The 288,358-nt window shown below is 49.6% G+C and overlaps 1 protein-coding gene across 1 annotated transcript; it reads right to left on the reverse strand.

The window, feature by feature from the left end:
- Positions 1 to 21,165: 21,165 nt before the first annotated feature.
- Col22a1 (collagen type XXII alpha 1 chain) lies at positions 21,166 to 238,031 on the reverse strand. The gene is made up of 63 exons (XM_076836022.2): positions 237,914 to 238,031; positions 233,345 to 233,911; positions 209,403 to 209,477; positions 203,807 to 203,918; positions 198,899 to 199,022; positions 194,241 to 194,516; positions 193,739 to 193,819; positions 192,513 to 192,629; positions 188,428 to 188,472; positions 187,264 to 187,326; positions 184,646 to 184,684; positions 173,683 to 173,736; positions 173,087 to 173,140; positions 171,961 to 172,014; positions 170,597 to 170,641; positions 165,347 to 165,400; positions 163,183 to 163,227; positions 161,114 to 161,158; positions 160,745 to 160,774; positions 160,434 to 160,487; positions 157,270 to 157,323; positions 145,259 to 145,312; positions 135,755 to 135,808; positions 135,054 to 135,107; positions 132,164 to 132,217; positions 131,145 to 131,198; positions 127,037 to 127,081; positions 126,356 to 126,418; positions 125,925 to 125,978; positions 120,736 to 120,777; positions 117,962 to 117,994; positions 115,406 to 115,459; positions 115,075 to 115,128; positions 114,260 to 114,313; positions 112,521 to 112,574; positions 111,042 to 111,095; positions 108,312 to 108,416; positions 107,176 to 107,220; positions 100,459 to 100,536; positions 93,340 to 93,375; positions 91,884 to 91,937; positions 90,631 to 90,675; positions 86,052 to 86,099; positions 80,913 to 81,026; positions 77,676 to 77,729; positions 69,854 to 69,907; positions 67,965 to 68,018; positions 64,938 to 64,991; positions 60,791 to 60,844; positions 56,528 to 56,581; positions 52,608 to 52,661; positions 42,243 to 42,287; positions 41,364 to 41,417; positions 39,612 to 39,665; positions 35,749 to 35,802; positions 34,443 to 34,514; positions 33,590 to 33,625; positions 31,322 to 31,366; positions 28,395 to 28,574; positions 26,688 to 26,754; positions 23,702 to 23,884; positions 22,174 to 22,251; positions 21,166 to 21,353 (listed from the first exon to the last, which is right to left on the reverse strand). The coding sequence occupies exons 1-63, from the start codon at positions 238,029 to 238,031 to the stop codon at positions 21,166 to 21,168; spliced, it is 4,842 nt and encodes a 1,613-aa protein (XP_076692137.2).
- Positions 238,032 to 288,358: the final 50,327 nt, after the last annotated feature.

A 288,358-nucleotide genomic window follows, 5' to 3' on the forward strand; every position in this document is an offset into this window, starting at 1 on the left:
AAGGGGAGATAAGACATCATGAACGGATGATTTAGTGGAGGAAAGTAGCTCACAACATGGCCATCAGGGAGCAGGGAGAGACCCTGCCCATGGGGTTCAAAATATATACCCCAAGGGCAGTGACCTGCCTCCACCAGCCACACCTACCCGCCTACAGTTACCACCAAGTTAGTCCATTTAAGAGGTTTAATATACGGATTGGGTTAAGGTTCGCCTAACCCAACACTCCACCTCTTAACTTTCTTGCAGATGAGCTTTTGGGCGACACCTCATATCTAAGCCTTACCAACAAGCATAATGGAATAGTTCTCCACCTTAACAAAGAAGGAAATCCCATGGTCTGGAGCAACATGAATGACCTGGAAGGCATAATACTAATGAAATAAACCAGGTACAGAAAGACAAGTGCCACAGGATCCCACGGTGATGCCGAATCTAAAACAGTCTCTAAACAATAGAGAGTAGAATGATGGAGATCAGAGGTCGGTCCTGAAAGATATGGAAATATATTGGTCAAAGAATTCAAAATTTCAGTTAGATGGTAGAAGTAAGTCAACAGATGTGTTGAATATCATGGTGGCTGGTTTGTACACTATTGTATCAAAGAGTAGACTTTACATGATGTCACCTAGAATATGAGGAGAGGGATACACTAATCAGTTTGGTTTAGTCATATATTTTACACTATAAGTATATTCAGTTTTTATTTTTAATACATTTAAAAAACAAAGATGAAATGAAAACTAGCTCCTCACATTTGAGGAACTTTTAGACCCCTCAGAAAATATCTACTAATTTCCATGATCCCCATACCCCAGTGGGAAAAACACTGCCTGTGATTCTAGATCCTATGACTTAGGTGCCAATGGCAGCACCAATACAGACACAAATGCACTCCAGGAAAATGATCGAGGCAGTCTTCTAAGGTGCCCCTCACCCAGGTGGGTCTGAACATGCTCATGTTGCGCTTCACTAACTTTGAAATGATAAATTTTAGAGAATGTATGTGACCATAATCCTATCTGGAGTAAATCCACATATAGCAGCTTTCTGGCTTTGAGTAATTCTGTACAATGTGGACTGACTAACAGAAACCCCTTGTGTTGGGGGATAGAGTGAACTCTGGGGAGGTGCTCCGTGTGGCTCAGGTGCCAGAGCAGATAATGGTTGCTCCTCGTGCTGTCTCATGGTCATGGCCATCCACATGGCTCCTGAAATTCAGCCTGGTCCCTCTGAGTTGAACAAGTAGCCAGGGCCAGTTGCAGAGAAGTCCTTCTCTGGGAGACTGCGGGCAAGTCCTGAGCTGGATGTCCCCAAACACAAAGCTGGACTAATGACCCCAGGTTTCTTGGTCTAGCCGGGGGGCCTCTGTGTCATGCCACACAAGCCATCTCCACCTCCTGGGAGAGGTGCCTCCTGATTTCAGAAACAGTCTGATGAGTCGGGGGGGGGGGTTCAGGGCACAGTGCTGGGGTCCCCGGTTCTGTCACCACTTTGCCACTCTCCACCATGAGAGCTGAGCCAACCCTTTCACCCTGGACTTCCTTATGTGGAAACTGACAGAGGGGTTACTAGGCTGAAACCTGATGTCAAAAACTGGTTCTCAGGGGCCATATCTTTTGTTTGACCCACAAAATATTTTGAGAAGTTTTTGATCTGAAATTGTAAAAATTCCTGATTCTCTTAAAAATGATGGGCAATCTGGCATTTCTGTTTGCTGCCTGTCTGCCGCAAGTAGGCAATGTCCACACTGGGTCACCACCCCCAACACACACTGACACACACACACACACACACACACACACACACACACAGTGCCAATAAGTGGGCTGTCACCTGGCATCATTCATCATTGCCTCAGAAGGGCTCTGTTATTATGTTACAATTATGGTTCTCTACATTGGGTTCAAATCAAGCCAGGGTAGCGAATGAAAAACGCATCTCCAGTCCTTGTATATCCTCTCCTGGCCTCATACTGCCGGTATTCCCATTGCTTACATCTCCAAGTATTTCCCACCTTTATACCTCCAGGGGTTTTTACTCTTTTTATTTCCAGGTGTCTCCAGTCCTTACACCCCCAGGTATTTCTGGAAAAACTAGCTGGAGAGTCTTACTTTGTGGAGCAGAAGCCCAGTCCTGCATGTTTGCATGCAGAGTCTTCCTGGGTCAGCAAATAGGTGCTCTCTCTTATGGGTCTGCCCCTCCTCATTTGCATGACTCCGAACAACCCACTTAATCCTGCCACCCTTTCGTTTGTTTGGTTTCCATTTGAAAACAGGCATAATCTGGAGAGGATATGGAGAAAAAGGAACAATTCTACCCTGTTGGTGGCATTGTAAATTAGTACAAGCACTATGGGAATGAGTATGGAGGTTTCTTAAAAGGTAGGAAGGGAACCACCATAGATATGACCCAGACATATCCCTCCTCAGTATTTACCCTGAGGAATTAAAGTCCATCATACAGCAGTGACACATGCCCACCCATGTGTACAGCAGCACAGTCACGTTAACCAAACCATGTGACCAGCCCGGGTATCCACCAACAGATGAGTGGTATATATGCACAATGGAGTTTTGTTCAACCATAAAGAAAAATGAAATGTATCATTTGAAGGAAATGGATGGAACTTGAGTCCATTATGTTAAGTGAAATAAGCCAAACTCAGAAGGTGAAGGGATGTATGTTTTCTCTCATGTTCAGAAGTTGGGAAGGAAAAAGGAAAAGAAAGATGGGGGCAGATCTCATGTAGAAGAAAGTAGAGGAAAGGGTCCAAGGAGGGGGAGGGAGGGAGAAGGGGGAGGGAGGGAGGAGGGAAGCGCTAGGGAGTGATCTAGGCCAAGGTATGTTGTTGTGTGCTGTGCATGTTCAAGTTCCATCAATGTGTGTAGCTGTAACACACCTATAAAATTGTGTGTAGGGGGGAGGATAAGCGTAATGGTGACAGGAAAGACATGTCATAAAAGACATGAAAGACTGTGGTGTAGCCTACGTGGTTCTGTTTGTTTGTTGTTAGCATGCACAGATGGCTCTCAATTCCTCTTCCTCCCTTCTTTCTTTCTCCTTCCCTCGTGCCCTTCCTCCTCCTCCTCTTCCTCCCCTCCCCCTCCAGCACTTGAGCTGTGCTGCTCTTCGTGGTCCCCATCAACATTACCCCTGGTTCTTATTCTGCAGAGCCTCAGAGGAAAGATGCCAGGAGCCAACGTCCTGCTTGAGGTCAGTGAAAACTTACATCAAAACCCAGTGACTTCTTTAATGAGAACCACGGTAAATGCCTGCATTGCCTGAGGTAGAGTCGACTTTCCTCTCCTGGAGTGCATCATAATTTCTGAGTGTGTGTTTATGCCCTTTTGGAGCATTTATAGTTTCAACCATAAAGGTTTTATGCCTTTCTTGCTAAACTGATTTCAATGTATTTTATTCCTTTATTGTAAGTGGAAATGTTTCATTACCGTTCCCAATTATGCTTGCTTGTGCTTTTAAAGGTGTTGGCTTCCTAAATGTTAATTTTGTGCACTCACTTTTAATGAAATCATTGTTTGTGATGATTTTTGTTGCTTATCTGAAAATTGACAGGTTTATACTATAATAATATAATGTAATCACTTGCCTATACATCATGATAAACATGCTACTTCTCTTCCAAATATCACCCCCCTAATTTAGACCTCTTTTCAAATGCCATTGGAGAATTTCTCCTATGTAATATAATATTATGTTTAAAAAATTATCATTTTATTGAGTGTTATCAAGTATGCATGACAAATTTTGTCAAAAACATATTTACAATTTATAGAGAAGGTCATATCACTTTAATCACTCTGTTCTAACAGTAAGATACATGTATCAGTAAACATTAATCCATTTCTGTCTTCTGAAATGAACTTGAGCATATCATGATGTACTATTATTATTTTAAGGGGCCACTGAATTCTATCGCCTGGCTTTTCGCTCAGGATTCTAAATTGATTTTCCTATGTAACTCATGCAGTTTCTTCTCTTAAAATACAATTTTGTCAGGTTCTGCTTTCAATGTCACAGTCCATAAAAATAATGGATTTTTTTCCTTTCTATATTTGCTGGAATAGTTGAAATGGAATTAAATTAAATGATCTTTATGCCTGGAGGATAGCTGATGTGTCTTGATTTTCTAGTTGCTACTTATTAATCATATTTTTTTCTAGGAAAATAGCTATTTAATCCAAAGTTCAAATGTGTTTCCATATAGTTAAAAATATCATTCTCATTATTGTTTTTGATGCTTTCTGTTTCCTACAGTAATTTTATTCCTAGGATTTTTTTAAATCTTCTGAATTGTGATTTCTCTCTCTTCATCTCCAGTAGAATAACTAGCTTTTTTGTGTGTTATTAGTCTAGAATCTTGAATTTATTTACTACCAGTTTTCTATAACTTAAAAAATCCTTGACATACTGATTTATGGCTTTTGCTGTTCCTCTGAACAGTGCTTTGATGAACGTCACAAATTCTCATGTTTAAATTTTTATTATCAATTTCTTCTAGAAACTTATCTGTTTTGATGTTTATTTCCTCTTGGACCCAAGAATTGTGTAGTTGTACTTCTTCATTTCCAGATGGCAAAGACTTCTTAAAATGGTGTTGCTATTAAAATGAAAGTTTGTTGCATCTTTATGAGAGTTTTGTCTACTATTTCTACTTTGGGGGACTATATTTAATATTTTTTCTCCATTGCTAAATAGATAGTTGGTTTTTATCACTGTTCTGTGAACACCTGAAAAGAAGTTGTATTCTTTTCTTTTTTCAAGAAGTGGAAGAAGTGAGAAGACTTCAGGTGTTCACGGAATCTTCTCACTTCTTCCACCTCTTTTCAGGTGTTCACAGAATGCGTCTGCCTCATCTGCTCCAAGAAATCTCCCTGTTCTTTCCAAGTAATCAGAATTTATCATTATTTATACACAAAATGCATTCTTGGAAATGATACTCAGAGATGCTTCAGTGAAACGCAGGTACAGCACTGTCCCCCAGGCAACCAGCCCTCCTCCGAGAACAGGTGGTTCCCCTACCTATACCTGCCTACCTGCACCATTGCAGAATGGCTCCATTTACAAGTGGCAACACAGGGTATCTTACCCTGGGTCTAGCACCTTACAGTTCCCACTGAATGTGTCCTAGAGGTTCTGGAACAGGGGTGACCACCCTATCCTCTACTCTGGGCACCAACCCTTCATAGTGCAGCCTCAGAGTCCTCTAGGTTCAAGGTTCATGTCTTTCCTTGAACACGGGTCAGGCCTTCCAGCCAGAACCCCACGGCCCTTCCCCTCCACAGAGCTCCTGTGGTTTTCTGAAGGGATTGTGGGAAGTCCTCTTCCTCCTCTAACCATTAAAGTTGCATCACTTTCTACATCACAGCCCTGACAGGGACACTGGTTCTGCTCACAGAAATAGCAGCGTTTCCTCTGTGACTCCGGGGAGGTGGAAGAGGGTGGGGCCAGGCATGGGGTCTGGGGCAGGATATGCAATAATTCCCTTTTTTCTCTCCCTCTCTCATCTCTGCCTTCTTTCCTTCTCCCTGGGAGAGTTTCTGGGCATTTCTAATATCTCAGACATGATCTCATCTCTGTCCACATGGGGTTTACGTTGCTATAGGGGATACAGACAGACACACCATGTATTCTCGAGAGACTGTAAGTCTCCTCAAGAAAAATGAACTAAGTCAAGTGTTTTCAGGGCTATTGTCCTGGTAGGGTGGGTGGAGGAAAGAGATAGAAAATGTAACAGCAAAATAAAATGAAGTCTAGAGACAGGAGAGCGAGTTGGTATCGTTCAAGGACAGGGTATGGCTGGGGAAGAGTGGAGAATAATAACCAGAGATCTCAGCCAAACCAGGCCCCTGAGTCCCTGAGGGTCAAGGTGAAGCTCTGATTTGTTCTGCAGATGCCATTAAATTACTGGAGAACTTTGAGCAGAAGAGTCCGTGACCTGGCCACGTTGTGAGTGCCTCTTTTAGCTACTCTTAGCAACCAGTCTGGGTGGCAGGAGTGGAAATGAGACAGATCAAGTGCTTTGCAGCATCCACAGCTTCAAAAAAGAAAAGAACACAACTTCTTTTCAGGTGTTCACAGAACATTTGCGGGAGGTGAAGTGGCCAGAATCCAGGGGGTGGTGGGAGGTGTGGTGGAGTGGTCAGCTCTGGAAGTAAGTGAAGGCAGAGGCGACAGTATTTATTGTGGTGTGAGCATCTCCTGGGTGCCCGCCTCCTTCATGAATGACTATCTAATCAATAGTGCACACAGTTGGATGAGTAAAGAGATGAAAGGTCTATAGAATAAAAATTACAGAACCCTAAAAAAAGAAATTAAAGAAGACCTTAGAAAATGAAAAGATCTACCTAGTTCTTGGATGGTCTCCCTGTTTTGACTGGTGAAACCATTATGGCCCTCCTTTGCAGCCCTCAACACACCTGTAGTTATCTAATAATCCACTTATTTCTCCAACCAAATCCTGTGTTACATATACACAACTAGAGGGAAATCTCTCTGTTTTATTCACTTTTGTATCCTTGGTGTTCACTGACAAATCCTCCATATGGTGAGACAATGAATGGATGTTTGTGTAGGGGACATGGGAAAGGAGATGGAAGGTCATCCCACAGTGCCCTCCAGGAGGACTCGTCAACTCAGCTTGGTGGTGGAGGCTCTAGGGAGACGGACATTTTGGAAGGGTGAAGAAGTGAGGGGAGGCAAGCAGGGTGGGGAGTAGGGAAGCCATCAGAGGTGATGACAGAGGTGGAGGGTGGCAATGGCATTGGCCACGTGGGCCTTTGCCAGTAGTGGAGAGAGGCTACAGGACACAGAGCTGGTGAGATGGGAAGTTGAAACTGAGACCTAGGCTGAAGAATCTGCCTGTGCACAGTGAGAACACAGGCATCTTTGAAATATCTCACCTCATCTCTCAATGACAGACCCAGAATTCCAATGCGAGCAGCGAAAGCCCTCAGAAGGCAGCAAATGATAACAAGTGAGTGTGAAATTACAGGTTCTTTTTCCCCAATAAAAATATATAACCAGAGCTTGTCAAATCATTTTAGGTCAAGATTTTTTAAAAGGTGTCCTTAAGAAGACTGTGCGGTTTAACATTTGTCTCAATGTGATGCTCATATCACGTGGGCTGCCAGGACAAAAAGGTGTATTCTTTGGCTATAGACTTGCTCTTTCTCTTTATCCATTTAACACACTGGAGTGAAAAATTGTGGTATGTATACACAATGGAGTTTTACTCTGCCTTAAAGAAGAATAAAATCATGGCATTTTCTGGTAAATAGATGGAACTGGAGGACAGCAGGCTAAGTGAAATAAGCCAGACTCAGAAAATCAAGAGTCGACATTTTCTCTCATAGGTGGAAGTGAGAGCAAAAGAAGGAAACAAAGCAAACTAAGGGTAGGGGTCCCATGGAAATAAGATTATTAGAGCAGAGGAAGGGGACTCAGGGAGAGAGAAGAGGGATGAAAAAAGGGAGGGACTGTGGAATGAAATTGACCAAATTATGCTGTGTGTATATTGGCATATACCACGATGAATCTTACCTGTATGGTCTCTATCAAGCACCAATTTCAAAAATAATAAATATACAGACGGAAAACCAGTAGAGGAGAAAAAAGGTGACCAGAGGTTGGAGGGTAGAGGAAGGACTGGGGACTGGAATGGAGCAAATTATATTCTATGTTTGTCTGATTATGTCAAAATGAATCCCACTTTATGTATAACTATAATTCACTAATAAAAAACATGTTTAAAATTGTTCTCAGAAGAAGTGACTTGGAGGGCTGAAGGAGGCAGGCACCTGCAGCTCAGATAGGAGCACTGTCCGAGTTTGCAAGAGCTTAACTCATGTCTGCAAGCAGGGGTAGATGAAGGGTGGCAGAGATGATGTGGGTGGAGCCGTGTAACTGGAATGCCCACACATTATTTGAAAGTTAGTTAGACAAAGGGGATCCTAGAGTCTTGAAAAGGAGCATCAAGAACAGTTGAGCTGTATAGGAATGACTTCTTGTTCAGAAGTCATTCATTATGTTCAAAATAATAACTTGTTGCAGAATTTTCTGCTCTGTGGAATATAAACTCCTTCAGTCAATTTCTCCACTTGTCCATGAATCTGCAACACCTAAGTCATCATGCAGAGAAGGAATGGGGTCAACCTTTGCAGAAGAAAACTCACTTCAGGCTTTGTCAGAGCTCCCATCCTCCCTGCCAGCCCTGGGCTTTGGCTAGTACCTGGGCTCTGACCTCTCAGATCAAGGGGTCTCTGGTGGCCGCTTAGCATTCTGGCTTCCTATCTACCTAACATCTCCCTTCACATTTCCTCCACTACCCTAACCCTGGTTCAGGTCCTGCTGTTGTTCCTGGGCCAGCCCTGGATGGATGGGTTGCTCAGGGACTTTGATGAGCATTTTCATCCTACATGATGACCTGGACTCCAGGTCAAGGTTCTCAACAGGAGCTAAAAGGAGACTCTTTGCCCCTCCACTCACACAGATGTGAAATATCACTTGGTCTTCACAACTGGGGCTAGTGCGGCAGATGATTGCATTTCTAAAGTGAACAGCACAGGTTATAATGAGCAATTGAGAGAAAAAAGGAAATATTAACTATGATTCATACCACAAATTGAAGGTAGGACAAGTAGTTCTTGAACATCTTGATTAGATTTTAATCTTGTTTTAGCAGCAGCAGCTCAAGTTAATGTTTGCTCGGTGCAATATCGTCATGTGGATTGACACATAAGTAATTATGCTATTTATCTTCTTACAAAACTCTCTCAACTGGGGAACTGTGATTATGTGGTGCTTGAGAGGTTGGGGACAAAAAGTCACACCAGCAAGAGAAGAGAGCAAGAAGTCCTTGACTAACAGAGTTGGCATGAAGCCTGTAAGACTTGCTCTTGCAGAGGGAAATGTGGCTGGTTTCTTGGGGTGCTCACACCCCATGCACTCCCAGCTGCCTGTGCCTGGTTTGCAAAGGTCCTGGCTAATGCTCTCTTACTCCCTGGCTCTTCTCCCCAAAGAGAAGCCTCCCATCCCTTCTGACCTCCCTGCTGTTCAGAATAACTGCTACCTTGCTTTTATTCTCTCTTTCCTTCTCTCTCAACTCTTAATCTCTTGTTATTTTATTTCCTGAACAGGTAAGGAAGGGCTGCTTTTCTAAAACATGGACCAAATAACATCACTTATTTGCTTATAAAAGTTTTCCTGGCTTCTTTCTATCAGTACATATAATGCTATGCAAACATTGTAGCATTCTCATATCAAAATCCTTCATCATCAGCCTCCATGTTATTTTCTAAAGCTTCTTTGCCTCACCTTGCAAGAGATCGGATCCTGTGCATCACCCTCTTTCATGTTGTCTTGGTCAGTGAACCAGGGTGCCATGGGTGGCATGTCCTGCAAGTTGGGGAACCCTCCTGATTGACAGTGATATGGAGGAAGGGTGCCACACCTTGGGGATGAGGCCAAAAGCAAGACTGGAAAATTTGAAGGCAATGAATTTGTGCTCCTGGAACCTAGATCCTAGGGATGGATGGATGGATGGATAGATAGATAGATAGATAGATAGATAGATAGATAGATAGATGGATAGAGATACGTAAATAGATAAATGATAGATGAATAGATGATATCAATAGATAATAGATAATAAATGGATAGAGATACATAAATGAATGATAGATGGGTAAATTAGATAGATAATAAATAGATAGATAATAGAAAGATAGATGGATAGAGATATACAAATGATGATAGATGGGTAGATCAGATAGAGAGATCTTTGTACACACATACATTTAGAGCTGTACCACCACCTTTCTTCCCAGCAAGTCCCTTAGGGCTTCTCGGCACCAATGCCTCTACACCCTCACTTCCAGTGAATTCCCACGTGACCCACTTAGGTCCAGGTGACTGTGAATCACTCCACCTGCTGAAGCCTGAGGCCAGGTCTCCATCCTCCGCCCGCTGACTTTCACAGCTGCCCCTTCACCGCTGCCTGGAAGCCTCCCTTCTCCGGATCTGCCTGGCCTCCGCCTGCTTGGCTGGCTCTTGCTCAAGGACTTTTGGACCCCTCCTTCTTGACCACCCCCGGGAATTGCTCTCTTCCTGGGAGTGGGAGCCCACGTTGCAGAGGTGGCAGCCCTTGCAGGGACACAGGTGCCATTTCTTAGTCCTTTTAGGTCGCTGTAACAATCTACCACAGACTGGATGGCTTGTGAGCATCAGGCATTTATCTCCCACAGATCTGAGGGCTGGGAAGTCCAAGGCCAAGGGCGGGCAGACTTGGTATCTGCTGAGGGCCTCCTCTGGCTTTAACCTCACCTGGTGTAGAGTAGCCGGCAGCACACAAGACTTCTCTTATGGGACACGAATCCCATTGTGAGCACTCACCCTCAGGTAATCACCTCCCAGAGGCCTCAGGGCTTGGTGCTCTCACTTAGGTAATTAGGTTCCAATGTATGAATGGTGGAGGGGGCGTGAAATCTTCAGACCATAGCAGTTACTCTGAGAATAAGATCCAAGCCTGATCCTGTCGCTGAAGGCCTATGACCTTTCTCTCTGATCTCAATGTTGTTCTCCCCTGCAGACCCTCCACTCAGTATCCTTCAAATACAACCTGCCATGACCTGCCACAGGACCTATTCACATGCTGTTCCCCCAACAGAACGTGGCCTGCTTGTCTTCTTCTCAACAACCAGTTTCAGCTCAAATGTAACCTCAGGGATTTTCCCGTTCTCCCTACACAAGTTCTGTCTTGTATTACCCTCTTCTGTCTTGTCATTGATCTTTTCAATGTCTCTGTGTGTTGAGAGTTCTGTTGTCCTTTTGCCCACAAGGACAAGACGTTGCTGAAGGCAGAGATATTTATTTAACTGCACCTTCCATGCACAGCTTGGCTTCTGGCCATACCCACCATTGTCCTCTGCTAAGTTGTGGACAGTGCAGCCCCTGGACCTAGGCCCTGGACGTAACCCACAAAGCCAGTCTGAAGCTCATGCTGTGTGTTCAGCAATATCCACTGATCCACGAAGGGCAGCCTCATAAGCACTGTCATCAAACGCAGGTGATCAGGGACTTGCCACGCCCATCACGTGCCGTGAAATACAGGAAACACAAGAACACTTCCAGAGCAATCCGCTGCCCGGAGGACGGCGCCCTTGCCTGGATGTGCATCCGTGCTCCCTGGCCCTGCAAAAGGGAGAAGGCCCTGTCCCCACTGATGTGTCCTCTCTGACCCCACGTCTCCACCTCTGAAGCGAGGAAGTGAGCTCACCTACGTGGAGCTTGCCTGTGCAGGGTCGTTCCTTCTTGGGTTTAAACCACAGTAACAGAAGCTCCGTTCTTTGTTCGTCCTTTCTTCGCTTTTCCTCTTTGGTGGTGAATTTGAAAGATCCAAGATGTTGGCTTGGCAGGGGACCTTGCCCTCTGCCACCATCACCCCTTGGCCCAGAAGGCTCTTTCAGGAGACTGTGAGCAGAGAACTCTGCCTGGGTTGGTCTGTTTGTTTTGTGGCACTGGGGATCAAACCTTGCTGGCAAGAGCTCTGCTTCAGGGCTATATGCCCAGGCTTTTAAAAATGATTTGGTTCTGGCTAAGTTGCGCCTACTGGCCTCAAACTTGTGATCCTCCTGCTTCAGCCTTCTGAGGTGCTGAGACCACAGGTGTATGCCCCATACCCAGCTCCAGGTTGGTCTTAAAAGAGGCCTATCTGAGTCTCTTGTGCTGCTCTATAGGAATACCTGAGGCAGGACAATTTATAAGGAACACGTATTTGTTTCTCGTGGTTCTGGGGCCGAGAAGTCCACAATCAAGAGCCCAGCAGGTTCAGCATCTGCTTGCAAGAAGATGCCTCAGACCTTGTATGCTGCATCCTGTGGAGAGGAAGAACCTGGGGTCCTCACATGGCAGAAGGTGAAAGGGCAAGACTGGCAGAATCCCTCCACTGAGCCCGTGAACAAGGACACCTAACCCATTCCTGAGGACAGAGCCGACACTCCATCACCTCCCAAGGGCCACACTTCCCTACACTACGCACTGGGCTTAATCCAACACAAATTCTGCAGAGGATAAGAATATCCAAACCATATCCAAACCATCTTCCCTGATGTGTCCTCATAGCTCCCAACTCCCCACAGAAGGAAACCCCTCCCCTGACAAGCAGCTCGAGAAGAAACCTGTTACGTCTAAAGGACGTTCTTGCGCCCCACCTGACCTGGCCCTCTGTGTCTGAAGGATTACAAGTGAAGGAACATCTAGACCAGGAAGACCATCTGATCTGAAAGACCAGGCAGCTGTGTGCCAAACCCTGGCTCCAGCACACACAGGCTGCTGCTTCTACAAAATCCACACGTGGTCCTGGGAGTGAGAAGGATGCGGTGTATCTCCTCACTGAGTGGCCCTGCTGTTATGGTCCCACACCCACGTGGACCACCTAGGGGTGTACATCATAGGCCTTCACATGGAGCTGGATTTACAAAGCTCAGCCCAGACAGGCCAATTGGGCTGCTTCATCTTATCTCCCCATCTGAAATGTTAGGTTCTTTATACCAAGAACAAAGTTTTGTGGTTCTCTTGGGTCTCACTAATGCTGAGCAGGAAAATGGTGCTCACCCAGTAAATGCTAATTGACCCACAGAGAGAAAAGAGAAGTGCCTCCTTCCTGGCTTCTACACTCATTTTTTTATTAGTCTTTAAAACTAAACAACCCATTTTAAGGGAATGCTCCAATTTCTAGCAGGAAGTGCTGGCGATGCAGGATGTTTGGCAAGATGGCAGCCCCTTCCCCAGGTGAGAGAGCTCTCTGCTGGGTGGTTGCAAAGCTCTGGGCTTGAGTTGGGATGCCTGGATCTAGTTCCAGCTCCTCCACTCAGTATTTGTTTAATTCTAGACAAGTCTTTCTGCCTCCATAGAATGTTGCAAAAGTTCATCTAAACCTACCTCCCTGTGAGAGGCAGGTAGAGTGTGGGTACATGTGGGCTTCCAAGAAATGGGTGGTTGTGGAAGGCCTGGCTGCCCACAGTCATGGGAAGTGTGCGACTGGGAGGAGGCTCAGCGTAGCTCTGGGCTTTCGGGACATGTGTTCTGGAGGCTGAAAGGCGAAGGCCAAGGAGAAGGTGCAGGGCCTGTGCGGGCAGGAGATCAGCAAGGCTGCACCAGGGCAGGGCTGGGGATGGGTGGAGGAAGAGGACAGGAGACGAGGGTGGTGGAATGAAGGGTAATGAATCTCAGAGCCTGAGAGGCCTTCTCATTCCATTGGGCCAGTATGTTCAGGGGATATTCACGCCCATGAGTGGGTGGGGGAAGGCCAGGTAAGCCCTCCGGTCTGCAGAGTAGCTGATCTGAAAGACAATCAGTGTGGACATCCAGCCTGGCAAGCCACGGTATTTTTCCTAGCTCTTTCCTTTACTCTCCTTGCTCTCTCAGTGTCTGGTCAGCTTCAAGTCCATCGAGCTATAGTAGCCATGAGAATGATGGCCTTATCTGCTTATTTACCTGTGCCAGATATTAAAGTCCTTTCCACAGAATAATTTATTTAAACTTCCCTCCCATCTTACGTGTAAAGAAAGCACTAATTCTTTTCCTTTCTAGAGAGGAGGAAACCAAAATACAGGGAATAAAACCCACCCAAAGCCCACACAAAGGAAAGTGGCAAAGGAAGCATGGACCCTTGGGGTCCAGCTGGAGGCACCCAGCTGTGCTTAGGTGCAGAAGGTGGGAGTGGCCCCCAAGGATGGGGGAACCAGGCTGCAGAGGGAGGAGCACGGGCAGGTGGGCGGTGGGGTGAGGACTCAGGGCTTCCTGGCCAGAGAGTGACCTTGCAGGGGACAGCAGAGCACCTAGGGAAGGAGGGGCCTTGGCGTGGTCATGGGGGAAGGACTTGAAGGTGTGATCCTGGGAGCTGGAGTTGGAGGGGTGTCTGAGGCCAGCTGACACTTGTCAGCCCACTCAGAGGAGACCAGTGGCCACACACAGGGGGCCCTGGAAAGGGCAGCTGAGCTGAGCATGCACCACCTGCAGCTTTGGATCTGGGTGTGGGCGTGCTGGGACGATGCATTTGGGAGAAGACAGGGCCATGGGGGCGGAACAATCGGCCATACTTCACCACCTCCTCTCTTCAGGAATCAGCCAACTAGCAGGCCCCGTGTCAAACTAGCAGGCCCTCTGTGCCTGGCAGCAGTTCCAGGAGGTTGTTGGTGCAGTACAGACCCTACAGGCCCCGCAGGTGGTCAGGGCCAGAGACTGCAGACCGCTATGCTGAGGTGGGCCATCAGGCTTGGCCAGGATACAGTTTCTGGTGGCAGCTCTGTGGGCAGCAGGATCCCAGGGAGACACCAGCAAGGGTGTGCTGGGGGGAGCCAGTTCTGTCCCTGGGGCTCAGGGTGCTCCCGTGGATCTTGCAGTGGAAGTGGGTGTGGCAGAGTGCTGGACCCTCCAGTCAGGGCCTGGAGAGGATGGGGATCCTAGGAGCTGCTTCTGGCCGGCTGCTAGGCTGCGTCTTCCTAGATAGCCCTTCCCCTCCCTGGGTCTCAGCAACTTGTCTGTGATAGAGGAGGGGGAAGGGACCCCCCCACCCCGCTTCCCCCGCCACCCCGCTTCTTGCTCCGCTGTGCTTGCCAAGTGACCTGCTCCTCACCTCATGATACCTCTGAACCAACTCAGCCTGGGCCCCGTGGACTGTCTGATTTTCTTGTCAAGATGGGCTTCCCCTGGCCCTAGGTCAGAACACTTCAGGAAATAGGGGTGATGATGAATTTTAGGGGGTGCCACAAATCTCACTAAACAGGAGGAATATTTGAATGAATGTTTTTTTTTTTTTTAAAAAAAAATCAGAATCTATGCAAAAAAAAGGCCATGGGGAAAAAATTACATTTTAAATAAAGACAGAATCACTGTTTTTAATTTTTCCCCTTGCCTCAGGCACCAGTATGGCTGAGCACAGCATGTGTATTGATCCTGTTTTGGCTTCAAATATTGTCCTTCATATGATCTTCTGAAAACCTCAGTAGAACCCTTGGGGTTCAGGATCAGCCCCCCCACTTACAGGCAAGAAATTGGGCGACTTCTCCCCAGTGGCTAGTGATTGACTGCAGGCCAGTTCTGTTGGAATCTCCCTCCAGTCTTTCAAACACACTTTCTGGCCGTGTTTGCCTGGGAGTGTGCATGAGTGCCTTAGGGACACGGATGGACAGGCTTCCACTTGTAGTAATTATATTTTTATTTTAATGTATGTTAGAAAAATATACTAACACATTGAGCTATGAGTTCATGGGTGTTCTTATGCATATGGAAGACAAATTAATAAGGGCAAACAGCAGGGGACTGGCAGAAGGCATGTGGCCACGGTGATTCTTGGCTATGGCAATAACCTGGATCCTGGGGCAACCATCTTGCAACTTAACCGTGGACAGGATGCTGGGAGCCATCAGCCAAGTAGGTATGACAATTTCCTTGCCAGTGTACCCCCATGTTTCTTTAGTGGAAGGACTCATGGAAATAGGACATTTTGCAGGACATTGCATGTAAGGTGACCTTGCTCAAGGACCAGGGCAGATCCATGTTCCCCTTTAGAATAGGGCGGTTTAGCATAATAGGAGATTAGGGTGTTCCCCCTTTAGAATAGGGCGTATCCTGCTGCTGAGCTCCTCTTGAGTTCTTAGGGTCAGACAGTATATTTGGGAGACAGAAGCCCAGGAGTAGTGGATTTGGGCAGAGTGTGAATTTGGGCAGAGAACGTGGATTTCCCCAGAACGTGTTTGTAGAAGGCCGGTGTGAGATCGGGAATAAAGAATTGCTGTTTGAATCTACAAGCTGTGGTGGCTCGTGATTTGTGCCCAGCCAGAGACTGCGGCATTTGGTGGCCCATACAGGGTTAGGGTTAGGGTTAGGGTTAGGGTTAGGGTTAGGGTTTCACTTTCCCTTTTTGAACCTTCATTGTTTCAGCCACGGAATGGCTCCAAGTCCCCTTGCAATGTTTTGGGACTCAGAGATCAATTTTGCTGTTGTCTCGGTGAGTGCCTCTCAGAACCCGCGGCTACTTGGGGTCAGAGCAGCTGGAGTTGGGTGTGGCTCGAGGCTCTGTCTCCACCCAACTCTGGCTCCTGCTTGGGCTCTGGCTGCTCCTAGTTGCCACATTAGTCCTGGAGGTCTCGAGTCTGCTAAGACACCCCCAGGCCCCTCCCAACCCAACCTGTGCTGCTACAGGAATGAGCCTAAGTCCCCTGGGGACTGGGAGGGGCTGGCCTCTGTCCTCCTTGGCAGCCAATAGCAGCTCCTGGTTTTCATGCCAGTAGCCCCTGCCCTTGAGCCCATTAAGCGGAACCCTAGAGGGCCTCCAACCTCCGGAGGGAGAGAGGGTGCCCGGCTTAGCTCCACCCCTGCTGTCCCCTGCTGCTGGACTTGGACAAGTCACTTCACCTCTGTGAGTCCTGAATGCTTCATCTTTCAGATGGCAATGGCCTTCATGGCTGCCTTGAAGCTGGTCAGGAGGGACACAGACTAACTTCTGCCCAGGGTCCAGGGTGCCACCTGCCATTTAGAAATAATTTCTAATCGTCAGTTCTCTCGTGGACCACTGGGCTCCTCTCCATCATGGTCAAGCAGATTCTTTTCAACACAACTCCTGTCACCTGTCTCTTCTAAATGTGTCTCTTGGTAACTGCCTATTACCTTGTGAGCTTTTCCCAGTGCCCTCTCTGACCCATTCCTGGACCCCAAACCATGACTCCCCAGAGCTGGCACAGTCTCCCTGGCTGGTCCCTGCCCAGCAGTGTGTCTGCTGACCCAGCACCTGCGGCAGCCTCTGCCTGACCATCCCAAATGAGGCAGGGCTCCTATTCTCTGCAGCTGTGCTCACTCTCTCCGCCACTGAGAACCATCCTCTTCCAGCTGCTCTTTGATTCTCCGTCACGCTCCCTTCAGGGTCTAAATGCAGCTGAGAGCACCGGCGCTCTCTTTTCCAGGTGGAAGACCACCATTCTTCATGTGTCGTGGGAAGCCCAGCTCATGTGCTCCGATGCACCCAGTGGTTCCAAATTCTTCCCCATGCCCTCAGGACCCTCCTCTGCTCTGCAGTCAGGGAGTCCAGGGCTGCAGGGCTGCAGGGCTGCAGGGCTGCAGGGCTGCAGGGCTGCAGGTGTGAGATGACTCCTCCCTACAGCTCCCTGCCAAGCTCCCATCAGGAAACTCTGGCTCCCTGGAAAGTGATTCTGAAAACCCCAACTGAACAGAGTCCGGCGCAGCATTTGGGCTGCACGTTTGCTGAATAAGTGAAAATGGAGAGGCCCTGAGCACAGTTCAGCCTTGCCCTGTGCCAGGTGGGGGCGGTCAGGCTAGAGAAAATGGACGTCAGGAAGCCCATACTCTTCACCAGAGCTTGACTACTTACTGCTGTGTGACCTGGGGAGAGTCACTTTACCTGAGTGCTACATTTTTACAGGGAAAAATAAGACTAAAAATAATGGCCACTGAAATTGTTATGAAAGTGTGGACGGATCAAGGCACACAGGCCCTCCAGCTTTCCAGAAATTTAACCCCATATGAACCCTGTGGCTAAACGCTGTGAGTTTCATTTAGCAGATGAGAACACTGAGGTTCCAGCGATGTCCCCAGGTTTAGGTTCACACCACTGGAGTGTCTGAGACAGGGTTCAGCCAACCCAGCTGGAAGCCTGTGGGGACCCAGGATCTCACCTGCAGCCTGGCTACACTCCGCCTGGGAAGCTGCGCCTGCAGATCAGCAGCCTCCAACCTGCCCCTCAGCAGTAAACCACAAATGTGCCCTTCACAGAGGAGCAAGCACACCCTGAATGTGGCAGGATTTGCATTCCTGGCTGGTGGGAGTCTGTGTTACCATTCCCAGACAGGAGAAACCCACGTGGGCCTGGATATCTTCAAGCACACCTCAGCCATCATGTACTGAGTAGCTTCATTTGTCAAGTAAGGATATTAAAAAAATAAAATAAATAAATAGACAACAATAAAAAACCCACCTCAGACAAATGAATTTTACACACAACACACACACACACACGCACACACACACACACACACACACACACACACTTTGCCATTATTTTTCGTAGTATGAAGGTTTTTTCTTTTTCAGTGCTGAGGAAAGAAACCAGGCAAGGCAAGTACTCACGTCCATGTCAACTCCGGTCGGAAGGAAGGACCAGCCTTTGATGGGACACATTGGGCTCAGCGCTCCTCCCAGCTTACCCACTGGGCCCTGATTCCATAGACTGTGTCAGGATCACCTCACCCTGGGCAGCCCGGGGCCTGGGGACTGCCAGGATTATGATAAAGAACTATTATCCAAACATGCAAAGCACTCTCGGAACTCCACAGTAACAAATCAGATAATCTGTTTTTTTAAATGGGCAAAAGGCCTGAACACACTTCATCAAAAAAGACACACCATTGAAAAACAGCCTGGGAAAAGATGCTGAATGTCATGGTCATTAGGAACTTGCTGCTGGTGACAAGGAGACGCCTCCATAAACCCATGGGCTGCTTGGCAGGTCAAAGTGAGCCAGGGCGGGAAGTGAGCGCTCCCCTCTGGGGCGGAGCCCAGTGGCACAGCCACTCTGGAGACAAACTAAGCCCGCCTTTGCCAAGGGCCCCAGTACTCGTGGCTCTTTGCATTTGTCCGAAGGAGCTAAAAGCTCTTGCCCCTCAAAAGCCAACACAGGGACATTGATAAGCCCTTCACTCAGAATCACCAGGAACACACAAGATGTCCCTCAGGACGGGAGTGGGCCCATCTGCTGCGCTGCACCAGGCCATGAAGTGCTACTTGGCACCCAGAAGAAATGGCCGCAGAGCCATGGAGAGGCCTGGGGGAGTCTCAGATGCGCACTTTCACCCAGAAGAAGCCGGTCTGCACAGGCTGCACACCGTGTGACTCATCTGGGTGACCTTCTGGAGAAGGAAAGCCATGGAGACAGGAGACCAGCGGTTGGCAGTGCTTGGGAGGAGCAAGGGATGGACAGGTGAGCACAGGATGGGAACGGCTGGGTGACTACTCTGTTGTGACTGACACATGTCATAGACCATTAGTCCAAACCCATCTCAAGAGCAAAACCATGAGGAAGCGCTGGGTGACAGGGAGCAGGCTGCCCAGCTGAACAGGTCTCCTGAGCGTGTGATCCTGGCATTGGGGCAGCCCGGGGAGTGCAGGCCACGGGGAGCACGAGGACCTCGGTACCTTCCTCTTAATTTCTCTGTGAACTGAAAACTGCCCTGAATTTAGTCTATTTAAAAATAACAACAAAAAACAAGAAACAGAACAGCAAATGTACAGGGCACTGTGCTTGCCCGGGGTACAGAAGTGGTGCCTCCTGCCACGGGTCAGGGAAAAAACTGCGGGGTTAGAGGGAGCCTGTGATGCTTCCTAAAACAAACCACAAAAGGTGCCAAAACAATGCTTTTTGTCATATGTGGTTGTGAAAACAGGCTGAGATGGCAGGTGTGAAGGGACCAGAGGAAGGTGGCTCCTTCCCTGGGGACACTTTTGCTCCCCTAGACCACACCCACCCGTCCCCAGAACCGGCACCAATTGAAGGAGCACAGAGCACAGGAGCGGCCCAGATCTTACTTTAAAACCATTGCAGGGACACCCGCACCCTGAGAGCGTCAGCCTCCTTTGGATGTTTATCGTTGAAATATCGACCACAGATGGGCCCAAAGTGGGAAAATGCCGCCGGGGGCTGTGGGAGGCTGACAGCTCCCAAGGAGACAAGGGATCACTCAATCAAATGTCAGTCAAGAGGGGACAAAAGCAGAAAGAGCCATTCTTCAGGCCGTGGGAGAGTCCCCCAGCAGATGCACTTTGGCAGGGTGGGTCCTACTGAAGCAGCATTCCGCTCCCGAGCTCCCCTCCCCACTGAGACCCAGCGTGACACAGGCTTCCATGGCTTCTTCCCAGCGCGAAATACAGAGAGCTGCTGGAAGGGGGTCTCGATGAGAAGCAGCTCCAGGCTAGCTCACCAAGAGGCTTTGGAGAAGGATGGGAGGAGGAGTCGCCCAGGGCTAGCCCAGTCACACACATGCATGCCGTCATTGTCGCCAGCATGCATGCGGAACAAGGGGACTCTGTACCCCAGTTTTATCCTAGCACTTGAGGAGGCCCAGGCAGATGCTGGAGGTAAGAAACGAATCTACAAGAGGAACTGAGGAGGAAACTCGAATTTATTGAGCACCTGTTTCTGCTGGGCATGTCACACACATGTACACCCAAAGCAATTATTTCAGCACTGGAACCCTGGAGACACAGCTCTGGTCAGTGCCCTGGCCAGTGGCCCACTGTTAGGGAACATGTGAGTGGTCACTGGACTCCTTTATTTCACAATTAATATGACTGACACCAACAAGAGGAGGTTAAAGGAGTCCAACCCGTGGTGGAGGAGCAAATTAACCTCCAGGCTACTTCAATACTGGTTTTCCTTTGGCCCACAGAGCCATTGCCAATGCCCCTGACATTTCTTGGCTTCTGCAAGCTTGAAATGCAGAGGTCGCGGTGCCCTAAGGGCCTAGCTCTCTCTTTGCACTTGCCCTCAGGAGGCCAGAACATTCTTCAAGTCTGCAAAACCCTCCCTCCTGCCTACTGCCTCTCTCCTGGGAGGAGGTGGTTTTAGATGATTCCTCCCTGGACAACCTCTGGGAGCAGGTGGAATAGCAGCTCACTGGCTCCACTTCCTAGTTTTTGTTTAAGGAAAGAGGTAACTTCGGCAGGTGTCTGGGCAGGTGTCTGCTCAGGGCTTCGTAGCACCAAGAGTTTCCGTAAAATTGCAGCTGCACTTCAGATGGGTGCACCTCCTGCCCCACAATCAAGTTTCCCCAGCTTCAGAGGAGAGGGAAAAACTCACAAGCATCAGAATATGGAATAATAATAATTAACAATAATAATAATATTAATAATAATCTCAACAGCCAGCAGCACCTGCTGGTTTTAATAATTCTGAGGTCTCTCAAGAAAAGACAATAAGAGAGAAGGAAAGAAGAAAAAAGAGAAAGAAAGAAAAGGGAGAGGGAGGAAAGTGGGAAGAGGGAAGCAGATGAGACGTTTCAAGGCCTCTGGCTTCCCACTGGGCACCAAGTTCAAGTTTCAGAAATCTGCCACAGTCTTCTGACTTTCAAGAAACTTCTAGGGGCCTTTCACATTTCCCGGCCGGGCAGCAAGACTGGCGAAGTAGGCACACTGGGAAGGGTCACACTGGCCAGGGGGCCCAGGTGGGCCTGGAGGGCCAGGGTGTCCGGCTGGTCCTGTCTCTCCCTGAGGGCCAGGACTCCCTGGGACTCCATCTTTAGCATAGCCAGGTTCCCCAGGTTGACCTGGTGCAAGAAGCAAAAGAAACAGAAGGTGATTTGTGCTTCCCCTGAGAGCGAGGATCCCTGCTACCTCCATTCCACGCGCACCAGGACCTGAAGTCTGCTCAGAGAGCCTCCCATCGGGGTACGCTAGTCTGAGTGATCACAATGGTCCACACAAGTGCTAGGAACCAGAAGTACAGGACATGAGGGAGTGCCCTAGTTTACCATGTGAACCAGAAGGTTAGGGCAGCCACCAATGGAGAAAGACAGACAGGGTAGGCCTGGGCCAGGAGGGAGCTTGTTCTCCGCTGGAGAGTCAGACAGAACCCAAGGCAGCCCATGTCCTTACATAGTTCTAGGAGGTGCCTCTGCATTCAGAGGGAGACACCAAGTCCTGACCACTAGCCATCAGCCCCAGTGCACATGACTCTTTCTCAGGGTGTTTTGTTCACTTACATTTTAATTGACATGGTAATTGCCTGTATTTGTGGGTATCTACGGGGCATGGTGTGCTATTCCTGGACATGTACACAATGTGCAGTGGTCATGTCAGAGCAGTCAGCATCCGTATTGCTTCCTACATTGATCATTTCCTTGGGATGGGAACATCCAAATCCTTTCTTCTAGCCATTTTGAAATATTCAATAAATTATTGGGGTTTCTGACTCATGAGGTTTGCCTCAAGAAGTTTAGAAATATTTAATAAAAATGGAGCCGCTCTGTCTCATCATCACTTGAACCGAACCCATCTCTCCCTTTCTGAGTCCTGCACGGCTGCAGATGGAGTGCATCTGTGTGTTTCTCCTCTCCACTCCCCCCACAGACCCCAGATGCCCCATACCTGGGATTCCGGGGGGCCCCATCTCGCCTCGGAGGCCAACTCCAGGTGCACCTGGCTCACCTTTGGCTCCTCGTTCACCTGTGGAGGAAAAACATGCTCCCTTGGTGGTAGAGACCCATGATGAGGGTAGAGACAGGGAGTCCCAGCTGCAGGACATAAGGCACAACACTGTGGCGGCAGCGTCCCACTCAAAACCACCCTGGCTCACACTCCCCGTCCCCATGTACACATGCGCTCTCTCTTTCTCTCTCTCTCTCTCTCTCTCTCTCTCTCTCTCTCTCTCTCACACACACACACACACACACACACACACACACACACACATACACATGCTCACACACACTCTCAAGGAATGTTCTATGTGATACAGACTGCAGTCAGTGCCATCCTAAGAATAAAAACAGGGCCATATTCAGAGATCGGAGTCATTCCCACAGGGGTTATTTGGACCATATTTGAGTTGAGATTTGTACAGATAGGATAATTAAATTGTTTCTCTCCCACTTCTTGAATCAATCACTTTTTGCCATGTTGTTTCCAAAATATCTCTTGGATACATCATATATATATTTTGTAATCCAAATTGAAATTCTGCTAGTTCGTGGTGTCTTTGAATCACCCGTTTTTATTGTTTTAATTATTACATTTGTTCAGGATTCTGCCAGTCTACTGTTTTCTAGGCCTTATGCTTGTTATGGACAATTCTTTTGTGTATTTTGCTTTATGAACTATTGTGGGTTGAACTAGAACACACAAATTTAACAAAAAAAAAAACATTTCATGTAGGAGAACTATTACAGAGAGTGAAAATTAATAATAAAGAAATGGTAGATGTTAGGGTCATCTGTTTCCCTTCCTCCCAATCACCCAGGAGCAGCTAGAGTTACCTGCACCCTCCTTCCCTGTGCTAGTCTTTATCAGAAAGGATGAATTTCAGGCTGGGGTGTCACCAGGCTCCTCCTCTCTGCTCTTCATATCTGCCTGGCTGCAGGGGAAGCCAGCATTCTGACCCGCTTCCCAAGAGGCGGTGGGTCAAGGGAGCCAGGACCCTCCCCTTGAGGGAGAGACGTACTGCTGTCCAGTCTGCAGTGTCCAGGTAGTGCTGGACACTGACAGTGGACAGTTAACAGCCATTTCTGCTGTAGCTCAAAGCCTCCTGATGTAATGTAAATGCTGGCACTTATTGCCCACTGCCTGGAGATTAAATGTCTCATTCCTCCTCGGTTACTTCTCAGCTCAGCAGAGGAAGAGGAGAGCATGTTACAGTACCACTGAAACATGATCGGGGGAGATGGAGGGAGGACAAGAAAGTGGGAGGGAGTGGACTCCATCTTCTGAGCACAACTCTGCTAAAATGTCAAGTATGAAAACCTCTTAAACATATGAAAAAATTACACGATGCCAAAATTCAGGGTGTGACCAAGCTACAGAGAGTGAGAACAGAATGAGGAACGTGGCTCAGCAGAGCTCGCAGCTCACACCCCTCTCTCCTCAGCCCTTGAGCGCCACCCCCACTGTGTCTACTCACCTTTGGGACCCATGGGTCCAGAGGGTCCTTCCAGACCCCCCTGGCCAGGGCGTCCAGGCTCTCCCATGGGGCCTGCTCGACCCGGAAGCCCATCTTTTCCAGGGGGTCCTGGGGGGCCAGGTCTGCCTTGAGATGCCTTCATGTGTGCCGGGGGCATCTGGGCCAGGAGGTAGGCAAGTTTGGCTATGGAGTACAGAAAACAGAGACACTCATGAAGAATGGATGGAGGATAAAGGGCAGAATGGGAACTCCCTGCAAAGGTAGGAAGCAAGGGGCCAGGACTACAAAGACAGCAACACAAACAGCACCTGTGACACCCAGAGAGCACAGGTACAGCACTTGAACGTGCATTTCTGACTGGACAGGCCATAGGGTGCCTTGATGGTGGTGGCCATCACTGGGGGCCCAAGGCAGCTGCCACCAGCCACACAGCTTTGGACAAACCACTTGGCCTCTCTCAGTCTGTATTTTCTCTTCATTTTTTCTTCTTTTAAAATTTTTTTTATTTGTTCCAATAAGTTATACATGAGAGCAAAATGAATTTTGATTCATTGTACAAGAATGGGGCACAACTATTTCTCTGGTTGCACACAATGTAGAGTCGCACCGTTTATGGAATCATACATCAAGGATGTCTGTCTCATTCCACCATTTTTCCTTCCCCCATACCCCATCCCTTCCCATTCCCCTCTTCCCAATCCAAAGTTCTTTCAATCTCCCTCCCCCCAATCATGGATCAGCATCCACATATCAGAGAGAACATTTGGCCTTTGGTTTGGGGGGATTGGCTCATTTCACTTAGCATGATATTTTCCAACTCTATCCATTTACCTGCAAATGCTATAATTTTATTCTCTTTTAAACAGTGGAATATTACTCAGCATTAAAATAGAATAAAATTATAGCCTTCATTTTTCTCTTCTGTAAAAAGGAGGCAATGAAATAACACCCACTCCCTGGTTGGTATAAGGACAGAGTGACATGATTCCAGCAAAGCTGTGCCTGACCCTTGGTAAGTGCTCAGCAGATGGCAACGGCTGTGGTGATGTTGACGCTGGTTGCAGTGGTAACCTCAGCCACAGTGGTACTGACATCATCTCTAGAGACATTATTGGAAGTAGCAGCTATAGCAATATTGGCAGTAGCAGCAGTAGTAGTTTTTGCAGTAGAAGAAGTATTGGCAATAGTACTAGTAGGATCAGCAGCAGAGCTAGTAGTAGTTTGGGCAGTAGAAATAATATAGACAGTGGTGGCAGTAGTAGTATTGGTGGCAGTAGAGTATTAGTTTTGGCAATAATAGTAGTTGTGCTGAAGATAGCAGTAGTATTAGTAATAGTAACAGTAGTAGTTTTTGCAGCAGTAGTCACACTGCCAGTAGTAGTAGTAGCAGCCACAGAAGCAGCTTTGGCAGTAGAAGTAGTCATAGTAGTAGTATTGCAGCAGCAGTATTAGTAGTAGTAGTAGTTCTGGAAGGTGGTGGTAGTGGTGTCATCAGTAGCAGCTGTAGTGGCAGTACTGGCAATAGCAGTAGTAGTTACACTGGCAGTGATGGTGGCCTCATTGGCAGCAGTATAGTATCATCCCTGGTAGTTGAATCATTGGCAGTAGCAATAGCAGGCACGGTGGGAGAACTGGTGGTAACAGAAGTCTTGGGGTAGTAATGGAAGTCTAATGGTGGTAATAGGCATAATAGGAGCAATTGTAAAACCAAGGCCTGGGGAGAGTTCAGTGGAGTATACAAATCTATTTAGTGACTTTTCTCTGCTGAGTGTCAAGTCTAAGGTTTGAAGATTACAGAATTCAAAAGTCCAGTTGCTGGCCTGGCATGCCTTTCCAATGGGCAGGACATACAATAGGCCTGGTGGCCACTAAGGCCATCTTTCTTTGCATCCAGTCACAGAGAATCTGGTCCTGCAGAAGTTGTTACTGTGACATAGACCAGCATTTCTGGAGTAAGACCCAGGCAGAGGTGGGGTCTTCAGCCTGGCCAAGCCCCCCTCCTGCTGCTCAGGGACAAGGCCCCACGAGGACTTGTCATCTATTTCTGCAAATTGGGCAATTTGCTCAACTTCTCTGAGCCTTGATTGTCTCATCTTCACAGTAGACTCAGTGCTTCCTCCTCAAAGGAGTGCTAGAAGGAAGGACTCAGCCCAGCAGAGGCTCCATCCAGAACAGCCAGACACAGCAGCTGTGCCCGCTTTTGTCTAGAAACTCTGTAAAGTGCAGAGGCCATTTCTAACCCCCAAATTTAATACCCAGGAGGAAGAACTTGGAGTTTCCACCCATGATCCTTCAGACCCACCACACCCAGCTCCTTCTCCTTCCTTCGAGTGCCCCCTCATCCACTCCACCTCTCCCTTGCAGTCAACTCCAGGTGATGACCTTTTGCCCGCCTCATGTGGATAGGGACTATTTCCAACTGGACTCCACGAGGGGAAGGAAGAGGCCTCCTTGCTTACTTCTGTGTCCTCAGACCCAGGAGTCTGGAACGTGTCAGATGCAGAGTAACTGGGACATGACCCCATGAATAAACCTATAAATGAGCCCTCTCCCTTTGTCCATTTGTGCCTGAAATAGTGACAGGTTCCTCCTCTTTCCTGCAGTCTATGACTTTCTGCTAGGCTTTCACAACAGAGGCAATTATTTGAGAGAACCTTGTGGTTCAGAGGATGGATTATACAGCCCAGGTACAAATCCTGGCCAGGTGCTGCCAGCTCTCCAGCCTGAGGTAGCTACTTAGCATCCCTGTTCCTCGCCATCTTCCTAACACCACGCGTTCCCTATGAGGATGCTGGGAGGCCCCGGCACCTGTGTGTCAGCTGAGTGCTGCTCCTGACCCAGGGCAAAGCCCCCGTGCTGGGGTCAGTGCTGCTGCTGCTCTAGCTTCCCCTCCTCAGCCCTGCTACTCCACATGGGAGCTGCTCCCAGGGCACTTTCCAAACAGGCTGCCCAAGCACTGGAGGAGGACAGAGGGCTACTTACTCACCTTCCAACTGCTTCTCAAGCTCTTCCTGGATGAGCCGCCGCAGGGTGTCCATGGACGGGGACTCCCCCTAGGAGGGAGGTGGGTAGGTTATTCCTTTCCCCGTGGCTCCTGCCACCCAAGCCCCCAAGACTCGGGAAACCACGGCGTCCCCAGCCACCGTGTCAGGGGGAAAGCACAGCCTCCCCATCACTCTGTCCTACATCTCTCGCCCCCTCCTCCCTCTCTGCCCTGCAGGCAATGCCACCCACTTCCATACGGAGCCTGGACTCTCCCCGAGCCACTGCTGCCCTTGCCTCCACACCTTCCAGGTCTTCCGCCAGGTTTCCTTCTAGCACAAACCACTGAGCCTGTGAAGTCACTCCCTCTCTTCCCAGCCCTGGGCCCATGGGGTCTTTCACCCAAGCTCTCTCTGCCAAAGTCCTGGCTTGCAGGCATAGCCAAGGCCTGCCCCGCACTGGATCATGTCTGAGTCCCCTGTCGGGCCACCTGGCCCCTCCAGCTCCCAGGATCTTCTTTCCGGCCTGGCTGGTCTGTGCTGGCTCGTAACAAATGTCAACCAAGTCCTGATGCTTGGGCCAGGCCTGGGAAGGTCAGAGAGGCCAGAGTGCTGTCCCAGGCTCCCAAAGTGGCAGCCGTTCTCAAAAGGACCTGGGAGAGCGGTGTACACGCCTGACGGCTTTGGAGCAGAGTCGCCACTCAAGGGTGGGGTCCTACTGTGCTCATCTCTATCCCTCAAGCCCCTGGCATGGGCTAGTGTGGAGGGGATTCCATCTCCTTATTCTCCTCTTCTTTCCTGGCCAGGGATTCTGTGTGAGAGTCTCGGAAGGTCCTTCACGACCCACAGCAGAGGGTGTGCAGACTAGGTGAGCTTCCTCGGGCTTCAGGAGTCAACCAAGACCTCCTGCCTGCCCCTGGATACGGCTGGGAGGCGGGCTCTGCTGCCCAGCCTCCTTCAGACCAACCACCAGGAAGGGAGGCACACACAGTGACAGAGCAGACAGGGATATGGAGTGCCCAACACTGTGCTCAGGGCATGTGAGGGATCCCAGATGACCAGGTGGGCTCTGGTGGGGAGTGTGAGGTCATGGGGCCTGGGGAACCAGCTCCCACCAACACATACACCCGGGGAACTCTGCTTTGTCGTTTATAGGCAAGGAGGCCTGTGTAACCAGGCCGGTGAAACCAGAGTCCTGCCACTAGAAAGAAATGTGCTAAAAGGAAAAATCTACCCCTACTCCACAAGCCTTTCCTATCACACTTGGGACAAATGAGACCCAGAGGGCAGAATGAGCAGCCCAGGGAGGCAGAGTGCAGAGGTGCAGTTGCAGGTGGCAGGCACCGGGGGGAGCTCGCATGTCTGGGAGTTGGTCTCCTCTCAGTGACCTGTGCACAGGGTCCTGGGACAGAGGAGCTCCACAGCCCAAGGGATGAAGCCTGGAGGACTCATCACCACGGTGACAGACAGCAGGACAGAGGACTCCATTTTTGCTATTTTAACTTAGGCCACCCATGTTATTTCATTTAATCCTAACAAATGAGAAGAAAATTTACTCATCCCTTTTGCAGTAAGAAAGGGCAGGCTCAGAGAGGGGAGGTCACCAGCCCCTTGTCACACAGCCAGACCCTGGAGGACCAAGGCCACACCCTTCCCTGGCTTCTCTTCAGGCTCACAAAAGCCCAAGTCTGGAGTAATGTTGGCATCCTTACCCTCAGTCCTGGAAAGCCTGGCTGGCCTGGAGGCCCTGGGGGCCCTGCTGGTCCACTCTCCCCAGGTGGCCCTTGGGGGCCCATCTGGCCTGTGTGGCCTTTGTGGCCTGGGATTCCAGGGTCCCCAGGCTGGCCCTTCCCACCAGGCAGTCCTTTGTCCCCTTTGATCCCGGGGTCTCCCTGGAGAAGGAGAGAAGCACATCAGTGTGGGTGCAGATGGGGGCAAACAGGAGGTGAGCTGCTGGAGGTGCCGGGCTCTCCTCCAGGAACCAGAAAGCAAGCCCAGTCCAGGCTGACCTGTGCACAGCCTGGGGTGAGAAGGGCCCAGAGCCATCCCCCATCCTGACTGTGAGCATGAGGACATGGCGGCCCAGAGAGGGAACACCACCTGCCCTTGGAGTCGGCGGAGGCCAGGAAGAGAAGGCTGACTCCCAAACCCCAGTCCCAGACTGAGCCCACTTGCATTTCTGTCATTTGGGGAGCAGGAACAAAGTGCTGGCCCATGGACCCAACAGAGCATGCTGTAGCTGCTAGAAAGATGGGGTGCCACCATGGTTAATTGGGAGGGGTGGAGGGGAAAGGGGAAGGAACACAACTTTTCACCTTATACCTTAAAAAACAAAGAATTTCCCAATCCCAGGCTGCACCCTCAAAATGCAGCTCCTCTGCCTGCCCAAAGAGGGCTGGCTGGCCACAGAGACTGGGGGCCCAGCTGCCAGCCCCCTCCGGGTGCAGTTTGGGCCTCCGTCAGCTGGGGACAGTGCACCCTCTCACCAGTGCTTCCCATTCCCAGTCCTGGCTCTAGGGAGTCCGCAGAGGGTCATCTCCTGGCCAACGCACTGCCTGAGGTTCTTTCTCCCCTTCCCTGACCCTGAATCAGAAGTGCTAGATCCATGTGTGGGAGCACAGTGGGTCTAAACACAGCCACATCAATGGCCTCAGAGTGTACTAATGGAACTCCGTTGCTGGGATGTAGCAAAGAGAGGGGGGGGACAGTGAGACCAAGAAGAGGAGCAATAAGGTAACTGGATTGTGGCTTAGCTAGGACTTGACCCAAGTCTCTGAAAAGGAAGACTTCACAGTTCTGCAGCCACCAAGTGGAAATGACAGGAGCAAGACCTGTGGAGTGTGCCGAGGGTAGAGGAGAAGGAACACACAAGGTCAGAAACCCAGGTGTATGCACAGACTCCAGGGAGATTCAGAGCAGCCACAGAGTGACAGCCTGGGAGCCAGGGCAAAGGTGGGAGATGAAAGAGGAACATAACTTTCATTGCAGTTACTTTTCTTGCAGTTTTCATTGTTTAGGTATGCCCCTATGTTGCTTTAAAACTGTCAATACTGCCAGATGTGGTCATGCACACCTGTAATCCCAGCAGGGAGGCTGAGGCAGGAGGATCACAAGTTCAAAGCCAGCTTCAGTAATTTAGCAAGGCACTAAGTCACTTAGCAAGACCCTCTCTCTAAATAAATGTGTGTGTGTGGGGTGTGTGTGTGTGTGTGTGTGTGTGTGTGTGTGTATTTTTTAATGGCCTGGGAATGTGGCTCTGGGGATATGACTCAGTGATTAATGCCCTGGGTTATATCTCTGAAAGAGAGAGAGAGAGAGAGAGAGAGAGAGAGAGAGAGAGAGAGAGAGAGAGAGGAAGGAAAGAAGGGAGGCAGGAAATGAACATTTTAACACTTATCAGAATATCAGTGAATGAAGCACCAGTTCAGCTGGTGTGCACTTCGTGGGGGCACTGTGATGCTGTCACATCTCGTGGTGATTTTGAATTCAGGGGCCTATTAAGTCACTGGTCCCTAACCACCTGGATGCCAGGCCCTGTCTCATATACAGTGTTTCCTATTCATCGCGCATCTCCGTATCACTTTGCGGTGAGAGGACTTGTCCCACATTTCCAGTGTTCCCAGGAGTGTGAAGGAATGGGGAGTCTCGGCTCCCTGGCCAGGTTCCATGAAACCACTTACCAGGGAAAGATAAGCTCTCAGTTTATCGATCAGATAGGAGACAAGCGGTTCCCACCTGCGGTCCAGTCCCCTGGCTCCCCTCCAAACTCAAGTCAGCGCCCCCACAGGCGCCTGAGGGACACTCTCTGAGGGAGCCAACCCTGTCTTGGCCACAGGCGTGGATCAGTGGACTCAAAGTCAAGGGAAGGAGAGAGGCGGGCGGAGAGCGGAGGAGGGAGGAGGCCTGGGATTCTCTGCTTCCACTTCCATCTCCTGGGGCTGCAGGAGCAGCCCGCCAGCTCCCCACCCATCCAACTTGCAAAGAAAGCCGAGATAAATTCTCTGCAGGACCATGGAAAACAAGCGGGGGTGGGGAAGAGGGTGGGTGACATCTGTGTCCTCGCAGCACGATGGTGGCCCAAATGCAGGACTGTGGCAAGGAGCCCTACTAAGCCGTTCAAGGGAGCAGCTGTCCTGAGGATGTCCCTCTTCCAGGAAACAAACAACAACAACAAACCTTTCCCCTGTTGTTTTTTCAAGAAATGAAATGTAAAGGAAGGCTCTCTGAGTGTGGCGCCAAGGCAACTCATTATGGGAAAATCTGTTCCCTTGTCACCTCCAGCAACAAATCCGGCTCCCAGCACGTTGGCACTCTGGGAGCCAGGCACATCACGCACACGCGTTCACACATGGAGAGGGGATCCGCCGAAGCCGCCCGGCACTTTCTTTTGCATTTGTAATTATGATGATGATTTTATTCCTCAAAATAACAACCAAAAAGAAATGGGGGAAAGACGACAGCCATCCCCAGGAAAGAAGCTTCCTTAGTGGAGCTCCAAAGTTTCCAGGAACAGGGAGCAGAAGCCACTGCACAAGACGGCTGTCCAGCGGGGCTATGTGTTAGCTGTCCTGGACCTGTCCCCTGGTCACTGTGGAAAGGTCACTTGCAGCCTTGCCAGGGGACTGAACTCCCCACTCACCCTTTCTCCTTTGGATCCAGGTTCTCCTGGCTTCCCGGGAGCACCCTGCAATGAGACCAAGGGGACAGCAGTCACGCGCCAGGCCACCTGGCTTCTCTGCTTTTCCTGGTTCTTCTGGGAGCTGAGGACAAGGGATCCTGAGACCCCCAAAGAGCTCCTCTCTAACTTGTCCAGACCCTGGGCCTGGCCCTCCTCCTCTTCTCTGCTGTCCTTCTGTCCTTGCCCACCGCTGACTGACGATGGCACCAGCCCCGTGTGGACCCTCAGACTCCCCCTCTTCGTCTCTCAGAACTCCACTGCCCTCGGCAGGCCCAAGGCCCAGCAGGAATCAGCCCTAGACAAGCTCTCCTCACCTACCCTCTGGCTTGGCTGCCATGGCTTCAGCAGAGGTGACAGGCTTGGGCCCCAGGCAGGGAGCTCTCAGCTCTGAGGTCTCCTGGCTCCACCTGTCAACTTCCCCGGCTCGGGCTATGCTCCTGCCCTCTGTCCACATGGCTCACTGGCCTGGCCACAGACCTCCCCTCCAGGAAGCCCTCTGTACCTCCTCCCCACCTACAGAAGTGGCCTTCTTCTACATTTCCCAGCCTGCAGGAGGGTGGTCACCCTGGGAACAGGGTCAGAGCCCCATGGTTGACACCGCAGACACCTGCCTCCCTCTCAGCCCCTCTGTCCATGGGTCCACTCGGGATGTCTCTTTCTCCTTCTTTGCCCGCAGCGCCCCCCACATCAGCTCCTCTGAAAAGCTTTGCTAATCCCTTCGGCTAGAGTCCATCCACATGCCAGGGTCACTGGCCTGTCAGGGACAACTGACTTTCTTTCTGCCCAGATGTGGAGAGGTGTGCCTCTCCGCCTTCCCTCTGTCTGATTCCAATGCAAAGCAGACAGACCTGATTCCTGTCACAGAAGTACAAGGAGGTGCTTGGGGAAGCACCTTGGGGAGCACAGAGCCCCAAAGGTCAGGTAGAATCTACGAGGGGAGAGGAGGCCAGGAAAGGCACTCCAGGTGGGCAGAACAGGGAAGACCAAGCCTGGGAGATGGGGGAGGCAGGGACATATTATGCACGGTTGAGCTCCTGTCTTGGAGTCAAATTGGGGAAGACCTTGGATGCCCGATTAGTCTGCACTTTATTCTGAAAAGCAATAGGGACCCAGAGAGAATTCATGTAGGCAGCAGCCCAGCTCTGAGCACATGCGGCCGATGAATCCCTCAGAAAGGGGAACCAGGGCGTGTCCCCTGCATCTCAATCAAATAAGCAGAAGGAGCTGTGATTGGTCAATGAGTGAGTGCCCAGTGAGTGGTCGGCTGTGGCGGGGCCAGGATCAAATCCTTGCCAAACATGGAGCCATTGACCCAGCTTCAAGGAAGTCTGAGTTAATAAAGTGTGGCCCAAAGGCACAGAGGGAAAGTGTGTCTGGCCCTTCAGGAGAGAGCACAGTCTTTGACAGGGATGTGACAATTTCCAACCACTGTGTTCTCTGCATTTGTCCCTCTACGTATCTCTCAGCAGACACCTGTAGTGCCCACTCTGTGCTGGGCTCCTGGGCTAGGGCAGAGCAAAACAGGTGCTCAGGCAGCCCATGGTGGATCATCGGCTTCGTCCCTGGCCACCAGGGGAAGTCAGCATGGGAAGAAGGGACAGCAGGGGGCAGGCTTGCTGAAAAGAGGACCCTGGGAAAGAAATTTGGCATTTCCAGGACTAAAAGTCCAGAGTGACTGGAGCCGAGAGAGGAGGGGCGTTGGCAGGGGCTGCAGCTTCTTGGATCTCATTGAGAGGACCAGGAGAGGACAAGGCTGAGAGGTGACCTGCAAAGTGCCACTGCGTGCTTCTGTCCCACAGGTCTTTGGCTGCAGTTTGGACAGGTCAGCAGGGGGCAAGGCTGAGGAAACCTTTAGGTCCCCATGATGGTGCAGGTGAAGGGGAAGCAGGTCAGACTAGAACCCAGGTGGAAGTGATGGAGAGAACTGGGCACAACCAAGGTCTCTCAAGTCTGCGTTGGCAGGGCCTGTTGACAGGTGGGACGCTGAGGCAGGTCAGGACGCTCTCATCCAGATGGTGTCCACTGGGGCTCACTATTTGTAGGGTGTGTGCAAATTCATATGTGTCCATTCTTCATAAAGTACTTATGATTTCCACACAATGACAGCAGAGCATCAGAGGGGTCCTTCCAAGCTCAGGGCCCTGGAGACCACACAGGCTGCCCACCCAGGACACCAGACCCGTGGCCCCCATAGGAAGAGCTACCAGTGGAGGAGGGATGGACACTTGCCTCTTTGCCTGGTACACCTGTCTCTCCTGGTTCTCCCTGTAAGACAGAATAAAGTGTCAGCAGGCCCTTCAGCATCAGCAGACAGATAGAAACATGATGGTGCTCAAAGCAGACACTGTCACTCAAATCTCATTCCAGCAGAGACAGCAACCAATGGTTCCCCTGACCCAGGTCATTCCATGCAGGGGAAGGCAAAAAAATGTGTCCCCAGTAGAAAGGGGAGCCTGCAGCTGTGGGCTCCTTAGCAATGAGAAGTGTGTGACCCCACCAGGAGTGACTCCAGTTTTATAGGTTATCTAGCTGTGGGAGGGAGGCCTCCCGAGGAGCAGGCTCATGGTGTGTGAAGCAGGCTGCTGCTGGCTCCTAGTGCAAATCTCGGTCCTCTACTAGAGGCTCTGGGACCTTGAAAGCCCCCTTACAACCTCCTTAAGTTTCCTGTGCCTCGGTTTCTTCCTCTGTAAAATGGGAGGAGTAGCTTCATAGGGTCCTACGAGATTTCAATGTATTTGTAGAGGGATCAAAACAGTGGCAGGCACATCTTACAGGTTGGACAAACGATCCGCTATCTCCCTGACTGAGGAATAATTGTTACATGGAAGGCGCACCCACTGCTCAGGAGCAGCCACACCATTAACAACAGGATGGAGGGGGCACTGAGTGGAGCTGGACCCAGGGACCCCACACAGGTGTGGCCTCTGAGCCCTCTGTTGTCTCGATGTACTTTGACCCCACACCACATCATCATGACCCAAGCAAATGGACCCCAGGACACAGGAGGGGCCAGGGACAGTTCTGAATGTCAACATCAACCTGGAGCCAGACACCCTGGGCCGGGCTGTGGTTCTCTGCTTACCGGAGGCCCCCGGGGCCCCAGGAAGCCAGGAAGTCCAGGGCTGCCATTTTCTCCTTTGTTTCCCTTCTGGCCCTGCAAAGAAAAGCAGGATCAATCTCCAAGGACTCAAGCGGATTCAGAAGCCTTGGGACCACTCCAGACACCAAAGACCAGGGGCAGCCGCCTTCCCGGCAATGGAGAAGGGGTCAGGGTCCTGACAGCGCTGTCAGGGGCCAGCGGGAGAGAAGACATGGCCTCGGCATCCGCTGGAGGCCTTCCTTTTCAGAGCAGCAAACACCAAGTGGGACAGATATTTGGCAAAAATACCCAGGTGTGTGTGGCCCATTCCGGGGTCCTCCACTGAGGTGGGGCCATTCCACCCCCAGGATGCCAGGCGCATGGTGTAGGAGGCTCAGTCTTTGTGAATCTCCCAACTTGAACTTTCCTGGGAAGCCCCCACACGTGTGCCAGCTGTACACAGAGTGGGTCCAGCCCCATGGCACACCCTGCCCCCTCTGCTGTGCCTCACCAGCAGCAAGTCCTGCCCTGGGGCTGCTGACTGAGGAGGCAGACTCCTTTAGCAAGCTACCCTCATCTGGCAGGGGCATGGCCTCCACCAGGGTGACCAAATGCCCGGTTTCCTGAGACTGTGGCCCTGGCTTTCCATAGCACCCACAGGTCCGGCAGGCTCGCTGCCCTGGGCAGTGACTGCTCACTCACCACACAGCAGGTGGGGTCCTGGATAGGACTGCCGACTAGAGCAGTTATTATTATAAAAGTTCAAGAAGGCCTGGGCTGGGAGCAGACTGGTGTCAGGCTTGACTTATCCAACCCCAGATCCTATCAAAGAACATCTTCCCCACCGTGCCTCCCATCAGCCAGACGGCACCCCAGATCGGAATCCTCTAACCAGTGACCTGGCCCTGCTGGTTAGCCACACCACCTCTCCCACCACCTACCCACTGGTCCAGTCTGCTCTCCCCACCCCCTACGCCCACCTCCATCTGCAAGCTGCATGCTTACCCTGTCATCGTAGGCAGTCAGAGCTGCTAAGCAGGACACTACCCTTCCACTCTCAAAAAACATCAAACGCCCACCTGCAACCCCACTCCACCCTGTGTTTGGTAGGTGTAGACGCCTGCGGTGTGGACAACAGGGAACCAGGTGCAAAATCACATGTACTTTCAGCTGTGAAGGAGATGCTCCAGCTCCTGACCTTCCACCTCCCATTGACTTCCAAGGACAGAGGCCAGACAATATGGGACATGAGCCACAGCCCTCTCAGAGCGTGACCCATGCCATCAGGTGGCAGCAACCGAGTACTCACTGGGCTTCCTGGGCGGCCAGGGTCTCCTGGAGAGCCTGGTGATCCATTGTTACCCTGAGGGAAGAAACAAAGGCAATTCTCCTTCAGGGCTGTCAGCCAGAGCATCACCCAGCAGGGTGACGAAACAAAGAGACGACCGGATGCAGAGGACCAGGTTTCCCACAGAATCTGTCACCTGGGCCAATGTAGCTCTCAGGAAACCACTTCTTTCCTCAGAGGACACTTTTCAACTAGTAAAAGGAGCTCATAATATTTAATTCATAACACCATGGAATCGAATGAGCCCGCGGCCTGGTGATTGGTGCACACGGCACAGACCAAGGACACAGTCATGGCCTTGTTCATTCATTGATCCGCTAGCTCAGAGTCTGTGTGAAGAAGCAAACAAGCCACCGAACACGACCAGGCTCAGAAACACTGGTTCACATGACTGAGGAGCATGTCCTTATCTCATGTCACACCCCAGCAGGGGCTTTGACAAGGCTGGGAGAGGAGAGGACACTGGTGGGAGCCCTGCGGCTGTGGAATGGAAGGTCCATGCCTCCAGATCCTAAGGCTGACTGACTCTAACACCCGCTAACTTGATGCGGGGTTTGTGCACATGAGTAGCTTTGACATTTAACCAATACGATTCCTGATAGAGTAAAAATCAGAAACCATGAGAATGCTTCTGGCTGCCGCCTTTCAGGCTCAGATTCCTACTAAGCCCAAGACGCGCGGCTTCCCAGGCTGCGCTGGCCTCCTCTGCCCTGTGGCTTCCCTTCTGGTTTCCCTCCACTCAGGGTCAACTCCCACTGAGGCTTTATGGCTGGCTCTCCTCCCTGCCATGAGCAGCCAAGGCAGAGGCTGGGTCTTGTCACTCTATTCCAGGCATCTGGCACAGTGCCAGACACCACAACTCTCTGCTCAGTGAATGGACAAGCACACAGCAAACCCTTCTCCATTCACCTGTCAACCACAAGGTGCCAACACTCTGTGACCTGTGAGGCCCAGGCTCCCACCTGGGTTGAAGTGCATCCCCACCAAAAGCCGACTAGTTACATCTTCCACATTGGACACTCTTCTAAGGACTTCACATGCGTTAACCCACACCCTACTGCCATCAGAAACAAACACCAGGACCATTGTACCAGTGGGGAAACTGAGGCACAGTGACACTAAGCACCCTGAGAGGGAAACAGAGGAGCTGAGATCCAAGCGCAGGCAGAGGAGAAGACAGTAGCTCGCTCCCTGGTAAAAGAGGTAACATCAAAGGCTCTCTGTAACCCAGGCTCGGTCCTTGGTGTGGTTGCCTGAGCCCTGCGTCCCAGGAGCCGTGCTGAGCCTGGGCAGTGCTGGCCCCATCCATGCTGCTCATTATGGGCATGGATTTGGTTTGTGATCAAAACATGGCTTCCACCTGTGATCATGGGTGATGAAGGGGCCTCTCCCCACTGGATCCTCCCAGGAACCATGTTGCACGGTGTCTCACCAATGAGGAACTGAGGCACAGAGCAGCACGGCCCTGCCTGGGAGCCCCTATTGAGGGCGGATGCGGGAACAGCCTTGCAGCGAGTTCCCCGCGCTCCTCCGCCCACCTGCCCATCTGTGTCCCTCCAAAAAACGCATACTTTGGCTCAGCCCTGAGGAAGTCATCTCTCTTCCTCTTTCCTTTGGGCCAGATGCAGAGGCACAGGGTGCCAGCTCAGGCTCCAGGGGCCTGTCAGGGCCGGGGCTGGCTTCCTTCCCCCCATGAGCCACTCCTCAGGTCCTGTTCTTCCTTTGTCCCCTGTGCTCCCCCAGAAAGGAAGTCACAGCCCCGCTCCCCAAATGTTCTGAGTTTCAAACTCCAGTCCCAAGCTCCCTCCTCCTTCCAGGATGATCCCCAGCTCACACAGGCCCAGGCCCGTTACGTAAGCTGCAGGCGCTGAAGCAGCCTGAGTTGAAATCCTGACTTTGCTGCTTACGAGCCGTGAGATCTTGGGCAAGTAAGTAATTGTAAGTGGAGTAGTCACAGCCCCTGCCTCACTGGACTGGGGGAAAGCTCAGTGAAAACACTGTGTTAATGCTTCCCGCAGTCCCAGCCCTGAACTCCCTGGTCTTTCTTAGAAGCCAGGAGTCACAGGGGCCACCCCAGTCTGCGCGCTTGTTCACAGTCACCATGACTATAAGTGCAGTCGATCCCTAGACACAGTCCAGTGTTGCCGAACCACATATATGACATATATGACTTCATATATGACAGGGTCCCCCAGGAGTATAATGAAAGAATGACTATTGTCCGGTGACACTGTCACCATCCGTGTACCACAGTGAACACATCACTCATGCCCCTGGTCACCGAGCATGGTGATGACAAATGGCTGCTGCTGGCCCAAGTACCTGCTACAATGTGCTCTTTATCTTCAACAATACTTTTCTGCTTACCAAAACTCTCCTGGTGCAGCAGCCACGTTCCACCAGCAGCCCTCACACGTCTTGCGTCTCCCACGGCTCTTGATCACATGCCCTAGGCACTGTGTGTGTCCCCTTCTACCTCTGTCCCCTTCACTTTCCCAGGTTCCTCTTAGATAGGAGAAGTGCTTGCCATGGTGCACAGATAGGCAAGGGCCATGTCCACCATGTCCACTGGTGTAGGGAGTGTGACCCAGTGAATCACCCTCTCCAAACCCATATGCTAAAGTCCTACAGCCCAAGACCCTCAGAATGTGACCTTATCTAGGAGCAGAGTCATGGCCGATGTAAGCAGTTCACATGAGTTCATACCTCCACAGGGTGAGCCCTGTCCCATATGACAGGTGGCCTGATGAGAGAAATACTTGTAGACAGACTGGGAGAGCCTCAATCCAAGACAGAGGCAGAGACTGGGAGTGGGAGACCAACCCAGCACGTGACTGAGCTAACTCCCCTGCTGGGCGATGTGGCATCAGGCCATGGGTGTGTCTTCCTACAGCCCCATGGGTGGAGCTATGCTCACCTGTTCCTTTGTAATATAACCCCTTGGCCTGTTTAGGGTAGAATCCTCCATGGAAGTGCCTTGTGTGTCTCCTTCTCTTACTGCGCCCTTGAGTGTGGCCAACCCAGGTGTCAGTCAACCTGCTGACAGTGGACATCATGAAGATACTCAGCCCCCTGAAACCTGACCCCTGGCCTCATTTTAATAGCTTCTCCTCAATAAAAGGGGTCAGCGCAATAAAAGGGGTCAGCGAGTGCTCTCTCTCTCTCTCTCTCTTCCTGCGGATCCTTAAGGTCAGAGGAGCCATCACAGCGACCCCAAAGAAAAAGGTATTTTTGTCTCTTGTGTGGTTATTTTGCACAGCCCAGTTAGCCCAGTTTAACTAGAGTGACCCCTGAGCCTTTTAGTTGCGAGCAGAAACCCGACAACTGGGTGATGCATACAGGAGGCACGGAACACAAGGAGGCCAGCAAACCCCGAGAAGCTGCTGCAGATATGGGACGGTTTCCCCCTCAGAAGGAACAAGCCTGCCGATACCTTGATCCCACACTTCTGGCCTCTAGAACCACAAGGCAACATTTCATGTTCAGGCCACCCAGTCCACAGCACTGTGTTGTAGCAGCACCAGGATATCCGTGTGTAACCTAAGTACCAGCTCTTAGGATGGCCCAGAGCTAGAGAGACTGGCGGAGGTCCTACAGGCCCTGCTGGGCCAGGTGGCACTGTATGCAAATGGTCCCAGCAAAGCTCCTGGTGTGTGGGAGGCCCCAGGGGCTTACAGCAATGGCTGCTCCCCACCTGCTGTGACATATAGGCATTTTTTAATACCACATGGCTGTGCCAGGGTGAAAGACCCAAACCTCAGCATGCCAACATTGCTGCCAAAACACACCAGGACATGAGCAACTTAGTCTCAAGCAAAACTCACCGGTGGGCCCCTTGGCCCTCGGGGACCCTGTGGTCCTGATGGTCCAACATCACCCTGGAAAAAACAGAGAAGGGTCACATCATCACAGAGTCACTGGGTGGAGATAAGGAAGGCTCCACTTCAAATATGTATCAAACTTCACCAAAAGACCCAGGAAAACCAGCAGTGAACAGATGCCTTTTGTAGATTGTCTTCCAAACATAAAAACACTCACTTCACAGATTTAGAAATGCTCGCAGCTCTGCCTTCTGCATTAGTGTACTGATTTACCTAATCAGACATATTTCACCTGGTCCCTCAGTGACTTCAGATGGCCCCATCTTGAATTGAGAAGACAAGTGCTTTTGGAGTTCTCCTGACTCACTAGATAGCAACCTGGAACCACCATGTCCGCCACCCGGTGGGCAGAGCGCCAGCCACGCTCATAGCACCTTCTAGTTTGCAAAGCATGATGATGTGGCCTTCTGAGTAGCCTCCTGGACTGGCAGTCCCTACCCATGTGAAGGATGATGATGGAGAGGCTTGGATGTGACTCTAAATAAGCCCTCTGGAAATAGATCCTTTTTTTTTTTCTTTTTTTTTTTTTTTTTATTAAAACAGCCAGAGCGCTGAAATGGAGGAAGAAAGCATTTCCCCATGACCTGGCACTTGGTGCTGTCCCAGCCCCACCCTCGTGCCATGCAAGCTGAGCTTAGTCCCTTGCCTGCCTGGACTCCTTGCATTGCCTTTTATATAAGCTGAAGTGAGAGGGGTGGGCTAGATCAGCAGCTTCAGCAGCTGAGAGGTCCCCAGCAGGGGGACTGAGGTGTGCTGTACTTTAGCTGCATAGGGCTCTGCACTCATGGTTGGTTTTATAACCGCTAAGGGAAGACATGGGGACTACAATGGATTTCTCCTGAGATCCCGTCCAGGTACTTCATCTCATGGCAGCAAATCAGCCAAAGATAATCAGCTTCTGATAATCATCAGCTCCTGGGAAGAGTCTACCTTCCCAGGTCCAAACCTGGTCCTGAAGGATGCATAAAGTGGACAGGAGGCCACTTTGGACCTCAGGACCAAGTACCCATACTTCTGACCAGGCACCCAGTGCCAGGAGGCCAAGCTGTGATCCCACTTGCCTGGCGGCCCTGCAGGATGCCCTGTGCCATGGGTGATCAGTCACTGGGGGTGGAGTGGGGATGTTGAACTGACAGATGTGGCTCTAGCTGGCTCTGCCTGCCTCTGACACACCATGTGACCATGTCCTTAACCTCTCCTTGCCTCTGACACATATGACCAGGTCCTTAACCTCCCTGGATCTCAGGTCTGTTCTTCTGTGGAACTCAGATAAAACCCCTCCTGCCCTGCCCAGTTGCATGACCAAGCCAAAGCAGGAGCCATCTGAGCCGTGTAGAGCAGGACACTAGGAGGCAGTAGAGGTGGAGAGAGGCGGCGCATGTTCACGTTCAGCATGGGAAGCAGAGGCACTGGAGGAATGACCCAGAGCACCCTGAGGTGCCCCTCCAGTCCATGCAAGGCTGGGTCCGCGGAGCCCATGTTGGTCCCAACAGACACAAGATGATTAATCCAGAAAAGCCTCCCATCCATGGTAAGGCATGTGCACCGTCAGGAGCTACAGCCCTGCTCTCCGTCATGCCAGCCAACTGTGTGCCATCACCTGTGTCTTCACAGTGCTGTCACCACCCACTGTGATACGAGCATCCTTTCCTTGTCCCCCATGCCCATACCCCGCCAGGCCCCACCCCCACTCACATCTTTCCCTGGTGATCCTTCCAGGCCAGGGGGCCCTGTGGCACCAGGCTCTCCCTAGAAATGAAAATCCACTGTTAGGATTTGGTTAGTTAGGCATGCAGTCACTTCAGCTTCAGGTTGCCTCAAGCACAGGCCACCTGTGGACCTGGGTCAGACGCAGAGATGCAGGTGGAAGGTCCCAGCAGAGCAGGGTGCCTCTGCATAAAGAGCCCTGGCCCTGAGCTGGTGTCCATGTGTACCCAAGGCCATTGGCAAGTGCCTAGGGCCAACTGTATCTCCCCAGGCCTCAGGCAGGAAAGAACAGCTTGAGTCAGACAATGCCCTTCCACTCCTCCTCCTTATCCGTGGATCAATTGGCTTTCCTACCCATGGCTCCCTTCTAGTTTTCTACAATGTGCAGGGGACCTAACCATTGATCCCAGAGGCCACTTCTATTTGGGGCATTGGAAGAGAGAGAAAGATCTGAAGGATAAGAAATCAGACTCTGGAGCCTTCCGGTCTAGGAAAAAGTCCATGTGTGTCAATACAAGATCTGGACCCTGAGAAAACCACCCAGCCCTCTGGGCCTCAGTTTCCCTCTCTGAAAATCAAGCCCATTATCAGAACCTGCTTCACAGGGCTCAGGAGTGCTGTGCACAGCCCAGATAATGGAAACCAACCTGAGCCCAGGCTGTTGGACTAACTGGCTTTTGTCACGGTCAGGCCCCCAGAAGAACCATCTAGAAGAATCAAACCAAAAAGGGGATGACACTGCCAACTGTGCCCGCTATTCTTTCTAGGACACCATGGTACTGCCCTGCCTTGGGCCCAAGAGTCCTCTCTAGGAAGTGTCAGCTCTGAGTCACCCAGGAAAGCCTCCCAGGAGAGGAGTCCACTCACCCGGGGACCAGGTGCTCCAGAATCACCTGTGTGTCCCTTGAAGCCCTGGAAGAAAGAAAATGCAGTTATTCCACCTGTGAGCAGACTTGTGGGGTGGGAGGGCGCACCCAAGATGGGGTTCAGGTGTGTGGAGCCCTGCTCTGTGCCAGGCCCAGATGGAAAGAAGGGAACAGGAGCAAGGCAGGAAAGGGTGGGGAAGCAACGGGGGAGGGGGAGTAGGAAGGGCCTTGTGGGTCCCACCAGCCCTGTGCCATGCGGGTCTCGTGCACGCCCATCTCCAGGTCATGGGGTGCGGCAGAAGGGGATTTCCTTTCCTATTTCATAGATAAAGAAACTTGAGGCTCAGGCCTGCCTTTCCCTCAGATTCACACGCAGGCCTGCCTGCCTGCAGAGCACACCTCTGTATTTCCACACTCAACCCAGGAGGGGGTCTGTGGCCAGAGTGCCCTTTTCAAGACCAAGATAGCTGTCATCTGGCTGCCTCTATCAGGCTGTCCCTGGTTTACCTCCTGATGCCATCGCCTAATCTCACAAACAAGGGAAGACCCTACTAGGGAGGTCAGAAACCTGGGCAAGGCCACCTGAAGAGAACTCCAACTCAGAGGCCTCCTTGAAGTCACTGTGACCGCAAGGTGGCTGATGAGAAGGCGTGACCTTGTTGGACTCCAGGATGAGGCTCTGGATCTGTGGGAAGTGTCAGGACAGCAGGGAAGGGAGTGGGCAGTGGGAACCCAGGGCCCCGTCAGGGGCAGTGGAAAGGGGTCAGGAGGTGTGCCAATCCTGAGCTTTTCTTCTCTCCCCTGTGAGCCGCAAGCTTGTAACAGGGGAGACTGGTTCTGTCCTGCCAGGTTGTGGTGGGGATTCACAAAGGGGACCCAGGACTGAAGCCTGGTGAGCAGTCAGGACCTGGAAGTGACTGGGAAGGACTTGGAGGAGGAAAGAGGGAGAAGAGGAGGAAGAGGAAGCTTTCTCAGATCTGGATCCAGATTCAACCACTATAACCTCAGAAAGGACACTTAACCCCTTGCAGTCCTGATATCAGCTTGATCAAACCAGGTAATGAAAACCCAGCCAGGGGCATTGTCCACTGGAGGATGCCCTATGCCCCGCCGCCTGATGTGCTTGGGCTGACTGAGGAACCTGGTCTTGGCAGAACCATGCTCCCACCTTTGAGCAATGGGATCTTGGGGGCTTTGCTTCTCTCCAGTGGGACTCTGTTCTGACACCTGCTCAATGAGGCAAGAACCTATTCTACAGGGTCACCAGGAGGACTGGATAAGACATGAAGAATGTTCAAAAGGGCAGGGAACAGCCTGTGTCCCAGCATGTTCCTCAATAACACGGAGTCCCAAAGCCACAGAGGCAGGGACTCTCCTCTCAGGTGCCCAGCAGCCACAAGAGCCAGGGCTCCCGTCGCCCACGTGGACGCCCCACCTGCATTCCATCCTCACAACTCCCAGTGCAGAATAGGTCCTGTCCCCCTCCTCTGGAATCTGACCGTCATTCATGAGAATTGACCTTGACTTTAAGGGGGTGTACAGTGCTCCATGGTAAGCATTCATTTATCAAATTTAAAAAATGCCTTTAGAAAGGATTTAATGGGGTCATCAATTTAAAGTATGTTTGGAAAAAAAAAAAAAAATCAATCGCTAATTCTGTGTTTTAATCCCCAGGGTAACAGTGTCCTCCCTCTCAGGTTCCTCCTGGTGCAGGCAAGAGATTTTGGAAAAAGGAAAATTGATTTTTGTGTTTTATTTCCTCCTTATTGAATACTGGCCAGATGATTTATTGATTTTTTTAAATAAAAGCAACATTAAGGAAACAAATAGCATTCTGATACGCCACTTCTTATTAGATAACTGTGTTTTAGAATTTTCATTAAACAAAAGACACGAGTTCATTTTTTGCATTTTTATGTGTGTAATAGCTAGATATAGATTTGAATGTACAGATGTTGTGATTTTGCATAAAGAAGATTGGAGAAACTACACTGGAATATTAGCAGTGCTTTACTTCTGTTTTACAGGATTAGCAGTCACTATTTTCTTCTCTATGCCATTCTTTTTCTTACTAATAAAAACAAATTCCAAATGTCATCTTTGATATAAGGAGAGCAACTAAGAACAGAACAGGGAGGAAGAGCATGAGAAGAAGATCACCATTAAACAGGGTCGAGAGGGGGGAGGGAAAGAGAGAGAGAAGGGAAATTGCATGGTAAAGGAAGGAGACCCTCATTGTTATACAAAATTACATATAAGAGGAAGTGAGGGGAAAGGGGGAAAAAACAAGAGAGAGAAATGAATTACAGTAGATGGGGTAGAGAGAGAAGATGGGAGGAGAGGGGAGGGGAGGGGAGGGGGGATAGTAGAGGATAGGAAGGGCAGCAGAATACAACAGACACTAGTATGGCAGTATGTAAAAAAGTGGATGTCGAACCAATGTGAATCGGCAATATGTATACGGGGTAAAAATGGAAGTTCATAATCTGCTTGAATCAAATGTATGAAATATGATATGTCATGCTGGGAGCCACAGCCAATTAATATGATGCATGGCATTTTTGATTGAAAGGTGATGCCAGCTAGCCATTGAGATGATACGATTATGTTAAAAAGTACATTCATATGGATACCGGACTCCTGCTGCGGGACTCCTGGAGAGTTCCCATTGGTTGGGAAAGTGCAGTAGGAGGGAATTCCGGGGAGGCGCTTGCGCTAGAGTTCCGGGAAGGAACCAGCAGAACGCGGGGTGGGTGGATCGGGAAGCTTCCCGGGCGGACGTGTTATTGGCGGTTCTTTCAAATAAAGTTTGTTCCTGTTTGAGTGGCTCGTGATCTTGTGCCCAGCCAGACAGCGACAACTGGTGGCCCTGTACGGGGAGCGCCTGAAGCTTGGAGGTGAGTAAAATTGCTCGCCCCTGAGGGAAGGCGACAGAATGGGTGACCATTTCAAAAAACAATGTGTTCTTCTTTTGATTTATTTTGTTTTTGTTTCAAGCTGCCTATCCCTAGAATTTTCTCAGGCAAACTGGGAAAAATGGTTGGCTCAAGGCTTGAAGTTGTTTGGCCCGGAGAAAGAGAAAATTGATACAACTATTCTTTGCTCCGTTTTTGTTTCATTCTGTTTCGGCTTTGTTTTATGCTACCTTACTGGGTTGCGTTACCTTTATAGTAGATTAGAAACTAGTAAAAAACAAACCGAAAAACTGTTAAGTAAATTGTTAGAGGTCCAAACTGTGGTAGAAAACATGTCAGGTCAAGCAAAAGAGAAGGTCTCTCCAGCTAGTCAGACAGAGGAAAATTTGAAGAAAGAAAGCTTAGAGGAAAAACGACCATCAGTTGGGGAGTTACAACAGGAGGCTGCTACTAACTCCGTTCTATCACCAGAGGGCGTAAGAGCTGAGCGGCCCTCAATTCCTGTAGTTAATGCACAAAATCCTAAGGCAAGATCCCAAAGACTAGCATGCCCTGTACTTGAGCAGGCAGGAGGGCAACGAATTCATCGCGCTCTAGATTTCAAAACAGTAAAGCAATTAAAAGAGGCTGTAACAACCTATGGCCCGCAAGCACCCTTCACCATAAGCATGGTTGAATCTATTACCAACTTAGACATGACACCAGCAGATTGAGCTAACATGTGTCGATCTGTGCTAAATGGAGGACAATATTTGTTATGGAAGGTTGCCAATGAGGAATTCTGCATGGAGACAGCTAGGCGAAATACAGCAGCCGGTTACCCTCAAAGAAATCTGGAGATGTTGTTAGGAAAGGGACCTTATGAGGGTCAACGGCAACAAATTGAATATGATCCTGGTGTATACGCACAAATTGCTGCAGATGCAGTTAGGGCATGGAAAACTTTACAGGGGCATGGAGATTTACAAGGACAGTTATCTAAGGTAATACAAGGAACTAACGAACCTTACGCTGAATTTGTAGATAGGCTTATTCAGACAGCTTCTAGGATATTTGGAGATGTAGAACAAGCAATGCCATTTATAAAACAACTGGCTTATGACCAAGCAAATCGTTGCTGCAGAGAGGTCATTAGACCATGGAAACATGAAGATTTAAACACATATATTAAATTATGTAGAGACATTAATGAACAAGGACAAGTCTTAGCAGCAGTACAACAGGCTTTAGATGCCAGGCCAAAAACATGCTACAATTGTGATCAGACAGGACATTTTAAAAGGAATTGCCCCATAGGAGGAGGGTTTAACAAAGCTAGGTATCAAAGGAATAGAATACCAGGTATTTGCCCACGATGCCGTAGAGGGAGACATTGGGCTAATGAATGCCGTTCTCAAACCACCATAGAGGGCACTCCGTTATCAAAAAACGGACAAGGATCAAGTGTTTACCCACGATATCGTGGAAAAAGGCATCAGGCTCCATTGCCAAAAAACGGACTGGAGGGCCCAATGCTCCGGGGCCCAAAACCACAAATATACGGGGCAATGGAGGAACCCAGCAGCACCATCAAGGTAGTGCCCAGGACACATTATCCATTAAATCCCTCATCAGACAAACTAGAGGGAGCGCAGGGCTGGACATCTGCGCCTCCGCAAGAGCAGTACTAACTCCAGAGATGGGAATTCAAATCATTCCCACAGGAGTAAAAGGACCTCTTCCCCAAGGAACGGTAGGCTTATTATTGGGACGCAGTTCTTCCACACTAAAAGGACTTATGATAAGTCCCGGGGTAATTGATCCCGATTATGAAGGTGAAATAAAAATTATAGCTAGTTCTCCAAGAGGCATATCAGTTATCTCACCAGGGGATAGAATAGCACAGTTACTAATAATACCCAGCCTACATGATAAATTTTCTAGTCGTACTGTAGAAAGAGGTACCAGGGGATTGGGCTCCACAGGTGTAGATTGGGCTATGCTGTCTTTAAATTTAGATTCTCGCCCCATGCTAAAACTAAATATTCAAGGATACGACTTTAATGGGCTACTGGACACAGGTGCAGACCTTAGCATCATATCTAGTCAGGAATGGCCAAAACATTGGCCATTACAACAAGCCACTCAAACGCTTCGAGGCCTAGGAGTGGCTACTAATCCCCATAGAAGTGCAATGGTATTAGATTGGAAGGATCCTGAAGGATGTGAGGGAACTATACAGCCATATGTATTGGATCATCTTCCTATAAATTTATGGGGACGAGATGTCCTAGATCAATTAGGTTTAACGTTAACAAATAACATCAATCCTAATGCGCCCACTACTAGGGCTAAACAAGGTTTTAAAAAAGAAAAAAGATTAGGAAAACAAGGACAAAATATAGCAGCACCAATTCAAATAGATCAAGGAACAGACAGACATGGGTTGGATTTTCAGAAAGGGCCACTGAGACAATAAAAATTACTTGGAAATCAGAAAGACCAGTGTGGGTTCCTCAGTGGCCCCTGACTAAAGAAAAGATACAAGTAGCCCATGATCTGGTTAAACAACAATTAGCGAAAGGACATATACAACCTTCCATATCTCCCCATAATACTCCCATTTTTGTTATTAAAAAGAAATCTGGTAAATGGAGATTATTACAAGATTTAAGAGCCATTAATAATGAGATGGTTATTATGGGACCTGCTCAATCAGGGATTCCCCAATTGTCTGCTTTACCAAAAACCTGGTATGTTTTAGCTATAGATATTAAAGATTGTTTTTTTTCAATTCCTATTCATCCTGAGGATAGTCCACATTTTGCATTTACTATCCCTGCACTAAATCATGAAGGTCCTGATCAGAGATATGAATGGAAAGTACTCCCTCAGGGGATGGCTAATAGTCCAACTATGTGTCAAATTTATGTTAACAAAGCAATCCAACCACTTAGAAATCAAAATCCTGAACTACAAATATTTCACTATATGGATGATGTATTATTGGCACATAAAGATAAAAACATATTGCTGGAATGTTATGCCACACTTACAAACTTATTAAAAAATTATAATCTAGAGATAGCAATAGATAAAGTACAATTAAATCTTCCAATTAATTATCTAGGAGTCCTGTTATCCTCAACCATGGTCCGTCCACCAAAAATTCAAATACGAGTAGATCAACTCAAATCACTTAATGACTTTCAAAAGTTATTGGGAGACATAAATTGGATAAGGCCTTATCTAGGCATACCAACAGGAGAGCTAGGACCTTTATTTGATATCCTAAAAGGTCCATCAGATCCAAATTCACCCCGCATGCTAACGCCTGAAGCAAGAAAGGCATTAAAAATCATTGAAACATATATGGAAAATATGCACTTGGATAGAATTGATATAAGTTTGCCTTTATTATTTATTGTACTACCAACAAAAAATATTCCTACAGGAGTATTTTGGCAAGAAGGTCCATTATTGTGGATACATTTATCTTATTCTCCTAATACTATTCTTACTAGATATCCTGAGGCTGTAGGACAATTAATACTCAAAGGAATAAAAGCAGCAAAGGGAGTGTTTGGGATTTCTCCCAATAAAATTATTACTCCATATACTATGGATCAAATTGATGAGTTAGCCAATGAGTTAAATACTTGGGCAATAATCATGTGTAAATCTAATGTTTCATTTGATAATCACTTGCCATCTAATCCTTTGTTGTCTTTTTGGTCTAAGCATCCTGTAGTTTTTCCAAAAATGACAAGAAAGACCCCTATCATGAATGCTCCAAATATATTCACTGATGGGTCAAATAATGGTACAGCAGCAGTAGTTACCCCTGATCAAACTTTTACATTTTTAGTACCCAAACAATCAGCTCAAAAGGTAGAGCTTAATGCAGTATTACAAGCTTTTATGATGTTTAAAGATTCCGTATTTAATTTATTTTCTGATAGTCAATATGTAGTTAATGCTATAGTATCCCTTGAAGATGCAGGTAGGATTTCCCCTTCTTCTACTGTTTTCTCTTTGTTTTCCACTATACAAAGTCTAATCTGGGACAGAAAAGATCCATTCTTTATAGGACATATCAGGGCACATACAGGATTGCCTGGAGCCCTTAGTTTGGGCAATGAATTAGCAGATAAATCTACACATGACATACATATTTTCTCCACAATAGAAGAAGCTATAAATTTTCATAAAAGGTTTCATGTCAATGCTAATACTTTACAAAAACGTTTTAAAATAACTAAAGAACAAGCCAGACATATAATAAAACAATGTCAAAATTGTGTGACATTTTTACCACAAGTTAATCTTGGAGTCAATCCTAGAGGACTGATACCTAACCATATTTGGCAGATGGACGTCACACACTTGCCAGAATTTGGAAAATTAAAATATTTGCATGTTACAGTTGATACTTCTTCTGGATTTTTGATGGGCTCCCTTCATGCCGGAGAAAAAACTAAAGATGTTATAGCTCATTGCTTACAAAATTTTGCCACTGTGGGCGTTCCAAAACAGTTAAAAACAGATAACGGTCCCGGTTATGCTTCTACCTCTTTTAAACAATTCTGCTCATCATTTGGCATTACTCACATAACAGGAATTCCATACAATCCACAGGGACAAGGCATAGTTGAAAGAGCTCATCAAACTATTAAAATGTACTTATTAAAACAAAAGGAGGGAATTGGAAAGGGGTATATATCCCCCAAAGATAAACTTAAAATAACCCTCTTTACTCTAAACTTTTTAAATTTGGATTCATCAGGACTTAGTGCTGCGGAAAGGCATATGTATCCAAAAAATGTGCATAAGCCTAAAGTTCTTTGGAAAGATATTCTAACAGGACAATGGAAAGGTCCTGACCCAGTAATTGTCTGGAGTCGGGGCTCTGTTTGCGTGTTTCCACAGGGAGAACAGCAGCCGATTTGGATTCCAGAAAGACTAACTAAAACGATTTCTACAGATCAAAAAGAAGATAATTTGACTCAAATCCATAACAGCTGATATCCAGAACTCCAGCTTGGCCATTCTTACATCTGCGACTGATTAACCAGGATGCTTTTTTCAATATCTATTTTATTATTACATTTTTCCATATCATAGGTTCTATTTTATTTTTGAGCTCATACAGACCTAGGTTGATGTTTTTCTGATCAGTTTTATTTTTTAACTGTGGAGTTTTTAACATTGCAATGGAGATTTCACCTAGGTGAAACTACAAGGCCTTTACTATTGTCTTATGTGTTGTATGTTATATGTGCACACTTCTGTTTTGTGTTATGTGTCTATATGTGCGTATGTCCATAGATCATATATGAGGAGTGCTCAAAAAAAAAAAAAAAAAAAAAAAAAAATGGATCCAAGTACTTTTTATTATTCACGTAATTTTAATGGTTTAATTTAAATTGGGTAAACAGCTGTTAAAAATTATTTTAATATGTGTACAAATAAGCAGGTTAACAAATCTGTTTGTTTATTTTCATCTTTCCTTTTCATTATATTTAATAATTCTGTTCAAGATAATATAAATTGTTCTAAAAAAAAAAAAAAAAATGTTTTCTTAGTACCTGTTAAAATGTTACATTTTTTTTTTTTTTTTTCTTTCTCTCTTTAACATCATTGTCAGAATTCTTATTTTTCATCCCAGTGCCGGTGAAGACAAAGATGAAACCAAACTACAACTTCTTCGATAATTATCACAACAAACTGTATAAACTGATACATCAATGATCTTGGGAGGAAATGGACATATTGATAGATTCCTCCACTTTGAACTGCTTACAAAACTTGCCTGGACTATGTATCACTTGTATGCACTGTGATCTATCTGTTGATACAACAAATTATGGTAATGCTGGCGTATCTTTGCTGATGTGTCACCAGTGATGCAATTTTCCCTAGGAGTCGTCAATTGATTTGGTGTTGTGGCATTTCTGTATCCTCCTCCCTTCTACTAGTGATGGTCTAATTTTGGGGGCCAACAGAGGTGAGGCAAAGAACCTCACCCCCCCACTGGCACCAAGGCCAAATCTGGGGGCCAACAGAGGTGAGGCAAAGAACCTCACCCCCCCACTGGTGCATAGGCCTATCCACAAGTATGGCTATATGCTGGATCGGTAGTCAGTGACGGGTATGATCCAATTGCAATGGTATCAACCTAAGACAGGAGGCTGACGCCTAAAGGTCAGTTTTCCAATGACGGGTAAGAACCATATGTTGAATTGGACAAACCTAACAGGCACGGTCCCTAGCCACATTACTTGTTGCTTAATTAAACAGAAAGGGGGAGATGCTGGGAGCCACAGCCAATTAATATGATGCATGGCATTTTTGATTGAAAGGTGATGCCAGCTAGCCATTGAGATGATACGATTATGTTAAAAAGTACATTCATATGGATACCGGACTCCTGCTGCGGGACTCCTGGAGAGTTCCCATTGGTTGGGAAAGTGCAGTAGGAGGGAATTCCGGGGAGGCGCTTGCGCTAGAGTTCCGGGAAGGAACCAGCAGAACGCGGGGTGGGTGGATCGGGAAGCTTCCCGGGCGGACGTGTTATTGGCGGTTCTTTCAAATAAAGTTTGTTCCTGTTTGAGTGGCTCGTGATCTTGTGCCCAGCCAGACAGCGACAATGTCAAGAGCTTTGTAATGTTTTGAACAACTAATAATAAAAAAAAAAATAAAGTTGACACTACCTAGGAAAAAAAAAAAGAATATTGACCAGGCAATGAATGATGTGATTTCTTAATTGAAGCCTGGAGACTGGCTATTAATGACTATAGTTTTAAAAATGTAAAGTAATTCAATGAGACAAGATAAATGAAGTGGTTCATACATCTAGTACAAATAAGTCAAACCTTAAATAACCAGAAAATTCTTTATATTTTTCTTATTCCTTAGATCTTTTTCCTGAGTAATTGATGTGCTCTTACATTTTGATATTTTTACCTATTTATTAAATGTTATTCCTTAAGTGTATGCATGATTTTAAATCTTTGCTAATTCCCTTACTTTATGGGGCAATGTTGGTTAGAAATCATTAATAAACAGAAATCTTGACCTTCTGAAAAAAAAGTAATAATTATCAGTATGATTGTTATGCAATTAGAATGGGTTTCTTTCATAACTGGAAAAAAAAACCCATAGGTATGGAAAGCATTCAAAATACAAATTAAGATTCGTTTGTAGGTTCTATCATCTAGAGAAAAGCCCAAGACATTATAATAATAAAGAGGATAAGAACAGAGAAAACGTGGAACAGCAACCCGCCAGTGATGAGTGAGACTTTGAAATCCATCTCACGGCTATGGTATGGAGAAAGCAGAATGGATCACCCAGGATCACTGTTGCCCTGGAGGAGAGGGGCTGCAGATCCCCACGGTCGTCGGCCCCCGCCAGCCCGGCCCATCAGGATGTGAGTGGCTGATGGGTTTGCTGTGCTAGGGACCACTTACAGGTGGGCCTCGGGGACCCTCTGCTCCTGGTAGACCTGGCTCTCCCGCTTTGCCCTGGAGGGAAGAAGGAAAGAAGAGATTGAGGATGAGGTTTCTCAGGACTTCCCCTCTCTCAGCTGCTGCCCTTGCTGTCACTGTATTTCCACAAGCCCCGAGCTTGCTGCCAGCCCTTGGCCCTGGTGTCCTTGGCTGTCCCACACCAGTGTCCACTGGAATCCAGGTCTGTCATGTTCCTGGCTGCCCTGGGATGCTGCTGTTTATACAGATTTCATCTCCAGATTAAATTAAAGGACCGTCCCTTTCACTGTCCAAAGTGCTCTGGTCTGACAAGAAATCACATGGCCATCTTGGTTATAAGGGACCTCATTCACAAAAGCACTCAAGGAGGCTACCAACCACTCTACTTGTCCAATGGCAGCACTGAGGATCAAAGCAGTGATATTTTTACTGAGCTTCTAAAGGGCAAAGCCAGGCAGAATCCCAGCGTCATGCCACACCCAGGCGAATGCTCTTCTCCTGCCAGCAGCAGCACCCACTCACAGGGAAGCCTGGGATCTCCACGCCATCTCCCACCCATCTTCTCCAATATAAAGGAGCTATGAGACAAGTCTTGCTATTTAAAGTTCTTTACTTCCCATAGCTTGGCATTGCCCTGGACAGACAAGTCACCAAAAAACAAACAAACAAACAAATAAATAAAACAAAACAAAACTGATGAGGGCTGTGGGGAGGCTCAGGTCCAGATAAAGTGGCAGAGGTGGTTTGGAAAGAGAAAGTTAAAGGGCAAGTTTGGTTGATGGCCCACCAGGCAGCACTGGGGTCTTCCATTTGGGGGCATCCCCAAATGCTCTGAGCATCTTATTCCACAGGTTGTGAGCCCCGAGCCTAACATGGGGCACTCTGTGGGGGAGGTGAGAGGTAAAGCAACATCCTTAGGGTTAGAAGAAAAACTGCAGGGAGAAGGCTGGAGCTTAAAGCTCTGATGTCCAGGTTTATCTGCTGGTGCTTTCTGTCCTGGACCTTCCAAACCTAACTGTGTGTCCTTTCTCTTCCTGGATCTATTTTGCAGTTGTAAATTCAGGACAATCATCCCTCGTAGGTGTTTTGTGATTGAGCATACACAGGCCTAGTCTGCCCTGCACCATAGTCAAGTATGATGACCCACGTTACCAGCAGAAAAATGATGACCAGCCAGGCCAACTGGCACTGAGGGTCATCCACATGCCAGGCATAACTAGGGTGCTTTATACCACGATGTCAATGGATCCTCACTGCAGCCCAATGAGGGGCACGCTCTTGTTATCCCTCAGGAAAAACATGGGGGCACAGAGAGGTTACGTCAAGTGCTCAAGGACACATAAGGGGTTCTAATTGAGACGTCTTGTCACCAGGGACTCTGCACTTAATCATATACTATACTCAATGCTCAACTGAGTCTTAATGTAAAAATTAAGCAAAAGGTGATTCAAAAAGTTGTCTATCCATCCATCCATCCATCCATCCATCCATCTATCCATCCATTCTTCCTATCTCTTTGCCTATCTGTGTCCCCCACATAAGAACTGGAAGGAACAGGCCAAGGTGAAGAGGGCCATCTATGGCCAGCTGTAAGTTCTCTCACCTCCCAGCCATGTGCTTGGGCCCACCCAGGAGGGTCCCTTCCCACTGTCACAGCTCCTACACCTAAAGGGTGTCTGCAGAAAGAGCTCGTTCTCTGCCCCCAGGGCTGCTTGACTTCAGGGTGTGGAAAGGCCAAGTGCACAGCAGCCACCACAGGCTGGCACGGGATGGATAAGTATTCCAGCCACCACCTCCTGCCTCAGGGGTAGTGAGAGAAGGGCATTCCAGGAGCAATTCCCCTCCCTGCTCCTTTCTCTGGGTCCTCCTGGGACCCCTCCCGAGCATTCTGCCTGCACCATGTCTGTCTTGGTATCTCAGGGTCCCCAGATTCTATCCATCCTGTGCCAAACTCCTCCCCAACAGCTCAGAGTAAGGACACAAATGGATTCCCAGAATGGATCCACGGGAGACCTCTGGAATGGGCACCTCAGGGGTCCCTGAGCAAGGGCACTGAGTCCTCCAGGAGAACCAGCCCTGTCTCCTGCATGAGCTATTGGCCACAAGGACGAGCTGAGCTGCACCCCGTGTGCACCACCCCCAGGGACTGTCCTGTCCCCCACAGGCACTGGGCTGGGTGGCATGACTCTGCAAGAGCTTTTCATTTTGCTGCGGAAAGCTCTTTCTTTTCCTCTCAGTGGTGAATTCTGGCTTCAGCATCTGGCAAACTATGAAATGACAAAGGAGGTACTTCCAGCAAGTTGCATAAGATCGGAATGAATCATGATAGTTTACCACAAAGCAAATTAAATGGAGCATGCAGCTTGCTGTAGAGACGTTTATGTAATTTACATCAGGCTCTAAAGAATCCACAGCTCTCTCCTCACCAGGACTTAAAGTAGGGTAGTTGAAAAAGTAACTCACAAAAATAATTACCAAAGAAGCACAGTTTTGCCACCTCATCGGATCCTCTAGCAACTCTGGAAAGTTGGTATAATATCCTCATTCTACGTGAAAGATTCTGAAGCCCAGAGATGCTGTCTGACCTGCTCTGGGTCACACAGCCTGTGAGAGCAAAACGGCACCCTAAGTTACCTGATTACTACTGTAGTTGCTATAATTTTGGCATAAAAGATTTTAATTTAATTGCTATATTTTAAATGTAATTTTATAAATAAATAATGCATGCTTGTGTTTTGAAAAATTAAAGTGATAACAATAAAGTAAAACACCACAGAGCAGAGAATTGCCTTCCCACCTCATAGCCTGTGTTCAGAATCATCCTTCCATGGATGAATCTACTTTTGTTGGTGTCCTATGGGGTCTCACAGAGTTCCTTTATGTAAAAACTAGAAAAACATACACATACTCGGTTTTATATGCACAGCAGGGCAGACCACCCCCACCCTGTGCCTCTGCCCTTTCCTGTAACTTGCAGCAGCCCTACATCACCCAGAGAATGCCCACGTCCCTTCTAGCAGCTGCCTGGTGTCCCGGGGTAAACACCGTCATTCAGCTAGGACCCTGGGGTGGGTGTTTGGAGACCCTGCTGACTTCAACCTGAATCCTCCCATCCAGGTGTGGGATCTGTCTGCCTTGGTTGTGTGGTACCGGGGTCTAACCCAGGGCCAGGGGCTCATACACACTGAGCAAATGCTCTCTCACTGAGCCGCACCCCAGCCCCAGTCATGGAGACCAAAGTGCTGGCGGCATCCAATCAGGCCTCATCATCCCAGAGCCGGGACCTCCAGGCAGGAGAGACCACCCAGCTCAGGGAGGCCGACTTTGAGGTCTTAGATAAGGGCCTTTAGAAACCCCTGCACACTCCCCCCAAGCCAACAGCTAGGCAGGCCACAGAGACGTCCTACTGAACACTCTGTCCATGTCTTCAGATGTCCCTGAACGAATTTAAAACTAGAGTAGAAAAAGGGAGCAGGGACAAGGCCCAAATCCCGGGGCTGACAGGTGCTGCCCCTCAGTTCAGTGGGAGTGAGAGTGTGTGTGGTCTGTACTCCAGGCCAGCTTGCTCGCCCCAGCGTCCCCTCCCACATCAACAGGACCAAGAGCACCAGGCAGTAAAACAGAGAGGAGAGAAGGACAGGGCCCTGGACTCAGGCCCCCATGCAGCTGCCAGCCCATCAGACAACTTCAGGCTGGTCATTCCACCTCCCCGAGACTCAGCGTCCTCGGCTGTAACCCAGGGACAACGTGCTGACCTTGCAGGGCTGCTGGGAGAAGCAAGTGAAGCAATACATGAGCTTTTTCACGTCCACTGAGCCTGGTTCACAGAAGGCTCCGAGTGGCCACTGTCAAGACCCTGTGCATCTGACATGCAGACTGGTAAGAAGCATGAAGCCCCTTACCGGCTCTCCAGGGGGACCTGGCTTTCCATCTCTGCCCGGTTTGCCTTCTTCACCCTGCGAGAGAAACTCAAGCTAGTTATCAGGTCAAAGAAGATTAGAGGGGAGGGGACAGACACTGCTTCCAAGTGTCCTTCTCCCGCACGTCCAGCAGCTAGGTTCATTCTCCACGCACAGAGCTGGTCTTATTTCATGGTTTCCTTCCCAACACCAAGATCTGGCGCAGACCTCGGATTCACAGCGCCCAGCACGTGCTGGAAAAGTAACACATGGTGCAGAGGGTCGCTCTTCCCAGGCCTGATCTAAGGGAGACTCAGGACAACACACCCCCGTCTATTGACCTCCAGAGTGGAATGCGAGATGGGGGAGGTGAGAGCTGAGGAAGAAGAAGAGGACATGAAATGATAAGCAGGGGATCACAGCTCCCAGGACACACATGGGGCTCAGAGAGTGAAGGCGTCGGCTTGGGCGTGGACAGGACATGGGCACTTTGCATGGGCTCTTCACACAGCCGAGCTTCGACTCCCTCTCCTCTGCCAACCTCATCCCAGAGGGGGCACGATATTCCTCATGCTCCTCCCAGGGATGAGCAACCTCCTCAGGGTCTCTGAGGCATGGAAAGCTAATCTGCATGATGGCTCTGACGACAGAGGCTGAGGGTCCAACCCTGGGCACCTGGACCTGGTCTGGGAGAGAAAGCAGAAGGGAGGAGCAGAGGGGAACCAAAGTCACGGGATCTTGGGCAAGTTCTCCAAACTCTCAGCTCCTAGGTGCCGTCTCCCCTGAAGAGAGGCCAGCCTGCCCTGCAGAGGCACCGCAAGACGACGTGAGGCTTCCTTTCCCACTCAGGTGCTGCTTCTGCTACAGGGGCTGCTAATGAAGGTGGACACTTTTCCTGCTAGTGCTTGAACCTCAGTGGCTTGGCCCAAGGGAGCCACTGTGAGCATGATCAGAATGACAGACCACCCGGGCTGCTGGCCCGAAGCTCAGTGTGCACCTGCAGCCCTCTAGGAATGCTGCCCAGGGGCAGCGTGTGAATGCCGAGTCAGCCAGTTCATGCTCCGATCCTCTTTGCAATTCAAAGCCCAACTGCAGAACTATTCCCCCATGCATGGAGGTCACAGGGAAGGGGGTCAGGAAGAAAACCAGTGAAACAAGACGAAGGCTACCAAGGAGAGCAGCACACTCAGGCTGGGGAAAGGGGGGAACTGGGCAGTTCTGGGGCAGCACTTAACTCCTGAAGCAGCAACTCGAGAAAATGCTGAGGAGGACCAAATGCGGCCTGCAGGACCATCTCTGAAATAAGCATGCCTTTCTGGGACAGAAGAGCTGCCCCTTGCTAACTGTGTGTTCCTGAGCATTCTGGGTCTTCTTCCACCTTCACTGAGCGGGGATATCCCCCACACACACTGCATGGCGAGGACTTCACACTGGGCATGTGTGAAGGGTGTTTCTTGTGCTGTGCTTGGCTCAGAGCTGGTTCCCAACAAATAGGGATGCTAATGTCAGTGTTCTGAGGTCAGCAGCGGACCCTCTCCCTTCAGCACCCTGCAGAAGTGGAAGGAATTAGCCACTCCCTAATCGCACTCCTAAGGGACAGACACTCCTGTCTGTATCTAGACTGAGTCTTTTGCCGGGCATTTTTTCCTGAAAAAAAGTTTGAGGTGCTGGGGTCTAAGCCGGGTCTAACCCACCTACATAACTGAAGTCACCTCTCCATGAAGCCTGGGTGTCTAGCTTAGGTGTCCACCTCCTGGGCTCCCACAGCCCCGGTGTGACCCTCTGTGAGACAAGCATCATGCTTTCTTGTTTGGCTTCTCCATAAAACCACGGGTTCCTAGAGGGCTGGGATCTTGAAGGCTGTGTCGGGGAGCAGTGCTGCCGTTCACGTGTCACCACTCATCTTGTCCTTCATTCAATCCAGATCTAGGAAGCCCCTGCTTGGCACAGTTATGGGGGAGGTGGGGAGAAGGCCGACGGAAGTCAACGACATCCACGGTTGGCTCATACTGTAACTGCTGGGAGCGGGTACAGCAGTGGTCCTGCTGTCTGGACCCTTCAAGTCCCTTCCTAACCCAGCTGGGGAGTGTCAAGAGCACATATCAGGAGCCAATGATGTTTAGTGGAGGCCTTGAGGAAAGCGTGCGCAGGGGGCCTTGGTGGGAGGGAGGGACTTTCAGGTATAGAAAGTCCTGAGCACGGAGCCGGCACAGGAGCAGGCCGCACGTGAAGCCAGCCTGCTCCTCATGATAGAGGCAGGAGGCAGGGAAGAGCTACCCAGGAAGGAATGGCCTCCTGGAGGATGGCCAAGTGGTGCAGGGTGACTGAGGGGAGTGGGGTGAGAGAGAGACAGAGAAGAATCAGGTCAGTTCATGAGAGGCCAGGGAGGCCACGGGCCCATCTTGGCTTCACAGTGGCTAGAGTCCACAGAAAGAGAGATGGCATCATTGGATTTGCCTCTGAAGGAAAGAAGGAAGCAAGGGAGGGAGGGAGCAAGAGTAAGAGAGGGGCAGATATGTTTATATCATCACAAATAGTGAATGACACAAAAGGGGTGTGTGTGTGTGTGTGTGTGCGCGCGCGCGCGTGTGCACGTGTGCTGTTGATGATGAACATAAAACAATCACATCTAAGGTGGCTTCCTTCTTCCCCAGCACCCCAGAACTTTAATAATGAGGGATCAACACAAACCCCTACCAGAGATGTTCTCCACTTAACTTTTCCATCACTAGAATTAAATCAATAAGTATGTCTGAGCTACTATAACATAGTAGGACCACAGTTTATTCTGTCAGAGACAACACATCCCAGCCTATCACTTAGGACCTGTGTGACTGGACCAATGACGCTCAGGAGCTTATTACCAGATCTTCTCGGAGAAAGGGCCCCAGAAAGCAATTCATCACCCTATGCTTCCTTAGTTAATATTTGCCATGTACTCAACTCTGGGTGGAGAACCAAGACTGAACAAGAGCTGAAAAGGGCCCAGCTCTCACAGAAGCTACAGCCCAGGACACAATGCCATAATGAACAGCTACTCTTCTCTGTGCTGTCCCCAGATCTAGCCCACAGGGAGTTCCTGACCAGCGTGTCAAATCGATGATTTGATTGGATCAACAAGTCACTCATCAACTCATCACCCCTTTCCACCAATAGCAAGTGACTCCCAGTTGGAAACAGGCATCCAGAAGGAAAGAGAGGGTCTGCCCTAGTCTTGGGGCAAATAAATAAGCCATGCCAGGACCAAGACAGGAGGGATCAGGCTTCGGCAGGGGCTGGGGAGTAGCACTTGACTTGCCTGCCTGAAGCCTGGGTTTGAATCTAAGCCCCGCAAAATAAAACAAACAAACAAATAAAAATAAAATAAAATAAAAGCCAGCAACAGGGCTTTCCAGACATGCACATTCAAAGGCTCTGTGACCTGGAGGATGGGTCCAGTGTGGCAGGAAAGATCACAGTCTGTTCTAGGGACAAGATCATGGGTGGAGGGCAATTGGGGACTGTGGTCAGCTGGTGCCCCTGCACATACAGGCTAGACTCTGAGGCACTCAAAAAACCCAGGTGACAAAGGCAACATGTGGCCTTTCCAGGCAGACCTTATAACAAATATGTTGCCAATCTGGACTTTATTGTAAAGCATGTTAAATTTAGATATTTGGAACAATGTTCAGGGAAAGTAATTTTGCAGTATGTATCAAGACCTTAGCTATTACTGTACTCTGACAAGTGAATTCCACTTTGGGGAATCATCCTAAAGAAATTAGAAAAACATTTTGCATGTAAAATTGTCCATTGTAGCTTTAAAAAGAATTGCAAGATTTATGAAGCAACAGAGGAATAATCAGATATATGTCAGTGCATTAACTGGATATATTGTATGTGAATTTTATGAACACTTAATAGTAGCATGAAAAAATGTTTATATTATCACAAGTAGCTAATTACCATAAATAGCTGTGGTGTTGAGTGCATATGTGTGCGTTGTTGATGAATGATTCAAACAGAGAGAGAGAGGAGAGATAGAAAAACACTATATAAATAAATAAGAAACAAGCAATCATACAATAAAGAAGAACAAGAGTAAGAATAATGTCAAAAGTTTAGTTTGCTTTGGCCAACAATCGAGTTAATGATTTTTCTTTCTTTTAAAGATTTGTAACATCTGAAATTCCACTAGTGATCAAGCTGTATTTCAACAATAGAAGAATACATTTTTGCTTGCTTGTTTTTGGAAAGCGAAACTAAAGTTTGTTAAATGCTACTTACCGGGACTCCAGGTATTCCAGATGGGCCTTGGGGACCAGGGGGACCTTCTTTCCCCTGAAAGATCCAAGACATAAGACACCATGAAATCATCTTTTGGCTTTTTGGAAATAAAGTCCTCACACAGGACTGCCGGGTGCTGGAAGTCCCCAGGTGGGTGGGCTGCACCAGCCTCCTCACTGCCCAGGCTCACTCCCCAGGGCAGCAGCATTCCCCACCACCAGTGGCCTGGACACCAGATCTGTTCCAGCCTCACTAAAGAGACTCAGGAAATTAGTGACTGATGGCCCAAAATAAAAAAAAAAAAAAGAAGAAGAAGAAGGCTATTGGAAAGAAAATAATGGGACTTTGGAGTCCACAAGACCTGGGTTCAGATCCTGACATTTGTCCCCTAATTTCCTGAGACTTAATTCCCATACACACAGACAGGGCAACTCTGCACCCATAGGACCCAGTGCAAGGAAAAACTGAGCTAGGGGAAGCTGTGACTGATGGCTTCATTATTTGAATTGTTTTTGAGAGACACCTGAACCTTTGATCAGAAGTGGCTAGAGAGTATTTTTTTTTTCCCTATGAAAAGACATGTGAGGTTTCTAAAGTCTATTTTAACAAATTGCATTAATTAACACTTCATTTCCCATCTTATGCATCAAAGACATGATCTTCCATCAGGGCTTCTACATCAACTTAAAGAATTCAGAGCCACTTTTCATGATGCACATTTTTATATCACCACATCTCTGTATTGAGATGCAGATTCCTGGCGACTTTATAATCTCTTACCAATGTTTTGTGAGACAGACACTGATGTCAGGTTTTGCATTCTAATGGCATAAAATGAGGTATTCTAAAGGGTTGTTATTTAATCCTCTTAAAACAAAGGCAAAAACAAACTAAAGTTTATATTTCAGATTTATACAGATTTTAAATAGCAGCATATAAAAATGTTCCCATCAGGAGACCAAAACACATTTATTTTATTAAGTACTTTTCAAATTTAATATAGCTCAATAATTGAGTTTTATCCATACCTGAAGACAATAAAAGACATTAGTAATGCATGATTAAGACACTGAGAAGCTAGCTTGGGATTCTTTAATAGGGCCTTAGGCACTGATGAGAAAAGAATAATGCTTTAGGCTTACTATTTATTTGCCAACACCTTTTCTCAGAAGGATTTGTGTTCTGCATCCATGTTAAGAAGTTATTCCTTATGTTTTAGAAAGTAGAAAGCACTGGTTATGTTTGTGTCATCAGGCGGAACCTACGACTCATAATGTGACGTTGCAGGAGAGTTGGGACATCTAGCCATATTGCCACTTAGACTAAAACAAAACAGTCAACACAATGCAACTCAAATTCACCTCCCCCACACCACAACTCTACACACACAAAAGAAATGAAGCGGAAGGTTTCTGTCAATATGGGACAAAAGTTCAATCATCATTAGGTGATTTTAGATATGAAAATAGACTTTTCTGGATTACTTCCCGGAAGGCTCTGGTTTCAAAGACCCTAGAATGGAAACAACAGTGATACCATTCAGGGGTAGGCCAACCTCAAACCTCCGCCTTTTTTGTAAGCGAAGTTTTCTTAGTACACAGCCACCTGCTTCAATTGACCAGTTGTTTGGTCCCTTTCAGCTTTACCACAGCTGAGCTGAATAGTTAAAACAGAGACCATATGATCCATGAAATCCGAAATGCTTGCTATTTGTTATGGGGAAGTTTTCCAAGCCCTGAACCACACCACCCCCACATCTCAGTTGAGGAAGGCACGGTCATGTAGTAGCATGTTCCAGATCTAGGAGAGGACTGAGCTTCCTGCTTCTGTGTCCAGTGATCCTGTCCAGGCTTCTCCCTTGGCAGAGGACCAGAAGGCAAGGCACAGGGAACACAGGAGACATGCTTTCCGTCACCCAACCATCCCACAGGAAGCCCAGGGGCACCCACCTTCTGAATTCCGTGCCTTGCTGGCAACACTGTGTTCTCCCTGCTCCTCTTGCTCCCACCAGAGGAGCCAAAGGCTCCCAAAGATCCAGAGTGCTTGTTACTGGAAATCGGCTCACACTAGTTATTTGCTATGGAAATTGATCTACGGTAATTATTAATTAAGCATCTCAAAGAAATTTAAGAAAAGGGAAAAGAATAATACTTTTTGCAAATTAAGTTTGGATTTTGAAAATATTTGATGAGTTGCTGCCTTTATAAATAAATAGCATTAAGGTAAGAAGCTCAAAGGATTATTTTAGAATCCCAACAATCTAGGGCTCTGCATTCATACAGTCTCACAGATGCTACTATGGACTCAACAACTTTTTTTAAAAAAGGCATCAAATAGTAATGGATGTTCTATTTATAAGAATTATTATAAGGGATCCAATTCAGGGGGCTCAAACTCACAGTACTGGAGTTTATTCAACGTCAAAAAGATTAACAAATGCCCATATTTGCTAATTCAAAAAACAGTGGAAATGTTTATTTTTACATGGACATTTTTTATTATTGTTATCCATCTAATGTTTTTAATTTTTTATCTATCATTATGTGGGGCTGGGGTTGTGGCTCAGCAGTAGAGCGCTTGCATAGTACGTGCGAGGACCTGGGTTCAAGCCTCAGCACCACATAAAAATAAATAAATAAATAAAAGTATTGTGTCCAACTACAACTAAAAAGTATTTTTTTTTTTAATAAAAAGATATCACTATGCATTGTTCAGGCTAAGGAAACTTCCACTCTGTCTTGGTCTGTGGTTTATGGTAGATTACCAGAACCATGGACAGCTTCGGGTACAGGCATACCTTGCCCAGGAGTCCCAGGACAGAATGAAAGTCTTGTTTAATATAGTGAATTCCTAGGAATGTAACGATTTTACTTCTGGGATTCATAGCTTATATTCCCTTTAGGCAAACAGCCGATTAGTTTTTATTGGGGAAATATTTTACAGTCTGCGGATCAATGAAATACTGCCTGCAGCATTTAATTCATCCTAGGACTTGTAGATGGGCTGCTTCAAAAGAATTACCACAGGATGATCCTAAGAAGGACCACGTGGCTGTCAATATTCAGTCTCAAGATTCTGCGGCAATTCAGTGTAGACTGCAGAAAGAATACTGAACTGTGACTTTTCAGGTTGACTTATGTCCCAATTTGGACATTGATTTCCTTGATGACTTTGGACAAGAGACTTAATTACCCCCATTGGGCTTTGATGTCCTGAGTTGAGAGGGATGAAGTTGCTCTAGGACGTCTGAGGTGCCCTTTGAACAAGATTCCAAATTCCAGGGCAGGTTGACCTCCTCTCCTGCTAGTCCTGGATTATGTTGCTGAAGTTCCTATAGACCAGGGTTTGTGTCTGGCTGGTACATATCCTCACTATGTGATCCTGAACCGATCATCTTACTTCCCCAATCCCCACTTTTCTGATTTATAAGATGGATACAATGATTCAGGACTTTTTCTAAATTATTGGGCCATAGTGGAGGGGCAGCGGTGAAATGACATGAAGGATATTACTGTTCTACATATTCCTTTGAACATCATGCATGTATTGCTACCAGCAAAATGCCTGCAGAACCATGGTTTACCCTTGCTTCTTGGCACTGAAGCCAAATGTGGTTCTGGCAGCTTTGTGTTGACCAGATAAAAGCACAAAATTCAAGTGGCAATGGTACCAGCTGTGATTCTGGGACCTTGATCAGAGACTCCTTTGATGTTTTCACCCCTCTTTGGATCTGATGGGCTAGCAGTGGCTGCCTCATGTCTGAGATTCACTGGAGCACACCACAGGCTCAGGGTGGGCTAACCCAAGCCCCTCCACTCACCACACTTGCTCAGAACAGAAAGTACCTGAGAAAGAATAGGGAAATGGGGCCTGAACCTAGGGCCTGTCTGCAGTGGTGGTTGTAAGCTGAATTCTGGAATTGCAGACTGCCAGCTCATTTCACCTCAACACTTATCTTAGTGGCAAAGTCATCAGTTCCCCAAAAAGCAGTCCCTCCTGTGTTTGCAACTGGACTGGTCATAAGTGGAAGCTTAGGAATGTCTGGGCCATGGGAGATTCAGAGAATCAGAAAAGGTTAGCAAATACATGGGTTCTCAAAAGGCCTAAAGATAGCCATAAGGTAGATCCTGTCCTTCAAGGAACTTACCGGTGGCCCTTGAATTCCTGGTGGTCCAGCAGCTCCTGCAATTCCATCTGCTCCCTAGAACAAACAAGGCAGAAGACTAGCTTTTTCACACAACTGGGCAAAGGTCATTGTTCCCTCCTCTACAGACAGGGAGCTATGCACAGCTCTTACACTATGTGTCCCCTCCAAGCTGCCTGAACTATCATGTTGCAATAGTGTTTCCCCCTCCATAATAAAGATAGCAACCTGCTTTATAGACTGCAGAGAAAAATTAATACACATCAAGAATCAGCACTAGGAGCATCCTAAGGGCTCTCTGTAAAAGGCATTCACTTATTAGAAGAGTCTACTGTCCCTCCAAAGACCCGGGACACTAGTCACCAACTAAATAGTGGGGCATAAACAAGAAAGTTCTCCTAGCACTTTATTGACGCCAATTCAGCAGCCTTTATTTAAATGTTTTACATATACTATTGAATGCTTATTTTTTACCAGGTGCCAACCAAGTTTTAGGAGTATAAAATTAACCACAGCATAGTCTTGGACTTCAAGGAAATTGGTAGAGCTGTAGAAAAGAAGTGTCCTTTTCCATGCATGGCAAATTCCTGCAACAGGATGTAGCTTGATTTGCCCCTATTTCTTCCACCAGGTAAGGACCCAGGTGAATGTTCATGAAATGAAGGGATATTGGTAATGTTTAAAAAATTAGCACAAGTTATGGGTTTAATTATACATTTAGTCCAAACTAACAGAATAATAAATGTTCTACTTCAAATTTGGATTTTTTTTTTCCTACATAACTTTAAGCAGAAGTTTTGGGCAACCTAGACTTTGGAAATCTGCTAACTTGGAATAAAATTCTCTACTGCACATTGGGACCAGGGCAAGGGTTTTAACTAGAAAAAGGATTCTCACTGAGCACAAGAAAATAAAAGCTTGAAGAATCTTTCCTAATTGGTGCCTATATCTCTGGGCATCAAAGACAGGGCCTGCCAAATAATATGCACCCCAAAATTGTACAAATGGCCAGGAAGGTGAGTTCTCTGCTCTTGCAGGACAGGCTGATGAGCCTGAAAGGGAAGCTGACCCTGCATTCATTCCCAAATGCAATCAAAAGCACAAGGAATGACACAAAATAGAAGCTCAATTAACATCTGCTGAGTGAATTGGAAGCATTAGTCAGTTGGAGACAGATAAGCCAGCTTCTGATTGTGATTGTCTCTGAGTTTCAGATTTATCACTTAGCAGGAGATTCAGAAGTCAGGAGTCATTTCCTATGGTTGCCAGATTCCAAGTTACTGCAATTTCCAAAAAGGAGAGAGCAGGGATTCCTTTGTAGTGGAAACATGCTATGGACTTCAGATGAAGTAAGGATGGAGCTTTAACCCAATATTCATTTTCTGAATTCCTCAGCTAGTAGGTTGCACAGGAAAGCTACAGTTGTCATGATAGAAAATTGTTCTCCAAGGAACTGTTTCTTTTAATAAATAGGTCCCTCTCAAATGTCCCTCTTTGTAATTGCTAATGCCTGTGCCTGGGAACCATTGTATAGCCACCTTTGCCAGATTTTTCTTTTGCTGATTATCACATGCTATAAAATTCCATAACATTCAAACACAATACAAAGCATTTTATTAAGAGAAATACAAATCTTGAAAGAACTGTAAAACCCATGAAGTTTAATTATAGCAAATTGATGGATCCCCTAAAGATCCTTTACAAATATGCAGGAGCAGAGCTGTTAGGATCCGGGTTGAGGAATTCAAAAGGGTCTTAACACAAGACACTATAGAAGGGGAGTGAGCTGAATATTTGAGATTTGAGGTAGGTTTTCCAAAAAACTGAGAAAGATTTTATGAGTTTGAAGTTAATCATGAAGAAAAAAATAAATAAAAAATTTTTAAAAAGCCATTTCATGCTCTCATAAGACAGTGGAATTAATTGGACATAACTTTCCTATGCTCATATATGAATACACGACCAGTGTAACTCCATATCATGTTCAACCACAATAATGGGATCAAAATTGAAATGGGTTGCACTTTATGTATGTATAACATGTTAAAATATACCCTTCTGTCATGTATACCTAAAAACATCAAAGAAAAAAAAAGATTTCATTGAAAAGACATATAAAACAATGATTTGCTCAAATAGGGAACATATAGTTGCAATTAAAAGTCAGTGGGTGTCATTTTAGAAGACAAAGCAAGCTTAATTTTACATATTTCAACTTTATAGTCCTAACCCAACCTTCTTCTCAAAATCTATTGTGATATACTGTTCCCTATTTAAAGTGGGTTCCCTTTCAGTGCTATTTTAGGCATGACCAAGGGCCCTGCTTGGCAAGGTCTGGGAGACGGAACCTCATGGAGAACCCCAGGGCTCCTGGGCTTGGCAGGGACACTAATTTCCACTGCTTGTCACCATGGCTACCCTTGAGGATACAAGAGCTCAAACAGTGGGTTCCACAAAGAAAAAGAATGAGGCAGCCTGGACTGAGGGAAAAGAGAAATGCTAAGGTCATTGGTCAACATCAGGGCCATAATTCTGCAGGAGCAGAGATATGTCTGCTTAGGAAGCCCAGTAAATGGTGCATGTTGTAGCCATCAGAATAAGAAGTGCAGAGGATAGCAATGTATGAACTGTTAGAACAGTAACAACAAGAATTTTTAGCTGTTACTATTGTTACAGATTGCAGTCTGTTCAGAAAAATCAGGGCTTAGGTAAGTACTTTCTGATCCTGGGCCTTTCACCATAGGACCCATCCTATGAAAAGAAAGCCTTTACTTGAGATCCTGATCTTGAAATACGACTTCATCAGTCCTTGCCCATGTCCCTGACCCCAACCCATTCTGAGTATACTGCCCACCAGGGCCACTCCAGTGCCGCTGTATTCTCCCATTTCAGTTCATCCCTGGGCACTATTGAGATTTCAGCCCATCTTTTAAAATAAGAGGTAGGTCCAGTGGGATGCCATCTCCAGTAAGTACTGGCATATGCTCAGAGGTCAAGGGCAAGAGAGAAGGAGGTTTGAGTTGGACTTACTGGTGGCCCAGGATTCCCTGGAGGACCCATGAAGCCTGGAACTCCAGGATGCCCCTAGGAAACATGAGAGTTAATTCATGGAGAATTTAAATAGTTTTTTGCTGTGTTCGGATATACTTTCCAGGCAATAATCCAGTGAAGACACAACAAAAAGGATCTCTTTTATACACATTGCTAGTGTTCCAATAGGTAGTAAAGGTAACTGACAATGTTTACAGAAACATTTATGTCCTGGAAATGGATTTGCTTTAAAATAATGTGAGGAGACGGGTATGGGGAAGTAGTTAAGGAAACAGGAAAACAAGAGTGGACATAATATGTGACAGTGGTTGTGGCTGAGGACTGGGTACCTAGGGGTCTATTTTATAATACTCTCTACTGCATAGATATACTGTACTGCTCCATCACACACACACACACACACACACACACACACACACACACAAAATTGATGCTCTGTATCCACAGGGTGTGTTTGGTCTAGGAACCCCCACCCTCCCATAGATACCAGAATCCCAGATGCTCAAATATCTTACATAAAATGCCATAGTATTTGCCTATAACTCACATATATTTCCCCACATACTTTAAATCATCTCCAGATAACTAATAATAGTGAATATAATGTAAATGCTTTGTAAACAGGTATTGTACTACATAGGTAATAATATGAAGTCTGTACATGTTCAGTACAGATGCAAGTGTTTTTTAACATTTTCAATCTTGGGGTGGTTGGTTCTACAGACACAGGAATATGGAGAGCCAGGTCTGTCTGTCTGCCTACCTAGCTCCTTAATAAAAGTCAACTGGGATTATCATATTATGACATGGATACTGTGGTCATATTTCAGTTATTTTCAGAAAGGAGTCTATTTCTCCTAGCAGAAGGGAAGCTCCTGTGAGATGCAGATGAGGCACATGAGTTAAGGTGTGCGGTGTGGCATCTAACATTTAGTCTAGTGTGACAATGTTGAACAAACACACCACCGAGTGGGAAATGGTATCCTGCCCTGCACCTCCATGCCCTGCCCACTTAGCACTTGGTCAGGGGGTACGGCCCCTGCTGTGGCATTCTGGTAAGGAGCGGACAAATACATTTTATTTTCCAAATACAGAAGAGCCTTTGGCTGAGAGCCTCACTCCGCCCTCAAGTGCAGCTCCTATCCTGCACCTGTGACCCTCACAGCAGCACTGCCAGCCCGGTGAGGACAGGGATGTGTCCCTCACTCCCTGGGTGCCTCAGAGCTGGGGACAGTGGTGGCAAGGGGCTGGTTTCCAAGGAGCACTGGCGTGAGAGGCAGAGGACAGTAAAGATGAAGAGTGAGGGGGAAGCCCGCTGCAGGGCAGAGGCACAGGAGCCCTTCCACCAGCAACAAGGCCACTGCAGGGAGCCCACCTGGAGCACCGGATTGGCACAAGGGGCAGGCAGTGCTCAGATGCCCAGGACAGCACGTTGGTGTCAATGTGGTGCCATCCTGAAACACGTTAGGAGAGGAGGTGCAGCAGGCCTGGGTGCGCAGTGGCAGAGCGAAGGGTGTGGGGGGCATTTCCATGTACCTTGAGAGTCACACCACACATGCTCAGGGAAGGGGGGTCGGGGGAGGGAGGAAGGGGCATGGCCCTGGGAATGCCCACCACTTCAGGGAGCAGGAAGCAGCCTGAGAAAGGTACAAAACACAACAAGGGAAAAGAAGGCGTGCTCCTCAGGCAATGTGGGAAGAGCAGGTGACATTGAGCCAGAGAGGCCAGGAGGGAGGTGTCCAAACGCCCTGTAAACATCCCGCTGCCAGCAAGAGGAGGCGAGGGATGGCATTAGAACAGCAGGCCAGACGCCGCTGGGGAGGAACCTTTCATCAAGGTGATGCATCATGAAGGACACTGTCCCCTACCTGATCGCCTTTCTGTCCAGCCTCACCATCAGCACCACGCTCTCCTTGGCTCCCCTTGGAAGGAGAGAGAAAAAAGGAAAGAGAAGTCAATAGGATTTTCATTGGAGCTAATGCAAAAGAAAATCCTCCCCACGCCTCCATTCACCACCCTCCGCTCCTTTCTCAAGGATCCCTCACAGGTTTCCCTCGGTAACAGATGTACTGGCAGCAGATAAAACAAGGTCTGGCTGAGGGTGGCTGGCGTCAGTGCTTAACTGGGTTTTGGGTACCATTGCGGGGCATCCAAGAAGGGGTCTGGGAAGGTGGCTGGGTCCCACTGGTGAAGGTCCAGGGTGTCAGCTCCTGAATCCGGATTTAGCTGTAGACACTGGATATCTGGAAGGTATGGGTGCCCTAGGTCTTAGCTGTGGCTTCCTGTTAGGTGGGCTAGAGGGTCCAGGCTGGGGAGCGAGAAGCATTCAGGAGGAAACTGGGCGCCATGGGAGTGAGTAGGCAAGAGCAGGACCAACAGCTGGTGAGCTTTGCAGAGCAGCCGTAGGATGGAGAAGGGGAGAAGAGAAGGTGGCAGATGGGGACGCTGCACCCTGGACTCTGGGGAAGGCTTCTCTAGATGTTCTCACTCTTTTCCTTATGAGCTGTGGGACCCTGAGCAGCCACTCAAGTCCTCAGAGTAGTGGACTTTTTCTATCAGAAAAAGAAATTAAAGAGGTGACCCCATGAAGACAAGCAGACTATACGTGGAAAACACAGAACTCAGAGCAGGGAGTGCGCACAAATCCCTGTGCGATCACTGTGTTTGCTATTCTGCACCTTAATCTTTACTGGGTGTCACTGGACAAGGTGCCCCGAGTGTCTCCTTCTTCTAAATGGGAATAATAACAATGGTATCTTTGTTGTGGGAATCAACTGACCTAAAATCTACAAAGTGCTTGGATTAGTGACAGGCTCGGGTTGGCACTCCATATCCACTATCTACCATCATGTCTTATCATCGTCACCAGATCATCATCTTCACCACCATTATCATAAACATCCTAACCATCATCATCATTGTCACCATCGCCATCATCATCACTACCATAGTCATTGTCACCACTGCCATCATGACTCTCCTCTGATCACCTGTCACTACTCATCATTATTGTCACCACCATCACCATCATGACCCTCCTTTCATTATTATGTCATCAAGACACTCAGAATAAGTAAACTATCAAAAATATTTTTATTGACTAACCATAAAAGTACCATTCAAAGGTTCCAATGTCCTAACTGTCACTCATCCTGGATCTACATGTACTGTGTTAACAAATGTATTTCGGTAAAATGTTATTAAATATAACATTACAGTTTCTTTAAAATAATGCATTCTGCAGTAAAATAAGTCCTTGGCAGCGAGTCGCTCTTGGCTCCAGTTCCATTCCTAGTGCTCCTTGTCTTGGCGTCTTGAGCAGCTCGCACCCCCGCTCGGGTCTATTAGTTCATCCAGTAAGTGAAGGGTGGTGGGCAGTCTGTGTGGGTTCTCTGGGTCCAGACCCACAGTTCTCTCACAGAGGCATCAGGCCACAGCAGTTCACTGGTGGAAGACCACCTGAGGACACTCCCTCCTTTCGTCCCCAAGGGTGTCGGGTGGCAGGGGGTGGTTAGGTGAGCTAATGCCCGTGACAGGCTAAATGCCATTGTTTAGAAGAGAGTAAAATGGGTTTGTAGGGGACAGCATTATTCCAACAGTTTTGCATGTGATCATGTCTACTGTTTCTAGATCAATAAAGCTGGTGCACCGTCTGCATGCTGCTTTGTAATCAATGAAAAGAGGTGGCATCCAGTAGCACACCGCTTCCCTGACATTTAGGACAATTGCCTCAAAGTAAGTGCTTTCCTTTCAAATTCCAGTCCTTGGTCTGGCTTTCAAGTGGTTTGAACACCCACCTGGGAACAATGGAAATGTCAGTGGCTCAGGATCCCCACAGTTGTCTTGCCTCCCTGCCCACCTCAGCCAAAGATCAAAGCAAACACAACCACCTCCAAGCCTGACTCATTTCCTTCCAGAGAGGGGACTGACATTTACAGAGCCCCTATGTTACCAGGCACTCTGCCAGGGCTTTCCATATGAAATCTCATTAAATATATGCCTTTGTTTATATCCTGAGCTGATACCAAAAATACTTAATACGTTTACAATCTCTAACTTAGCCAATAAGTCTTTTTTCAACATAGGGGTTATTAACAGAATGTTAGATAAAAAAAAAAATCTGAAGACCATACAGGTGAAGGCATTCACCTGAGGTCACACAGCTAAAAAAAAAGCAAGGTCTGAAATCTAATCCAGACCAGTCTGTCCAATTATCAAATAGCCCAGCTGTCTCTCCCTGATGAGTTACTTTCCTGAAGGTTCCCTAAGCCATGATGCTTGGTCCTACTAGTTTGTTTGTCTGTTTGTTTACTATTAGAATATTACAGTTATACATAATATTGGGATTCATTTTGAAATTATGATTCAAGCACGGAACATAATTTACTCCACTTCAGTCCCCAGTACTTCCACTTTCTCTCTCCTTCTCCCACCCCTGTTCCATTTCCTCTCCTCTACTAGTCTTTCTTTCATTTATTTATAGTTTTTTAAAATTAATGTAATATAGAGATATGTAAGGAGAAGTTCATGGGGGGAATATCTGATCAGGCTCACTTCACCTTCCTCCCTTTTCCTGTTCCTTCTCCACCCTTCCCCGACCACTAATCTCCACTGGTTTGGGTTCCATGATGTTAAGAGCACTAGCTTTGTAGTCAGGAAGGCTGACTGACATGCTGACCACAGGTCAGGCTCCTTGTTACACACACAGGGTACAACAATCAATAAAAAAGGTGAACGACCCTGTGTGCCTGGAATGTTTATTCCAGGGAGACTGCCAGTTCACGTTCAGGCCTCTTAGGGTGTTTGCTGAGGAGCCCTGGGAAAGCCTTAAGTCCTCCAGTTGAAAATAAGAGAACAAAGACCCCTTCCTTCCGTAGAGTACTTCAGAAACCTTGTCACTGAGACTTCCTTCTCTGCTTCCTTGAGATGCATGTGAATCCTTTTCAAAGCTCAATGCGTCTTTTGCCTGAAATATGATCCAGGAACTCAGGAATGTCTTTCCGGGGACCTTTTTGGAATATATTCAGCAAGATAACGGTTTTATTTCTCAGTTCTTGGGGGAGGGTTGGAGGCTCAGTTGGGCAGATGCCCAGCTCCACGGCCCAGCAGACCACCTGTCATAAGAAGGGGGCTTTTCTCTTTCCTCTGGAGAAGGCCAACTGGCGAACACAGGTGGCGATGGCAGTTACTGGGCAAATCTGGGGTGAACACACACAACAGACAGTGCGGCTGCGTCCTCACCCCGAGGACGGGTTACCCTGAGAGCCTGCTGGCAGCGGGCGGGTGCAGGGCAGATGAGCTCCCCTTCCCCTCTGCAGCCTCTGGGGCCCTGGGTGCTTGCTGCCTCTGGTTTAATGCAGATACATTACTAAATTATCTTTCTCTCTCTTCTCCCCTTGTGAAAGGTTTTCTGGTTTGGAAAGCAATTCCATTTGCTTCTAATCACACTTAGTTATACATTAATATAAATAAGATTATAAATTAATATAAATAACAATGAGAAAATTATAATTTTTAAATTACATTTTTAATTATTTAGAGGTCTCTTCTATACTAGGGGTTCTGTGAGAATGTCAGCCTTTGTGAACAGGTGATTCTCTGAGGGGTTTACAAACCACTGAGTCCAGGGTCTAAACTTGGCAAAGGATAAGTCTCTGCTACTCTCAAAGCAAATTCTGCCTCTGAATTTTACATACCATTTCACTGTCTGGAAAAGCTTCTCCTTTCACTGTCTGACAAATCCCTGCCTAACCCTTGCACACAACTAAAACCCCACCTCCTCCTGGTGGCTTTTAGAGGCTAGCACTTGTCCCACAGGTCAGCTTCCTTAAAGTCGTTCCCTCTTCCCCCCAACCCTGTTGTGGTTGATATTAGTTCAACTGGAGCAAGAGTTCTGAGACCCCCTAGGAGTGGCCTGTATTAAACACCCCCACAAGCTGTGCTTTCTAAATCTCTCTCATTTAGTTCTCTTATTTTCTTTGTGTGTTAGGATACACATTCTTTTATAGATGAGGGACCTAAAGTTCAGAGAAGTCAAATATATGCCCAAGTCCTATGATTAGTAATTAGCTACACAAACTAACAAATGGCAAAGCTGGCTGGAGAGCTACTGGCTTCCAAGTCCAGGCCTGGCCCAAGACTCTGAGGACCTCTACCCTCAGTGTGACTTTTGTGAGAGTCGCTCATCAGCCTGTTGGTCTTCTCCTCCATCAGACCCCAGAAGGTAAAGTGCAAATTTGACCTTTCTCCATACCTCCTGATTGGGAGGAAACTGTTTAAGGGGATGATGGTGACAGTCTTTCAGGATGGAGTCAGCGATGGGTGGGGGGAGATGCCTGCCCCTGGAGAGAGCATGGGGCACATGCTTGTGCACAGGATGGGACCCTGTGGCCCTTTCTGACAGTGCCAACAGCAGCAGTTATCTCTGCATCCCAGAAACATCCAGAACCTCCATGAGAGGATTTCTGCTCCTCAGAGTGTTTCCAGGTCCACCACAGACTCCCTCTAGACCCCATTACCTGGTGAGTGAAGGTGCAATGAGAGAAAATGAAATGCTTTCCATGGTGGATAGAATAATCATCACCCCCATGTGAGAGAGCCTTTACATCACAGAAGAACTTGCTTTCAGGTTCCTCCCTGTGAATACCACCCCATTCCTTCTTCCTCCTCCCATGGACTGTAATTACAACAGCCACCATTTCCAGACCCTGTGCCTTAAAGGCAGTGTTTGGTGCAGTTTTAAATCCCTAGAATGCAGCTCTGTAACTAACCATGGCATTGATTTTCCCAGCCCCAACTCCTAGAGAGGGCAGCTGCAAACCTGCAAGAGAAAGCTTAGATAAGCTGCTTCCCAGGTACCTAGTAATATCTACAAACAAATGAACCAAGCCCTCTTGAAAACACACACAAGGCCTTCAGTTACAGAATGATGCTAAGAGTGGTCACAAAAACTCTGTCACTAATACAGTAAATGGGATTCAGTAACAGAGTTTACAAAGTCATCTTTGTCTTCATGAGTGCAGCAGAGGTCTGTGGCATGGTTTGAATGAAGAACACAGAAATTGGCAGGTATTTGAAACCAAGACACAAACCCGTGAGCATGCAGAGGAGCCATTAATCCCTCTGAGACTCATTTGCCCAATAATAAATAGTGATAAGGGGCAGAAGCTATTTACAGGGAGGGACATCATCAGTGTCACATAGACTAATTCATTGTCCTACGCCAGGAGCTGTCCTTGGTGCTGATGCTGACAGAGGTATAAGGAATGCTAACTAGTGGGGTCCTGAAGCTAAACCAGCAGGGTAGACCTCTGTTGTGTTACCTACAGGTTGTAGTCTGACATGTACTCTTGCTAAACCTTGCTTTACTTATCTGTAAGTCGGATGACAGCTCTACCTCCCAGGACTGCTGATCATGCAGGCGGCCATGCTGTAAAGCAGTGAGTTAGGACCCTCTGTGTGCTGCACGCAGCAGCTTTGGAGAGCTCATTGTGGAGGGTGGACTCTGAGGGCAGCTCAAGGTCACCATCAACTCTGAGTAGAGAAGCAAGAGCCCTGTCTTTCAGATACAGCACTGATGGGAGTTTTCTTCAGTTTCTCAGAATATTTTAAAGAATAAGCCCTTCCTTTTGGCAAATTGTAAGGAAAAACACAAAAAGCCATTATCCCAACTCATCAGCCCTCCATGTAGGCCTTGGCTGATGGAGAAAACACTCCATATTTTCTGGAGAAAACTCTTCATCTGTGTTATTGATTTGCTTTTGTTTCTCTGAATAAGGGTCATCTCTTCACAAAGGCCAAGCCCAGCAGCCAGGAAGCTGACAGCAAAGGCACTTAAGGATCAACTGGAATTACAGGCCCACAGAATTCTCTAGGCAGGAGCTGAGCCTCTAGCAGTGACCCCAGAAAGGAAGGGTAATATAGAGAGAGTGACAGACATTGGATGTTGCTGCCCTTCCTTGGCGCCTCCCAAGCAGGCACTGCCCTGGGCAAAATCTCTTGTTCCACACACTGAGACCTGATATCTGTGGTTTTTAAAGCATAGGTCTTGGCTGTCAAAATCCTCTAAATCCTCACAAAGTCTATGGATCACAAATGTTGCACATCTTAACCTGCCAACTAGGGCCCAGGAGACCTGGATATATATCCCATCCTGATTCACCATGGGTCTGGCTGTGGCCACATCACATGTTTTTGTTGTTGGTGGTGGTGGTTTGATTTCTTTGTAACAGTAACAGTTATTTCTTCAGCATTATTTCCCAGGGCTGGACTTTTAGAATAAGGAAAGAGAAGCAGCAACCTTTGCTACCAAAAGCCTCAGTATCCAGGATGAATAATATTCCAATGCAATATTGTGAAAAGTAAAAATCAATGCAGAAGAATCCAAAATGGACAAGATATTAAACTGATAATAAACAAAGGGATCTTAACGGTCTGTTGTATTAGGAAAAGATGTTCAGTGGAATGTGGGATCCTGTCTTTATTCTAAATGTTTTTATGTTAATCCTAATCAAACTATTACATTAATTTTAAATTTAAAAATGTTGCCTTAAAGTATTATTTGCATTGGTGACAGGTTTTTGGCTTCCCCTTACATTGTATGTCCAAGATTTCACTTGCACTCTGGCCCCGTCACAGGTGTGACCCCAGGAGCGGAAGAAGCAATAGCACTGACTGAGCACCTGCAAGAGTCCAGGTGTGGGCAGGAGCATCCTGCCTCCAGCTGTGCCCAGGCCTCTGGGTCGCTGCTCTTGGCTACTCCCAGTTAATGAAGAAGGAAGTGGGAAGAAGTTGAGAAACATTCCTGTGCCGTGTGGCTGAGATGGGATTCCATCTCCTACATCTTGACCTCTTCTTTTAGTGACAAGTACAATCTGCCTCCCAACCAGATGAGCCATGCTACGTCCAGCCACGGGAAAAGGCACAGGGCACAGCTGTCCCTGAGCACTGGGGCATGGTTTGGGGTAGCACCAAGGTGACTAGGCACCAGAGAGCATCCCCAGGGGAGTGCCACTGATGAGGAGGGGGAACTGGAGTGGGACATGTCCCGCCTTCTCCTGCCCCCATGCCAACAACATCCCTGCTGTCTCTTCTCAGAGCCAACCACCATCACCAACAGCAGCCAAGACACTCTCAGCCTAAGAGAGCATCCCTGCCTCTTCTGTGGCTGAGACCAGACCCGCTCCTCCCAGGAGGCCTCCTGGCTCTGAATCCAGAGCTCGGGCTGGCTTTAAGTGAGTGCCTCCCCACTCACACGAGGACCATAACTCTCACTTGCATTTGCAATACACTTTCCTAATATTTTTTAGAGTTCCAAGTTGTGTATGTGTTCTATGCTCAGCTCTAACACATCTGGAAGCTGCTTGCAGCCTTAGCAGTGGTGGGCAGTGAAGGGAGTGTCTGATCCCAAAGCTTGTGCCTTAACCAACAGGCCCCACACATGGCAATCCCTTCAGGCATTTCATCCTGAGCAGCCCTTAGGGGGTCTTAAGTGAGCAGCTGGGGCTCCATGGTCAAACTGAGCTGCCCCAGGTCACTACAACTGTCAGTGACATGATCAGGCCTGGAACATGGGTTTCTGATTTTAAGACCACATTTCCTCTACAGCTGCCATCACTCTTCCTTAAACTTAGATGAACCAGCAAGATGAGCAGAATGGACACATAGAGATATATATGAAGTCTCACTGACCTGTGGTCCAGCTACTCCTGGGGGCCCAGGCAGGCCTTGGGGCCCAGCATCTCCCTGTAGCAGGAACCAAGGGGAATAAAAAAAAAATAAGAATGAGTGTCTAGGGCCCATGTCAGAGTCATCACGAAGCCACAGACCTTGCAGACCTGACCACTGATCCATGGGATGCCCCTGCATCCAACTCTGACTCCAGAATCTCTAGGCACAGTGGCTATGCCATTGTGTGCACACCACCACTGTGGCTTGTGGGTATGGCAGCCAGGAACCACGGGAGCCCAGTGCCTCCTGCATCCCATGTTCACACCCTGGAGTGCCCCATTGGTACCAGGGTTTGGCTGTGGCCAGCAGAACACAGCAGGGACGATGATGATGTGTCATTTCAGGGATTACAGCGTAAAGACACCTGGCTCTCACCAGGGAGCTCTGCTGTGAGGCTCATGTAGGAAGGGAGGGGACCTCCTGTCTACAGTCAGTAAGAAACTGAGACTCAGCTAACAGCCACAGAGCAGCTGGACTGGAAAGGTCTTTGCCACATGGAACCTGAGATGACCTCAGCTCGAGGGCTACCCAGGAAGACCCTGAGCCAGAACAATGGGAGAGGCCACTCCTGGATTCCTGCCCTTCAGACATTGTGAGGAAGTAGGTGTCTGTTGTTGGGTAAATTTGGAAGGACGTGAGGGATAGCCGATATAGTAAGAGGAGGAGGAGGCTATTGGGATAAGAGCTTCAGGGTTGTGTAGCATCCTGCATGTGTGCATGTGTGTGTGTGCGCGCGTTGGCATCTGCTTTAATGCATTTGTACATGCATAGCTACACACACAGAATGTGCTTTGATTGTCTTCCTTCTCTGTAATGCCAGGGATGTCAGCTGCCTGGCTCTGAAGGGGGATGCTTAGGTGGGAGGATGGGGTTTTCCGGCCACCTTCCAGGCCCTGCCAGGAGTGGGCATGGAGCGGTGTGCCCTTCCGAATTGCCCGAGTTTCCACTTCTGTTCATCAACATGTGATGCTTGTCTTGCCCTGGTGATGCAAGGGACCTGTGGAGGAGAGCTTGGGACAGGGTTTCCCTAAAGATTTCCTTAAGTGATTTGGAGATGCTGCCCTAAGAGCCACTGGGGATGAATTCCTGGGGTGAAGACTCCTGGCATCACCCCCAAACTCTACACATCTTATTGACCCAATCATGGTCTTTTGATGTGTTTAAAGGCAAGCCTGGGGAAAGGGAGGGAAAAATGGACAAACATGTCCATTTACTGTCCCACATGATACAAATGCTGCAAATTAAAACAATACTTATTTTTGATGACTTGACCATCAAGAGAGTTTAATCAAGTATTCTTAGTGGAATCAGTTTTTTATAATCCCTGAATTTAGAATTTAATCTCCCTGCAGGGTTCCAGGTCTAGGGACCAGTTTCTGGCATCCTAATGCACACACGTATTGGCATGTTCAGGTCTGTGCAGCAGAGAGGGATACTGCTCAAGGCCCAGAGAAGAACAAAGGGGAAATTCACATTTGCATTTGTATCTGTCCATGTAAGGGCAAATGCAAATTACATACAGAGACTTACCTCTCCTGGAAGAAGGAGACCAAGAGGCAGAATGGAGGGTCGGGTAAAGGGAGGCAATGCAGAATAAATTCTTAAAAATCATGTTATGTGCACATATAAATACACAACGGAGAAACTCATCTTTATGCATAGGTAGAAAGAATCAGTCAAATATAGATTAATAGATGAGTGAAAGGAATCTAGTAGAGGAGAGGAAGGAAAATGGGAGAGGGGAAGGAGGATGGAAGGAAAAGGGGTGTGATGGACTGAAGTGGATTCCAGGCATGTCTGAATTTGTTGGGATGAACCCACTACTTTCAAAAAGAAAACAAGGCAGAGACCCTCCCCAATCTCTTATCTTGGAGCATTCACTTTACAAAGCTGTCATTGTGAGTTCTTTCTCTCTTTAGAATGTACACGAGTCCTTGTAAAAGCTATAGAAGGCATTTGCTAGCTTTATAATCTAGGAATGTGCCTCTCAAGGACCCAGGATCCATCTCTTTGGAATAAAGTCAACAAGAAAGATAATGGCTCTATCTCCCAATTCCTGCAGTGGTAAGAGCTCTCCCCAAGTTGCAGAACTACCTCCTGTTATAGAGAGGGGAGGTGTTTACCTTTCTTCTGGCCAACTAGTGACACAGATGGCCATATGTTACTAGGTGAAGATTGTGGCAAATGCGACCTCTTGAGGACTAGTCCCTGCTTATCTCGAGAACGGATGTGCACTACACAGTCTATCAGCTTGGCTAAGTAAAGAGTGAGGCTCTGACTCTACAATCTCTGAATGATACCTGTGGGGCTCTCACCTCTGATTTACTGCTTACTCATTATTAATATTTTTTTCTTTCTCTTCTACCTTTGTGGACTGGTTTTCTAAACTGCAAGATTTCATTTTCCATACACCCATGGAACCACCTACCCCTCATTCTGCATGAAACAGACCATGAGATTCACAAGAACAGCTTTTCTCTTCTGAGTCCTCCCCAGTGTCCACACATTCACTGTCACATAGGACACACTTAATAGGGTGTCACAAAGAGATGGATAGAAGCATGGGTGGGTGGCTGGGTGGGTGGGTGGAAGGAAGGCAGGCTGGCTGGCGTTATGAATCTGGAGGCCTACCTTGGTGTGGTACCTAGTGGGCAGCTGATGGTTGTTGAATGGTGAAGAAAAGGGATAAAAGCCAGTTCTCTTTTCCAAAGAGGGAGTGATGGAGTGAAGAAGGGATGGATAACAGCTAAATGTCCTGGGCATTCTCTCTCCTGATACCATTCTTACGACTCATTTGTATTATCTCACTTAACACTTATTGCAAGGAGAGAGGAGGGGAGGAAGAGAGGGAGGATTAGAGAGAAGGGCCTGAAGAGGGCGACTGTCCCCTGTGTGCAGGAGGTAGGCTCAGTGGGGCCAGTGAGGTCCATGGGTGCCTGCTGTGCTCCAGACTGAACCATCTGAATGACTGGATGTGAATGACTAGGCATCCGCATGCCCTGGAATGTCATGGCCAACATTTCCTTAAAATGGCAAAGACTTGCAGATGCCCTCCCACCATTTCTGTAGCTCTGTCCTCTCAGCCCAGTGTCCCCCATTCCCTCTCACCCCTCTCAGCCTCAGTCCTTCAGAAGGCAGGAGCACCAGAAGGTTTCCACCTGCAATGACAAAGTCCAAAGTCCCCCCTTTTCTCCTTACCTTTTTCCCTTCTGGGCCTTCTCTCCCTGGCTTTCCTGGAAGACCTTTGTCCCCTTTAAATCCTGGCATACCAGGGAGGCCTGGGGGGCCAGGAGGACAATCATTGCACACATCCTGAGAAAGGAAAGAGAGAAGAAATGAGTGAGAGTTACTTGCAAAGTGGCCCTGGTTCCTACAACGGGATGGAGACTTTGTTTTTAGATGCCAGCAAAGATGGGAAAGAAAATGGTGGAACAAGTCATTATCCAGACACTTCTGCATCAAAGCTTTGCATCTCAGTGCTGAGTGTCTGCATTGCTGCCCTACTTTAAGCCAGTCGTACTGCTGGGAGCACGGCTGAGAAAACCATGTCAAAACGCATGGACCTGTGCACAAAAATAAATAAATAGCAGTGAAGATTTAAGACAAGCATTTAGTATTGACAAAAATGGGCTCTGTTCCTGGGTTAGAGTCAGACAGGCTGGGAGCTGGGAGCTGAGGTCTTTGTCCTGTCTGCCAAATGAATGTGGTTTCTGAAGAAAGGAGGAGAAAAAGGAGCAGCAGGCGCCCACCCTCGGGACTTTCCTGCTGGGACACACAGCTGAGCTCTGACCCGGCTGAGCATTATGTTTTGCCCGAGGAGGGCATTCAGTGACTGTTCTCTGGAGTTGGGCTCGTTTTACTTCTTCGAGGCAGGTAAATGCTGTCCCTGGAGGAAATCTAAAGTTCTGTCGGCCCAGGGAGTATGCCTTCTGATTTGTCTGTGTCACCGGTCGGTCTTCCACTTTGGAGCACAGCATTCCCCCTCACTGGCCTCACCCTCACCTGCTCCTGGGCACACGAGGCAGTCACCTCCCCCAGTCCCTCCTCTTTAACCCTCGCCTCTTCCTCCCCTCCTTACAACGAGTTAAATGAGATAACACAAGTCAGTCATGAGAATGGTGCCAAGAGAGAATTCCCAGTGCATGTAGCTGTGATCATTCATTCACTATTCACTTGGTCACTCCCTCTTTGAAAAAATAGTTGCAAAGGCAAAAGGCATATGGAAGTACGAGTGTTCACACTCAGTGGGGCGCCGTCTCCAGTAACGGCATTCCTCAAGGTTTTCAAGCACAGAAGCAATCCCAGCCCACCCTCCTTTTACTTGTTCCACTTCCACTTAGTCTTTGAAGACTCTTTAGAAGGCTCCTACTCCACGAAGCCCTCCTGGTGGCCTCAGGACAGGGGCAGCTCATCATCAGAAGGGTCCCAGAGTCGAAGCACTTGTCTCAACGTCCAAGTGTCTGTTTAGGACTCCGTCCTTTCCCCACCAAGCAAAATAGAAAACGGGAGTGCTTAGAGCACAGAGAAGAGTCATCTTCTCTTTGTTTGTCCAGAGCATGACAAATAGTGTTCCGCTGTACATGAGTTCAGTGAATGAATGAATCAGGCAGCCCAACCAGCACCAATGGATTGATCAATGAACTACCTGAACTTTTGGAGTCTCGTGCCATCTTCCTTCAGTGGGTGCTCTGAGAGGCTGATGGGATCTTTTTGGAAAGTGAGGAATGCTAATTATTGGGGCTCTGAAGCAAGGTAAATAAGATGAAAAAGACTGGGGTTGCTCTTGATTGTTAGAAAAGGAGCAGAGCAGGGAAGAACTCACCTATTCCTAGATGTTCTCCTATAGAACTTGAAAATGAGATACAGCTGTGAAACCCTGTGACAACTGGCAGGTGGGTGGGTAGATGGGTAGATGGGTGGATGGGTAGGTAAAGGGGCAGATGAATGGATGGGTGGGTGGGTAGATGGATGGATAGATGGGTGGGTGGGTGGATAATGAATGGGTAAATGGATGGGTGGTTGGATAGACAGAGGGAATAAAACTAGCCTGGTGACAGCAAGAATTTTGGCCACTGAGATTAGGTTGGTCTTGGAGTGTGTGGTGGAGATGGAGAATATTTCTTTGCAGCAACACGGATAAATAGTATCAGGAAGTTATATATGAGCAATACAAAGTCTTCTTTCTTTGTTGTAATTTAAGGCAGACTGGGTCTGCCTTAGCTGTACACTATGTGAAATAATCCCCTGAAGACCAGACCTACCAGCAGCCCCTGTGTACTGGTGAGGAACCTGTAATTGGCCTCCTGTCCCAGTCTGTTCAGTGAGCACAGGGTGAGACTTGGTGCCACCCACAGTCCTAGTGATACTCTCTCTGGCTCCTGGGACCCCGCCCCCCCATCACTCCTGAACACAATGCCCTCTTCTGAGAGCATTTCACACTTTTTCTGAATTCCCTGAGAGTCCTGTTTCCAAGCAGGTGGGCTTGTCCAGACCTCATAGAAACCTCTGTCCATCTGGTGTCCTGGCTTCTCTCTGAGCCTCAGTCTCCTTATATATGTGATGTGGGGACCATAAAGTCCCATGACAAGTGAGACAACGAATGGAAAATATCTGACACCATGCCTGGAACACAGTGAATTTTAGCTGCTGCGTGTGTCATTCTGGTTTCAGTTATTATTTTCCTCCCGAGAAATGCCATCTTGCCCCATTCACAGATTAAACACCCTGGGTCATCAATACTGGCTCCAAACACCTTGGCTTACCAAGTTAACTCAGGGCCGTCACTCAATCTGTGAGAGCATTTCCCCATCTGTAAATGAGCACTGTTCTCCTACTTTAGGAAACTCTGAAAATTTAAATTAGAAAATGTGTGCAAAGTGCCCAGCATGGTTCAGAGTTCATTGTATCTAGTCTAAAGATGTTGGGCATCTTCTAATCTCTACTCCTTCCTTTTGTCTGAGACATTTTAAGCAAATCCAGCTGTGTCATTATAGTCAGCAATGTGCTCAGTGCAGTGCAGACTGACAAGTAAATAAGTTCTCAGTAACTGCCTACCACCTGGAGAATGGGGCTGTTATGTGGAAAAAATAAGCTTCACTTCCAGGAGCAGAGATCATCTCCAGGGCATCTCATCCAACTCTTGCTGGGCATCTGAATCATTACTACAATATTCCTACCAAAGAGTTGTGGAGTTCACATCTCAAAATCTCTAGACGACAGGCAGGAACTTGGTAGCTGCCTGTATTTCAACAGATAGCTGCCAGGAAGTCCTGGTTCATGCAGAGATGAAATCTGACAGCAGACAGGTTATGTGCAAAGGATGTGCAGCTGGTTGTGCTGGGTGGGAGTCTTGGCTCTCCTTTACAGCTCTGTGGCCTGTGCTAGCAACATACCCACCTGGGCCTCAGCCTCCTCATCTGTAAAATGCAGTCGGTAACAGAACACACCATAGAGCTGTTTGTGAGTTCTGAATGGAATGATGTTTATGCCAGGGATGTCTAAAGGAGACATCCTGAAGTTGGTCTCCCTGGGCACAGACCCAACCATGGAAGTCCATTTAACAGGGACTCTTAGATGATAAATATTCTATCCAGCCAGATTTCCAACTAGCAGAATGAGGTATGGGATGTGATAAAACTCTCTGAGAGGTACATATTCTGTACTAAAAGTTGTCTTCTCAGCAGGGAGGACCTGCCACTGGTCACCTGGACTAGACCTCAGGCTTTGACCCACAGTATTACATCTGCAGCAGCTGGCTGCAAGCAGAGGAAGCAGAAGAGTTCTGCAGGCCTGGCCACACCCACCCACCAGGCTACTGCTACAGGTTTCCAGGCCCAGAGCACTGTGGGAGCTGGGAGTCTCCGGGGTCACCCTGACTGCAGGTGCCCACGTCCCTTCTGAGGTTTCAGCAGCCTAGATGAACCCAGCTGCAGCCCGTGCACTTGGGGAGTGTCTACTGACAACGTATCTGTCTCGATGTCTAGCCCCGAGGTGTTGTGCTTAATCCTCAGCATTCACTCCTGTCATTATTGGCATAAATAATATGGTTGATATCGCTGCAGGGGAGAAGGGGCAGATGCAGTGTGACTGAATTATGAGAAATGATGTAGGTTAACAGGATCCTGTAATAAACAAGGGATTTAATCGATAGATACTGATTTCTTGTCAAGTCTTTGCCAGTGGGAAAAAACTCTCTCTTGTCAATAAAAATCAATAATTATTGTGCTACCACTCATTTTTTAATGAAGTGTATAATTTTCCATGAAGACATCTCAGTGTGTAGGGAGCTGAAAGTCCCAAACTTATGAAGAGGTTCTTGCTTTCTTTTGTTTCCCTCCAGTGTTTCTTAGAATATAAGGAATGAGGTAAGGATCACTTGCAAGAAATCCAGTGCCACACCTCCCCAAATCCAGGATCACACCTCCCCAGAGTTAGACGAGGGCTTGGAGAGACAGCCAAGGTTCCTGCACACCGCTGTCCTTCTGCAACATGAATCTCCCCTTCTCCTCTCTGCACACTTGCACATCTCCAGCTCCTCACTGTTGACACCTGAGGCCTTGGCCAGGCACGGGGCACCCTGTGATGCTTCATGGAGGACTCTAGCCATGTCCTGCTCTTTGCAGCTGGGATTATACTTAACTTTGGCTGAGTTATGCTCAATTTCTCAGATCCTTTGCATCTCACAGGGAAAGCAATTGTGGTTCTAGAAACCAGGTGTGACTACACCAAGTCTGGACCCATCCCAGCTGAAAGCCTGGCAGCTGTGTCCTACACCCTGAACCTGTACTTCTGGCCCTTGCACCAGCAGGACCATGAACAAGCTGTGTGCCTCTGCCGCAGGCCCTGATCAGAGCACAAGGCAACCCCGTGTAGGCTTTAAAGCCAACCTTTACCCCAGTAGTCTATTTTATTAACAGACCCTCGAGGTATCTCAAGTCTCTTACATGAAAGAGAACTTGAGTAGTTCCTGTGTCACAGAGTGTGTGAAATAAGAGGTGTATACCAAGCACTTAGCTAGTCCCGTCCAGAACCTTCTGCTCCATGTCTGTATTGCCCTATGATGTAGCCTCCAGCCACGATGGACAGTAAGTGCTTGGAAAGGGGTTAGTGTGACAAAGCACCTGTGTGTTAATTGTATTTCACAGGTTTAAACTTAAATAGATGCATGTGGTGGCTTCCACATTGGATAATATGGATTTTAGCACGTCAGAGGGCACAAGTGAAATGATAGCATTAACAATAATAGCAGAGCATTTATGTGTTCAGAGAAAATTACTGAGATAGCCAAAACCCCCCATCACCATTTTCAACATTCATGCACATTTATTATGCTTTTACCTTAACCAAAAGATTTATGTCCCCTGGAGACAGTAGTGAAGAAAGGCCCTGTCAAAATGAAGAAAAAAAAAAATACATACATACATATGTGCGTACACACAGTACATTTCATGCATCTCCAGAAAGTGAATGGCTTTCAAGGTGTTAACTCATAACACATCTGTGCATGCATAGGAGACAATGGCCCATTTAATGTCCCCAGCCCAAAGCCACCCAAAGATGACCCTTCCAAGGTAGCCAGCTGGGACTGCTGACCCTGACCATGTCTAAATGACAGCCTTTCAGGTCCCCAGTCTCCTTCCACTGGCCCTTTCTCCTCTGCCAGTGTTCCTTCCTCTTCACCCGCATCAAAATCTGATTGTTCGTACAGGTACCGTCTGCACTCTTGTGTTACGGATTTCCCAGACAGGCAACAGCAGCTGCTCTCAGTAACTAACAGCTAGTGTGAATTTAAACCAAAGTCTTCAGCTCTCACAGGTTAACAGCAATTTAAACTTTCTTTCCTATTTCAGGCTGGAAATCTTTAATTCTGGAAAGGAGACTTCAGAACTCAAAGGTCATTACAAAGCTTCTGACGATGTGTAAGAAGCTGCAGATTACTGAATCCACATTCAAGCCCTGAGAGTTGGATTGTGGCCTTTTATGACTGTGCCAGCCTGGAGCGGGAGACAGCATGAAGGTTCCTTTCACATTTTGGTGTAGGGCATGCAAGGCTAGGGAGGAAAAAGGAAAGGAAAGGCAGATGTTGGAGGGAAGAAGAGTCTCTTAGGTAAGAATTGGAGATGAGCATGCTACTTTGAGAACTTCAAATTCTGGGAAAGGAGGATTGGAGAACCTGCCCAGAAGAGGCAAGATTGCCTTCTGTCCCCTGCAACCTGGGAAGGGGGACACACAGCTGAACTCATGGTGTGTGATTCCTTCTGAATATGCTGGAATCCAGGTGTGTGAATTGGAAGTCGCCTGGCAGCTTGGGACAGCTGGAGCCAATTTCTGGCTATTCCCCCTTTCCTGATACCCTGGGTTTTCCTTCCCATCCTGGGACCCACAACTCATCTGATGGTGGTAACCTCGGTGTGCGTGAGATGATGAGTGGGGTGGCTGGAAACATGCTCATGGTGTTCTCTATGCTGATGTGCTCAGTAAAGACACCAACTCTCTGGGCTGCTGCAAGAAGGGGACTGGGGTCACTCTGACTTGGAGGTGGCTGAAGAAATTAATAGCACTGCTATGAGCACCCACTGAGCATGCAGTCACCAAACACAAGGTCAATGCCCTTTAGTCACTGGGGACAGGCCCTCTGGAGCAAGGCCAAGCTTGGCCATGTAATAGATTAGAACTTTAATTCAAAAGGGAAAGGTTTTATTTTGAAGCCTTACATGTTTCCCTGGGAAGGTCACAATAGCAGGAGTTCAAGTTGTTCACACTGGGACATCTCTAGGTTACCAGCATTGTATTATCTGGGGTATTTTTACACTACATTTGAGAGTTTTATATGATGAGAATGAGCCCTATTAGACAATGTGGCTGGACACTTGTCACAGGAGGAGAGAAAAAGGCACAAGTCATCAGAAATGGGTGAGTTTCCAGTGTACAGTGTGGTCCTGCAGGTGGCTTCACTAAGGTCTTTCTTTGACCAACTTCTCCAAAACTCACAAGAGCGGCCTCCAGAAGGTATGTAGGAATGGGGCTGTGAAGGAGCACTGACCTTAGGATGGTGGACACGAAATGGTCCATAGCCTGTCCCTTCTGCCTCCCAGAAGTCACTATGGATTGTTACTAGGCCCAATGGCTTGAGACAAGACGTGGCGTGAAGTGTCTGGCTCTAGAAGACCCGTCTGTGCCCACCTGGACCCTCCTTACTCCTGGTGTGCCATCCCCTTGGTGCTGTGAGTGCTGGCTGGAAACGTGAGGGAGGTCAGTCACACAGCCAGTGACCGGCCTGGGGAGGCCAAGGGCAGGCCTTACTGAAGGCAGGGCAGCTCTGAGGCCCTGTCCATGCTCTAGACTCCACATGGGATCAGGCCAAGGCCAGACATGAGCTGAACACACACCCCTGTGGGCTTTTCTCCTCATCCTGACAGGTTTCACCTTATAGGCCCTCCTTAACCCACCACTGGGGCAAGAACCCCACCGCAGCCTCCGCTTGCAGGACAATAACCATGGGCATGAGGATTCCTGGCACAGGATTCTATGCTTCTCCCCAGGTGGGTGCTGCCATGGAAGATCTGCAAGTCACTTTCTCCACCCACTGAGGATGGGCAACTGTGTTAGGAAGAGCCAACACAGCAGGCCTGGGTGTCTAAACCCTGGACATTCCAAAGAAAGATCTGGCTCCTGGCTGGTCCCTGGGTATCACCTCTCAGCCTTCAGGCTGTGCTACCTGGTTAGAGCATCTTTGTTTACCCAGGGCCTTGGCCAAGGCAGGCAGTCAATGCTAACAAGGTGGTTTATGGTAGGGACCTTGGCCACACAGCATCATTCTGACCTCTGGAGAGGCTGGAGGCTGAGTAATTAGGGTCAGTCATGTGAGCACCCCACGTCTACACGACCAACTCCCAGTAAAAGCACTGGGCACTAAGGCCTAGGAGAGCTCTGGTGCAGCACCTGGTGCAGACGTCACACACGGCAGCTGGGAGGCTTAGGCATAGTTGGCACTCAGAGAGCATCGCAGGAAGCCCCTGTCTAGTCTCTCCTGCAAACTCTCCTATACACGTTTTTCTCTGCCGATTCTAATCCGCATCCTCACACCCTGATGAGGCATGGGTATATAGGCACGGGCATAACCATTGCCTAAGTTCTGTCAGTTCCAGAAAATCTCTGAGGGTGGTCTTGGGGACCCTGACACATTGACAGCTCTCATCAGTGAGGCCAGAACTCTGAGTGTCACTCACCACCCTTGGGGCCATTTGGAGGCAGCAGGTTCCATGAATTTAAAGGTGGTCCAAAGAAAACCTCTTTCTCTTTCTGCATCTAAGCCTTTCTGTGCTTGCTCTTTTTCTTTCTCTCTGCCTCTCTCTCTCTCTCTCTCTCTCTCTCTCTCTCTCTCTCTCTCTCTCTCTCCCTCTCTCTCTCTCTCCCTCTTTCTGTCTTGATTTCTGTCTATCTTTCTCCATGTCTGTCTGTCTCTCTGCATTTCTATACCTGACTCTGTGGGCCTGTCTCTCCCTCTCCATCCCTCCCTCTGTAGCCCTCTGCTCTGTGGTGATCAGCTGAGAGACCTTCATGATTTCCCACATTGACAGCCTGACTCTGTCAACTTAATTCTCTTTGCATAGAGGCGTCGAGGTCTATGTGTGGCAGGCATCACTTAAACTCTTGCTGGTCTCTGGTCTGACTCTTGCTCTTCACCCACTTCCTCAGGACCTCCCGCTGCACACAGTACTCGCTTCCATGAGGCTTACCTGATGTAAAGCTGACTCCACAGAGGAGAGGTGAAGCTGTCCCCAGCCTCAAACAAGACCTTATGCTCATCCCTTCAGAAGGCTTCAGAAAACCCCAGAGTTTTAGCCAGATAGCCAGGCATGGAGGCACTTTCTGGCTTTCAGACCAGCCTGTCCCTGAGCTAGTCTCTGCTGTGCCCACCAACTCAGGCCCCTGTCTGAAACCTGTAGCAGCCAGGCTTGCAGAAGAGACTAGTAGCCTCTTGCATCCATCTTGGCTCTGAAACCAGACTGTGTGCTCACTCCTGAGGCCTGCAATTCCCCAGTCTCAGTGGCCACCCTCTCTTCCTTCCTCAGGAGCCCCTCCCAGAGCTCCCACATCTGCACAGCTGCCTTCCCCCGACTGCTCATCCTGTGTTTCCTTCCCTCCAGGAAGCAAGGCCTCCATGCTTGGCTATCTGGCTAAAACTCGGGGGTTTTCTGGCACTTGTAACTCACTCAGAAGTCACCCCAGAAGATGAGGGTGCTGGGCCCAGGGACACCTGTGGGACAATGGCTGCTCTGCAGCCAGACTGCCAAGGACTCGGCCTTCAGGCGGTCCACACCTGCTTCAGCTTCCATAGCTCCTACTGTTGTCATGTGAGGCAAAGAAGAACATTTCTGCCACTCTGAAAAGTGCCAAATGGCAACCCAGCCGAGGAGTAGGAAACGGGCAAGTTAGCAATTAGCAATAGATGACGGTCCTGTCAATCTCCTCACCACAGGCCCCCTTTGTATTATGTGCTGGCCTATTCCAAGCCCTGGGAGGCTAGACCCCTAGAAATGCATCCCAGGGCTTGCTGACCTGCTGGCCTGTGCTCAGGATGGCCTGATGGGAGGCACCACTGAGAAACTACAGGAGGGCGAGAGAGACGTGCCGCCCCTCCCTTGGGCCAAGCTCTCTGGCACCAACTCTGAACCCATAGCTACAGCTCACATCCCCTCTTCTTAGCTCTCACTTTGGCTCTGAAAATAAGCACAACTGGCGACACTCCCCAGTGTGACTTATCTCTGGGTGTCACAGCATCCCCTATCTGTTCCCTTGGCCCACAGCTGTGGAAAAGACCCCTTGTTAAGTCTCTTGAGGCTTCTGGGCTGCGCTTTATTTCCCACTGGAGCTCTGACAGTCAACACTCATCCGGAATGGCCAGGTGACCTACGGGTTTTCCAGGAGGCCCTCTTTCTCCTGGGTTCCCTGGTGCACCCTATGAGAAAAAGGAGAGAAACGGTAAAGGGTGATGAGCACATGATCCTGACCTATTCTACCCACCCCCTCTGCAGCCTCAGTCTCTGCCACGGTAATATGGTAGGAAAAAATGATCACCCAACTCTGAAGATGAGCACCAATGGAAATGAAAATGCATGGTTTCCAAGTTCAGTTTGAATATTCAGAGCTTCCCAGGAAAGTAGTGACAGTGTCCAACACTTAGGACAGACAGCTACCCTTCCTGTAACCTCACTGTAAACATGAAATTAAAACAAACTCGCACACACAGAGAATGCATGCACAAGCACATGTGCATGAGTTCCCTCCCACATCGACACACACACAGAAAATCCTTTTGCAAACACAGGGGGAGGGACTGACTGGCTTTGGAAAAGAAAGTCCTTCTATTGTCAGCTAAAAAAACATAATGCTAGGGCGGGGGAGCTATATTTTAATATTGGAATCAGTAATCAGAGAGCAACCTTATTTTTTGAAATAGAATCCAAGGAAGAGAAGAGGACTTTATTGCTCCTGATTGTAACTCAAAGGACAGAGAGGAAAGGGTGCACACCTGAGCACACTTGAGCACTCACTTGAGCAGTGAATGCTATTGCTTATTCATGCTGGGCCTCTCTCCCCTAAGAACTCAGGGTTGTCATTCACTTGCAAGGTCAACCAATATGGATTAAGTACCTTCTGTGCCTGGCACGCTGTTATCAGGGATCTACAGACAAGCAGACCCTTGGAGCCCAGATCTATCTGAGCAAAAGACAGATAACAAATGTAAGAGGATGCTACTGTCACAAAGTAGGAAGTGACACATCCTCAGGTGCACAGACACACCTGTGAGGTCCCCTGGAAGGGAAAGGGCCATTCCAGGGGAGGGTCAGGAAGAAGTCCAAAGAAGGTAGTACCCAATCCAGGCAGAACTAACTGGCCAGCTCTGTAAGAAATTGGCCAAGAAATTGGAGACATTTCTGGGGGAGACCTGGGAGCACAAACATGAGAAAGAAAACTGGACACACAAAACTATAAGCCACAAACATAAGAGCAAAGGACTATAGATAAAGACCTTGGGATTTCTAGAAATCCTGACTGAGCTACCAAGCTGGCACATGGTTAAAGGAGGCCAGGAAAGGGTGGAAGATGGACGTCCAGGGGCCTCTAAAAGCCTTGACTAAGCCCATGGCATTTCTCTTTACTTACATCCTGGCCAGCTGGTCCCTGGGGGCCGGGAAATCCAGGTAAGCCTCGCAATCCCTGATGAAAAGAAGAGAAAACATCCCAAAGTGTAAGCAAATAAGGCCCCACATTGCTTGGCAATAGTCGACTCTCATTACACAAATAGCCTGTTGGCATCTCAAATGCATGTGCCAAAAGCACCCTGCTCAGCTCATGTGGAGACGGAAGTGCTCCACACACAGGATTCTCAGGAAGCCGTCACTCTGAGCCTGAAGACGCATGCCCCCTTTGTAGGCTCCTTTTCTAAGTGGAAAGGACAGCTCCTTGGGTGACCCGGGCCTGAGTGTGAATCCCAGCTCTCCCCTGTATATCCTGTGAGTAACCAGCCCTGGGGATGTTAATTAGCTGAACAAGTGTCTTTGTGCCTAGCATAATGCTCTGTCCACATGACATTCCCCACTTCTAACAAGAAAGGCCGTCCCATTCCATTTAAAATTTCTGAACAGCGTCAGAAAACTGTACAGATATCTTTTTTTATGGATCTCATTTCCCACAATACTTTTCCCTAAATATATCAGCAAATGGAAATCAGCTCTTCCTACCAGCAAGACTTACACTACCTGCTGCTCAGGAGCTAACCCTGCCTCTTCCAGGGCCTCCACAGGCCTCCCCTTACACTCAGCCCTCCTGGAGCCCCGTATTCCTTACCTCTACTTTACAACAGCTTGCTCTAGAATGGCATGCCTATCAGTTAATAAACCTGAACCTCAATGTCTTCATCTATAAAAATGGGAATAAAAATCCCTATCCTTCTCAATCACAGAAATTATATGAATGAACAACATTTAAAATGTGTGTACATGACCAAAGGTGCAATATCATCCCAGGTATGAAAAGATAGTTCTTCTTCTAATGAATGAGTTGGCAATTCTCATTTACCCGGGAAATGCAGGCACAACCACAGGGTCATTGGCTGCTACTTATGAGGACAGGTGCTTCCTGGGGGCTCTCAGTTGCTTTGGCATAAAATAAGCCCATCATTTCTGCACCTAGCTCAGGGGTCTGCCTCACCCATGCTGCAGACTCAGAGACACCCCCTCATTTGTTCGTGGACCTGTGACTGGAGGGGAGTGAAGCCAGAAGCCAGAATTCAAAATCCGTTCCTTTGGCAATTTGATGAAATTAATTAAACTGTGGCCATCCTTCTGTGATGAAGAGGAGCCAAGGAGCAAAGCCAGCCTCATTTGCCCAACTGGAAACAGGCAGGATGGATCAGACAATCCAGCCCCTTTCCACCCAATCCACGTCCGTCCCATCCCATCCCACAGGCCAGTGCTCATATTTTGGAGAGTCTGCACCACTTAATGTTAGGAATTTTCTGGAACTACTTTAGTTTTTGGTGCCTATCATTTAAAATTGTTTTGATCACAGCAGAATTCCTCTGGTAGAAACCCAGCCCCTTATTGAAAGCATACTGTACCGGGGGCCCTTTGTCTCCTGGTGGTCCGGAAGGGCCCTAACAAACAAACAAACAAACAACAAATTAGTGAGCAAGTAGGAAGGAAACAGTCCTTGACACTGCCCTGGGTTTTGTCTAACCTGGTCTCACACTGTCCTAGAAGGGGTCACCGGAGTCTTCAGGCCACACTGCTACAGCTCTCGCCCCTGCCCACACAAAAATGCTGCTTACCGAAGTTCCCTGGAACCTCCTCCATTTGCCCCAAACGCTTACCACTCCATCGTCATTCCCACGTGGCTCCTGACACTTGGCCCCACCTCAACTCCATCACCCTGGTGTGGGGTGGGACCCAGCAGCCCTTGCTTCCCCACACTGCACCCCTTGGAAAAGGACTAGCTCTTCCCACTCAGGATGGGCTGAGGCACACTAAGGGCAGACTTGAGACCCTGGTGGACCATCCATGTGATACGGTTTGGATGTGAAGTGTCTCCCAAAAGCTCACGTGTGAGACAATGCAAGAAGGTTTAGAGGAGAAATGACTGGGTTATAAGAGCCTTAACCCAGTCAGTGAATTAACCCCCTGAGAGGGATCATCTGAGTGGTAACTAAAGGCAGGTAGGGTATGGCTGGAGGACGGGGGTCCCTGGAGGCATGCATTTGGAGTATATATTTTGTATCTGGAAGTGAAAGTGGAGTCTCTCTCTGTGCTTTCTAAACCTCATGTGAGCTGCTTCCCTTCACCTTGATATTCCACCATGATATTCAGTCTCACCTTGAGCCAGAATGGAGCCAGCCTACAGACCAAGACCTCTGAAACCCTGAGCCCTCACATCAACTTTTTCCTCCTCTATAATTGTTCTGGTCAGGTCTTTTAGTCATAGCAATGAAAAATCTGACTAAAACTCCAGGACTTGCAGGAGCAGGTCTCGGTGCTATGGATAAAGAAACTGAAGCTAAAATCCATTAAGAACCTTAGCCAAAGTCAAGCAGGTGAAATTTGGGACTCAGAGGGTCACTCCTGGTCAACGTAACTCAGAGGGCATGGCTCCCTCCGCCACACGAGGGCTCTGTCAAGTTGGTCTTGGGTGCCCACAGACCAATACACAAGCATCCAAACTGTTCCACTGTGGAATGGTTCTCACCATCGCTGCCTACATCTACTTCAAGAAAAAGGGGCAGGGGACAGCTGGCTGCTGGCCTGGGAAAGCTGCCAAGTCATTTTAGCATCACTTCTTGTCTTCCAATTAAATTCCATGATCTACCTCAAGCATTTAAATCGTTCATTATACTAGGCTCCACATTTCCTTTAAGATGTCAATTAATACAAAATCTGCTCAGAAGAACAGATTTTCTGCCCAGTGGTCTTCATTGCAGGTCTTGGCATTCCCATAGTTATTCTGTCTGTCTCCTTTTAAGAAATATGAGAGCGTGCAGAGGAGGATTCAGGAGTAAATATGGACACCAGAAGACCCCTAATGAGCACCTAACGGGATCTGGAGCCTGAGTACGTCTTTGGTAATTACAGCACTCTTTTCCAGAATTATGTCCTCCAATATGTTTGTTCAAGAGTCACTTTACCTAACACTACAATTTCAGCCTTTGATACCACTTTTCACCAGAAAGAACTGCTACTCCTTGAACGAAAGACTGACCAGAGATCTGGACAAAGAATGTACACAGCAAGCCTAGAACGCCTTGTCATTTCAGATGGCAAGGCCATTATCAAAGACAGGCAGGTTTTGTCAGAAGCACTCAGGGTCAACTTGAATAGACTCCCACTAGCATAAGATAAAATAAGTTGATCATCAAAAGGAAGAATAATCGCAACATATAAGTTTAAAGTTATGAATCCAAAATTCTGCTTAACAGACAAACAACATCTCTCTGCTCACCTTTGCAAAAAGTCAGAGCATCAAGTCATTATTTGCAAACAATCAGTGGAAAGGCTTGAGCATGACTTGTTCCCTTCCAAGTGAGGTGTCCACAAGGTACACAGGGCAGTTGAGGGGGGTCTCTCTCTACAGAAGTATTCCAGCTAATGAAGCAAGAGTCATTGATAGAAGTATAAGGGCACCAATTTGCAGCCCTTGATGTGCTAACTGATGAAGGCATTGGACAGCCAAGGGCACAAACATAACAAAAAGGGGCTCCACCAGACATCTTGCACCTCCCCATGGCAGAGCACATGTGAAGTACCAGCAAAGACATCAGACCTGAACCTGATCTAGCCTCCAGACCTGAGCCCCAAATGATCAGAAGCACAGGGACAGAGGGACACGAGAACTGCAGCAGCAGCAGCCCCACTCTGTGGGAAGCACTGTAAGACCAAAGAATAAACCTGATTTCATCAGCAGATGAATTTCAAAAGAATGGAGGCAAAATCTAGAAATTAGTCAAAGACCAACCAATTGCTACGTGTTTACTTCTTGGCTGTTGATTCAAAGAAGAGAAAACTGCCAAAGCGCGGCATTTGTGAAACAATTAGAAGTATAAACAGCGGCTCGATGGTGTTACTGAGTAATCTTGGGATATGTGATAATGACTCAGGTGTGATAATGCAAACAGGTGAATAAGACAAATGAATTTTTAAAAATGTGGCTGACATATAAGTCAATATTTCAGGAGTAATATGGACACCAGAAGACCCCAGCATAGGTGAGGATTGACATGTACATTAAACCCCTCATTCCTGTCCCCCACTGCAACAGTGGTGTTATGGAATCTGAGTTCCCCCAAAGCCTCATGTGTTGGAGGCTGGGTCCGCATGCAGCAATGTTCAGAGGTGGGGTTTGAGGAAGAGATGGACCGAGGGCTCTAGCCTCATCAGTGGGCTCAGCCATTGATGGGCCCATAATTTAATGAACTATTGGGAGGTGGTGAACTTAGGAGCAGGAAGGGCGCCTTAGTTAGAGGACTTAGGTCTCTGGGCTGTATCCCTGGAGGGCATATCTGGTCCCCAGTCCCTTCCTCTCTCACTCCTGCCTCGTGATTGCTCCTCCCACTCTCACATCATGACTTTCCACCCCACCATAGACCCAGAAATGATAGAGCCAGCATGGCCTGAAACCTCGGAAACCATGAAGCCAAAATAAATCTCTCCTCCTTTTCTCAGGTATTTTGTCATCATGACAAAAAGCTACTAACAAGTGGGTTCGGACATTTGTTCTGTTAGAATGCTGGGGTCCACCCTCACTCCCCAGTGTGCCCTCATGTAGGGGTTTCATGTCCCATCTTCTCCTCATTTGTAAGAGGAAAGGAACCTGGAGTTGGTCTGGTGGGGTTGCTGGGAGGACGAACTGAGAGGTGCCTGTGAGATGAAGCATTTCTAGGCACCCGCTCACTCCCTGCAATTAGCCAGTGGAGGTTGGTTGCTTATTGGTCTTACTCTTTGTTTTAGTGGCTGCCATCTCTATCATGATTGAGTCATTCCTTGAAAAGCAGAGGAGTGCAGAAAGCAAACCCTTTGGTCAGACACCTGAAATGCTTTCCTGCACATAACTGGTTCGTGAGCTTCTTGGTGCCTCAGGCTAACAGACCACTGGAGGGGGGTGAGCCTGACCTGGTACATGTGTGCCCAGCATCTAGGCTGAATAAGGCATCCATACGACCAGCTTCAGTCACTTTAGGCTGCGAAGGTTGAGAAAGATGTAGGGGGAAGAGGATCCTTCTAACATCACATGGGCAGGGCAGGGAGCCCAGTGTTATCACCAAGAGCATCAGGTTGTGACCCTCCTGGTTCCTCTGATGATGCTGAAGAAATCACTGTCACCTTATCATGAGGAAACTGGGACAGGGTGGAAGGAAGGGATCCAGGGTTGTGGGCTGTCCCTGCAGAGTCCTAGCTCCTGGTGTCACCCAGGCCCATCAGTACTTTGACCCTCCCACAGCCTGAGCAAGCTATTTTTTAGCATCTCAAACCTTGCTAAAGGAAGATCAGAGACAACCTGAAGATTAAAGGGATCTTTCTTGTTTGTGAATGTTTTGAAGCAGTAAGTCAAAACCCCAAACACCTGCCTCGCCACACCTCCTCCTGTCTACTGAGGAAGCAGAGGTTGGCAGACAGAGTCCTGGGCCCCTTGCCAGGGCAGCACTGCCCCTGGATGCCAAAGGCCTGGACCATGACTTTAGGGGAGGCAGAAAGTAGAGACTGACCTACAGCCAGATCTGCACTTCATGTGCTTTCTCTGGGGAACTGAACGAGGAAGTCTGTCTGTCCTCCTGAGGCCCCCAAACAAGATGCCACAGAGGCACAAGGACCGGCTTCAGGGGGTATGGAAAGTGTGTCTGCACCAAGTCCTACTCCTGAACCAGCTGACAGTGACTAGCCACTGGACCTTCTGAATCTTGAAATGCTCACTAAAGAACAGTGACGTCCAGACATGTCATCCCCCTACCCCCATATTCCCTGGACACACCAACCCTGGCAGCTCCCAGCTGCAGACCCCTGTCCAAGGGCTTGCTTTGGCCACACAAGACTGTAGAGTCCAAGCAGGGGGTAGACTGAGTTCCTGGGAAAACAGGTGTTAGAACACTAACAGCCAGCTTCAATGCTCCTTCTGCAGAAAGACTTCCACACTGTACCCTGTGATCACCCTGGGTCAATGGAGTGAGTTGAGTCCAGGATCCCACAGGGGCCACCACTCACTAACATGTGCTCCCTGGTCTCTCTTCCTTTTTCTCTCTCACTTTGTCACTAATAGTGATTTCTGGGATCACTTCCCAAATAAACTCCTTGCTCTTGGGGCCCTAGCCTCAGCCAAAGGGCACCATCAGCTCCCACGAGACTGAATGAGGCGGTGGATGTGATGCTCAAAGCCCATAAGACAGACTGCTCAGAAAGGGCACTGTTCCTGTAAAGGGGTAGCAGCATCCCCAGTGACCTTGACACACTCCTCCCTCACTCCTCCATACGCCTCCTCTCAGCATGTCCTGGAACCCTTAATGCAGATCCCAGATTAGCAGCAACCTTGGCTGGAGGCCAAAGACAAGATTTATGATGATTCAATAAGGTTCCATGCACCACGGAAGCTTTTAATAAATCTAAGTGGTAGGAAGACACTAAACACTTGATTTACAGCCTCTGGGTTGGAGCAAGCCAATTATTTTTCAGGTGGACACACTTATGTGGGGACATACTTCATGGGTGGCTTTCGCTGACTCTTAAATGGGAGGTAGGTGAATTGCATGCAGCCCTGCTGGCTGGCTTTCTGATTTGGGTACAGTGACTCCCTGAGGAGTGCCCTGGACACACAGACCCTGTTACCTAAGGGAGGGTGCCACCTCCAGGTCTCAGACTCCCAGTTTCCCTCTCAGTCCCTTCTCTATCCTAAAGGGTAATCCCCATGTCCAACAGAACCCTCCCTGCAGGGGAAGGGGACCCCCCAAACTGAGGATTTTAGAAATAAGAAAGTCTGGCTAAACCTGCTTCTTCACTGCATCTTTAGTCACATTGAACCTTTCAGTTATCAGAGACCGAAAAGCACAGTCCAAGACAAAGATCAAACCAGTGAAATAAAGTGAAATGAATGAAGTATTCAGCGGAAATTCTAGCTAAGAATTTCTTTTAAGAAAAGAGACCAAAGTAGACATTCCCAAGGATCTTCCCATGGTGTTCAGGGACATGTAGGAAAACAGAGTCCCCTGTTCTCCTACCACCTTGAAAGGAACCCTCAATGCTAGTGGGTGGGAGCAGCAGTGGGTGCTCCAGCCTGGCGGGAGGCAACGGGGCCTGCTTTGGAGTGGGTGGGCAGAAGACGGGGGGGCCAGGAGAACTTGGGGGAGGCATCAAGAAGCCCCGGATGACTCTAGTCTGCATGAAGACCTCAGGGGAAAAGAGGGGAACTTTCTTACAAGTGACCTTGTGGGAGATAAATTGGATTTCCCTTCTTCTTTGAGATTAAATATGAAGAATGGCATACCTTGGATATCATTGGTTGTGTTCCGAAATCCTTACATGCAAAAGCATGGAGAGACTGGGCTCTGTGCTCTAGTTATATCCCAGTCATGCTTAGTAGGGGCACAGTTAGATTGTGCATCTGGGTCAAAATAAGAACAACAACAACATGAATGTGTAGGTAGTTTGGATATTACAAGACTTAGTGAGGACTATCTTTTAAATAATAGTAAGTCATGGCTGTCAAGAAAAAAATAAATAAATGCAATTTGAAGGTGCAGCGATATGGTGTCTTTAGCAAAGAAAGGACTAAAGAGAAAAATGAGACCTCGAGAGAAAACTGTCTTTCCAAAGGCTGTCATTCAGTGGCGGGAGGAAGAAAAGCTGTGTTCTGCAGCCCAAAGGGAAGATTAAGAAGCAATGGCAGGATACAGAGCACCCCAAACCTTTTCTCTTTGAGAAGAAACTTCTACTAAATATACCTGTTTTCCACGGAAAAACATTTCTCAATTCCAGAGCCAGGAGCACAGGCCTTGGAAAAAGTGCGTTTTCTCTCTCTCAACGCCTTCAGGGGACTGGGTGAGGGCACTGAGAGCGATCCTCACACTGGATGAGGGCCTGGACGTCCTTGACCCCACGAGCCCTCAAAACTCAAGGCTTCATCAGTTCCTAAGCCGCCACCTCGGGGACGTACGCACTCACACCCAGCAGACCAACAGGAAAAGACTCCTTAGAACCCACACGACGAGGACCACACAGTGGATCTGGTTTTGAAGATGTGCTTTCATTTCTGTTCTCATCTGTACTAATTAGAGGAAGCAGGGTAGTCAGTTCATTTTGGGGTTTGGGGCCTGAAAGACATGAACGCACGTTGTCTGCCCGTTCCAGACCCCTTCTCCAACCAGACCAACGTCGCAGGCTATGATGTAAGATTCTCAGAGTTTGTCCCATGAGTCTTTGTTTTCACTTTTCAAATTTTAGTAAGATTTATCTTCCCTTCTTTTAATCAGACAAGTCTTGGTCTCTCCAAAAGCTGCATCCTCATCATTCCCACAACAAGTACGCCTAGTCTTCCACCCACGTCAGCCGTGGGCGTAGACCTTCCACCCCGACAGACCAGCGGCTCACTACCATGCTAGCTGGAGCAGGGGTGTCCCTACAGGGAGGCCCCGGCCGCACACTCTACGGGAGCCAGCAGGGAAAGGCTGGTGGCCTTGAGAGCAAGGACGTGCTGGGTAAGAACTCACAGGAGGGCCAGCAACCCCGATGCCCGGGTCACCACGACTACCAGGAGAGCCAGGGATCCCAGGTGCTCCTCGGTCCCCCTAGAAAGAAAGAAAAGTAAGATTGAGAGGTCAGTGCCGGAAGGAGAGGTCCAGGGTACAGGATACCCACGCCCTCCAGGGGTCCTGACTTCCACTCTTCAACATCCTCTCCCACCGCCAGACCTCCATGTGCCATTGCTCGGCTCCCAGGAGGAGGTCCACTGTGGGGACTCTCACCATCATGCTCTTCCTGACCCCAGGACCAAAGCCTTGGGTGGAACCACATGGACCACAGCAATGACTGTGGTCATGTACTTTCCAAGGATGACAGGTCGCCAACCTTGACCATGGTACTAAAAGTGATTACAGCACTATGATCCTCCCGCAGGGGTGACCGCAGTTCCAATCTATGACTCCATCCCAACCACACAAACACCCACATCTCAACTCCGAGCCTAAATCACTGGTAAACGGATTCATCAGTCCATCAAGGTTTATTGACACCCACATTTTGTGAGTCACTTTTCTGGGTGTAGCAAGCTAGGCCTCTTCCACAACCTTGGCCTCCTCAGTCTCTGGAAGTAAGTGCCGATACAGTTCCAAGACAGCAGGCCCTGATTGGGGCCACACAGGCTATTTGCAGTCCTTGGCCTTCCCATTTGTTTTCATTCACACATGTTTATTGCATCACTGTTAACAAGTTTGTTTGGGGTGCTTTTCCAGACCCCACAGTAAATGTTGAGACATGGGGGATGCGTATTACTACCTCTCCATAATTCAAACTAAATTTGATCCCAAAGGCACAGGGCCCAACAATCTCATGCAACAGAACGTCCTCTTGTACTTATTAGGTCAGCTGGACAGCAGCCAAGCCTGAGACTGAGGTGGCAGACAGCCTTGCTCCAGCCACTTACTGTCCCTGGGATGAGCTAACTTGTCTCAGAGGCGGTTCTGTAGAGCTGTCCAGATAATGTGCAACCAACTGGTTCTGTATAGAACCCATGAATGCTGGGCAACATATTGCTTTACCAGATGTATGTGTTGAAGCATTTTTTAAAAATTCTCATGTATAAGCAGTCTATCTTCTTCTGTTTTAAGGGAAAATAAAAGAGCATTCTGGACCTTTAAGATGAGGCATTTTTCTTGCAGCAGGACTGTGGCTTGGGGACAACGCTTGTCCACTGAAACAGCCATCTAGGCTCCAAGCCCAAAGAATGACTCACTCAGAGGCTTGCTCACTGTCAGTACCCATGCTAGGCTCTGAAGCAGAGCATCATTTGTGGGGATGGAGAAAATAAGCCTGGGCACCTTCTCACAGAAGATAGGGACCAAGGTCCGGTCCCTGGCTGGGCTCCCTTGATGCTGTTTCTTCCCCTTGTACCCCAGAGGCCCACAGGTGGCCAGGCCACAGCCCACTAATCCCTGGACCACAGCATCCCTGGCCCACCCTCAACTCTCCCAGTAGTTCCTTCCCCAACATATTTTATTTTTCAAATTTCCAGCCTGTTGCACTCTGTTTCTTCAGAATGATGTGGTGTAGCCCATTCTGGGAAGATGGGATGCTCAGGAGAGGAACTCAAATGAGCACTATGGGGAGGATGGGAAGAGCAGGGCAAGAACCAAGACCAATGTAGAAACAGGGCTCATGAACTCAGAGCAAACCTGATCCCTGCTGTGTGTCTTCAGCTCTCGCCACAGTGGACCAGGTCAAGTGGTCACTGTCATGTGACTCCAGGTCCAGGCCCAGGACAATGTCAACCTCATCCTGTGATAAGACGAACTAGGTAAGTTCGTCTCTGTGTCCTAGGACCCTCAACAAGAAAAATAACACCATCCAGCAGAGTCCCTGCATATTATTATGAGAGTTGTTACCTAGTCACTGGACTCACCACTGGAGTGGATTAACCATAGGCAGGAAGGGGTGGCTGGAGGACCTTAGGTCACTGAAAGCATGCTCTGGGGGTTACAGTTTGTCCCTGGCTCCTGAGCCCCGCTGCTTCCTGGCCTCCAGGAGCTGAGCAGCTTTCCCTGGTCCTACACTCCCACCATCATGCTCTTCCTGACCCCAGGACCAAAGCCGTGGGTGGCACTGGTGGAGCACGGAGGGAACCTCCGAAACCATGAGCCAAAATACAATTTTCCTCTTTTACTGTTCTGATCAGACACATGGTCCCAGGGATGCAAAGCTGTGCAACACACTCAGGATTATACTTACACATTATCACTTTATCTATCGGCAGAGTTAGCAGATAGAAAACCAGCTAAACACATATAAATATCAGAGAAATCCATATTCTTTCGCACTTGGTTTTGCTTTAGGCTTTTCCATGTGACTTTCCTATCATTATTTTCGGTTTTCACTGGGCTCCCCTTCTCTTCCCATAGCCATGTTCCACACACCAGCAAGCTCTCACCCTTGCCAGGGAAGCCACAACAGCACCCGGACTTGTTTTCTTCTGTGCTATTTTCTGACATCTCTGCTTCTTAGACTCACGGTGGCCTTCCCAGAGACGCTCATGCATCCACAGTGGAAGCTTCCGAACACCTACCCGTCAGCTGACCCACCCAGTCATTGCATTCACACATGGCTGCCCGGTCCACTCCTCTGCTGTCTTCTTACAGACGCCTTGCACCTCTCCCTCCATCTCAACACTCCCACCAACCACGTGCCCATTTCACCCTCCGACTTCTCTGTAAGGAGCTAGAACATAGAAACTCTCCATTTCTTTGTTCATTTAACATCTATTTATCGAGTAGTGAAAATGAGCAAGTCTCCCCCATCATTCACACCATCTTTGAGCACAATAAGCTCCCTCCAGAGGAAGGAGTCGGGGACAAAGGCCTCCCCTTCCTGGGGGCGGTGAGTAACTGACTGTTTTTCTATACCGGGGTCAGATCTGGCTCTGTTTCTGTGTGTGGTCTGCTGTGATGCTAACAACTCCTCCAAAACTACTCCACGGCTTAATGAACAGACACTGCTAAAGGGCCCTGAGAATACTGCAAAAGTCCTTAACGTTCTGCCAGCAGAAGCAGGGAGGTCAATGGGCTTGAAAGAAAGGGCATGTGCACGCGAATCTGTAACACAGAGTCTGGGGAAGGCATGTGTGAGAAGTCTGGGGTCCTGCACGGAGAACCACACCCAGGGCAGCAGCTGTGCACCAGAAGGTCAGCTCTCTCCCGAGGAGTTCTTAGTGTCAAATATTCCTTACTTCCTCGTACAGAAAAGGAACAAAGAGTCTCAGAAAAATGAAGCACTTGCCTTCACGTTATGTATCTTGTAGTATCTGAACTGGGATTCTGCAGGAAGCCAAACCCCAGGCATTCTGCTGGAAACAAGTTGCCACTCAGGACAAGGAAAAGTGTCCTGAAGAGCCTTCTGCAATTCTAAGTAACCAGGAAGGGCTGAGGGTGTGCTGATGAGAATCCCTGCTAGCCCCCTCCTTCCCAAGGCTCACCCATTCGGCACCAGGAGAGCACCAGCAGACAGCAGAAGACACTCACCTCTCCACCTCTCCCTCCCTTCTTCCCTTCCTTCCTTCCTGTCCCTCAATCACTCATTCTTCAACTAATGCTATCTCCAAATTCCAGTTTCCCTTCCCAATGCATTGACTATGGAAACCATGATTTCTAAACCACATCCTATTTACAAATTTACACAATACCAACATTGGAATGGGTCACCTTTTAAACAGTGGGAAACATTTGACCAAAGACAGCATGATTAATCCCGAGTCCCATGGAATTGAGCCCAGGTCAGGGTCTCCATGCTCTTTGCCCCGGGGTCTCCGCCTGCCTCTCTAACTTTTATGGATGCCTCCCTCTTCCCCTGGGGCTTTCTTCAACAGCATGCCTGCAGCCTGGATACAGCCTCTCCAGGTGTCCACACAGGGCAGTCAAATAAAAATCACAAATATTTATTCAGCATGCAATGAGACTGTGTGCTAGGAGCTATTTTTATTGGTATGACATCATTGATTCCCCCCAACACTCTGCCTGAGAAAACAGTAGCAATACTGTACGGCTCTGTTGCTGAGATTCCAAGGAAATAGTCACAAAATGAAAGGAATAAAGGAGAAAAGCCCATACGGCTGGATACGGGATCATAAATAGTTAGAGACCCAATGTGCTGCTCTGCCCTCACTTCCTATCCTAAGAGGCCACCAGTGTCCTCTAGGCCCTACAGAGCAACCTGGGCTCTCTGCTTGCCAGGGGACTTCCCACATGCTCCTCCCGGGGGTGTAAATTCCTGAGGTTCCAGAAACTCGAACTTGTCTGCTTCCCTGTCCTGCTCATGCTGACAGGGGCCCACTGCTGCAGGATACAGGGCTATTGTATACACCCCCAATTCCAGGCAAAGCTACTGCCTTCTTGTTCCTCAGAAAACAGTAGGCTGTCTTATATTTACACACATCACTCACACACACACACACACACACACACACACACACACAATGAAACAATCCCAGTCGGAGGAAAGCACCTTGGCATGCTGCAGTCTCAATCAGTAGGGTGTGGGGTAATGACAGCGGTCACCACTTGAACAGAGGAAAACCATCAAGCCCAGAAGTTTAACGGAGATGCAGTAACCGTTCCTGGAGCCTCCAGCTTCCTGAGACTGGATATTATTTCAACAAACCTTTCACATACAATTTGAAAAGCAATGCACTCTGGCTCTGTTGCTGAGATCCCCAAGACACAGCCACACAAAACAAGGAATAAGGGGAGCAAAAGGCCCTGCACAAGCGACTAGTCTCTGGGGCTTGGAGTAAAACTTCCTGTAACAGCATCATATTTGGATGCTGAATCTTAAAATCCTGGATGTGAAGGAAGGTACAATGCCTCAGGAAAGTCCCCGTTGGCTATAAGTGGTGGGGTGGGTTGGGGGGCATGAAGGCTCATGAGAACTTTCCAAATAACTGTTTTTATAAACATGTCCAAGTCAGTAAGAATCATACGATTTCCAAATAACACTTACATTTGTGCTTTTTCAATGTGTTTATCAGGTTAAAGCCAAAAATGTAATAAGCATTCTAATGTTGAGCACTGACTGACCCACATTCTTTAAAGCCTGTGCCCTGAGCTGGTTAAATAATTCTCCCCGGAGGTGGCTGTTCACGGTCCAGCCCCTCCAAGAGCACTCTGGACCCTACACCTCAGTGTCTGCCCCACGTCACTGCTTCCTTGCTTTCTTCCCTGCCAGCTGCTACAGACACATAAATCAGGAAAAACGCCACCCCCTCCAAGAGGCCACCTGCTATCAAACCAGACTGGGCAAAAGGCCGCCTCTGAGCTCACGGAGAGGCCAAGTCCCCCATCCCCCAGCATTCATCTGCCTTTGCCGTCTATGTCCACTCTACCTTCTGGGCCATGATCTGTCGGGGCCCCAGGAACACCTCCTGAGCACTGCTCTTCTCCCAAAGCCCACCCTGAAATCTGACCTGGGTGGGAAGCTCAGGAGCCTGCACTGGGTTAAATGATAAGTGCACTGGCCATTGGTGCTGAAGTTAAGAACAGGAATCCATGAATCCTCTTGAAGGTAGCTCCAGGGCATCCTTGCTGGCTTGGGAAAGTTCCCTCAAGGACACCCTGCAGGGGAAAGTCACCTTTTTTGGATTGCAACTGCTGATGAATAGAGGAAGAGACTGCTGGTGTCCTCAGAGTGGCCCTCTCCCCCTGGGTGTACGACTAGATGACACCCCCGGGTCTCCCCATCAGGACTCTCACTAAGGGTTGCCGACATGAATCCTGACCTCAGGCCTGGCTCATTCCTCCCACCAGTCTCCATTCTCTTTCCCCTCATCTGCCCCTCTATACTGAGGATTCGGGGGAAGATGCTGAGACCCTGGAGGACCTAAGAGCTGCTGGGTTAGAACATGAGTCCCTGGATGGCTTTATGGATCCAAACTCCCACACACCAAGATGTCCCTTGGACTCAAGGTAAAGGAGCCACTGTGTCAAGCCTCGGAGATTCAGGGATCACCTAATCTAAGACCACTCAGATCTATTACTCTGCCAGCTGGAAGCCAGTGTCTCTTGATTTAATTGAGTCAGCAAGTGTTATGGTTTAGATAGGGGGTGTCCTCTAAAAGCTCATGCATGAGACCATCCAAGAACCTTCCGAGGTGAAATGATCAGATTATGAGAGCCCTGACCCAACCAGTGAGCTGATCCTGTGATGGGGTGAACTGAGGGGTGACTGAAGGCAGGTCAGGCTGTGGCCGGAGGAGGTGGGTCACCGCGGGTGTGTCTCTGGGGTGGATATTTTGTCCTTCATGAGCACAGTTCTCTCTCTCTGCTTCCCGGCCGCCATCTCCAGAGCTGCTCTCCTGCTGTGCCTTCTGCCATGACGTTCTGCGTCCCCTCAGGCCCAGAGCTGTGGAGTGGGCTATTGAGGGACTGCAGCTCTACAACTGTCTGGGACCCAAAATAAACGTTTCCTCTTCTAAGTTGCTCCTGTTGGATATTTTGGTAGCAGTGACCAGAAAGCTGACTAAAACAGCAAGAATTTATTAAGCACTGACTGTGCAGCCACTGCTTCAAGGTAGCAGTTACAGGTCATAGAACCTTTAGTCAAAAGGAAGGTGACAAGCAGCGAAATGTGGGGGTGAGCTGAGGTGACCGAGTTGCTCATGAAAAAGCTCCTGGGCCCTTTGTAAGTGCGACTTGTGGGGTATAGTTTGCAGTCAAGCACTATCTCACCTTGGTCCCTGGGGGTCCAGGTGCTCCAGGCGATCCACGCAGACCCTGAGAGAATGAGCAGAACAAGAGCATTAGGCTGCTGCTCTCACAGCTGAATGACAGTCACAATTCGACTTCTGGAAGTATCAGCTGGAAGAGCCAGAGGGGACCAGGAAGCCCCTGGACAGCTGTGGGCCAGGGGTACTGGTCTACACGACCGTTTCCCTCAGTCCCCAAAACCTAAGGACACAGACTGACCATCTCTGTGTCCCCAGGACCTGGCCCTGCCTGGCACGCAGTCCACACTGTGCTTGCACTGGCCACGGATGCAGCAGGCCACCCTCATCTGTGATTCTGCTTCCCAGGATTTCAGTTACCTGTGGTTCAGCCACAGTCTGAAAATATTGAATAGGAAATTCCAGAAACAAACAATTTATCAGTTTTAAATAGCCTATTGCAGTGGACTGTTTTAATTTCTCTATTTTATTATTATTGCTAAATCTCTTACTTGACTGAATTTGTAAATAAAGCTTCATCCTAAATATGGATGGAGAGGGAAGCAGCATGTGATGTGTGAACAGAGGGAATTTCACTCCCCGGCGAAGACACAGATGCTGGCTCCTTCTGCTGCGATAGGGTCCTTCTGAAGTCATGAGGGGCTCCAGGGTCTCAGGAGGAGACTGAGCCTGTGAGATCCCTGCCTCATCCCTTTCTCCCTTTTAAAGGCTTTCCTTACCCTAGAGCTTCTCTTCTGGGAGATAGAACCTTTGAAATGATTAATTTTCCTCTATCTTCCTGTACAGCTGCCTTTGAATAAAGCCCATTTTACTACCAATTGGACTGGAAATATTTTTAGAGCAGGGAGACTCATGGCCCAGCCTCTTCCTCCCGCTGTGGTATCAGAGCTGCCCAGTGACATGCAGGATTTAGCTCTCCGTACAGGGTCTTGGGCATCTGTGGTGGCCTTGGAATGTATCTCGCCTGGTGGGGGTGGACAGCTGTTTGCCCACAGACCACCCCTTCCCAGCCAGCCAAAGGGCACTAGCTGTGATTCTGTTTCTGTCAAGTTTAGCGGTGAGTCTGGTATTTTCTTTTCCCTTTTCCAATTTCAGCCTGGTTCCCCAGGCACGGAATCCCAACCCCGACCTGCCACTCACCGGCTCGCCATCTGTCCCTTTTCCAGGCGGCCCAGGGAGCCCAGGAGCACCAGGATCGCCCCTGGGGCCAGCAGGTCCTGGGCTTCCTTCTTCCCCTGCTGTTCCCTGGAGAGAAAATAGGACCATTTTCCAGACCAGTGTAACACAGAGCTCAGCTCTTCCATGGTGGACCACCTTAGAGTGGGTGGTCGGTTTCCCAGGGCTCCCTAACAGTTTAGAAGCCTGTCCAGCTAGGACACAGACACACTGACTGTACCAAGGGTGTTATAGTTGGATCTGTACGCCCTTCACATGTCGAAGCCCTAACCCCCTGCCTCAATGTGGAAATAACGTTTCTGCAGATGTGATTAGTTAAGTTAGGATGAGGTCAAGTTGGACTCATGCAAGTGACAGGTGTCCTTTGAGACACTTGGACACAGCAGGGGGAGGACCTTGTAAAGACCCAGGAAAAATATGGATAACAGTCAGCCAGACAGAGAACCTGGGACAGATCCTTCCCCCACAGCCCGCAGAGGGAGCCAACCCTGCCCCTACTAGGACTTAGGACTTCCTGTCTCTGGAGCTAAGAGACCATAACTCTCTGTGGTTTAGGTCACTTCGTCTGCGATCCCTTGTGAAGGCGGCCCCAGCCACTTAATACAGCGTGGAACACAGAAACAGAGGGTCATCAGGGCTACCACGCAACCTTCCACCCAGTGTGGGGAACGCCAGTGGGTCTCAAAGAGGAGCCCCAGCAGCAACGGGCAGCTCGGCCTCCACCAGACAGTTCAGTCACACTGCGCACACGGCATCTCTTCACCTCAGCGACAGCCTGTCTGATGTCTTCCCCAAATATGACACTCAACTTGCTCCCTGGAGCGCTGAAGACAAAATCGAATCCCTGTTCACATGAGAAGTCTGTAACAGGATGAATGGAGTTCACGGCTCCAAAGGGACAGGGAGCCAGGATCTGCAGGGGAAGCTGGCCTTGAGCTTGCTCATCTTTCCTGACCTCAAGGCTGTGAGTAGCCCCCTACGTGGAACTTGAGTCAAACCCCATGAACCAGAGGGATGCCTTTTCCTGGAGGGAGCTCCCTACTAAGTGGCAGTCACAGGGTCTCCAGACATTTCTGATGTAGAAGAGGTGAGGTAATCCAGCCCAGGACAGCAAAGCAAGATGGAACAGGTCTCCGCAGCAAGATCCAGCGACCTCAGCCCCAGACCAGCCACTGGACGCGGGGAGAGAGGCGCACAGTGTGATGTCAGGGAATTTTACCACTTTGCAGAGCACAGGAGGCTTCCTTCCAAATACAGTCCAGGGCCCTCTCCTAGCCCTCAGCCTGGGCTTGTGCTTAGCCAAGGAAAGGTGTTTGGCTCCCCCTACAGGTTGAACGCACCAACAGCACATTGACTTTTCTGGCTTTTTAAGCTAGACTAGTCCTCATAAAACAGACCCTTAGCATCCTGGTTAAGGTTTACCCTTCTAGGTTGTCAACACCCTACTTATAATGCGGGGCCCCTCAGACATGGCGCATTCAAGAAATACAAGCAAGGGCTGTGCTTCCCCTTGCTAAATCTGGGTGCTCTTATTACTGCAAAGATGGTACTATCTCCCCCTCCTCCAAACTGTTAGCACCTGCATCACATAAGGGTAATTTCTGGGTTCATGATCAATTAACACTTCAAGAACCCATGTTTTTTTCTAAATTACTTGATCATTTTTACCTGTAAGAAATCACTTTGTCTCTTAAACACATATTTTAAAACGAAGTCAAAAACACATTTTAAAACTAAGCCAAAAAGCAAATTATACCTACTAGTTATATTTTATAAAAAATGAAAAATACCAAGTGATTGTTCAGAAAAGGTTCCAGGGAAATTGGGCTGGAAGTATCTGGCACTTGTGTTCTGGGAGAGGCCTTGGCCAGGGTGCATCCCAAGGGAAGCCACAGCACACTGGGCACCTGCCGCGGCTGTGAGTGCCACCTGCTGGCCCAGGGAGGGCAGGACACAACTATCTTCAGGCACCACCTGTCCAGGGCTGAGCTCTCTGCACGTGCCTCCTCCCCAGTTGCCCAGCTGGTCTGCACAGCACCTATTCACACTTCACAGCTGAGCAGCTACAGGTGTGAGGAGGGGGCTGCGTTTGTCTCTCAGTCCTGGCAGTACTGACATTCAGGGTGGATGATTCTTGGGTGTGTACCGGGGAACGTCCTGTGCATGGTGGAATTTTTAGCGGGAATCCCTGGTCTCTAGCTACCAGGTGCCAGTAGCAGTCTTCCTTGGCCCCCGTGCTGCCCATCAGACATGTCGGGAAGACTGGTGGGAGCAGCACCCAGTTGGGAGCTGCCATTCAACCCAAGTCTAAAGCCATGTGTCACCTGAGTCATCCAAGCGCTGGCTCAGCATGGCCAGTCAGCCTCAGACACCCCTGCAGTGCTGGGTCAGAGGAAGACGCAGTCGAGGTGCACAGTGGCTGTGCTGGGGCGTGGAGTGACAGAAAGCGGGATTTGGAGTTGGACTGATCTAGCTTTGCACTGAGGAGATGTAGGGTGAAGCGATCAACTGCCCAGAGTGTCAGTCTCCACACCTGTCAAATGGGCACTGATCTGATTCAGGGGCCTCTTGTAAGAACTGAATGAGGTGAAGTGGTGGCACAGGACCCTTCCCCTCAAAGCGCCCTCTGATTCCTGGCTCCTAGGCTAGGCCTGGGACGCACCTGCTGGTGTGTTGAGACTGCCTTGGTCTTACCTTCTCACCACGCTCCCCATCTTTCCCAGGGGGACCTCTGAGGCCAGTGGAGCCCTGAAGAAAGGACAGTTATTCACATGGTAAATTGCTTGACGCTTGTGGTCCCCAGCGAAGGGTATCTGGGTCCCACTTGAGCTCTGCCCCACCTTCCCCTGCTGCTTACATTCCCCAAGGCCTGTCTCCTCCCCTGAGTCTGGCCGTGCACCTTGTACACCAGAGCTCTTAAGAGCAGGCCTGGTCTGCACAGGGCTCTGCTCTGCTCTGGGCCGTGAGCTTTTGGAGAAGAGGCCTTAGTAGAGTGATCACCAAAGAAGACACAGATGACCCAAAGAACACAGGCTCAGCACTAGAGACCACAGTGCCCACGGAGTCCCCCATAAGTTTACTTTGAAACAAAATTCAAAGCATTTTGACAAGCATCCCAGAGAAGTAGAGGGGTGGAGAAGTGGAGGGGTGGGCAGCTAGAAACATGAGAGCCACTGAAGCGAGTCCTGCAGGGGCCTCTGGGAGCCCACCTGGGAGCCACTCCACCTCGGCAAAGGAGCTGGGTGGCTCACACGCCCGTCCGCTCAAGGCTGCTTCTGGGGGTGCGACGGCCACCTGTCATGTGACTGGATTACGTGCTCTCTAGGGGTGAAGGAGAGCAGAGCTGCAGACTCCAGAGGGGCGTGTGAGCTGAGGGAAGGGTGAGCTGCTGCGGTGATGTCCCCAGAGCATCCATGCAGCCCCTTACTACGCGACTCAATCTCCTGGGCCTCAGCTTCCTCCCGTGTAAAATGGAGGCCAGGATAACATCTGCCTAACAGGGTTACTGTGAGCAAGAAATGAGCTGACACCTGTCTGCCCCAGGAGCGGGGCCTAGAACGGAGGAACGCCCGGATTCATCCCCTGCACTGCGATGACTGACACCTGTGAAGGTCTGACGAATGGACAGAACTGACCGAGTCTATGGCAGAGGATAGACTCTCTGCAGCCACGGTGTGTTCTGTTAAATGCTGGCATCTAAATCAATGTTTACGGGGAATCTTAAAGCCAGTCCATTAGCAGACACCTGGAGCATCCTCATGAGGGAGGTGGGATCAGAAGGGCAGTGAGATGGGACCCTAACAGGGACCAGCGTGCCCCACTGCCTCCATTTTACAAGGATCAGCTCGCCAAGGTCTCAAAGCTCTCTGTGGAGGCTGGGATTGGAATCCAGGTCCCTAGAGCCCGTCAGGGAGCCTAGGTTCATTTTACTTCTTCTGTGATGTTGATTCCAACTTTCTGCCCTTAGAACAGCTTTGTGAACCACTGGAGGCTGAAGCCAGACCTCGAGCCTGAGGTGTGTTCTTTCTGGGTGACCTTTGCCAGGACATCCATGTCCCCACCTGTGGGTTGGGCCCACACCTCTGGGTGTCAGGGAAGGTAGGTGAGCAGATGTGGTGGAAGGCCCTGCGGGCCACGCCCACTGCCCGTCCCCACCCTCTCCTGATCACTCACCACGCTTCCAGGGGGTCCACTGGGACCTGGGGGCCCTACAGGTCCAGGAGCACCCTATTCAGAGACAGTAGCAGTTTAGAAACACCCAAGGAAGCAAAGGCAAACAGCTATCCAGGCCACTCTCCAGTGCTGCCCGCCCCACCAGGCTCCAGTTTACCACGTCCTCCCCGGCAGGGCTGTGGCTCCCGACCTGCCAGCAGGCATCGGGCAGAGTGTGGGAGGGACAGGAGGGCAGAGGACCTGGCAGTTCCTTCAGCCCAGGCCCAGAGTCGGGTGAGGCATGTGGAGGGCAGGGATGGCAGGGGAAGAAGCCCCATCACACAGGAGGTCTTGGTGAGGTGGCTTTCAGCCTAAGCATGAGGAAAGGAGTTGCTGAGGAGGGAACAGACTGCTCCGTCCTGAGCTGCAGAGGAGAGGCTCTGGGTAAGGAAGGTCAGCCAAAGGGCATGGACAAGACCTGAAGGCCACAGAGACAAGGGGGTCTGAGCGTGGTTTGGACACGGAGGGCATTCATGGAGAATGTGCAGAGAGCAAGGACCAGCTTATGATCAACTGCTGGTTCCTGGAGACCATGAGTCTGCATGGCCACAGCAAGTCTGCCTCTGGCCTGCACCATGCTGAAGACACTGGTGCCATTCACAGAGAAAGGGCTCCGAGAGGGGAGCAGGTGTGTGTGTGGGGGGGGGGGGAGGCTTTGACTGTGGAGGCCGGAGCAGCTCTCCTTGCTTCCTGGAGGGAGTGCTCTTGAACTAGAACTTGGTGGTTGGGCCAGGATCCATGAGAGGAGATGTCCATGAGGACATTCCAGGCAGGTCTGTGCCATGGGGATGGGGAGCAGGGGGTTCTCAAAGGACTAGAGGCTGCTCATGTTTCCTCTGGGCTCGTCCCCCAGTGTCACAAGGATGTGTATGTCTTCAGGGTCAGAAATCACAGAGCATGCTCCCAGGTCCCTTGCCTAAACTTCTGCCACTCTACCTGAGCTTGGTCCGAGGTTCTCTTCATTCAGGACAGAAACTGGACTCTGCCCTGCTCTATAGCACCCTCACTGTTCACTACTTGGATGCCCCGGTCCCCACTCAGCCTTAGGCACAGGTGGCCTGGTCATGTGAGTGTGCTCCTGTCAATACACCAGGCCTGTGGTGCCAGGAGAGCCAATGCCAGCTGCTACTCTTACTCCCACTACTACTCCTGGGAGACCTGGTCAGGCCAGCCTGGTCCTGCCTCCCACCAGCACCACGGACAAGCCTGGGCTCTGCGGCACTGCACCATACCATGGGACCAGTGCCAACCCTGTGGACCACAGATACCAGATTCTGATCTTGACCCTGCAGACAGGCAGTACAGGAGCAGCAGCTGGACAGCTCCGAAGGTGCAGGCATGCAGGTGTGTGTTGGGGTATGTGTACATGGGTCTATAGAGTGTGCAGAGGTGAACCTGGGCACACCTTTCAGAGTAACAGATTCATGAAAGGGTGGAAGTGTCCCCGCATGTCTGTTGTGTGCACCATCCATGTGAGTGCAAGTCTCCTTTGTGGGCTGGGAATGCTGTGGAGGCCGGAGCAGCTCTCCTTGTGCCTGGTGCTGGAGAGGCTCCTGGCCTGGACAGCTGTCAGGCATAGGCTGTGCTTCTTGGCCATGTCCCACCTAGTTAGCCGACAGAGGGGAGCCATGTGGCAGAAGTGTATCCTGGCACCCCCTCTGTGGGGTCCCTCATGATGCAGGCGGGACGCAAGGACTCACAGGGTTTCCAGCTGCTCCAGGGGCCCCATGTGTGCCGTCTTGTCCCTTGGCACCCTGTGAGGAAATTAAAGGGGAGAGATAAGAGATCAGAAAATGAGGCAAGCCTGTCCTCACCCTCACAGGAGGAAAGTCCCCACCAAACCTGGCTGGTTGGAATTAGCTGATCCAAACTGAAGGGACAGGATCAGGGTCTAAAACGTACAGAAACCACTGTTTCTTGGTCCGCTGCAGGAATTTGTCATATCAGGACTTACTCCATCCTCACTAAGATCCCTGGTGTCACCTGGGTGTCCTCGCTGAGACTTTATGTAATTAAGGCTCAGAGGGGCAGGAGGGCCAAGGGCCAGCCAGCAAGTGGCCCTAAGGTATTTCAGCCAGACAGATCACCCCAACAGAGCTCCCCAGACAACTGAACAGCTTCCCAGGGAAGATGCAGCAAGAAGCCCAACCAGGAAAAATAACACTAAATCGCTGATCAGCACAAACATTATTTAAATCAGAGCTGCCAATCAATGGCTGGAAGGGGGAGCCGATTTCCTGCTCCTGAAAACGCTTTGGGAGCCTGCTGGACCACCTCTCTCCAGACTATGCTGTCTAATGAACCCGGAGCTCTCCTGGGTCAACCCTTTAGTAATGCGCCAGCTGGTGTTGGGGAGGCAGAGTCAGGGCCCAGGCAGCTGCATTTGAGCATGCTTTGCAAAGTGCTGGCACATTCTGGCTTTTACAGCACTTGCTGCAGTGCCCTCTGGTGGGAGTTCCCAAGATGCCAGGCGAGAAGGCCTTGAGGAGCCAACAGGCGGTAGGGGCGTTCTTACCGGAGGTCCAATGGGTCCCCGAGGGCCCAAATCTCCAGGACGTCCCTGTGGTCCCTGCAATGAAACCATCCATCCATTAAGTGGCTCATCACCCTAATTCTGAGCAGATGGGGCGTGGCGTGAAGGCATGCAATGGGTATAACTTGAGATCTGCAGAGGGCATGTCACCAGAGTCCTGGGGAACAAGAAAGGGGCTACCTTCAGTTCAGTGGGGCTCCTGGTGGTGGACTGTACTGCTAAGACTTAGAGCTTGTGGGCCTTAGGGGGCCCATTCTCCAGCGGCACAGGTCAGCACAGGGCATGGGAGCAAGGACAGTGTGCGTGCACTCACCAGATCCCCAGGCACTCCCGGATCACCTTTCTCTCCTTTTGGCCCTTGTTCTCCCTGTTGGTAAGAAGCACAGGGCACAGCCCACTCGAAAGTGAACCCCCACTCCTCACAGTGCACATACACACCCCTCCCTCAGCAGGAGGGCCACCTCCTGTTCTATGGATGCACCTGTTTGGTCACCGTGGTCCCCCAAAGGCTGACCCTACTGCACAGGGTTCTTCTCTCCCACTACCCTGGGACTCTGACTGAGCCTGACTCTTTCAGTTCTAAGGACCAGAATCCCCCCTTCAAGGAACTGGCCAAGTCCTCGTGGTACTGACTCACAGAGACCAGGGTCCTTCTCCTGCATGATGCCTGCTCAGGTTGTTTTACACTTATTCATGTGGCTTGACCCATATCCCCCCTTCCAGCCCATGGCACCTGGTGGATCATAATGAATGATAATCCTTTACAGCCCTCTCTTGAAGGAGAGTGATGTGGATGCTTTGCTAAGGGGACCAGCCCTTTGGGGACAGGCTGGAAGCTGAGCCCTAGACTCTGGGTGGCTGGAGTGGTGTGTCCAGCTTTTGCTAAAGAAGAAATAGGAGAGACTAGAAAGGCAGTGCTCTGGGTGTGCCCAAGATGGACTCATCCGGTGGGGTAGGGGTAGGGCTTCTCCCTTGAGGCTGCAGGTGCCACACCTGGGGTTCCCAACACACCTTCCCAAGAAGCATGGGAAATCTATACCCTGCAACCCACAGGGGACAGGAAGAAGGTAAGGGGGCAGAGGCTGCATCGACGGCAGAGCTCCAAGGCTCAGGTATCTTTCTAAGGCTGAAGGGTCATCTTGCAGAAGAGGAACAGGGACAGGCATGCCTTGTGAGGGGTGGGATCAGGCTGCCCCCTGAGCTTTCCCAAAATGGTTGCTTCTGAGCCACCTCCTGGCACCCCACTTTGCTACTCTCATTTCCCCAAGCCTCCAGCTATCCGTTCCTCTTTCCTCTACTTTTCCTCCAGATCTCAGAGATCCACACACCATCTAAGAGGCTGCCCTGATCTCCATAAGCCATCTCATCAGGCCACCTCACCAGGCTGCCCACCAGTCACCCCCACGAGCCTCCAAGTCCTGGATCCAGGAGGGAAGGGAGCTGGGCTTCCACTCCACCTGAGCTCCTCCTTTCTGTTCTGTTAATTATGCAGCAAACTTCTAGGTGCCTCTAGATCTCGCCTCTTCCTGCACCGCAGGGACTGAGAGGCACACCTCGGGGAGCAGTGAGAAGTCCAACAGAGTAACACTTTCCAGACCCACCAACACAGAGCCAGTCCCAGAGAGAGCCTGAAATGGCTCGCAAAGGAACTTCCCTTCCCTCCAGTTCCTACTTGCTTGGTTTGATTCTGAGAGAGGCCTCCTGGCTCCCATCCTCCCTGCAGGAAGGATGTCACTGCTGGAATCGGAGGCAAAGTAGGGCAGCCCTCCCTCTCCACCTCTCCCCCTGCGCTGTCCCAACAGAATACTCTGAAAGCTGACTTGTTATGGAGCAATATAGTTTTAATCTCAGGGGACTCAGCGTCAACCTAAGTAGGGAAGACGCCGGGGAAGCAATACATAGAGGTATTTGGGGGACGGCCACGGGAACCTGCCTCTAAGAGCAGCACTCAGTTGGGGACAGTCACCCCAGCCAGGTCATCACAGCTGACAGGCCTCTCCCAATAGCTTCTCCTCAAGTGCACACTCCCCATGGCTGCGCCACGGCCCCTGTCTCCTCCCCCTTCATCTGTGAAGTACAAAGTTCTCTGCCCCAGACTGCATCTGTCCACCTGCTCCTTTCCATCCATAGAGGACACCTTAAACTTTCTAAATCACATGGGGATTTCGATCTTCCCATTCTAGCCTCAGCTGCCACATGCCATGGAGCAGTGGTCACCTCCTGACAACAGGAGAGACACAAACAAAACAAAGGCCCACTTTCTGGCCTCAGTGCCACCAACAGCAGGAAGACGTGCCGCAAGCCCCACCTCCAGAAGCGCCAGCCACGGGCAAGGAGGAGAGGGCTCCTGGGGCTGTAGGGGCGTGTCATGTTAGGTGTGGCAGTGTCTACTGGCTAGCCCGGCTCTCCCTCCTTCTGCCACCTCCCAAGGGTGCAGAAGCAGGCTGTGCTCTCCATGTCCCCTCAGCAGCCTCCCTCAGACCCAGGTCCCCTCAAAGCCCTCCCACCTATAGGAGCATCCTCAGGACGCCTTTGCCCCTCTCCAACTCCTGAATGTTCAGCCGTCTCAATAACTCTGCTTCTCCTCAAAGGCACCTGCAGCTCTGGGTGCTGAAGACAGGTGGGCATCTGCCCTTGCCTATGGAGCTGTGTCCCTGGGATGTCCCTGCAATGTCCCACCTGACATGAGGGCCGGTTCCATGCAGGGACTTCTTCCCGCCTGTTGCCAGGACCAGGCCGGGAGCCCACAGGCCTGGCTGCCTGGCATGAAGGGCTGAGGCCGGCCCCACCCGGCCCCGCTCCAGCCCACACCACAGCACCCCCTGCCTGCTGACATGCCAGGCTACGCCAGGGCACCTCTGCTACTTACGGGCATTCTTGGGTGCGGTGGGAACAGGGATGTCTGGAAAAAAAAAAAAAACAGAAGTTAGAAAGATAGGGGTGTGTAGAGCCCCAAACCTGCTGACTCTGAAAGGTTTGCCAAGTGAAAGAAAATGCCCTTCAGTGATTATTAGTTTCGACAATTAGAATCTCAAGCACCAACTCTATGTGACCTTGAATATCTTATGTCACCTTCCATGTCCCCATCAGTAAAAAGGGATAAAATGTTCTTCACTTGGGGGGTCACAAGGACACACTGGAATAACCTGGACAAGCCACTGGAACAGTGCTTGGGACATTGGATCCCGCCCTCCACGTCTGCTTTTCCACAAACCGTTGTCTGCCATGTGCCAGGCAGGGAAACAGGCAGAGGAAACCAGAGCCAGGGCTTACAGAGGGCCCTGTTGTGCCAAGTGCCCTCAGCCAAGACCTCATGGATGGTGCCTGGGGCAGCCCTCCAGCCTGGCCGCCACCCGCCTGGCCCACCCTGGCTGCCACCCGCCTGGCCCAGCCTGGCCGCCACCCGCCTGGCCCACCCTGGCTGAGCCGAGGGCTTCCCAGGAGGCTTTCCTCCAGGCTCAGGGCTTTTGCACACATGGTTCCTCAGCCCCGGAGCATGCTCTCCCCCTGCATTCCACCATGGCCACTCTTCAGGTCTCTTAAATGTCATGCTCTCAACATATGAATTAGGTGAGCTAGGTCCCACTGCTAGTCTCATCAACTGCACTCTGCTCTTTTCCTTGATCACATTTACTCTAATTTGTAAAGTTTATCCTGTCCACTGTAAGATCAGACTTTATCTCCACTACAAGACTAGAAGCTCCATCAGGCCCCAGTTGTGTCATGGCCTGGCTCCAAAGGATAAAGCAAATGGACAAAGGGAACCTGGGGGCTAACCCTGAAACCCAGGGCCTTCACCGGGGAAGGGAGAAGGGGCTTCCTAGACCTTCCCCTCCAAGTCCTCAATCCAAGTCTCTTCCCTCCCCCAAAAAACAGTTTTTCACATTTCTAGACCTTTTCCCTATGTTTTCCCACAATTATGAACATATAGAAATATGCGACTTCCACAGAATAGTGAAACTGAATGCATTCTTCACAGTTGTTCCCATGCACCAACTCATGGCTCTTCACAGAGACTGTAGGAGGTAGACCAGCTGCCTCTGCCCACCACTGTCAGTAAGAACCCTGGGCAGAGACCAGAGACGTGAGCTTCCTAATGCAGTTCCAGCAGCTGCCGGCCATGGTCAGGAACTGACATCATGTAAGCAGGCTGTGAGCCCGTGCTCTGAATCTCTCAATACAAAATGATCCACATATTAATTTATTCACTTACTTTATCTTATTCCACTTAATTAGTGTACCTATATCTTTCCAAGACCCTGTGTGTGTGTGTGTGTGTGTGTGTGTGTGTGTGTGTGTTTCTTTATAAAATAGGATTTTGGGATACAGATGGTCTGATGTACTTAATTCTATACTTACGGTCATGTAGATTTTTCCCTATTTTTTCCCTAATACAAGTGACACTACAATGTACATCCTCACACATTTTTTAAATGCACACATGCAAATGTCTTTTAACTTAGAAGCCTAAACATGGACTAGCTAAGCTCGAGGGTAGGCACCTCCTGGCGTGTGCATATGGCCAAGCAGCTCCCAGTGGGCACTACCAACTTGCTCCCCCACCAGAAGGGCAAGGGTGCTTACCTCCCTGAAGTCTTGTCAAGACTGTATCACAATCTTAAACAATAATCTCATACAACTCACTCTGGCCCCAAATTTCTGATTCTGAGGTTCTTCCAATATCTTTATGGAATATCTGAGCCTCATTTTCACAGGGTACGGGTTGGGGAGAAGATGAAGCTATGGAGTAAGGACTGCCGGACAAACAGTGCTGAGTCAGATATCCTGCCCCACAGCCAGCAGGACTGCTGAGAATTCAGGCCATCTCGTCTCCTGCTCTCCACCCCTGCTTTGTCCAGCAACCAACCAAGCACCCAGTCAGGGCCAGCACAAGAAGCCATGAACAACTTTGCTGAAATCAGTTGCTCAAAGCAGAGAAGCTCAAGTCTGGGAAGAAATGTTACAATGAAAAACAATTCCAAATAAAGCACCATTGTAGGATTATTGAGTGTAAGACAAATATAATAGCAGCAGTTTTATATTTAGTGTTTATTAGGTACCAGGAACTCTGCTAAGTACTTTGCATTATTTCAGTTAATTTGTACTAAAAACGTACAAGCTAGTTGGGTATAATATCTTCTATCAGATGAGAAAACTTACTCTTTGGGGAGTTAAATAACATATCTAAGACACAATGCAGGTGAGTGGCAAAGGTGAGAGCTCTTTCTTTCTGTCCCTAGAGCCCTTGCTCTAAATGCCACAGCACCGACCCATAATGGTGGCCAAACACCTTCACAGGACAGAGGATGAAGCCCAGCCTGGGTCATGGTGATACAGTCTCTTGTTGGACAAATGGTTTCTTGTCTTTGGACCTCAGTGCCCACACTTAACAGGTGCCTATGTCTTCTCGGTGTGAATCGCACGTTCTGCTGAGTAGTAATTGTGCTTTTGCTGAATAAAGTAAACCAATAAGCTCAGGGTGGATTTTTAAAGAAGATATAATTTTAAATTATAAGCCCTTGGAGGGGGTCTGACTATTGACAAACTCTAATCTGGAGATGATTTTAATGAAGTGGTGTGTGTGGAGGAATCCCAATACCTTGGGAATCTAGAGAAGTAGAAAGGACTAGCAGAGTGACTTACAGTTCCAGGTAGCCCAGGGGGGCCTGCAGGGCCAGCTTCACCCTAGATGAAGAAACGAAGAGTTAATGAACATTAATCCTCCTGCCACCTATTTAATGCAGCACAGGCCTGGTATCACCTTCCAGGCAACAGAAATGAGCGCTGTCACAGCACAGGCCGAGTCAGACCAGCAGACTGAGGCTAATGTACATTCTGTACTATAAAGATTTCAGTCACACAGGCACACACACACACACACATACACACACACACAGGGTTTGAGAAGTCTCTATATTGATCTATAAAGCTATAGATTATTTAAATCACTCTGTTCTATTCCATTGAGTTTATATAATAAAGCTATACAATGTCCATCGTCCCTTGAAGACAGTGACACTGCTCTCCCTTGATTGTGATCATGGCCAGTATTGATTGTTAGAGCAAACATTCTCACCTGTGCCCCTGAGCATGATAAGTGGATGGAAGTTCAGCTCCCTCAGCTAGAAGCCTGGACCCACCCCCTCAGAAAGAAGCAGGCTGCTTTCAAGTTCAGGGAACAGTCTTATCCCTGTGAACAAAACAGGCTTGGGAGTTGAGTCACCTGAGCTTGAAACGCACCTCTACCATTTTATAAATGACTTTACCTCTTGGCTTGTTTCTTCTCTTTGCCCAATAAGGATAGTAATGCCTACAACTCACAGAACATGCAGCAACTGAGTGAGCCCCAGGAGAGTATGTGGTACATTCACAGTGGGGACAAGGCTCCTACATCTCTTCTATGCAGGGAGAAGAGATGAGGAGTGAGCAAAAGCAGTCTCTGAAGCTGTCACCCTGCAGGTGCCATTTGGGGCCAGGGGACAGTGTCTGTGCTAAATCAGAAACTGGTCCAGGACTAGGCCTTTTACTGGCCCTGTAATATGGTCATTATGTGGACAAATGAACAAGGTTGGGTCAAGGTGATGGACAAGGCCACTCTGAGTAAACAACATAATAGGGTAATAAATAATAGTTGTATAATTTTTATCATCATTTCTATCAATACTTAACATTTAATTTCAGATATTGGTTTATGTGTCTCACATGTATGATCCCAATCTTGTAGACTCGCCCATAGGGTATTTACGTACCCCAAAGAAGAAACTGAGGCACAAGCTGCAATTCACCTGCCCAGACTCACAGGAGCGGCCAGTGGCTGAGCCTGGAGTAAACCCAGAATCTCGCTCTGAGCTGGACTGGAGTTCCAGAAGATGCAGGAGGAAACGCACCTGGCGCAGTGTCCCAGCCTCCTTCCTGACTCGGTGGGACTTGTGCGCAGAGGCCATCTCACCTAAACTCACTTCCTTACCAAGAAAGAGCCCAAGTGACCCCAGCAGATCCCAAGTGACCATGCAGTTCCTAAATTGCATGAATGACAGGTGCAAATGGAGGAGGACGGGGGACAGAGGACCTGCTGCCTGCGAAATCAGACTTTGTCCCGCCTCAGAGCTGCGGGGCAGGGAAGGGATGGTGGGTGCCAGGGACAGGCCCAGCGGCTCTCTCCCTTTAAGAGGCGTGGCTGGGGTGGAGCCTGGGCACCAGACCTGCTTCTCCCTGGACAGTTTCACTCTGGGCTCCCCTGAGGAGCAAGGAGCAGCCCCACCCCACCTGAGGTGCTGTCAGTCGGGTGGAGAGGCTCACAGAGTGGGGGACCCAGAGGGGCAAGGAAGCGGCAGGGTCTGCTCCACAGTCAGGAGGGGGCGGTGCTGCTGTAAAGTCTTATATTGAATGTTTTTACCCCAAATTGTTGCTACCTCTCTCTCTGGACAGGAAGGCATCAGGACGCTTTGGAGTCCACCTGTGATCCTGCCAAAGCACTGGAGGGCCTCCATGTCTCCCTGACCCTCTGCCCCTTTCACATAACAGGGTCCACTTCATGCTTAGAATATAAACCTTGCTGCTGACCACTTCAGGTTGGTTTTAAAACTGGCTTTTTTCTTTTTTGCCATCCTCTTTTTTTTTTTTTTTTTTTGGTGGGGATGGGTACTGGGAATTGAACTCAGGGACACTCAACTACTGAGCCACATCTCCAGCCCCACTTTGAATTTTATTTAGAGACAGGGTCTCACTGATGCTTAGCGCATCACTAACTTGCTGAGGCTGGCTTTGAACTCACGATCTTCCTGCCTTGGCCTCCCAAGCCATTGGGATTACAGGCATGCACCACTGCCCTTGGGCTCTTCCTTTATCTTCTCTTTCTTCCTCTCCCCATCCATGGGGAGGCAAGGTTAACATAATATTCTTTCCTGTCCTAAGCCAAGTTATCTGCAACTTCCCCTCACTGTCCACAGGGATAAAGAAGCCCCGATCCTGGGGCCTGGACAACAGCTCTTTCAAGGACACTCGTCAAACATAATTTAGATCTACGGATAATGATACTTGGAAACAGTCCTCACATCCTCACCGTCCCCCCGGCACTGGAAATGGAAGCATCCATGATATAAGTCCATTGCCTTTCTCCTTTAATAGCAAAGCAATGAAACATCTTTATCCTTTTCCTCAAACTTTCTTCTTATTACTGAATCAGCATCTGGCACAGAGACCGAGCTTTCCGTATCGTCTGCATTCAGGAAATGAGTTTCCTGGTGTTCCTGGGAGCCGGGAGGGGCAAGGGCAGAAGGGAGAGAGCACAGAAAGGACAACCTGAGAGCAGACACCTTTCAGGAGGGAGGGTGCAAGGCCTGGTGGTGTGTGGATGTCCCCCTTCTCAGGGTCAGGCCCAGCATGCAGCACTGTGATGCTGACAGCCAGGACTGCAGCCTGGCCCTGGCAGGTTCAGCTCTCGACTCTATCCTGCAGCTGTGGGCAATGGAATTAGCCTTTCTGTGCCTCAGTTTCCTCATCTCTAAAGTGGGGATATGACTGACAACCGTATCTCCTCTCGGAGTTTGTCCTAAGGATTAGCAAGGTCCCTACATGGACGGTGCTCAGGGATGTTCTGCCCATAGTAGGTCTGCCCTAAATCACTCACAAGCCGAGTATCATTTCCACTTTACAAGGATCTTTGGAGGGAGGTCCTTGCAGATCCATTTTCAGGTTGTCCATCATGGCACAGGGGGGCAGACAAGACACTCAGAGTCACATAGCACGTGGAGCCAGGAAGGGGACCCAGGCTACCTCTGACTTCTGTAACAGCGCTCTTCCCACCAAGATGCAGGTAAACACACACAAGCACACTGAGGGCTGTGTGGGTGCCTACTTATGAAGTCACTGTGGGATTTCAGGTGTAATGTGGTCCAAGGCCGAGCATGAACAGCAAAGAAAAGCGGCTCTCATGGTGGGATTCTCAGCCATCCCATGGCTGCCTCCTCTAGAGTCTGATTTTTGGAGCCTGAACTGCATCTTGTCCACTGTCACTTTATTAGTGATGGTCTAGTAGAGAGGAAGTGTTCTACCAGTCTGTGCTAGACAGTGCCAGGAAGGATGGCTGGGGGCTTTCCTGGGCTGCCAGGGTTGAGGGTGGCATCCCTCCCGGGCTAGAAGAATCTAGTTGGAAGGATGCAGACTATTGTGGCTGAAGTTGCCTGCTTGAGAAGTCAGCTGCCTGGATCCTGTGCACCCTCTGGCCATGTCTGAGTTCCCCAAGTTTGGGCGAGTTTCTATACTTCTCTGGACGTCAGCTCTCTATTCGGTAAAACAGGGATTCCAATGGAAATGACCTCAGAACTCTCTGCTTACCAGAGAAAGACACTGAAAACCAGAAATCACGACATGCAGAGGCTCAACTGTACAGAAACCCTGCCTTTCACACCTGTTCAAGTTCACAGCGTTTTAGCAAAAGCTCCCTTGGACTCTCATGCAACCAGCAGATAGCATCAGAGGCAAGCTACTCCCGCACATCTGGCTTCAGGGACGACCTCGCTCATGTGCCACCTAATGAACCGCTTCCCAATAGCAAAATCTCACCAAATCCCAGCATAGGTCCATGTGTGAGTAGACAGGTGTAGTAGACAGGTACCCACCTAGGACAAAATCTTAGCACATCTCCAAGTATGCGAGGCTCAGCGGCTCAGCTGACGAGTTCCATGCTTCACCAAGCAAGTATCTAAAAGGTCCACTGTGCTTTTCCACCCCGTGTGTTTCTCTGGGGCTTTGATAGGAGGCAAAATGGGTGGAATGCCTGTTGGGTGCTACTCCAATGCCAGGCACAGCGCAGCCTGCTTGCTGAGATTGAGTGGGAGAAGCCCTTCAAACAACTGCCGGGACTGTGGACCAGGGTCCTTGGAAAGTGATTCTGTAGCTTCAGACATGCACAGGACCCCCTGCTCTCCTCACCCACAGAGGGTGCTGGCTGATAGCTGTGCTTGTTTTCCATGTGGTGCCCACACCCACCCCTGCACCTTCCCCGTCCTGCCTGATGGTCTCACTGGCCTTGCCTCTGGTGTCCAGATTTGGCAGGAGGAGATGGGAGGCAAGAGGAAGGAGGACGAGATACTGAGGGTGCCAGTCCACAGGCTGGCCCGTGTCTGTTTCCCTACCCTTCAAACAGGATGCCCAACAGGCTTCATCTCCCACAGATTCTGGGGCATCTGCTCCGGGCCCTTCCTGGCCTCTTTGCCGTGCCTTGCCCTGGAGGGCATCGCCCCCGCCCCAGGTCCGTCTCCCTTGGCACTAGCCATGTGTGCAAGTAGCCCTTTCCCTGCCTTCTCTCCATTCGTCTGTTCTGAGTGAGTGGCCCCTGATGAGGACTGTGCCTGTTGCAGAGAGTGCTGGGAGTCGAAGCCAAGGTCGCCCTTCTGTGACCTACACACAGTAGGGCTGGGCAACAGAGACAGTCTGCCTTGGCTCTGTGGCTGGCTCTAGAACCAACCCCAATGACAGGCTGGTGCATGACACAGGAGGAGGACACAGGAGTCAGGGACACGGGGCTCGGTTCCCAGCGAGTTCTTCACCCTCTTGGAGACTCCATTGCCTGCGACACACTTAGATCCCTGACACCTACCTTCTAAAGCTGGGCTGAAACTAAGGGAGAGATTGTTTGGATGAACATGTCATCTCTGATTCTACTGGTGTCTAAATGAACTATACTTGCATACAAGGTTTATGCCTACCTTATTTTTTCCTCAAAAATCTACTCTGGAGTCACACAAGTCCATTCTGAATAAACGAAAACTCCTCTAACCCAAGGCCAGAGCAGGGAGTGGGAACTGATCAGCATGCAGTAAGCAGCCTACCTTCTCACCCCGGTCACCTTTCAGGCCAGGAAGTCCCAGGTCACCCTTTTCTCCCTATAGAAAAAGACAATTAGAAAACGTTGGAACCCACACTAAGTCTCAACCCTCTTAAGGTAAAGGGCGTGCTGTCAGTTAGGTGGGAAGCACCTGACACTCCACTTGGCATCTGGCAGGCGGGGTGCCTCCCACCCATCGCTCCCATCAATTCTCTCTGAAGACACTCTTCCTTTCTAGGGGTGTCTCCCAGCCCCTGTCCTCTGTCCCACTCATGGACTCTGGCACTCGACACCCCTCCCAGTTCTTTCCCCTCAACATGGAGAACTACTCTATTCGCGCAGTCAAAACGGCCACCTCCTGTCAAAGGGCTCCACAGGGGCCTTTCCACAGGCACAGGCTAGGTGGCCTTGCTGGGACGAGGCAGCCACACTTACCTGGTCTCCTTTCTCTCCCCGCACACCTGGGAAGCCTGCAGCACCTGGGAGGCCTGCTTCGCCCTGTGAGAACAAAACCGTGGCTCTGTCCCTTGGGCACCTACGGGAGGGCTCTCCTAGGGCACAGGCCATGTGCTAACCGCTCTCCAGGTCCTGCTTTCTAGCCCCCCACAGATCTTTAGGCTTGTGGATGTCACACCGAAAGCAGAGCGGTGGACAAAGGAGAACTCTAGAGAACGTGTCCATCAGGGCAGCCCCGCACTCTTCCCCATGTGAGCTATCTCCTCTCCCAGGAACCCTCATTTCACCTGTCCTTTAGGACTCAATCACAACGTCACTCGTCACCGTTTTTTCTGATATTTCCCAAGTCTGAAAGACTTCTCCTATGCCCCACATGACATTATATACCACCACTCACTACAGCTGTTCAAGTGTTCTCCAGGGTTCAGCTTATCTTGTCTGTGGCTGTGACCCTAATGCCCACTATAGCAACTGATACACAGAACATGCTGGAAGTTATTGAGCAAATAAATGAATTCATGAAATTAATGTAGTGAGCTCCCAAAAGACATGATTAATTTCTCTGGGTATATGAGCAACTTACACAATATGTAGTTTATAACAACAAATAAAGAAATAAACAAGAATGAAATGAATGGAAAAAGGCATAAATGAACAGACCTTCTCTCCAGGGTGGCCTGCCAGGCCCTGCTCCCCAACTTCACCCTGGGGACAGAATGACAGACACCCCATTATCCTCCATGCTCATTCCCCAGGGAGTCCACATATCCATGGCTCCTGCAGCCACAGCCCTCAGCTCTCCACTATGGAGCATCGGTAAAAGCCCAAGGGTTATGAGCTGTGAATACCAAAGTGAGGAGCATTTCTGGAGAGTGGGGTTCCACACACCTCATATCATCTTTTGCATCTCCTGAAAGAAATAATTCCTGGAATTGTCCTGTCAGAGTTCATTCAGTTTGAATCCATTCACTGTAGACCTTATCAGGGAAACACAGACTCCATGCTAGGACCAACAGTGAAAGGAAGCTGTTGAAACCTGAGCAGGTGACTGGTGTCCCATGATTGTTGTTTGGTCTCCTCGCAAAGACAGGCAGGGCCCTGCAGCTGGAGGTAGGTTAGAGTTTCAGTGACCTGTCCCATGGTATGCTACCATAAAGAGAGTCCTACATGAAGTTCCCAGTTAGTTATTCAAGATTAGTGGGGTGGAGTTCTCAGGGTTGGATTAGTGCCCTTGTAGAGGGAGCCCTCTTGCCATCCCATCCATGAAAACACTGCTATATGATACCATCTATGAAGCAGGGTGTCTCCAACAGACACTAAGTCTGTTGCCACCTTGGTCTTGGACTTCCTGGCCTCCAGAACTGTGAGCCATAGATTTCTGTTGTTCATGAATTACCAAGTTTAAAATGATATTGTCACAGCAACCAAAAGGGACTAAGGCAGTTCCTAGAGAGCACTCTGAAGTGGGAGGCACTGGAAGAGGGGTTTCTCTCTGATCCTCAGGAACCAAGCCTCTGTGTCCACCACGCCCTCCTAAACCATCCGTGCACAGAGGTGAGTGGTGGGGCTGAGAGGGACTACAACTTCTAGCTAACCATACATCTAGAATATCACTAACTTCTTGTGTGACAATTTCTTTCTAATAAAATCTTTGGTATAAATTGTCATGAAGAAATGTGGTTTTCTGATGTATCCGTGGACGTGAATGAGTTGGTAGTGTGCACCCACATAAGAATTTTCCCCAGAGTCATGCCAGATTCAACTGATAGTAAAGGCCAGACCATCAGTACTTATCAAGGAAGGGGGGGGGCAGGGAAAGGAGAGGATGAGAGAAAGGAGGGGAGGGGAGAGGGGGGAGAGGAGAAGAAAGGAAAGGGAGGGATATCCCAAGGCTTTGCACAGTGTAAGCACATAATTAATCCCGTAGCTCCGGTGTCACAAGGGGAACTGGCATCTGGAGTCAGCACATATTAAAATTCTAGGTGCACTCCAATGCGCCCATCAATTCTCCATGTTTACAAGCACAATTAGTGAGAATTGCTGTAGCCAGAATTGTGCAAATACTCAGCACTCAAGTTGTCACTTTAAATCTGCTAGGAGGGTGACATTTGCAAGGGGAATTGCTTCGTGCCTGCTGAGCAAGGATAAGGGGCTGAGTGTAGTTAGAATAAAACTTTAAAGTCCATCAAAATGCCCCTGAACTTGTGCTGTGAACCCCCATCCAAGCTCATATAGAGAAGGAGCTGCCATCCTTGTGAATTCTTGAAGTGAGCCCTGGAATGCGGGTGCCCTGTGTGTCCCACAGAGCAACTCGCCCAGAGTGAACTCTCCACACCACCATCCCCAAGGTTTCCAGAATCATCTCGGGAAGGGTTTTCATCTTCAGCCAGTACTTGGTCCAAATAAAGCAACAAGACTGACCCTACGCCAGGTCTCCTCTGGGGCCACACACAGGTTGAGAAGCCCCTACTGTTGAAATTCAGCTTCCAACTCTCAGAGAAACGTCTGACACACTCAGCACTAGAACCAGGCAAAAAGGACACAGGTGAGACGGAGCGGAAGACATCTGTGCTTGAACCTGTCAGTCGTTGATGATTCCCAGACACGTGAAGCACACAGATGGGAAGCCCCCGAGGGACCTCTAACTGCATCCACAGGTTCCTCAAAATCAACCCTCTACTGCAAAGCCACACACAGGGAACGCGAAGCTCCTGAAGACCACAGGGGAGAGCTGGCATCCTTCCTGCAGAAGCCCACGATTATGTGCCAGCTCCCAAGTGTGAGAACACACAATTATCAGGCATGGCTGACTCAAAAACAAAACACTTCCAGGAAGTGAAGAATGAAAACAAACAGCAAACCCATCCAAATGCTTTAAATCCTTCCTTGGAAATAACAGGATTTCAACCAACGGGACCCTGAAAGCTAGGCTAGGTGCTTTTAAGACCCTGTGATCCTCCTAACAACCACCTCAGGATAGCATGCAAAATCATAGAAAATGATCATGTTTCAATGATTTGGGGATCATCATAAGCATTTTTTAAAATTTTTAAATATTTTTAGTTGTATATGGACACAATACCTTTATTTTATTTTTATGGGGTGCTGAGGATGAAACCCAGTGCCTCCCATGTGTGAGGCAAGAGCTCCACCACTGAGCCACACTCCCAGCTCCATTATAAACTTTTTTTTTCTGGCTGTATACACAGTATATTCACACCAAGAGTATCTTCATACGTGTACTTTGGATAATAATGTCTATCATATTCCACCATCATTTATAACCCCATACCCCCTCCCTTCCTCTCCCACCCCTCTGCTCTATCTAGAGTTCGTCTATTCCTCCCATGCTCCCTCTCCCACTATGAATCAGCCTCGTTATATCAGAGAAAACATTCAGCATTTGGTTTGGGGGGATTGGCTAACTTCACTTAGCATTATCTTCTCCAACTGCATCCATTTATCTGCAAATGCCATGATTTTATTTTCTTTTATTGCTGAGTAATATTCTATTGTATATAAATGCGGTATTTTTTTTATCCATTCATCTACTGAAGGGCATCCAGGTTGGTTCCACAGTTTAGCTATTGTGAATTGTGCTGCTATAAACATTGATATGGCTGTGTCCCTGTAGTATGCTGTTTTTAAGTCCTTTGGGTATAGTCCAAGGAGAGGGACAGCTGGGTCAAAAGGTGGCTCCATTCCCAATTTTCCAAGGACTCTCCATACTGCTTTCCATATTGGCTGCACCAATTTGCAGTCCCACCAGCAATATATGAGTGTGCCTTTCCCCCCACATCCTCACCAACACTTGCTGTGTGTCTTCATGATAGCTGCCATTCTGACTGGAGTGAGATGAAATCTTAGAGTGGTTTTGATTTGCATTTCTCTAATTGCTAGTGTTGATAAACATTTTTTTCATGCCATCAGAAGCCTACCTACCAAAAGCCCATTATAAACTTTTTTAAACACCAATATTGAATCTTAAAATATGAAGGGCAAGGGATAGACTCGCTGGGCCCTTAAAGGGGGAGGGCTCAGTTCTCAGAATGTGAGCTTCAGAAATGGGAGGTTCCAGGATGGTGCCTGGGGACACTCTTGCCACAGTTGGGTCAACCAGTGGTGAACTGAGTCAGTTGGGTTCAATTTCTTCTGCGTTGTTTTTTCCTTGAGCACACAGCACGCACACTCGCAGGGCCGGCCTCTCCTCCCTGCTCACTGCATGCTGGCCTCCGACAAGGTCCAGGTGTTGAGCTGCTCTGCGCTCACAGCGGGTGCTGGGTCCAAATCACTCCCGAGTCCCCCACACATTCCTCACTGGCTCCACCCCCTGGAGGCCCAAGGAAGCCCAACTCCAGGGCTGCCTCCTGGAGGCTCCAGGCACCAGGAATCATCAGAGGAAAGCAAAACTCAGGGAGCAAGGGAAGGAGAAGCCAAGAGAAGGGGAGCAGTATGTGCATGTCCCCCTTGCTCCTCCCTGCAGGACAAGTGGGATGTTCCTTCTCCACGGGTCTCCCTGGTTCTGGGCCCCCTCCCCTCCCACCTTCTGCCCTGGAGCGGGGGGTTGGCTCAGCTGTGGCCAGCCTCAGGGGATGCTAACGGCCAGCTGGAGCCCCTTACCCCTCTCACCCCTCTGAATAGCCCCTTTTCAATCATCTGCTTTCTGCCCAGCTCTGGCTGACAAAACACTGGGGTGCCTGGGACTGCCGCACAGCCCAGGATACCCAGTAAAATGAGGAGTGCAATGAGCAAGGTGGCAAAGTCCTACCCGAGGTCCGGGCTTCCCAGGAAGGCCGCCTTCCCCTCTCTCTCCAGGGTCTCCCTGTAAGGAATAAAAGCAAGTCAGCCGAGGGCCCTGCTTGCAGGAATCCCTACATCTTTGCAGATGAGCAAGGAAGAGGACCATTTGTTCTCAAGTGGACTTGAACTCCCTGGTCCCGAGTGGCTGCCTAACTCTGGTGATCCAACACAACAGCACGTGCCACCTCCTGCCATTCAAATCCCACAGCTCTCATTTTAATTTTATAATTATGACTGGCCAGAAATGACACTTTTCTTAATGAGAGATTTTGAGTAAAAGCATTGTGAGAATAAATACTTTTGAGAATGCAAAGTACTTAGTTAGCCATTGTCTCCTTAATGATGAGGGAGAAAAATGGAAAATATTTCCATAAAGTGTTCATACAAAGAAGTTAAATTCATACTTATTCTGTATTTTGTCATGAAAAACATTGAAATTTCCAATAAATTTGTTTATTGGAATGAAGTGTCCCCTAGTATTCAAATATTGCCATTAACAGTTGCCTTACAAGGACTATTGACATGAGTACCTGAGCCTTTGCTGTTGGCTATGAAAAAAAAAAAAAAAGTTTATTTCTTAAAAAAAAAATTGTTGCATCATAAGTATTCTCTTGAAGTATTTAAGCTATGACTTTGCTTCTCTACTTTCTCATATTTAACTTGGACTTTTATCTTAATAATCCTGCTATAATGGGCCCAATTGGAATATTTTTTAGATTGAAATCTCTTACATTAATAAGGGCATTTGAGAGAATTCCCTCAAATAAAATAAATACTTGTTTGTAACAGATTGATTTTAATGCCCAAGGCTTCCACATCCTTCCCCAGTTATCTAAGTAGAAATAAAGAGCTTTCTCAATCTGACCTGGTAAATCCAAACATTTCAACCTGGTCCTGATCAAGACCATTTTAGAATGCACCCACAACCAAGAAGCTCTTTTGCTCCTGGGTTTGTTTTCCAAACTCATGCAACCTGGGAGTACCGACCTTGGATCCCGGCAGACCTGGTGGTCCATTCGGCCCATCCCTTCCAGGTGGCCCCTGGGTCAAGGTAGGAAAAAAATAAAATTAGAATAAAAGTCATATTTAGGAAACACTGCACTAAGTTGTTTGGATCCAGGAGCTGACTCTGAGACTGGGGGCACAGGCCTTCCTCCTTCACCAGCTGTGTCCCCTCCCCAGAGTTACCAGTCTCCTTACACACACTATGCTGCTAAGACAGAGCACCTCTGGTCAGTGTCCCAGGTCCAGTTCCCAAGAGGTACAGGTGGGCAAGGAGGGACAGGACCTCTGCTTCATTCCTTCTCTCAGCTTCCAAGAGCACTAGGGGTGACACTGTCCCCCAACTACTGCCCTGCTCTTCACAGTCTCTCTGCCACACGATTCTCCTTCCCACTCCAATCCTTCCTTCACCTCGTCCTTCACAAGAGCAAGCATTTGGCCTGGTTTGGCACTACTGTCTTTTTTTTTTTTTTTTTCTGGTGGGAATGAACACCAAGGGCCTCCGCGTTGGATTTTTCAATTTAAACTTCTTCCTTACAATGCGGTAGGACAGCTGTTACTACAGCTGCTGCAGATGAGGGGACAAGAGCTCTAGGATTGAGTGACCCCCTCAAGGTCACACAGCTAGTAATGGGGACCCACAAGGATCTCTGGCTCCACTCCTGGGTTCCTTCCACTGCACCAGGGACACTCCATCTTCTCCTTGTCCCCTGGGCTTTCAATGGTGATCAGGGACACACATGTTCTTCAGTGATGGATGTAAGGTACGTGATTTCTCTTGGTGACAGATCTCATGAGCTATTGTTTCATTTGCTGGTAAATGGATGGAGTTGGAGAATATCATGCTAAGCAAAATAGCCAATCGCAAAAGACCAAAGGCCAAATGTTTCCTCTAATATGCAGATGCTGATTTACAATGGGGGGAGCACTAGGGAAGAATAGAGTTACCTTAGATTAGGTTGAGGGGGCTGAAGGGAGGGGAGGGGATATGGAGACAGGAAGGAGAGTAGAATGAAACAGACATTACTACTTTATGCATATATATGACTACATGACCAATGTGATTCTACATGTGTAATCAGAAAAATGAGAAATCATACCCTATTTATGCATGATATATCAAAGTGCATAAATACATTCTACTATCAGGTATAACTAATTAAAACAAATAAAAAATTGAAAAAATTTAAAGTTAATGCTTGTCAGACACAGTGGCACATGCCTATAACCCTAGCTACTTGGGAGGCTGAGGATCACAAGTTTGAGGCCTGTCTGGGTAACTTAGTGAGACCCTGTGTCAAAATTAAAAAGTGGAATTGGGGGTTGGGGATATAGCTCAGTGGCAAAGCACTTGCCTAATACACATGAAGTACTAGGTTCAATCCTCAATGCTTCAATAAAAGTAAAAGGTTTTTTTTTTTAATAATCCAGGTGTTTCTTCTGCCCCAGAACTTGCTATCGCCCTATTTAAGATGGCCTGAGTCTCCAGCCTGGGATGTTGGTCATTGAAAGGACAGGGACATATCCAAACAGCAGTGTCATGGGAATCGTCGAACAGACCTGCAGGAGGTTCGTTCAAGGCCACCTGGAGCAACCCAAGCATGACCTTGACCAAGAGCAGTCACAAAAGCCAGAAGCCACAGTTTACACCTGAAGTGACCATGGCCTCAGAAAACTGTAAAAGACTTTTAAAATATGTTTCTGTTCACATAACACACTCCCTCTTCTGAATTTTCACACTGATACACATTTTGATGAACCCACTGGGTCACAAAAGACTCATGTGTTTGAGCTGCCAGAAGACACCCATTTCACCCTGTTTCTTGGTGACACTGCAGTTGACTGTATGTCCAAGGAATGCAGTTCACCAGGGGTTCCTCCCAGGTCTGTGTCAGTTCACCCAAGTGCACGCCATAACACTGCGTCTATGTCTGATGCGGTCTGGCAGGATGCGCTGGGGCTCAACCGAGCTCAGAACGCGGGTGCTGCAGAGACCTCTGGGGCTGTCTCCTGGGAGCTCCATCTACAGGCACCAGCGGATTGTGGCCCGTGGAGAAGGGAAGAGCTGCCATGCACTGCACAGCCTGTCCTTCTGCAGTGTCTGAGCCTCCATCAGTGCCATGGCTCTCCCCACTCAGCAGCTCCACGAGGACACCATGTCACAAAGAAATAAATCCCTTAGAGCGGAGCAGAGGCTGCCCTGGGGCAGATCATCAGGCATGTCCAGCTCTCTGTCACATGGTGCCAGAGTCTTGCCAGCCCCTGCATCAGCCTGCCCTGAAGAGGACACGCCAACATGCCAGAAGACACCCTGCCTTTAACACAGCTCCTATGTGATGGTTGAGCTGCTGAGCTCCACCTGCAGGACCTGAAAGCAACCAGAGGTCCCCTGAGATCTCCAGGGTCTTCTCAGCTCACAGGTGGGAAAACCTCATCCGGACAACAGCTGCTACTGATGGGACAGTAACGGGAAGATGGTCCCACCTGTATCCTTTCTCTCATCTGGGGCTTTGCTTCTGCTACCCTCTGGGCGTCCCTGTGGACAAGTCGTCCCACCTTACAAAGCAAGGGTTACACTTTACAAAGCAAGGGACTTTCAAATGTGTCTTCGGGTAACAATAGCAAGGGTGGTGGCCTGGGAAGAGTGGCCCCAATCCACGCCCTGGCCAGGACATGTGGAGCAGTCCCAGGAGACAGACAGGAGGACTCTGCAGAAGGGGAAAGAGAGCTGCGTGTTGGGCCTGGAACCAGCTTCAAGGAGCCAAGGGTATGGGGAGTCATCAGTTCTCGGGGCACCCCAGGGCCAGCAGCAATAGCCTGACCCCGATCCCTGGAGGAGGGGGAAGGTAGGAGGGAGACGCCGCAGGACACTCACCACATGGCCAGGAGGCCCAGGTTTGCCCGGGAAGCCAATCTCTCCAGGTAAACCCTGGGAAGGGAGCACAGGGAAGCTGTTAGACTATTTGGAGATACGATCCTTGTCCCGACTCCATTCCTGGCCCAGGTCCTGGCCTCTGAGGGCTCTGAGGAGGGCACCTCTTGGGCATCCACCACCCTCCATACTGGCACAGTAAGATGCAGAACTGACACATCTCCAAAGCTGGGCAGTCCACAGCTTATCTGGTCAGCAGCTGGGGTCCCTGCCATGTTCACCTCTACCTGGGGCAGGAAGGAATGGCCCCCTCTGCCCATTGCTGGGTCTGCCCCACCCAGGGCCTACTAGGGGGAGTTTCCAGTTGTCCCCCAAAACTTGGGAGGGGAAATGTTGACAAACCCTTGCCCTGGTCCTGAAAGTCAAGTCACGAATGTCTGCAGACACCGGAATGGGCCCAGGAGCCCAACGTGCCACCTGCACCACGTCTCCAGCAGCCACCAGGCTCAGTGCTGGGTTGGCTCACTTGCCATTTATGACCAAAGGGGCCCAAAGGCCTGGAAGTCCAGAGACGTGGGGGTGTCTGTGAGAGGAGGTCCTCCTGTTGGCACCTCTGCACTGCACTTGGGCAGAGCAAAGGCAAGTGTCCATGCAGGCAGATGCCCCTGACCCCACAGGCATGGAAGCACCATGAGTGACCTTACCGGGGGGCCTCCTGGTCCAGGGGGTCCTGGGACACCAGGTGGTCCAGGGGGACCCTGTAAGGAGAGAGCAAAGTGGTTACAAAAGAGCACAGAGCAGCCTGCTGGTGACGGTGGCACTTGAGAGAGAAAGAGGGCAGTGGGCACAATGAGGAGGAGGGGCTTGGCTTTATCTGAGATGTCTTATTTCAACAGAAAGAAACAGGAGCAAAAAGGAAAGACCTGGAGCACAGCGTGCAAAACACTAACAAGTGTCGCTCTCTGGTGACGGGAATTTAGCATCTTTGTATCGTTACCTCGCCAAACCAGGAACCTGCCTGCATCCTGGCTGGCCAGATTCAGATACCCACCTACCTATTAAGAAATAAGCAAACAGTGTAAAAAGTCAAAATGAATTTTTGAGAAAACAGGGGAGAAGCAGCTAGGTTGCTTCTCTGTGGGCGCTACAGAAGCAGTTACAATTGATAGAGCCTGTGACACACACATGTAGATGAACCAGGCTGCGCTGAACTCGACGACAAGTCAGCCTTCAGCTTCCTCGGGACCCATATGGCCCAGGAGCTCTTATTCCCAGCTTGAGGAATTTCAATTTTATCTATTACACTCAGATTTAAAATATTTGAACATTTAAAGTGAATACATACATATATGCATGACCACACACATGCACACAGTGGGATAACCCACTCACAAAGACCTTCCAGAACATTCCCAATCACAAGTCAGGGACCAGAGCTGGGTGAACAGCAGGGGTCTTGGGGGCCTGGCCCTGCAGCTTCTGTAGGCCTGGGGAGAGCCACGCATCTGTACTTTAGCTCTCCCTGAGACTGATGGAGGCTAGGCTGGACAGTCCTTCCCGAGGCCTGCACCCCAGGCCTATAACTGCCATCGTCCATTCCCTGCACACATCGTCCTGTGCCCTGGACACCTTCAGTGGCTGCGAATGGCAGCAGGTACCACTAGTGAACAAACACCAGGACAGCTCCTGTCTGCACTGCAGGTGACTGCGGGGAGGGAAGAAAGGGGTAAACAGATGACTGTGTTAGAAAAGATCAGTGCCCTGATTAGGCCCCGAGCACAGAGCAGGAGCAACTCTGTGCACTTGGGGGAGGAAGGAGGGTGGTCAGAGGGGACTCCTAGGTCCTGGAGACAGAAGAAACTGTCCACAGGCCAGGTTGACCACGGCAGGTGGAGCTAGGCACCTAAAGGCCTTTGGAGTTAAAGGGGCTGTGTGTTTGAGCAAGGGCCAATGGCTCCACATGGGAACAAGACGTACTCAGGGCCAGGACCCCAGAGGACTGGGAGCCAAGGCCAAGAGACAACTCTGCCCAGAAGTCTTCGGTATCTAAGAGAGTCTAAGAAGATTCCTGTTGGTCACATGTGTGTTTAGAAAGGCAGCTTGCTATCTGGAGGACACTGAGGGAGACGGTGGGCAGTGGGTCACACAGGGGCCAGTTGCAGCTGTGCAACAGTGGGGCCCTCAGGGGGGGGGGGGTTTAGACCCCTGAGTGTTGACAGGCTCTGACAGCACCCAGAACCCTGTATTACATCACCCAGTGACGTCGCAGCAGAGAACTCCCTCAGTAGCTCTGGGGCCCTGATGGTCATGTCCTGGGTTTTCCACCGGGCATTCAGAATTCTTCCAGGTCTGTTCGCAACCTCCTTGACCCCTCACCTCCCCTACTGCCGATCACTGCCCTCTCAACCTCAAGGACTTGCAGAGGACTCTCTCTGGATGTCCTCCACTGGCACCTCAGCCTTCCTAATGGCCTTCCATTCCCCAGGCGGAGTTAATCTCTCCCTGCTCCATGCTCAGGGCCAGCACAACTGCTCCTCTGTCCCAGAGACTATCAAGGGCCAGCCCTTTTTGTTCTGTCTGCATCTCCCTCATCAACCAGCATGGTATAGAGTTGAGAAAATTCTAGAAGTCCTATGAACAGGAAGCAATTTGTGTTCAGAGATTTGACCACCAGAGGGCGATACACACCCAAAGATGGCAGAGGTTGCTGCATCCATGAACTGTTCCCTTCTCTGCCTCGGAGGGGCATATGTGAGTCACAAATAGGCATCAAAAAGCAAAGAGGATGTCACCAGATTTAGATTTCTCTGTAGGTCACTTAGACCTGGTGTGTCTTTGGGGTTGGGGTAGCATCTGTTCCCACTGGGGACATCTGCTCTGAGAAGGAGCGGCTGGGGCCCAGCCGACCTGGGCAGTGCCCTGGGCAGGGACTGGACTCCTTAGGGAATGAGCTGGGAATAAGCCCCCCACTCTCAGCTCACCCTTCTCAGAAAGCAAGGACACCGCGAGCAGCAGCACAGGCACCTGCAGCTTCCAGGAAACACGGCGCTTCAGCAGGATCCCCAGGGCCTGTGGGCCCTGGCCTGGGGAGCCAATCTGAGGCCCTTCCCACTCTCTTGGTCGGTAGCCTGGGCCTGTCTTTACTGGAGAGGTAGAGGCTCAAAGAAGACTGGACAGGACCAGGGCAGCAGAGGACATGGGTGGTCAGACACGAGATGGCCACTCATTCTCAGCCTGGGGTGAAAGACGGAGCCCACAGCGCCAATGCACTGCTGGGTAGCCCAGCTTTGCTGTGTCCAGGCCACACGCAGCTTTCAGATCTGTGATGTTCATTGTGGACACAACCAAGGACCCTCAAATCCAGGTGCTGTCCTCTGCCTGGCAGAGAGACACCAGGTGAGATGTTTGCATTTTCTAGATGAGAAAACATAACAGAGGCCAGACACAATCTCGTCCTTCTTGGATGGGCATTTCCCATGGCCTGGGTGTCATACTTCTATCTTCTAACCCTCAGCTTTGGGGTGTCACATCGACCTAGCAGAGTCTGCCTGACAGGACTGGGCACTATCTTCTTGCTTTGAGGTAAAAGAAAAGCAGAGAGACACCCTGTGACATGGATTCAGGGGACCTTTGGGACCCCATCAACCCAGGCTCTATGGCAGCTCTGTCCTCTAACAACCTTCATGTGATACTGCTCCTGTCCCCATAGAGGCTTTAGGGGATGAAAGGAAAGGCAAACACCTCACCCATCACTGCTGGCAGAGTACAGCGTGCCCGTGATGAGGAGCAATGTCAGCCCTGACAGGACAGGAGCCCAGAATGGAAGAAGGGGCCAGTCAAGCCAGGATTCGGCCAGCACGCACTGTGTCCTCGAGGAGACCCTTCCTTTTCACCAGAAAACCACAGTCTGGTAGAATAAAGGAACCATGCCTGTGACCTCCTGGAAAGCCACCCAAGGGTCAGGCACCCCAGGCAGCTCAGTGCCCCAGCAGCTGTGTGACTGGGGCAGGCCCCTGCTTTTGCCAGTGGAGAGCGGGTGCAGCACTTTCTTCGCAGAGCTGAGTCACAGGGATCCATGACATGTGGAAGAGCCCCAGGGACACTCCCTGGGTAGAGTTAGAGAATGACAAGAGAGATGCTGCAAAGTCGCAGGAAGCAGGTGAAGCACATGGGGAGGTCAGGCAGCACCTGAGGGTAGCCGAGCTCAGTCTTGAGGGACCAAGGAGCCTGAGAAAAGGCGGCGGGGAGAGAAGAGACAAGCACCACAAGCAAATGGAACCATGGAGCCCAGGCTGATGGTACAAGGACAGGAACAGGGGCTCAGGGTGTGGGGACACAGGACAAGGGATGGGCAGCGTGCAGGGGTAAGTAAGAAACACTGGGATTCATCTTTGAGGGAGCACAAATATCATAGAGGTCCCCTGAGAGAGCGACACAGCAGAACTGAGCTAAGGAGGCAGATTTCCGCCATCTTTAGACTCCACTGGGAGAGGGGACCAGGATGCAGACAACCAGGCCAACAGGGAGGAAGCCTGAGCCAGCTCCAGAGGGCAGGGATACCAGGGAGGGGTGCAGACCAGGGGCTGGCCTGGAAGAGTGAGGGCACCATACACCATTCAGTGGCCAACTGGACTGGCACATGGATGTGGCCTGAGATACTGAGGAGGGAGGGGCCTTCATGGAAATATTCTGTGGGGGAAGGGACAGTGGGTTTGGCATAGTGAGTGACGGGCTCAGCTTTGATGTGTTGAGATAAAGAAAGAGCCTTAGGAACCTGAGCCAGAGAGGCCACTGGGGGTGAGTGGAGAGGGCACAGGGTGCTGGTGTGCCCAATGCTGCAAGCTGAGTGCTCCAGGAGAGGCTTTTGGATTTTCTAGAAAAGATAACAGGTCACAGCGAGGCCAGACACTACCTCGAATTTCTTGGATGAGGGTCGCGGTTCTTGAGCATCTTCCACGCCTTGGGGAACCTTATAGTGAAGCTCCATAACTGCAGCTGAGACTGAGTCAAGCTCCGGGGCCTTCTGATTGCCTTTATGGGCACTTTCACCCCACACCCCTCTTCTCCTGAAAATCAAGTTGAGCAACCCCAAGAGACCAGCTATTTGAGTCACCTCACTGGTAAGTTTCTAAATAAAACTAGAAGACTGAGACATTGTAGGAAAGCAATGTTGAACTTGCTTTCTATTCTGCTGCAGGCTCCTCAGCATTTGGGTGTTCTAGAGACAAGGGACTCCCTCCTCCTCCAGCTGCCGCAGCTGAGCCAGAGCAGCAGCGGCCGAAAAGCCAAGGCCTCCTCACCTTAACCCCCTCCTTTATAGATGAGAAGATCAAGGCTCAAGAAAAAATGGGGGACAATGAAGGGAAAACCTGAATTGCAAGAGCCACCAAGGTCAGGACCCCCCGGGGTGCAGTGGGCAGGTCACTCTTCTCTTGGCAAGAGATGGAGAGCTGAGAGCTCAGGTGACAAACAGGGCTTCGGTTTTGGGTGTGCAGGGTCAAATGCAAGGTGGCCTCATGTCACCTCATAGCCTTAAGTAATTGAGACTCAGAGCAGCAGGAAGACTGCAGGTCACTGAAAGCGGAAGGAAGAAGCTAAGTACGCCAGCCCTCCTAGGAGGACGTCACCATCGACACTTCTCCTTTTCTCCTGATCATTAATAAAGATATCTAAATAACCAGTTAGTCCAGTTGTTAATGAGAGAGACACATGAGCCAGTAGATCTAACTGAATACAACAAAACACGACTGTTTTCATTATTATTAACAAAACAAGTAAGTAATGACTCCACATATTAATTAGCCAATCAGGCCAATTATTATTAATGAAACAACATTTGATCCTCTAACACGGAGTAAACAGCTATCTAATGCAATTAGCGGTTACAATGATGATGCATAAATAACCAATTAGCCTAATTATCATTAATAAAGAAATAGCAAATAAGTACCCTGATTACACCTAGCTCCCATTGAAGTACATGTAGAGTGTGTGGGGGGGGATTTGCCTGAGAAGTGCTTGCATAAATCCACACACCAACCACACTACCTGCGCAACCTGGAGGCACTGGTGTAATGGGAAGGCGTTCACAATCTGTCTTCCCCTCAGATGTGGATCCCTGAGGCCCCACTGTGGTCCTGCCTGCCTCGGGGGTTCTGCACTGAGGCCCACAGGCACATCACCACCGAGCTCTAAGGCCAGCCTCCACCCCTGGCTGCTTCCAGTTAGGGACTCCATACTCCCCACAGCACCAACCGGTACTGCCCTTGTGGTGCGCCCTTCAGAGAAGAGAATGCTCATAAAGGACAGTGCGGATTTGCATATTTACTATACAGTGTTTCAGCAGATGAAGTTTTTCATCTTGAAAAGGAGGCACAGAAAGCCTCTTATCGCCTGTTCACTTCCCTGGGGCTGCGTCCGCACAGGAACCACTGGGCACCTCTCCCCCCACAGGCCAAACTAACTCACCACTCTGAGCCCAAGTTTCTTTAGACCCTAAGTGGAGACAAGCACCCTTCGCTCCCAGGAAGATATAAAGAATTGACAGAATTGAGTATGAAGGCTAAAGGGAGAGTCTGGTGACTCTCGGAAGCTACACACACATGCTTGCCCTCCCCCTCTGCAACTAGCCTGCTATGGCAGGATGAAGAATGTCCCACCAAGGACCCGAAGTGAAAGGCTTTGTCCCAGGATGAGTGTTGGGGATGCTGTGGACCTCCAAGAGGTGGAGCCCAGTGAGAGGGTCTCAGGGCATTGGGTGTGCCCGCGAAAGGGACCAAAGTCCCCTAGTTTCTTCCATCCCCTGTTCCAGGCTGGAGACATGAACATTCCTCTGACACACACACCCACCTTCACCAAAGGCCCACATCAATGGGTCACCCAATCTTGGACTTGAACCTCCAGAACTGTGAGCCTCATTCCTCCCATAAGCCGCCTGTGTCAAAAATGACTAACACTTGCCACAGCTTTCCAGGTCAGGGCAGGGACTCTGTACGGCCTCCACAGAGCCCTGCCACTCTCCAAACCCAGCTCAGTACAGGGGATTGTCCTTTAGTATTAATCAATCAGTCCCACGCCCCCCTTTAGGATGCGTTGGCATCTTGAGATCTTGCTGATCCCTGGAGCTAGCTTCTAGAGATATAAACAACTTACCTGCAAGTAAGACTTTAATACGCAAATTGACAAACCCTAGTCCCTACCTCCACCTACAGCCTTCCATCAGGTTCCTGTAGACTGGAATAGGACACTATCCTGCCAAAAATCACTCAAGGACCAGATGCCAGGCAAACCAGAGACCCGCCTTATGACCTAGAGCCTGAGCGCTGGTTCATGGCCTCGGATCCACTGGCCTCGCCCTACCTGAATACAAACAAAATCCACACACTAGTGACGCCGTCTCTGCTGGCACATCTTTCTGCACCAATCCTAAACTGCCCAACTACACAGCCTCCTTGCCTCTCCTCCCTTCAGAGCCTTCATGTAGGCTCTTCCCCTTGTCTTCCCCTCACTCTGATCTCTGGACCAACTCTGATGTTGCCCCATGCAGTTCTGCAAGAAGTGCCCCTCCACTCCCCCACATGGGAACTGTGACCAACTATCTTTTCAGTGGCACCATTCCCATAGAGGGGAGCCCTGGTCTAATGGCCTCGGATCCGCTGGCCTCGCCCTACCCGAGTACAAACAAAATCCAGGCACACACTAGTGACACCGTCTCTGTTAGCACGTCTTTCTGCACCATGGGCATGTGGCTCCTCAGGTGACAGATCGTGGCTACTGAGGTTTCACAGCTGCAGAGCTGAGCTTGGCTTAGGGAATGACTCAAGGAACAAATGAACAAACACACAGGTGATAAGCAGAAGAAAATGGTAACAGGCCCATGGATATGCTAGGAAGAGTGGCACAGAGGGGTGGCAAACACCCACAGAAACTCTGCCTCTTGGCTCAGGCATGGCTGGCTGGAAGGCAGCCTCATGTCCCTCAGCAGTGGCCCAGTCCCGGGCACCAGGCTGAGCATACTCTATGCTGCCTAGTTCTGCATTCCCTGAGTAAGGCCGCATGCACTGTGCCAGGCAAATTTCTGCTGTGGGAAGCCTGGTCATGTTTACGTCTTCAGCACCCAGTCTGTGCCTGGCGTGCAGGGAAGATCTGCCAAATGAAAATGGCTTCAAAGCTCAAATTGAAAAGAACCATGTTTCCCAGGACAGCAGAATTGTAAGGAGAAAAAAGAAATCAAGATAATCTGATAGAGCTGCATTGATGGTGAATTTTATATTGTTTTATTTATTTATTTGTTTGTTTGTTTGTTTATTTATTTATTTATTTATTTATTTTGAGATAGGGTCTCACTATGTTGCCCCAGGCTGGCCTCGAACTCTGGGGCTCAAGTGATGCTCCTGCCTCAGCCTTCCAAGCAGCTGGGACTATAGGTGTGACACTGGACCTGGCTGCTGGTACATTTTATTTTATTTTTTAAATATTTTTATTTATTTATTTTTTATTATTAGTCGTTCAAAACATTACAAAGCTCTTGACATATCATATTTCATACATTTGATTCAAGCAGATTATGAACTCCCATTTTTACCCCGCATACATATTGCAGATTCACATCGGTTCCACATCCACTTTTTTTACATACTGCCATGGCTGGTCCATTTTAAAACAGAGCCAAGCTTTGCTCGTCAAAAAGCCAGGACAGACAGCAAATGCCAAACCCACTCTAGTTTTACTTATTAACAACAAAATACCAAAATGGGTGTGGAATCTTTAGGACACTGTGAATCATGGTGAATGATATATTCCTCACTCCGTGGTCTTTCCCAACCCAACTGAGAGGGGCTTGAAATGAAATCCGAGACTCAGGAGACACTCACGCCAGCAAGCAGCAGGAGCAGTTTCCAAGTGCAGTCTGCAGTGACGGCTGGCGGAAGGCGCTTTACCGTGGCTCCCCATGGAACAGAGGTATCCCTCAGGGAACAGGCAGGGCTAAGCCCAGCTGCTCCACCAAGCCCTGGGGGGAGCCAGACAAGGGTCTGGGGATGACCCCCTCCACCTGCTTGCTGCCAGTACAGCCAGAACAAGGCGGGCCGCTCCCCTGGTGCTCCCTGTGCCTTGGGGACCCACAGTCTCCGGTCACAGTCTGCTTTTCTCTTTATCCCAGTATTCTTATTTTTACCATATGATGAAACCAAAGTCAGAAGGTCAAAGAACATGTCCAGGATCCCCTCATCAGAAAGTGGTGAACCCGGGTCTCTCTGACTCTCTAACTCCACATCTTCTCCCCATGACACTGCTGTGTGGTGAGTTCACCAACCTGGGGACAAGACTGGGCGTGGGAAGGGGGAGGAACTGATCCAAGGCACAGAAGAGTGAAGGGACCTGGACACCTGCAACGCCAGGTGTGGTCTCCAGGCATCGTCCCTCTGGTCACACCATGGCACCCTGAAGAGGGCTCCTTAGTGCTGCATTGGCAAAGAAGGGGCCCAGGTCACCTGGGGAGCGAGGGATTTGGTTTGATGTCGGGTGCCTCCCCAGCAGACGTGGCCTGGAGTTAATCCCTCTGCATCTGGAGTCTTGCCCCTCATCAGTGAAACACCAGGGGACCCTGAGTCTGCCGACTGCACTGGGCACAGTGGGGATCCGCTGGGGCAGCACCAGAATGGCCCACGGGGAAGTGCTTGGAGGCAGGGAGCAAAAAGCAGGGTGAGCAGCTGGGTCCTGGGGACCAGCAGGAGTAGGCCAAGAGAAGAAAGCGCAGGAGGAGAGGGCAGAGATGGAAGGACAGGCAGGGGTGACGAGCAGTCCCCGCCCAGGCCAGATGCCTTGTGATGGAGGCCGTCATCCCACCACTTTACAGAAACAGGCCCAAAGAAGGGAAGGGACTTGGCCACAGTCCCAACAGGCTGGAAGTCAGCCCCACACCAGGACCCGGGTCTCCACTGTCTTTTGGTTGTTCTGGCCACTGGGTAGGGCTCCCTCCCATCCTCAGCTCATCCTCTCACCACTCTGCTCCCTGCTTCTCCCTCCTGGGGACTACATGCTGTCCCTGGAGAGCTGCACCTACTGGCCAGTGACAGCTACTGACCATTCTCTCTAATACTTTGGGTAGTGACCAGCAGGACTCTGGCTCCAACCTGAGAAGCCCCAGTCACTCCCTGCATCAGAAAAGGCAGCACTCCTATAGAAGAAGGGTTAAAGGCAGTAGTTACCTGCAGCCCCAGTGATCCAGGCACTCCTGGTGGGCCCACATCACCTTTCTTGCCCTGAATGCAAAAGAAGAAGCCAAAATTAACCGACAGGCAATCATTCCCAGAGCCGATATGATAATGTCTCTTGGTGGAAACCTCGGTCTTCCTGGCTCAAACCGCAAGGCTGTCCCTCGGGAGTACCTGACAGAGGAGCAGTATGGGGTGGGGAAGGGGCTAAGGCTCAGGTCAGCGGGGCTTGGCTATGGAACCCATTTTGTACGTTACACGGGGCCCCAAATTCAAAAGGCACAAAAAGTCACACCTGAGAAAAATCTCCTTAGCTCTCGGCCACCTCCTAGCTTCTTTCCTAACCTGCCAGATGCTGCCTGATTCTTCCAGAGATGTTTTGTGCAGAGGTCACCATCTCACCCGGACACACACACATTCTCTCTCTCTCTCTCTCTCTCTCTCTCTCTCTCTCTCTCTCTCACACACACACACACACACACACACACACTTTTCTTTTTCTCTCCCCTTTTTCCTTCATGAACTTCACCTTACCATCCACTCTGCTAACCAGTCTTGCTTTTTCACCCTGGCTGGCCCTGCCTGTGTCCTGTGCCACTGTGTCGCGAGTGCCTCCATGACCGTCACAGACAGAGTGCCCTCCCAAGGATGAGGCGGGGTGTGTAGACAGCCCCACCACGGACAGAGGTCCCTGAGGCCCTTCTGTGGCTAGAATCTTTACTACACCATGTGCCCTACACCAGGGCAGGAGCACCTTGGGGGACTGAGTCCACCTCTCTACAGGGATAAGGTATACTGGCACATTCAGTTTACACCCATGTGGTAGCGGCATACAGTGTAGAACAAGGTCCTATGAATAATGGGCTGGGTCTGTTTTCATCCTGTAACTTTTCCTGATTTAACAAAAGCAGCGCTAGCAAAGATTTCCCAAAAGGTAAAACAAGACTTTGAGTAAGACCCACATTCTGTGAGTGACGGTTTTGTGGCCAGCTCTTCCTGGGTCTTCCCGCCACTCCTTGCAGGAGGAACCTGTGGAGCAGGTGTTCGCAGGCCCCAGGAAAGCTGAGACTTGCTTGTTTCGTACTTAGTGACAGAATCAGGGTTCCACCCAGCTCTGTGCTGTCTTTATTTTTAAATTTTAAATTTATTTATTTATTCTAATTTGTTATCCATAACAGAAGAATGCATTCAAATTCATGGTACACATATAGAGCACAAATTTTCACATCTCGGGTTGTTCACAAAGTAGAGTTAACACCATTCGTGTCTTCAAACATGTACTTAGGGTAATAATGTCCATCTCATTCCACTATCTTTCCTGTCCCCTTCCGGGTTCCCTCCCTGCGCTTTGCCTTATCTAAAGTTCCTCCATTCCTCCAATGCTCCCCCATCCCCATTATGGATCAGCATCCACATATCAGAGAAAACATCTGGCCTTTGATTCTGGGGGGATTGACTTACTTTACTTAGCACAATATTCTCCAATTCCATCCATTTACCTGCAAATACCATGATTTTATTCTCTTTTAATGCTGAGTAATATTCCATTGTGTGTATATACCACATTTTCTTTATCCATTCATCTACTTAAGGGTATGTAGGTTGGTTCCACAGTTTAGCTATTGTGAATTGTGCTGCTATAAACATTGATGTGGCTGTGTCCCTATAGTATGCCGTTTTTAAGTCCTTTGGGTATAGTCCAAGGAGAGGGATAGCTGGGCCAAAAGGTGGTTCCATTCCCGGTTTTCCAAGGAATCTCCATACTGCTCTCCATATTGGCTGCACTAATTTGCAGTCCCACCAGCAGTGTAGGAGTGTGCCTTTCCCCCACATCCTCGCCAACACTTGTGGTTATTTGTATTTTGATAGCTGCCCTTCTGACTGGGGTGAGGTGGATCATAGAGTGGTTTTGATGTGCATGTCTTGAAGAGAAGACTTATGCTGGCTACACTCTTTCTGCATGTGTCAGACTCTAGAAACTCAGACCTCAGCTCCCTTCTCATGGGCCTGCTCTCTGCTGCCTGTGATGCCCGTCTGCCCCGCTCCTGAGCCCACCTCTCACACAGGAGGGCCTTTCTCTTCCCTCTCTTTCCCCTGCTCTCCTCCTCCCTCCCCCTTCCTTCTTTTCCTTTCCGCCTTCCTCCCACAGTGCCCAGGGCAGGCAGCAGTCTTTGCAGCCTCCCTGAAGCAGCCCTCTGTGTTCCTGGCCTGTGCAGCGCTCCCGCATCTGGCCTCCACCTCGGAACACCACCAAGGGCGACATCTTCCACAGATCACCCTGGAACAGGCTGGCGGTGCGAGCTCTTGGTCATGCTCCCCTAGGAGGGGCAAACAGGTCCAAAGGCTGCACAGAAGAGTTAGGCTGGGCTCAGAGGGAAATGCTCAGAACCCCCAGGCCCCACACAGACTCAGCCAGCCGTGGGTGAAACGGAAGGTGCAGTCCTGCCCTCCCTCCTGCTTGTTCACCCACACGCTCAACCTGCTCTGTGCCGGGCACTGTGTTACTGCAACACAGCTGTTAAGCCCCACCTAGGAGGGGTCCCAGAGCCCTGAGGTGGGCCTGCGGGCTTGGGGAGGCTTCCTGGAGGAGGGTGTTGAGGTGGTGGGAGGAGGAGGAGCTGCCCACGGGACAAGCTGGCCACAGGAAGAGATCGGGCAAGAGGTGGCCTAGGAAAGTAGGACATGGGTTCAGACAGCATGACTGGCAGCCGGCGGCATGACTGGGGGAAGCGTGTGGTCAGCAGAGTCACAAGGGCCTTGCATGCCCTGGACCAAGCAGGGCCTCCCTCAGGCCCAGCATTGTGAATACCACACAGCCTTGCACACCTCGTGTTGACTCTGGAAGCAGCCAGAGGCTGGGGTGGGGCTGAGCAAGCCATGTCTCCATGCCCAGCCTAAGCTATCCCCTCCCATCCCCGAACCAGTGGGGCAGCCCCATAAACAGGCACGTTCCTCCACCTGCGGCCCATACTCTTCCCCGCTGCCCAACACAGCGCAATGCTTCTTTTTCCACGTAGAACAGACCTGCAATGGCCCAGCCTGCCCCCTCTGACTCCATCCCCCTGCCCCTCTTCTCACTTCCTAGCACTCTTCCCACCCCCAGGCACACTGGCCTGTGTCCTCTACCTTGAAAAGGCCTAATACTCCCAACCTCGAGGCCTTTTCCTTCCTCCTGGATTGCCGGTTCCCCACGGATCCACAGAAAACAATTCCTCAATTCCATCGGTCTCTGCTCAAATGCCCACTTATTTGAGCGTCTTCTTTAGCCTGTCTCACCAAATCAGCACGCCCTCTGCCCAGTCGTGTCCCCTCACCTCATCCTCCTTATTTTCCCTAGGTTGTGTCATCACCAATACACCACGGTCCTCTCCATGTAGTGCCACCTGTCCCCACTGTGATGCGTGCCCTCTGAAAGTGATGGGGGTCAGCTCTGCTTTTGTTGGACCCTGTTTTCTGAGGCCCAGAACAGTTCATGCGGTAGACACACCATACCCATTTATGGGCTGCATAAAGGACCTGTGCTTTTGAGATTAATGTAGGCTACAACAATGACGATGGCAGTGGGGACAGGGTAGAGGTCCCAGGTAGGTGATGTCAGGGAGGAAGGGAAGATGCAACTTGGTAGTTTGTGGACTTGCAGAGAGCATGAGTCCACCTGATTTACAGCCCCCAGAGTCCAAGCCCCTTGCTACGGAACCATTGACCTGCAGGGTGCATTGAGGTCTAACTCAGAATGAGTTTTTTGACATTTGTCAGGTAAAAATGCAAAATGTTGTCCCAGATCCCTTCAGAAATGAGCCAGGCCTTGGAGGCATGTCAGATCCTGCTGTGATGAATGCAACCCCCAGGTGGGGAGCAGGAGAGCACCAAGCGCTGCAACCCCCCTCCCTGGGGAATGGAAACCAGACACCTTTAATTTTCTATCTAGACAGACACCCCCTATAATTGCCCGAGGTTATTCCACTGAGAGTCACTGATTATTTACAAGATGAATAAACCATTTTCCCTCAAGGTCAGTGGCACCTGGTAAACAATCATCAGAATTCAGAACCCCAGCCAGCAGAGTGCCTCTTTGATGGCAAAGGCTGAGATGAGGGACAGAGGGACAGCAACACTGAGCATGCACAGGAAAGGGCCAGACAGCAGCAGGGATGCAAAGGTTGGGTTGCAATTCAGCAGAGTCACTCCCGATATGCCTGCGTGAGGGTGCAGGGGGTGAGCTCCCCTCTGCCAGGTGGTGCCATGGCTCCTGGGGTGCTTCGAGGTGTCCAGAGCCTGCCTCCTCGGCTGGCTGAGACTTTATGTAACAATGCTGCTCATGCCCAGGGGATGCCACCTACGAGGTAATGAGGTTCCAGACAGGCACAGTGTCAGGAGGTGGTCCTGTGCCTGGGAAGTAGACACATCAGTCAGGAGGAGACCTGTAGGCAGGTAAGAGGATGTGGTGGGGAGGAGAGAAACAAAGAAATCCACCCACACAGGCAAACACTGCCAGCATGAGGATTTCAGTAGGGAGGAAAAAACCAAGAAGGTGGCAAGAGGCCAGAGAAAGGGAAAAAAGTGTCATAACTTTGCAATCAGAGTAGTGTCACAGGCAGCCTCTCTCAACAGAGGCAAAACCTGTCATGGATCAGCTGTCAGGGCACCACCCATGAATGCACCATGGTAACCATGCCTGGCCAGCTACAGCCCCTGCGCTCCCTTCCAGCCCAGCTCTGAAAGTCAGAGGCTCCTCATCATCAGAGATACCATCTGAGCTGTCTGTGCCCTTACTCCTCTGCCTCCTGGGAGTCTCCAGGGTTCTTTCTCCCATCCCCTGGGAGTAGCCACAGGGGCTACATAGCCCAGCCCCAAACGTCCCCTTGGGAATTCTAGTCTCTGAGATTTTGCCCACACTGCTGCCTCTGTCTGTAACACTCCATCTAGATTTATCAAAATAACATCCTAAGTCAATACCACCTCCTCCAATGAAGCCCCAACAATAAGTAGCAGCCCCAAAATTGGAAAACAATTATACTTGAGATACGGATTCCCAGGTGCCACCTAAGTGCCAACAAGTTAGAATCACCAGCTGTAGAGTACCAAAGTTTCCAGTGATTCTATAGACTTGGCTATTCAACATACTTGGAGGGATTCTCTGTGTTCTTCACCAATGATGGTGGTGATGGTAGTGGTGATGGTAAAGGTAGTGGTGATGGTGGTGGTGGTGGTAGTGGTGATAATGGTGATGGTAGTGGTGATGGTGATGATAATGGTATGGTGATGGTAGTGGTGGTGGTGATGGTGGTGGTAATAATAGTGATGGTAGTGATGATGGTGATGGTGGTAGTGATGGTGGTGATGGTGATAATGGTGATGGTGATAGTGATGGTGGTGGTGATGGTGGTGATGATTATGGTGTTAGTGGTGATGGTAATGGAGATGGTGGTGATGATTGTGGTGTTAGTGATGATGGTGGTGTTGGTGGTGATGGTGATGGTGATGGTGGTGTTAATGGTGGTGGTTGCAACATTGGCAGTGTGGAAGTGGTGTTCTTGTAGTAGTTTGGGCAGTGGAATTGCAGTAGCAGCTATGTCATTTCTGCATTTTTGATTCATAACTGATGGTAGGGATTTGAGAAGTGCCGACAAGGACAAGTTCTACTGCAACAAAGAGCTGTTTTACTAACAATAGGTCTGTACCTTGTCATTTTTCTTCTCTTTTAAATTTCTACCCAGGACAATATCTGGATAAGTGTTTGCAGTTTATCACCAGGGCAGATTTTCTAAGGCATTTTGAATGCCAGGATGCTGAGCAGGACTGGTATTTCCAAGGCTGCCCGTCTGCCCGTGGAGAGGAGGGAAACCTATAAATTCAGAACAGCAACCCCTTCCCAGGCAGGATGAGTTAACACAGCCATTCGAGGGGCCATTAACAGATAAAAGGATTGCTTGTGTGCATCATTCTAATGTGCTCCGTGTGGTCTCGAGCTTGGTTCCTCTTCTCCGTGCCTCCAAATGTCAAACGTGATCATTTTCTACCGGTCGAAGATAAAACCAGGTGCTCAGGAAAAAACCCAGGGTGTCCTGACAGAAACCCTGGCTCCAGGCCCTGGACTGAATCAAACAGGAGCCTGTGATCCAAACAATGCTGTTACCATCTGGCAGAGCAGGAAAAGGCAGAGGAAAGGTTTTAAAAATGGAAAAATGAGACAAATGCAAACCAGGCCATCCCCTGCCAAGACTGCCGTCTTCTCGCCCAAACCTGTGGGAGATCAGGGCTGCGGGCAGCACGAGCCCTCCTCTCGAAGGGAAGTCACCAGAGACTAAGTGAGGTGTCCAGGGCAGCCCACAGGGTGGCCCAGTGGGTTATTGAGGGTCCCGGCTCTCTCCAAGGCAATCTCCACCAGGATGCCCCGGGAGGTGCCTGCCCTGAAGCAATCGTCATTTTCTTTCTACCTCACACAAGCTCAACGCCTGCCAAGATGGAGCCCCCTTCCAAGGTGTGTTCTCAGCCCGGCGACACAGCCCAGGACAGCGCGAGGAGGAGGGAGCCCTCGCGGTTCAGTAAGAGGAGGCGCCACACTGGACAAGACGAGTTTGGAGGGACCAGAGATACAGAGAAAATGATCAGAGGAACAGAAGACACTCCCAGGCTAATGTGAAGAAGGAGGCTGCCGGACCTGAGAGGCCATGCTATCTTTCTGGACATGGAGTCTCTCCCGGAGAGTCTCAAGAACCCCTTCCGTCATGATGAGTCTGTAGTATGGACATCCCAAACTTGACATGAAGTCGACGTGCCTGACAACCTAGGATTTTCTTAAACAAGACTTTTTTTCTTTTTTTTTTTTTTCTGATCCAGAGAAGAGAAAATATGATCTGAAAATGATATCTCAGCTGTGTCACCCAGGACTCTGCCCCACAGAGCAAGGCTCACGCTGTCTTCACTGAAAGGGACATTTCTCGTTCAAGATCAGAACCCAGGTGACCTGATTCCAGTTTAGGGTCCTGTCCTTTTCCTCGTGCCCCTCAATCACATCGGTACCCAGAGATCTCAATCCATGCTTCATGCATTCATCTTGCTGAGATGCTTATTAATGTGCCATTAGATGTTTATGCAAATTGTACGTTTCCATATTTCAAATATATTGTATGTATATATAAAACTTTGTGTTTTACACGTTAGGCCCTCTTTTCCTTAACGAGGATACCTAAATAAAAAAGAGAACATCCTTTCTTTTATGGTCTCACATTCTAATGGAGAAAATGGAAACAAATTCTCAAATATGAAAAATATCAGTCAAGCCCTCTGCAGAAAATGAGAAGGGGCTGAAGTGAGAGACAACTGTGGCATCTGGAGTGGACGACGAGGGTGACTACATCTTTGGAAAGTGACTCTCTTGGAGGCTTGGAGTGTCCAAGTGCCGGAGCAGCCTGCAGCCAAGCTGGCTCCTCTGCTGGAACATTCCAATTCAGATGCATCTGCAGTATCTCTCACTTCAGCTAAGTGACTGTGCTTGCTGTCTAGCTCAGACAAACCGGGCGGGTTCTCACCTGGGAAAGGGAAAGGCAACCCCTGAGGCAGGGAGCCCCTTGCCCACCCACCTCCAGCTGGGTGGGCACTTCCTGCTCTTCTGCTGGATGGTGCAGAGGGCACCTAGCTTCCAATTCTCCCCCTTTGTTGTGTCATTGTGGAAAAATACTAGCTTTGTCCAAAATGAATGGATTTACCTTGCCAAGGATTATAGCGTCCGCCTGTTACTAATCTCTAAAAGAGAGGCCTGAATTCCTTTCCCCACCCGGTGCTTTAGCCTCTGCTTCTCAATTCACACGTGTCTGTACCTTGTCATTGTCTGGTGGCTTGCCTTTCAGCAGCCTGAGTGTGTGCAGCAGCACTCGGGAGCTCTTCCGAGTAATGTTTCAATTGAAATTGATGAGGAGGAAATGACAGGTCATGACAAGGGAAGCAGATATATAATTTTTGAATAAGTCATTCTGTCTTGGGTTTTCCTGACTCAGCCAGAAGATGACAGAACAGGAAGCGGCTTCCAAGCCCACAATATCACAATTAGCTCCTACTCTCCTTCCTCCATCACTGCAGGTGCTGAGCTAGCAATGTCTGCAGGACAGAGCACGGTCCAAATCAGAGAATCACCCAGAGCTGCTGGAGGGCCAGGAGCCTCAAAGACCCCCCTCCCCTTGGTCATCATCTGCAATTCACAAAGGAAGCAGGAGAGACAGGAGCCCCTCTGCCCCCTCTATCCCCAGTGTCAATGCCATTTCTGGCCTGCCTGAAAACAGCTTGGGCCAGTGCTCTGCCAGGGGCTGCCATTTCAGGATATGGCTTCTGCCTTTTTCTCAGTCTTCTCCCACTCCTGGTGGGTGATCTGGACCAAGGTGAGTGCTCAGAAGCCCTCTGCTTTTCCTGTCCCCATCCCTGGCCTAAGCTGTCACCTTTCCCATTCCATCACCATGGGAACCCAGGACTGGTCTCCCCGCTCCTTGTAATATATATTCTCGGCACAGAAGCCAAATGGATGTGTTTGGAATGTAAGCCAGCCCGCCACTGCCGTTCTCAAAAGTCCGCAGTGAGCAAACTGCAGCCAGGAATGTATGAGGCAGCAGCACGTTGAACACCAGATAAATATTTGATGAAACTTCAAGCCAGAGTTTTCACAGATTTAGGAGGGATAATGGTCTCATTGTTTTGTTTCTCTTAAAATCCTTTATCTTTTAGAGATAATGTACTGAAATATTTAGAAACAAAATAATGTGCCTTTTGGAATTGCTTCCAACTAATCCAGTGGTGGGTGGAAGTGAGTGCTGGTGTAAATAAAACATCACCCCTAAGGCTTCAGAGTGTTGAAGTGGGTCCTGGGCATATGGAGGTTCAGTGAACTCCTCTTCCTACTTCTGCCCGAGATTTTTTTTTTCATAACAAAATCTGTTGAGTGTAATCAATTGACTCTCAATTCCTTCACAGTCTTTACAATGGCCCACGAGGCTTTTTTTCCTCATTTCTTTGACTTCACCTTCCCCTGCCCCAGGCCCTTAGCTCAAGCTGCTCCCTCTACCTGGTGTCCCAACCTGGCTGTCATGCCAGCCTGCACCCTCATCTCCTGAGAGCTGGGTTAAGTGCAACGTTCTCGACGCGGCCTGCCTGCATCACCTACTTGCATGTGGATTATGATGTCTCTCCTCCACTGCCTGCAGGGCACCACCATCATCAGGGCACGGCCCATCCTCGCTGAACTACCCAGCTGCTTAAGACCCATCTGGTCCCCAATCAGTGCTGCAGAAGCCCACTGGGGTGCTATTTGCAGGATGGATGAACTTGGAAGGAAGGGCACAGGAGAAGGGAAAGGACAGAGAAGGAAAAGGATAAACTAGTAAAGGGGAGAACGGAGAAGAGCACACCAAAAGGAAAGGAAGAGGGTCAGCTGAGTGCCCCACTCAGGGCTGGCCTGGCATGAAGGAGAAGCTTTGGCCACAGCCCTCTTGCAGCGCTGTGCCCCACACTGCAGAGGAAGTACAGCAGAGCTGTGGGGTGAGCAAGTGTGCAGAGCCCCCTCAGGGCCACTTCTGTGTCCGCTTCCACATCCCACTGACTCCCCCACAAACCCACTGGCTCCTGGAGGCCGCCCCCACCCCTGGTGGTGCCTTCTCCCTGCACCACCTGGAACCCAGTCCTGCTACCCCTCTAGGCAGACCTCCCTGGAGCCCAGGTCCCTCACCCCTCTGAACACCAGAACACCTGTCAGGCCCCAATGCATGGACAGCAAGCTTCTGAGCCCACTGTGAGGCCTGGCAGGGGAGCCCTTGGGTATTTCAGGAACTCCCAGAGCATGGAGCAGAGAGCACCTGCGATCAGGAGAGCTCACTGAGCTGGTTGATGTCTCACACATACAAGGAAAAAAAGCAGGAGGAGGCAGGCAGGCTTTGGACACACAGTCCTGGGCGCAAGTCCCTGAGAGGCCACCAAGGAGCTGTGTTCCCTCAGGCATGCCCTGCACCCGCGGAGGCTCTGGTGAGGACCAGCACATAACCAGAACTCAACAAATACCACACCCCACCCGGCCTGCTTTCCTGACTCTCCTCATTCCTCAAATCTCCAGGCCTGGGGCATCTGCCCCATTTCCATGGCCCCTGAGCTGTTAGGCTGGGACCAGGCCAGACACCCACTGCGTCTGTGGTTGGTGTGGCTCTTAGGAGTAAAGCACTCCCAGGTGAGACACAGCCATTCCTCGGAAGCACACCCAGAAGGTTCCAAGAAATCATGCCCAAGAAAGTGTGAGCCTGACAGCAAGATGCTCCTTCTCCTCTTTCATGCAAGAAAATTAGGTAAAGACATAAAGAATGTTCATAGACCTCTCCAGGTAAACACCTACCACCGAGTACTATATCAGGAACAGTAGTACTGCAACAGGTCAGTACAAATGAGGACAGGTTCCGTGAACACTGATCACGTGGTGTGTAAAGACGAGGATGTAGAGGGAACAAAGGCCTTGACACTGCCACAGTCTGCTGCCCACCAAGGGTCACGCCATCCCGGGCCCCGTGGCAACATGGCCATAGGGTGGCCTTCCCCTCTAACAAGGAGGCCTCAGGCTTGGAGAGACCTGGTGGTTTGCAGGGGTTGCAAGCTGCAGGGAAGTGAGGCAGAGCTTCACACCCAGGAGGTTCAGGGCCCTCCACCCTCCAGAGGAGCAAGCAACTCACCTCACAGCCTCATTGACTGACAGGAGGTGGCATCCCCAAGGTCTGTTGCTTGAGATAACTGACTCTTCTCTTTCACCTAAAGTACCTTGGAGACACTTTTCTACAAGCTCACCTAGATTCCAAAATAAGTTCTTGCTAGAATCTGAAGATCCAAGAGACTTATAGGAGGCAGAATCCTTTGGAAATCAAACAATTAAGTTCACTGGACAGGCTGGAGTCTGTGTTGGGTGAGAAGGGCAGGTTTATCCAATTTCAGGATGGAGGATGTAGAGCTGTGGCCCAGCTCCCTCCTTGTTGGGAGGGAAATGACAATCCACAGCAAACGTGTAACACTATCCACCTGCCTGAGCTGCAGAATCTGCAGGCTAAAAGGGACTGTAAATGGGACTAGGGTTGCTTCTGCCATATGTCAGGATGTGCACCCACCCATGGATCAGTGGTCACCTGGCCCCTGCAGGAAAACCTCCAAGGCAGTGAGTTCACTATTCCTGGAGCTGAAGGTCCAATCTGCAGGTGGGTGGGAACCACAGGCACTTTTCCATATGAATCAACAAAAATGGTATGAGCTTAAGGTTAGAGTTTAACAACTGCTCTGCCTCCCTATTCCGCACCAGGCACCTACTGGGAATGGCAGACAGAGCTCAGTCTGGGTCCCAGTCTAGTTGGCTGTGGGGTGTCCAGGGGGGCATCTAACCCACAGGTGCTTCTGCAGCCCTCCTTAAGCCTACGACATGGTGTCAGAAGCCAAGCTTACTGGTGAACTAAAACCTGTTAGGTGTGCACAATTTAGATAAGAAGATGAGTGCTAAATTAAATTCAATTTGATTAAATCAAATGCCGAGCCACATGATGTACGATAATAATGTGAATCTGTTTAAAGTAGCTGCACTGAGTTGGCAGCTTCTACCTTTTTGCCCCTATTTTCTCTGTGTCTTTTTTCAAAACTTAGCTCAGATATCACCTCCTTCAAACATCCCTGGCCATCCCCAGACTGGGTCAGTTGCCAATCTCTGTGCTCTCTCTACTTTGGGCCTCCCTCTCCCAGGGAACCCTAATCACACAGCACTGCAGTTTCTATATGCTGGACACTCAGCAGAGGGCAAGACCCATCTCCATGTCCCAAGGGACCAACCCAATTCAGAGCGTGTGGTAGATCTCCCAAAGGCCAGTGAGCAGAGCCCAAACCTTCCTCTGGCTTCCAACACTCATCCCAAGCTTCTGGAGTGGATTCATCTCCTCCATTGGAACTTATGAAATCGGGGGATGGGTTGCAAGGTGGAGCATCAGAAAGGGAAGACAGGTACTTACTCGGAGACCTTGCAAACCAGGGGGTCCGCCCCTGCCTTCTGGACCCATCAGACCCTTCAGGATGGAAAAAAGGGGGAGAGGGAGAATGGTGAATGCAGGGTACAACAGCAGGGATTATGCACTGTCTCTCTCTCTCTCTCTCTCTCTCTCTCTCTCTCTCTCTCTCTCTCACTGAATATGGAAATATTATCACATCTTGATGGAGTGGGGAGGAGACGACATCCCCTTCATTCCAATCTACTTTTGCTCTTATTTGATCTAATTAAGTATGCTTAATAAGGAAGATGTAGCACCATGGTATACATTTTATGAATGAGCACAGTAAGGTTCAAATGGCTTCCATCACCAATTTCCATAAAGCACACACAGAAGAATCTTCTGGAATCCAAGTGTCTAACTCTAATCCCAGTGTCCATGCCTCGTGGCTTGCTGTTTTAGAAAGAACTAGCTTGGATTTGCTGATTCTCGGGCAACAGTGACATGCAAAGTATGACAGCCCAGACACATGCATAAAATTATCTAGGAAAGGTCAATTTCAGCTGGACAGGGAACCTTGACTGTGGGCGAGGGTAGCACACTGACCTAATTCAGATCCTGACCCCTCACCCTGTTGTATATCTGCTGCATGACCTCAGATAAGACACTCGACATGGTTGAACCTCAGTAATCTCTTCTCTGACATGGAGATAATACAGCCATCTATTGAGCAGTTGTAAAGATCACAAGAGGAATGGATTCTAAGGCTGTGCACAGCCTCTGGCAGCACCCCGAATGACAGCATCTGGAGCCAGGTGTGGAGGCTCAGTGGACAACTCAGACCCTGAGCTCCAGTACCAGTTCACCACCTCTGGGTGGACTTTGGCTGGAAACATTCTTTCTGCATTTCAATTTCCTCACCTTAAGCAAATATGGTTATAATACTAACAGTTATTATTGTCAAGTGTTGCATAACTAATTACATGATCGAGCTGTATTTAGGTCCAAGGTCTTTGCATTTAATAGCACCATGTAAATGGATAAATGAATAGCCAAGCTGCAGGAATTTAATATGTGGATCTCCTTCCTCACAAGAGTTTTGCTGAGCTTGGGGCATACAGTGTGAGGCAACCCTGCAGGAATGAGTTTGCTTTAAGCATCAAGAAATGCCTGACATTGATCGGCCCAGCTGGCCCTTCAATCAGTCAGCCTGAGACTGGTCCAGCCATCAGGCCTGTTTCCTCTGGAGAAATAATGGAAGATGCCAGGATTTGGATGCAGAATGCGGCACCCTGCTCCCATTTAGAGAATAGGATATATTGTCTTCTTTCTGGGATTGCTGAACACAAATTCAAAATTTTCCATTCTCAACAGAGTCACTGAAGACAGCTACTTGGTTCAATTCAATCCATTGAATATGTAGAAGGTAAGAGCTCTGCAGAAGCCCCCAAGGCAGGGGCTGATGGGATTCCAAAGAAGATAGAAATGACAGCTCATATTATCAATGGGCTAAGTCTTCATGGAGCAAGATTTTGCACAATAGTTTATTAACACTCATGGCATGTCTATGTGAGAGATGATGGTGATGATTTCCAAATTAGGAAGGAAACAAGTGGGACCAAACAAGATCAGACCCCGGTACCAAATTCAAAAATCTCCATCGTGGAAGAACAGGGATGTGAAGCCAAGTGCTTCCTAATCCCAAGTCATCCCAAAGTCATCCTGCTCTCTACAAGCTCACTCTGCATTCAGGCCCCACTTTAACGCCCCCAAGAATGCTGTGGGCCATCATTCTACGAACATGTGTTAAGTAATAACCCTGTGGACTTAGAGATGGAGGGGAGTTGATCCTGGCCTTATGAACCTCAGTCTTGGACCTCTCAATACTGTTCCCTTTAAAAAGGCTTTAGCAAGGTCACTGGCTTCATGAACTCTGTCCATAGGCATTTCAGCACCAATGTTATGACTGTACTAAACCCAACTCTGTCAGCAGCACCGGGCCTTAACACATCTGCAGGACCATGGACAGCTCTTCTGGGCAGCAGGACTGGTTGTGCTCTTCTGGTATTTGAACCTCGGGAGGCTCAAGACCTTCCTAGGTCCTGCATAATGAGCTCTCAGTGATGAAAGGGCGTGGGGGCCAGCTAGTCAGGCAGATTCCAAGATTCCAAGATCACATTCCAAGATTACTGATCCCAAGTTCTGTTTTGCCTCTCAAAAGTGATATGACTTTGAGCAAGTGATATGACTTGATATGACTCTGTTTTGCCTCTCAAAAGTGATATGACTTTTTCCAATGCCTTCACTGGAAAAGGATGGGAGGGAACAGTGCAGCCTTACAGATTGCAGAGGTGTGTCTGTAGGTGAAGGTGCCCCACGCAGTCCTCCCCAGAGGGAACATGAGCCTGGGGACATCACAGAGACACGAAGTAGCTTAGTTTGTCCATGATTTTTTATATGAAATTCTTCTAATGATACTAGGATGGAAAATCATCTGTTTCTTCTAGTTTTATTCCAGCAAAACCATACACATGTATCTGATGCTGCCTGGGCCTCAATAATTCATTATGAATCTCATCCACCACATAAAAATGAGAGTTGCTTTATCTCCTTCAGAGAGCAATTTAGCAGCAGCAGCAACCCGTTGCCAGGAGGGGCAACTGTAATACTGGGCCCCCTGGTGGTCACTGTGTTCTCACTGGGCATCCCGAGTATCTGAACTTACAGCACAAACGATCATGGGCTCCCCTAGAGTGGCCTCTCCCCAAATAGCTATTTACACAGTTATGTTCTTAACAGAGAGGAAATCAAAGGATGCCACCTCGTCAGCACCAACCAGAAGCCTCGGGGAGTAAACCTGCGTGATGCACTTGAGTGTCTTCTGTTTTATCTGGAGGAAACTAGAACTCTGGGAAACTAGAACCCTGGCAGCCCCAGTCACAGCCTTGTTTTGGAGTGAGGGCACTGGGGACAGCCTGCTTGGAATTCCGTGGCAGTTCCACACCTGGCTCCTGCGTGCGCTGTAGCCCGAGGTCTCACCTCGCACAGCATTTCCTCCTGGAATGATGAGATCAGCTCCACCATGGTGACGCAAAGGCCTCCGAGACAGCCGTGCTCATAATGGGGGGACTACCATTGCCCAGGCCTAGAGTGCCCAGAGCTCACCCTGGGTTGGAGGGATGGCTTACCGGAGCTCCTGGGGGTCCAGGTGGGCCCTGGTGACCTCTTGGTCCCGGAGCTCCCTAGAAACACAAGTCATGTGTTAGTTCAACTTCCTTCTCCACATGACCAGGGATACCACCACCCATGGTCTGTCCCCGACCAGAGTTTATTTCTTGAGCTCCCAACAGGGACCCAGAGGCATGGGTGCAGGCATCTGTACTCCAGAAAGCCAACTGGACGTGGGAAGGCCGTGCCTGAGTCCAACTGTAGGGTTGTGGCCTTTCCTACTTCTGCTCCTCCTTAAGTCCCCACAACAGGAGGACCCACATCCGCTTACCTGCTCTCCCTTCAGGCCTTCTCTGTGCACCTGAGGGGCAGACAGGCGTTAGCAAAGGTGCTGGCATTTTCTCAGCAATAGTCAACCTCTCCAAGTTCCATCAAGAGCATGCACGCACACACACACACACACTCACACACACACACACACACACACACTCACACACACACACACACACACTCACACACACACACACACACTATAATGAAGTGGCTTCTGCCTTTTCTCTGGCTTTTGGTGTTGAAGATTTTCCACCCAACTGGCAGCATCCGAAGAGTTCTGCCTCATGCTCAGAGACGGGGACTCTTGCAGGGCCCTGGGTCCATCAGCACCTGAGTGCTTGACTCCCACCCTCTGCTGGGCACTCACCACAGAGCCAGGCACACCAGGAGGTCCCTCAGGTCCCACGTCTCCCTGTGTAGAAAGAACAAGCGTTTCAACTCAGCGACTTGCTGCCACCTTCCGCTGCTGCCCCCTCGGGGTCCTTGCTCACTCCTGCAAGCCCAGTGGACCTTGTCCATGTTCTATCACACCTAGGGTCACCATGCCTGGACTTCCTGCCTCCCTACAATATTTTTGAAGCTTCTGTGTCTGATTCTTATCTCTATGCCTAGTCCACAGGCTTCTAGAGGACAGGAGTCTCATTTTGTCTTTTGTGCACATTCAGCCCAGTGCCTAGATCTGGTTGGTGTCCCATGAACACCTCAGGGTTCGTCACAGCTATTTGCTGCTAGAAACTTCCTACTCAGTGAGCACTTGCACACAGCAGGCACTACGGTGAGAGCAGTGACCGTATCCTTTGCCATGTCCTTTTGTCAAGTTCACAGTTCGCGCATGGTCAGCATTCAATAAACAGTTATCAGATAAACGAGCAACAAAATGCTGTGATGACTCTGTCCACTTTCTTTGTCATTGAACACAAAAGGCCTTCTTCATGACTACTCCTTCTTAATGAGCAGGTGACCTGACCAGGTTCCCCAGGGCATGAGCTAAATCTTGGTTCCACTTGGGGAACATCTGTCAACTGTGGCAATACAAATCGTGATCCCATTACTCCAGTTCCCTATCACTAAAGCAGGGAGGCTGCTCAGAGCTAATGTACCTGCACATAGCTTAGGAGCATAAACTTTTCCTTTTACCCAGAGTCTTGGCAGCTAATTTTAGGATTCAGCATCTCCTATCAAAACACTGCAAGAATGTATTAAAATCTTGATGCCAAAATAACCCAATCATGTCAATCTCAACTCTAGAGACCATGAGAAGGTGACAGAATAATCAATGCACCTGAATGGAAGCCCAGGTGAGTGAGTTGGGAGTTGCTAGAATTCTCAGCTGAGGCCTCTTTAACCAGTGCTTCCTATCTGTTTATTTATTCATGGTGCATACCCTGTCTACTTCTGGAGACCACACTCCAGGAACTGGGCTGCCCCAAGATGAGTTACCTGAGCCCTGCCCGGGTCCCTCTGAGAAGCAAAGCTACTTGACCTCATCTCAGCAGCACTAAACCCTGTTCCCCACGGCCTTCGTCCTGCCTTTCTCTAGCCTGCACTCACACAGGCCGGGGTCTCATCCCAGAGCATGAGCTTCTCCTTCATCCTCGTGTTTAGCTCCAGTGCTCAGGAGAGTCACGTTCACATGCATTCTCATAAGCATGCAGAATCGACAACAAACTTTTATTACATGCAGGCATTTTACTTGAGATACAGAAATCCTAAGCAGCAAATTTGCCTGGTTAAGCCTTGTTGGAAAGTGTTCTAAAAGGGATGACATGTGGGATGGGGCTGGGGATTGGTGGTAGAGCACTTGCCTTGCACATGTGAGGCACTGGGTTTGATCCTCAGCACTACATTAAAATAAATAAATAAATAAAAGACTTTGCTCTCCTCTCCAAAATGCTTGAGAGAGGGAGAGAGAGAGAGAGAGAGAGAGAGAGAGAGAGAGAACCTGTATAATAGGATACAACCTTTATTTTATTTACTAAAGGCCTAGTGTATTCTCAAGACTCTTATTCTAATTTTTTTAAAAAAATGTGAAATGTTGTAGAGGAGAGAAAAGAACAGAAGGAGAAGAAAGAGGACAAGGAATTTATACAGATTACTAGTTGTGTGTATTCACAGCCTATCTTAGTCTAGAAGCATTTTAAGTAGTAAAAGATTTTAATACATCTAAATGTCATATAATAGGGGGCTTTTTGTTTGTTTGTTTGTTTTTCAATGGATATTTATTCCTAAAGGAAGGGAAAACTACTTAAATGTGATAGCCAGCAGCGTCTTGCTAGCTGAGGTCCTGATGCCCAAACTCCCCCTGCTTCCTCAGTACCCACCTTGTTCACAGGACTCTCCCACCCTACCCCCTCCCCCCCATCCTGGTTTGATCAAGGGGAAGTTCACACATCTGTTGACTCAGAAGCTGGTGCTACAGCCCCTGGCCTGGCTTACCTTCTCTCCCTGGGGTCCTGCCACACCAGGAGGGCCAGGTCTGCCCTGGGGGAAAGAAAGCCAAGTTGGGTTATGACAGGCACTGGGCCATGCAGGTGGAGAGGGGAGAAGGAAAGGGTCGGCAGTTGCACCTCTGAACCTGTGGCTTGCTTTTCCCCAGAAGCCCAGGTCCCCCACAACAGACTTTCTGGACTGGGCTTCCTGCTAGGAGGCTCTTTCTCCAATAACCTAGATCTTCATGTCCACCTCTCCCTCTTTCGAACCACTGCAGTGTGGTGCTGCACAGCAGAGGGAATCTGGGAGAGAGGCAGGAGGAGCAAATCACTCCTCTGCCCCGGGCCCAGGCATTACAGAGGGCCAAGTCTGATGGAGCTCTCTGGGAATCCTTAGGGGCCTGAGCATTGGCTGGGTCTCCAGGCTCAAGTGAAGAGGGAAGGCCAGGACCAGCTAATGCCACAGGGAAACTGAGGCCCCCGAGGATGAAGGCAGAGCCTGCCTCCTCATCAGTACCCCAACACAATGTCCCCTTTCAGGAGTGGCCAGAACCAAAGCCACAGCAAGCAAATCTACTCTGGGAGCCTGGCACAGCAGTGCATACCTGAGGCCGAAGGGTCACAAGTTGGAGGCAGCCTAGGAAATTTAGTGTGACCCCCTGTCTCAAAATAAAAAGGGCTGGAAATGTAGCTCAGTGGTTAATACATGCCTGGCATGCATGAGGCCCTGGGCTCAATCCCCAGATAGAAAAAAATACCCCAGAAAATCGCCATAGAGGGGAGAGGGGAGGGGCCCCAGGAGACCCACACTGGGAGTCCTCAGGTCAGGCTCCCAGGAGAAGCAAGGAGGGATCTGGGGGCAGCTGGACAAGCCGTGTTCACTTACTGATGGGGATTTCTGTCCTAATGACATGGAGACACACTCAAGGCTGCACACACAAGCTCTCTCACCTTTAGCAACGATGAACAGAGCCCACTCACCCCCAAGGAGTCCCCCAGGGAATCAGAGAGAAGGTGCCCTCCCTCCGCTCCCCAGCCCACCCTCTACCACAGCCTGTGGTTCTCCTGGGAAGGGGCCTCCTCTCTCAGCCATCACCAAGTGGGTGTTCCCAGCGATCGAGAGCCAGGTGTGCTGGCGCGGAAGCAGCACACCGTGGGTATTTTTATATGCCACTTGGGTGGTACCTTGGGCAAATATTTAAGAAATGGCTACGTGTTTACCAAATAATGTCAATAAAAGGAGAGCAAGATATAAAAAAAATGCAATCTCAATTTGTTAAATGACAAGAAATATAAATCCAGATATTATTTCTGGGTGATGGGATTAACTATAATGAGATTTAAGTATGCTAAAATTGATATGCTTACTATAATTAATTTATGTATTGAGTATAGTTAATTTACATACTTTCTGATCTATTTTTTATTTACATAAATATATTAATTGACTAATAAGAATGTTAAATCATACATTCAATATGATAAGCATCTTTCTAATAGTCCTCAAAATGAATGTACAATTTCACTTAACTTTTATTTTTAAGAATATTTAAATTTAATTACTTTTGGAATATATCATACATTCACATGCATAAGTGCATAAATTTTCCTTCCCACCCTTTCCACCTGCCACCGTCCTTTTCCAGGGGCAACCATCTTGTTTATCTTTCCAGAGAGATGCTGTGTGTTGTAAGTCCTCGATGCACTTTCCCCATTAACCATGTATCTGACAGACTGCCCGGGCCAGCACATGAGGGTTCTGTACAATTTCCACGGCTTCATCTCATTCCCCTGTAGCTACGCTTCCTGATTGGTTCACCCAGTTCATATTGCAGAGCATTTCTAATCTTGTACTCTATGGACAAGATTAGAGCAGCAACCCCGGGACATGCATGTCACTTGAGACATGAGCATGTCATCCATAGTCTTCACATTCATGGCAACACGTCATGCTACTCAACATACAATTGACTTAAAGTAGTCTATTCACTGGGACCCTCCAGCTCTGCAGTAGAGTCAACGAGGGTCACAGAACTGGAGGTTGGTCACTAAGCCTCCTGCTGTCTTCAGCTGACAGGAAGGAAGCCCAGGGACCAAGGCCCTCCGGAGTTTGATATCAATCATTTCTGTCCTCTAGCAAAACCCAGCCACCATCCCGAGCACCCACCCACCTGCTCTCCTGTTTCCCCTGGCTTTCCTGGGAATCCATCCAGGCCTCGCTCGCCCTGGAAAAAATAAGGACAATTAAAAAATGAATTACAAGCATATGATCACCAGGCAGCAGCTGAAGAGACACTGCTGTGGTCACTGTCACGGAAAGTGTCCCAGCATGCTCAGCTCCACCCTCCATCAGGTACTTCTCAGCACAGGAAGGCCAAATGCACATGAGCACACAGATACACAGGTACACACACACACACACACACACACACACACAGCCCTAAAGAGTGCCAAGGAACAGAGGTGAAGGGTCAGAGGAATCAGACACGTGTGTCCCTTTCAGTTCCCAAATCTGTGACCTAGGGTTGACCATGTAGCTTCTGTGAGCTGCAAACCCTCCTTGTCATCTGGGTCTGCCTGTGATACATGTGTGGGATTTGCAATGCAGTTGCAAAAATCACAAGCACATTTCATGCATTATTCCTCCATCCAGTACACCCAGATGAACATCTACCACATTCCCCTACTTGGAACACATCTAAGAACTGACTGCAGCGGGCCGTGCCCCCATCCAGAGCTCCCTTAATCGCACTAGCTGAGCAACTTGGGCAAGTTGCTTTACCTCTCTAAGACTGTTAGTTTATGATGTTTCATGGGAGTGAGGATAATCCCTTCCTCAAAGACACCTGGGACTAAGACAGGAGATGGCAAACCTGAAGCACTTGCTTCCCGAGGACAGTCCAGGAGCAGCAACATTTTTTCCCCAGATTTGCACTGGTTTCCTTGAGACAGTGCTCACAGATATTGGCCTGTCCCACGAGTGGACCTAGGTCAGGGCTTCATGTCCTCACCAAGTGTCCTTCGAGCTGGCTATAAGAACTCAGATGATGAAGAAAGGCCAATGCTCCGAGGTGGATCTGTGCCTATGTTGACACTTCACTGAGCCAAGCAGACACGCTCCCCTTCCCTGTGTCCACACTGTGCTAACTGCTCCCCTCAGGCTCAGAATTTGACCTTCCCATTCCTCCTGGGGACCACTGGCTGCCCGGGGTATGGTTCTGTCCCTTAATCTGGGGGCGAGGGACAGGAAAGAGCTGCCCAACTCAGCTTCCCAGGGCAACTGCTGACAACTCCCCCAGGACCACCTGCAGCCATGGATTTGACCTTGGGAGATGTCCCAGTTCCTCTCTCAGCTCCACAGCAGGACTTCCTCTCACCTTGCATCTGTGACAACACACTCATGTACATGTTCTCTTCCAAAAGTCACTCGATATATCTAGTAGGCCGATGTACACATTTCTGTTTTCAAGCTCTATTGTATATATAATTTTAAAAAATTGGTTCATCGCAGGAGATCTGAGGAGAAGAAGAGGACAGCTGTCTGCATTTCCTCTCTGCTGATTCCACGTCTGTTATTGCTCCTCCTCTTCTTCCAAACTCTAAAGTTGGCAGGCTGGAGCCCCAGCAACCAATGAGGAAATTTAGGACTGGGGAGAAGAAACCACTTTGTGCAATTGGCATAAATAGAGTCAGAGCCTCCTGACCCTTTGCCCTTGGCCTATTTCCACTCCCCCTGGGCCTAAGCACATACAGGACTCAGCACACAGTACATGCTCCCAATGCCCAGAGCCACCCTTAGTTGTCAGGGCACCTGGTTTTCCAGACAAAACTGTGGTTGACAGTGGCCAATTCCCAGGGTCTTCAGTGAGTGGACTCCTCTATGTCCCCACCAGATGCATCTCACTGTCTGCCAACCAACAGGACTCAGCAGCCCCCGACGGCCTCTGGGCTTCACTGTCCCTCAACACCAGGAACTACTCTCACCTACAGAACCTTCCCCAACCTGTGTCCACACAGACATCTTCTGAAAAGCCCCAGAAGCAGGGCTGCCTCCCACATCACAGTGAACACCCACACTGATGGACGGGTGGTGACGCTTGGCTAAGGCAGTACTGGGACATGGCCCAGTAGCTAGAAGGGCCTGTCTCAAGGGAAGATTGAAACTTCCTTCTTGCTGATGTAAGAGTCAGAGAGGTTCCTGAGAACATAGACTACTTTAAGCACCCATCAAATATAAGAACTGGAAAAGGGCCCAGGGCAGCATGCAGCCCTGGATTCTTGTTTGGCAGATGGAGAAATGGAGGTGCCCAAGTCCCCAAGCACATCAGCGAGAGAGGCAGAAATCACACCCAAAGCTGAGCTAGCAGAATGCACAGCTCGCCCTCCCGCTTCTCTGTCTCTGTCTCTCCTCTCACCCTCTGTACTCGGGGCGTGCTGCCCAGGACCCTGCTAAACTTGTTAGAGAAGTTAACTCCTCTAATCCTGGTGCAGTCTCATGCGGTAGATACTCTGAACTTCTGCATGGAGGAAACTTGAGCCTCGAGGTTAAATGGCTCTCCAAAGGTTATGCTGCCCACAGACAGAGTCCAGAGCCAGGGTCCAAACATAGTCTCCAGAATCACTGTAGGGCTGACCCACACCACGGGGATGCTACACACTGGAGGGACTCAGGCTGTTGGAGGCACTAACTGAATCTTCTCCCCTGGACATGGCTTGGAGGTGCCGTCCACTTCTTGAGCTTCCCCCACATTGACTTCAGCAGAAAGGGCTGTGGGCCACCTAGGGAAGGGAGTCCAGGGGAACATCCCACCGTGTTCCAGTGCTTCGGGCCTGGTCTACCACACAGGGAAAAGAAAGGCTTGGACGAGGGGCTTCTACAACTTGTTGTTCTTCTCATGGAGAACGCATGGCATCAGGAATACACCACCTCAGCTTCTCCTGCTGTACAGTAAGGAGAGTGTGCCAGGCTTCTCCAGTCGTTACAGGTCTGGGATGTCCAGAGGACTGCAGCTTCTGTTGACTAGACAAGTCTTAGTGCAAACAAGATGCTAAGAGCTTGCTGGAGAGGCTGCCCAACACCTCATGGAAAGGCTGCTGTTTCCAAATAGTGTTTTGGCAGAAACAAAGCTCTGAATCATGTACAGCTGGGTTCCTCTGAAGCTCAGGTGGGAACGGAAGCAAGTGTTTATGGACCACCCGTTACGAGCTGGACACTTCTGTTATCTCATCCGGCCTTCCCACAAGCTACACGGAAGACGTTAATACTTCCATTCTGAGATGAGGAAACTGAGGCAGCTCAGGGCAGTCCAGCTCCCAGCGGCAGGCTCCCCCTCACAAGGCCACAGTCACCCTTGGCTCGTCAGTCTTCATTTCCTGGGAAAGCTGGTCGCACCATCCTCAGAACTGAAGCCACAGCACCCCGGGCACTCTGAGACCACAGTTCAGATGGTGGCCTGGGCCCACCTGAGCCCTCATGGGTGCTCCGTCTCTGTGACATGTCCTAGATACCATGACACAGCTTCCTGTCTGCTGCTTCATCCAGACCTGTGGCTTCATCTCAGCCTGCACTCCAAAATAAACCATCTGCGCCCACACCACATGCCTCCAAAGTTCACACTACACTGGCGCCCAAGGCCCTCTGCAATCCGAGCTTCATCGTGGCTCCCAGAGCATCCCAGCTCACACCCAGTGCCATACCAGTGTGTCCCCGAGATGAGACCTGACCAGATGCTTTGCGCCAATCCTGCCCCAGCCAGTAAAGACCCGAGATGCAGGAGGCATGAGTGTCCTGCTCAAGAAGCTGAGAACTCACGTGTGTGTAGGACACAAGCAGCCACGGCAGTCGGGTGCAACTGCACAGCTTCTAGAAGCACAGAGGAGGAAGCTCTGGGCAGGCCAGGAGCCCAGGAAGACCTGGGAGGGGGCCACGCGTGGGCCCAGAGTCAGAGGGTCAAGGGGATACTTGAGGCAGAACTGCTGGGGAGTGGTGTATGAATGAAGGAAAGAGTGGATGGATTCATGGATGGATGGCTAAATCCAACTTCCCACACATTCCTAGTCAGACGGAAGGCTCCCTAGGTCAAAAGTCATGCTCAGACGTTTTTGGATCCTCTATGGCACATTAAAAACATAAACACTTAGTAGGTGATTTTAATTTATTTCAGGATCTCCTCAATATTCTCTCATGAGGCAGAAGACACTGTAGCACCAGCAGGTGCCCCTGTGAGTACCAGCCTCCTGTGTAGATGAGCTGACAGATGCCAAGACTCCTCGGGTCTACAAATCAAGAGCAGCGGAGGCCTCGCAGGAGGACCGTTTTTAAAATTTCCTTTTCACATTTGTATCAGCGCTGGGTGGCTTGAACCCACATCATCTGGAGCTGGGGTGTACGTTGGAACACTGACCCCAGGTGAAGCACCCGAGGCCCCATGAACAGGACCTCTGTGGGCCCTGAAGTAACTGCTCCTGCCTGGGGATTCTTGGATGCCCCTCCCTCCAGGCTGGCTAAGCCCCAGGCCTCCAGTAAGTGGAGAAACCACAACCTTGGCCTCTCGGGGGTGGCTGCCTTCCCAGCTGGTCAGGGTTTCGGGGCTTCTCTTTTGAGGCCCCAGGCTGGTATTGGACCTGGTCTAAAAGGCCAAGGTCCTGGGGGTTCTGGGGGTTTGCATCTCTTCCAAATGTAGCTGCCTCTTGTCTGAACAAACCTGGCTCCATCCAGACTACTGTCCTCTACTTGCGTTTCTATACCTTTGATTCACCCCTGGCTCTTTTTATCAGAGACCTGGTCTTGAGACAGGATTCCGTGGAGTTGTCTATGATTCATTCATAGATTCATCAGACACTGAGGGCCATCTATGTTCCGGGGTCTACTCTTAACACTGTGCACCCATGGCCCTGCGTTGTGTTGACTTTGTAAGTATCTGTTCTGCCCACTAAGCTCTTGGACTCCTAAGGGCAGCGCCTGTGTCTCAGTTCTCTCTGGACATGGCCTGTACCTGACACTCAATGGGTGCCAAGACTGAGTGCCCAGGGACCTGTTCATCAATGGCACCACAAACCCCCCATTTCTTCACTTCAAGGTAACTGAGGAGCAGAGAAGTTATATAACTTGCTAGGTCAGACGCCAGTCCATGGCAAGAACCAGGACCTTCCAAGCCCCAAGCCAGGACTCTGTCTGGAAGCCCTGACCCTGGCCTGCAGGACAGAGACCACAGCCTTCAGTACAGCTCACCTTTAGGGTGGGACATTGAAACTGCACTGCACTGGTCCTCACCACACGTGCACACCCGCATGTGCACACACATGTCATGTGCACAAACATACCTGCACACACATACACACACCAAGCGCGGACGGTCCCAGCACCTCCTCCCGCTGGAGAGTGGAGAGTGCTGCGGATGATCAGCACAGCCTGCACGCACCTTTTCTCCTCGAGGTCCTCTTTCCCCTCGTTCTCCTTGGAGACCCTGCGGAGGTAAGAGCAGTGACACCCCACAGCCTGCTTCTCTGGCCTAGACCCCTGAGGCCTCTGGAGAACCTCCTGGGAGCTTCCAGCTCGGGGTGCAGAAGAGGGAGGTGCTGAAGACCCTGTGTAGCAGTGTAGTCCTGCTGATGCCACACAGTGGCCCGGGTTCCTCCTCGGGCCGGGGCCACTGAACCAGGCCATTTCCAGGGTGGAGGGGAGCCAGTGGGGCTGTTCTCCTGGTCTGGGCTAACCAGTTCTCATGGCTATAGACCGGAACCTCTGAGCTTACCTGGCCAAGGGCAGAAATGTGGCTTCAGAGTCAGACCCTTCCACCTGAAGCCTGCAATTCCACTGTGCCATGGATTCCAGAAAGGGGCCCCTCTTTGAATTGGAGACTCTGGGGCCTTTTACACACACCCCTCCTCCTACCCCAGGGAGAGAGTTGCTGCACTGCCCCCTCCTGTAGAGCAGCAGCAGGGCCCTGTGCTATGAACTCCTTGTGTGGTTCCTCCCTCTTCTCTCCTTTCTTGAAGAAGGGACCCTTGGACATCCCATGGGAAGTGTGTTAAACATGGCAGACACATCCCAGAACTTCCCATTGATTCCAGGAATAATTTGTGCATTTATACTGAAGAGCAAAGCATCAGAGCCACAAGACACTGTTCTAAAGGGCAGAGGGTCTTCAGGGACACCTGGGTCTGGAGATTAGTGGACATGGATTCTATTTTAATCCCATCTAAATATCTGGGCTGGCAGACTGAGATGGGAGGTCCTGAGTGCCCAGGACACTGAGCAAGCTGCTTTGCCTGAAAGTGACTTTCTACACTGCTGCCAATCTCAACCCTTTTTAATGAGAATGAAGAAAGGGTTGATGCTCAAGAAGCCACGGTGCCCTTCTATGCCATAGTCACCCACTCTCCACTCCTTTACCCACTGGAGACTCTGCACCTGTGACTGGCACTGGTCTAGGGACCGGAAATCCACTAGACTTCACTACCTTCCAGGAGGGGCAAACTGGACAGGTGGGTGAAAGTGGCTCCTTTCAACCAAGTGTCAGAGACCCCTGGGCTCTATCCTGTTTTTGAACTTTGGAATGGGGGTCTCAGGAATGTGTTTAAACCTATCCCCCAGGTGATTCTTAAGTACCACAACATTTAAGAAATTCTGGTCTAAAAGAAGAGAGACCGATGCTTCTTAGGCATCACTATGTGCCATCAGCAAGTCCTCATCAAGCAGATTCAGTGAGGCACTGGCCAGAGAGCCTGGCTCCTGATTGATGGGCAGAGACAGCATCCGTCCCAGACAGGAGCCTTTACTTACAGGAGCTCCAACTTGCCCAGGAGGTCCCGGGAGTCCAGGTGGTCCTTGGGGACCCTGCAGAAGAGCATTCACAAAGAAAAGTTTTAGAGCTAAAAACAACAAATAAGAGCTGCTCAGTCAGTGGCCCTGTTTGGTACAAAGATCCACAAGTTTGCATCCCAGGAGCTGCCTGCACTGCCTGAACCATCTCTCCAGGAGACAGCCCTGGACCTCTGCTTCCTCTCCCCTACTGATGGAGCCATGCTCACACCCAGATCGGCCAGACGTCAAGCAACAGCTCTGGCGTGCCCTCTGAGCCCAGATGCAGCAATTTCCATTTCCACTTGCCCCACATCCTTCTGCCTTCTGAGATCTGGCCTGGACACAATCACATCTTTTGCAGAAGCACAGCTGATTCCTGTGGCTCTCATTCACATTTGCCCCAGAGTGGGTACACCCTGAAGAGTTCCACAAAGAGCCTGGAGGAAGTCTACAGAGCCTGGAGGCTCCTCTGCTGCCCACACCACCGACCACTACTGCCTTTGAACAAGTAGTTTGGAAATATCTGTAAAAATTCACTAAAAAATGTGCATTTCCTTAGCTAACGGTATCCCAACTTTTGTGGTGTCTCCTACTGCAATGAAAGTATATAAGACTTGAGGAGAAACACGCACATGTGCATGCTTGACTGCTTCATTGATTTTAGAGGAAAACAAATGAAATTATAAGTATATAAAAATAGATTCCACTGTCATGTATAACTAAAAAGAACAAAAAATAAATAATATAAAATAAAATTAAAAAAAAAGAAAGAAACCTCAGAGCTATGAGTAGGGGAAAGGTGATACAAATTACAAAGCCTTCTGTGTCACGGGACACTACAGACGGGCTGTGGGCTCTCTGGGTGGGTTTGGAAGGAGGTCTCAAATCACTTGCTAAATGAAAAAGGTAAATTGCCAATTACATGATCCAGTTTTTGAGAATTTAGGAGAGATTATATGTGGCTAGACACACAAATATCTGTGTTGTGTGAGAAGGGGAGGCAGGGAACATTTGAGCATCTCATCTGTACTCACAGGGCCTCATTTTGCATCAGGACCTGTCCCCTAGGAGCATAAGGGAGAGCACAGCTCACAGCAACACTTACCCGCATGCCCACCTCTCCAGGCAGCCCGGGCTCCCCCAGCTCTCCTGGCTCCCCCTGTGCATACAAATTAGCATGTGGTCAGAGCCCTCAGGACACACCAGAGCAGCCAAAGACACATGGAGAACCCATCCCCGGCAGCTCAGAACTCATCACCAAAGGATGCGGGAGGGTCCCAGGCTGCCCTCTGGTGCTTTTCTATAAGCAAAGGATCTGATCTTCACCACCAATGCTGTCTCCACTCCCACTTGCTTCTACCATCAGAGTTCCACAAAACAAATTTGAATGGAGAATGGAGGAAGCATAGTAATTGGAGTCCCAGTGACGTCCATCTTCATGGAGAAGGAGTGTAGCCACCTGGAGGGGACCAAGAGTCCAGGGACACAAAGAACTCCCCTTTCTCTCCTGGTTGTCCAGGACCTCAGACCTTTTATCCTAATGTACTGTCACAATTGACTGTTGCTGAGAGCCACTACAAATCAGGACCTGAGACCTATCATACCCAGTTGCAGATGGAGAAGGAAAAGAGATGCAGAGAACCCACAGCCTATTCCGTTTAGGTTCTTGGTGAAGGCCAGAGCAATGGGAATAGAACTTACTCTCATGCCTTTACTGCCATCTCTCCCAGGGGGACCTGGAAGGCCCAGGGAACCCTAGAAGGAGAGAAAGAGATTAGCAATTGTTCCAGGGTGAGTACAGTGTTGGTCTAGGCTCTCAGGGTGCAGGTACACTGAATCAAGTACTGGGAAGGAGGCTGCAGATAGGACTCTGCTCCTTGTAGAGTGGACACCAGCCTGCAGCTCAGGCATCACTTGGGAGAGTGGAAGAAAAGCAGATTCCCAAGAGTTGCACCAGATCTACCACATCAGGGGCAACCCTTCATAAGATCTCCAGGGCATCTGTATGAACTGACAGCACAAACAAGAAGCTTGGTCTGCAACCCTGTTCTCACAAGAGTCCACAAGAGTGGCCCTCTCACTCTGGGCTGAATGTCACACATGTAGAGGGGAGGCCGGCCTGGGCCGCAGAGAGACACATAAACTGAGCAGGCCTTCACGGCAGGAGTGCCTTGGACCTCATGGGATGCTTAGCAGATCCCTAGATACCAGATGCACCGTCCAGTTGCCACAACCAAATATGTCTCCAGATGTTGCCAAATGCCTCCTAGGAGGCAAGAGCCTTCCTGGCTGAGAGGCACTGGGCTAGGACAGCTATTTAATGCTTTTTAACTTATGACCAACTTAATTTTAAGGAATCACACACAGATACACATGACAAGCATAAATATGGAGCAGCTGTGGGGTGAGGGGGCACCTGGATTAGGCTCCTCATCCCCCTTCCTCTTGCACACACACACACACACACACACACACACACCTGCCGCAGGCCTGGGGAGGCAGTTTAAAAGAGGGGACTCCAGGGTCTCTAAGCGCCCGTCCAGCTCTGACACCACCTGATTCAAATAAAAGGAAGCTGCCTGAGACCTTCTGCCCACTGCCTTCGCCTCCTTGATCCTCCAGGAGACCCTGAGCAGGGAATGCCTCCACCTGGGCTTCCTCCCTCCATATGCACAATGAGGGTGATGTATCTGCAGTGATCAGACAGACTGGCGAATCCACACGTGCAGCTACAGAGTCCTGTGTGCAGCAGTGCACTTCTGCAGACATCATCAGACACAGTCCCTGTCATAACCCTATGAGAAGGTGTTTGTTTTTTTTTTTTTTTCCCAAAGACACATTGGACACTAAAAACTTCTAGCTTTGTCCATAAACTAAATTAAATTCAATTAAGAAGCATGCACACATATGCACACATATGTATACTTCTAAAACTTCTATGCAGTGTCTCCTGTGGCCTCAACATTCTAATATCAATCAGCATGATATTGACAAGAAAGACAGGCATTTCTGAGCCTGGCATCAGATTAACCCAAGTCCATCCCCGGCTTCTCCTTCCCAATGTGTTTTTTCACATTCTGATAGCGTGTAGCAGGACCTGCACCCAGACCACTTCAATGGACACTCCGCATTCCTGAGCACCAGCCCCACTTCCCTGGCAATTCCAGAGCTACCCTCTAACTGCCTCAAGAGGACAGAAGCTCTGCACAGGGTCAGGAGACTGGTGGCCAAGAAAAGACAGGCTCAGCCTGTGTGCTCTACCCTCTCTAAGGCCCACATTCCACTCCTCCTGCACTGAGAGAGCCTGTGGCTTGTGCATTTCCAGAACACCAGCCCCCTTAATGCCATATCCCTGTAACCCCAAGGCTGAAATTCAGTTTTTTACAAAAGGGAGACATCACAAAAAACAAGTACTTTCTCTAGGAAAGAGCCCTGGGGGCTGCCTCCCCCAGCATCAGGCCTCACAGGTGAATGTGTTCACCCATTGCCTCGGTTACCATTTAGGATGGCAGGTCCGTGAAAGGCCAGTCTGTCCTCTGGCTCCTGCAGGGTGGGAAGTCCTTCAGCTCAAGGCAGGAAAGGGTGTCTTGGAGGGCTCCTGCCTCAGAAATAAAGTTGGGGGCAGGGGGACGTGGTTGCTCCCAGGGCCATCTAATAAAGGGAGTCGGGGTGAGACCAAAGACAATGCCAGAGAGAACTCTGAACTCTGGAACGTTCTGGAATCTGTGCCTTTCCTCACAGAGGTTGTTTTTCTTGTCTTGCTGTTCTCTTCAAGTGGGTGCCTGGTGCATATCTCTGAATCTGGTGCCCCCACAAGACTGGCACCCAAGAGGGGGAAGCAAAGCCACAGGGCCAGGGCCTGCCTTGGTGCAGGCCCCATGTGCTCTGTGACCTCCATTCCTTCTCCAACCATGTGTGCTCGTAAGGGAGGGTAACAAGGATGCTCCTGCTTTAAAATTAGTCTTAGACTATGTCACCCCAGAAAACAAAGTGAAACGTAGGGTATGGTGAGAAGACAAAGGTCCCCACAGCCAGCAAACTGCAGCTTCCAATTCTCTCCATCCCTCAGTACCATGACTGTGGCTAGGCTGGTGAAAGGCTGAGTCCCAGGCTCCAGGCAGGCAGGGGACATGCCTAGTTCAGGTTGCACACGTCCCAAGGACACAGAAGACTTGGCATCTTGTTTTAGAAGACCAGCGTGACAGGACCAGCCATGTTCTCTTTTGACATAGGAGTGGGCTACCTCTGTCTGTGTTTACAAATCTGACTGAAAAAGTGTAACAACTCCTTCGAATTTTGTTTTACTTGGTTAAGATAGCCAAGACAGCCCTGCAAGTGGACAGTCAGAAATTTCCACCTTCCTGTCATCAAAGCCCTTTCATTAGATGGGCTTGTGAAATTGTGTCCCCCCAAAATAGTTAACCTGACCCAGATAGTTCATTCTAGCGTCATCTAATATTAATGCTACAAAATACTACCATGCCCCTGTGATACACCTTCCAAAATTCCCCACTGGACTCCCTTCTCCTGCCCTCAGTGGCTTTGGAAAGAAAAAGACAGAGCTCTAGACTGCCCACTCACAGCCCATCAAGAGTGCCACCTGACCTCCCCCAGCCTAAGTTTTGTCATTTGTAAGACAGTTTCATGCTGATTTCAGATAAGAAATAAATGACGACATACTTTGTAGATTGTAAAATATTATTAAAATGCCAGTTGCTGGCATTCTATTAAGAACTAAAACACGTGCTGCCCCCAAGTCCACATGGGTGAGCAAGGAGGAGGACAGAGACCGGAGGTGGCCCTGCGATGGGCAAGGCCCAAGCAAGTGTAGCTAAGGATCCACAATAATATGCAGGGGAAGGGAGGGGGAGGAGAAAAGGAAGTGAAGGGAGGAGAAAGGGGGCTCCAGGGCACCTTGGCTCAGCAGAACGCTTGCTTCCTGCTGTGGCCTGGATGTCTATGTCCCCTCAAGTTTCACACGTGAAAACCAAATCCCCTACGCAATAGTATCAGGAACTGGGGACTTTAGGAGGTGGGATTAGTGCCCTTATTAGAGAGGCTCAAGGGAGCCTTTTGGACTTCTGCCTGTGAAGACACAGCAACCAGGTGCTATCTGTAAGGCAGAGCGCTTCATGATTTTGCTAAGAATTGGCACTTCAGCTAGGATTTCCTGGACTCCAGAACTGTGGGCAATGCATTTCTGTTGCTTATCATTACTCAGTCTAAGGCATTTTGTCATAGTAGCAGTAAGGAGGAAGACACCCTTCCTGTTCTCAGCTCCATCTGCTATGAACAGAGTGGTTCAAGGAGGAAGAGCCTCCTGGTCAAGGTGGGGAATTGCTTCCTAGAAGGGGGACTGCAAAGTAAGCAATGAGTGCTGTCATTTTGAGTGGACTTTCTGAGCCTCCTTATTGCACCTGTTAAAAGGAAAACAACACTGAGGTCATGGACAGCATAGCAATGGACAGAGCCCATGAAATCCACAGCAGAAGACAACCAGGGCTCAGAGAAGTCAGGCCTTCCCACTGGTGTGCTAGCAGTTGTGACTCAAAATCGGGGCTTGATTCCAAATGCAGCCCTGAACTCTCTACCCCCCACCCCACACATACACACTCACCATCTCCATGACCCCATCTGGAGATCACATGACGGTAACATGCAGCAGGAAATTACCTGTCCATCCACACCCACTCATCAGCATCCAGATCATGTTGCAGGTTCACTCTGTTAACTCACGGGCACAATGCAGAGGTACAAGGGAACACACACCCCTCTTACTCTTGGTTAATTAGCTATCAGGGCATTTCTAAATGTTAACAATGAGCCTACCAGAGGTGCTATGTTAGTCTAGTCTTCACCCATTTGGTAAGCGGCACGGCAGGCCCTCTAGGTGGGGTCTTGGGAATACTCTGGGCAGGGGTTCTCAATGTGTGGTCCCTGGACCAGCAGCATCAGCATCTCTGGGGCCTCTGCCTTGCTGTAGACCTACTGAGGCAGATATTCTGGGAGTGGGGTCCCACCAGTCAGGGGATTTGAGCACCATCTTGGGTTTGAGAACCACCTCTTAGAACAGACAAATGCAGGTCACGGAATCAGAAAACATGGAATCAAACCCTGCCTCCACCACTTACAGAGGAAGTCACTGGTACCTGGTCTCAGTATAAATGCCATGTTGAAATGAGAACATCCTCTTCCTCAAGAGTTAAATCCAACAGCATGCACATGAACCCTGGCAGCCAGCAAGCGCTTGTAAATGCAGGTACTGTCATCGTTCTTAGATGTCCTGTGAATTATCTCAGATGCACTGGAGAAAGGAAAGACCTCTGCAGCTGCCCCGCTGAAGCATGCGCCTAAGACTCCTGCGGGGCTTCCCGAGCCTCCAGTGTTGCAGCTGTCCTCACCGAGAGGCACAGAGTTCCCACTCTTTGTCCCCTCTGAGGGTAAGACCTGATTAATGCTGAGAGCACAGATGTCACGTGGAGTATGAGAATGGAACATTATGCTGGCATACTGGTAATTAAGCTTAACATTTATGAGCACTTTTTACAAATATAAGTCATTTATGTTCATTAGCTCATTTAGTGTTCACAGCGACCCTCTGCAGAGAGTGCTTTATTTGCCAATTCACAGATGAGGGAGGAAAGTTGGGGTTACAGGGTTACAGGTTAAGTAACAGCCCACAATCACGCTGCTAAGTGGCTGAGCCAGGTCTGGATCCAGCCAGTCTGTTTCTAGGATCTGCTCCCTCAGCCTCCATGACCCCCCCACCCAGTCCAGTTGCCAGCATTTATTTCCCTTCTCTTCAATGCTCTCACCCTTTTGTATAGTCCTTGATTTTGAAACTAACCCATTAGACCTGGCAAGAAACTGGGTATCAGATGGCGCTGGAGAAAAATGCAGACTTCCCCATCTAGCTCCGCCTGGGGCTGAAAGACACATTAACTCACAACTGCTCCAAGGTGCGAGTCTTCAGCACCATGGACAGGGCTAGGAGCATCATTCTTTCCTCAGTATTTTATCTCCAATCTATAAAACTATCCCCATAGACACATAAACAGCGAAACTAGATTTCCCCTCAGCCTTTTAATTATTATAAAAATGGAAGGCATTCAACCACAGCTATCCAACGCAATAACCATGGGAGATGTCCACTAGCACACACGCTAAGGGAAGGAAATGGGGGAGCCGATTACACCAACCATGAACAAAGAGAAAGGACCCCAAGCTAGAAGTGGATGGCATAAATAAATCTTAGAAGTTTCACACATATAAACACAAATATGTAATTTACATTTTCTGGCTCCAAGGCTCTACAATGCAGTCATAACATGAAATTGATTCCTATGAGGAACAGGTTTTTAGGATCTAGAATTCCCAGATAGTAGTCCTACTTTCAGAGAGGGACAGGGGATGGCACTGGCCAATGTAGTGGTCAAGAGCAAGGATCCCTCTCTCATCTTGAGTCTTGTATCAAACAGGCCCAGTCTCAGCCCCAGACCCTCACCTGCTCTGTGATCTTGGGCATGGTCCAGCCCCGTACAAGGGGCTTAGGAAGCTGTCACTCAAAAACCAAATAACCTGGCACAGATTAAGGGATCAATAAAGGGCTTAGGTCATGAGTCTTTTCAATAAGTGGTAGATTCTTTTCAGATGAAGTCCATATACCATTCCACATATGTTCACTGGTGTTAGGAAGTGAATTCTGCAGGATGGCACTACCCAATGCTTCCGACAGAACCAGCAAATTAACAATGCATCTGTTGTTCCTTGCTATGCCATGCATTTCGCCTGGGCCAGAAATCTTCTGTCTACCTTAGCTTGGGCTGCTGCAGCAGAACTCCTTAAACCGAGGAGCTCATAAACAACAGAAATTTACTCCTCACAGCCGTGGAGGTGGAGAATCCATGATCAAAGCACAAGTAGAATCAGTGTCTGGTGAGGTCCACTTCCTATTCACAGAGGACACCATTTTGTGGTGCCCTTCCATAGCAGAAGAAGGTCTGAGAGGGTCTCTCCTTGGCCTCTTTCAACGGCACTGACCCTACACAGAAGGTCTGCACCCTTAGGACCTACTCACCTCCAAAACAGCCCACCTCCCAATGCTCCTGCCTTGGAGATTCGGATTCCAACATGTGAGTTGTGAGGGGACACCAATATTTGGGCCATGATGTCCCTAATATGAATAAGTATCACAGTTTCTGGAGATCACTCCTGGAAGATCACCACTCTGGAAAGAAGGCATCCCCCATCCACCTGTGTGGCCCTGTTCCACCTGCAAGAACTTTTCTCATCTCACAATTTCAAACAAAGCTGTATCTTAGAGACACTGAAGAAGCACCACCTTCTTCAGGTGAGAAGGGCCACTGTGTGGACAGTACATGGGTGTCCATTGCGTTGGGAACCAGGGAAGTGTTGTTATGAGGGCAGACCTGACTGTCACCTGCAGAGTCCCCTCTAGTCAGAAGGAGGGTGGGCAGGAGCATGGTTTCCAGCTTCCCCTCTGCTAGCCACACAGGGATCTCCCTAAATACCCTTCATCCCGCCCTCCACCACTCCTCTTTGCTCTCACAGGCAGATATTGTGTTCATCACATCCCAGTGCCACTACCCAATGCTTCAGAGAGAACCAGCAAACGAGCGATGCATCTGTTGTTCCTTGCTGTGCCATGCATTTCACCTGGGCCAAAAACCCTCTGTCTATCTTAGCTTGGGCTGCTGCAGCAGAACTCCTTAAACCGAGGAGTTTATAAACAACAGAAAAATCTTGCTGTTCTTCCCTGGTCCCTAGTGTTATGCTTTGGATGTGAGGTGTCCCCCCAAATCTCATGTCTGAGACAATGAAAGAAGTTCAGAGGTGAACTGACCGGGCTATGAGAGCCTTAATTAATCAGTGAATTAATCCCCTGAAAGGATTGACTGAGGGGTGACTATTGGCAGGTGGGCTGTGGTTGAGGAGGTGGGTCCCTGGGGGTGTCTTTGGGTTTATATTTTTCCTTGTTGAGCAGAGCTCTTGCTCTGCCTCTTGCTCATGTCCTGAATGCTCTTATCCACCACACTCTTCTCTCATGATGTCCAGCCTCATCTCAGGCCCCAAGGAATGGAGTCGGCCATCTGTGGACTGAGACCTCTGAAACTGTGAGCACACAAACTTTTCCTCCTCGGATTGTTCTTGGCAAGCCTTTTGGTTGCCGCAACAAAAAAAAGCTGACTAAAACACCAGCTCTCAAGAGGTAGTCACTACCCTTCTGAATAAGCCAGAGCTTATAATAAGCAGCCTGTCATCTTCCCATGCCTCTGTATGATGATAAATGCCATTAATGTGTTTGTATGGTTTTCTAAGTTTTGATGCCCTTTACCATGAAGTGGGGATATTTGTGCCTTCTTTCTGCCATTATTGGGAGAGATGAAGAGGACAATGCCTGAAACCACTTGGCTTGGTGCCTGACACCTAAGGTCACTGAGCAGAAGCCCCCCTGATATTTTAGAGGCAATGGGGGAGGAACCTAGAAAAGACGAACCCAGTAGCATCAGAAGACAAATACTGAGGAAGGTCATTTGGGACCATGTAACATCAGTAGGACAGTCCAGTGTGCACTCCAAACTCACTGGATGCCACCTGCTGAGTAACGCAGAGCAAGGTGACATCAGTGTCATTTTAAAGTCACTGCAAATTCACAAGCACTTGTGTGTTTTCAGCATGTTGGCAGTTTCAAAGCAATGGAAGCCATGTGGATCTGAGGAGTTCCAGGCACCCTGCCCCCAAAAACATGACAGCTTCGCAGTCCACAGCAAAATGGAGAAGATGTTTTGTCCAGATGCAAATGATCAGAGGACAAAGTGTCAGAGGGCTCCTCAGCTCCCCAGAAACTCAGGGAGCAAGCTGCCTCCACTGGTGGCAGAAAATCTGACTTTCTAACCATCTGCCTTAATTCCACCCTGAAGGCCTTGGGTTTTCTTTCCTCATTTTTGTGATTTGCTCCTGAGTCATTTAGCTTTATCGTGAACCACCTTACAAAGACTCTCCTACCTGATGATCTCAGAACACTCAGGTGGTTTTACAGCATCCTGACACCATCTCCAGATGTGTGGTCAAAGCCCATAAAGATACCATCCAAAAAGTTGAAGGAGCCTGTGCTGCTAGTCTGGCTCAGAGACCTCTCTTCTGCTCCTCCTGTTGAAACTGAGCCATAAAATGGCAACTTCCCTGTTCCTAGAAACTGTTCAAGCTACTTTCAGAACACAGGTGTAGAACCCAGGACCTGACCTAAAATGACCTCAAGAACCTGGTGGAACCAAAAGTCACTGAGGAACAGAAGCTGAGGAATGCCAAAAGGGCCCCGCAGACCTAGACTAGAAGTGAGGCATGGGTCAACAGCTGCAGGACAGGCCTGAGTGACCCGTTCCCCTAGAGCAGCACATTGGGTGTGGACTAGTCCACCAAGACTCCCAGTTGTAACCATCCAGCCCCTATTTCTTCCCACACCAGGCTCCTTAAGTCCCTTCTCTATCTGCCAATGGGGGGAGAGAGCCAAGCTTGCCTTCTCTCTCCCTCCTTGTCAGTCTGCCATCAGTGAATAGCTTTCTTTTTGCAAAAGCCCAGTGCATAGTCCCAGCTTCTGTGTATTGGGCAGTAAGCCCTTGCTCAGTATCACTGTTGGGTTTATGGTCCTGGGAAAAATTAAGAAAAACTATCAAAGATGATATATCATATTTCTGTGACCCAAAATTCTGTCTGCTGGTGAGTCAATGAGCCCAGTAAATTTAGCTGCATTTCTTATATGCACTGTCTGATTTTATTTTTCTGGCACACGACACTGACACTGAGCGCACCATCCATATGAAGTCTTGTTTACTGCCATATGGATTTCACTGAACACGCTTAACAAAGGACATTTTTGGTCATTGTTGTTATTATTCTTCCCCCTCACCCAGATGCTGAGTGTCTAGTCGCTGACCTAAGGATGACTTCATGGGGCACTTTGCCATCCCTGTGCCTTTCCAGGGCCTCTAAACATTGGCACCAGACATGGCCTTGGTCACGTGATGAGGTGCCAGGAGAGAGGTAGTGTAGGGGTCTGGAAGAGGCAGGAAGTCAAGATCTCCAACTGTTTTTCACTGTGTGACTCCCCTTCTCTACCCTCCAGTTTGCTCAGCTAAAGGGAGAGGGGTGGCCCAATCAGCTCCCCAGCTTTCCCCTCACTGTAATAATAATCCATGTTTTCCAGATACTTACTAACTGTGTGACCTTGGACCTGAGAATTGACCTCAGAGCTATGTTCTCATTGGTGTGAAGTTCAGATTGCAGACAGACAGTGGATAATTACAACACCAACAAGTTGAAACACAGCCAGAATAAGCACTAGCATCCTTGGACTCACTGGGCTCCCTGTGCAATCCCCCTGGAATCCAGCAGCTGCTTTGAAGACAGCAGTCAGCAGAGAAGTCAGTTTGCTAAGCAGTGTCCCATGGCATAAGTCTCGAGACCCCTGAAGCCCCAGCCAACTCCCTGGCCCACCCTGGTCCACTCATTCCCAGAGAGGAAGCAGAGACTCTACATTACAGAAAAGAGCCCTGGAGGGCAAGGTTGGGGATGGACTGATTCCCAGCTCTCAGATGCTGCTGCCTGAAGGGGGCTCTGTGCTTCTTCACATCCCACCCTCTCACTCTAACAGAGGAGGAAGGAGAGACAGAGAGGGAGATGACTCACTGCAACTCACACACCAGGGTGTGGAAGAATCTAGATCAGACTTTGCTAACAAATGCCAACTGCCAGTCAATGTGTCAACTGAAGACAGAGGTGGGAGTGCCAGTCTTCCTGGCTCTCTGCCTCTGCTTGCAGCACCAAGTGACAAAGGAGGCTTCCTGGCTGCAGCTGTGCCCCCACAGCCACAGGACCTAGGATGCATGGCTTCAGGCATGGCCCTGGGCACCAAGAAGGTGCCTCAGGTGTCAGAAGAACAAACTAATAGTAGAACATGTTAGGCCTCCCACAAATCCTCCAGGCCTCTGCTTGCTCAAGCCTGCTGCCACTACCAGCTCTGTCCTCATGACCTTCCCTACAAATTCCACAGCAGTCCCTGACTGCCCAAATTTCCCAGGTGTGTCTCCCCTCACATCTACCAAACCTGCTGTTTGAGCATCCTCTGCATGTCTGACCATGCATGGACCCTTCAATGATCCCGTCCCCCTACACACACTTTTTGAACATGGTGGTCCTCAAACTGCTTCTCCAGCTCTCTTTGCCATGCTCTTGAATGCCATCATTATTAAACACTATGAATCACCACATCTGAAGCAAACATTCTCCTCCACATCTGTTCGTGCTCTTCACCCTGTTTGGGAGGCCCTGCACAAAGCTCCACTACTTGGTTGAAGCTCAAGAGCCAACTTCTCCAACAGACTCTTCATGAATCTCTAAGACATGTGAATCCTGCCTCCCACTTCTCCAACATGCCATTTCCTGTCTCCACCTTCTCTCTTCCTGTTAATACTGCATATGCTTCGACCACTTGAGTGAAGAACATGCACTGAGGCTAGACACAGTGCAGAGCACCTCTTCTCCCCACCAGAATCTTCGTCGGGTAGCAGCATGCCAGCATGCACCTCCCCAAACCCAAGTCCCCACCACCTTCCCTTGGAGGAGTGCAATCAAGGCAAGTACTTACCTTTTCACCTTTTTCTCCTTGGACAAAGGGTCCTCTGCCCTAGGAAAAGGAAATCAGAAAGCCAAGTTTACTTCCCCAAGGCTTGGTATCACCCTGAGACTGGGAAGGCTGGATGCTTTCATCAGCTCTGCCAGGAGCCTCCGAAAGAGATGAACTATTATGTATTGAATATGGATTCTCCTGAGTGCCATCTCACTTAATTTTCCAGTATTTCAATATCACAGGTACTATTCTTTGCTTCCACGACAGATAATTTGTACACTGTGTAATTCACCCATTTCAAGAGTCCACTTCAAGTTTTCATTTATTTAGGGAGCTGTGAAATGATCACCACAATCAACTTTAGAACATTTCCATCACTTCAAAAGGAACCCTCTCCAGTTAACGGTTACTCCCCACTCCCCTATCCTCAGTCCCAGGCATGCTCTCATCTATTTTCTCTCCCCATAGATGTGCCTATTCTAGACATTCTGTGTGCATGGAAACATGCAACAGGAAGCCTTTCATGACTAGCTTCTTTCATTTGGCAAGGTCTTTTCAAGGGTCAGCCAGGTGGTACCATGTAGCAGACTTCATCTCCTGCAGACTAACATGATGAGGCATGGATACAGCACATCCCGTTCATTCATGGTTCAGGTGATGAGCCATGGGTTGTTTCACCTCTTAGTAATCATAAATAATGTTGCTATAAACATGTGTGTGTGTTTCTCTGTGGCCTTATGCTTATGTGTCTTTGAAATATATATCAAGGAGTGCAGTTGAATTGTTGAGTCAGATGGTGCCTTTGTGTTTAAACTGTTGAGAACTGTGAGTCTGCTCCAAAGCAGCTGCACCATTTCATGCCAGCAAAGTATGAAGCTCCTATTTCCCTGCATTCCTCCTGGCTCTGTCCATTACTGAAAGTGAGCAATGGAAGTGTCCAGCCATCTGTATTGCATCATCCATTTTTCCTGTCAATCTTGTCAGTGGTATTGTGTATTCTGGAGTTCTGCTATTAGGTGCTATGTGTTAATAATTGTTCCTTATTCATTTCCAAAGGCACATCCTTTTATTATTATAAAATAATACCTCTTTATTTTCTACTTTTGTTTGAAAGTCTATTTTGTCCAAAATTGAAATAATTACTCCATTTTTTATGTCCTTTTGGTTTCAGAGTATTTATTTTCCATCCTTCTACTTTCTACCTATTTGTATATTTTGGGGTTTTCCATTTTGTTAAGCTTTGCAGTCCTGGAAATGGGCCCAAGGCCTTGCCCATGAAAGGCGTGAACTCTATGTGTATCTCTGTGTCCCCTATGGACAGGACGATAGTTGGATCTTGTTTCTATATTCTGTCTGAAAATCCCTGCTCTTTGCTTGGCTCATTCAATACATTCACACATAATTCTATTGCTGACATCCAGACCACTCCCTCCTTGTCTTCTAGGTCTCTTGCTCCTTTATTTCTCCTCTACTCCTCTCAGAGGCAGTGAATGCTGTCTAGCTGCATTTTTACTTCCTTCATGATATTTTCACTATGTGGTTTTGGGTGCTCAGGACTCGAATTAAAATAGATGAAGTTAAAACAGATGAAGATGGCAGAAGAGTTCCTGCCATAGGGGACAGTCACTCAGATGTCAATGATCAGTGCCATTCCCATTAGAGATGCAATAAGACTATCTCAAAAGTTATAAGAACTAACAGAATCACACAAAGCACCTGCAAGGAGTGGATTGGATGGTTACAGTGACATGGGTGAAGGCAGTGGAGATCTGGGTGAGTTCTTCTGTGAAGGGACTTTGGGGTTCCCTCCTAATGGTGAGAACCTAGAAGGAACCAACTATTATCCCACACACCCCAAAAGGCAGCTGTCATTCACAAACAGCATTTTGTAAGCAAAACAGTTGTCATGCTTCCCGTTTTGCCAATGGGGTAAATGAGACTGTCAGTTAAGACACTTGCTCAAGGTCACAACTGGTGCCAAGGACAAGTTTTGAGGTTCATCTGGCACCAAAGTGTATCACTGATGCTGCCCACTGCTGTGATTGTGGCAGCAATGATGGCCCTTACAAGACTTCCCGCCCTGTTCTAGGTCATTGGTGAGCATTAACTCACTAAGTCCTCAAACTGCCGCTGAGCAAGTTGCTTATCATCCCCATGTCACAGACGAGAAAACGGATAACAGAGAGGTTAAGTGTCTTGGTGGAGCCAGATACTCCCCAGCTCTTGGGCTCCTGAACTGTGTGTAGTTTTTCATGTCTTTCCTGACCCACCACCAGGCAGAAAAGGGTGTAGGAGAAAACAGGGTGGGTGGAGGAGAAATTCTTGACAGAAAAAAGAGCATGTACAATGGCCAGAGTGAGGGAGGACCCCATGAAATGGCCAATATGAGCAACCACAACAGTGTGAATTTGGAGGTACAGAATTCTGGGGATGGGTGAAGGGGCAAGAGACCAGGACAGAAAGCCACTAGGGCCATGTCCAGAATGAAGGGAGATGGGTCTCCCGCGATGGGTGGAATGGGCTTGGTGCCTGGCTCTCACCAGGCCTTCAGCACAGGCTGATTGGCATGATCAGGGTCCTGGTCCCCCACACCAGCCACATGGCCCAACCGCACAGAGAAGAAGCATGTGACTTACCATGTCCCCTTTCTCTCCCTTGGGTCCAGGAGCACCTAGTGGCCCAGTGGCTCCTATGTCTCCCTAAGGGGGTGAACCCAGAAATAAGCATTGAGTTAGTTGTGGATAGTGCCGCACTCAGGCTGCCCATGGCCAACCCTGCCTGAATCCCTAGGAGCAGCTGATGCCATTTCTGCCAACTTCATGATGAGGCCACAAGTCCTACCCTGGCAGAGGGAGGTGACCTAAGTCACCCAAACATTACTCGCATGCACCATCTGCATGCACCACCAAACTTGGGCACTTGAGGACAAGACCTAACCACCCTCTAACCCTGTGTCAACTTCAGTGCCTGGCCCTTAGCAGGTGTTCAATCGTGATGTGACAGGTGGACTCAAAACCAGGAGAGGCAGGAGGAGGGGACCAAGAGGGAGAGGAAGAGACAGAGGTGGGTCGGGGGAGATGAATGGAGAGCAGAAGGGGGAGAGGGGAGCCCGGCAGATGGGATCTAGTGCAGAAAGGGAAGGAGCAGAAGTGAGGAACCCAGCTATGCCCAGGTTCTCCACCACCACACCTAGCCCCTTCCCCAGGCAGCACACTGGGTGACACTACACACTGGTGTGGAGCTCTCCCACTCCCTGACCATACAGTTGGCACCTTGAGGACTCAGTTTTCCAAGACAAACAGTGATGGGAGAAGATGGCACCGTGGGAGATGAAGGGGGGAAGGAGATGGCCCATGCTGAGGATGGGGGCCCACAGGGGGATACCTGGCTTTGTATGACTATGGAGTTCACCAATTTTGTACACAAGAATTTTATGCAATTTAAATAAATTTTAAAAACCCAATTTCTTGAATATGTCTGGAGCACATGGGCTTGCAGGGCCTTATGGAGTTTTAACTATCCCTGGAGGGTTGGACCTGTGAGAGCAGACTTGCTCTTAGCTGGGGTCTGGCCATCTTGCCCTTGCATACTCAAGAACATTCAGTCTAAGGAAAGGAGTCTTAAGCAGTTCAGAGACTCACAGGTCCAAACCTGACACCTCTGGCTCTTACCCTAGCCTTTCAACCAGCAAGAGGGCAAGATGCGAGCAGGACAGACATCTAAAACCCTCTGTCACCCTGACAGCGTGGAGCAAGGACTACACAGGCCACAAAGGGCACCTCTGTCATGCCAGTACTGACCTTCAGACCAGGGAGTCCCACAGCGCCCTCTGCGCCCTTCTCGCCCTAAAGGAAGACAGACAATCAAGTAAGCCTCAATTTTCATTGTCCCCTTCTCATATCATGAGCTGGTTTGCCACCCCATGTACTGAAAAGTCAGCCTTGAAGGAAGCCAAGTACTGACCAGAGGCTGGATAAGAGAACTGGCTGACCAGCCAAGAGCCCGGGTTCTTTGAACTGCAGACCTACCTAGGGAACTCTGAACTTGGCCTCCAGAGGCGGGCATTGGAGGGTAAAGAGAAACAAGCAAACCCAGGAGCAGAAAGACCAATGCACAAGCCCTTACTTACACCTGAAATCCCCAAATACCAAACACAGAAGCAGAGGTGGCTTCCACAGCTGGGAGTGGGAGAACGGGGAGGGACACATTTGTCACAGGGCACAAAGTTTCAGACAGGAGGAATAAATGCTAAGCACAATTTATTAATTAGCTTGATTCACTCATTTCACATTTTTTCTTTTTTTATTTTGGTGCCAGCGATTGAAACCAGGGGTGCTCAACCACTGAGCCACATCCCCAGTCCTTTTTTTAAACTTTTTTATTTTGAGACAGGTTCTCACTAAGTTTCTTAGGGCCTCACCAAGTTGCTGAGGCTGGCCTTGAACTTGCAATCTTCCTGCCTCAGCCTCCTGAGTCATTAGGATTACATGTGTATGCCACTGTGCTTGGATACTCATTCTAAATTGTATACATACATTATAGCATCCATTTGTGCCTCACAAATACATGCAACTGCAATTTTTCTATATCAAATATAAACAAAATGCTTTCCATGGACTATTTTTTTGCCCCCAAATATGTCATCAATTCAATTAAAAAGAAAATTACATTAGCTGCTATTGGTTCATGTCATTATTCTTCACTAAAATACAAAGCACAACATATCTATAAGCAATTTCTCAAAGTAAACTGTTCAGTTTTTTAAATGGGAAAAACAATCTTGTTACTGGATTTAAAAATGTGATCTGCAGCTGGTAAGTACTGTAAGTATGTACCTGTAAGTACTGTAAGTACCTGTAAGTACTCCATACAGGAGACAAATACAACCTGGCTCATACGATTGTTTAGGTAGATCTATCATCCCATTAATGAAGGTGACCCCACACCCATTCCCACACATGCTTCCTCCACTAACAGCCCATGCTCTGGTCACAGCTACACATGTGACTACTTCAGGAGCACATAGCTTCCAAGTGCATTCACAGAGGACCTCTGTACCTGCAAAGGAAGATTAATAATTTTGTGTGTACTTGACCTTTCAGAGTATCCTCCACAAGGCCTTGGACACATTTATGCTCACCACAATATTGATCATAGAGATATAAGCAGACCCAGAAGGCACTGCGCTGGCCTTGGTGAGTAGTAGACAGGTTTGGCAAACCAAATGGAAGATTTAATCCCTTGGAACAAAAGCCAGCCTGTGGCCAGGGCTCTGCCCCAGGAGAGAACTCTGACCACCTGCCCTGTGCTGCGGTTCTCACAGAAATGCAGATGGAGGCAGAGGCCACACCTGCTTCACCAGCTGACTGTGAGGCTCCCCTACCTGACCTTTTCCCCACCCTCCCACCTACCTGTGCCTGGGAAGCTCTGGAGCAGGCCTGGTGGTAAACTCCCAAGGGTGAGCCAGGTGTCTGAGCTCCTGGTTCCCTAACCAGACTATAGGATTTTTGAGAGACATATTCTGTCTTAAAAGTCTCCATGTGCAGTAGGATGTCATGCACATAGTAGACACTTATGTCTAAGTTCAGAAATAAGAAATGATGGGCTGAATGAAGAATGGGTCACTGAGTGATGCCATCCAGAATGTATGGCTGACACTGTGTCAGCTGACTAATGAGCTTCAACAGCAGGACCTTGTCCTGCCAAGAGGAAGAGAGGGTGTGTGCCTTTATCCCTCACTCCCACTGTCCCTCCAGCTATCCACCCATCCACCTTTCCAAACACTGGCCACTTATCCATCCATTCAGATATCACTGAACAGCCTTCTCTAAACCAGGAGAAGCAGTAGTCCCCCAAATACAGACATGTAATGATTCAGGATGGTCCTCCAGAAGTAGGACGTATGGGAGCTAAGACCAGGGGACAGCATGGTCATTGTTCTGGCAGGTGGAAGTCAGGGAGAAGAAAGGGACTTAATGCCTTGGAAACAGCAGGTACTCAGTAAAGACTGCCTGGGTGGATGGTGATAATTGGAGGGAAGGAGGGGGAATCAGCAAGGGTTCCTTGGCCATGTCTTGGAAGATCAGGTGTAGTCAGGGAGAGGACCCAAAGGGTAGGAAAAGGTGTTCCAGGTCAAAGCTGCTCCATATGCCAATGCCAGAAGGCAGGGAAAACCGCAGCCCCTCCAAGGAACCAGAGGTACTGCCAGACACCTGGAAGGGGAACATGTGGGATGAGGCTATTTGGCACCTGGGCCCCAGCATGGGTCATGCAGGGTGGAACAGTGGAGGAGTGTCCTGAAACCACACCAAGGAGATCAGGGGAGGGCTAGAGAGTGGGGAGCCACGGGAAAGGGAAGCAAGGACTGCTGGACCCCAGACTCCCCTCCTGAGGTCCTGCCAGGGCATGGCCTGGCTCCGAGGGGAGCTGTGGCCTGGGCAGAGCTGGTTTGGCTGAGCTCCCCGTCTGTGCGTGGTGGCTAAAGATTAAAACCTCTCCAGACCATTGCCCTTCTCACTGGGGGTTACAAAGGCAACAGGATTCAGAAGGATTGGGGTTTACACAGCTGCTTCTGTTATTTTGTTGACATGTAGAACCAACCCACAGACCTGAGCAGATCTGAGCCACCTGGTTGCAGGAGGAGCCAATCCCCTGTGCTGTGTGCACACACCTTGCTCCTTCCTCTGTCTGTTCCACCCTAACCTGGGCATCAGGTTGAGGGCTCTTAACTTCATCTGTGACACCCAAAAGGCTCCAGCTTGGGGCACAACGGGCTGGCTTTTGGTTAGGCCTTTGGCAAGTTGGGCCAGGGTTGGGCAAGCCCATTTGACTTAGAGTTCCTAAGGGCCCTTCCTCCCTAGGGTTTGGCCCCCTGGGGTCTGGCTTTCTAGGTAAAACAAAAATAAAGAGGGAGCATGTGAAATCTAACAGAGGAGAGGAGAGAGGGAAAGGGAGAATATGCCAGGACACCTTGCCAAGAGGACTATTAAAAACACATCCCAAATGTGCCTGCGCCAGCGACCTACAACCACATTTCAGCTTTTGGTCTTAGTACTCCCAGCCCCAAACAGAACCATCGCATCCTTCCTCTATGCTGGCCTGTCCCTGGCAGGTGCAGGTAGAGCTGGGCACAGTGCATGCTGAGGTCAAGGGCCCTGGGGTGATCGTCTAGCAGACTCCAGAAACCTTCCTTGCACAGTTCTACTTTGGTTTATCCTTTGTGAATATGTTTTGGTTCTCTCAGCTCCAACAGTGAGGAACACTTTTTTCTTATCAAGGGCCACTCGTCTACTGAAAAAGCAGACAAATCAGAGCCTCAGGCACATGAGGAGACATAGCCCAATGGATGGTGGCAGTGATGTTCCTAGAAATGCACTGCTTTTCAAAATTGGGAACAAATACATTTCACTGTTATACACAGAGTCGGATTATAGAGTGTGGCTGATTAAAGGAATTGTTGAGAAGAACTTGCAGAGCATGCCCAAACCGTCACTCATGGCCCTGTTCTGGGTCTTACTCACCAACATATCTCATTGGACTTAGCTGCACATGAGTGGAGAGGACACAAATCAGAGCCAGAGAAATCCCAGGACACCATTAATAACCTTAGGAAAACATTAATTCGAGCTGGGTCTGAGCATCTCCCCTTCTGGTGAATTCCAAAATTAAAAAAAAAAAACAAAAAAAAAAACCAGGAGATCCAACAAACACGAATAGTGTTCTGGCTGAAAGCCATTGTGAGCCTGGGGGCATCCTAACCCAGTGACCAGATGCATGATGGGAAACTCCCACCTCACTGCCCCCATGGCTCTGGGGACCAGCCCTGCCCCACTCTTCTCTGGGGCTGCAGGCTGGGAACCAAGGGTAGACTCCGGATGGATGGTACCTTTTCTCCAGGTGGGCAGGAGCAGTTGATGGTCCTCAGGAACCCAATCTGTTCACTGACAGGGGTGGGTGGTTGCAGGGGTGGAGGCGGAGGCTCTGTCACCACAGTCACCTGGCACTGGAAGGAAAGGTCACTGGGTCAGAATCTGCTTGCTCATCCAACCACTGCTCCCTGGTGAGGGCCGAGGTCTCTGGAGCTTCCAAGGAGCCAGGGAAGCGAAGGGAACCAGATGACCATGAGCATCCTGAGTATGTGGTGCAGCAGGAGGGCCACTGGGCTCCTGGCTCCTGGAGCCAGCCAGGTCTGATCAGTCCAGCCTCAACCCCTCCTCTGGCCGACTGGGAAACCTGCAGGAACCACTTGACCCTTGAGCATCAGTGTTCCTCTGTCAGATAGGCACAGGGTGTTTTCTTCACAATATCATCAGAGGATTTAATGAGACAAATGGGAAAATGTCTCCTCGGGGTCTTGCACCTGGTAGGTGGTGTCTGAGCCTCACCACCTCCTCCTCTTCCTTCTATCCTCTTGCACACGATCATTTCTCTTCTCCTTCCTTTCTTCCCTCCCCTCTCTTTCCACAACCAGGTCTATCACCTGTACACCACAAGGGTGCTGAGACAGGCAGTGACCGTGCACTCACTGAGCCCTGGAGACTGGGCCAGTCAAGTGTTGTGCATAGTGTGTGGATTTTACCCTTCAGCACCAGAAAGCGGGTGATTTCCGTCTCTGGAGAAAGCCTCGGAACTGGGATTTGGTTGGGGGGGAGCACTGAAAGGGGTAGGTGGTGAGTTACGAGCGGGAGCAGATCCTGTATGGAGGGGCCAAAGGGGACACTCTGGTCTCTGGGGCCATCCATGTCCTGATCTCCCTGTCTCACTGCCCCCCAGGGCACTGCAGCCTCCCCAGCCTCTGAGCACTGGTAGCATGGAGCATTGGTTACTCCCTGGGACACCTTCAGACTCTGCCTCCCAAGCTCCCCAAAGCTGGGCTTCATCACTTGATCGACAGCTTTGGGGGCCCCCTGACTGATGGCCAGACTGCAGCAGCTCCCTAGAGGACCTGTTTCACTCAGCTTCCTGAGCCCCATGCTGTGTGGACAGGAACTCAAACATGAGCACCCAGCTCCCCACAGACCCATCCTGAAGGCCAATGCCCCCCGACCCTGGCTTCCCCTTCCTAAGCCCTGGACCCCTCCCTCTGCAGCCCCTGCCCAGGAATCTGCCCACCGGTCCCGAGGGGATGTCACAGCAAGTCTCCAGCTCCGCGTGTCTTGCATCACAGTAAATCACAATCCGCTGTAAGTCAAACTGTAAAGGAATGGGGAGAGCCAATGAGTTTTAGGGACCTTGGAACCCAGAAACCTTCATGGTGCCCAACAGGTCCTGTCCAGGCCCCACATCCTCCTCCGGGGCCTGCCTACCCTGAGTTCCACTCTAGGACTTCAGAGGGAGCCTGAGCATCATCTATGCATCTACCCGCCTTCTAAAGAGAGAGTCCACATGCAAGGGAGGCTGGGGGCTTTCCTTCTTTCTACTCTGCAGGGAATGTGGCCTCTGCCACATGCATGGACACACCCTCTTCCCCTCCCATGTCACTGTGACTTCAGGTAAGAAAGCCCCACGATGCAGCTGCACCAGCTCTGAAAGTTCTTTATGCTGCTGTTTCAACCTCTCTGGGCTGCTCTGCTCTGTAGGCTAAGTGAAGCCCTGCACAGGCCTTGGGACTCACGTCAATGGGCACACTGTCATACAGACGCTTGCCAATCACGGTCTTGCCCTGGATGTCGATGTTCTCTCTCTCCTGGATGGGCAGCGTCTGCACCAGTGCACAGTCGATGTAGAGGGAGACGTTCTGGGCTTGGATGCTCAGGGCCACCTTGTGCCAGTCTCTGTCAAAGAGGTCGCTGACCCGGGGACCTCGGAAGACCACCCTGACGGCATCTGTCATGGCACCAACGGCGCTGTACTCCACAGCCTTGTTCTCACCGTCCAGCCGGATGGAGACCTGGGAAGAGGCACCAATGACTCCTAGAGCACCTAGCAGGTGCCTTTAGCTACATGGGACCATGCAAGGAACAGGAGAAGTGCAGGGGATGGCAGAGGCCGGCCTCATCAAACTGAGTCAGAGCCTCGCTGTGACTCCTACCTGCTCAACTGCTGTCTGACCTCAGGCCAGTCACGTCACCTCTCTGAGCCTCAGCTTTCTCCTTGGTGCAAAGGCATCAGGAGCTTCCCTGAGCCCCAGGTCAAGTGGAAGAACCACTCATGTCAGTCCAGGGGCCCAAACTCACCTGCCTGAGGGGCTATGCAGGTAAGAGAGACTTTGTGACAGGCAGCTCAACTGGTGCGGAGGAAGTGAAGTCACAAGACCACCCAGAAATCCAAGATAGCTTCAGGGTCTCTTACAACCCTGGGTGGGCTAAACCAAACGTGTTGTGTGGGGTGCTGGGTACCAGACTGGCCGTGTCTGTCAACCAGTACTCTCTGTCACCCTGAAGATTCGGTAGGAGCTCCAGTGGAGTAAGCCCCTTGGTGGCAGAGGCTCCTCATCTGGGTCATTGGAGAAGCCAGCCTGTGCGCAATGCCTCTGGCCGAGGGCCAGCTTGGAAGAAAGCTCTGCTTGTGTTTGCTCTGTAAGAATGAATGGCTGAACACGTTCCCAGCCGCACGCTCATTTCTTCATCCTCTCTACAGAACTCGCGGAACATCCTCTGTGACAGGCAAGTCCAGCAACAATGGACCAGAGGGAAACTTCACTGGGGCGTGAACGTGGGGGATGTGCAGTGAGAATTCATGGAGCGGACGAGTGGAAGGGCACATGCCCGCTCCTCCTCTGTGGCGTCCGTCTTCCTCTGCCCTGACCCGCCTGCGGGCTCCCTGCACCCAGAGTCTGACCTGCAAGGCTCCGCCCCTTTGGCTCCTGAGCCCTTGGCCAGCCGTTGAGGTTAGCCCCACAAAGCCCACTGGAGCGGAGATCAAAGGGCAGCGGGAGAAAGGGGCGGCCATCTGTTGCCCCACCTCCTGGCTTCCCTAGGCCTCCAGAGTGGCTGTACCTCCCTGTGCCATGGCTCCTTGGGGGTCTCCCTGCTCACCATCTCACCAGACATGCATCCTCCCGGGGTCCCCATCCAGGCCCAGGTAGCAGCTTGCACAGAGTTCCTTCTGAGCCCCTTAACACACACCCTCATCCACATTCTCTCCCCAAGCCCTTCCTGCTTCATCCAATTGTGCATTAGGAATTTGGGTCCCCTAGGCTGTTGGCTGCCTCACTAACCCAAGCCAGTAAGTCACTTTAGAGCTGTGTGGCCTGAGGCAAGTTATTTAACCTCTCTGTACTGCTTCCTCATCTATAAGATGGGAACAACATAGTACCTACTTCTTCAACCTGCTGTGAGATTGAAATGAATAAGTAAGCGTGTCAACAATTAACACGGTACTGCTGTGCCAGCACTGTTCCAAATCTTGGTCAGATAACCTGAGCAAGTGAGTTCCGAGACACCACTATACCCAACCCTTCCCCAGTGGACACAAAGCAAGTGGCCCCGGAGGTCCCCAGGCATGCTGACTTGCGATGAGATGTCAGCATGGGGAATCTTCTTCATCTCACGTCCACCTGTTTACTCTCTGCCTTCCTCACTCTTTCTCTCCTCTCCTGTTCATCTCTGCAACTCCAGTTCCATGAAGGACACATGGGGGTCTCCATTAAAAAATGTAGCAAATGAATGAACACGCAAGTCCCTGAGGTAAAGGAAGACCCCCTCTGCAGGGACCAGTCGCAGCCAGCATGACACAGCCCAGGCCTTCTGGACGCTCTTTCGGGGCACAACCTGGCCTTAGTATAACCAAGGAGGACCATGGATTAACTAACCGTCTCACTTGTTTATAACCATGGATAGGGTAAAAACAGAGCTGTGGGCCCCAGCTAATACTCTAACACTCCTAATATCACACTCGAATGCTCTCCTGACTAAACATGGTCTTCTCTTTCTTCAGAATAATGTCACAGGCTTAACCTGTGTCCCTGCGACCTTCAGGGCTTCCCGAGGACTTGGTCATCCTGTGGATGTTTCAATCTCCGTCAGCGTACAGACAAGGAGAGGCACCCACAGGCCCACAGAAGCCTCGTGTCTACCAGCACTCGCTGGGTGGCTTCGAGAAAGGCACTTCACCTCTCGGAGCCATCAGCCAACCCTATTGGTTCCATCTTCAAAGCACGTTCTGAGTTTGGTTACTTCTTCCCATTTCTCTGTCCCTGCCTGGTCTGAGTGAGCATCACCCGCCTGGACTGTGACCACAGCCTCCTCACCAACGCGTCCGCCCCCAAGCCTGCACCTGCCCAGAGCCCACTCTGCAACACGAAGCCCCACATGCTTCCTCTCAGCTCTGCAGCCTCCTCTCCAACAGCCCCTGAGACACATGGACCCTCTGCTCCAGCCACACAGGACTCCTTCCTTTCCCTTTATCATATCTGGAGTGAGTGAGTGCCCCACATGACAAAGAGCAAAACTGCTAGCTTCCAAGGGGGCTTGTAAACACCCAGTGAGGTCCGCAGACCGCGGCTCTGTCCGCAGGTGTGATAATCCTGGGCCTTAACCCCACACTGCACGCAGCTCACCTCCTGGCAGGCCACATTCCTTGTATTTGGCCAGCAATTCCCAAAGGCACAGAGGTGACCCTGTGGGCAAATCCAGCAAAAGGCACTAAACCAAGGCTTGCCTAGGGAAAGTGAACTGCCAGGTGTCTCTCCAAACATGAGCCACAAGACTTTCGAGGTAAACTCATCCTCTGCGTGGCTCTGCAGTAACACCCTGCTCTTTCCGGCAGAAGGAGGACAGGATATCGACGGGGCAGACGGGGATCACACGGCTCTGCAAATGCCATGAAAGAAGAGAACCCAGACAGGGGGTGGTGCGGGCTCACCCACAGGAATGTCATGGCAGGCGCCCAGTCCCACCAGCCAGACCTGAGAAACTGGAGAGACAAATTCACATAACAGGAGACGCAGAAGGACGGGGTTCAGTGGGCTGCCTCCCCTCCAGAAAAGCAGCCTCCACAGAAGAGTTTCAAGCCCTCCTTCCGCCTTCCACTCTTGGGAAACACTGGGCCTCTCGGCAGTTATGCCTGAAAACGTGCATGTCTCAGTTGACCAGGGATGCTGCAGAGGTCACTTGGGACAGCTTACGGCCAGGCCAGCTGAGCACATAGTGCAAAGCACGGCACGGGAGAGCACTGCCTGGGTTCCCCCCTCAACTCCTGTGAACGGTTAGGCAAAGTCCTCACCCCCCGTGGCTCCATCTTCTCCTCTGTGAGAGGCGGACAGGAGAAGCTGCTCAAGGCTGTGATGAGGACTGAGTGAGCTGAGATCACCCAGAGCCATCCCTGGCCCCCACCAAGAGCAGGCGCGTGCTGGTACACAGAGTGTGCCCTGCCAGATCCGGCTCCAGTCGCAGGACAGGGACCGGCTGCTTTGGAGGAGTCAAGATGATTGCGACTGTGTATCTGTCGAATCATTTGAGCGTGTTTTTGTTTTATTTTATCCCCACACACAAATTTAGACAGTGTCCCCCAGCTGAAGGTGAGCAGCATCTGCACCAGGCTCCGCTTCCAGGAGAGGACACAGATGTGGCCCGTCTGCAAGCTCTGAGAATGAGAGGGTTTGTAGAGAAGGGAAGGTAGAACTGCTTTCATCTCAAGCCAAGAGACTGTATGACGGCTTTGACTTTGAGATTTGACTTTCCTCACTGAGCTACGTGCCACTGAAGGGCCATTCTACTCTGGAGACACCAGAGGTGGGTGAAGACAAAGTTCAGAGCTTCAGTCATAAGAAACCCTAAGAAATCAAAGAAAACCAACTCCATTCATCAGCAGGGACCTGTTCCTGGCAAGCTTTTATTATGTATCAGAACTATTCTGGATAATGTTTGCATATGTCATTTTATATGACTCTTCTAACAACCATTCATGGCAGATAGTCTCTGTTTTACATTTCCCAGCTGAGAAGCAAGATTCAGAACAAGTTTGGTCCCAAGGGTCACACTCAGAGAGGAGTGGACACCAGGTCCCACTCAGGTCTATCTGACGCTGGCCCATCTCTTCTGGGCTGTGTTACAAAGCTGTGTCACTCATGGCACCAACACAGAGCTGTTGGCCACCTCTCTGCCTGGGCACGGTCCCTGAGGACACGAGCTAGGTTCTCTTCCCCGGAGCATCAGGGAAAGCAGGTCATGTGATTGTTCCCTGAAGGTTCCCTGAGGCTCTGCACACCTGACCCTCTGCCTCTCTAGGTCCAGGACTAAGCTCCTGGAGGAAACACGGTGACAGATGCCATCCCCGGGGAGAAGGAAACAGCGAGCGCTGGGACCCTTGAGACGCACGGGCTGCCCGTACCTGCGGGATGCCATACTGGTCGATGATCTGCCAGATATACCAGTCTTCTTTCCGAGATGTTTTCCTGAGCCGGAAGGTTGTGACGAAGGCATACTCATCAGGAAGACCTTGGGGAAACACGTCCCTAGGGAGAAAGACGGCACCAGGCTTAGCAAGGAGAGCAGGGCTGGCAGTGGAGGCCCACGCCTGTCACCGTGAGTCCTGCCAACCCAACCTCCTGAGCATCTCTACACCCCCCTTCTTGGCCTACAAATGCTGCTTCTTCCCGAGGTCAGGAAGAACTTCTGTAGACCCTGAGCTGGTGGCCCTGCATTGCCTTCCCACCTCTGCCCTCGGCACCCTGCAGTACACCCTGCAGTCACTCCGTGGTCACTGTGACTGACCATCAACAAGGAATGCCAAGTGGCCACTCCCCCAGGACCAAGTGCCATGGAGACTCCTCACAATCACCTCTCCCTGCCCCGCTCCTTCTCAGAAGGCCAAACCGTGATGTCTTACACTACTTTGTCCCAGGACACCACAGTCACAACATCTGTGTTCCCCCAAAATTCACATATTGAGACACTGACCCCAAGATGGGGCTTTGAGGAGGTGAAGGGATCCTGAAGGCGGAACCCTCATGGGGAGACTGGGGACTTGTGAAAGGTCCTATGGAGCTTGTTCACTCCTTGCCTCACGTGGGGTCGCAGTGAGAAGACCACCATCTGCGGGGATCAGTCTTACACTCCCTGGCCTCCAGATCTGGGACAAATGCATTTTTGTTGTTTAGGAACCACCTGGGAAATGGCATTTAGACGGAGGCACAAGACACCCCCTGCTCTCCCTCAGGCCCTGGCTCAGCCCAGCCCACTGTGGGTTACCCTATCACCTGGAGGCATCCACAATTCCCTGCTCCACCCTAGCCAGTCCCAAACTATCTCTTGTCTTCCAAATTCAGCAATGAAAATTGTTCATTTGGTCCCTCGAGCACCCAGTCATTCAGCAAGATCCGAGCCCCCGTCTCTCTGTGCTCCCGGGCATCCTCAGCCCACTGGGCTTTATCTCCACCCATCCCAGGCTCCGAGGCTCCTGAGCAAACTCCCGGCCTCTCAGAGCAGCTCCTCACCCCTAACCCTCTGGGGTAGCAAAGGCTCTATGGACTTGGCATCCCTGCTGGTAGCTGGTGATCTCCTTCACCACACATCACTCTCTCTTCATTTGCTCAACTCACGGCCACCTGGCCTCTTTCCCTCCATCTCCCCACATTTTCCTCAAGAGGAAAATTTCCCCAGTGAGGAGATACTGACAAGTCGCTGTCCCTTGGCACCTACCACAGAGCTCAGAGTGTGCAGGCATGCCAACTTTGAACACCTTCAATATTGGTTCCGTAGAGAAATCCTTTCCCCGTCCATAATGCAGGGCCTGTATAATTTCCCCAGAGGAAGGTTCCAGCAGCCCTGGCCACCTAGCAACACCACTGGACCCACTCACTAGATGACCAGAGCATTTCTCCTACCCGAGCTGTCACACACACACACACACACACACACACACACACACACACACACGCAGGGGGAAAGTTCCCCAGGTGGAGACCACAGATCTCTCCTGGACACAAATCCTCTCAAAATGAAGGTTAGCTTGCTTTTCTGTAGTGTTTTTTTAGATGCAATAAATTACTCACAGATGATCTCTTTGATATAAGATTCTAAGATTTAATTTAAAAATAAGTATTGGTTGAGGGCTCGATGCAGGCCCAACTGATCTGTGATGCACAGGTCACCTCTCCTGTGAAGAAATCACGCAGAAAAATTTGATGCTCACGCTACAGGAGAGGGCACCCAGGCCCTGCAGGTTAACTGATGCAGCAGGGCAGAGCCCCCACCCGGGGGCCTGAATGTCATGTCGGCTGACTGCACCTTCACTTGCATCGCCACTGGAGGAGGTGGAAACTGTCTGGCCAGACAGCCAGGAAGGGAAGTGGGAGGCAGCTGGGTTCCTGGTTCTCAGATTTGCAGATCCTCAGGGACCCTTCATTTAGCTGTAGAACCTGTGGCCAAAGACTGATCCTCTCGGAGCCTTAGTGCACACATCTATGACAGGAGGTGGCCCAGCAGCTGTTCAATGTCAGTCCCTGCACTGAGATTTCACCCAGGACCACTCCCAGACAGAAGAAGATCCCATCACTCACAGCACTTGGGAGTCCCCAGAATTCAGGGACAATTCCCTGCTCCACCCTAGCCAGTCCCAAACTGCCTCTTGTCTTCCAAATTCAGCAATGACAATGGTCCATTTGCTCCTTCCAGCACCCAGTCATTCGGCACAGGGGGAAGCACCAAGTCATTGCCCACGGGGGAAGAGGACAGGCGTTCCCAGCGGGTCACAGACACAGATTTGGTAGCCACAGAGACATTGACTTCACTCTCCTCCTCCTTATTTCCTCAGTGAGTCCAACTCTCCTGTTGTTTTCTTTCTAAACAGACTCTCTTCTTTTAAGTACATCCACAGACGCACACACACACACACACACACACGCACGCATACACACACACACATCCTAAGAAAAAGTCAGTACAGTCAAGGGGGGAGCCCTTGCAGAATGTTCAGGAAGGAAAATGTCATAATCTAATCCTTTCCGTATGAACTTGGCAGATTATGGGGCAGCAGTGCCCAGGGCAAGGGTCTAGAGCTAGAGGCCCTGAGTGTGAAGCCCACTTCCTCCTCCCACAACTGTGAGGCTTTGAACCAGTTACTGCCTCATTTAGAGTCTCAAATGTTGAATAGATAAATGAGATTAATGCCTGCCTAGTTTATCTCATTTTATTGTAGTGAGAAATAAATCAGATAAGACACATAAAATGCCCTTTGCATATCCAACAAGAGATAAAAAAGCATACATATTAAAAGTGTCATCCCTTTTCAAGATGAGTAAAATTACCCTGCAGATTGTGTGTGTGTGTGTGTGTGTGTGTGCGCGCGTGTGTGTGTGTGCATGAATTTCAAAGCTTTAGAAATTAATGCAAATTTTTTCTTCCTTAAAATTTCAGAGCTTCGTGGGCTTGATGTTGTTTCTGGAATTTTGCCATTAAAACAAATGTGAACCATGTAGAAAGTCCTTAGGACAACTGTGAACATAACATGAGCTCAAGTCCATTACCTAGAAACCATATCCCATCCAGCATTCCACAGAACAGCACCTAAAGCAATGTTCAGGTGTGGCTGGGTGTGGTGGCACAAGCCTGTAATCCCAGAACTCAGGAGGCTGAGGCAGAAGTTTGAGGCCAGCCTCGGCATCTTAGCAAGACTCTCAGTCACTTAGCATGACCATGTTTCAAAATAAAAAGTTAAAAGGGTTGGGTCATGGCTCAGTGGTAGACCACCCCTGGGTTCAATCCCCAGTACCAAACCAAAAATAAAAAAATAAAACCTTCTATTGATGAGGCATCATTAGGAAGTGGGAGGCTCCTGTTAGGCCCTTGCTTCAGATTTGAACTTTCGCTTCCTCTCTTTGTCTCCTTCTCTCCCAGTCGCACTCTCCAGTGAGGAGAAGTTATACGAGGCTTTTTCTATTTACAAGGCCTATGGCTGGGGAATCGCATCGGGGTCGTGATGTGAGGACGAAGCCTAGAGTCCACCCAACCCCCTGCACTTGCCACCTCCAGGTCAGCATGAAGCCAGGCTCTGGAGAGGAGGGGATTGCCTTGTGGTCACCTCGTGGAACGCAGGCGCTGGAGCCGCGGATGAGGTGACCCAGGCCAGGGGCACAGCTGGCATATGGAAGATGCTCACTGAGCTGAAGGACCCCACAAAAACCCCGACCCGACGTGCGGGCACCTCCCCTGGCCGGCACCTGCAGGGCAGGCACCATGGCTGTGGCTCCCGACTCCCTGGCTCAGCACAGATCCGCTGGTCCCCGACTCTGGTTCCGAGCTTCCCCAGGGGGCTTCGGACTGTGCGAGGGGAAGCGGCCTGGGCCTGTCCCTGAAGGCCATCTGCATGGCTGGTTGACAACAGCAAGTGTGTGTGCGTGTGTGGTGCAGGAACGCAGGTTGTGAGCAGAGTGCCCAAAGGGACAGCCTTTTGGTCCAGGAGCTCAGAGACAGTGTCCCAGGAACTCCCTGGTGAAGCCCTCCCTGAAGGAGGAGGAGAGCAGTGGCCTCAGGTGGGGAAAGACATCAACAAAGCCGTGGGATGGCAGGTGTCTCTCAGGCTGGGAGACGGGCCGGTGGCAAGGGAGGCCAGGTGGCCAGATCTCACAGGGGCCATTTGCTTGGAAGCAATTAAAGAGTTTTAAGATGGAGACAGGGCAGAAGCATGAAGCATCATTTCTGCTTTCAAATGATCTGTCTGCAGTGAGAAAAACTGAGCCTTTGTTTTGGGATCATGTTTAGCCCTTGACCAGAAACCCACTGGGTGTCAGACGCTGGCCAGACCTTTACACAGATCCTCTCAGGGACAGTGCAGGGCAGGGACATTCCTCTCTGTTGGAAAGCAGAGCACCAAGGCACAGAGGGTGAGACCAGTCCCAGTCAACATGCAGCTGGGACTCCACTGGCCAGAACCGCTGGGTGATTCTGGGATGGACTGTGTCCACATGCGTTGCAGCCCTGGTCTGTAGGAGGTGCTATGTACCACTGACCTTTATGTTTGTTACTTAAATTGATAGAAAAATGTATATGATCAATGCCAGATGTGAATGGAGCAATGGGCATAAAAGAACCAGAGAACTGTTAAGGTCAAGGACACTAGAAGGTCAAGGACACAGGTTGGATTTTCAGGTCTGTGGTTTCATCTTCCTGGGACCACTGAGGCACCACTGAGCAGGACAAAGCCCAACTCAGCACCGGTATGCCACTGTGGCTGCCAGTCCCTCTCCTGCCCTTTCCCAAGGCTTCCAGGCTGGGTCTGGAAGGAGACATGACCACTCACTCTGTCCTCTGCACCACGGGGAAGGATCCCATCCGAACGTAGGAACTCTGTGCTCCGTTCTCTCTCCTCCCCAAGATTTCCTTCACACTGAACAAATCCATCAGGTCAAAACCTGTGCAAAGAGAAGAAGTGGGAGTGAGCTCCACACAGGGAGACCGTGAGGGGCAAGGAAGGCACCGCGCTCTCTGGAAGGTGGCCTGCCACCCTGCCAGAGGACAGAGGTGCTGCAAGAATTGATGTCCAGGGAAAACAGGGCCACCCCGACAGAGGGCTCCAACACCCATCCCAGCAAGAAGGTGCAGGGCATGCAGCTGCTGTGCTCCCACAGGGCATCCTGGGTCACAACCAAGCACAGGACAAAAGGGAGGCGGCTGGTGTCCCCTGCCGCCAGGCCTGGCTGCTGCAGAAGCCCGGAGCACGTGCTGGCTCCACAGCAAACCCTCAATTGAAGGGCTTTCCTTCCTGCTGCTACAATTTTTGTTTTGATTATAGTTTGGTAGCATTTAAGTTTCCCGACTTAAAGATATATCCCAGAGAAGAAGACTGTCTTCAGGATTTTGCACGAGTGAAAGGTGCTTTTGTTGGGTTTGTTTCCCCCCCCATAGAGGCCCTGAGAGTCATTGTCAATGTAAAGTGATGTGACAAGCAGGGCCTGGGCTGGGTTGAGGGATGGGGTGTAACCTGCCCAGGCCCACATCTGCATCTGTGCGAGGCTGGCAAGTCCCGTCCCAGCAGGAGCCTCCAGCCCTTGCTGGTAGAAGGAAGGCCACAGTGTCCACCAGACAGGGCTGCTGTGACAACTGGATAAGGTCCTACACACACTCGGCAGACAGCCGGAAGTCCACAGAGCCGGAGGGACCAGCCGCCGTCCACCACAGCACATCCCGAGCCACATCTCCCCAGGGTGGGATCCTTTACAAAGCTGTCCAGACCCGTCTGGAGGGCTGATGGGTTTTGCAGACCAGCTCCTCAGAGGGGCCCGAGGATAACGCCCACGGTGGAGGCTGACAGCAGACACCACACTGACTGGGGACTGTGGCCTCGGGCCTGGGACAGCTCTCCAAGGGTAGAGGGAGGCTGAGAGGACAGCCGGGATGAAATAGCTGCGCATCCCCAGGGCGGCACAAGGCTTGCTATCAGTGGCACATCACCCATGACTTCACTCCAAGTCCCTGGCTCTCTCCACCATTCTAAGATGCTGCCATGAAAACAGGAAATGAGCTCACAGGGCTCACGTGATAATGACCAAAGCCCCTTCCACCACCGAGATTGCTTATCCATTCCCGACCTGATTTAGAGAATCTGCTCAGTGCCGAGTCCTGAGGGAGGATGGGCAGGGAGGGAAGGAGTTTCATGCTGATGGGGATTTGGGGTTTTAGAATCAGACAGGGCTGGGTTGTGCTTGCAACCACGATGCCCTTACTGTGTGACCTGGGGCAGGTTGCCTGACATCCCTGTTCCCTGGTTTCTTCATCTGTTTAAAGGGGATTGTTCTGGAAGGTGCCTCGGGATTTCTGTGACTTGAAGGACACAACACGATGCTCTCCCTGCATGCCTGCCATACAGCAAGTGGCCCGCAATGAAGCTTTTATGTTGATCACTTTCTTGTCATAATGATTGCAGTTTCCTCTGCCACTTCCCCCAGAACACCCCACGGTCACCTGGTTATACGAGACCAGATTTCCAAAGAGCAAATTCAGCAAAGAGCAGTCACCACTCCCATCAGGGAAGAGTCCTGCATGGATCCTGCGGGACCCCTGAGCTGCAGGAGACAGGCAGCACCGGGTGGAGGGAGAAACTCACTGAAGGACACAGAGGACAGCCCACCCCCCCACTGCTCCCTCTGCACATGGGCCAGCGCAGCCCCCAGCCCACATGGCAGGCCCGTGGGTTGTCAGGAGGCCCCTCTGTGGACAGGGGACTTGCGGCCCAGAGACCTCAGTCCACATGTGGCCTCAGGCAGAGGCATGGGGGCCTGCAGCTCTGGGTGCCTAAGCAGCCCGGGAGGAACAGCTCTTGGAGCTGACAAGGCACCAGTGCAGGGGCTTGGACAACCCACCGGCTTGCCCCATGCATGGCCCCCGAGAGCCATCTTAGCAGGGGGCTGGAGAGCCCAAATCGGTGGGGAGGGCTGCCACTTGGGACTGGAGGACACTGGCCGAGAAGACCCTGCAGGGCCCTGTAGTTTGAGGTTCTGTGGAGCAACACCAAATCCTTCACAAAGTGAAGCACAGAGCCTGCTAGGTGGGAATGAGTTTTGGACTTGGCCCTTTCTGGGCCCTGAGGCCAGCCCAGTAATGATGGGCAGTATGGTAGCATCCTGGGGGCTTCATTCCCAGTGACCTAGGGTGAGGGGTGCCCTTCGCAGGCTGCAGCCCACAGGGGAGCCCCCAGGGCCACAGCTCAAGGAAATCTGCCAAGTCTGGAGGGACTCACACCCAATCCCCAGAGTGCCAGGGACCAGGACCCCGAAACAGGCCTGCTCCTCTGCTTCACAGCTTTGTCAGCTGTCACTAGAAGGTGCCACCTTCGTCTGAATTTCCCCTCAGCAGTTATATGTGGGAGAATTACAAAAAAAAAAAAGTTTTAGGAAAGCCGACCTCTGCTGTACTTTCTGGGTCCACTTTTATTGGCTTCAGTGAAGGAAAAGGAAGGCTTAGCAATGACAAAACTTTCAACAACAAGCAATTTACTAGGTGGCAGCAAAGGGCACCCGAGAGAAAAGACAAATTGCCTGAAATAAATAAGAGCTGGGAAGGGAATTAGGTGGCGTGGAGCAAGGTCCCCTGAGGTAAGGCAACTGGTCAATGCAAAAGTCATCAGGGGCACCTTGCTGCAGCCAGAAATCAGATAGGCAACTGGCAGTGTCCCCAGGATGCTCTGAGGGCCCCTCATGCCAGGCACCTACTGTGCACCCCTCATCCTGCAAAAACTGCACTGAACAGAGCTTTAGTGGACAGGCCAGAGCACAGCTGCACAATCTCACCCCAGTTCTCCTTGTACTTGTGCATTTCCATCATTTCACAAGGGCGTGGGCCCAGGGCCTGGAGCTCAAGGTTTACAACTGAGCTTTGTGCCACTCAGTGACTGATGGGCATTTCCTCTAACATTCAGTATTTCTCTCTGTTTATCCTAAATCCCTATCTGAGTAAGGGATTTGATTATCTGGATGTGGGGTCCCAGCTGGAAGGAGAAGGAAGCCCAAGTACAGAACCCGCAGCAGGCCTGCCATTCCTAAGCACCAGGTGCCAACTCCCAGGAAAGCTGTGTCACATTCTCAGTGCTAAGGATTTGCAGGTTGGTTATGACAGCTGAGGGACCCTCAGAGACTCTGGTCAGATCCACTGTTATCCAGTGGGGAAACGAGGCTTCAGAGCTTGGCCCGTTGGCAGGCAATGGGGCCATTCAGATAACCCTGAAAATAGCCAGAGTCATTTAAGGAAATGCCTGGAGGTGAGGCTTTTGGGAACTGCATTTTTTCCAGAATACAAAAGCTGCTCAGATTACCCAGTTATATTTAAATTGGCAAGTCGGAGGCGCCATCTCTCTCTACTCCCTCTTCAGCTTCAACCTAGCTGGATATTTTTCAGGGTGGTAATTATCATAGTAGACAGCAGATAGAGCAGGTTCCCTGTGGACTCAGAGCTGCATGGACAGGTGTCTGCTCTGCCTGCAAATGGAGGCCCACCTGGCCCTGGGCATCGTTTCCACGAAGCCTCCACAGAGGGGAGGGGAGGTTTCAGGACTCCACTGGTGTGGGTGGACACGGGAGGCTTCGTAACAGGCCGTCTCATTTCTACCAACCACCAAACAGACTCTTCAGCAGGATCCTCCTCACGTCCAGAGATGAAAATACTTGTTCAGATCTGCATATTCACACATGCATACACGAGTATGTGCAGACAGACATATAGGATTTGCACACACACAAACGTGTACACACACATACCCACACAAGCACACTTTCCGATTCTTCCCAGCAAGAATCAGTAATTCTTAAGTAGAAAAAAAAAAAAAAAACTGCTCTTGAGTAGGCAGAATGGCGGGAAAGCCTGAGTTGCAGGCCACACAGGCAGATTGATGAGCTCACTTACCTTCCCTTTTTTCTCCTCCTCTCTCCTTTTCTTCCTTCCTCTCTTCCACACTTCCTTCCTCCGTCTATCTTGTGTCCACCTACCCATTCATCCAGCTTCCCTCTGCCCATCTCTGTTCTCAGGATTTATTGGAGCCTTCTCCCATTCACTCCGTTCATTCATGCATCCACTCGGTCAATCATTCAACAAACATTTACCGAGCTCCTTCTAAGTATCTGGTGCTGCTCCAAGTCTAACTGCCTGGCACAGGGCACCTGGGCAGCACGGTTCAGCTGTCATATGCTCACTTTAAGGAAACTGAGCCCAGAGCCCAGAGATTCACATCACCTTTATCTCAGGAACTGGACAGAGCAGCCACCATAGTGGCGACTTCCTAAGCCCCCTCTGCTCACCACATGCCCAACAAGAGAGATGAGTCCTTTGTCTTTGTCTGGGTTCCACCAAAACTGCTAGCAGTTTATTTGGAGGTGCTTGAGGGGCACAGGGTTGGGGATCAGGAGAGGAAAGAGCTGAGAGGATGCGGCATGAAGCCAGATACACAGCAGGCTGTGCTCCTGGTCCCTGCTGGGAAACACCGGGAAATGGGCCCAACATGGGCCTGGGGATGATCCCCCAAGGAAAGGTGGGGCTGGGAGGGTTCTACACCAAGTTGCTGGCTCAGGGGTGCTCCAGGGAATGTCACCTCCCTGGCACCCTCTGTTTGCTGTGCACAGAGACACAGCAGACTTCTGACATTCTAGAAAAATCCTTCAGGCTCAAGGATGTCAAAGCTAGTATCTTGAAGTCCACAGGAGCACACTGACATGGCAGGGTCCCTGGGAGGCAGGAAAGCAGCCCACGAGCACATGGTCAGAACTGGGCTCCAGAGGGTGGAAGAGGGAGAAGAGGAGCCTGAGTGAGTCAGCTTTGGTGAGAAGGCAGGGTTGGGGTCCAGGTGTGGGGAAGAAACCACCCTGAGTTCATACTGTCCAGCCACAGGGAGGCTAAGAATGTTCAGCAAAACCAGGCTGGTGGGGACACTGGCCAGCCCCCTCCATGTACTTCCCCAAACTTCTTTTCTGTCCTACATGGAGATAGCCTTGGAGGAGCCTCTGTGGAATTTCTCTCTGTGGCAGTGTCTGCAGTCACGTGTCTCTCTGTTCCTCTGCCCTGATTCATTCATATATTTATAACACGGTGCAGCCCGGCTCACTCCCAAGTGCATTTATGGATCCATTCTTTTGCTGGCTTTGCCCATCCTTCCCTTGCTTAGCCTCCAGCTCCTTTACAAACGCACGCCACCTGACACATTATTTAGGGACGCGGCCTGTCAAATGGAAAATCATGAATGTTTTCCACTATTGAATGGATCCCTGCCACCTGTGTGGTTCAAACAAGCCATCAGGACCTTGGTGGAAGATGCGACTGAGAACAGGGTCAGAGAGGCCACCCGTGTGTGAGGGTCACACACAGGTCCAGCAAGTGGTACCACAAAGCAAGCATGTGAGCCATGGGTCACTTACCTGTGATTTCCTTGGTGCCTCCGTTGGTGTGCTTGAAGCGATCTCCTTCTACTCGGACACTGGGGCAGAGCACATCTGAGGGAAACGAGAGCAGACAGGGTGATGAGAAAGCATGGCCCCCATCACCCTGTGATGTGTGACACCCAATGGACCCCCCCCCAAAGCCCAAGCAGACACAGAGGCCGCTGTCAGCTCCACACTCCATTGTGTCCTGGGGAAGCACCGCTCTGCAGGTACCGTGCTCGGCCAGGGTGAAACATTAACAAGCATCACCCCATCTCCATCCAACTCATGGTCTCGCAACTATGGGAAACCAGACACTGAGACCAAGACTAGGCCACAGGAGGGAATAGGTGATGGGTGGAGGGTCCCACTGGGGGATTCTGGGAACAGGTGCACCCCCCAACCCAGCCCAGAGGACAGAAGAGCTTCCTGGAAAAGGTTCTCTGTAAGGAAGAATGGAAGACTAAGCTGGAAAGACAAAGGAACAAGTGAGACACAGATGAGGAACTTCATTCACAAAGGCAGGGACACGCACAGGGACTCCAAGTCAACCAGGAGACCGTGGATGGACAGGACCAGAAAGGTATCCTTTCAGTCACCCAATGAAGCTTCAGGTACAATTCCAGGAGAAGGTAAATGCCAGAAGAATGAAAATCCCTCAATTATACAAAAGTCATAAAATAAAAAGAGTCACGATGCTACATTAACGCCTCATCTTAAAGTCTTCATGAATCTTCACTTGAAAAAACAAAAAGGTTTTTAAAGATGAGCTCTTTGGATATTTCTACCTATCCCAGGACAATCAGTAGCTCTAAGCTTCACTGGGTTGGGTCCGAGAGCTGGCTCCAGGACCTGCTAGCCTGCTGGCCTTTATAGTCTCAGTGTGAGTATCTCAACAGGAGAGACCTTCAAATGCACACCTGCAGCACAGCTGCTTGGGGACTGGTCAAGATCAACCCAGGACCTAGGGGAGGGAAGCAATCCCTCAGACAGACCACTTGAAGCAGCTCGCTGACCTCATGCAGACCCAGCCCCGCCCAGGAAGCAATCTGGCTATCACGTTATTATTTTAATTGCACATTACTGAACAGTTCATCATCCCATCAGTTCTATGTGCAGTGACCACCTCTCCTATTTGGGGTCATCAGTGTTTCAATGAGGGTCACTGAGGCTCCATTAGCCCAACAGCAGTGCAGAACAAATAGGTCTCCCCTGATTTGGGAGGAGTTATTTTTAATGCTTATCCTTAAAGGCACCACCAGGTCTGACAAGCCCCATGGAAGGGTTATTTTGGAAACAGCACCAAGCTGTCTGTCTAGAACTAAATATGAGAGAAGACGCAGGCACTGGGCAATATTTAGACAGCTCCACCCGGGACAGATGCAGCTGTGGGGTGATGACCAAGTGCTTTAACTTTGGCAGCCTGCCAAAGACAGGCGGGGGATTACATGTCACTTATGTGAGTTTAAGGTTTAAAAGGAGTTGACTTAGAAGGTTCCATCGTAGCTGGTGAAAAAATCCCTGGAGGCTGGAGCTCAGGGTGGGCTGCACCACTGAGCCTTGTCTGCAAACATTCCGCAGGAGGAGGACCAGATCCAGACAGCAAGGCCAAGTCAAAGGTCACAGACACGGGAGAAATGGCATCTCCTCAAGAAAGGCAAAACTAGCCCAAAGCGCTTTGAGGAATCAACTTCCGAACAACCGCAAATCCTTTTCCATACCATTACCAAACTTCGTATGTTCAGGAGGTTCAAGGTGCATTTTTAGCGACTGGGTTAAGTTAGGCAAGGGGCTCCTGAATACCTGCTCAGCCAGGCTCTCTGGAAATGCCAGGCTCTTGGGATTCACCTGCTTGGCACAGAGGTAGGCTAAGCCCCTTCCAATTCTCTGTGGTCAGGTTACCTCCACACCTTGGCTGCGACCCATGTGTTTCCACATTCACTCTCACTCATCTATTCAAACTGAAGTATGTACTCAACTCCAGATGGACCCCAAGCTCTGATGTTCTAGGTACACAAACAAGGACAGTCCATCATCCCTGATTCTGCCTCCAGATCACTCTGGAGTTAACTGCAGTGAATGGCTCCAAACACATGAAGGTCACAGAAAGTGCATGAGCTTGTGGCACCTTCTGTTCCCTTGCTGGAGGTCCCTGCCCCTCCATCCTAGAAGCTCTGCTGGACCTTTGGTGCCTGCAGGGCCCTGTGTCCATGCATCCAGCCTGGAGTCCCAGAGCTGAGAGCACCTTGTTGAAAGAGCTGTCTGGCCAGTCGGTCCCAGTCTCCAGACCCCTCAGTTTGCACTGTGCCTCCACTGTCTTCACAGCATGAGGCCCATGGAGGCCCCAGTTCTTGCTGAATCCAAGTGGCCAATGACCCTGAGCTAAGAAGTGGGTGCTGAATGGCCGACTGGAGGGCCTTCTGGGCACGGCATTCATCATTGTCTTAGTGAGCCAGTGAGAAGATTCATGGGCTCCAGGGCTTATGCCACAGAGGTGTAGCAGAAGCCATTAACTAGCAGCCTGACACCCACTGCCTGCTCCCGGCTGAAGAAATGCTGCCTTAGTTTAGAATGGCAAAGTTGTCTGCTCAGGAGGCAAGCTGAGTCTGGCTGGCCTAAGCCAATTTGGCTACTCCTTTCCTGTCTCTCCAGCTCTCCTGCAGCTGGGGAAGGACATGTGGCCGAGCTGCAGCCAAGGAAAGAAATTACACAAGTTTGCTGAGGTTGGAAGGAGAAGTGGGTAGACCATAAAGCACCTCGAGTCCCTTGTCATAGGGGATAGACAGGTGGGTGGGCTGCAACTTTACTTTCCTGCCTCCTCCTTCCAGTGGAGGACATGATCTCCGGGGGCCTACCCAGGAGGTTTGAGGAAGTAGGGGAACTCCAAATCCAGCAGCCCAAGCCTGGGTGAAAGCTTGAAAACCAGAAACTCGTTCCTGTCTAAATCACTGCCGTGAGCTTCTCTTCACCTGCAGGTGGGAGCGCCACAGATCGCAGGCCTTCCCTTCCCAGGAGCAGCACTGATAAGTCAGGGTAAAGGACCAATTGGACAGCCTGTCTGGGCGCCTGGGGACAGCAGATGGGGTGCACACTGAGGCATCAGTGCCCTGGTAAAGGAGCCACTGGCAGACCAGGTTCCCTTCACTGCCCCAGCAGAGATATTTCAGAAAAGGGTTTATCAAATAATCATCCAGCATCAACAGAAGAAGCAGTTCCAGAACTAAAGATGGAGTTAAGCTCTCAAGAACAAAAAACGTGTTTGATTTTTTCCTGGTTGGTTGATTTTCCTTTTTGAAAACATGGAGAAGGACTGATGCTCACAGAGTTCCTGTTCCCTTGGAGTTCATTTATTGTTTGCCTGTTGACATTCATTTCCCGCAGTCTCTAGGTGGCTGGAATAAACACCCCAGACTTCAGGAGAGAAGCCACATGCAGAGGCTCCACTGCACTGGGAGCTATGGGTTGATCAGAGCTGCCGCTCTAGGGGGAAACACCGGCATATACTTCAGTCTTTCTGGAAATGCACTTGAACTTGTAATCAGTTTACTCAATGGCAAACTGGGAGTGGATGTGTGTTTCATTATTGGGAGGGGGAGGTCTGCACAAGCTGGTCTCTGGTGTCCTGGTGCTTGGTGTTGACACATCTGTGGATTAGTCCGCAATATACGAAGCCCCGCCACCCACTGACGTCAGCCATAATTTTTCCATTTGGGAAAGCAGCTATTGAACAACCACTGTATACTGCTCACCTGGCCTGGAATTTAACCCACAACAATCATCCAACAAGGTAGATTTTGTTCCCTTAACACAGATATAGAAACTGATGCTTAACAGAAGTTAACAAACCTTCCAAACAGGAGGAGTGACTGAATAAATGCCTACCTGAATCTGGAATCTAGGAGTACCGGTGGCAGAACCTAGGTAGGAGATCAGCGGGACCAGCAGAGGCCAGGGAAGGAGGCCTGGCAGCCCACTGGGGCGGACAGGAAGCAATCACTGCTCATCCATGATCCAGTCACTGCTGAATGCAGCTGACCACAGAGAGACGATGACATTCCAAGAGAGCAGGGGAGAGGCGGAGGAGGGGAAACATGAATCAGATGCCTGCAGACACTGACCCTGTGCCTTTGCTGCTCAGAGGCCCACAAGGGAATCATCCATACATCTCCACCTCAGAGAAGTGGCAGCCACTGAGCCAGGCACAAGGGCCCTAGGGATCATGCTAATAAGGCACAGTCCCAATGGCTCCTGGGACTGAGTGCCCACATGTCCAGATATGCTATGTGGTTTGACTCTGGGCCTCTCAACTGTTCTGCTGGGGGAAGTGGTTAAATCGGGGCCAGCAGACACAAGAAGACAGCTTCTTACGCATTGGACGCTGCTGCAAGCATGAAAAACACATCAACACACTCAACAGTCCTCGCCACAGCTTTCTGGGATAGGTGCTACTATTTATAGATACAGAAAGAAGGACATGAAGAAGTTAGTAACTTTCCCAAGGCCACTAAGCCAGGGGTGACTGATGAGCATCAAGCCTCTGGCATCAGGGTCTTGGTCTGATGCAGCCTCTCTACAGCACTGCCCAGGATCCTCCAGCCAACCGGGACTCAATCTGGTCTCCAAAGCCTGCACTGACAGATGGCCAGTCTGACACCTTCTGAAGCATCCCATTCTTTCTTCAGTTCTAACTTGCCGAAGGCTCTTCCTCATTCTGCACCATCGGATTCATTCACTTACACATGGGGAAGCAGAAGCTCAGAGAGATTAATTTCTCTGATATCATATAGCCAGCAAATGGCAGAGGCAGAAACTATGCCCAGGGATTCAGATGTTGGCATTTTTCCTCAACCACAGTCCATACAATCTCAGCCTTTGAAAGCACCCTGGGAATGCAAGGCAGGGCAGCTGCTACTGTCCATATCTTACAGGAGGATTATTAGCCTCCCTGCACATTATAAAAGTGGGTGGGGATGCTATTAACCAATCGCAGGGCCATAGTGCAGATCATGTGAGAAGAGGAACATAATGTTGACCTGGGGTCAGACGCTGGGTTCTTATCCCCAGTTCCACTTCTACTTCCTGTTCTGGAACCTTCTGGAGACTTCTGACTTGCATCTCTCTTCTAGATCAAAGTTCTGGGCACAGCCACCTCTGCAGAAGCCACAGATCCTCTGGCTGGATGATCCACATCAAACAGGTTCTTTAAGTTGTAGGGATGTGTGGTCAGGGAGCCAATTTGGGATTGTTCCTGTGTTTCAGAGGCAGACTGATAGAATATTTAGCAAAGAAAGCAGTTCTGGAAAGAAAAATCCCCAGACCTGCTGACAGCTGCAAATGCTGGTAACCAGTCCCCTTCTCCTGTTTTTTACCACTATCTCAGAAGTAGAAGGTGCAGCAGGAGGTGAAATGGATGGGCTCTCACACAGCCCAGCCCCTTCTCAATGGTGAGCTGGGGTGCAGCCATCTTTGTTAGGAGACCAGAGGGAGAGAGCAAGGAGTGAGGAGAGGCCCTGTGAGGCCATCTCCTGTCCCAGCCGGAGCACAAATGCTTGCTGAATAAGGAGAAGAACAGGGCCAGCCAGGAGAGAAGGTGACTCCAAGGCCAATAGGAGAGAGCTAGGGAGTCACAGGCCTCGTTTCTCCCATGCCAGTCCTCCCTCTATGTCCCTGTGCAAAATGACGGTCCCCCTGGGGCTGTCCTAAGATCAGATGGTTTGTGGATGGGAAGTCCTGAGCAAGATACCTGTCACCTAATGAGTGAGCGCTCATTCACTCCCTCATTCCTCAGCCAACACGTGTCTTCCAAGTGTCTGGCACAGATGTCCTGGCCAAAGACAAGGCAAGCACGTGACTGTATAGGTGAGGTGGCTCCTTCCCTCCAAGGTCATGTTCAAGGAGGAAGCAGAGAGCAATGGAGGTGCAAGCTGGACACCATGTGTCACCTGTGCCATGGGGGATATCACCCCTGCTGTGACAGGGTGACATTTGGTTAATGATCTGGGGAGATCTCTGAGGTGACTGACACCTGAACTGAGACTAAGAAGGTAAACGGGCCAGCCAAGGCAAGCGCACGACAGGTAGAAGGTACCAGCAAGCACCAAGCCCCGGGGCTGGAAGGGCCTGGATTGTGGAGCTGAAGGGGCACAGGCAGAGAGTGGGGGAGCCCCAATTCAGGGTAAGGAAGTCCCTCTTCCCAGGAGGGCAAGGGCAGATATGCTGGAGGCCCAGCAGAAAGTGACTTGCTGCTTGTAGCAGGGTCACTGTATTAGTGTCACAATCCAAGGACAGCCCATCATCAGTGACCCAGGTGTGCAGGGGTTCCTTGGACCTTGCTTCCCTCCTGGGGAATGTCCCATGGCCTAGCACCAAGGCCTCACCAGAGACTGTAAAGACCATGCCTAGGAGCAGATGAGACGGAGGCAGAGTGGGCTGGCGGGCATCAGAGCCCTGTCCACCAGTGCCACAGGCCCTCAGACTCCTTCTCACTCCTTTCTTCTGACAAGGCTGCAACTCCCAGGGGACAGCAAACCTTCCAGAACCCAGCCTTCTTCCCTTGGTCCCACACAAAATGCATGCTGACCATGCACCTGCTACTGGATTGGTCAAGGGCAGGCAACAGAGGGCAAAATGTCAAGTATCATCCTGCCGCGAGCCATCCATGGCCCTGTGTGAGCTATGTGCATTTGAGTGTGTGAGGGACTGGTCTGGCATTATGTGCTGATTGGGCTGCATGACTCAAGTGTGCCTTCCTCTTGCTCGCCTCTGATCCCACATAGCACCTGAGATGAGTTGACTTGACAAGGTTTAAATCAATCTGCTGACCACAAGACGTCACTAAGCTAGACTCCACCTTCAAACCTACCCTTGCCTTATTTGGGTGGAATACTCTATCGAATGTCTTCTTCCCAATAAATAGGGGGGTTTCTGGTGTGCTCGCCCTCTTGCCTCTTGCCTCCCTTGCTCCTCTTGCCCTCCAGCACGGGAGCAGACCCCTGAGGTGGCAGAGTCGTCTCTGACCCCCCAAAAGGTATTTTGTGTTTGTGTGGTCTTTTTGTTGCCAGCCCAAATCACATGGAGTGACCTTGAATCTGTGGCCCGCGCGGGATGTGGGTGACATCACCCAGCAGAGACGATGGAGACTGATTGGAAAAGCCATTGATATCCCAAGTAACTGTGTGATTATGACAAGCAGAAAGTGCCCAGGCAAGAGCTGGGTGAGAGCACTGGGCACCCTGCTGGAGGGTCAGGATGGGGACCTTTGAAGGACAGGATGGTGGCAGGTAGGCGAAGGCAGGAAGGTGCATAGACCCACTGGAGGCCCAGGCAAGGGACTGGAGTGAAACGTGGACACCATGCCTGAGGGACTGTCAACAGGGAAGAGCAGCAATGAGATGAGTGGGGGTGTCAAGGGCCCCGAGATGGTGCCCATGGGCTGCGGCAAGATGGGCCACTCTGCAGAGGGGCCCGATGGTGAAGGGCAGGGGCAGAAGCAGAGAGAACAGTGAAGCTACCCTGACAGTCAGGGGAGGAACACTAGTGGTCTGTGCCCATGCGATGGGTGGAGGAGGGAAATGGACAGGCTCAGATCTACCGTGAAAGCAAACTGAGCATGCTTTGGTGGCAGATTAGATGCAGAGCTGGAAAAGAGAAGGTGCTGCTCAGTGTCCGGGGAAGACTGGACCTAGGTGCCCAGTGCACACTTTTCATTTGAGATGTTCCTGTGGTGATCAGAAAGCATCTGTGATCTATAAAGCTGGCCTCTGGATTTCAAGTCCCAGCTCCCGGCCAGGGCTCAGGCTGTGGAAGTCACTGGTGCGCGGCAGGGTCTGAGCACCAGGGGTGGGTGGGAATGCTCACCCAGAGAAAGGAAGAGTACAGTCTGCAAACCAGGTCCCAGGGCCACCAACTTTGAAAGGTGTGACGTGAGGCCTGATGGCTACAGAGGCTGAGGAGGGGAGGCCAGCAAGGCAGAGTGAGCCAGGGAGAGTGAGGTCCCAGGTTGCATGGGCCAAGGGTTCCAGCAACAGGGACAGTCCCCAAATTCAATCCTGTGTTGGTAGCAGCAACCTGAGAGTTGAGATCTTACTGGTCACTGGTACCCTGAGTGACAGGAAAAGGCCAGAGGAGGTTCAGGGAAAGGTCAGGCAGCACATGGGGACAATAGGGACACCAGCTGTGTCACACAGGTTCTCCTTCCCTGACCTCTGGTTCCAGGGACTCTGAATGGGCCTCCTCCTCACCTCTGGAAAGGACAGGCGGGGAGCTGTCTGGGGAAATGGCAGCAGAACACACTTTCTCAAACAGGGCTCTTCTCTTTGCAGCAGTGTCCCTCCTGGGATGCCCAGTCAGCCCTGCTCCACAAGCCTGCCATCCCATCCCCCAAGACCCAAGGCAGAAGATGAACCAGTCAAGGACAAGCACTGCTGGGTCAGGCTGGAGGGGACAATGGAGGGAGCCACTTCCATTTGTAATTGTCCTGACAAGAGTCAGACTTGGGGATCAGGAGAAGTCTGAAGGACCCCATGGTCCAGCCCTATGGCTTTACAGATAAGCAACTGTATGTCAATAAAGAGGAAACGCCTCATGGGGCATCTGTACCAGGGCCAAGCCAACCAAGGCCACCTCAGTAAGGGCACTGTGCCCACCACCTCCTCCCTATAAAGACAACCCCACAGTGTGTCGCCTGGTGGGGTGACTCTGAGCCCCTGCTCTAGTGTATAGGAAAACCCACCTGAGGAGGGAGCACTTGGCTTCTGGTGCTGTGAGCCCCAAGCCTGGCCTGCTGTCTTGGATGCAAACCTGGCACCAGGTTCTCTGCACTGCCCTTGCTCCCTGTTCTGTTCTGTTTGCTCCTTAGCAGAGGGGGAGCCTGCTGGGGTGGCATCCCAGGCCCTTCCCATGCTGAGCCTCATCTATTCAAGCTCTTACCACTCACCCTGTGGGGTCCAGCAGGGCTTAGGGGAGAGAAAGCATGGGCAGTACCATGTACATCCCCAAGGGAACCAGACCACGCACAGCAGGGCCCTCTTTTTCCTTCTGCAGAGTTGGATCTTGGAACACCCAAGGGATGAGCAAAATATCACCAATCCAGCTTGCCAGTTCATCCCCCACCTGGCTTCCCCAGGCAGGAACCAGAAGATGGAGGTCCCCAAGCCTGCATCCTGGGTGCTGGGCCCAGACTGGGAGGGCTACAGAATCCAATAATCCCTTCATCACGGCCTAGATTCTGAGATGGAGAAATGCAAAATCAGAAGCATCAGGTTGCAAAGGTCCCATAGGAATCCGGAGGTCAGCTGACAGGACATTTCACTTAGCCCTGAAGAGAAGGTGAGAGTCCACAGCACAGGTTGGAGGGGGGAAGAAACAGGAAAAGGGCGCTCAGAAGGACCTGGTCAGCCTTGACCCTCCTACTCCACATCTGAGCACAAACCTCCACCCTCCTGGTTTCCAGAAAACACAGGACTGGCTGCATGACCCCAAACGCCCTCCAGGGTGTTGCTGCCTCCTCCTGAGTCTGTGGTTCTCAGGGAAGAGGGCAAACAGGATGAGGTGGTGTTTATTTTCTCCAGGCTCAGCCACATTCATCCATTAGCATACGGCCTGGCCTCAGACATATTTGTGTCTAACCTGAAGGCCCTGACCCCCAAATCAGCACCAGTGACAGCGGCAGACCACAGGGACAGAAGGCCCAGAGCCCCAGGAGACGGCAGTGGCTGGCTCAGCTCTCCACCATCAGGCCCCCCAAAGGCTACTTGGGAGAAAACAGCGAGGCTGGGCCACCTTCACACATCCCAGGCCTCCGGGCAGAGACACTTTCTCCTGGCCCTCTTTCCCTAGGGCTGGTGGAGACCACCTCCTGACTGGGCATGGGCTGCCCACAGACAGCTACGGGAAGGCTGGTGGGAATGACAGCCAGAGAGGAGCAGCTGGAGGGCTTCCATGGGCTGTCCTTGGAGGCAGAGCTGAGGTGGGAGGGGGGCAAGTGTGCAGCTCAGGCCGCAGAGGGGGCCTCCCCGCCTCCCCAGGGCACCCCCTCTCAGAGTGCTGAACCGGGGAGCAGCCTGCAGGCCTCCTGACAGTTTGCAGGGGGAGGGGAGTGAGCCTGAGCACGCAGTGGGGCTACCTGCCTCTGTGCTCCTCCATGGCCACTGATGCCCTCACCTGCAGCAGGGCTCTGCAACACCTGTGGCCCCACACCTGGAGAGGGAAGCAGCTCTGGCCTGGGCCTCACCTTCAGCTCTGAGTGGTTCCTGCGGCACCTGGTCCTCGTCATGAGCCAGGATCCCTGATGAAGACCCTACTCACATTTCCTACCTAACTAGCTCCTTCACCCACTTCTGGGCTGCTCCCTTGCTTCCCTGTCCCCTCATGGTGATCCATTTGCCGCCCTGCAGTGAAGAGAACTTAAAGCACAGATGGGGTAGCACCTCCCTGGCTTAAACTCCTCAAGGGGCTGAGGGGATGAATGTTCACTTGGTGAGAAATCCAGTGAGCTCCATGCTGAAGGGTGCCAATCCCATGGTGGCTTCCCATCCTTCACTGTGAAGTTCAAGGTGAAGCACCACAGTCTTTACTGCCTTTCTCCTCAGTTCAGAATCAACCCCAAACTCTCCTCAGGCCGAGACCCTCTGAACACCAGCTCTGTCCATGCTCCACTCCATCACCTCACACCCCACAGGAGCCACAGCACGGGCCTCTCAAGGCAGAGGTGAGGCCAACCCTGCCCCTGCGTAAATTCAGCAGTTGTACTGCCCACTCCTGAGCTGTGCCCTCAGAGCAGTCCCTGAACCTCCTGACCTGAGAGGGAACTTCTTGTTCTTTCTTATCTCCCTCCCTGGGCTATGTCTAATGGATGAAGCATGTGCTGTTACTTTCGGCTGTGATTTGCATCTATAATCTTCAGTGCTAGCTTTGTCATGGGTTAACTATTGCACTCCCCTACCCTACGTGGTGAGCCCCCTCTGATCTGAGACATCCTAAATGTGTGGACAGTGTGTGCAGCAAAACTATAAGATTTTTGCCTTATTTTTTTGCCATCCCTATGTTTCAGATGAGGAAACTGAGCCTGTGGTCCCACCCTGCAGATGCTAGACCTACCCACAAAGAGGCTAAATAGTGACTAAGAGATGATAAATGACAAGCAAGGGTGGACCTACCCACAGAGAGGCTAAATAGTGACTAAGAGGTAATAAATGTCAAGCACAGGAACTCAAACCCAGTCTGCCAGCCTAAGCATCCCAGTGTCTCACCTTGATAGGTGCTGCCTGGCCTCAAGAGTTAGGATTTCTAAAAGATGAAATAAAAGCTTCCACTAGTCTAGGTTTACAAAGATCTGCACTCGGGTCTACTAGCTCCCTCAAGCTCTCCGTCTGTCTGTCTTCGTAAATTCATGAGGTTATTCATGGCCTCCTATCAACAACACCTGTGGGCCAGGGAGCCTTAGACATTGCTCAGGCTAGACCCCACTGCTGCCCAATGAGTCACACAGTGCGATTATCCACCTGAGGTGAGTTACTGTGGCTGAGCCAGAGTTCCCCTGGAGACATTTCCAACTGCTCCAACCCCACACCTTGGGACCGGCACCAGGGGGAGGCGCTGATGCCCAGCTGGGCTGCTCGGTGCTGGTGTGCGGCCTGGTGTGAGCGGACCACAGTCTTAGAGTCCATGCTACCAAAGTTCCACCTGGAGGACATGTGAAATAAGGAGTGAAGGCAGATGGGGGCTGGGAGCATGTGGGGCCACACAGTACTCTGCATGGGCCAGCTCCATCTGACCAGGCTTCTGTCTATTCTGGGCTCTGGTCAACCCCTCCTGAGGCAGGAATGTGGAAGGCTGTGGGGACGGGGTCCAGGCTCACTAAGGACACATGATCTGCAGCTCTCTCTCCTCAAATCTTCACCACATATCTATGGAAGGTTTTTTTTCCTCTTTTCCACTCAAAAAATACAGGTAATGCTTCCTGCCCAAACCCACAGAGCTGGTAGGCAGCAGTGGAAGTTTTACAACTGAGGCCTCCTGGATTTTAGAAACTACATTCTTTCATGTCCAATCTGTCCCCACACCAAAAAAAAAAAAAAAAAAAAAGCCACCTTTGGATCCAGGTAGGCCCAGAGCCCCTCAAGTTTCACCGTGTCCCACGGAAGAGGAGAAGGGACAGGGACCAGGCCCTCTCGGACTCATGTTCCTCTTCCAGACTGTGTTCCAGAGGCTTGGGTCCTGGAGACACCCCGCCCCAGATAGCCTGTACCTACTTCCAAGAGTCCAGCCTCGTTGCCCACCTGTTTTCCTGAGAAGGACCAGCCTCTCACTGGCCTGGGTGCAGGTGCTTGTGGGACACACGGACAAGCTGGACCTCACACCCAGGGTACTCTGGCTCATGCACATGGGACCCTCCTGGTTCCAGATCAAGCAGGAGTGGTGAAGACAAGAAGGCCAGGCCGTGGACTGGGCTGGGGCCAGGGTGCGAGTCTTTGCATGTCACTTTAGGGAACCCAGGGAATCTGAATTCCAACCTGCCTCCTAGGCTGTCACAGGGGCATATGCAAGTTAGGATGGAATGGCCTTTCCAGGACACCTCTGTAATGTACAAACAGCACACGCAGCCTGCAGTCCTCCTGTCCTCTCACTGAAGGCCACTCGTGGGTCGGGGCCCCATTTGAGTGTACAGCCAGGTTCTGCCAAGCCCAGTCAGCTCAGGTGAGCAGAGGTGTGAAGGAAGGCACTGGGCTGCACACTGGGGCCCCACACCCACCTACACACTCTCATGGCCTCTGATTCCACCCCATCTAGAGCACAGGCAGGACAGTGTCTTCCTGATCCCCAGATTTGGGGGCTCCAGGACAGAAGATGCTCACGGTTGAGAACACAGTGCTGGGCAGTGCCAAGGGCTACAGACCCCACCATGCAGGGCCTCCTGAGCAGCCTGCCTGCCTCCAGCTCCCTCAGGTGCACCAGCAAGTACCTGGTCTCACCTTCCATCCCCATCAGCCACACCCGCTCACATCTGGTTGTCAGACCAGAGGACAGGAGAACCTATCATGTCAGCAAGCAGAGGAGCTGTCTACGCATCTGCCACCAATCGAGCCACACAGACTAGCCAGAGCAGGTCTCTAGAAAATACAGGTGGGTACTTCATGAGGATGTTTAAAATGCAAACACAGGTTTATAATAAATTTATTTTTCCTGGGCAACTGCAAGTAGATGCTTCCAAGTTGTAGACAGAGGGAAGGCATCATTATTGTCCTGAACTAACAGTCCCTTAAGAGCTTAAGAGTGTCATAAAAGGCCCTTCATAGAAACGTTGATTGTATGTGTGTGTGTGTGTGTGTGTGTGTGTGTGCTCGCATGCACGTGCGCACGTGTGCATATGTGCATACATGTGTGAGATTGCAAGGTCCTGTATTGTGGATCTGTGTCGAGGCATACATGTGTGCCCTGTGCTTGTGTGTCCACATCTGTGTGTGTGCATGTGCCTCTGTGTGGGGAATCTGAGGAAATCAAAGGAGTATGATCAAAGGACCTTCCCAGCCCAGTCCTCGAAGCCCCACAACATGGCCCGCTGCTTTCCGTTCTCCTCCCTGCAACCTGAACTTGTAATGAGCACTGCACTTCGTGGACACATTTCTGGGAAAGCCATGGCATGTCATATAACCCTGTGTCGCCTCTTGCTCTAAGATTAACAAGCAAGGGTAGCAGCAGGACAAGAGAAATGCTCAGAAGTGCAAGATGTCCCCACAAATTTAATTATATAGATTCACATTTATATTTAAACATGTTTTATATATAGATTGTGTGTGTGCTTGTGTGCTTTTGGCAAATATCAATTTACTTGTGGCCACTACATATTACCCCTTTGTCAACCCAACGCTGAAACCAAGAGGTAAGCTCACACGGCTCTCCATGAGCTGGAACACTGAGACATGCTGCCACCCCCCACGGGGAGGTCACGCTTGTGAGGACTCAGCTTCCTGGCAGCAGGACCAGAGCCATGTGGCTGGCACAGGTCCCCACAGCTGGGCAGTGGCAAGAGGACTGATGCATGTCAGAGCTCAAAGCCCCTTCTAGTCCCACTGGGACCTGGGAAGGAGTCCACGTGTGAGACCCGGACAGCACGGCCTTTCTTAAGAACGCCTGTGGAACCAGAAGCATGAAAGGCCGGGGAGAGCCTGTAATTGGAGGACACGTGGAGGGTCAGCTAGCTATGTGTGATGATGACCATGACACAGAAAGGAAGGGAAGAGGAGCCACGCCCATTCCACTCAGTGCCCCGAGGAGGAGACCAGGGCAGGAAACCTCCTATCTGAGAGCTTATGGCAGTGACTTCAGACCATCAGTCATCATGTAGAATCAGCCTCAGGGGTCGGCCAGCTTCCATGGAGGACCACAGAGTAAGCACTGCAGGCTGTGCAGCTCAGGGTGTCTCTGCCACAGCCACTGAGCCTGCGGTGGCTCCGGGCACAGGCAGCCCTGGTCAGTGTGCACTGTGAGCAGCACTCCAGGGAATCAGGCGGTGATGGCTGGCCAGTTGTGGCCCGCGGACCGTCATCTGCCATTCCCTGCATTATTCCCTTCCTGACGGGACAGTTCCCTGTGCAGAGCTCAGGACAGGTAGACTTGACTCCCTTCCCACGTTGGGGGGCTCGGGTCCAGCCACATTATTTGGTGGTGTTTGACTTTTCACGGGTGTATATTTGTTTGTTTGTTCCAGCTGGCCAGAAACACACTGTGGGATTACAATAACTTCAAGGACGCTTGAAAACACAAGCAGATCTTCATCATCTCTGTTTTATAGACGAGGAGACCAAGGCTCGGGGGTGAGGCTGCTGGCGGTGGCTGCTGGCTGGAAAGTGGCAGAGCTGGGCTTCCATGCGGGCCCTTTTGACATCCATCTAGGGCTCTTCAGGACACCACGGGATGGCAAGAGCTGGCCCAGGACTGGCACTGAGTACAGGCCAGGTTGCAGAGGGAGCAAAGATCTCACAGGCACGCTCTAGAAAGCAAAGTGCTAACTCTGTCTTCGTTTTAGAGGAAAAAGGAGTCTCTTGTCAAAATGTACAGAAAAGCCCGAACTTAGCTCAGGCTTTACATGGGTCCACTGTCTGTGCCTGATGCTCAAAAGTCACAGTCTGTGAGGGAGAGGACACAGGACCCCACCCTGGCCACCCTGAGTCCTCTCCTGGGACCCCTCCTGTGCCCCCAGGCAGCTGCTCTCGGAGGGGCAGACACTGGTTTGGGGATGGGGCAGTGGAGACATGAGCGTTTCTGCCTCAGTCAACCCAAATGCACAGGCTGCTGGATGTGGCCGAGGGGGTGACCTTACCACTTCAGAGAAGGAGAGAGTTAAACACTTTGCTTCCACAGGCTTCTTTAGGAGGGGAAAACAATAGTAAGTGCTGAGAAACACTGACCTAAGCTCTGGCTGGATCATCTGGTCACACACAGGAAACTGTCTTTTACGCATGTGCGTGTGTACATGTCTGTATCCCGAGAGCAGGTGCCCAGCCCCACCAGCGCACCAGGCACGTCCCTGAACTACCTCACTAGATCCTCACACCCTCAGCAAGGAAGGAAGGGAACACTGTGACATCCTCTTTGCAGGTGAAGAGATCAGGCAGAAGGAGATTACCGAAGTGGCCCAAGGTCCACAGAGAGGAAGGAGTGGGCTGCGAGTCACACCCTGGCCACAGCTCCAGATGCTGGGTGGGAGCAGCCAGGTCCTCTGCCCCTGCGTGTGCCTCGGCCGTGCACTGTAGAAATGCAGACCTCTTCTCGGAGGCAACCTGCAGGAACAGATCCCCAGCGGGTGAAGGCTCTCTGCAACAAAGCCCCGCTCAGCACTGGCCTGGCAGAGCAGAGCCCAGGGGAAAAGCAAACTACCACCCATTCAGAAAGCACTGTGCCTGCCTCACTGCCAGAGAGGGACACATGTGCTGCCAGTAATGAGAAGCAGCCACATGCTGTCATGTAAACAAGCAAGTGGCAGGACCCTGGGTGTAGAAGCTCCTGTGGGGTGACTGCCAGTTCTCTGGTTTTAGGCAGGGGCTGGAGTCAGGAGAGGTCATGCATCAAACTGGCTTGGATCTGGCTGGGCAGAGCTGGGAGTCTGCTGTTTCTTCCTTGAAGTACACAAGTTAAAAACTAATTAAAAATAAATGAAGGGTGGCTTTTAGTTTTTCATCATTTTCAGTAATTTTCTAATAAAATTTCCCGGCACATAGTCAGAATTAAGTAACCGGATGGCTATTTCTAGGGAGCACGATCATCACAAGTTTCCCCAAGGGGCACTCACAATGACCTTTAGGTGGCGGGCAGGGCTGGAACCCAATGGCTCCTTGAGGCCTGCATGGTCCCGAGTGCCAAGCCACAGTCATTGACGTGGCACTCCAAACCCACAGCTGCTGCTGCCACCCATTCCCCTCTGGCCTCTGGATCCACCCAGAGGGAAGAGCTGTGTGGGTCACTCTGTGGTCACATACGTGTTCCCAATGTGTGCGTGTGAGGTGTGTGAGGTGTGTATGGTGTCTGTGTGTGTAGAGTGTGTGTCCTGAGTTTACCATGGGACCTCCCAGCTGGCCAGGCCAATAGACACTGGGGGAGGCAGGAGTGTGGTCAGGCAGGCATGGTCACTGGGGACAATGCCACCAGCAGGAATGTGGCCTCTTTGATAACTTTACAAAACTCGTGTTCATAGGGAGCCAGTGACCCAAGAATTCCCCAGGGCAGACTCGCTAACCGCCAGCCTGGAGGCCATGCGGCACTTGGCTGGGTCCTCAGGGGGAGAGGTGACTGCAGGGCACTTGGTGGACTTTGCTCTGGTTGAGGCGGCCCCAGGACCTCCCTCCCAGCTGTGCGAACTTGGGAAGGTTAAGCACAGGGCTCAGCCTCCCCTCTGCCTCCTGGGACGCAGGCAATCACACCTGGCCCAGGCTTCCCTCCCCTGCTCGGCCCCTGGTCTCTCCCCACCACAGGCTCCGTGAACTCCACCTCAGGCCCTTTGCTCCCGCCATTCCCTGGGCCCAGCAGTCCTGGCCTGTATATCTGACCTCCCCACTGGGCTTCATGCCATTCCTAGAGCACCTCTAGTGTTTTCCCTGTCAGAGGCCCCCCAGCCCCCACCAACTGGGCACTGAGAAGGCTCCTGCTCCACCCGCTTCAGAGCACCTGTCTCCACGTGAGCCACTTGGCCCACTCTGCAATTTGTTTTGTCACCTATGTCCTTTCCTTCTGAAAGTGTCACCCTCAAGTAGGACCACAGTGGTCTTGCTCTGCACTGTGACCCACAGGCCTCAGGACAGTTCCCAGGGGAGAATATGGCTCAAAAAAAAAAAATCATTAAAATAACACAAAAACACATATAAAGAGTCCTTTTAAAATTCACTGTTGTGAGATGGTGACCATAAATGTCCACGTAGCCCATTTCTAATTACATGAGTTGTGTTATCTACTGAAATAAATTTTAAGGGCACCCAATAGCTGATTCCTTTGGAAGGTTAGGTGCTCTGGCTGCTGGGCACGAGACAAGGAAAGGGGGAGCCCTCAGAAAGGCTGGGGACCATGGCCCGCCCAGTCACTGCTATCACAGCAGAAAACAGGTGTAATGCTACAGGAAACTGACACTCAGCGGGTAGTGAATTAAAGGCCACCACACCCAAATCCAAATGCAGAACCGAGCTTCAATGCCCACGTCTTTCCAGAGAGAGTCGAGGTGGACAATGTAAGGATAGAATTGACCTGCCCCTCACCTCAAAGAAGTCACTCCCCCTCCTGCTCCCGGTCACATTAGTAGCCAGAAGTTAAAACTCCCGTTAGAGGAGGAATGCAGCTACCCATGCAGCATGAGGAGCAGACAGAGAGAGGACGGCCACGCGTCGGGGACAGGCAAGCACCACGCAAGCAGGAGAGAAGCCCCCACCTCCCCTGATCCAGACCAACACCCCACCCAGGAGTCCAGGAGCAAAAGGCAGAACCTAGGAGGTCTCTGCCCATGGAGACGGGATAGAGGACCACCATAGCATGTCCCCAGAATAGAAGTAGGTGGAGGCCCTCTACGCTGGCATTCCACAGACCACTTAGAGCAACCCGATAAGCTATATAAGGGTTGCTTTGTGGCCACAGCAGAGCTGGGGGTGGAGAGAGCTCTTAATTATAGCCGATGCTCTGGGCCTGTCCATAGCCTCCACCCCATAGGCTGTGAGAGGTCCCCTGGGAACCTCTCTCAGGCCACAGAGAAGCCAGAGTTGGTACCCTGACATGGAGGCACTTCTCTGAAAGCATCCAAGGCCAAGGGGATACTACAGCACCACAGATGACCCTAGAAGAGGCCACTGGGAGAGGCCTACATAGGTCATGAGACTGCTCCAGTGTCAGCTCTGTTGACACTGGTCACTGTGGTCATCACAGCCTCTGCCATTCCTCCTACACATCTGCACTTTTTTCACTTACAAAACAGAGATGATGATTTCTCTGAGTAGCCTTAGTTTCACTCAGCTACTCAGCAATCAGCTACTGGTCACCAAGTATGAGACAGACCTCTGCAAGGGACCAGGGAAAGTGCAGTATCACAGGTCCAGCAGGACTCCCGAGCTGCAAGAGGCTTGGCTAATGGCAGACCCCTCAGCCCGAGAGTCCGCTCCTGGTCTCTGTCATCCTCGGTAGTCCCTGTCATGCCTCCCTGCACCTCAGTGCCATCAACCACAAGACAGGAATGACCATGACATTTAGACGGAGGATCCTGATGACACTTTGGTAAAATGGGTATTTAAAGCTGCTTCTTTAATGTAAGTGGAACCAGCCAGAGGAACTCAGAACCTGGGGTCAAGCACAGCAAGGCTAAACTCCCCACTCAGCTCTCGGGCAGCTAGGCCACCTTAGGAGTAACTAAGTTCTTCAGGCACCGTCCCCTCATTGGTAAGTCGGGATAGCATGGTGCCAACTCTGTGCAGACACATCTGCCGGGTATGTGTACAGAGACAGTTAGACACGTATGAAGAGAAAATTAACTATTCACACCCACTTATGCTCTGCCGCTGAGCCCTGGGTGGCAGGCTGTGTGGCTGGGATTCCAACGTAGCTCTTTAAAGAACACTGAATGGGGGCATCCGAGACCTGAGAAGTAGGACAGGTGAGGTCCACAGGTGGTCCAAAAGCATTTGGACAATGGAAAGGCTTCTGCATGATATATCCAAAGGAAGTTCAGCCCACCACCCCTCCTCTGCCCATTTGGCTACTCCTGGCTGGCTTCCAGATCAGCTTCTGCCCACAGACTCCAACCCCTGCTGTCTTAGGGCAGGGGGACACTGCACTCCACTGTGGACACCAGTCCCTTACTTCCTGTTCATTGGATTTAGACTCAGCTTCCCCTCTGAAGGGCAGCCCCTGGACACCTGCTGGTCCTCGGAGCTGTTCTTCCTCCATTCAGTAGCCAAGCTCAATGGAAAGAGTACACATGGCTTTGGAAGCAACCAGAACTTCATATGTCATCACCAACATCAGCATTGTTGGAGGAGAGGGAGTGGGGAGGAGGTAGCAACAATGACCAACCCATCCTTTAAGCCCACGATGCATCAGGCATGCTATTATATGGGGAGGGGGAAAGATTTTTATCTGTAACTGTAAAAACTAAAATTCACAGATATCAGGTAATGTGCTAAATATCACACTAATAATAAGTGTAATGGCCAAGAAATTGGGATCATATCCACTGTCTACACTGCCAACCCAACCCCTTCACTACCACTACTATCCATCCATGCTGCCAACCATGCAATGATCTTGACCCCTAGGGCAACAACCCAAAAGAAAATGCGAGCCACAAATGCAGTAGTTTTCTAGTATCCTCATTAAAAGTAGTAAAAAGAAACTAGATAGGTTTTTTCTTACTAATATCTTGTATTTAACTCTATTTTTCCAAATTATCAATTCAATATATAATCAGTCAATATAAAAATTCATAGCTGCATTACTTTCTTTTATTCATGCTAAATCTACAAAATCCAGTGTGTGTTTTACAATTGCAGCAGGGCTCAGTTTTGGCCAGCCCCACGCCAAGTGCTCAGTAGTCACACACATTGAACAAGCAGGTCAGGAGCACCAGGCTCCCACTTGCATGGTGTCAGGGCCCACGTCGCAGCTGGGGAAGATGGAGCGAGGCTGCAAGAGGCTTGGCTAATGGCAGACTCCTCAGTTCTTCTCATGCAAAGTGGAACCAGTTCCCCGGGTCTCCCTCTGCGTAAGTCCCACTGAAGGAAGTCTGCTGAGATTTTTGACATTCAGCTTGCCTCAACCAGTGTGCCTTTGCCAGACTCACATCAACCTTGAAAATCTAACCATTTGTCTGTACTCACAAGTTCAAGTTTTCAGTTATTGTTGAGTGTGATTTCTGATTTGTGGGAGATTTTTATTATTGGCCCTTGGCAGGAGCTAGGACAGACCACTGCATAATTACTTCCAAAGTACACACATCACAACAGCAAGCACAGAATTCATTGTCCGGGCACTGTCCTCGACTTCCTTTAAACAATATTAGAGAACCCTTCCTAAATGCCAGAATCTGCTGCAGGAACCATGGACTGAAAGCAGTGGACTTCATCCTGGTGATGCTTATACTCTTGTGTGTTTAGGCAGATATTAACACTTACATAACACATACGTGACACCCAGTGCACACACCCAATAGTGTAACTGTCTGCCACTTTCCTGCTGTCCCAAGTGGACAGGTGCTTTTTGAGGTCAAAGAGAATGCCAACTCCATCCCTGTATCCTGGGTCCCTGGCTGTGCCCCAACACCAAAGAACCACTCAATGTATGTTTAATGAATGAATAAAAATGAAGGAATGGATGGATGGAAATGAACAAAGTCTACTATCATGCATGGTTACAAAGTGACCAAAGGATTAGATTGAATTTAACAGCTGCCACCATACATGGTCCTTAAATGCATGACTAGATGGGTCTTATGAATTCCTGCTACATAAAATAACCCCCTATTGTTATTCTGCCATGTTCCAGATCATCAATAGGCCCCTATTCAGAACAGCTCCTATGCAGTTCAGGCTGTGAAGTCACTCAGGGGCATCTTCTATCATGTGCAGAGGGATTCCTGGTGTGTGGATTTTGTGGCCTCCTTGATCTAATCTTACCAGATGTTTCCAATATGTTACTGTTAGATCTTTTATTTTTGTTTTCCTTTGTTTCTAACTGAAGCCACTGTTAGGGCATTTTATTTGGTTTGTCACCAGAATAGATCAAGCCCTCTTCATCGTGCAGCTGTATTTACAAAAACGGATTCGCCTTAGGCAACTGAGAACTGGAATCTCCCAGGGAGGCATGTGGAGCACCCTGGCTACGGGGATATGAGAGTTTTTCCCAAGGTTATCGCGGTGCACAGAGTCGTTCTCAGCTGGTCCGCACCTGCTTCTCCTTCTCTTAAGGTACCAGCTACTTTTCCTCCATGTATCAAACTCCTTTTCTCAAAGGCACAGGTGTGGTAACTACCTCCACTCCCAAATGCTAAAAAGACTACAGGGATTAATGCCCTTATCCCTAGCGTCTGCCGCCGGTTTACACTCTGAGGCTAGTGATTGGCCAAGGAGCAGTCACATGACCTTCCTTAGCCAATCAGACTGAATGTCAGACGGGGCGGGGAGAACTCCCCTCCCCTTGGATTTCCAGGCCCACGGAGCTCTAAGGGCACTGGGAGGTGTTTTGCTAGGGTAGCCCCAGTCTGCTTGCTTCTATCATCCTCTCCTCCGCCAGCCTCAGGAGTCCACTGGGACGGCAGCACCTAGACTCTTGTCAGCTGGTATCAGAAGAGGCCAGGCTACCTGGAGGCCCAGCCAAGCAGGAGAGGTTGGTGGGGCTTCCCGCTTCCTTTAGCTGCAGCCTGGAGGGACTGAGACCTCCAAGGCCGCGCTGCTGCTGGGAACGCGTCCTCAGCCCTCAGGAGTCAGGCAAATTATTCATCCAGCCCATCTCTTGATCTGAGCCTTCTCTAAGCAGAACCTTCTCTAAGCAGAACCTTCATCCGTGTCTCACTAGAGGACCCATTTACTGCTGGGGCCTACACATAAGTCTGCAGGGTGCTGCGTTACCACCCAGACAGAAGCCTGGTATGGCCTGCTTTCATGATGCCAAGCTGCCTGACTTCTGGCCTTTTCAATCTTCAAGTCAGCTAGAGTGGGGACTTCTGGGCCTATGCTCTGAGGCATCGTCCAGTCATGGATAGTGGCATGATGGTGACAGCTGCATTCCATAGGCACACAGGAGGAGACCAGCCCATGGAGACAGGAAGAGGGAGGCCCGAGGCTGGAATCTGCCCCTAGCCCTGTTGCCAAATAAACTGTCACATTCCTGCATAAAATCCTACAATCCTCACCTTAGCGCACTTAAATCTTGTCTATTGAAATTCTATAACCTGACAAAGCCAGCACTTCCCCATGACCTCAGCCACACTGTGCTGTGGCATCTCCTAATGCCACCCCACCACCTCCTCCTCCCTCCACAGCTCACCAACAACCTGAGCACACCTTCTCCAGGGAGCCTGCCCTCCCTCCCCAACATCACTACCGCCATCACCACACAAAACCCCAGCCCATGGGACTGCCTGAAACTTTATGAAGGCACCCCTCAACTACTCAGTATCACATGCTCTTCACATGTCTTTCCTGGCTTCTGGAAAAACACACTGAGGATTGGAGCTATGTCTCATGTTTTTCCATAGCCCCAGAAATCAGCACAAAGTTGCACAAAAAGTTGTTCCTCAATACATTTCTGTTGAAAAAATAAGTGGAGATTAAATAAGCAACAGAGAGATAAGCTCCATGTGTGGTAAAAAACCAAGAACCATCCAGTTCCTAGAGTAGTTCAGCTGTGTGCTGACTGGGCACAAGCCAGGCCTGTGCCCGCTTGCTAGGCCACACCCAACTGCTCTCATGGCCAGTCCCTCCCACCACTTGCCCAAACCCCTAGGACCATCCCTGCTCCTGGTAGAGGTTGGACCACTGGGATTCCCTGGGAGGGGCTGGCTGGCCCCTGCAGTCGTAAATAAGACAGACTAAGACTAGTCCACTGATTGTCTATAGCCCCCACCTCCCCAGCCTCAAAGCACAGCCCTGCCAGGCCTGGTGGGGAAAGATACCCGGCACCATCCAGGTCTAACCTGTAGAAACTACAGATAAACTGGACCTTGAGAAAGCCAACTCATCCTCCCTATCCTGGGGAGGGAACTGTCCTCAGAATGACCCACTAAGATCCTGGAGGTCAGGCTTCCAGGTCAGCCCCAGAGTATTCATGCCGTGAGCCTGCCTACTGCCCAGTGGCCCATCCTCCCCCAGCCACAATGAGATGGATTCCAGGCAAACAAGTGGGAGAACTGGGGTTATCTCAGAGGGCTTCAGGTCAAGAGCACTTGGCCTGAGAGAGGCAGCCCTTCACCATCTCTGAAGAGTTGCGGCTGGATTGCTTGGCCTGGTCAGCTCACATACCCTGTGTATGTCCATTTTCTTGCTTGATGGTTCACTGAAGCCCCTTAGGAGACCTTGCCACCTGCCAAATGCCTCAGTGAGGACTTTTCAAGTGCTGCCTTGGCGGTTGGAAGACCATGTTCCCAGCTCAGAGATGAAGATGGACACTCAGGCCTTTAGTCCTCCTGCATCTCACAGTGGGGTGCGGATTTAGAAGGAAGACTTTAATCCCAAAGCCCTTTCCATCTCTGCCCCAGAAGTGGGAAGACAGACTCCCTAATAACTGGCTGGCTGGTCCACCAGATCCACTACCACACTGACCCCTAGGCAAGGCGGCTTTCTCTGTCCCCAAGGCGGCTTTCTCTGTCCCCGCACCTGCACCCAACCAGCCACTTCCGCCTGCTGCGCTGCTTCTTTGCCTGGGGACCCCCACACAACCACGCTGGGACAAACTCCACACAGGGAGGCCAGGCCACTCACTTTCACACAGGCGGCGCCTCAGCTTGCCACGGATCTTGTCGATGGCGTTGAAGTCGGACACATGGAAGACATGTGCAGACTTGGGCTCCGAGGCAATCTCATCCAGCTCCTCCTTCAGCGCCGCACCCACGCCCACCGCAAAGATGCGGATGCCTGCAGCGTGGGCGGCCGTGGCCGCGTCCAGCACCAGGTCCTGGCTGCGGCCATCGGTCAGCAGGATGGCCACCTGCTTGAAGGCGCGGTCCCCGGGCCGCCCGCCGGCCTGAGGGGAGAAGCTGCGGCTGGTGATGTACCGCAGCGCGTCGCCCGTGTTGGTGTTGCCTCCGTGGTAGGTGATGCGCCTCGCTGCAGCCTTGACCTCCTCCCGCGAGCTGAAGCGGCCCAGCTCAAAGGCAGTGGTGGGCGTGTCGCTGTAGCGCACCACACCTACGCGGGTGCCGTCTGGGCCCACCTCGAAGGTGTCCACCAGGTTGGCCACCCACTGACGGACCTTCTCAAAGTCCTCCTTGCCCACGCTGGAGGAGGTGTCCAGGAGGAACACCAGATCATAGTGCACAGTTTTGCAGCCTGCAGGAGCAAGAGAAAGGGTGACATAGCGCAGATGGGTTGTGGAAAAGCATGTCCCCAAGGCCCTAAAGGAGTGGACACTGGGACCACAGGTGCCTGACTCCAGGACCTGCCTGCTCTGCCCGTACTGCAGGTGACAATCGGGATTCTGAGCACAGCGCTCCTGTTTGCCTGCAACAAGAGGGGCCTCCCCAAGCTTGCTGTGAATTCCACTGAGGGTAGTGACAGCACCTTAAAATGATTCACATCCATAGAACGCCAGGAGGTGTCGATCTCTGCACTTCAATTTTGGTTTAAAAGTAAATTTTATTATTGCTATTTTTTAAACCTACTTACAAATAATACAAGCCTATTTCAGAAAACTCAGAAAAGGCAATCACAAACTGAACACTGATTTTCCCATCCACAGAGACAACACTGTTAGTCATGATATATACCCTTGATTACCTTCAATTCCCACTTAGTTACTGGGAATTAGACCTGATGTTCAAGTTGTTTACCCACACCTAGCACTATGCTAGAAATCAGTTCCCGGTTGATAAGGTCAGTTTCCCTGGCCTTTCCTGTAAGGATGCACACAGTTGATTGATGCACACTCTTGCTGGATATTTAAATAGTATATAGTATTTCATTCGATATTACTACATATAGGATATCTCCCATTTGTGTATTTTCAAAATAATAATTTATTTTAAAAATGTATATTAAAAAATAAAAATTTAAGAATTTCTATAATGCTTTATGCTATATGCTTTATAGCTTATAGATTTTACCTAAACTAATGATGCTTTTGATTAAACAAACCAAGTTTTCTCTCATGCTCACATCAGCCCCATGCAGCAAGTTTATTCATCCATCTTATAACTAGATGATGTGGGAAAAGTGTTGTCCTAAACCCCAGAGTGGTGCACATACAGGGGAACCGTCAAGAAGCCCTGGTGCTGACCACTCCAGAAGGTGCTGTCGGTCACACCAACAGCAGCACTGCAGAAGCCTCTAGAACACAAATCCAAACATGCAGATAGTGAAAACAGAACATAACAAAACAAAAAAAAAAAAAAACTTAGTTAAAATACCAGATTGGCAAGTTCAAAAAAGACTGATGGTCACTGTGAATTTGAGAAGACATTGGTCTGCTCAACAAGTGGCCATACAATTTGCCACACCATTCTCATAAAGTATGGAATTTTTTTTATCCACCAATTCCAAATTTGTGATTGATCCCGAGAAAACAGAAAAAAAAAAATGGAGGAATAAAAGATATACTAGGTGCTGGGGTTGTGGCTCAGGGTAGAGAGCTTACCTAGCATGTGTGAGGCACTGAGTTCGATCCTCAGCACCACATAAAAATAAATAAATAAAATAAAGATATTGTGTCCAACTACAACTAAATTTTAAAAAAAAAAAAGATATACTAGGAATATTACAGAGCATGATCAGAGAATTTAAGAAAACATCCTAGCCATGGCCTGTGTGGAACAACTAGATGCCATTCCATTGTGCACTTGATCCATGCAGTGGGATGCCAAGGCATGGATCACACACAGTCATGGCTGCCAGGGAACCCACATCTACCAGTGTGGACACACTTCCCAAAAGAGTATTGAGTGTGAAAGTTGTTTACAAAGTATTGTGTATAATATAAAAAGATTTCTGGAAAGCAATTTCTGTGTGTGTGTGTGTGTGTGTGTGTAGTTGTGTACATATGCCTCAAAGAACCTGCAGCTGAGCAGCAGTGCTCACCAATGGCAAGTAGAGCTATGGATGAACTTTATTATTCTATATCTTCTGCTCTTATATGTGCAAGCAATTGAGTCCAAAGGTCAGAAAAACAATAGAGCTATATATGTAATTACACACACAAACACACATACACCATGCACACACACCCACATGCATGCACAATTAGGCCTGACCAAAGCCACTCTTGAATATTTCATACCTATCTTTCCCTCCTGTTTTCAAAATCCAAGTTACAATCTGCACCTCGAGGGTCTTGGCAGGATTGTACCTAACAGGATGAGGGCTTTTGGAGTGTGTTTGCCCAGATGGGTAGACTCAGAGATAATTCCTGGGGAGTTGCTTTCCTTGACACAAAGGTCATCCTTTTGTCCTTAGGACAGGAATGTCCCTGCCTATTCAGGATAATTGCTGCTGAGGGCCAGGCAGGGCCTGTAGGCTATAATCCTAGAGCAAATTTGTTCTAAAGCTGAAGGGTCATTTGCTGGGGAGGCCTCTCTGAGAGGCGCCTCTGAGCTCTCTGCACATTTTTCTCCTGGAGGCAAAGGAACAGCCCAGACTGTGGGCACACGAGAATCAAGTGCTACAGCCTGGGCTCTGTGAAGCCAGCGGCCCTCGCAGGTGCCCTCTGCCCTGGCATCTTCCACTCTGTGAGGTGAGGGCCTGGGAGAGAAAACTGCTATGTCTTCCGCCTTTGAATCAGCTGCACATTTGAGGCCACCTTGACAGACACAGAGCCCCAGGGACCTCACACACAAACTGGATGTCCATGGTGTTTAGTCTTCCTAGTGAGTCCGGCTTTGAGAGTCTTAGGCAAAGTAAAATACATAAGAAAACGCTGTAAAATTGATAAAGAAATAACGTGAACTTTATTTTTTGAGGCTCACAGAAGAAAGTTTTAGCACGTCACTGTCACGTTCCATGTTCTCCCAGCCTCACTTCTGTGGCTTGGGGCCTCGCTGCCTCAGCTCCTCATCTGTAAACTGGGAATGGCATTTCATGCCTGGGTCTGCCACCTCGGGGAGTCCCCACAGCCCCAACCATAGGAGCAGAGGACCCTGAATGCCCACTCTGTGAAGGTGCTGTGGACACAGCCTGGCTGTGCTCCTGACCCTCCATCATCTCTCAGCACTGACTGTGGGGGCCTCGGGCTGCCCAGCAAAACCATCCTGTCACAGTTCAACCTCCCCGGGACCCTGGTGTCCCATCTCCAGTAAATGTTACCGAGCCTTGGTCAACTCCACAGGGATTTCTCCTTGTGTCCTGGACACTCTCTGACGGACCCCAGTGTGTCCACCAGTCACCACACCCCGGGATGTGTCCAAAGGCTTCGCAGAGCAGAATACCATGACAGGGTCTTACCCTAACCCTAACCCGCCCTCTGCCCCCGCCCCAAACCCTGCATGCACTTGACAGGGCCAGGCTCACGGCACATCATGCCACTGACCGGACCTGTTACAGCAACGCACTGCCCTCTCCCTCTCTCACACCGTTCCCTCACACCCACAGGCTCAGTCACACAGGGTCACACCATCATACTTTCTCTCACAGCCACTCACAATTATCCCACATGTACACTCACACTCACACAAATGCTCACACACACTCATGCTCACATGCACACACTCACACAGTTATACATGCACACTCACAGCACATGCATGCACACACACAGTCACATGTACAGTCACATGCACACTCACACACATGCTCACACACACACTCAGCACATGTGCACACTCATACTCACACATGCTCACATGCACACTCAGCACATGCATGCACACAACACATGTGCACACACACACGTTCACATGCCACTTTTACACATGCTCAGTCACATACTCACGCACATTCACACATGCTCAGTCACATGCACACTTACAGCACATGCTCACACACACACAGTCACACATACAGTCACACATGCGCAGTCACATGCACACTCACAGCATATGCTCACATACTCACACATGTTCACATGCACACCCACACAAGCTCAGTCATATACACACACTTACACACTCACATACGTACTTCACGTTCTCTCACATTCCTTCACATGCTCACACCCACTCATATCCCCTCACACCCAGGCCCTGACGCAATAGCTGGCTATTCCTCACACCACTGGAGGACCTTGGGTGCATCCAATTGCTGGGCTACTGGCTCTCACACAGGCCCATACCCGACACTGAGGGTGCAGGCCCGTGCCTGCTGCCTGCTGCTGTGCACTCGACACGGCTTGTGACGGCCCCCTACCTGCCCGCTGGGCCTGGCAGCCGCGGTCCCCGCTCCACAGCAGCAGCGTCCAGAGGAGGCAGGCTGTGGCGTTCCCGAGGAGGCCTGCGGTGGCTCTCTTGCTCTTGGAGACCAGCATTTCCAGGCCAGGAAGAGACCTGACGAGGTCTAGCAGAGCATCTCCTGTGTGGAGAAAGACCCAGCCTTAGAGCAGCCCCTCGCTGGAGTGGAAAGGCCAGGGCCACGGGAGGGACCGACCAGCCTCCCAGCCAATCTTCACTCCTCAGCTTAACTCTTCAGGCAGCCAAGAAGGTGACCTTCCAAAGAGAAAGCAAGTGCCCCCTCCCCCTGACCCGTCCACCTATCCCTCACCCATCCAATTAGCACGTGTGTGCGGAGGACCTGCCCAGCTAGGTAGGCCAGGGGACTGCAGAGCAGTGGGGGGCCTGGTGCAGGAGGACCCCAGCCAGGCCCAGCCTACAGCCCACCTGTAAGCCCAACTCATGCCCGACTGAGGAGATCCACAGGCCTGCTGCAACTGTGCACCCCATGACCGCTCACCTCCCGAGGGTCCAGCAGACTGCACTTGGTCACTGTGGACTTTCCAGCAGTGTCCCACTGATGCCAGCTCTGAAACGGCCCCTGGCCTCTGCAGAGGGCTTTTTCCTCTGTGTGAAGTCCTCACACTCACCTGAGGGCACCTGGAGATCCCAGCTCAGCAGCTGCACTTCCAGAACCTTCCCAGTCCCCTCCTATAGGACTGCCACCCTCGGCTGCCTCCAATGAGCCCTCCGAGCCTCTCTCACAGCAGTGGGTTTATGTTACTTCATCCCTTTGTCCTAGCATCTGCCCTGCTGACCACCAGATGCCTGGGGGCTGATGCCAAGCTGACCTAACTGGACATGGATTTGGGCATGCGCACATGCACACGTGCACGCGTGCACGCGCGCGCACACACACACGCACACACACACAGAGCCAATATCTATGAATGAAGGGGAAAGTCAAGAATTTTTCAGTCCTGACACTTGCAATAGGAGGAGGTTATCCAAAGGCAAAAGAGCATAAGAGATTTTCCTGCTTCAAATTATGAGTACTTTCTTTAGATTTTAATAAAGAGAAAAGCAGATTTCAAGGGAATAAAAGCAAACTTAATCATTGCAGAGTACCAACGTGAGTTGTGTTTACAAAGATCATAGGGGGATAACTACAAAGAACCACAGAGAACTCTAAAACTGCATCTGCTGAATCAGCATGTCCACTGCAATGGAGGCTGTGTGCTACCCCAGTGGTCTGAGCTGGGACTATTATGCAAATAGAAACCACAGGACAGGTGGAGACTGCATGGATATATGTGTGTGTGTGTGTGTGTGTGCAAGCAGGTGTGTGTGGAGGTGTTTCTCTTCTTACATTTTTTTTCTCAATTATGTTAACATTTCAGCTTTTTATCAATGTCAATCTAAAGTCATTTAAAAAATGATCCATTGAATTGGAAGAGAACCCCCCAAATCTGGATGAGCTCAGAAGAAAACATCCACAGGGTGAGCCTGGTGACAAACACGGGTGAACCGTTAATCTCTGGGATCTTGCTCCCCACCATACACACACACACACACACACACACACACACACGCACCTGAGAGGGAGCAAGCTAAGTGAGTGTGTGAAATCATAAGCTACCTGGGCACCATTGACTGCACGAGACCTGGCATTGCCCATTCGACCTCCTGTAGCATCTGCCCTCCAGCCACATGCAATTTCTTGTGGTAACCAGATGCCAACATTACCCCCCACCATGCTCCGAGAGGTTGTAGCCCATCCTGGGAGACCCCAGGGTGGCCTCCAGCTGGTCTACCTGTCTGATTCCCACCCACCCTATGGCTCCTGGAGGGTAGCTGTGCTTAGACCATTGTACAGATTATAAGGAGCCAGTCTCAGCAGGTGAGGGAACTCACCCAGGCCACGCTCCTGGCAGTAATGCATCCGGGATCAGACACCCTGGGCCTAGCATCCCTCCAACAACAGTCTGGACACCCCTATTGCACCAGGAGTCCCTCAGCCCTGGAGTCAAAGCCCAAAGATACACCCTGCTCCCCAGGACACTAGCGCATCAGGCCCTCAAATCTCTCCCATTCTCCACATTTACCAAGTGCCGCCGCGTAACACAGGTTTTAATACACCACCTTCCAGAGGCATTTGGCTAACCTGATTTACCCTGTGCTGGGTTTTACACTAATGACTGCCAGATTCAGCTTGTGGCCTTTATTTTCTACAACCGTCCTGATTCCACCTCTCTCAGCCCCTGCATCGTTGGAGGCTTACACTCTATACACAGCAGGGAGGGAACTGCCCTTCATGCCCCTTCTCTCTCCGATCTTCATCACCTCCTCAGGGAAGGAGTGGCTGAGTGAATCGAGCCATAGCCCTACCAGGGATTTCAACCCCATTGGCTTCCACAGGTCTGGCTGGGGCCGCCGTCACAGTCCCCATCATGACACACCACGGGTCCATCTCCCTCATGTCTACTGGTTTCTGTAGCGCCAGTGACCAGCTCAACACCCAGTCAGTGCCAAATGGGCGTTCATTGATGCTCATACTAAGAAGGAGAGACAGAAGGAAGGGGAGGCCAATAACTGGGCTGCCCTGGGGATCCTGACCTCAGAATCGGCACCACTGTCCAGCATGCTCTGTCTCCATGCTGTGTGGATGTGGTGGCGCCCAACCTGATCATTTTTTACCAAGTGTAGATTCCCCAAGCACTCACAGTAGGGGTATTAAGGGCCTGTTCTAGTAACTGGGCTAAGAGTTCGTCTCTCTACCCCACCTTACTTAAATTCTCAGATCCTAGACCCTAGCTCTGTGCTGGCACCACCATCTCCCTCCACTTTACAGAGGAAAAGCCAGAGCTTGGAGGGACAGCCTCAGCTATTAGTGGTGACACTAGAATGTGAACACTGGGTCAATGCCTGTTCCTTCAGCCAGGGCCACTCTGCAGCCCCCCTTCTGTGCTGGTGATGTTTTCTCTCTTAACATTATGTTGTGAACGATGTTCAATCCCTTAAAAATTCCTCATCAACCTCCTCACTATTAGCTTCCTCATTATTGGCTACCTAGAACTACACCTGTGTCACTACCACCATTATTTTTATCATCATTTCTACCTTTGGACATTAAATAGGCCATTCTATTTGTTTAACGTGGTAATGAAGATATCTTTTTACCTAAGCCTTATTCATATATATTTTCTTAGGGTAGATTTGTAGAAAAACAGAGTTTTTTTTCTGTGAGTTTTGCAAGACCTTCTCATGAACTGCTGTTATGATTTGGATATGAGGTGTTCCCCCCAAACCCATGTGTGAGACAATGCAAGAACATTCAGAGGGAAAATGATTGGTTTTTGAGGGCCTTAACCCAATCAGTGAATGGATCCTGATGGGATTAACTGGGTGATAACTGAACACAGTGTGTGTAAGGTATGGCGGGAGGAGGGGGGTCCCTGGGGGCTTCCTTTGGAGTATATGTTTGATGAGCTGAGCTTGGTGTCTGTCTGCTTCCTGATCATGTCCTTAGCTGCCTCCCTCTGCCACACTCTTCCACCATGATACTGTCTCACCTTGAGCCCTGGGGAAAGGAGTCGGCCATCTATGACTGAGACTCTGAAACCGTGAGCCCCAAATAAGCTTTTCCTCCTCTAATTGCTCGTGTCAGGTCTTTTAGTCACAGCAGCAAAAAAGCTGACGAAAACAAAATGCTTTCCCCAAAGGCTCCGATTTCCAGAGCCCCCCAGCACGTACGTGTGTGCGTGCGTGTGTGTGTGTGTGTGTGTGTGTGTGTGTGTGGACCCCTCCCACTGCACACTTGGCAGCACTGACGCCATCATCACTTCATCTTTCCCAACCAAGCAGGAGCAATGCTGTGGTTTCTGCTTTTCCTGTGCAGTTTGGGTTCCTGAAGTGTGTTATCTAAGTGCATTTCTCATTCTGTATTTTTTATTTTCCTGCAGATGTCTATTTCTAGAAGTATTTGTCATTGTTAAAGCCAAGGCTCTGGACAGGGAAAATAGTCCCTAGATTTCACCTTTGATTTACTCATTAATAAATATTCACCAGTGGCCCTCACATGCCAGGTGTCGAGCACAGGGAGACAAATGACATGGAGCCCACCCTGCATGCCTGGGATGCAGGTTAGATATGCAGGTGCACATCATGGCAAGGCAGGATGAATGAAGGAAGTGTGGAAGAGGGAGTGCAGGCTGTGACAGGACCACAGGACGGGGACCAGCACCAGGCCACTGCAGGGGAGGTCAGACTTCCAGGTCCTTCCAAGTGGAGTTTGAAAGGCTGAGTAGGACTCAAGCTGACTAAAGTAGGAGATCACTTCAGACAGAGGGAATAGCATCTGCAAGCCCCAGCAGGGTACTTGGGAACTCCCCATGCAGGAAAGAGGCACAGGCTCCTCTCAAGGCAGGTGCATGAATTCTATCATCTGATCCCCGCCACCTTCAAGGCAAGGCACACTCATCCCATCAGGGCGTTAAAGATCACCTTACAAGTGAAGCAGGAGGAAGAGTCTTAGAAGTCTACTCAAGAGTGCCAGGCGATGGCCACAAGAACAAGAAGAAAGGAACTCTCCCCAGTGGACCACGTGAGGGCAACCAGAGTTCCAGGGCCAAAGACCAGTGGCCCAGGGTGAGGACAGACATAGAACCTTAGCAAGTCGGAACCGGCTACCCAACCTCTCATTCCTCAAAGCTGCGTGAGTGCAGGGCTTATCTGTCTTGCTGATGCTGTTGCCCAGAGTCTGGGACCGTTTCCAGCAGGTAGTAGACACCTCAATAAGCATTAAATTTATGAATGAATGACACATGGGCAGCATCTGAAGCTATCAAATCATCTTATGATTTTAAAGTGGCTAGAACACAGTCATTAGATGAACAGAGACATCATTGGAGAGCTATGAGAGTAAATAATTAGCTACTGTTTATGATTCAGCATGTGCCAGGCACTGTCTGATTGCTACCTGATCTCATAGGACTCCCCAGGTCAGGCACCATCATCTCCAATGGAGAAGACGGAGATTGAGATTAGGGAAGACACATATCTTTCCCCAGGTCCCCTATGGGGCTAGAGGAAGGACTGAGACTCAAATACTCTCTTCTGGGCAGAACCCATACCAATTCTGTGATTTCTAACAAATCCAAATATCAGCAGCAAGTTCTTAGACACCACTTTTAAGAAAATAAGATAGATGGTGGGTATAGGACATAAAATAGTAGCATTTATCATTGTTCTGTATTTTTTTAAATTATAGGGCTCAATAAATTTGATAATTTCCTTGATTGTAGTAACTGAGATTTATATGGGTTGTATTCCCCAAGTTTTTAGAGGAATCTTATCATATATCTTCTTTAATATACAAAAAAGAGAAAAACTACAGATAAATATTCTTTATGAACATAGATATAAAAATACTTAGCAAAAAGTTGAGCAGGCCAATTTGAGCAGCATATTAAAAATATCAGACACCATGACCAAAAGGAATCTGTCTATACCAGGATTGAAAGGGTAATTTAATGCATGAAAACCAATTGATGTAACACACCATGGCAATATGATGAAGGGAAGAAGAAACACATGGTGACACCATCTGAAGCAGAAAAGGCATTTGACAAAAGCCAATGACATTTCTCAACAAAAATCACTCCATAAATAAGACTATAAGGAAACTTCCTCAGTGGTATGAAGCCTGAATCTGAAAAGCCCACAGCTAACATAATACTCAGTAGTGAAAAAAACTACAGCTTTTCTCTTAAGGTCAAGAACAAGACAAGGACACCTGCTTTTACCACTCTACTCATAGTGTTTTGCCAAAGCAATTAGCTAAGAAAAAGAAATTAAAGGCATCCAACCTGGGAAAGAAGAGGTAAAACTATCTGAAGATGACATGCTCTCATATGCACAAAGCCCTAAAGAATCCACACAAAAAAAACTGCTAGAACGAATAAATTCATCAAATTTGCAAGGTGCAAAGACGGCACCCCCCCCCAAAAAAAAAAAAAAAAAAAAAAAACGTGTTGCATTTCTCTATGCTAGCAATGAACAAGCTGAAAGGGAAATTTTTTGTTTTTCATTTTTTAAATCCTGTTTATAATAGCCTCAAAAAAGATAAAATACTTATGAATAAATGTAACCAATGAAGTATGGGACTTGTAGGCTGAAGACTACAAAACATTGCTAAAAGAAATTAAAGAAGATCTAAATAAACGGAAAGACAGCTCATGCTATTGCTTAATAGTTGATAGACTTTCTGTCTGGGGTGGTAGAGAAGGTCTAAGAATAGATAGTGGTCACAGTTACATAACGTGGGTGTAATTAAAGCCAATGAATTGTGTATTTAAAATGGAAAATGTAGTGTTATGTGTGTGCATGTGTAATACCTGTATAACATAAATATATAGCTATAATGAGAACAAAGATGTTCATCATGCAGTCCTTCTGTCTATGTCATATTATATGGCAAGCAAGAATTACAGTTATAGATGGAATCACGGCTAGTAAACTATGGAGATTGACCTGGACTTTATGGATAGCTCCATACAATCATAGGGTCTGTCTTCGTGAAAAGAGGAGGCTAACTCAGAGCCAGAGAAAGATGTGGCTGGCCACCGTTGGTGTTGAGCATGGGGCTCTGGAATCCAGATCCTCAAAGCTGGAAAGACAGGAAAGGGGTCTCTCCTGGGGACTCCTAGAGGACACAGCTTTACCCACATCTTGGTTTTATCCCAGTGAGACCCATGAGGGACTTCTGACCCTCAGAAAATTAATGTAACAATTGCATGTGGTTAATTTGGTGATTGTCATAGCAGCAATCGGAAGTGGATACAGACCTGAACCCGTGTGAGGGGTGAAGGGAATGGAGGCCCTGGGAATACCCAGAACAGGGGGCTCCCTGCTGGCAACCCCCAGGGCTCCCTTCTCTCCACCTGCCTTCTACAAGTGTTTGTTCAGGCCCCAGCAGGGTATCCCTGTCATGAGCCTGGGCAGCTCAGAGGGGAGAGAAAGGTCTCCGTCTTCTTCCCTTGGAAAGAGGCTGGCAAAGAGGGCGGCATCTCAGGAGCTCCTCTGTCCATGGAAGGCAGAGCCACTGACCTGGTCAAGGAAATGGTGGCATGTTCTCCATTAGCCCAAGAGCCCTCACCTGGGCTGGGACTGTCTGCTCCACCATGCTGCGTGGGACAGCACAAACAGCCCGCGGAGCTCCCATTGCCCCCGCAGCACGAGCAGGAGAGCTACAGGGACCGTCGTCCTATGGACCCGGGTTAGAGCTCACCTGTGCTGATGAGCAGGGGCTCTCAAATCAGAGGGCCTGGGGGGACAAATCCTGCCTAGGCCATGACTCTGATATCAGGAGGTGACTTATCCTTTCTGTGTCTCCCTTTCCTCCCCTACAAAGTGGAAGTCATAAGAGAATCCATCTCATAGGGACTGTCATATGGACTGGTAGCCAGCCCTTTGCTCCAGACCTCAGCCACTCCCATGGCCCCATCACTAATGTAGCCAGAGTTGGACCTGAAGTCAGTTTTTAACCTGCCCAGAATCCAGTGTCTCCACTGCAGAGCTTGGCAGTGCTGAGGGTCTCTAGGACGTATACTGCACATTTCTATCTTAAAAGCTCCCCTGGGTGGGCCTCACCATATCAGAACTGACCACTGCCTGACAACTGGCTCCTACGGGTGAGTCTGTGCTGAATCTTGCCCCACACAGGCCTGCGCTGTCAAGCAGTCTGGGACTGCCCTGGAGAACTGAAATCAGAAGTGCAACTCAACAGCGGCCTTGCATCTCTGGAAGGCTAAATCTCTAATATGTAGGACTTAAGCAAAGAAACAGAAGGAAAAGGAACAAGGATCTAATCACAAGTCATGTATGTATCACCCAGTCACAGGGGAGAGGACCAGGGCCCCCACAGAGAAAGGCAGGACGTAGGGGAGCAACTGGCTTCTCAAGGCTGCCTGTGGGCTGGCTCACAGTGCTTGATTTTGGGGAGTTGAACCAACCTTGCATACCCGGAATAAATCCCAAGTGCCCCACTGTAAATTCTTTCAATGCCCTGTGGATTGCTTGGCTAACATTTCTTAAGGATTTATTAGGGCAGTGCTGGCTGTAGGAAGTGTTCCCTCTGTTACATCTCCCAGAAGCCACTGTAAAGAAGAAAATATCCTTCTGCCCACTAGGAAAACGCCCACTGTGGGAGGCAGGCCAGGTGGAACTCTCAGTGACTTCAGGAGCACTTCCGGTGCTCAGGTCCCCTATCCATAGGAAAGCAAAGATCTCTGCTCCTTGCAGGAAGGGGTCGAGAGACGGGAAATGATTTCTGCAAAGCATGCAGCAGGGATCCAACTATGGAGAAGGTGTTCAGTAAATGTGAGGTTTATAGCAGCTCTCACCCCCACCTTCCCCAGCAGGGCTGCAGCCCGGGACATGGCACACCACTGGGCTGTCTCCCTCACACCCAGCCCTGAGCTGTTTCCAGGGTTAGCTGCCAACCTGGCATGACGTAGGCCACACCCCTGTCCCTGGGAGGCAGAGCTCTGCCATTAGTCCCCCAAAAGTCCAGCAATTAATTTACTGGGCTGAGTTCCTTCCACTAGCCAGCCCATTGCCATAGTAACCAGCATTCCTTATTCAGGGACCCAGAGGAGGGGGCAGAGAGAACTCTGAGCAGAAAGCAATTTAGAGAGAGAAAATGAGATTGTGCACTACTAGGGCAGCCTGGGCAGAATCTGAGTTCTGTCGGACTCAGAGGAGCTGGCCTCCGCCCATGGAATACGGGGGGGGGGGGGGGGGGGGGGATGGGACACGGGTGTTGCTGGACAATGGGCTGTGTTTCATGCAGGAATCCCGTCAGGACATAAAAGCATGGTGTGGCTGTGGCCAGGCCACTGAGCTGTGTCTGCTTGTCTACCAGGGCCCCGCGCTGAGCCTCTGCACAGCTCTACTGAGCTATCTGCAAGGTCAACTGCACTTACAGGTCAGAGAGGGCAACTTCTGTCTCAGTGGGGCTGCCTGAGGTCCAGCAGGCTCACTGGATTCAAAACTTGGCTCTGTGTGATGATGTGGACGAAGCCTCTTAGAATGTAGGACGATGCCTACATACTCAAGACTTTCTCCATGCCAGGCCAGATGTTATCACTGTCACCATTTGCTTCTCTTGTGGCAACCAGTATAATGATGAAGCTTTTCAATCAGAACCCTGAGCTTAAATTCCCAGCTGCCACACACTAGCTATGCAGACTAGGTATGGAAGGCCCTTAGCTTCTCTGTGCCTCAGATCTTCTGTGCATACAAGTGGGGACAAAACATTTACCGCACAGGTTTACTGGGTATGATTAAATGAGAAGCTTGGAACACAGCTGGCCATGGAGATCACTTAGGGCTTGTCAATTTTAATTTCCAATTCCTCATGCCTAAACTGATAGCAATATCCCTTACTTCAGATATCCATGGAGCAGATTACATGAGACAATGGGCGTGATAATTTTAATAAGGTAAAGTGCTGCCATTACTGTCATAATTGGCTACCCAGAGAGCTCAGTCCATGTTGACCACACAGGGGAACCAGGCACTTCATTCTCTTCCAACTATGCCGTACATGCATGTCCAGCATTCCACAGTCCACTGTGTCCAAGGATCTTGCAGGCCAGTGGTAGAGACAAACAAACAGGAGATTTGTCTAAGTTCATGTGGTCAGGGCTCTTAATAGAGAGGAGGACACAGAGTCACAGGAGCTGAGAGTACAGCACCTAACTCAGGCTGGTCAGTCAGGGAAGGCTTCCTGGAGAAGGTGCAATCTAAGCTGAGCCTGGGAGGGTGCGTGGGAGGCAGCAGGAGGATGGGCGCTGCTTCACCAGGAACAGCCCGCCTACCATCTTCATTGCCCAGAAGGAGAACAGAAGCACAGGTGTTTAGAGGAAGGGATGAAGGGAAGACGAAATTCGGGTGGAGGCAGAGGCAGGACTCCGTGGGGAGGAAGGCGTTCAAGGGTGAGGAAGGAAGGTTAACAAGGGAAGCCTAGAAACTTGTGCGCTGACCCCAGAGCAAGGGTTCAGGCTTTGCTTACAGACCCCCTGGGCCCAGCGGATATTTGCAGCATGGGAGAGGCATCTGCTGATGAGCTGGTGACAAAGATGGATTGGAGAGACCAAGGAGGAGACCAGGGCAACACCCAAAAGAAGTGCCAACCACCTTCCCCGAGACCCCATGGACTGTGTGGCCCAGCTGTGGACTCCACGATACCAGGTGACTGGCAGGGAGCAGGGGGACTGAGGGAGAAGAGCATCCTGAAGGAAGCCAGGTTTCCAGTTTGAGCATCTGGGAGCCTGTGAGCAAGGCGTGGGCAGAAGGGGAGTTCAGGTTGGACCTGCTGAGGTCAGTCTGTCTGAGATACCAGAAAGACAGCCAGAACGAGAGGTCAAAGGGCATTTGAGTATGGAGCTTCGAAGAAAAGCCGGATAAAGGTACTAAGAGTATGGAAGATGGGGCTGAGGGGCGTCAGTTCAGGAAAGAATTGGAAGAGGGAGAGAAGCCACTTGTGCCCCATCTGTGACAGTAGTCTCAGCTCCACTTCCAGTTACTATACTTAGTGATGTGAGTGAGTGTTCAGTTTTCTTCCCTGACCGACCCAATATTTTCCAGTGATTTTTATGGTGTGGAATTCTGCGTGGTATACGTTTACCTTAGGGGAAAAAACATCTAAGTTGCTAAGGTGCCCAAGAAAAGGAGCTGAGCGTCTACCCGACTTGGGCCATCTTGCCGTACCTACACATGACGGCTATCTGCTAAATGAGCAAATTCAGTGGGCTCTACAGATTCACAAGGTAATACTAGAAGTGTCCATGATACAATTGCAAATAAGCCTTAACAGAAAGAACTATGAAATCATAACTTCAACAGGAAAGTCCAGTGAACTGATTCCAACAATGAAATAACTCAAATTGTCCAATAAGTATGTTCAAAGTAGAAGTCACAGGAATCTTCAATGAGCAACAACAACCACACTTGTGACAAATGGAAAATAAAAACTTTCAGCAAAGAAATAGAAGATATAACAAAGGAAGCAAAAGGGAAATAAAGAGCTAAAAATACAATAACCACAACACGTAACAACCTCTGATCAGAGTGGAGTGAAGAGTCAGCAGACTGGAAAGCAGAGCGGCAGAAATCGCCCAACCTGAACAGCAGCGAGAAAATCAACTGGGAAAACACCAGCAGAGCCTCAGGAACCCGACACAAGAACAAAGGCACTCATGTCATGGGAGCTCCTGAAGGAGAGGAGGGAGCATGCCCTGAAAACACATTGAAGAAATAAGGGGTGAGAAACCCCCAGACTTACTGAGATCCAGGAGGTATGGATTGTGCTTTCCCCCAAGAAGAATAGACCCAAAGAAGCCCATACCAAAACCTCTTGTAATAAAACTTCTGGAAACTCAACACAAAACTCTTAAAGGGGTCTAGAGAGAGTGAAGCGCTGTCTGGGGAGGAAACGGAACGTGATTGACAGCAGGCTTCTCCCTTGAAACCTAGGGAACCAAGAGGAAGCCCCAGTTCTCAAGAGCTAAAGGGAAAGAACCTTTAGCCTATAGTTTTACATCCAGCAAACATATCCCTCGGGTATAAAGGGGAAATGAAGACAATCTGAGAGTAAGGAAACCATGAGAATCTGGCTCACAGACTTACTCTTGAAATGTGATGATCATTATTATCCAAAGCACAGGTAGGAAGACACGAGTTGGTGTGAATATGCTGTGTACACAACCAGAGATAGCATAAATTGGGCTCTACGTGTGTAATAAGAATTGTAATGCATTCCACTGCCATATACAAATAAAAATAGACTAAAAATTCTAAAAAATAAAAATAAAAGAATTGCCAGAGCAGGTTCCCTAAATAGAAAGGAAGTGATACAAGAAAGAGGCTGGGGTTTAGGAAGGAAGAGGCATGGGGTGAGCGGGGGGCATTTATAACAGACCGCCATCCAATATGGTGTTCAGAGTGTGCAGAGGAAATTCTAGAGATGTCATTAGTATTTCACAGGGAAGGAGGGTAAAGGGACCTAAATGAAAGAAGGGTCTCCACCCTCAAAGTGGTAAAACGCCCACCCCTAGTCTGCAACTTTGCCCACGTATCTGGCAACACCCAGAGCAAGCACTAAAGAAACTGTACAAGGAGATGTATCCAGAGCCATAAACATGTTTTGATAATAGATCAAAATGGAATTATAGAAATTATCAGTGAATCTGCAGGAAGGCAAAGGGGAAACTGAAGAATGAGGAATGAAATGAACAAAAGAGAATCAATAAAATGGCCCCTGAGGCCCTCCAAGAAGCACAGGGAAAGCCAACTGAGTGAGGAATTCAGAATACTCTCAGCAACTCTGCCTGAAGGTCCCCAGCCCCAGAAGAGGCACTTGGGTCAGCTCACACGAGGACCTTGTCAATCACTGATGAGAGCTAGGACCACCCCCTCTTTGTCTTATTTTATTTGATTTCTGTCAATATTGTAATAATGCAGTAATATGTTTGATAAATGGAACACTGACTTGTAAAGTGGGATCCCAAGAATACACACAAACTCAACATTAGAAAGGGCGTTGAGCATAGGGTTCATCTCCAGGACTCTCATCCGTCCTACGGAGGCTGGATAATTGTCAGGCTCCATTGCCAGGGTGCCATGGGGAGGAGATGTGAACCCAGGCCTGGCTGAAGGCAAGGATGGGGAGGGAAACATCGCTGTGGTGCCTCTCTCCTTCCCTGCTCCGTGCCAGGCCCTTCCACGTGTGCCAAATATCTTAATGAACTGGGTCCCTGGGAGGTTCCTGAGAGAAGCCTTGTCCCCACTGCCCAGCTCATATGCCCACAGAATATGTGCTAAGTAAAAATTCAGTGAATAAATTAATTTGAATTAAAGGGAAATTCTTTTTTTCCCTTTAATTCAAATTCACAGCTTGAGCAGGTTTTAGAATAAGAAATTCTGACTTTATTCTGAGAACACAGCTGAACTAGAGACAGTGTCTTCCTGTGTCCAGGCTACTGCCACAGACTAAGGCTAGACTGAGCAGCTTATAAAAAGAGATCCAGTTCTCACAGTTCTGGAGACTGGAAGTTCAAGATCAAGGTGGCAGATTTGGTGTCTGGTAAGGGCCACTGCCTGACAGCTATCTTCTCACCATCTTCAGACAGCAGAAGGGGTGAGGGATGCTTGGGCCTCTTTTATAAGAATGCTAATCCTATGACAGAGGGCTCTACCCTTATGAGCTAGCACCGCCAAAGTCCCCACCTCCAAATACCATTTCTTTGAGAGTTACGTTTCAACATATGAACTGAGGGCCAGATCCATCTACAGCAAGAGAGCCAAGCAGAAGGACAGAACTCAGAGCAGTAGCCCTCGCCTCCTGCTGAGTGCACATAATCCAACCCATGCCCAGAGAGGTGGACCTCCTTGTGCCATCCATACCCCAGCACCAACTGGGAAAACATCAGCCTTCCCGGGAAATGGAAGCCCTGACAGCCCCTTGGTTATCCTCATGAGCATGAGGACAAATCACTGGCAAATATATGAGAAAATAGCAGGAGATCCTCCCTCTCAAAATAAATAAATAAATAAAAGTCTCTCCGGATGGATTGCAAGCAGATGATCTTGCCTCAAATGCAGTCAGTCTCTCCCCAGAGGTCTTAGAATTGGGGCAAACATTCCCCGAGCGCTTGACCCTCCACAAGTGCACCCCAGAACCAACAGCACCTCCTCTTCTCTGTGCCTGCCAGCCCCAGCAGCCACTGCTCCCTCTCGCCCAGAGCAGTGCCGAACCCTAACTGCTCTGCTCTCCGGCTCTCTGGCTTTGCCCTCCACTAGATCCTCTGCAAGTTAAGCACAGTGGTCCTCAAAAACACAAAACTCTAAAGATCATTCCCCTGAGTCCTTGCCTCTTTCCTCGCCCAGCCCTGAGCCCTGCGCTGCCTGCTGAAGACAAAGGGACGTGGAAAAGCTGTGTGCACTGCACTCCAGCCCTCCAGCGCTCTTCCTCCTCTCTTTCCCTCTCTCCTTTCCCTTCACCCTCTTCCTCCTCTCTACTTCCCTTCATCCTCCTCCCCCTACTCCTTCTGCCCTCTCTTATTTTTATAGATTGTATTGTCCAAACAAAAAGTAAATCCCAGAAAAGCCAAAGCCAATCCCTGCCTCCTTACACCACGCAGCATGCAAATACAGCGAGCACACACACCTCCAGCCAGTTTCTGTGTCGGTAAGAAGAAGATGTCAGGACCATTAAGTGACTGCAGAGTATGACACCGAATGCAAGAAGCAGGTTAGCCCTGAAAGCCTGGGGATGGTTTTGCAGTACACACCTGAGCATTCAGTTGGTGCTAACTGGTTAACAGATTCACGTGTCATTAATACCCTTGGTAATTTTGCCTTGTGAGTCTCAGTATTTCTTTGCCTTTGGGAGATAAGTTTCCTGATGCACAGAAGAGGCCTTGTGTACCAGGGACCCTGACACTCAGCAGAGAGGGGATGCTTATTTTGTGTGGAATGAGAACATAAATAAAAACGGAAGCCAATCCAACAGGCTGTAGAGTAGCAGATAGAGTGAAGAGACGACACAAAGGACACAAATAGTAGCCAGGAGGGCGATGGTGCACTGGGTTGCTTCATCTCTTCAGTTGCCACAGTTGAGAAACCTCAAGTTCAGGAAAGTTTAGGAATGTGCCAAGGTCATTCAGCCAGGAAATGAGAGAGCTGGGCCAGGCAAGGGCAAATGTTCCCAAAGTCTACGTCCTTCTCATTGAACCAGGGAAGAGTGTTCTCTGGGGTGCCTGGTATGGGGGCAGGGGCCTTTGGTCCTGCTAAGGAGCAGCAACATTACTTCAGTCCTCTCTCCTCTCCATCCAGACACCCCAACAATTTAAACATCATCAGTCCTTCACTGCCAAACTGTGGACTGATTAATTTGATCAAAGGAAGAGATGGAAATGAGATAGAGAAATACTTTAAAATCTACCCCCCTTCTTTGTTCTATGGGGCATTCACAATTATTTCCTATTGGTTGCTTTTTCTTTTTATCACTTCCCTAAGAAAAGCCTGGATTCCAGTTCTGCTTCTTTTCCAGTTGCTAGAAACCGTAAAAGAAACTCAAACCACGTCTACCTATTTTTGAAACAATGAAGATTTTTTAACCGGTGCTGTAAGTGACATGAAAGGCACATCCACTGTTTGAAGCCATCACCCACTCCTTTATTACTCTGCCATTTCTTTGGAGCCATTGATCAATTACTTCAATGAGTATTTATTGAGCCCTAGACAGTGCACTAGCCATCACTATAGTGACTGGGTGTAGCAATGTCCCTGTCTCCACACAGCTTACATCTTTGGGGAGAAAGAGAGAAACTGAACAAAGGAGGAAGAAGAGGGATAACTTTCAGAGAGTAATATCTTAGCACAAAGAAACAGCATCAGGTGATAGAAGGTGACGTGGGTAAGACACTCTTACACACTGTCAATGGAAAGCCTCCTCTTGGGGGCACTGTCCTGAGATCTGAAGAGTGACAGGAGCTGGCTGATCAGAAAGGGGACAAGGGGAGATGGGCAATGCCTCCATCTGTCAGAGGGGCCCTGAACCAACTGCCTCAGACGCTGTGTCCACCCTCAGAGCGGCCCCTTTCCAAGGTTCTCTACACATCCTCATAAGAGCCAAATGAGGCCCTAACACACGGAGTGGTCGTCAGACTCCTAGATGAGCCCTGCAGCGACCCACCGGATCCGGATGAAGTTGATGTCCCCCTCCTGGACCTGCAAGGTGGGTTTGCCCCCTCCTCCCAGCCTCACCACGTGTCCCCTGGTTGCATGTTGGCTCAGACCCATGTGAACAAGGGGACAAGAATGGGGAGAGCTGGCAGTGCAGAGGGAGGAGGGGCAGCATGCACTTCGGGATTCCAGGGGCAAGGGTGGGCGAGTTCCCACGAGCAAGGAAGGAGGCTGGCTGCAGTCACTGGGTGGGACCCACCAAGTCAGCTGTTCGCACAGTAAGGAGACTGGGGCTCTAAGAAGGGCACACAGGTATGGGAGCGAGTTCTCATCAGATGAGCCCCCCAAGTGGGAGCTCCGAGGTGAGCAAGCTCAGGAGACAGCCCCACCTGGAGGCCTGAAACACAGGAATGCAGACTTGCCTCTCTCCCAGGCATCCCTGCCTCCTTCGCAGCCCTCCTGGGCTCCCTATCTCGTCTCCCCTTCCTTGACAACTCAGCTTAGACACACTTTTCCAGAAGTGCCCTGTTCCAGCTCCCTCTCCAAGGGCAGACTTCAAATCCCCATGGAGATACACTCCCTGTGCACCCTTCCAGGCCACCGGGCAGGGGCCACACAGCCTGGAGGCTGGGCTTCCCATCCAGTGCCACCCATCACTGCCAGAACACGTGAATGGCTCCCTCCTGCTTCACTGATTTCCTCAGGCATCTTAGAGCTGTCACAACCCCGTTCTTAGGTCTTCCACGCTTTCAGGATGGAATTCTTCCCAGTTTTTTTTTTTTTTTTTTTTCCTTCTCCCTCTCCCCCCAGGCACAGGTCTCATTCACTTCACAGGAGACTCTCAGATGACCAGGTCTTGAAGACACGGAAGGGTATTTCTGTTTAATTTATTTTGAGAGAGTCTGTCCCGATGAAGCAGCACATATAAATAGTGCCCCAGCACCAGCCGGCTTTGGAGGCTGCCCCTGTTCTGGGGGAGAATGAGAAGGCCACCAGTGCCTCCCCTGTGGCATGAGGCAGTGCAGTGGGAGAGCCACAGGTCCCCACGGGGCCTCTACCAGCTGCTGGCGAGGTTCCTGCCTCTACCACACCCTGGTACTGTGAGTGCAGCTGGTCTCCCCAGAGGGTCAGTTGCCTCATCTGTATAAAGGGAGACTGACACACCACTGTTGCTTAGATTAGATTCCCTTACTCAGTGACTAGGAGCCATAAAAATATGGCTAGCCAGCTAGCTAGATGGTGACAAGCAGAGGATAACTCCAGGCACTCAATAGAAGGAAGGTGTCATGACCAGAGGATCCTTTGCAGTACTAATCCTATACTCACAGAACTTTCCCCAGGATAATTCCACTGGAGCACTCTACCAGACCACACAGGCTCCCCAGCACTTCTGCTCAGACCATGTTTGAATCCACTCTGTCTCTGTTAAGTTCCCTCATTTAAGCTTCATGTCCCCCAGAGACCAGGAATTTGCTACTCTGCAAGACATTAAGTGTGTCTCAGAACTCTAGCCTGTGGGAGCAGGAAGGCATTGCAGAGATGTCCCCCATCTTAGAGGAGACCGCTGAAGGAAGACCAGGGGCCAAGTTCAGACAGACAGTGGGCCCTTTCCCTAATACAGAACTCAGCTTCACACCAGGCAACCCCCGGTGACCAGGCTGATTGGAGTCCCCACCTTTAGTGACCCCGTGGACTCTAACCCATGCTTCTAGCTCTGCCCTCTAGCAGCCACCCCACACAACCTCCAGGGACAGGTTCCCTTCTCAGAATGAGAGGCCTGTTTCCATAGCAGGTTGTAAATTCCTTGTTTACTGCACTCTGCATTTGTGAAGGAACCTGCTCACAGTGAGCACAGACATAATTGGACAAGACAAGCCTGTTAATGTCATTTTTCCAGCTTAAAACCTTCTCTGGACCCTCCACGAGTTTTTCAACATGATCCCAACCTTCCTTTCCAGGTTCATGGAAACACACTGTACTTTATGAACCTATTCTTCAACTCCAAAGGCATCTCTCTTTTCCTCTCACGACAGTACTTTCTTTTCCTAAATCCTCATCAATCCTTGACATAGTCTCTGCTACCACCTTTTCCCTGCCAGGCAGATCCCCACCCAGAATGCAAAACCCAGTTTATGTGTCTTCTTCCAGTGAAGCCCTCACTAATTGCCTAGGTAAGGAGTGTGCCATTGCTCAGCTGTCTTCCTCAGGCTCCCACAGACACGTTTTTAGCACTTCACGGGAGACATTTAAAGCTACCTGTGTATTTGGTCCGTATTCTCCACTGGGGTTTTCAGACTTAGGGATCCTGACTGGCTCTCTTCCTCAGTGCCCAGAACTGTGACGGGCACACAGCAGATGCTCCACGAATCAGTGTAAGAAAGAAATGAATCAATGAGTTGTGTATCTGAGCTGTCTATCTAGCTTAGTATGGCACTCTCATTTTTTTCTAAAACAAATGTATATATATAGAGAGACATTAATATATATATATACTACATATATATATATATATATATACATTACATATGTGTGTATGTGTATGTGTGTGTGTATATATATATATATGTATATTTTTTAAACAGTCTTGAAGCTTCTGATTCCTGAGAACAGAGCAAGCACATGGCTCAAGAGTTACTTTCTTTGCCTAGTCACAAGGCAAGTGGGGGATGAGGCTCTTCCAAGAAGTTGCCTCAGCTCCCCCGGGACCCTGTCACTCACAGGTGTGAGTACTGAGACGTCAGGCCTGCACCCAGAAGGACCAAGAATGGAGTGCTGCAGGGTGCGCTCTCTTCCCAGGGACTTGACTTGCAAATGTACCCAACACAGGGAGACCAAGAGACACTTCACAGCCATCACAGGGTAGGACTCGCCAGCCCATTTCCTACAGGAAGCTAGGGCTTTGATGTAGCCAAGGATGTCATATTTGTTTGCTAATCCGAAATTCCAGGGCCCTCGGATGACACTCATCTTGTTTCCTAAGCCCTTTCCCCGTGCTCCAGCCCAGAGATGCTCTAGACACTTCTGGAAAACACACAGCTAGCAAACAGAAGAGCCAAATTCAGACCCAGACAGCCTTATGACACTATTACAGCCCAGGCCATGCCAGGCCCCTGGGCTGAGTGGGGGCATTTCCAGAACTGCCTGTAAGCAGACAGCCCTTCTGGGGCCAGAGCTGCAAGGCTGTGAAGGGTGAGCATTCTTGGAAATGCCTAAGTGTGGGTGCTGTGCTGGGCATGGTCAATATAAATATGACCTTTCCAACTTCAGTATTTCATTCTCTCATTTAGTCATGATTTAAGTTAAGTTGTAATTTATTACTCTAACACCTACTGTATGTCAGGAATTTTGCATGGATTTTGATTCCTTGAGAAGCTTTTTTTTTTAAATCCCCATTTAAAAAACTACTTTGTTCTGCAGAGATTTACCATTGGGTCCCTACTATACCCAGCACCATGCAGACACTGATGGTTCAAAGAAATACAGAAATTATGAACTAGAGTAGCTCATTTCCTGGGGACAAACGCATACCCCTGCCCCCGGCCCCCATGTGACCACAGCACTTGATCACACAGGTCCTGCCAGGCATGGAACAGTGGGAGGCACATACAGGCAGGATCCGTCACTGTTAGATGTTTCTCCAGAGTGCTGAGAACATCCCACCCCATGCCTCATTCCGTCCAGCAGTGCTGCTGAGGATGGCAGGAGACAGCCCTGCTCCCTGGTGGGCTCATGACAAGCAGCAGATCAGGCTAAACAAAATCCTTCCTACACTTCACCTGGCAGTGATTCATGGAGTGTCACCCACACCAAACAGGATGCTAGATAAGCACATGCTTCGTATTTGTCAGTCAGTGTTCCCAAATGTTCAAATGCTACATTTTGACTGATGTGCATGTTTGGATCTAGATAAAGCTGTGAAAGGCTATTTGCTGGAATGTTGCTACTGCTTAAATTGAAGGATCAGACCACAGGAGATTGCTGAGATGAATGCACTTGTTACAATACATCTTTATTATTTGTATGATTTAAAGCACTCTAACCAGGAATGGTTTTTAAAAAGAAAAAAGATGTCCAACTGCTGTTTGCTTTTTTATATAAATCATATGTTTACCTTTATGTGAATTATATTCATTTATATGAATTATATACATTCACACCTAAGGCAGTCTAGAACATCAAGAGCAAGACTGTGCTAAGTTGTGAATTTGAACCCCAGTTCTGGTACTGACTGGCACTCAGCTGCAGAGAGGATCAAGAAGTGTTATTTTGTTTTTGCAAAAGTCAAAAGGTGCCATGGGAGACAGATTTAGTTTATTCTAAGTTCACCCAAAAAGATGAAATAAGGACCATCAGATGGAAATGTAGGGGAGAGCTTTTTCTGATAAGAGGAGGAATTTTAACTCCACATCCAGACCTGCATTATAGGCCTTAGGAGGCAGCAAGTCCTCTGCTCCCACAGGTGGGCAGTCCCAGGGAGGGTGTGAGAGGACTCAGCCTTCCAGTGAGCAGGCTAATGGACACCTCAAGCCCTCAGACCCAATGAGCTCATGAAAGCAGATATGAGTTACAAAGCCTTTGTGGGTGGTCCCCCTGGATTAATCATAGAAATATCTGTGGTTCTGTTTTATTTTCACTTCGTTTATTGCGGCAAGAACATTCAAAATGAGACCTACTTTCTTTTACTTTATTAAATTTTGCTATTTGTTCTACATGACAGTAAAATGAATTTTGACACATCATACACAAATGGAGAATAAATTCTCATTGTTCTGGTTGCACATGATGTAGACCTATTTTCTTTACCCGACTATTAAGTGTACAATATAGCATTATATATCTGGGCACAATGTCAGACGGCAGATCTCTATGACTTATTCATCTTAACTGAAATCATTCGTGCAACTAATTATACCCATGTCTCATTTACTTTGTTGTTGTCACTGGCCTGCCTGTTCTTGTCTTTCGGGCATCGAGAGTAGACTATGACCCTGGCAGTGGCTACTGGGCAGTTGAGGCCAGCCACCTCTGGCCTGCCTCTGCCTATAAGTTGCTGAAGAAAGGCCTTTCCTTAGAAATACTTCCAATCAAAAGACGGTGTAAATTCTGGCTTCTTTTTGTCGAAAATTTTTTAGGAACCAAACAAACAAAAAAAGACTAAAAGATATTCTCATCTCTGCCAGAACTGAGCTCCCAGTAACTGGGAGCATGTAAGTTGAGGCAGGAGGAGGAGGGGGATGGGCCACAGAAGGCATGTGCTCAGCTTCTGGCAAGGCACCCCCAGGACCTCAGAAGGCAGGTGTGGTGCCCTCCCACATTCCCTGAGTGTCTGCCAGGACTTCCCTTGGTACCAAAAGGTTACCCCAGCTGTTAGCCTCCCGAGCATGCTTAGTCCTAATACCTCCTGAGAACAGTAAAGAGACCGTGTCCTCTGACCCAGAAATCCTATTCCTTAGCAGTCAGCTGAGGCACGTGCTGGCCCCTGGGAGGAGCCATGTAGCAAAGATGCTCATGGCAGCAGCAAGAAGGGAATGGTCAGCATATGGCAAGCATCCCCTCACAAGAATGTTAAGAAGCAGTCCAAAGTGTTACCAAGGCCAAGCTCAGGGACTGATTGTGCTAAAGAGTAAACCCAAGGAATGTTAATGCCATGTCATCCACTCATCCACTGTCCTTAGTCACTGGTTCCATGAACCCTCCCCTGACCCCAGGCCACGTGCAAAGAGGAGATGTCAGGGTGCCCACCTGGCCTCAGACACTTGCTTTGCCTCCCAACATACACATACAAACATGCACATGTACACACACACACACACACACACACACACATACACAATGCCAAGTCCAGGTAGGAAGACAGAATGAGGGGTCAAGCCTTCTGCCCAGGTTGCTCAGGAGACTTAAAGACCCATGTCCACCTCTACACACAAACCAGGTGAGTCACTACCACTCTCTAGCTCTGTGTCCTTATCTGTAGACTGGGAACTGAATTGTTTCCACTCACCAGCCTTTGAAGCTATTTTTGTGGGGCAACTCAGTATATCTTCATTTCTTGGATGAAAGATTTCCAAAAATCCCCAAGAACCTTCTCCCTCTGAGAATTCCCTGCAGGCCTTTCTCATTTAATGGTCTGCCTTGGGAGCTATACATCAATAATGCTGCCTTTTTTAAATTTTTTTTTTTTTTGAGAAGTTTCCAAGCATGAAGACAAAGCCTTTTGTTGACATGGAAATTATCTCTGAGATCTTTTTCTCTGCCTTCCCTCTCCCTGTCCTTGAAGAAGTAATTCAAACTCTCTGGTCCTTGTTTCTGACACTGAGATACCAACAGCACGCATGTCACTCAGTCCTGGCTCACAGTAACTCCACGGACAATGAACCTGCTTTGGAACCATTAGCACAGCCTTGGAGGAAGAGAGACAGGCAGGAGGGGCCTTCTAGGGCTGAAAGGAAGTGCTTAAGAATGGCAGGATCTCAGACTAGGAAGAGTCCTTAAAAGCTCACCTGGTCCAAGTCTGAACCTGAGTTCAGACTTAACCCTCCTACAACCCTGTAAATGGACATGCAACTTATGTTTGAATACCTCCCACAGTGGAGGAATCACACCTAATAAGTTTATCCCTCTTGTTTCTGGACAGTTCTTTCAATTGAAATGGAATATGGCACCCAATGATCCAATGAACAGATCAGTTGCCCCTTATTCAGAATGCCTCTCCTACCCCAGGCCACTGAGGCCACCTGTCTTCTCCTCTGCACCAGAGGATCTTCCCATGGTCATATTTATCTTTCCACACAAGCCACAGTTTCTGTTTCCAAGAAATCCTGGCTTTTCTGATCTAAGTGCAGTTTTAAAACATTTATGAAGCATTAAAACTCTGTGGGCTGCATCAACCTAGGGCCACTTGACTATTTTGTAGGTGGAAAAACTTGTATCTTATGACACTTTGAACAAACTCTAGAAAAGCTAGATACAAATGCATTTCTGCTCTGAATACTTAAAAGTGTCCATAGCTCTCCTGGAGCCCTTCACAACCGCCCCCACAAGAAGAGATCCCCATCCCATCCAACCTCTTGCCTAACAAGAGAGGCCCAAGTACCTAGCATGGTGACCTTCCATGACCGCTCAATATCTGAGTGACAAGAAGACATAGGATGGAGCAGGTGCTTCCATCTATAGCACACCAGGTTCATGAGACAGAAGCAAACTACAACACATCGCATGCCTGCATGTCCCGGAAACTTTACATGCTACCTGCTTTGATTCCTTTTATCATCTCCATTTGTTAAATGAGGAAATGGAGGCTCCCGGCACAGACCCTTGGGTTTATCCATGACAATAGGACAAAAACCATACAGTTAAGACTAGAAGCCAAAACTTGACAGCTTAGCTTCTGCACACCTAATAACATGAAGCTGGGCAGTGCGCCCCACACAGCAGCCCTCTAACTAAACAGAAGCCCTGGAAAGAAACTCCCCAGGCCCTGAACTAAACTAGGTCTTTCTATCATTCTGCTAGGCATAAATCATCAAAGTCAGACAGATGACCAGTGTAGACAGAGAACTAGCAGCTCAGGATCTGGGAGGTGACAGAGAATGCAACAAAGTCCTAAGCAGGGAGACCCTGCAGACTTCTGGGATAGGCAGCAGGCAGGGTCTCCTTCATGGATGCCGGACAAGCGTGTCTGCCTGTCATCTGGCCTTCAATGGGGAGATATGAGGCTCACTGTCCAAAAACACACTGAATTAACATTATGCTTCGTAAATGGGACAAAAAGCTGTGGTCTGCTACAGAACACAATATGCAGAGAAAACAGAAGTAGTCAAAAACACCTCTATGGTCTAAAGGAAGCTGGGAAAAGGGCAAGAAAATGCTCAGATAAAAAAGAGACCTGAATTTAGGTCAAGAAGACAAAGTCCAGCTAGGGTTGTGGCTCAGTGGTAGAGCACTTGCCTACCACATGCAGGGCCCTGGGTCCGATCTTCAGCACCACATAAAAATAAATAAGTAAGTTATACAATAAAAAGGTATTGTGTCCAACTACAACTAAAACAAATATTAAAAAAAAAAAAAAAAAAAAAGAAGAGGAAGAAGGCAAAGTCCCTTGACAGTCAATGCAAAGCCTAGAAGATATTCTTCACCTCCATTTCCCAGTCTTTCTCTCTCTTCTTACTGGAAAACAGAAGAGGACAGCACAAACCCCTTGAGAAGCAGCAATTTCAAACGGGCTCTGGCTTTTAACCCTGTGGTTATCCGGTGATGCCCAGTGAGAATCAAACAGGTACCGTCTCCCAGACTTTATTCCATGTCCCTCTGAAACGGAGGCAAGGCACACACACAAATCTGCTCCTAACTGGGATCACTCCCAAAGGGCTTCAGCAGAAACAGATTTGTACCTGGAGAGAGCCCCCTCTCCAGCCTGTACCCACTCCGCCGTCCCCCGTGTCATGGGGAAGGTAGGAGTGCAGGGAGGCCTGGACCTCGGCATACGTGGCAGAGAAGAGACTCAGGCCTTACCTGGCACAGAGGTGCTCAAGGGTGTCAGTCACTTCTGTCCCGGGCAGGAGCCCCTGGAAGCGGTGCTGGGAGAAGATGCTCCAGAAAGCCCCTCCAGAAGATGCTCCAGGGGGTCACCTGTCAACAGCCTACCTACTTTCCCTCCAAAACCTATCACATTCAGCCCCAGGCAGGACTCTCAAGAAGTCCTTCCCAGTCAGGGGTCCAGAGAGCAAGTTTTGAAACAAACAGCTAAGCGCCTAGAGTTAGAAGGCAAGGCTTGAGACTTGCAAATGGAGTAGAAACTGTGAGAAACAAAAAAGTAGGGAGAGGAGAAGACACTCCGGGGAGAAGCGCAGCAGCCCCAGCGGCCGGTGACTGCCTGAGAACAAAGCTGTCCGGCCTCCCCGGGGCGCCCTGGCGCAGCGCTGGGATTCCCTGGCTGCGAGCGCGGGGCGCGGGGCGGAGCGGCGGGGAGAGGGGGTGGGCGGGGGCGGAGAGCGCGGGGCGCGAGCCGAGGGGCGGGCCCGGGCGCCCGGGGTGGGGCCTGACCGCGCCGGGGCGGAGTCTGCGGGATCCAGAGCCCGGGGAGCTGGCCGAGCCTGTCCCCGCGCGCAGAGGGCCGGCAGCTCCCAAATGGAAGGGGGCGGGAGGAGGGCGCGGAAAGCTGGCGGCAGCCCGGGCAGGAGTCTCGGGGACCGGGGGACACTTGAGGCTGCGCTAGGAATCCCAGAGAGCGCGGACAACTCTCTGTCCAATTTTAGACTTCGCCGGATATTTTGGTCCCTCTTACAGCCGGGTCTGAAATAGCCCACCACCTAGGGAGGCAGCTGCCCGGCGCCTCTGGACCCCGCAGAGGGGAAGGGAAGGGAGAGCTCTGCTTTCTGTCCAGCACTCAAACAGTGCTTGAGTTTCCCTCCTGTCAGAGCACATGACAAAGTAACCTGCACTCACCCCTCGGTGCCAGGGCTTCCTACAGGTGGCCCTGTTTTCGGGACTGTCACTTCAGCCCTGGGGTGAGGAGGGGTGAGGGGTAGATGGTGTCTTTATTTGGGGATAAGGATGGTGAGGTCTCAGAGAGAGACTTTGTCACCAGCCAGGGCCCTCAGCGGACCAGGGAGGGAGCCCTGGTTAGTCTGATAGGAAGGCTTTTCTTACCAATGGGCTCCCCAGCCCCCAGAGGCAGAACCCAAGCCTAGCCGAGCCGGTGCTGGCTGGGGTGTCCTTCTGCATTTCCTTTCTGAGAGCTGTTCCTGCAAGTGGGCCAGGCGAGGTATTTTGAACTAGATGAGAACATGGCTTAATTTGAATGACCTCTCCCATCCCTCTGCTCCTAGTCTCCCAAACACTGTGTGTCTTTATTTGGCTGCCGGCTGAGTAGCAACAGTTTAATAAACAGACACAATGGGGCTCATCTGTGGGCCCGGACACTCAACATCCTAGCCCCTGCCTCCTGTCCTGCCTCCTTTTCCAGCCACCCTGTGGCAATTCATTCCTCATGTGCTTGTAGAATGCCACTTGTTGCAGGGACAGTGTTGGGTACTGGCCAAGTAGAGCAGAGGTGTGCCCTGTGTCAGAGTGGGTCCTGCATCAGGAAAGGTGACAGGCTGAGATGAGTGCCCAGCTAGGTTACCTCAGTTGCAGGTAGGGCAGGGAGCCTAGAAGAGTGACCACACTTGTGTGAGAAGGGCCCAGGTCTCAGTATCTCAACAAGTAGTTACATGTGCCCAGCTGAGCTGAGCTGAGCAGGAACCCAAGCACATGTCCCCACGCCTGCTATGGGGAAACAGAAAACAGCAAAGCAAACTACCATGTTCATTGGCTGATTTTACATAAAGATGTGAAAACATGATGAGATCAATAGATATACAAGATTGCACACAATTAGGAGACTTCAGAACACTAGTCAGAGGAACCAGAAAAGAAACTAGGAGAGCAAATAAAGACCCCTCTTGAGGATAGGACACTCTGAGAAGTGGCACAGCCCCTGCACTGCAGCTCTCCTGTGGCCCAGTACTTCCACTCTTCCTGCAGGACCCAGGCCCTCAGCTGCTGAAGACAACTTGGGGACAGGACTCAAGGTCTCCCCACCCTACTTTCCACTCCAGGCAATGCCTCAATATCCTCCCTTCCTTCCCCTCTTTTAATTCTAATTTTAATTAATGCATAATAATCTTACATGTCTGTGGGGCACAGTGTGGTGCTTCAACACCTGCACACCTTATGCTGCTGCCACCAGAAAACTGGAATGAATCCTTCCTGGGGTTGGAGAACCCAGGGGGACCCCATGTAGACAACAGGCTTCCTACATCTCCCCCACAGCCATGCTGAGCTCCCAGGAAAGGCAGGGCTGCATTCCACATCAGCACTGCCTCCGCCCCTTCCCCCCACCGTTATGTTCCAGGAAAAAGGTTCCTGGTGGAAATGGCCCATGGCTTGAGAACACCTGCTCTGCCTCAGAGCGGTGCTCAGCCACAAGCTCTTCATCCTCTGTGTGCTGTTGTGGGACATTAAGCAGCTGCAGACAACCAGCAGGGGTTCTGGAAAGACCATTCTGAAAGCTCTGTCTCACTTCCTTCCCCTTCTGGACTGTTTCTCTGCTGAGATGACAAAGTGTTCAGAGAGCCAAGATGTGATAAACAGGAATAGAAAATCCACATATGTATCATCACACACCCCACTCTACGGATATGCATTTAACAGAGTAAAACCATGTTCCCATGTGACTTGATTTGTGTTTCCTGTCTATCACTCATTCTATGGCTGTGATAACTGATGCCCAAGGGAGGCATAACTGGTCACTTCCAGGAATTGCCAGTCGGGATTCATATTCCTCCGTGGAACTAGACACCTGTCGGTGTCTCTGGTGGGTGGCCCTGCTCAGGGCTTCCCAAGCTGGTAGTCAGATGGCTCTGGCTGTTTCCTTCTGAAGTCTCTGGGGAGGAGTTCTCTGCCAAGTTTATCCCAGACTGCTGGCAGCCCCCAGTCCCTTGCCACAGTAGGCCCACACCCCTGCTTTCTTGCCACAGGGACTGCTCTGTGATTCAAGGACCGGACGCCTCGCCTCCTCCATCAGCTGCTCACCAGGGAGCCATCCAGCTCTTCCCGTCTAGGAGTGAGGGCAGTGCTCCTGGCCCTCCACCTCTGCCACCAGCCAGAGAAGGAGGTCAGCTTCTTTACAAGGCTCCCTTGACTAGGTGGCACCCACTGGGTGATCACCCTATGCTCAGGTCACTTCTGCCGTCTGACAGAGCAGAGTCAAGCACAATCATCACTTTCTAAAATTTGAGGGATTTGAGTATAATATTTACTAAAAACTCACAAACTGCCTACTCTCCTTTTTATAATATTTCTCACAGAAATTTGTCACTCTTCTTTTTTTCCTCTTTGAAACAATTGCTTCCTGCATTTTTATTTGGCTTTTCATCTCCTGGAGGGCAGTAAAGTGTTCACTGTGGCACTCCCATCCCTGGCCCAGAGCTTGGTCTAGGAAAGGTCTCAACAGTATTTTTGAGGTGTGATACTGACTTGGCTCCACTCACAACAGCTGGCACTAGGCTGTCCTGTGAGGTTTCAATCAGACACGAGATTGGCATTTCAAGATACACAGGACCCAGAGGTTAAAAATATAAAAGTTGCAGAAAAGTGAAGGGCCCAAGAACATGTTCAGCTAGGTTGTTCCCCAGGGTGAAAATGGGATGTCACACTCCAGGCACTCCTGAGCTACCTGTCCTGAGGTGCTGTGTGGCACCCTGAAGCAGACCAGACCTCTCTGATGGAATTAGTTCAAGGGCATTGGGCAAGTTCCCTAACTGTTCAGAGGCCCAGTCTTGTCATCTCAAGTGTAGACTGTAACTCCCCACTCCAGAGGATGTGTGGAAGGCCCAAGGCACAGTAGGTGCCCAGGCCTGGCAGGTAGGTGCTTATGTGGCCCCACTAAGTGTGAGAAGAAGCCAAGTGGAGAGTGTGTCTCCTGTTCCTTGGACTCTTACAATCTCCTTGGAGAAATCAGATGTGAAACATGATGAAATCAATAGACATTCAAGATCGCACACCCTGAGGAGACTTCAGAAAACTACTTGCTGGTTCGAAAGGCTATTTTAAAAAAATAACAATTAAAAAAAAAGGCAAAAGTTAGCTCAAGTGGTGGGAGAAGCTTCCTGGAAACAAGGTACTTTTGATTTCAATTCAAAATGAAAATGTTTTCATTGGTCAAATACATGACCCACTTGAATCAAATTTATGAAATATGATATGTCAAGAACTATGTAATGTTTTGAGCAACTGTAATAAAAATTTAAAAAACACAAATACATGAAAATACTGAGAAGCAAAGATAAACACAAATACTCGCCATCCGGTGACCAGGATGTTTAGGCTTGCCCCATAGTCTTCCAGATTGCTTCCCATGAGTAACAGATGACTGGGAGAAACAACCTGCTTGCCCGAGCCTGTTATCCTGGGAGACTTATTTTCCCTCCACACGGATGGCTGGGTGGCATTATTGAAGTGTTCCTCTGCAGCTGACAACTGTGGTTCTCAGCCATTCCCACCCTTATGGGAAAGGAACTCTAGGGTGAATGTAAGGCTTTTGATAAAATCCAGGCGAAGGAGACTTAGGAAGTGCACATGATAGAAAGGTTTCTCAGAGTCCTGGGGGCTGAGCGTGAGTGGTTACCCAGAGGTCTCCTGTGGAGGACCACGGGAATGCTGCCCCTCCAGGAATCCAGCTCCTAGGCCAGGGACAAGCTTAGAAGTCACCGCCTGCCATTCCGTTTCACCCAGAAAGAGGAGCCCAGGAGGCAGAGAAGGGAGGAGACGAGTCCCCAGGGACAGTCCTCAAGGTGGGTGCCGACCTGGGTCTCAGAACACGCTTTTGTGTCTCTCTGCTCCTGTCTCTGCCATGCAGCCAAATCACACTGGGTTGGAGTTAGAGAGAGCAGCCTCCAGGTGGGGGACTCTCAGCTTCAATTTGTTCACATTATAGCCCTGGGGGCGCCTCCCTCCCTCCAGACTCACACCCCACCTTTCTGCATCACCTCTGTCCTCCATAGCCATGTCCCTTTGTCCCTTGAGACGGCCTCCCTCACTCCCCCATGGCCACCCCTCCCTCTCTGACTGCTCTGCTCTTGTGTGCAGGACATCTTGACCCATGACTTCCTCATTGGGACCTGTTTGGCCCTTGTGTCCACACGTCTCTGAGTTTCTAGAAGACATGGCCCTCTCTGGCCCAGACTGACTTCCGGCCCCGGACACAGCCTGACCTAGGCAAGCACTCCATAAACCCAGACAGCCCTCTCTAATACAGGCCTCTGTCACACTTCTCCCTTGTTTGTCATCGCACGGTTCCCTTAGCCCCCATTCTTCTCATCTGGTCTGAAATGTGATTCCCCCCCGGGAAGGCATGTTTGCTGCTCCAGCTACCATTAACTGCCCACGGCCTTCCCAGGGCTGGGTGCTTGGTGGGCACCCTGTAAATAGAAGCCCAATGAATGGGTGGATTGTGTACTGCTCAACAGCCCTTGATGCCCTGCCTTTCCAACAGGCTCTCTGTGAGTTTGGTTCTGTCTCCCCCATTTAGATGTATAACTTCATGGGGCAGGGGTATTGGGTCTCTCCCAATATCTGGAAAACTTGTCACGTGCACAGGAGCTGCTTAATAAATGTAAGAATCAATTTTTATTTTTTCAAACCATTAACCATTAGGTTTTTAAATTCCTCATAGGTTAGTTAAAATCATGCCTCAACCCATTTCACAGAGATGAAAACTGGAGAGTTCTCCTTAACATGACCATTTGTTTTAGAATAGTATCTCTCCAATAAGTTTTTCCTTGGTAAAATTGGCTTTAGTTTTCTTGTATTTATTCCTTTTAGGAGAAAAGCAAATTAATCATGGTAATACCGCTGTTAATTTTTGTAAAATCATGTACTTTTTATTTAAAAAAAAAAAAAAAGTAATCCATACTTAGCAAAAAATTAAGTTTGTAATGTTCCTTGAGCTCTTGGAGGCCAGGTTCTTTCAATTCAGGGCACTAGGTCTTGGAATGTCAAACCTTGCTCCTTCTGTACCTGGACCAGCCTGGGTCAGCCATCGTGAGCCCCAAGGGAGGGCCCGGCTAAGGACGGGGACCTCCATACTTCTCCCAGAGGAGGCCTCTGGGGAGAACAGCTGTGGCTGCAATCTGAGTGTGTTTCCCCAGACAGAGAGTGCTGCGTGGAGCACCACCTCGCTCTCCACGCCCTGTCTGGCTTCCTCTGCAGATGGGCAAGTTTGGAACCCACCACCCACCAAAGGAGATCTGGTCCACCTCCTCCCTGCACCTACTCAGGCTGTTCTCCCACCAGCCACTAGAGGGAGCCCCCAACCTCCTGGTCTTCAGTGGCTTTCCCTCCTGCTTGGAATGAAATTGAAACCCCTCTGCTCCATGCTCTTCTCCACCCTCACCCCCCTGGCTCCTGGTGGTCAGACCCCCATCCAGCCACAGTGGTCTCCTTACCTCCCTCAAACCCGGCGGCCCCACTCCAGATTTCCCCTTGCCTTGGCTGTGACCCAGCCCTCCCTCTCCACACAGGGCTTAGGCCAAAGTCCCCTTGTCAGTACCCCACAGCCACCCCACCTGCCTCCTTCTCTGATCCCCATGGTTTTGCTATTTTTCAAGGTCCTTAGAGCTGTCTGATGTGATTTTTTTATTTATGTGTTTATTCTTTTTCTCCTCAGCCAGAAACAAGATCCAGGAGGACAGGAGATTCTGTCACTGCTATATCGCCAAGAATATGCCTGACCCAGGGCAGGCAAGAACCTAGCCATTGACTTGATGTTTCCTCCTAGAACTCCCTGACTCTCCAGGAAAAAGGAAAATAATAACGAGGACATTGACGACTATGGCCAAAGAGCCGTGCAGGGTGCACCTCCAGATGTCACCCGTGGGTCTTGTTTCCAACAAGCACCACCCTGGGCAGGATGGCAAGGCTGACACAGTTCGACAAACTCTGACTTTCTGGCAACTCAAAATCTCCTTTTTACTGGGTCTTGTCCCATGTTCCTTTAAAAACAACTCAAGCAAAGAGACTGTGAGCCACCGAGGGCTGTTGTAACCCTGCTAAAGCCAATTCCCTGGTCAGTTTCCACTGTGGGGCCCCAGTGTCCTGGGCTGCCCTGGTTTGGCGTCAGTTCAGTTCTGCCAGCATCAGTGATGCCTTCTCTCTGAGGAGTCCCCTCTTCTAAGATGCCTGGGCATCCCGGGCAGTTTGTCTGCATATGCCCATGGATCGTCTCTGCCATTCCTCATCTGCACCCCAACTTATAAACTCCCACTGCACGAGCAAAGAGAGCGGTCTTCACAGGTTAATTCAATTTGTCTAGGACTAGGAAAAAGCAGCACCATGTCCGGATTTGGAAATGAGTAAAATAACAACAAAATGACAGATCCCCGTGCAGGAACTGTCATTTTGTTGTTATTTTTATTTTTTATTTTTTCAAGACATTATGAGCCAAGTCATACTCTCAAGCATGCACAGCTCAGCACTGCTTCCAACACTGAAGAAATCTGATGAAAATCCAAACCAACAAAAGGGAATTGCTCCAAAAAAAAATGGTGAAGAAGGGTCTTGTTCATGACTATGTTGAGATGTCAGGGCTATCTTGTTAATAAGGAAAGAAATTAGCATAGCAGAACTCTCCATTTCTCCTTCCACAGATCATTGCTGGAACACTTCTTTGAGATCTTCCTGACATTTTTCCATGCATTTGGGATGTCTAGACACATCCTGCTCTACAAAGCAGGGAGGGACATCCCTCTATGGCATCCGTTTGTCCGAGTACAGCCCCCTGTTCCAGTGAATGGCCTTCCTTTAGCCTGTACTTTCCATCACAATGTTCACTCTCCTCGTTTGCCAGATGCTATGGCAGACAGAGCTTCACCAGGCCCGCGAACTGCAATTTCTTCCGTGATTCCTCCAGCAACGGGAGGTTATTTCCATTTCTTTTTCTCAGTTAAAATGTGCTGCAATAAACAACTTTGTTCATACAGTTGGCCCTCTGCATCCACGGATTCTGCATCCCTGAAAATGGAAAGAAATTTGCATCTCTACTGAACATGTACAGACTTCTACTTATCATTACCCCCCAAGTGTATAGTGTAAAACTATTTGCACAGCACATGCATTGTAGTAGATGGGATAAGCAACCCAGAGTCGATTGAAAGTGTAAGAGAGGAAGTCCACAGGTTATATGCACATATAACACACCACACCCGGCCTGTTTTCTTGAATATCTTAAATAATGGAGCCCAACAAAGATATATGGACTTTATCTTGGGCAGGACAAAAGCCACAGGAGCCTCTGAAACTGAGATGCTGGTGCACCAAGCGCTAAAGCAAAGGAGCCCCGCGTCCACGCCCGCAGTCTGTGGCGCATGGCTCATGCGTCAGTTGTCACTGGTGGGAGGCTGGGTGGGAGGTGCGCCACCAGTGGGCTTGAAGTAGAGGAACTGGGCCATCGTGGGCTGGTACTCTCACCCCACTGCCAAGGCAGAAAACCAGCCAGAGAGCTACAGACTTGCTCCCGGCCTCCCTGCCAAGGTGCACCATACCCAGAGCCCACCCTGTCCAGGGCAATAGCCTGGAGGGCGCAGATACCGGGCCAGCAGGCTGTCAGGACAGGCTTGCACATTTGCCATTCCTCGGTGGATGCTGGTAGAGCCAGTGCTGGCAAAGCAGGGCAGAGAAATAATAATGTCTGGACTTTGCAGAGACAATCCTGGCTACATGGAGTGGCATTATCTGTCCCTGTTGTTCAAGAAAAATAAATCCACTTTCCTAAATTACATGCCTCTGCCTGTATTATAGGGATTACACATCCTCCCCATCTGCTCCGCAAGCATCCACTGTCCTGGCCCTGTGGCTCTGCAGCATCCGTTATTTTGAAAAAATACCTGTGCTTGCATGCCCAGCCTGGCTTTGAGCTCACCCACCTTTCCCTCAGAATGGGAAAGCTTTCTGACAAATATTTACAGAGTGAAAGTAAACTGGGGCAGGAGGCTGTGGGTCTGGAGGGGCCCAGGCTACCTACACACAGCAGGGGCGGGAAGTGCACATTCTGCTTCCATACCATGCATAGATTCTTCTTGAACCTGCCTCTTACTGGGCTGTGTGACCTGACCCCACTTTCACTGTCTCTGGCCCTGTGCACAGCATCTGTAACAAGGGCTCAGGATGCTCATCCTGTCTTTTACTTCCCAGAAGTTAATGAGATCCCATATGGAAATCAGCCACAAGTACAGGCATTTGTCCGTGCTCAGAAGAGTCTGGTCCCGCTGTCTTAGCCACGGAGTCTTAGAAGAGCCGTCTGCGCTTGGGGTACAAAGAGCATGGGGGGACGGGTCAAGGAGGAGATATGGGTGGGCACAGAGAAAAAAGGCAGGAAAGCCCCCGGCTAAGCAGAGGAGCAAGATGGCTTGCCAGGCGACTGGTGTCCTCCCCTGGCCTGGCTTCTGCTCTCAGAGGAGGCACCTCAGTCTTGTCCTGTTCAGGTTGGGGACAGGTGTGCTCTAGAAAATGCCTGCCTCCCTCACAGGGGAGGCTTCAGAAGGCTCTGCCTGTGCTCATCAGATACAGACGAGTCAGTTGTGCAATTTTATTATTTTTTGCGACATTTCAGACCAATGAAAACACTTCTTTAACTTTGCTTCCACCTGTCCCCATATTTCACATGATCAGATCTTCACTGCTTACCCCGTGGTAGATTTTTATTGTACAAGACTGTCTGTTTTCATTTCACAAAGACTTTGCAGTTTTTATTTGGAAGTATGCCTTACGATGTGAAAAATGTTAATAATCAGAGTCATGCCCACCTGTACTTCACAGAGCCAGCCACTCTGATGGGGTACTCAGCCACGCTTTTGGGCACCAGCAGGGGCCTTTTGGAAGGTGCCATCCTGGGACATCAGAACCGGACATGGCCTTGGCAACTCCAGACGATTTGCTTTTAGATTTTCACGGGCCACTGCCTTGGCCGAGGTACCGCACAGGCTTGGGCTCAGCGGCCTGCGGTGGAGCCCAGGCTTCTTTCTTTGACAGAGTCCCTGCGTGATTCGGAAGCATTTGTCCGTGGGCCACACTTGGAGCAAAAAGCACCGATTTATCTTTTTCCCTTAGAGATGGGGAAGCTGGTGCTGGAGGGGGGAGGCCCCTCTCTGACTCAGAGCAGCCCAGCCTTCTCCCTTCCCTCAGCTCTGTGGTCCTGCCAGTCCACCCTGCGCTTCACCCTCTGAAATGGCCCCTTTGCACACACCATCGAGGGTCATAGAGGATCAGTGGCTTTCCCCCTGGGTAGTGATCGTGGAGAAGCACCCTTGGGGACAACCAGAGGCCAGAACCTGAGTGACCATCTCCCTTCCAGGTCTTCCTTCAAGCCTCTTCACTCTTTACATATGGATCCCTTTTACTTGAGGTTCCAGAATTTTTCTGGTCTTCAGAATCACTCTGGAACATTTAGAAGCTATTTTAAGCCACCAGCCTGAGAAATCCAGATCTGCTTCCCTTGGTGGTCTCAATGGTCCCAAAGAGGATGAGAGAGGTTAAGTCACTCACCCAAGTCTCCACAGCTGCAGGGGCAAACCCAGAATTCCAGCTTGGGTTTGGGTTCTATTCTAGCCCAAGAGACTGTGCCCACCTGGAGGAGGGAGTCACGCTGAGCCATGGGTGCTGCTGGAAGGCTGGTGGGAAGCTCCACACCGGCACTAGAGTTTCAGCTGCGGGTGGGCGACGGGGCTCCTTTGGTGCCGATGTCCCTCCTGTGTGGAGTCAGCAGCAGACTCTAGGCCTGCTCTGGGCCAGGCTGCATGGAACTGGACTCAGGGGCTTGAGAGGGGAGCCTCGGGCTAGAGCCAGGCAGGTGGGCATGAGGACAGGGAGCTGTTCTTGTTGTCCTGATCCAACCAGGACCCGGAGGCAGGTTAGACAGGGAGATGTAAGAAAGAAAAGAGGACACAGTTTTAAGGCATGACTGAGCAAATTTGGTTAGAGGTAGAACAAATAAAGTGTTTTCAATCTGGGGGAAGAAGAGTTGTCCATAAAGATCTTTCAGAAGGGCGGTTAGCAGCAAAGCCTGCAAACCTGGATGCCAGGGCCCCCCTCCAGGCTGCTGCCCTCCCCACACCCGCTGCCTCCAACGTCCAACCTTCCAGACCCACAGTCCAGCCCCTCTGCTATTAGGCACCTTTCTTTTTCACAGGTTAAGCTTGGGAAGACCTTTAGATTCCAAGTCAGTTGGGTGGGGAGAGAAGCCGTGGGAAAGCAGAGGCCCCAGCACCAAAGGGTGGACATTGTCCCCGGTGCTCGAGAGGAGACGTGCCCCCCTCTTTTCTCTGCACTTAAAGGCTCCCTTCTTTCTCTGGGTACAATACAGTGAATAAGGCCGGGATTCCAGGCCTGTGGGACACTCTGGCATTGTGTGGCCATAATGAGGGATTTTCCGTGGGCCACGGGCCTCACAGCATGGGAGTTTGTACGGCTAAAGACACTCTATTGGGGAGGGGTCGGGGTTTCTGGGGCTTTCACAGAAAACAGTTCAACAGGCCGCCTCTGCCCTCAGAGCAGACCTTTAGAGAATGCCAGGCTGGCCGGGGGCCTGGGCCCACAGCCCCTCTGAGCAAAGCCCGGGCCGTGGAAGTCCTGAGCTCTGAGAGCCTGAGGCGGGGCCGAGAGCTGGGCAAGAGGAGGGCCTGAGCAGAGGTCTCCATTCCACAGGAACCCACCTTGAGCCTCAGCTTTTCCATTTGCAAAGTGACAGGGTTTTAACATTCCAGATTCCCCTTCTGGCTTAAAATATTCTGTCCAGGTCAGGCAACAAAGTGTCCGAGATTCAGGGTGCCTTGTTCAAAAAGCAGAAAATGGTGCTGTCAAAGATACTGAAATATGAAGTTTTTCTTTTCACATGCTCTCCTGGGTTATCATTGTAGCTTTTATTTGCTGTTTAATGTTGTTCTAAGTAAAGAAAGATTTAAACTGGGCATCGCTATGTTTCTACTCATCCTTGTTCTCAGTAAGGTGAGTTTTAAATGCAAATATGAGTCTTTAACTCACACAGAGAATTGCTAAAGTCTCACTGATTTTGTTTTGCAGATGCTACTTGCAGAGGTATTTTGACCTCACCAGGTAAATCCAGGTCTCTTACTCTGTGATGCACACTGTAGCTCTCTCCACCTTCTGCTCCCTGACCTGTGGGAGAGGGCGCGAGGCAGGGGAGCCGTGACCTCTCTGTTCTCTGCCTCCTCTGTCTTCATTTCCAGTACGAGGAGGGAAGAAACAGGACAAGAAAGAACGGCATGAGGTTCCTGGGCCCGCTGCTTTCCTGGAACGCCACTGCGTTCCTGTGTCAAGCACACTCTGCTCTCGTGCTGAAGCATGAACAGGTTGAGCATGTTCTTTTCAAGGAGAAGTGTGGCTTCTCAGGAAAACTGATGCCTCCTGTCCCCAGTCCCAGTGGCATCTTGCCTCAGCTCCCTCCGAGTCTCACTCGGCTCCTGGAATACAGGGCCCACTGCAGTCCTGTGCTCCTAGGGCATCTGAGCACCGCGCACATGGACACAGGCACATCTGTGTTTGCATGTATCCTCTCTTGCCCCAGACTGGACTCACAGACAAAGGTTCAAAGATAAGAATGCTAAGAAGTTTGAGATAGTGATAGAAGAGTGTTCTACCAGCTTAGAGGCCCCTCGTAGCACAGAGCCCCACGTGACCACCTAGGCCTCAACCCTTGAAGCCTTCAGCAGCCTCCACGTCTCTGGGGCTTTGCTCAGTTCTGCTGGAACTGGAGCCCTCCACACGGCTGATACAGCAAGGCCATGCATATCCACCCTCTGCCGATGTCCATCACCAAGCGACTTGCAGAGGCCAAGCCCCTGTTTCCCCATCTGGAAAGTAAAGGTAATCTTGGAAAATCTTTCTTGTCAACATAAAGCTTGACTTAAACTCACTGGTACACCAGTGCACACCTTCGTTGTTCTTTTAATAATTACAGGAGAACTTATGCAGAGGGGAAGGAGATAGAAGCAAGGGGCCAGGGCCAGAGAAACTCCTGGAGTCAGGCAGGGTAGAGATTCGCTCCAAGCATCTGGTTTGCAACAGGATCAGTGAGGTGCTGAGTCCAAGGGCCACTCCACTAGCAGGACCCCAGTGCAGAATTCTAGATCCCAAGACCAGCTTCTAGTGATGGACAGGAGCTCCCGTGCTGAAAGGAAGCTGAGGCAGAAGCTCAACTTCAACAAGACATGGGCTGTGGACGTGGATGCAAATGCCCAAGCCTCCCCATCTCCTCCTCCTAGCCCTCCCCCATCTCCACCCTCCTGGAGTCCCCGGGTTCCAGACAGCGCAGGCAGGGCAGGCAGTGGGCTTCCACTCTGGCTCTGGAGAGTGCTTTTCACTCCAGCCCTGGTCCATCAGGAGTGGTTCAGAGGATATTTCATGAGCAAGGAGGAAGAGGAGGCAGAGGAGAGGAAGAGGTGGCAGAGAAGAGGAAGAGGAGGTGATGGGCAGGGGACAGGAACAATGATGATGTCATGATCATTCAGGAATACCACATTAGACAGGTCCTTTATAATGGGAGCATTCAGCACCATCAGTTACTCCTGAGCATGTGCCCCTCCAGGCGGTAATTCCTAAACTGTTCACTTGGGGCCACTTTCCCTTAAACACTTTGCAGGGCACAGTGAAGCATCTCTTGCCCCACAGCATATGGGAGGCTGGTGCTGCAGGTGTGGAACTCTGCAACTGCCAGCCAGAGGAGCAGGGCGGCTGGGAGACCCTCCTGATGCTTCTTAAGGGACCCAGCACTTTGCGACTGTGAGATGGATGGCAGGGGCTAGAGCCATGCATGCAGCTGTTCCAGAGGAAGGATGTCGGCATAAGTGCAAGATCTCAGGGCCACCAGGTTGGAAAACTGGCCATGCAGGGACATACAAGCTGCGGCCACAGACCATTCCAAAAAGGAACATCTGTTTCCTACACACCTGACAGTATCAGACTGCTCCACTCCCCCACACCAAGCACTCCTGCCTTCTAGGATCCTCTCCTGAGACCCAGTCCTGCCTCCCCAGAGGTAAGATGTTCCCCCTCCCTCAAGACAAGATCCAGGCACCCCAGGCCACTCTCACTCTCTCCAAATTGCCTCCTGCTCATTGGCATTGGGGAGTAACCAAACTTCTTTTGGAAGGTTCTGGTTTTGACAAGAAGAAGTCATGAGCTGCACCCTAGAAAAAAGAGTCAGGTCATTTGTCATTTGCCATTTCCTCTTTGGAGCTACACAATGGAGCTCTCAATGCACAAAATTCAAGTCCTCAACTTGCAATTAGTAAGACCACTGCTCCTCTTGGAGCCTCAGCCTCCGTAAGAAGAAAATTCAGTTCTGGCAGTTGGCCTTCCTTCACATGAGGAAGGACTCACATGTGAAAGCACTGGTGTGGCTCCGTCACTGGTCACCAAGGGAGGGAACCTCGGAGCCCTCAGTGGAACCCAGAGAGAGACAGTGGAACTCAGACGACAGTGCTTTGTGATCACACTGTCCAGGAAGACAGAGGCTTTGAGGTCAGGCCTGGGCTGAGAGACTGGAGTCTGCTGAAGCCGTGTGTTCAGTTGCTTGGCTGTATGATGGAGGGCCATGTACCCAACAGCTCCAGCCTCTGGTCCTTGCACATAAAGTGAGGCTTGCCCTCAATGCAATTACTTATTTAGCCAGCCAGTCAGCCATCCACCCATCACCATTAACTCAGAGTGTTTGTCCTGCTACAGGCTTGAGCGCCATGTTCCAACAGCCCCAGCTTAGCTGATGGGGTTGCAAGTAGAGTGCCTGAAACCATGTGGCCAGTGCCCGGCGAGGGCCACTTTAATTCCTGTTACTTCCCCGGTGATGGAGCAGCCTGTGCATGCCATGAGCTGCCCAGAGAAAGCCAGATGGCCTCTGAGACGAGATGCGGAGGTGAGGACTCCATGTCTGACCCGCTGCTGCTGCCTGAGGACCCTCTGGGCCTCCCTTGGTATCCCAGGGACAGAAGCCAATCTGAGACTAGACCCAGGGAGACTGACTCAGCCTCCCAGCGTGGAGCTCTTCTCATGGACTCACACAGAGAGCCCAGGCCAGTGCAGAGGGGCAGTGGAGAGAGCCTGGCTGCAGGCATGCCCAAACTGAAGGGGCAGCACCTATGCCGGGAACGATTCCTGATGGGAGTGGGCCCTCTGGTGGGCTGTGCAAGTAATGGTCTCGGCCACTGGCTATGACCCTTTCTGAGCCAGTACAGGTCCCAAGTGGCTGGGACTGCCATTTGAGGTTCATGAACACAATAATGCCAAAGTGATGCATTATTGTGACTGATGGGGAAATACACATTCGACCAGAGCTGTGGGTAAAGCAGAGTGAGTCCCTAATGTGAAGCAGCTCATCCAGTCAGTTGATGGCTTGGATAGAATGAAAGACTTACTTCCCCCAGCACAGGGTTCTCCCGTCTCATGGCCTTTGGGCTGGAGCCTCGGCTCTTTCTAAGTCTTCAGTCTGGTGGCCCAGCCTGGAGACATCATTGCTTGAGCCAGTTTCTTAAACACACCACACACACACACATACACACACACACACACACACACACACACACACACACACACACTGTACTGGTTCTGTCTGTTTGGAGAGAAATGGTGACTATGCACTAGCTGATTATATCTCTTCTACCTCTTTTACACTAACCCTTGAGAAAGCAATGCTTCTTTTCCCCCTCTCTCCCTCCATAATATCTGTTGCAGTCTACTTTGTTCAACAAATCACAATTTTTTTCTGATTGTAACATGAGTTCCCGGTTTTTACAGGATAATAAAGCCAATGATGATAACATTTAATTGGGTATGTGGCTCAGAACCTAGTTATGACTGCGCATTACTTCTTTATCAACAGAAGGATGTAAGGAAGACAGGGCAGCTGGTTAGGGGCTCAGGCCAGAATAGTAAAGCAGTTCCTCAATGTGTAGTGTGGGACATCTCAGTTCTTTGTCCCTATCCAGCCTAATTTGAGCTTTCAACAATACATTCACAATGTTTTGTATCTAATGTATCTGTTTTCTCATGCTCCTATAACCAGAGGGGCCATTTGTGGGTGTACATATATGTGTGCATGTATCAACACGTGTGTGCAAGCACATATGTGATATGGGTTATTGATTTTTCCTGGGTTAAAAGTCAAACTTAAATTCCAATTTCACTCACAAACCAATCAATCTGATAACTAATTGACACCTGAATAACATAATCTTGAAGCCTTAAGCAACTGCATGCTAAATAGGATTTGGGTTGTATTTATCTCTTCCTCCTCCCCACCTGATTCCAGGGCAGGACATAGAGGAGCCATGAGCAATGATGAATTCAACAAGTTTTTACTGAGTACTTATTATCTGCTACACAAAGTCCTACTTGGACTCACCCTTTAGAAGGTGGAGGCCAGGAATGAGTCAATAAATGAAAAGGGGAATTTCACATAGGTCTGTGTGCTCTAGCAGGAGCAAAACAGGGCTGTGACATTGAGGTCAGTAAAGGCTCCTGGGAAGATGGCTTTGCACAAATCCTCAGGTGACATAAATTACTTGGTTCACAAAGAAACTTTTTTCTGGGAAAACACTTGCTTGCTGTATAATGTGTCCAAACTTATCAGAGTTTACAAAGTGTGGAAAGAAGAGAGGAAGCTGGAGAGACCCTATGGGTGAGGTTCCTGTCCCCAAAGTGGCTCCACTTTCCCAACAGCCAGCAGATACTGTCAATCCCATGTTGAAATTATGAAACTCAATTCTTCCACATCTGCATCTATACTTGATTCTTCTCCATGAGTTATTCTATGTATATAATTATAGAGTCTCCTGCAAGAAACCAGGAGAGTGTGGTAAGAGAGGAACACATTTTCTTTCTGTTTTCTCATAGGGGTACTTCAGCTTTTTCTCTTCTGACAAAACAGATGCCATAGAAAACATGAAGACAACTAAAAAGATAAAATATTAAAATTAGCATCTTTGCAAATCTTAACCTTCATAAATATTCACTATGAACGAGCAATTTGGTATGTGTGGGTTTTTTTTTACAGACATTTTACATTAAGAGAAAGCTATTTGAACTTTATTAAAAATGCACAATAAATGTAAAAATATGTCATGGTTTGATCCTTAATTTTATAAGCATTGACCAACATTATTACAAACCTGTCCTAAAAATTAAAGTGCTGTACAGAATTCCACTTTATATAAATGTTATATTAGTAAACCATTCTTCACTCAGTGAATATTTTGGTGGTTTCTTTCTTTCTTTCTTTCTGTCTTTTTCTTTTCTTTTCTTTTCTTTTTTTGCTTGTTTGTTTGTTATGGAAAAATACACAGAATCATGGCACCATTTAGCTGCTTTCTCCTGCAGTCAAAACTGAAGCCAAAGGACAGCCCCTGTTTTCCTAAGAGCCTGGAGGTGGGCAAGCTCAGAGGGTCTGTGGCTGTGTGGCCCAAGTTCTCTGGCTGGCCTCTTTGCCCTCCCTACAGCCTCCCTGAGCTGAAGGGTGGATTCTGTAGCTGTAGAGACTGAGAATGGCAGACATGCTTGTGCTCTCCTAAGTATCCCAGGAGCTCCCTCCAACCCCAAGCAGCCGCTGCTTAGGTCTCATTGACAAGTGAGGTAAGGTGCATGCACAGCAGCAGGGGAGGCCTGGAAAGCAGTGTCCACCTAAGTCCATGCTGCCAGGAGGGAGCCAAGAAAAGAACAGCTAGCCAAGCCTGCTGTGGAGGCCAAACCCCCACCAGGGTGCCTTTCTCTGCAGTGTTGCTATGTCCTACAGAATGACTCGACTTTCTATGCTGGAATCACCAGTTTAAAGATGTCGGCACTATGGGACTCTCAGGCATAGTAATGATTGTGTTCTAAACAGGTGTGTTGGAGCTATTTTTCACTGAATTATTACCACTGAATATTACCATTACATTTTTGACATATTCAAGGATTTTGAAGTCACTCGATGAAGACAGTGTTCAGTGGATGTGCAGGCAGCAGTCTACATATGACTCCCATATGGAAACACCTACAGTGTGTGTGCATGTGTGTGAACACATGCATGTTTCTGTGCGAATGGTTGCATGTTTTATGCCTGTGCATGTTGTGTGTGTATGTGTGGGCATACCTGTGTGTTCATCTGTGTGTGTCTACATGTGTATCTGAGTGTGTGAATGCATGTGTGTATACATGTGAGCATGTGCATCATATAGTTCTGCCATGTTGTTGGATTTAGAGGGCATGGAGTGTTCTGCCCTTGTGAGCAGGAAGCCCTAGGCTCCCAGAGAGACCTAGAGACCTCCATGTGGCTATCCCAACTGGATTTCCTGGAGGGCAAACCTGAAGTGTATATGTGTGACTCTAGACAGCTCATTCTTTGTGTGAACTCCCACATGGGTGGCTTTGCATCATGGCGGTCACCTTGAGAAACTCGAGAATGTGGCACACACCCTCCAGAGCTCTGAGGAAGGAGAGGTGGGTTTGGTGATCACGAGGGAGGATGTTTTAAAGACAGAGTCCAACTGTAGGTGTGAGGGAGTCGATTTGGCTGTAGGAGGGGAAGTGCAGATGGAATTGGGCGCTCCTGCAGAGGGCGCTCTAGGACTGCTTGGATCGCGATGGCCATCAAGTGACCATCAGGGAGTCACTGAGCTCACTCTGCTGGAAAGAAGCAAATCTTCCTCTTCTGATTGCTGGGCTGCCAGGCCCTTCACCACAGCCAGTTTGGCAGCCCCTGTGCACACCTGCCCTGGGGAGCACCCATGTTAGCTGTGTCCTGAGCAAAGGAAGGGCCCCCCACTTTGTCTCTAGGTCTTTGATCTCTGTGCCCCGAAATGTAGGGTAAGACCTAGGGAGGTCTGAGATGGGGTGGTGTTTATGAAAGCAAGGCCCAGAGAATGCTGCCCGGGCTGTGAGCCACAGCAGATGGCTTCAACATCTGAACCCTCCAACTTAGAAATGAGCCATCCTAGTGCCCCTGGGAGACTGCAAGGAGGAGAGGGTGACTGAGAGTTCCCTAGTCCCTCTGGAGCTGCGACAAGGAATAGGAAGAGGATGCATCAGGAAGAGCCAGGCCAGAGTCCACACCTGGCACCTCCTCACGCTGCTCTGATGGGGTCGCCTCCTGACTCTGCACCTCCCTTTTCTGTTGTCTGTGGCCTCCTCGCTAGCTTCTAGGGGTCTGTGGGCAAACCACAGCAGCCTGCCTCCTCCATGGGTGAGAGGCCTCCTGTGGGAGGAAGGACTCCAAGGTGTCTGCCTGGTGCAGTGACTCATGACGCAAGCACAACAGGACCTCATTACTTAGGCAGATGGCTGCTGGGGTGTTAATCTCCTACTTTGCACCTCGGTAGACACAGGGTACTATGCGTGCCGTGCTGTTGCCACTGAGCAGAAAGGCCCAGGGCTTTTTGACATCTAAATGGGGCAAAAATTTCTTATGAAGACCCATGTGCACAATATCAAATGTCTAGATTATGAAAGTGTTGAATTAAATATACAAATGAATGTTAAATCAATATAAGCATTCTTGTGTTCATGTGCGTATATACACACAACGTAAATAGATGTCTTCGTATTTGTATTTAAAGGCTTGCATGTATGTTTCCACATATGTATAAAAATTGTCCCTCAGGATCTGCAGGGGATTGGTTCCAGGACTCCACATAGAAACCCAAATCTACAGATGCTCAAGACCTTTATATACAATAGCACACTACTTGCATATAATGAATGTACCTCCTTCTATCTACTGTAGACTTCTCTAAATTACTTATGATACTAACACAATGTTAATGCTATATAAATAGTTGTTAAGCTGTACTGGTTAGACAAGGAAAAAACTCTATACATATTCAGTACCGAGGCATTTTTTCCCCAAATATTTTCTATTTGTAGTTGGTTGAATTGGCAGATATGGATCCCATAGATATCAAGGGTCACCTGTATTTAGCAAACAATTTTGATCTCTGACATATACCAGCATCTATGCACAAAAATGAAATATATATATATATATATATATATATATATATATATATATATATATATATATATATCACATTAGTGCTTCACATATCATTCTCTCTCCCCAGACTCCCCTTATTAAGATATAATTGAGGGGCTGGGGCTGGGGCTCAGTGGTAGAAGGTTTGCCCAGCATATACAAGGCTCTGGGTTTGATCCTCAGCACCACATAAAAAATAAATAAATAAAATAAAGGTATTGTGTCCAAGTACAACTAAAAAATAAATATTAAAAAAATATATAATTGAAACAACAATAGGTATGGGATCAAAAGACCTGAGATACAAGTCTGGTCTTCTACTTGTACCTGTTAACTTGTACCTGTCAGACAAGTTAACTGAAACCTCATAGCTTCAGTCTCTTCACCTGTGCCAGCAGTATAATAATTCTTTCCTGGTAGGAGTTTTATAAAGTCTAGGGATTATGGGCTTTAAGAGGACCAAGGCCTAGTGCAGAATAGGTCTTGGATCCATCCATCTCTGAGTAGAGAGTTGGATTACTCTGTCATTGAGTAGAAAGATGGATTAGTACATCATTGAGTAGGCAATTGGGTTAGTCCATCATGGAGTAGGGATTCAGATTGATCCATCATTGAGTAGGCAGTTGAATTACTCTGTCATTGAGTGGGGAAATGGATTAGTCCATCACTAAGTAGGCAGTTGGATTAATACAGCATTGAGTAGGGAATTGGATTAGTACATCACTGAGTAGGGACTTGGACTAGTCATCATTGAATCGGGAGTTGAATTAGTCTGTCACTGAGTAGGGAGTTGGGTTAGTACATCATTGAGTAGGCAGTTGGATTAGTCCATCATTAAGTAAGTAGTTGGATTAGTCTTCATTGAGTAGGGAATTGAATCAATCTGTCACTCAGTATGGAGTTGGATTTTACCATTCAGTAGTTATTGAGTCTCAATTATGAGCTTCCAGGCTTTGATTTAGGTCCCAAGGCAGAGATGATGAAGAGGGTATCCTAGTTCCCTTGTCTCTGGGAAAGCACAAATGAAAATAAATCCTTTGATATGACATGGTGCATATTGGGACTGAGACAGAGGCAGGGGCTGCAGGGTCCCAGAGGAGGGGGATGACCACTGGGATATCTGAAGGCGCTCACAGAAAGGGGGAGAATGACACTGATCTTGAGAGAAGCTGGTCAAAGGTGAGGTAGCAGGACTCAGCAGACATGCATGCTAAGGGCTTCTAGGGATGTGGGTAGGAGGGTGAGCAGCCAGGAGTTTGAATGCAGTGGGGATACTTGTTGCAGTAATATTTTGATCCATTGTCTGGTAGACTAGACATAGGATTCTAGTTTCTAGGCCAGGTTTTTCTACCAAATTGATTTTGAGAGGTTAAAAAAAAAAGCAAATGTTTAAAAGACCTTTCCAGGTCCTATGTCCCCCCTCTTTAAAATGAAGAGATTGAATAAAACAGCTTCAAGGTCCTATTTCATTCTATGAGGCCATGCAACTAGGAATTCAATAATGTCATATGAGGAGGCTCCGGATTGGGGACTGGATCCCGGACAATGCCCTTTAAATGTCACCTCATCAAGATGTCCTTAGTCATTACTTTAATGATTCTCTTCTCTTCTTGCTTAATAAAAAAACGACATTAAATCTAACTTCAAACCCCCAGATAACCAATTTGTTAAGCCATCTGAGGGATGACTCAGCAGTGCCCAAGGCTGTGGCGTTAGCTCACACCAAGCTCATAATGATGAGGCTCAGCACCTGCCGAACGCCTGCTGAGTGTCAGCCCGATTCCTGGCACCGGGGCACATGATGCAGGGATGGTTTCTGTCGTCAGCGCTCACTGTCTGGAAGAGACAGAAATAAGCAGATCAATAATATGCAGCATCTTCAAAACATTGGTTAGAAGTAGTGTCTGATGGTAGGACGTGCAGTAGAGACCCTCCTTTCCGGGCTGGTGTGCACAGGGCACTTCCCTGACAATGAGCGAGTCCTGTAGGTGGAGGGGTGGCTGGGAGTGCTGCCTGGGGGGTGGGCGCGTAGTGCAGGGGCTGTTGCAGTCTGTAATGGCACTCTCTACCCGTGCTGATTCGGTGTTCTTTGCAGAACAGGAGAGGAGAGAGGACTGCATCTGAGCCGTGTGACCCTTCACAGAGCTCACCGCCACTCTCTGAAGGGTGAGAGTGTGGTGGTCGGCCTGAAAGGAAAGCAGGCTGGTTAGCAGCACCAAGGACACCCTCTGAAGTGACCCAAGCTGTTTGGACTGCTGGCCTCACCTGAGGCACAGACATTCAGGGCCTAGACTGATGGAAGAAAATAAGCCCAGAAACCCCAAAAGCTGACATCTAAGGAGAGATAAACAGATAGATGGTTGAAATCCAGCAGCTAATCTGTAAAGCATGAAAGAATTTCTAGAGTGTTTGCTGTGTCTGTCTCCAAAGGAAATGTCTTCTTACCTTTCTTGAAGTAATTAAAGGTGATTGTGCACTAAATCTAAGTGAAAGCATGCAACTCCCCAGTTTCATGCAGATTAGTTTACACACAAACCAGAGTGGCTACCCTCACTTGCAGCCTGCTGAAAAGTGTGTGCCGCTCTCAGAGGTATTAGTTAGCTCCATCTCCTCTCCTCGTTTTATAAAACTTTTGATATAGAACCAAAGGTTATAAGACAAGCAAAGAAGCAAGAACTTGCAGCCCACAATCAGAAGAGGGAGAATCCACAGAACCTTGATTGCCCAGACTCTGGCTTTTAAAAGTGTAATTGTCAGATGGAGACTGTACAATGGATATGGAAAATGTGTCCAATGTGAAAATGGAATAACGTGTGTGAACAGCTGGAAAATGTCTGTGGAGAGACAGAAACTATTAAGAAGGCCTAAATAGAAATACTAGAAATGAAAAATACGAAATCACATAAAATCCATTCAAAGGGCTTAACAGCAACTTGTCAGAGGAAAGGAGCCGTGAACTTGAATAAACAGTGGATTGGAAACAGCAGAAAGAAACATGCAGAGGCAAGACGGTTGGATAGACAGGCACAGAACCTGATGGACAGAACATAAAGCAGTCAGACTCTTGTGTAATTGGAACATGAGAGGAAGGGAGAAGCGATAGGCTAAAACAATATTTGAAGAGATAACGGTTGAGAAGTTAGAATTGCAGAAAGCGATCGACCAGCAACAGCAAGATAACTGCAGATAGCATAAGTAACAGAAAAAACCTGGGTGGGCACCACAGAGTCCAGGGGCCAAAACAGGGACCAAGACCTGCACTAAGCCAGAGGACAGATATCACACACAAGGGAGCAACCCGTGTGCAGGAGACTGCCCCAGAAACAGCAGGAACAGTGCAAAGAGCGTGAGACCTTTAAAATGCTGGAGGAGGAGAGGAACCGTAAATTACAAAAACACTAAATTCATCATAACACTCTCTATGACGGAGGTGAAGCCATGACGGGTAAGAGCAGATCTGCACTATGACATTTGCTGGAGGAAGTGCCTAAGCTCGACATAAAAGGGCAGAAGGGGGAACCTCTATCTACAGCAGGAACAGGAAGTGAGCAAGGGAGGGTAAAGGAGGATGTATCACTGAGTATCCAGCTAGGTGCACGGGGGCTGCCAAAAGCAAAAGTGGCAACAATGAGCCAGGGTTTTAAATCTTTACAAACAAAAGAAGCACAGGATGCACAGGTCCTATAAGGGGAACTTTACCCTTCTGCAGCTCACACTGTTCTGCACAGTATAGGGCTAGCTGCAGGCCACAGGAATGCCCTAAGCATGTATTTTCGACGCCCAGAGCCACCACCGCAAACCAGCATGGAGATCAGGGTTTAAACATCAATACGATGCAAATGTAAGGGGTTTTATTTTTTTGATTTTTGAAATTGGATTTTTTTAACTGGAAAATTTTTCTATCATAGACAATGAAGAGAAAACCAAACTTCTTCCCGGAATGTTCTTATCCATGTTCTGAGAGTTCCAACTGTGCCTTCTTCCCTTCGCCTAACAGTTGTTTTATTTCTTTTTCTTTAATTGGCATTTAATATAAATGCTTTCTACTTTTTTCAGGTTATCTTTCTATAGATGTTTTTATTTTAATTTTTTGAAAATGTTAGTTGTAGATGGACACAATACCTTTATTTTATTTATTTATGTGGTGCTGAGGATGGAAACTAGTGCCCCACACATGCGAGGCAAGCGCTCTACCACTGAGCCACAGCCCCAATCCAAGAAGTAAATCTTTCATGGCGTTTGTTCATTTAGACCAGTGCACAGAGTCATGCCCTCTGCTGCTGCTATGATTCAGAGCATCTCACCGTGGTCCAAGTCCCCTCCTGCTGGCCTTTATGGTCCCCCACCCCTCCTAGCCTCGGACAGCCACTAGTGTTTCCTGTCCCCTAGCCAGGTTCCCTGTGTGTAGGAGGCAGAGGACTGACTTTATGTCTTGTATTTTGCATTGTGCATCAGGATCCACATCTGGGAGAGTATATCCATGATATATAGACACAATAGATGTGCTTTAGAATGTATATGTGAAACTTGTCTGTTACAAGAATTTCCTGGCAAAATATGTAAACTTTTTAAAAAAGTCAATCCAGAAGATAAAATAGATCAACATGAAAAGATGTCAGGAAAGGTGGGGAGAAAAAGATCAAAAAACACGTGGGACAAAGAGCAGATGAATTTCAGGATTGTAAATTTTAGCCCATCACACCAATAGTTACATTGTATACAAACAGAGATATGAAAAATTGTAGTATATATGTATAATAAGAATCGTAATGCAAAAAAAAAAAAACACACAAGTGCATGTATAAAGACATGAATTGGCGTGAACACACGCCAATTCTTTTTATACAAAGATATGAAAAATTGTGCTCTATATGTGTAATAAGAATTGTAATACATTCCACTGTCGAGTCTTTAAAAAAAAATAAAATCAATAAAAAAAAATGTAAATGGTTTAAACAGCCCCAAAACAAGAAGAGGATTTTCCAACCAGATGAAAAAACAATAGCTTATTACTTTCAGTGTATAACATGCAGACGTTAGAATCAGAGACATGGCAACCCGAAAGTAAAGGAGTAGAAGGAGACACAGCATTCAGACGTTCAGTCCAAGAAATCTGTTGCCATCATATTAAAGCCGAAGAAAGTAGTTGAAGAAGAGATCAACATTCTGTAATGGTAAAAGCATTGATTTTTCACGAATCCATAGCATCGTGATGTATGTGTGCATTTAAGAATATCAATAATATGTGAAACAAAGCTAACAGATCTAAAGAAAGTCTACAATTATGTGGGAATTTTAGTGCTACTCTCTAAGTAATCCACAAAACCAATGGACAGAATCCATAAAGATATTGATTGAAACAGCATTCTGCAGTGTTTTTCAATTCAGCACTGTTACCATTCTGGTTGCAGCTCCTTGTGTTATAGACAGTGATGGCACCTGCCCTGTGCTGTGCGGTGTCCAGCAGCATCCCTGGCCTCTACCCACCAGGTGCCAGCAGCATCCTTGTCCTGTTGGTGATGACCAAACTGCTTCCAGACATGGCCCAATGTCTGGAAGGGCAGGAAGGCAGGGGCAGTCTAGAACCAGTGGTACAGAGCACATGCCAGGAGACAGGCCATCCAAGGAAGGGTATAAAGTATTGAGCGCATGCACAGTGCATTCTTGGAATGAATGGAGCTCAATGAGAAATACATAAGGTATGATTATATCTAAATAATTCCCAAGTGTTTAAATTATGCAATGCTTTTCTAAGTAGCCTGAGAGGTTAAAAAAAATTCACAAAGAAAATTAGAAAATAGTTTACATGGTGTGTTAAGGGAAACACAACAACAAATGCAGGATGCAGATGAAGGAAGAATTGGAGGGAGATTTTCAGCTTGGATGCAAATATTAGGGAATAAAAATTGTAAATTCAATAACCATGTTAAGAAACTCAAAGTCTCAGAACCAATTGAATATTAAGTAAATAAAACAACAGTGAGATACAAGTGAGAGCATTTCAGTGGACTGGCCAAGGAAGAGTGAGGAGAAAGTGTGCAGCCCCTGTCACAGCCTGCAGGTGCCAAGCCTGACCCCAGATCTTCCCTGGAGGAAAAACGAAGATGTGTGGGGGAGGGCCTA

Source organism: Callospermophilus lateralis, chromosome 16, assembly GCF_048772815.1.
Source record: "Callospermophilus lateralis isolate mCalLat2 chromosome 16, mCalLat2.hap1, whole genome shotgun sequence".
NCBI lineage: Eukaryota > Metazoa > Chordata > Mammalia > Rodentia > Sciuridae > Callospermophilus > Callospermophilus lateralis.

Excerpts from the sequence above, each read along its gene's own strand:
- Col22a1 (XM_076836022.2), bottom strand. The coding sequence starts at position 238,031 with ATGCTGGTCTCCAAGAGCAAGAGAGCCACCGCAGGCCTCCTCGGGAAC. Across the intron at positions 199,023-203,806 it reads CCCGTGGTGCAGAGGACAGA|GGACGTGTTTCCCCAAGGTC; the intron begins GTGAGTGGTCAT and ends CTTTCTCCCTAG. Across the intron at positions 56,582-60,790 it reads CTGGAATACCTGGAGTCCCG|GGTGAAGAAGGCAAACCGGG; the intron begins GTAAGTAGCATT and ends TTTCTCTCGCAG.